The sequence below is a fragment of the Opisthocomus hoazin genome, chromosome 1 (assembly GCF_030867145.1).
Source record: "Opisthocomus hoazin isolate bOpiHoa1 chromosome 1, bOpiHoa1.hap1, whole genome shotgun sequence".
Classification (NCBI taxonomy): Eukaryota; Metazoa; Chordata; class Aves; order Opisthocomiformes; family Opisthocomidae; genus Opisthocomus; species Opisthocomus hoazin.
In genome coordinates this window covers 141,458,178-141,738,130 of record NC_134414.1, presented here as the reverse complement: position 1 = coordinate 141,738,130, position 279,953 = coordinate 141,458,178, and the positions used below count along the sequence as shown (strand labels likewise).

General features: G+C 42.2%; 6 protein-coding genes and 1 long non-coding RNA gene across 9 annotated transcripts; 4 read left to right on the top strand and 3 right to left on the bottom strand.

Annotated features, from left to right (window-relative positions):
* Positions 1-20,931: 20,931 nt before the first annotated feature.
* On the bottom strand, positions 20,932-44,567 carry INTS13 (integrator complex subunit 13). 2 transcript variants are annotated; one of them, XM_075439306.1, is made up of 17 exons: positions 44,107-44,561; positions 42,590-42,821; positions 41,078-41,152; positions 40,079-40,281; positions 39,653-39,733; positions 38,370-38,460; positions 34,369-34,497; positions 32,664-32,748; positions 30,068-30,157; positions 29,006-29,095; positions 27,353-27,531; positions 26,369-26,539; positions 25,820-25,974; positions 24,582-24,812; positions 23,275-23,414; positions 22,485-22,620; positions 20,932-21,658 (listed from the first exon to the last, which is right to left on the bottom strand). In XM_075439306.1, exons 2-17 carry the CDS (start codon positions 42,812-42,814, stop codon positions 21,619-21,621), a joined length of 2,121 nt encoding a protein of 706 aa, XP_075295421.1. In that variant the 5' UTR covers positions 42,815-42,821; positions 44,107-44,561; the 3' UTR covers positions 20,932-21,618. The 2 variants fall into 2 exon arrangements, with proteins under 2 accessions (XP_075295421.1, XP_075295429.1); XM_075439314.1 differs by lacking the exon at positions 22,485-22,620 and having other exon boundaries at positions 44,107-44,567.
* A 209-nt stretch (positions 44,568-44,776) lies between these two features.
* Positions 44,777-58,317, top strand: FGFR1OP2 (FGFR1 oncogene partner 2). The gene is made up of 6 exons (XM_075439295.1): positions 44,777-44,949; positions 48,715-48,851; positions 49,975-50,092; positions 50,995-51,137; positions 54,728-54,841; positions 55,596-58,317. Exons 1-6 carry the CDS (start codon positions 44,946-44,948, stop codon positions 55,731-55,733), a joined length of 654 nt encoding a protein of 217 aa, XP_075295410.1. The 5' UTR covers positions 44,777-44,945; the 3' UTR covers positions 55,734-58,317.
* A 7,569-nt stretch (positions 58,318-65,886) lies between these two features.
* On the bottom strand, positions 65,887-84,361 carry TM7SF3 (transmembrane 7 superfamily member 3). The gene is made up of 12 exons (XM_075439283.1): positions 84,228-84,361; positions 77,978-78,132; positions 76,128-76,278; positions 75,576-75,696; positions 74,621-74,792; positions 73,350-73,527; positions 71,949-72,035; positions 71,429-71,509; positions 70,524-70,676; positions 69,112-69,209; positions 68,570-68,732; positions 65,887-68,101 (listed from the first exon to the last, which is right to left on the bottom strand). The coding sequence occupies exons 1-12, from the start codon at positions 84,295-84,297 to the stop codon at positions 67,839-67,841; spliced, it is 1,692 nt and encodes a 563-aa protein (XP_075295398.1). The 5' UTR covers positions 84,298-84,361; the 3' UTR covers positions 65,887-67,838.
* Positions 84,362-86,149: 1,788 nt separating this feature from the next.
* On the top strand, positions 86,150-95,369 carry MED21 (mediator complex subunit 21). The gene is made up of 4 exons (XM_075439261.1): positions 86,150-86,231; positions 86,502-86,616; positions 90,324-90,424; positions 93,118-95,369. The coding sequence occupies exons 1-4, from the start codon at positions 86,190-86,192 to the stop codon at positions 93,292-93,294; spliced, it is 435 nt and encodes a 144-aa protein (XP_075295376.1). The 5' UTR covers positions 86,150-86,189; the 3' UTR covers positions 93,295-95,369.
* Positions 95,370-103,353: 7,984 nt separating this feature from the next.
* Positions 103,354-155,273, bottom strand: LOC142363601 (uncharacterized). Its single transcript, XR_012765854.1, has 3 exons — positions 154,893-155,273; positions 122,994-123,044; positions 103,354-105,697 (listed from the first exon to the last, which is right to left on the bottom strand). It is a non-coding gene; the product is annotated as an uncharacterized LOC142363601 (long non-coding RNA).
* A 159-nt stretch (positions 155,274-155,432) lies between these two features.
* STK38L (serine/threonine kinase 38 like) lies at positions 155,433-207,628 on the top strand. The gene is made up of 14 exons (XM_075439249.1): positions 155,433-155,541; positions 185,605-185,749; positions 187,580-187,631; positions 188,862-188,984; positions 189,579-189,662; positions 192,265-192,388; positions 193,020-193,174; positions 193,771-193,873; positions 194,673-194,734; positions 196,655-196,772; positions 197,178-197,301; positions 200,108-200,203; positions 201,852-201,943; positions 203,488-207,628. The coding sequence occupies exons 2-14, from the start codon at positions 185,616-185,618 to the stop codon at positions 203,613-203,615; spliced, it is 1,395 nt and encodes a 464-aa protein (XP_075295364.1). The 5' UTR covers positions 155,433-155,541; positions 185,605-185,615; the 3' UTR covers positions 203,616-207,628.
* A 10,287-nt stretch (positions 207,629-217,915) lies between these two features.
* On the top strand, positions 217,916-256,879 carry BMAL2 (basic helix-loop-helix ARNT like 2). Of its 2 annotated transcripts, XM_075439226.1 has the most exons (17): positions 217,916-218,085; positions 228,847-228,994; positions 230,194-230,229; positions 232,716-232,754; positions 235,402-235,559; positions 237,604-237,683; positions 238,437-238,529; positions 240,363-240,480; positions 241,303-241,446; positions 243,078-243,318; positions 244,265-244,371; positions 244,945-245,095; positions 245,966-246,021; positions 246,820-246,928; positions 252,257-252,344; positions 254,087-254,195; positions 255,455-256,879. In XM_075439226.1, the coding sequence occupies exons 1-17, from the start codon at positions 218,025-218,027 to the stop codon at positions 255,589-255,591; spliced, it is 1,875 nt and encodes a 624-aa protein (XP_075295341.1). In that variant the 5' UTR covers positions 217,916-218,024; the 3' UTR covers positions 255,592-256,879. The 2 variants fall into 2 exon arrangements, with proteins under 2 accessions (XP_075295341.1, XP_075295352.1); XM_075439237.1 differs by lacking the exon at positions 232,716-232,754.
* Positions 256,880-279,953: the final 23,074 nt, after the last annotated feature.

Sequence of the window (279,953 nt, the reverse complement as noted above, 5' to 3'; positions counted from 1 at the left end):
CCATCTGCAGGGGAAGCTTAAAAAAAGATTTCTCCTTTTTAAAAAAACACCAAAAAAACCAAAACAAGAAAAACACCAAACAAACCAACAGACCAACACTATTGCCCTTCTTTTTAGGTGCTTTCAGTGGATGAACTAAAGATCAGTGATACCAAGTATGAAGTTAATTTTTTTTAACACAAGGTGATCATCATTGTTTTGACATGTCCAGGCATATTTAAGAATTAAGTAAGTAGATAGAAACAAAATAAACAAAGAAAGCATCTGTGAGTTCCAGCAATGGAAGAACCATACCTGTACTCCTCTCTCCGTACAGTTAGCCCTGAAAAAAGTCCACATTTGCCCAGTGGCCTGGTGCTCGATTGCAGATAAACAGAGGCACAGCCACAAAGTCCACCAGCGTGGTGAAGTCCACAGGACAGACCAGGGGTCGGGAAGGGAAATGGAGACACCGGGAGGTAAATGGCAGGAGCTACAAAGGAATCTGGGGAATCAGGGGGGTCTGGAGGCCATATCTTGCTTGTGGGCATGGGGGTCTGGGCCAAGGCTGGACAGCCCATGGGCGTGCAAAGAGTCCGTTACGCAAACTTCTTGGATGCCAGAGGTTGCTAGGCAGGGTCTGGGTGGCTGCCCAACAACAAGCACCCAAAAAAATAGAAAGCCATCATTGAAATGCTTTGCTGGTTCCTGCCAGGGGCAACTCAGGCAAAGGCCGGCGACAGAGGCAGGGCTGAACCCCGGCTCTCCTGGCTCCCAGTCCAGCACCCAGCCAGGAGGGCCGGGTGGTACTCTTGCCCTGCTTTACAAAAGGAAACCGTGAAATCTGTTGCCGTGGCAACTTTTAGAGTGGTGACTGTTGCAGGAACAAACATTACATATGCAATTAAAAAAAAAAAAGCATTTGCAAAAATAAGAGCCTGAAGTAGGGCTCCTAGAGCCATAGCTAGCTCTTTAAATAGTTTTGTTTCCACAGGCTCCGAAGGACTGCAAGAAAATAACATTTCCTAAAACCCTAGCTAGTTTGTCTGAGCCTCATCAGAGCATCAAAACCTACTGTTGAGATCTGGCTTTGAAAATACAGCCCCCCAAAGGCTATACTGTCTTTTTACAAGAGCAGCTACTAAACGCAACTGAAAGCTTTTTGCAGTATTTCATGCATAATTTCATTTCAGGCAAGAGGCATTTATGCAAACAAAACTGTTCTGGTTTTCTCCCACCCCCCACCCCCCCAGGTTCAACACAATTTGTAGTCTAGAGCTGAAGCTTTTTGTGCTGTGTCTATGTTTGCACAAGGTAGACATGGGTCACTGTATGCTTGTTGGCCTCATTTTACATCCCAAGCAAATATATTAAAATATTGAAAAATATTTTAAAAACTCTAACAACTAATGGGCACAAATCTGTGCTTCTGTTCAGAGGAGCTCCCTTACCAAAGAACTAAGAATGTGTCAGAGGCGCCACGGAAGTCCGCGGTGCATTGATAGAGCTGTCAGGAAGGTGCGTGCACAGCCCTGTCCCCCAGCGTACTTGACCCCAGCTCCCTCACTATCCTTAACATTAACTTAACTCAAAATCTCAAGAGCTGCCTTGTGCCCCCCGGCCCATTACACTGAGAAGCCTCAATGAAGACCCTTGAACACTTCTACATGAGTCACACATCTACTTACCAGGGTCTTGGAGCAAGTCTCAACCCACTCTAAAATCCCCACCCACAAATCGCTTTTCTTAAGTTTCTGGCATATTAAATGTTTAGGGATTACATTCAATCCCCTGTCAAAAGTCTTGGCTTCATCACTGAGAAATCACAGGATTCCTCAGAGACATGAAAGCAGACTCCTGGCCGGCTGGCTTTGTGGAGGCCCCAGTAACTCCACAATCATTTGCTTTACACACAAAGCATCTTTTCCTGAGCTGTGGTTGTCTGGGCAAAACTTGACTTCACCTCCAACAGGGGGAAGACTGGCATGAACTGAAAAAAAAAGTGAGGCAGAAACTGAATTCCACAGGTAACTATGGGCCAACCCCACTGAAAGGAAGCTGCCAACACCATCATCAAATCAAGAATGAACGAACACAACTACTATTTCTACTGTAACTAGCACAGCATCTCCTTTATTTTAAAGAGACAGGTATTTAAGTGATTTTGCACTTTTCCCCTCCTTTTATTGTTCCTTTGCAACAGAGGCAGCCAAAAGTGTTTTGCTGAGGACACGGATTTTATTCTGCTCAAGTTTTCTTAGAAATACCAGTAACAGCTTACCCAGATGGTCCTGAGGGACACAGAAACCAAGTAGCCTTTCCTAAAAAAGGCGGCTTCCAGGAACGAACCTTCCAGCTTGGCGTCGTGCAGAAACAAAGCTTGTGCAATCGCAGCCTGCCTGTCCCCTTGGAGCACCCGATCCTCTCCTCAGCCAGAAATGCCTCACCCCGTTTTGTTAGCTAGTGTAGAGCATTTGGAAGCAGAAGGACCTTAAGCACGCCTTGAAAATTATGTCTAGTTTTTTCTGAAAACTAGAAGTTGGGTAAAGGACAGAAATCTGCAAGTGTGCCCCCACTGAGGGAGGGTAAAGCCAAGAACAGCCCCGCTCAGCTCCTCGCTGCCCTTCCCCATGGACAATGTGGCAGAGGACGAAGCTGAGATCATTAAGAGAGACAAAAGGGAACTGCAGAAAAACCTGAAGGAAACCAGACTCCATTAGCTCCACTGCTCAGACAGCAATTTGTTTAGTTAATTGCCAAAGTAAAACAAACATAGAAAGAAAAACATCTGGGAGGAAAAATTGGTGAGAGGGATCTGGCCGTAAATTTGCTTCCTATCCCCCATCAGTCAATGGCCTCTCAGCTTCTGCAACACAAGAAAGGCACAGGGGTTTCAGCTGTTATTTGTTTGGTTTGTAAGGAGAGCACTTTAGGATTCACTTTAAACAACAAACAGGGGCGAAGGAAGGCAAACAGACCAGTTGCCCCATTTTCAACACCTTGGAAACCGCCTAGGGGGGACAAGGTTCACGGCAGATCCCAAACCCAGCCAGCCTCTGGCGCGCTGGCCAGCACTGCCTTCTCCTCAGCCTCAGGGCTGAGTTCACTCTCCTTGTGAGAAAGTTCCACATCTGACCATGGCGAAATGCGATTTTTCCTTCTTTCCAGCAAAGCAGATAGGAACCGTCTAATACAAAGACAGAGCGATGGCAACAGCCTCTGCGTTAGACAGCGCTGGGTTTAACAGAGCGCTTTGAGGCAAACTCGGGGCTGGTGCCAGGGGAAGGGAGCTCTGTCCCAGACTGTCACAGCAGCGAAGGGCAAGGCTAAATCAAGCCCACTGAGCGAGACAAAAAACATTATGAGGTTATTATGGCAACATGTTTGAAAATGCGCTGCGGGAAGCCAGCAACGCCAGCTGAATGCAAACGCTGAGCCCAGGAGCAGCAGCAGACACCATAAACACGGTTCTGTCAGCACGTCCATTATAAACCCTGTGCTCCTTGTTTGGTACAGAACCCACCCCCTTGTGAAAAAAGTGAACTATCACACAAGGCTGGAACTTGGCACACTGGCCACCATCCTGCCCTGGTGTTTGTACAAACCTGGGCTCTGCTCAGGCTCTTCCATTTGACCAGAAAAAAAGGGGCAGAGGGGAGGAAAAAAAAAAAAAAAAAGGTCTACATTGCCCAAACATTTCAGTCAGTAGCACCATTTGCCATGAAGGACAGCTTAGAGTAACATCAGCTCACAGGATTTCTAAAACCCTTCTTGAAGAAATGGCCCATGTTTTTATTAGTGGCTGGAGAGAGAGGCAGGCAGATTTAAAGATGTGCAGGTCTCAATGAATGTAATTAAAGGTGTAACACCAAAAGTTCTGCTTTACGGGCAGCCCTAGCAGTCTCCTGTCTCCCTTCCCACAGAGCACAGCATTAAAAACAAAACCTTGCTATAAAAGAGCATCTTTTTTTCAGCTCATTCTAGTGACTTTTTCCTTATTAAATAGTTTATAATTCTGAAACAGCCAAAATTTAATATAATTTCAAGTTTTATCAAAAAATAATTTTTCAGCAAAAAACAGAAACTTCTAATCTTTTTTCATTTTCAAAGAAGTTCAGATGGAAAATAAACTTTAGAAAGTGAAATCATTGAAGTTAAATTCTTTCTTAAACACTCCCTTGGGAAAAAAAATCTAACATGAAATAGTGAGGGCTTGTCTAAGCAGGAAATTTTTATCTGCTAGATATGTAGCTGTAACTATGTGAGTGCCTGACACCTTTAGCTACAGTCTCTTCCAGCTCAGTTTAAACAGTTTGCAGTGTCAGAAGCTAAGCTTTAAAGAGCAAAGAAAACCATAATTTGAGAAGAAAAAAAAAATGCTTGTAGAAGAACAAGAGCATTCACATGCATAGTTAAAGCCAAGTCTAACCCTGGTGTAAATTCATACCTTGGCTTTCATGTTTAAACTTTCCCACGTAGGCAGTTTCTCAGGAAATGTGAGGGCTTGGGAGGGAAGTGACATGGGAAGTGAAAATACTTTCCCAGTGCAAAGCAGAATGAGAGCTAGAAGCAAGTAAAGACAAGGTTTAAGAAGAAATTTTCCTGCAGATGTTGTTCCTTTGTCCTTTCCACTCTTTCCCCATTCATTTTAAAATAAGAGAAAAAGAAAGAAAACCTAAGGCAGCAACTCAAAGATAAACACCAGCATGTTTAAAATTCATAAATTATGGATTTTTTTGTTTTGCTTTGAAGTAAGCAGTCATGAAAAGCAACTTGATTCTTTTTCTGACACTTACCACAGATACCAAACCCTTGGCTTCCTCCATCGCTTGCATTAAGCCACGCCAGACGGCTGCCGTTTGACCCCACCGAACAGGCACAGGGGGAAGCAACACCTCAGTGCTGACACTAGGCTTCCTGCACATCGAAAATCAAGCTTGCATCCTCCTTTAACACAGTCCTACTGCTGGATAAAGGGATGAGCTGTTGAAAACAACCGTATTTAATACGAGTGAGTGAAAATTCTCGGAAATTAGTGCATCTTGTGCCCTGGGCCTTTTTATCCCTGTAAAGAAAGGGTGTGTTACCACGATCTCGCTAGTTCTGGCTAGCCTGTCACACATCGGTTTAGGCACACAAGAACACACAGGCTCCTTTCTTCCACCATATGCATTTATGCCTTTCCCAGCACCCAGCTACCAGGCTTCTGTCTTCCAGAGACAGGCAATATGTTTGTTGCAGCAGCCCAAACAAAAACATCTCCCATATTTTGCATTAGACTCAATGCACCGGCAGCCAATTTGCAGGCATATCTCTGTATGTTACTAAGCAACTCCAACACAAGGGTCTTCTCCTGGAATCTAACAGAAGTCAAAGGAAAAAGGTGGAAAACTCCTATACTGAACAATTCAGCAGCAAACGTGCTACCACCAGACATCCTGCTACATCAGCACAAACCATTCTGAAACTGCCTGCTGAGGTATCAAGGTGTGGACCACAGGGCTGTCAGCACTGCCAGCTTCAGACATTCAACAAAATAATGAAGCAGACCTCCTAAGAGAGCCCAAAATATTATTTTTAAGTCACCCTCCACTTGCTGAGTTTTCTGGGGACAGTAGGAAAATACCTAGATTTCCTTCGTGGCAGAGAAGGCACCTGGACTATCAACATGTCTTAAAAGGAAGTTAAAAGTGCCAAGCAATTACTTGACTCCAGGTTCTGGGGCTTTAACAGATACAAAAAAACACCTCATCAACATTAGCTTTGTTGTAGAAGCCGTAAAACTCAACCATTCGAGGCTATGTTGGATGTTGCAGGAGACCTTAAACCCCTCCAGGCAGGCTTGCTCAACATGACAGACGTGTTGGACATTTGCTCCCCCTTTCCTCTATGCAGGAGTGGGAAGAGAGTGCCCTAGGCAGGGACAGCACAGGGAAACAAGACAGCCATCATTTCCTTTTTACAAGTTTGTGTTTCCCCTCCCTTGTTTGATCATTGAGTCTGTCTTTGAAAGAAAAAAAGAAAAAACACAAGATAGCGAGTATCCCTTCAGTTGTGTTCTTTGGTGTCGCAGATAAAGATTTAGGGGTGGGGTTTTTTCCAGTTTCAGAATCACATCTGTGTAAATGCAGTGCAGACATGTAGAAAAAGGATTGTGTCTATAGCTAGAAGAGAAACAAAATTAGCAAGCCATTTTTCTCTTTACATGTACTTACGGGTGCCCTAAAAAAGATCCTGTTTGATTTAGGTGAGCTTTGGATTATACTTACCCATCTTTATGTACCTGGTTCAGCTGAGCCTGGTCATGAAATCACATGAGAATGAAGTTCTTCCATAAAACTTTTGATATTTCTTGATTCTGGTTGGGAAAGAAATACTTCAAGCCAGGACTCCTTGTTTCTGGATGAGCTACACTTGTTCACATGTTTGCCTGTGTTTAGCCAGAGAGTGGCACTTGAGATGGTTTCTTTTTTTATCAAAAGGCACTTAGCAGACTGCCACATGCCTCTGTTGCGATTTAGCTAGACAAATTAATTACAGGCTCAGTAATTGTACTACAGTGAGAACTACAGGAAGTCTTCAGAGAAGTTTTAAAAATCTATTTATTTTAAGCTTCCCTAGCACATTCATGCAAACTTTTAGTAAGTCTATAGCCAGAGGATCAAGATAGCATACAATGTGAAAATACTCTGCCTCGCCTGACACTGCAGAGCACACATATGACACTTGCTGCTGTCAAAGCCAGCAGGTCAAGAGTTACTCAGGAGGGATCCAAATCAGTGAAACCCTCACCGGCATTTCCCTGCCTGAAACGCACAGGTGAGTCTGTGGGCTTCGGATCCCTGAATTGGGGCAGATACTGCACTTCTGGAGGTGGTTTTGACTACTTTCAGCTCATAGCAACAAGGGATGTCAGAGTGTTCCCATCATCTTAGAGCACACTGATGATTCACACATGGTTACATGGCAATATTTACTCAGCTCTTGGGAGGCAAATTCATTAGGAGAGATTAGTCAGCTGTCAAGCACCCATTCCATTGCATAAGAGCTATAGTCTCTAAATAAAAGTCCTCATTTCCAACTTGAACTTCCTCCCCACCACTTACTTGGTTTTTTTCATAGTTTCGTAATCAGTGAATGAGGACACACCATTATGTTTGCAGAGGTGGCAGAAGACAGGAACATGGGAGACACTGGCAATGACCAACGGAGATTTGAGCGTACCAACTTGTTTCTTGGCATAACTGAGCATAATCAGAGAAACACAGCTGCTGATTTATTCAGAGCCAATCACATCTGAAATGGAGACAGACTTAGCTGGATACAGATTCATCTCTGCCCAAAAGCAGTCAACCACCTCAAGCACGTTCACTGAGCCCTGCACACCTAACTGGTTTTTCAGAGTACACTTCCAGTAGGACTAGTGGCTCTAGTAAACCACTGCTTCAGGAGACGTCACAATTTTTGCCTTTACATACACTGATTTCCATTAACTGTTTCTCGCTCTGTCCAAAGTGTACTCCACTCATCGCTCAAATGGATGGGATCTGGGCAACAGAGCATGACAAACATTGGCAGCCACTACAAAGCATGCTGCAAACATCCCCAAACAAAAGGAAGAAAATACTTGTTAAAAACCAGCAGAGCAAGGCCTCATTCCTAGATACACGGCTGTTGAGCTTGTAGAGCCAGTGCAAAGAGAGCTGTGGTTTTCAAGACATCCTGCTGAGAGAGCTGTAACAAGAAAGCAGTACTCACTGCACTGCTGCTGCAGTCATCTGCGTCCAAAAGATTGTTCATGCTTTTCCAGCTGTATCAATTTGTTCAGTAAACGTTGCTGCTGCCTATGGTTTTCTTCTTGCGTGCTTTTAAATAAAGCTATCCTAAGCAGGACAGACCAAGTATACTGTATGCCCTTCTCATCTAAAAGTTGGAAGCCACTCACAGGTTTACGAGAGCCCCACACCTGCAGGAACTATTTTACTACTTATTATTGCTTTTATCTTCTCTTGAAAAAGCTTCAAATGTGGCAAGTCAAAAGTCCATCCCTTGATGCTACAAAGCAAAGGATACTGACTCTCAGCCTGTCTTTGCCCTCACACTTTGTTTGCCATATGCCATGCTCACCTTTCCCTTTGCTACCACGATACAACAAAATCCTGGCAGGTCAGGTTACCATGCTGTTTACCTGGCTCTCCTCTGAGCCATATGTTAAAGGCCCCCCTGATGAGGCCCTAGTGTAGCATTTCATCTCCTAGAGACCAAGTGGGCTTTCGTCACAACAGAAGCAGAGATGGGAGCAACAGCAAGTCTGAAGGAAACTGGGTTAAAAAGCATTATGAACTGGCTTTGTGATACACGGCGTTTCCTCATGAGAAACCTTCAGACGAATGGAGCAGCTACGGTAAGTACCAAGGCTTTTCAGAAGCCTACAACCCTCCCCAGATGACAGTGTGGACCACACAGATCAGCAGGCCTGTAACAAACGCAATGGGAAGCCTCACCACGTTTGACAGCTTTCTGCTTCCCCGCGAGATGAAGCAGACTGATCTGAAGTGCACACGGGTTTAGTTTCTCCCCTTTCCCCCACAGCTCCGAAGCGCAATGAAGTAGCAGCACCCAGCTGCCCCATACGCCGGCTGGGTGAGAATGGATGCCTGCAGGGACCCAGCGGGCACCTGTGGCAGGTCTCCTGCCTCGGGGTCCCCTTCGCTCCCGGGGATGCAAATCTTCGCCACGCTCCCTCTTCTCTTTGCACTGGTATCTGTGTGTGTAAACACACCGGCTGTGGTTGCCAAGGAATCAGACAGACATGAAGAAACAGAGAGCCAGCAAGGAATCCCAGATGCAACTGTCCTTATGGGAAAAATATTCTATTATCCTGTGCCAGTATTTGCCTTCCAAGGAAGGATAACTCAGTACAAGGTAATGCTGTTAAACAGACTTCTTTGGTACAATCCTGCAGCAAATGGGCATTCATTTTGTTTAGAATGAACTCGTTAAAAATCTCCTTCTAGAGAAGCACCTCAGATATATTAGAAATAAGTAGAACTCACAGCAAAAATCTCACCATCATTCACTGCCAACATAGCAGTTAGGTACTAAGCAAATAAACAAAACCCCTGCATGACACATATTTTATCTACCTGCAGTCTGAAGAATGCAGGGTCTTAAAAATCGACAGTGAGTGTTGCCACTACAGTAAAAAATACACAAAACAGACACTACATGAAAATCGAGGCACTGTGGTTTCTAGATTTTTAAATGGATCATTTGTGGCTGTTCCTGGACTTCTGTCCAGTTAGAACTTGCAATATGTAAAACTAGACTAGTAACATCATTTCCTATTTCTAATTCTGCTTACCTGTCGTCCTCTTACGGAACAGGTCACTTTAGCCAGTGGCACAGATTTGCCAAAATGGTTGGACTTCAACCCCAATACAAACACGCTGCAAGGACTGCCGATGGCAGGGGAGAGCGGAGCGTACCTGCTGAACATAGCTGCCTCCGGAAGGACACATGCCCAGAAAACACAGAGAGCTGCTGGAAATTTCACCATCCACGTTCGGGACGGCATCTTATTCCTGGACACAGAGGGGAGCTTGAGCCACATGCCAAACAGCTACCAGTGAGTACTGCTAGCTTCCAACTGCTTTTGCCCTAATCAGCTGGGGGAGGGGGAGACAAAAACATCTTAAGAGATAGGTGCTCCCTAACTGATGCAGGGTGGTTTTTTCCTACTATGGAAATACAACATCAGGGAAACAAGACAAACAAAACATCCCCCAAACCCCGCCAAAAATATTCAGTGAGCGCACGTTGAGTCTAAAAGCAGGAGACTTCCTTGTCCCAGAGCAGTAGCGCACAGCAAGCATAGGTACAAAGACAGCAAGCCCAGCGGCACTGGGGCACTGATTCTCCAGGTGGCCACTGTACAGCTGGCATCCAGCCTCCCTTACCCAGCTAGGAACTGGAGTTCTGTCAGCAGGGAGAAAGGTGGGCTCCCAGCGAGGCTCTGAATTACCTCCACAAGAGGCTATCTATTTCCACCAATGGCACTTTCTTAATGTAAATACCTACATTTGATGTCTAATGGCCTGGGAATATCCCTTAAGTGAATTACTTCCAAGTCCACATAATAAGGGTAGTGTTAATTAAATTCAGACCATGCTGTGTGTTCTACACAAGCAATGAGATCAAACTTGGTGCTCACTGAAGGTAATGGAATGGCAAACATCCATATATCCAATAGCAGGAAGTTTTGAACTAAGAGGTAAAATTTTGAGTGATGCATCTGCATAACACGATAGACTAAATCCAAACAGGTATCTTCAGAAAAATAAAGCAGCAGATAAACAACTCTTAACCAATGCAATTTTGGACTTCCAATATCAGGTGTGGGAAGGAAGTTCCCATCACTTCTGCCGAAATCATTCTCTCTACTGGAGCAGAAACCCTCGAAGTACAGGAACGCCTCTACATCGTGTGCACAATGGCCGAGTATCTCCACCTGGATTCCTCCCTGCTAACCCTCTTGCAATACACAGATTCAGCACACAGAGGCTCGCAGAGACAGACTGTACTGGCTGAAGACACCAGGCACATCAACTTTGCGGTGAACTATTATGTAGGACTCTCCTGGCCGGTGAAGTGTGGAGGATTTGCCGTGCTCCACGAATTCATCTGAGTCTTGCAACATAACGTTGACTCACATCACCTCTCACAGCTGCTAGGGTATGAAATTGCAGGCTGGAGAATACTTAGGAGAGGTGATTATGAAAGGAAGTCTCCAAGACGACGACAACGTAGGCAATTCATGATCACACCAACACCTACATTACAACCAATTAGAATTACCCAGAGACCAGCTGCAGGAGATGCTTCCAGGCCTTTGTCCTCTACTGTGCCAAGCCGCTTACTCACACAACTTGCCGTATCACCTACTCGGAGTTTATCATCTTTCTGTGAAGAAAGTGTAATGATGGCAAGTTACAAGATGCTGAATAATATTCATCTTGTAAGTCAAGAAAGTTTGCTCACCTTAGAAATGGACTCAGCACTGGACATCCCAACGAGCCCACCAGTATCTGTTCTGTTTGCAAACTCTAATTTTCCAGGTCTTTCGCCTTCACTGATTACTCAAACAATGCTTCTCTTCACTGAGCTGGCAGAGCTGCCTACTAGAGCTTCCGGCACGTCCTTACTGCCAGAGCAGCCGGAGCCTCACGTGCCCGACACAGACTCATATTTCCTTCCCAGTAAATCAGAAGTATCCACATACCATTTCCTACAGGACATCACTTCAGACACAGACCAGCTTTCCAGGTCCACGTACACTCAGGTGATACACACTCTTCACGAAAGGCCTCACAGCTCAGCAGAGGCATTTCCTTCTAGGACAGAATTTAATGTATTTTTGCCAGAAGCAATGTCATTATCAGAAGTGCCAGATTACGATGACAAGGCAAACAGCCACTTTTCAGAACTTGAAATGTTTTCTAGAGCATCCATCTCTCCAGAAACACTCCCTTTATTATTCCCAAAAGCTTCAGTAAGAGCAACAACTTTCTCTGACTTCACATTTCCCTTCGGTGACACATTTCCACCTGTGCTAGCAAGCAGCAGTCTGAGCCAAGTGTTCACTAATGAGTATGAACAGTTATCCAAATCTTTTATGACTACTCCACCATCCATTGGGTTTCCATTTGCTGGAGCAAAAAGCAGAGTTTCTTCTGTAACCCAGAGAGAAGCACAGATCCTCTATTCCAAATCGAATTTCAGTCCTGAAGCCTCAGCCTGCTTTTCTAACACATTATACAGCACTTTCCCTAGTAAAGCCGAAGCGTCTCATGAATGGAGCCCGGTCATCCTGTCCCGTCCTGCTGACATTCGAGTTCTTACTCTGCCAGTAGACTTTTCTAGCTTCGACATGTCTGAGCTATCCAGACCAACCAATACACTTCGCTCTTCTTATGATGGCAGCACGCTCAGAACAGAGATGCAGTCTGCAAGTATTTTATCTGGTGGCACAAAGGAATTGCCTTCAGACAGAGATCTGGGAACAAGCAGGATTTTACCAAACATCACTGAGCCACACAAGATGTCAGACATCAAGTCAGATGCTGCAGAAGTACCTCTGGTGACTTCATTGAACACCGCTTCTCATCTGCCCAGAAGTGTACCAGGTATGTTTATACCTGACTTTCCACTCATCTTCTTCCCCGCCCTGAGAGTCCTGACAGAATAGTTCGATACAGTTTCTTCTGCAAAAGCACGACTTCACTGTGCGAGGGATGCGTCAGCAGCAGTGCTCCTCATAAGGGAAAGTAATTTTTTCACTCAACATGGTACAGGTAACAGCTCAGCTTAATGATCAGACCCAACTTTGGCAGTCATATCTAAGGCAAGATGTGGACCCACTGAAAAAGCTCTGAAGGAACATAAGGATGGTCAGAGGTCTAGAAAACACGACAAACTGAAATAATTAGTCCAGAAGATTGAGGAAAGATGCAGGTTTATGTAACAGTTTGCTGAAAAGATGAAAGAAGAGTTCTCGGTATCCCCTGGGAACCAAAGCAGTACTAATGACCTTCAATTGCAGTTAAGATGCTTGAAGTTAGACATTAGATAAACTTTCTCACAGTAAGGATAATAAAACATTAGAAGAGATGTTTGGGGAACATTGTGAAGGGTTTTTAAGAACAGAAAATAAATATTTGTCAGAAGTTACACAGAAGTAGTTGAGTATCTTACACAGTAAAGAATTGGACCAGACACCCTTTATAGTCCACCTTCTCCTCCAACGACATGAATCTGTGACTCTGGCTGAAGCATATACTAGACTACAGAGACGGTATGTTTGTAGGACCAGTTGTGTACACACGGTAGATCTTAAATGCTTATCAAGCACAGCATTCGGAGCCAAACTATTCCTTTATTCTAGAGTGACCTGAATGCCCCTATTTTTAATGCATTGGCCTTGTTAATGCCCTGCAGAACCATCATCTTTGTAAAACTTCACTGGGCCTATGTTAAGTCTATATCCACCGTGCAAGACCCGTAGTCTGAAATATTTAGGTTTGCAATCAGGTGTCCAAGCAAGCATCTGTCACAGCCCACAGACAGACAACACAGCCCTAATACAATACTGTTATTAACACTCTTGCAAGCACAGGCCATCTAGAGATGCTAAAAAATACCTTCCTCCTCCAGTGAGAGAAGCGACTTGGGTAAAGCATTCCCTGGGAGGCTGAACCCTAGCTTCCTTATTTAGCCTGGAGAAGGCTGAGAGGGGACCTTATAAATGCTTACAAATACCTGAAGGGTGGGTGTCAGGAGGATGGGGCCAGACTCTTTTCAGTGGTGCCCAGCGACAGGACAAGGGGCAATGGGCACAAACTGAGGCACAGGAAGTTCCGTCTGAACATGAGGAAGAACTTCTTCCCTCTGAGGGTGACGGAGCACTGGAACAGGCTGCCCAGGGAGGTTGTGGAGTCTCCTTCTCTGGAAATATTCAAGACCCGCATGGACAAGGTCCTGTGCAGCCTGCTGTAGGTGACCCTGCTTCGGCAGGGGGGTTGGACTAGATGACCCACAGAGGTCCCTTCCAACCCCCACCATTCTGTGATTCCCATCCTGGCAGATGCTGACAAAGAGTTTTCCCTTGCATGCCATAAAAGCTTTGAAACTACATTCTCAGCCCTATAGCAAATTATTAAAACAAGATCCCTTTGACATAAATCTAAATGATCTTTCACCTTAAGCTGTAACAATATTCTCATTTTCACAGAGGTGGTTCAGACACTGCTGCCATCACACCAGGACCCAAGCACCTTGCCGTTTCCCACATCTGAAAGACGACAGTCCATGGAAGGTGCATGGATTCTTCCTCCATTTTCTGTTTCACAAGAGCTTCAGAATATAACCCTGGGTAAACAGGATTTTACTTCTATGTTCTTACTTCTGAACGTAGCTGACATGAACCTTTTTATCCACCTTGCAAAGTATCGCTGGTTTCCTATTAGAACCCAAGCAGTCCTCAAACCATTATGACCTAAAGATTTGTGCCCTTCTGAATGAATCCCTCCCTATTATTTACATTAGGTAGCATATAAGGAAAGGATAAGAATAGGGCATGATTTTACTCAGTCTTGCAAATTGGTCCCTATCCTAACATACAGAAAACACAAATGAGATCCAGAAATGGCAGGAAGAAAGAAACATTTTTGTCACAGGTTGCAGGAACATCCCGTGTCCTAATTTTCTCCCTTACTCCTTGAGCCTGCCAGCAAACTTCGTCTAACAGCCACAGAGAGATTTCCTTTCAAATTTGTCACCACATTTTATCATCCTACAGCTTACTTGGTGTCCACTCACATATTGATAGGAGCTCTTCAAACTGGGCAGATGCGCAGCGCTTAAAAGTAATCCTGTCCCAGGCAGGGTGTCTGCCACCTCCAGAAGTGGGGTGATGCTGAGACACCCAGCGCTTGTCTGATTAATCTGAAATTATTCTTGATGCTAAACACTGCTCAGTGGTATGAAGAAAAACCTAAAATATTCTCATAAAATCCCCAAACCAAAAATTCTGTGATTAGTGTTGGACACAGAAGATGAAACAGTAGCATACTTTAATAATTACCTTGTACACAAGCTCCGCTTCAGAATCTGATGACAGAGAACTTGGATGTCAGGGCTGGGACCAATTCTTTCCAGAGTTAAGAGCTGTTTCTTCAGGAATCATGTCTGTTTCCCAAGAGGATACTTTATGTGAAAACCTAATCACAAGCTTCCACACTGGGGATCTCAGCTTCTGCAAGCACTCTCCCAGGGGCTCCTCCAGACTTGATGCTGGGAACGAAGGCAAATCAAGGTATGACAGCCCTGCTAATGAGATATCTGTGCTAGAGTCTTTGATAGGTGAAGTATCACAGTAGCAGGCAGTCTCCTGCCAGGCAGCTTCAAACTGTAATCCAGACTCTGACTTTAGCAGAACAACCAATGATAACAAGGAAGGTCCTTGAAGTTTACATAAGCTTTCCATAATGCAAAAAAAAAAAATTCAAACAAGAACTTTGCAATAATAGAAAGGAACGCTGCCCTTGCTCTGATATTTAAAGCATTAGAAATGAGACATACTTAACTGCCACCATGAAGTGCACCACCTGAAATGTACACAGTGATATTTCTGTGTAAAAGTTACTAAAATAAGAAATTATTGTTTAGGAAGGCACTATACAAGACCTGACTAATGTGTTAAGACTAGAAAAGAACAGTGTTGTGCGTATTTACAACTCTTTAAATAAACATACATCTAAAGATGCTTAAGCATATGAAGTTGTTAAGATGTGATCAAGGACAACACTTTATAGTACTGCCATAAACTTCAGTTCCAGCAGAACTGAGGCAAGTCCAGAAATTCCTTTACCAATTCTCAGCATCTGCCACTGTCATCCGCAGGTCAGAGGCTGTGTGAGGTGACGGGCATACTGTCCATCGAAAAAACAAATGTCATCCACACAGTTGAATGCAGGCTAAGAAAGGATAACAGCTGAAGTAGCTTGCTTCTGATTTACAAGACATTAGCAGTTAGTTACCACACAATGTAAAGCAGATTTTTTTTAAAAGATAATTTATCTTTTAGGGTTTTTTTTGTTTTAGCTTTGAATTCACCTTTTTAAGACTAAAATCTAAACTTGAACCTTTTTGATTGCTTTTGAGATTATCCTCCTATTATAGGTCAAATTGGGCTTGTTAGCATTGTTTGGAAAAAATACAGATTAAACAAAACAGAGTGCTCTACTGGATTTTACAGTTATCACTCACGTATTTTTCAGTCTACATCTCCCAAGGACTAGTATGTGATCCCCATTTAAAGATGCTACAGAAACTCTGGACTACTGATACATTTCCATTCTAATGTAGTCAGAGAAAGTATTAAAAAAGAAAAAAATATTCAAAGTGCCTTCCAAAATTATGCTGTAGCTAAGTGGTTGTGCTCAGTTACTCACTTCATAGGAAAGAATGCTTTGCAATGTCTATCACAAAGGGAAATAATGTAAGAAAAATAGTGGGGAGTTCGGTTGACCCTAAATAAAATCCGTAAGTACATTTCTCAAAAAGGAGTCCAGAGGGCAAGGTAACGCTTCTCTGCTGAAAAGCAGTAGATGATACAACACAGGGCAATAGTCACAAAACTGCATCTCAGCAGGATCAGACAATAGGAAAACTTTTCCACTGGGGAGTAATGCAGCAAGGAACAAGTCACCCAGAGAGACCAGGGACCCTTCATCCTCAGAAGTTTAAGGCTCAGCTACATAAAGCCATGCTTGATCTCATTTTGTCTTGGCTACAGCTCTGCTTTGAGCAGAAGTTTGGCTAAATGACCTCCAGATGTCCATTCTACCCAACACGCTCTGTAACCCTAGGAGGCTGATGAGATTTCTTTGCTATCATTATCATCAAATAGCTATTTTTTTCCTCATAATTCTTTCCTTTTTTCCCCTCTTCTCTAAAGGGCAAGCAAACACTTCCCCAAAGGTTGTTCATTCCATTAAACTAACAGCAACTATCGGATGCCTCTTCTTTTTTCCTATACCTGCCAACACATTTTACGATGAGGAAGACGGCAACTCAACTCAGTTATCTCTTCAGATCATTCCAGCTGATGGCTCTCCATTGGGATCAGAAAGCTGGCTGCAATTTAACACCTCTCAGCAAACCATGCACGGCTATCCCCTTGACATTGATTTCCAATATTCACCGCAGGAGTTTGTGCTGTCTGCCACAGATTCAGGAGGACTGACTGCCTGGGAATCCTTCACCATCGAGCTTCTGAAGCCCGCAAATGTACCATGCCACCTTTACACTGTCAGAAGGAAAAACAGCTACTACTCTTTCCTGAGAGAGAGGAAAAGGATTAGTTTGTTTCTGGAGAAGCTCGCCCTCTATTTGAACTCCAGCAGTCCCAAAGACATCATGGTGACCACTCTCAAACCTGGGTCCACAGTAATCTCATGGTATAACCGCTCACTGTGTACAAGTGCCAACAGATCTTCCAGCTGGTGTGCAAAATATGAAATCCAGGAAGCGCTGGAGAAATTAAGAGTGTCAGATGGGTATGTTAGCCCACTCTTTGTCAAAGCAATGTCGCCAGAATACAAAACCGATGTCATTTTCAACATTTTGTACAGTGAAGTCTGCTTTCCCCCTACAAAGCCATGGAATGGGTCTTTCAATAGTACTGCGCCTACACTTCAAGACAAGAATGACTCCATGATTAGGAAGACCCCATCTGCCTTAGTAAGCAGTCTTTGCGTCACTGTTGGCGTGGTTCTGACAATACTGGTTTACTGGTTTTGCAAGTATCACAGGAAGATTCCTGGATCACAGTCTGTGATGCTTCAGAGAAACTCCCAGTTAAGCCACACTGATGTGGAACTGGATGTCCTGAAACCTCGCAAAGCACCTGTACACGAATGCAGGGCGTCACCTTCACCTCGGTTACGGATACCGCCTTCGGTATCGCTTACCTCCCAAGAGCAGTACTCTAGGTCAATAGGACTGCCTCATGTCATACCATCTTTCCAGCCACCAAAATACCAGCTCCCTCCCCGTTATCAAGAGGGTATGACTACGCAGAATGACCAGGGCAATATCCACAGACTTAAGATCTCTTAAATGAGAATAAGCAAATCTACAAACAGACAATTTGTATTAGAACATACAACCCTTATTACTCAGAAAAGAGTCAAAAGCAGTTAGTGATTTCACCATTTTTCAATTTTAAATAGAACATACTTAAGCTATGTCTGACAAAGAGACAGTGGCAAAATCAGAGCCCTGAAACTAAGCACTAGAACAAAATGCCAAGTAAAGCAGGTAAAGGAATCTATAGATGAGGTGGGTAGAGTGATACGCTCATACAAGTCAGAACAAGAAAATGTATACCAAGCTGATGCTGGTGGGAATGAGCTCACTGTCACAGCCAGTACTGAGTAAAACTAACTCCATTATGACTTCCCGATTCATAAATACACATCTTACATAAAAGAGACAGAACTGTCAGGACCATCACAAAACACGATGTTTCCATTGAAATTCAAAGGTGCTACAACCTTTGAGTCTCTGTCACCTTGGATTTTTAGATTATTATTTTCAAAAAATGCATCCAGTAATTGTCCCTATCTCATGGGTGACAGTGTGTCTGTCCCCAATGTTTCAAAGCTTATTTTAGTGTTTCTCTTAAATACATTATGTGTAGCATTCATAAAGGCAGCAGTAGCTACTTAACATGAAACTCTTCCTGTTAGGTAATTGTGTAATGTACTTATTAAAATACATTTTAAAGTTACAGGCTTGCTTTCTTACACTAAAACTAGCTCTTTTGTCTGCTTCCACCCATGACAGTCCAAGGACCACAGGGAAGAGAAAGGATAGAAGAATTTCTAAAACCTTTCAAAATATTTTGAAATCCGTTCAGTTTAATAGATTAACATATGCAAAAATTAATCCATAACTTCAAATTTTAATCTGTAAACTGTTTTAAAACTGAGAAAATCTTCCTTGAAAATGCAGTGCTAAATAGGACTGAGCTACCACCAGTATCACCGCACAGAAAGGAGACACACACAGAATGCCCTTTCCAGAACTGCCACAGGACTTTACTGGAGAAGGTGGATCGCCGAAGAGCCTCAGACCATGGACATTAGTGAAACTGTATCTTCAGAGCTGTAAACTGTCTAGGAACAAGAACTCGCAGGGTAACTATCCTGTCTGTCATGGTGTGCTCTTGCTGACAGGGTATGTAGTGGCCACCCATTGTCTGAACTCCGACCGAGCAGAAGGTATAGCAGCCACCCTGCACACAGGGCAGCCCAAGCACCGCAAACACTGCTCTAGCACAGCGAGTTTGCCAAAGGATATAGCTTTTGCAGGCTAAAGAACATGGCACAAATGCGTACTCTTACCGGGCAGAACTAGATCCGGTTTGGGAGCAGGCTGCTGACCAGTCCAAAGGGAATCCAGCCCAAGGATAGATCTGGGAGTGGTCCACAACCAGGAGATGACAACAGCTCTCCAGTGGTCCACTTTTATGATGTAGTGCAGATTAATGTTTGCAAACAACTGGATGCCAGCATGATGCACCAATGCAGGTCCCTGCAGCCTCCGCTAGCTCGTCTTCTCTCCAAACTTCAGATTCACACCACCCAATCATAACAACCGCACAGCTCAACCAGTAGTCATGGCATAGACAGAGAATTTGAACAGCTCACTAGCCACAAGTGTACCAAGAGCTACAGAGTGAAAGTATTTGAACAGATTACATCATACTTGTGTACATCGTACACGTACAATCCACCTCTAGTTACAACATACATATGGGAGCAGATGAACAACACGTACTAGTTAGCTGTGCATATGAAAATGTTGCTAACATTTTATGTTCTTTTTTGGGACAACAGTTGCTCTGTGAATATGACAGTAGTGACGCGACTTACATCTTCTTGCATGAAGAAGCAGCACTTGTCCAGGTTTACAGCGTTGAATAACTTTTTGGATAAACGCAGATTCTTCTAGATGACTACTTCAATGCTTTCCACAGGCCACCCAGCTAGAAACCAGCTCTAAAGTTTGAAGTCAACAAAGCAGCAGTAATTCGCTGTAGTCAATAGTTTAAGATTGGTAAAACATAAATCTAAACGATTGCTGCAGGAAACGTCAGCCCTCACAGGATCTCACACCTCAGAGAACAGGCCCACAGTCATCCACCTTGGAGAACTGGCCCCCATTCATTTAATTACTGAAGTCTTACCTGGCAGATGCTCCAAAAGCAGATGATGTAGTTAGTCAACAAGCTAAACAAATACATATTTTAATAGCAGGTGCAGAATTTTTCTTTTCCTCTAACAAGGTACTTCATTCCTGGGCACATTTAAATTCTGCAGCTGCGTTTTAGTGGCACATCATGAGATGCAATACACACAGTTCCCCAAGGCACCGGACAAGCCTTTCACTTATACCTTTCTAGACTAGCACCAAACTGCAGAAAGTTGATACTTACATGCTCACTAGGTTCCAGACTTCAAAGTTTCCTTAGTAAGCAAGAGAACTATCCAGACTGATACCCAGAAACTTACGAGAAACAATAATTCCATGGTAGTTTTCTCCATCAGAGCATTTCAGATAGGATGTCCTGCATCACTACATCTCTTAATATCCTATTTTCAATTAAGTAGTGAAAATAAGTTCTCAGACTTTAGGATCTCTAAAAATTACACATTGCTGCTGCAAAAGCTACGTTAAGTTTTAGAATATGGTAAAAAATATTATTGTGTAAGTACTCTTCAGTCACTCCATAAAAATGGTTCTAAAAATCATTTAACAGAAAACACATCTGCATCACAGTGGCTAAATAATCACCTTGAAACTATACATGGTACTTAAACATAGCTGAAGAAAGGACTCGGCTACCCATGTACGCAAAGAATACTTGCATGGTATCTGTGTTCAGATCTGGTCAGCACAAAATATGGTATTTAAAGTTTCTGGCGAAGAAATACGAATAGATTAATTTAGTTTTAGAAAAGCTCAGAGGTGTCTAAAATCAACTTAAACTGTAACATATCAAACCTGTGAGACCTGCAGTTGCTTACAGAAGATGGAATAAGGCCATGGATACAGATCAGAGAAGACTGATCTACTTGGAGAGTTTAGCCATTCATCTTTCATTAGCCCACCCAAGAATCTTACAAGGGATCAGACCGAAGACGGAGAAAGAGTTTTTCTGTTTGAGAATTCTACTCTCCATGAAGAGATAAAAAAGCTCTATTCAAAGAAACTGAAGACAAATCACCTACTTTACCATTTCACAGCTATTAATATTCAGAATAAGTCTCCCCGTGATTTTCAAAAAGCTTACACTTAAAACCACAGGTGCCTTAGAGGGCCTACTTCATCAAAAAAATAATTTAATGATTAGCAAAAATTTTATTTACTTTCGCTTACAAAGACTTAACTCCAGCACAACAACCTGAAAGGCTTTGCTTTCTAAAGATCATTTCTACTCAAGTTTAAAAGTCCTTAAACGAACAATTTTTATCTGTAAAACCACTCACTCTCCCACCCCTTCATTGAAAACCAAGACTGGCATTTTCTCAGCTCAGTGACTAGGTACTCAGTGTGCCATTATTTCCATAATTCCAGACTCCTGAGGAAGTTTCATATAAATAAAAGTATTCATGAACCAAATTTAACAATATTATTAGTCAATTATCACTTACTTGAATTGTTTTTTTAAACAGTCATCATTCATTTTGAAATGTCAAACAATACTTATGGGAACCGACTTTAAACTCTAACATTTTTGATTACTCGATTTAGTCCATGGCAGCAGAGGTTTTCTTCCTCCTAAAAACATGACTGTGAAATACTTCATGACAGCTCCTATTTGCACACTGTTCATTTAATGCAATATGCAGATTTCGTATTTCATAGCAAAAATAAAACTAGAAAAATGTAAAAACCAATCAAAACAGAGCTCTACAATTGTACTGAAGTGGTACCAATATCATTTCCAGCATTAAATAAATTTACAATTGGGATTCAGCCAAGTTTTGTCCAAAGACACAAAATTAATCATCACTGCCGGCCTGCTTTTCCATTTTCCGTTGTTTCCATTCTGCAATGTAAGACAACAATTGGTAAGGCTTGTTATTGGAAATACAATCAGATTAAGAAAAAAAATAAGAACGAAATATTTTTTAATAAATATTTTTTACTTCACTACCCATCCTGTCTCTCCGTGTCCCCAACATACACAAGCTTATCTCCTCTTAATACTTCTTTAAGCAGCAATCAGTACATAAAGGAACAGTTTCTGCAAAGAAACTTTCCAGTAACCACCACAAAAAGCTATCCATTATCAACCTCAAAAGACAAAAGCCCATATTCATGTGACTACAGATCATCTCTCTAAAATTTGACCTTTAGTAGTTTGTTTCAAGGTCTTTATTTTCACCCTTCTTACACTGATCATTGACTACCACTCATCTATTAAGCGGAGCTGTTTTTTTGGTATTTTTTAGTAGAACACAGACTATTATCAACTACATTACAGCACAGCGTAAGATTCAACCACTCTTATCAATAATATTTTTGTATTAGTCATTCATTTGGAAGCTGAAGCAAGCAGCAGACTGGCACAAGAAATTTTAACTTAGTTACTGTTTAAGCTCCTGAAGCTGATGAGTTTCGCTGCAAGAGCAATCACTCAGGCACAGGGAAAACCATTTATCAGCATTCAGCCTTGCTCAGCACAGATGCAAACATCTGAAAAGTGAACACTACTGTGGCTCTTCAACAACACTGAGAGATGCAGGCAGGCATTTATACATTTTAATCCTCAGAGTAAGGAATCTTTTTAATGCTGTTAACTGAAGTATTCCTCCACACTGCATATTGACTACTGCTAAGTTATTTGTAGCAATGCATTTATTGATACAAACCCATTTTCTTCTTTCAGATGCTGATATAGCTCAGCTTTATTATTGACAGAGTTCAAACGACCAATAAATTCCTGGTGTTTCCTAGAGTTGGCAGTATTAATCCTGTTGCTCCATAAAGACAGCAAGGACATTGGCCCTAAAATTGTAAGTAAAAAGACTAAGTGATACAATTTCTGAATTATTAAACATTACATCACTATAAAGGCTTGGAAGAAATTACAGGCCATGTTAGTACAACATATTAAAATCACTAATATTAAACAACCTTGTAACAGAAGCTAAATACAAAATATGAAGCAACTACTCAGCTGTTATCACATTACATATGACAGACTTTGCTTCAAATGCATAATGGGAACATCAGCTCAGCCATTGCAACAGATAACAGCTCACAACACAGAAGAAGTCAGACAGAACTGCCCATTCCAACAACTATACTGCGCAGGCATGTTTATTAGTCAGCAGGAGACAGTAATTTCTGATATCTGCCCTTACATTTCTGACATACAGTAGCTCAAATAGCACCAGTAGAAGTTGGTCCAACCCCTGCCAACCCAAGTGCCTAACAGTAGACCCAACATAGCACCTTTGTATCTCTCTTTTCACACACATTTGTTGAGGTTAACATATTTATCAATAATTTCTCAACACTAAGTGTTTAACTAAAAATTATCCTCACTGCCTTAGCATTAAGTCCAAGAAGAGTCATCTCATTACTTTAGAAAATACAGACTAGTACAACAACTTTTATCTTTGAAAGAAATTATCTGTTGCAATTCTTCTTGTTTACCTTTTGCCTTTTCAACTGTGGGCATTTCGTCCATTGTAAGAAGAGGCTTTTTGTTGGGTGGCTCAGGAGAATCAGGGGAATCTTTGATAACTTCAGCTTCTGCTAGTTCTTCTTTTTCACGATCCAAAAGACCTTTTAACCTGTTTGAAAGGGAAGGAAAACAGTGAAGCAAAAAAACGCTAGAGCAGCACAAATGATTCTCAATATCATTCTGTACTCCTCAAAGACACATGCAACCCATATCGTATGAAATTTCTTTCGACTCCTTGGAATGGGTAAAAACAATAGGGAAGACAAGGCTTTATCCAGAGGATTATTTGGCTAAAGGCAAGAATCCTGAAATATCATTTCACTGAAGTTAGTTAGCAGTATATATATTGTAGTTGACGACAGTTTATCATTCTGAATTTTGAAGGAAAGACCAAGTAACAACAAATATATAAAAATACCACACAATTTCCTATTATCTTTTCTACCTGAATTCAGACCTATTCTGTAAGAATTCCTCTTATCTCAGTCCCCATTTTTGTTTCACATGTGAAAGTAAAAGCAATTGCAGGAATGGATTTGATGATACCCAGAAAGGCATGAAAGGTCATCAGCATGGTGACAATAGTGTAGGTGCAGAGGTCCTATTATCCCAAACCATCATAGAACGCACAAAACTTATGCCAATTAAGCTTATTACCACAAAGTGGTTTTGATCTCTTTAGAACAGTAGTTTGAAAGATGGAAAACTTTCCTCTAGAAGAGACTGGCAGATGCTTACCACTTAGACAAGTTACAGTAAGAACATGAATTACAGCAATAGGTATACAGACAATCAATCCTGACATTCAGCTAAAGAGGAGAGCCAAATCAATCTGGATTGTTTATCTACCTGAACACTTAACTGTCTACAGGTCAAGAGAAAATAACTGCCTGTCCCTAGTTTTTAAGTCATGCTTTAAATTTCTATAAAGCAGTTTAATGTCTAATAAGTGGTGTGGTTAAGATAAAATCCAGCAGTGACTCCCCATGCTGCCAAGCCCTGCTAAGTGGTCAACAACTTGTCCAATAACCATACTGCTTGTAAAATACGTTCATTTGAAAAGTCTGATGAAGTAGGCACCATAATAAGATGCCCATTTCCCAAGGCTGGCAATGGTGACTGATCCGAAAAACCTCACTGGTAGTAAGGCAAGGTTACAAGCACGAACACATCAAATTGAAACCTGCAACTGTTTCACCACAATTCCTCTCCCCTACGAAGTGGGGCAGGACAAAAATTATTATGCTACAATTTTATTTCATTGTAGAAAATTTACCTTTCTGATTCTTGCCATTGTTTATCTGATTCATAGTCTTTGCCCAACTTCTCTGACTTGTCTTCTTTGTCTTCTCTTTTTCTACCTCGTTTCTTGCGCTCCTCTTCTTCTGGGGGTTTGCTTCTGCAAGCCATCAAACATTCTAAGACTCGCTGGTGTTTATCAGAGTTGTTTATGTGTGCTCGTACAAGGGTCTCCAATTCATTCCACATAATCCGGTACTGTTCATCTCTAAGCAAGGCCAGAAAAAAGATATTGCATATAGGATTACCTAGATCATTAAACCTTTGAATAAATTAAGGTTAAAAAACAGACCTTAAGAAACAAAAAAAAACAACCATGCCCAAAATCCCCAAAACAAGTAACTCCATACAGATTCTCTGTCCCCTTGTACTGGAGGTCTATCCACGTGGGATCACTCCCTCCTTGAAACCTGAAACCACACTGCATGTAACATTTACCCCATTAACATCCAGAGTTAAGTTGAACTTGAAATAGACTGTGTCCCCCAAAATAAAATTCTTAACTTCCACAAGATCTCACTGCCAAAAGGCACTTTTGAATCCTCTTAGGTGTTTGCTAACTACATAATGTCAGGATACACAGAGGGTCCCTCGTACTGACATGTAAGTTAATTACTATTTAATTCTCTGGATAAAAAAAAAAAAGAAAGAATCATACCATGCTACTGTAAATAACATCCAGTCATGTGGGCAAATCTTCTGTAGCTGAATTTCTTTTCAACCAATTCTTAGAAATACAACACATATCACAATGATTTAGATATCAGGATATTCTACTTTTGTTTTAAAGGAGTAGCCCATATTTTAAAAAAATGTTTCAAAGTATTTGACCATTCTAATCGAACCCAATTTTAAAGCATTGTTGATTTATAATATGCTTAAGTTTTCCTTTTTATTAATTTGAAATTATTCTACTTTGACCTAGCTTGCAATCTCTTACCTTTCTTAATTACTTTCTTTGTTTTCATATTTTTTTAAACATACAATCCTTAGGTAATAAAATTATGTGGTTTTTTCCTAACATACAGCAGTATCAGTACTGTGATAGCCCCTAAATGTTGCAGCAAAGTATCCACAGCACATGTTTTGCTTATGTACAGCATTTAGTTTACTATATATTACCTTCAGCCATATTTTTAAAGTTATGTATGAAAACAATGTCACAGGGTATTTCTGAAAAAAGTCCAGCATAACAAAGAGAGATATGCATGTAACCTTTTTGGACCCTTTCCTCTGGTACCAACTGTTGAAATTGGTAGTGGATCGTTCTTCCTCTCCATGTCTACCAAATTGTATATTGTTTTTTGACAATTCAGAACATCCTCATCAGTCATTGCTTCTTTTACAATCACACTGGCTAATGGCACTACCTGCAAGACAAAACAAAAGTCAACAACAAGGAAAATCTCTGTGTGTTGCAGGAGAGAAACAGGAAGAAATCAAAGGCAATGGAACCACGGAACAACACACAACAAGAACACCCCCTCTTATCCTCCATTTAGTAACAACTTTGAGGAGGCATAAAAGCAGATGCACATTTCCTTTATCTAGCAGCGCTGTAGCTGTCAGGTTCAAATATTCCACCCTATTTAGATGGCATTCCAATGATCTATTTACATTAAATTCAGAGTACTTAAGTGAAAACAAAACTGAAAATAAACTGATTTTGTGCCAAATGACTTATAGAGTTAACATTTCATCAAGTGGCAAGGTGAAACTTAATCCAGAACAAGAATAAAAGGATACAAGCCCCAGGTTACTTACAGCTTGCATGTTGAAGATGGTAGTCTGAGAAATAATCATAGGCCAGTAACGAGTATGTTTCTCTAACTGATCTTTTGCACGTTCCAATGGAATTTCAAGACTTCCATCAATCTTATATCTGGGCTCTAGAAAAGGAGTTAATCGGTTTTCCCTCATAAATTCACCAAAATCCTAATGATAACCAAACAAGATACAATTAGGCATTTCTCTAACAAAGCAACTTTCACTGAGTGGATGAAACAGCACAGTCTTGCTTATTACTGACTGCGTACCATCCCCACTGCTAAATTTGACCCTAACTACCAGAACCCTCTAGCTTTCAGATGTACATTATTCGGGGTGAACACAAAAATAGTTGCATAAAAATATGGGTTAAAAACTTATGCAAGGTTTTTGATGAGGAAGCCTTCTGGATCTGCAAGGTATTTCATGCATGGTAAGAGTTTTATTTTGTTTTTCTGGAAGCCACTTCTGCTTGTTCACAACAGATACAAAGGATGTGTTAAAAAAAAAGCAAAAAACCAAAATGAATGCAAATTGATTGTCTGCTTCACATCTGTGGTTCAAAGCTGACAACTTCATCTCTTCTATTTATTGTACAAACCACTCACGTGCAATCTATCCTTCTGACTACAAAGCAGTATATAGTCCCACATGTATCCAGCCCACAGGAAAAACTTGTCAAGAAAAATGTTATTCTAGAATCAGAAACAAGCCTTGAATACTCATAGTGCATAATGAGGCAAGTACTTCCTTGACACACTAAGGATTTCTATGAAGCAGGCATAACGATAAGCAGACGTGCTACTTTGTCCTAAATACATATCAGTAGTACAAAGAAAAACAGTTTGGCCATGCAATTCACTCCAGCTCTCCAGCAAACGTACCAACATTTCCTTTACGCATCTATTGCACTACATCTCTTGTCATCTGAGATAAGCAACAACTTCAGAAAAAAGAAAATAAAAATGAAAAGAATCTTACTGTAATCCGGTAGTCAGTGACTCTTCCACCACACCCTTCACTAATTGATGGGGGATCTTCTAGAATTGATCGCGAGCTGCTTAACACATGCAGAAAAATTTCTCCTCCGTGGCTGCTGAGCATGTGACTAATTACTTTAGAGCCAGACTTGCGTGGCTGTTCCAACAAAACAGAACGACCTGTTGGAAACATCAGTTTCATCCGTTACTGCGTGCTGCAATTTTAAATTAAAAAGCTACATATACACAGTACAGGTTTGTATCTAGCCAGTAAGACTCTGAATCCATTAAAGTTGAGTTTTCACCTAGCTGAACAAGAAACAGCTATCTCCTTTGAGTATTTACTCCATGTCTTTACACAGAACATAGTGTCATATGCTCTTAAATTCTACCCAGAAAGATCAAAAAACCCTCTTCTCCTGGACCAACCAATCACTTTCTCTGTAGGACATTATTCTTTGGAAAAATACATATTTGTAAGACATTCAAATGGTATACAGTATAAGTGCAGTTTGCTATTTTTCGTTATTACAGATACGTTGCATACTAAACTTACTTGGTCCTACTATGGAAACTCTCTCATTAAAAGCAACTTCTGAAAAACAAGATAACCTAATTGAATATAAAGGTATCAAATGCACTATTTTTTAATGCTTAAAATGGATACTGTTTTTCAGACAGAGAAATAAAACTGCCTTTGTCTTATTTCCAGTAGAATACACTAACTATAAAAGGGTGCATTCTCCAAATAAGTTGTTTGTTATGATGAAGTACAAGCAGAAGATCTGAAGAGAGTGGTTATCTGGCATATACTATTAATTTTGTTTCTAATAATTTTTATTAATCAAAGGACTTTTTCAGCACAAAACCTTAGAAAAAAATACATAAAAATATAATGTTTCAAAAAAACAGTGCATATTTATTTAGACATTCAAACAACTTGACCGAAGAAAACATTCCATTAAAAGGATTCTTGTAATGCTATTTTGTTCGCAAACTTGAAAACCCACATGTAATTCACATTGACAACATATCACTTGTTTGGAAGAAACACCTTTCCAAAATGTATCTAAATGGCAACCTCTTATAATAACATTATTCATGAAAATGGGCAAGATCTTGCAGATAAGCAAAAGATAAGTACATTTAACCTAGTTATTTGACTGATCCCAGTACACATCGGTATGTCTGCTTCTGTTGACCAACACACTTAGTTGCTCACAACCCTCTTAAAAGAGCTTTTTGAGGCTACCCAGCATCTGCTAATAATCAGGCACAGACATAAGCTGCTAATATTTTGCAACAGTCAGAGTAAGCATTGTGATCAAGTGCACTATCACCTACTGAAAGCAGGGTTTCCTACTAAATAGGATAAAGTGAAAAGTATTCTACATTTGGATCCAGAAGAGAACTACCAAAATTCAATACTTGCTTGTTCTTTACATCTTTCTTCCCATCTTCAATTTTCAAAACACATTTTGTTTGCCTTTGAGTACATTTAACAACTTCCTTCTCTTATTTATGAAATCTTAAAATAAACTGGACATTTTTACAGCAGAGACATTTACTGCCATACAAGCCAAACTGTGTAAGTACTGTACTCACAGTATTAACAATTAAAACATTAAATTATTAGCCAAGAACACAAATTTACCATTTAGGAGAAAGTTAGTAAGGCATGAAGAAGGTCTGCTATTTACATCTACTGGTGAAATTCTGTACGCTCCCGTGCAATAGTGTAATTCTGAAAAATAAATGAGTAAATAAGTTGAGAGTGTAGTTCCATGCACACACAAAACACCCTACAAATTAAAACAAAGGAAGGGGAGGAGTTTCTTCCACAAATCGGCATAACTAAAAAGTCTAGCTGTCTCTCGATCTAAAAGTCTGCTCCTTGCACCATCTCCCCACAATCATTCCCGTACCCTCAACTCCAAGAACCTAATACATTCCCAAGCCCTATTTCCAGCAGGACCTCCAGTTCTTTTATCTCCTGAATTATTTCACTGTATCACCAACCTGCTCTTATTTCTCTTAAATATATTTTTGACCTGCTGTTTCAAATAGTCAACATATCTAGCTGATAGTCTACAGCGTGCATGAGCTGAATGGCCAAGTGGTTCCTATGTTACCCCAAATCCTCCGTCTCACTCTCCCTTACTCAGATTTGGAAGTTTAAGAGGGTCTAGTCTACTGATAGTATCATTGCATACATTTAATTTCCTTTACAAAGCTTTTTACTTAGCACTCAAAAGATTACACTAAAGATAGTACTTTGACTGCTCCCTCTCCAAAACAAGAATTTAAGACTAAAAAGATTCAATGCCTCAAAGCCGCTGTGTTAAAAACATAGCTGTGGAACTGACATGGTATACTTCGCCCTGCGAGAAGGGCAAATTACTGAACATTGCAGTCAAGGAACAACCTCATGATACTTAGGAGGAAACTGAAAAAAGCCACCAAGAAAAACATTACTATCCCTCTCACTATCCCTCTCACCTCTTACACAAACCACTGATCAACCAAGACGAGAAGAGCATTGTATGACCATTAGAAAAGCAGAGTGCAGTCAGCGGCAAGGTTTATAGAGCAAAACGTGAAACCAGCATTAACAAAAAGCAAATTACCTCTTTGTTCAGATTCTTATCAGTGTACTGAGAGAACAGTGTTCAACACAAGTCAGAATATCAGTTTTGTAAGACACCACATTACCTACCCACACTATTTGTTCGAGGAGTACACCATTTTAATGTTACAGTTTCTTTAAACGTGCCTTCTCTGCTGTTGCCACCTACATGATTATCACCTGCAATACAAAGTCAGAAAAAGCATGTGATCAACCATATTTTCTTCTTCATTACAGCAAAACACTCTAAACTTTTAAGGTACAAAATATTTATAACAGCATATACAAGATGTAATCTAATTTTTAAAAGTTGGATATCCAACTTGAGCAAATAAAATACTAGCAGTGGCAGTTGAAAAAATAACCTTTTAAAATCAGCAGCCGTTGCATATATTTTAAAAACCAATTTGGCAAACAGAATACTGTAGCTCCAGAGTATGTTCCACAGGTTTGATTCAACATTTAGAAAATTATAGATATGATTTATCTATAACAGGCAATTTTTGCTTCCAAAATGCCTAGGACTTTAATACGATATCTTTTTTCAATATTCCACACAAAAATCAGAAATCTTAACAAATGTTAGAGCTGATCATTTATTGTATAGAATGTATCCCAAAGTCAAAACTGAAACTGATCTAAAGGCACATTTGACAAGTTGGGCTTTTTGGGGAAAGAAGTATTTGGTCTCATCACCCAGTATCTTTGCCATGTCAGATTCAATCCGAACATCTCTCAACATGTTTTGCTGGCAGTATATGTTTTATCGTCAAAATACTTTCATTCAACACCTCACTGATCACTGATCTGGCAAAAACCACATGAAGGCCTTAAAACAGACATTATCAATACTCCTTGGTACACTAAACAACATTTCCGCTAGTGAGTTTTGTGATTCTTCACCATCTTTGACTCACATTTTCTCAGGAAGGAATTAACTGAGTTTTGTATGAAGTTTCAGAATTACAGTAGCACAGCAACTGAAAATGCTCGAATCCACAGTAATTGGGAGGAACGTGACACGTACATCAACACACAACATTGTATGCAATATGGTAGGGTTTAGTCTAATCTTTCATGTAATAAATTTTATTTTATATCAAAGAGATTTACTCAAGAGATTTGTTTGATTTGCTTATTAATCATGCAGGTAACTTGCAGAAGTTGTTTTTTTCAGTTAGATTAAATAACTGGAATCACTTTAGAAAGTATCTCTCAGATTATCTAAAGGCCAAACTGATTTCATCTAAAAATTGTCTAGCAGCATTTCACAGAAATAAGATCAATGTAACTGTATTCCTACTTTCCTAGTGCCAGAGCCATTACAGCTGAAAGATCTATGTAAGAACAAATAAAAGAAACAAAAATTTACAGAATCTAAGAACAGAATTTATTCTCAAAGTTCTGATGGAAAAAATTTGAAAAGGAATTGCAGTGGGAGTTTGCTTTTTCCTTTTACTAGCAGACTTATTCCTTGAGCCAATAGATATTCCAAAACTATTTCTGAGCCCTTACAAAAGTTTTTTGCTTTCAATATGGTAACACAAGTTCAGGTGAGTCTGATTTCATTACTGTAACATCCTATTCTTTTTCCCCCATCTTTAATCATAAGCTCCACTAAAATACAGAGCACAGTACTTGTATATGATCATCAGGAGTTACCTCTTTTTCCTCAAAGTAATGGTAATCCCCTTAAGAGTAAAAAGCCCACAAACTCCCTAGAATGGCTACTTACAAACCATACAATTTCAAACTTCAGAAAAAAAATTTCCATTTTTCATTAAATACCTCTGACATAAATCCTTTGTTAAATTCTTCACTTAAATGTTAAACAATGATCAACTTTCCAATATGCTTTAAAACTATGTAATATAATTTAGGATAGTAAAACAACTATCTACAGGTTATACCTAAACACACATATTCTACACACAGTAAATCAGACTAAGCTTTTAACGCTGCTGAATCCTATAACAGAAATCACAGTCAATGCAGCAAGAGAAGACAAAGCACATACAAGCCTTTAAAACTTCAAATGAGGCTTCAGCACTGAAAAGGCACACAGTCCAAGTATTCCATAACACACTGGCACAGACCGGGGTTTTTTTCACTGCTTGGCTTTGGTTTTAATTCTACTAATACAGAATTTTTAGCCTCACTTACTAACAAAATACTACATCAACCACTGTTGTCTGAACAAAATAGTTTTGCATAACACTTACTTCTATGTATTTCTAACCTCAGCTGAGTTATTAAAAATTCACCTCAGAGCAATACTAGGTAATAAATCCAAACTCACAAAAAGGATACTAGGTATTTCAAATACAACAAGAAAACTCAAAAGCCAAATAACTATTGTCTTTCCCAAAGCAATTACTGTCATAAACAGGTCTATAGGATATAAGTGATGTCAACTATTATTACTTAACAAACAGATTAAAAGTTCAGTTGTGCAAGGAATAATTTTCCTCAAATACCCACAACAGGTAATTCCTTTAGTAAAATCACTGTAACAAGTAAAACTCCAATGCCAACATTACCAATCAAGTGCTTGGGTTGTACGGAATAACTGAAAATTCACTAATCATGCCTGAAATTTACATCAAGTTGAAGCCTGCAGTCCTTCTTTGTGAATACTTCCAGCAGGCTGACCAAAAACCACTGTTAGAGGACTATTTCTACTTACCACTCTTTAAAAAGTCAACGTGTGCCTCTTTGTGGTGGAGAAGCTCCACATCATAGTTGGCTGATGTGTTAGCATGTTGTTCTTCCTTTAAAAGGCAAAGGTAGAAAGAAATATAATTATTTTAGCTAGAGGTCAATGTTTTCATAAATGAACGATTCTACATTTACCTTGCACTCCAGAAGAAAACAAAAAGTCTCCAAAGTGCATCAGACAACAGCGGGATTGCAATGTTGAGGAAACTGTTTGCTGTCTGACCTGTTTAAAGATGCAGCCATCTGCTTTTCCTCTTTTTCCCTTTTTTGAAACCCTGCGGTTTCCTCTTTATACAAATGTCATGACAGGGTGCATAGTATGAAATGTAGGTAAACAATACGCTTAATTAATACTGCTTAAATCAGAGAAGGAAGCGTACGACATACTGAACGCCACCGGCAGTTACAACTTACTGAGCAGCAACAAATGGTCACTGCAGAACAGATTGGCAATTGCTTTTCATAGCTAAAAATCTCAAGAATTCAAACCAGGAAACACACCTAGAACTTCATCATTTTTTTGCACTTAGGATACAGAAAAAGCATACTTGCAGCTGCAAGCTTATAATTAAAAAATGGATGTTTGTAAAGAGGACATTGCATCTTTAAACAGCTGCAGAGGACTAGCAAAAAAACAGAACAGTAACCTTGGTAATTTATTCCAAGCTAAAAAAAAAAAAAACCAAACCACACACCACAGAGAACCCAACGTAGTCTATTACTATAAGGACAAAGGCAGAAGGGAGAGGCATACCAGCAGCACACAAGTCAAAGTTACAGACAAGGTATTTGCAAACTTCAGTCACATTTACACCATGACCCATGTCAAAGTTTCAATAAAGGTGTGAAAATAATTTTTAATTTCATGTTTTAACTTATGAAATCCATACAATATTGCTAGTTCTTAAAGATGCAAGTAACAATGGACAGTATTAGACCTGATGAATTGTTTATATCAGGAAATTTAACCTGCCCCTGCCCTTTTTGTTTGTTTTAATACTGACACTTCCATTTCAATTGTCTCTTGCTGCCTGATCAGCAGATTACCGTAAACTTGGAAATACTTGAAATTCTTAGTTGCACTGATTTCCCTCCCCAAAAATACTAAAAAATAGGGACATAAACACCTTTGAACAGATTATGTTTAATTTAATATCTTTCTTAACTAGATATATCCCCTGTTCCCTTGTTTCTAGTCTATGGATCTTCAAACTGGAAAACCTTTAGTCAAAAACCAGCTATTAGTTACAAACACCTTTATGCTGTGTGGGCATGATAATGAAACAGAGGAAAAAGACTCACTATGCCACTATACTGCACAATGGTCAAGAATATCTAAACACAACTAGAAAAACACAAATCTGATGTAAATAAGATTGTATTTATATAAAATAATACAAACAGAACTGAAATAACACTTGTATTGCTACATCAAAAACTGAGATTCAGCAATACAACATTTTGTTCTGTGATCCTTCTTTACTTTTTTCCACCTTTATTTTTACTAACCTGGTCACAGACATTGAATGTTGGCTAATAAAAAAAAAACAAAACAAAATATGATATGGAGAGAAACACAATGTAAAAATTCAATTAAAATAAACATTAAAAGTTTTCAAACAAATTCAGAAGCGATGCAAGCTAGTAACACAAAGCTATAGACACAATATTACCTTCATAGGAATGTTAGTTATTGTGGTTGAAGCCAGATCAAAGTGCTGTTGTACCAAAACATTCAGCTTTGTAGCCAGATGCCGTCCCGCACGGACACTGTGCACTTCACTGGTTAAGACAGGTGAAAGCTAAAATAAAATGACAGAGTATTCATTGACTAGGCTCCAGTATCATGTAAAAATATTATTAATTTGAACTCTAAAATAAGCACATTCATACTGCTAAATTTGACTGAGGGGAAGAACTACCACCCCCAAAAAAACCACCATGGAAACTAAGAAGGAAGAAGCAAAAATTATTTCCTGTTCAGAATCTTGCCCATTACGTCAGTTGTTCCGTGCAGTTGCTACAAATTCTCAAAAAATTAGAAGTGTGCTAAAACAACTTGAGCCATTAAATGTTAATAGGAAGAATTAGTATCACAGAATCACAGAATCGTAGGGGTTGGAAGGGACCTCTGTGGGTCACCCAGTCCAACCCCCCTGCCAAAGCAGGGTCACCTACAGTAGGCTATAGAGGACCTTGTCCAGGCGGGTCTTGAATATCTCCAGAGAAGGAGACTCCACAACCTCCCTGGGCAGCCTGTTCCAGTGCTCCGTCACCCTCAGAGGGAAGAAGTTCTTCCTCATGTTCAGCTGGAACTTCCTCTGCTTCAGTTTGTGCCCATTGCCCCTTGTCCTGTCTCTGGGCACCACTGAAAAGAGCTTGGCCCCATCCTTCTGACACCCACCCTTTAGATATTTGTAAGTATATATTAGGTCCCCTCGCAGCCTTCTCTTCTTCAGGCTGAACAAGCCCAGCTCCCTCAGCCTCTCCTCGTAGGAGAGATGCTCCAGTCCCCTCATCACCCTCGTAGCCCTCTGCTGGACTCTCTCCAGTAGTTTCTCATCTTTCTCAAACTGGGGAGCCCAGAACTGGACACAGTACTCCAGATGGGGCCTCACCAGGGCAGTGTAGAGGGGAAGGAGAACCTCCCTCCACCTGCTGGCCACACTCCTCCTAATGCACCCCAGGATTCCATTGGCCTTCTTGGCAGCCAGGGCATACTGTTGGCTCATGGTCAACCTGTCATCCACCAGCACACCCAGGTCCCTCTCCACAGAGCTGCTCTCCAGCACGTCCACCCCAAGCCTGTACTGATGCATGGGGTTGTTTCTCCCCAGGTGCAGGACCCTGCATTTGCCTTTGTTGAACCTCATCAGGTTCCTCTCTGCCCAACTTTCCAGCCTATCCAGGTCACGCTGAATGGCAGCACAGCCTTCCGGTCTGTCTACCGCACCTCCCAGTTTGGTGACATCAGCAAACTTGCTGAGGGTACATTCTAACTCTTCATCCAGGTCGTTGATGAAGAAGTTAAACAAGACTGGGCCCAGTACTGACCCCGGGGGGGACACCACTAGTTACCAGCCTCCAACTAGACTCAGAGCCGCTGATGACAACCCTCTGAGTTCTGCCATTCAGCCAGTTCTCAATCCACTTCACCAACCACTCATCCAGCCCACACTTCCTGAGCTTCCCTAGGAGGATATTATGGGAGATTGTGTCAAAAGCCTTGCTGAAGTCAAGGTAGACAACATCCACAGCTCTCCCTTCATCTACCCAGCCAGTCATGTCATCGTAGAAAGCTATCAGATTGGTCAGGCGTGATTTCCCCTTGGTGAATCCATGCTGACTACTGCTGATAACCTTTTCCTCCACTTGCTTGTTGATGGCCTCCAGGATAAGCTGCTCCGTCACCTTTCCTGGGATGGAGGTGAGGCTGACCGGCCTGTAGTTCCCTGGGTCCTCCTTCTTGCCCTTTTTGAAGACTGGAGTGACATTGGCCTTTCTCCAGTCCTCGGGCACCTCTCCTGTCCTCCAGGACCTCTCAAAGATGATGGAGAGTGGCTCAGCAATGACATCCGCCAGCTCCCTCGGCACTCGTGGGTGCATTCCATCGGGGCCCATGGATTTGTGGGCATCCAGATCGCTTAAGCGATCCCTCACACAGTCCTCCTCGACCAAGGGAAAGTCATCCTCTCTGTAGGCTGCTTCTCTTGCCTCCAGGGCCTGGGATTCCTGAGGGCCTGCCTTGGCACTGAAGACTGAAGCAAAGAAGGCATTCAGTAGCTCTGCCTTCTCTGCATCCTCCGTCACCAGGACACCCTCCTCTTTCAGCAGCGGTCCCACATTGTCCCTAGCCTTCCTTCTGCTGCTGATGTAATTGAAGAAGCCCTTCTTGTTGTTTTTGACATCCCTTGCCAGCTTCAATTCCAGGTGGGCCTTGGCCTTCCTCGTCGCATCCCTGCATGCTCTGACCACGTTCCTGTACTCTTCCCAAGTGGCCTGCCCCTCTTTCCACATTCCATGGACCTTTGTCTTCTGCCTGATCTCCGCTAGAAGCTCCTTGTTTAACCATGCAGGTCTCCTGCCTCCTTTGCTCGATTTCTTTCTCAGGGGGATGCACCACTCCTGAGCATGGACGAAGTGACATTTAAACAGCGACCAGCACTCTTGGACCCCCCTGCCTTCGAGAGCCCTGGCCCACGGGATTCCTCCCAGTAGCTCCTTGAAGAGGCCAAAGTCAGCCCTCCTGAGGTCCAAGGTTTTGATCCTGTTTATCGCCCTGCTTCCTCCACGCAGGAGGCTCCACATGGGGAAAAAAAGTCCTCTTAATAGTAGCTCTGGGCCTAGTCTTTAGCTGTTCTGTCTGCTGAGTAACAGGAACAAAGTCATTTTTATATAGCTACCTGTGCGTCCTACATACACAAGCAAAACAAACACAAGCCATAAGTTGCATTTGATTTTTTGCTTGCCAACAAGTTAAGTTTTAGGCTTTTGAAAAAGAAAAAAAAAAAAATCACAGTGATAAAGACGACTGTCTTAGAGGAAAGTAGCAGTAAATTTATTCTCTTCTGTTCACTTTTTTTTTTTCTTCAACAACCACAAAAGTTTCGTAGAAAAGAATCTCGGGAAGGTAGCTATTATAGTCATTATTATTTATAAAATAATATGCAGGACTAGATGCTTTTCATGTTAAGAATGAGACTTTTTTCTTATGTCTTCTCTTTCTTACAGACAGCAGATTAAAATACCGAGCACTGCAGACTGATGAAGAACAGAATGTATTACAAAATATTTTGCACGTACTTGGTTTCCAGCCACCACCACACAGCATGGAAGTCCACAGAGCTCATGTGCTTTTGTTACCAAACAAGTGAGATGTTAATTTACAGAGTAATTTCTTAAATGCAACCTTTCACCTTTTTGAAAAATAATCTTTAAAGTTATCTGTAGAATACATAAAGTATTTTATGAAGTTCAAGCATATTCTGCATTCCTACACTCTATAACCCTTTCATTTGGAAGCAGATATGCTTTGCAATGATCTTCATTAAAAAGGCATTCTGTTTGCTAACACTGAAACAACAGAACTTATGCAAAAGCTCATTTTGGTTTCATGAGAAAACCATTCAACCAAAAGGCTAAAAATGCTGATGTGTTAGTCTGGATAACATGGAACACACAGTGCTGAACAACAACCACATCTCTCAGTAACAGATACTTGGGAAAACAGGGCTTGCGCTACCTAGTGGCATCTGCTTAAACAGCAGGGAAGTTACCCAGCTAACCTCTTCAACACACCAAGGAGTCAATGGTTTTCCATTAGGTTCCTCAGTGTGCATTTCCTTCTCAAAAAAAACATCAAACCCAACATCGTGTCATTCTACATTATTAATGGGCTTACTTAAAAAGAGTCATGAATTACTGAAAAAAATATAAGTAATAAAATGAAAAAAGAGGTACCACAGATGCACAAAGACTACAAAAGAAAACATACTCTTCAGATAGCAATATGCAGGCTGTCAACTTGTCAGAGAGCTATCACCTGTACTTTTTCCAACACCCCAGAGACCAGAGGCGCAAAACATAATTGCTGAACACTTAATTTGCACTGCCTATTTTGAGTCTGACATAGTTCCTAATCCTTGGACAAGTTTTCTCATTTCAAGCTCCTTACCTCTTTCTTAGGACGATCTGAAACAAGGCTGTCTTCACCAACTGGGTAAGTGTGGATTAAGACCAACTCACATTTCTGAATCTGCATTAGACTTAAAAATAAACATTCTATTTAGCCTACAGCATGGCAGACTGTCTCCTAGAAATTAGACCAATTCTCCCAAGACTCATCTGATTTCCAGAACACAGAATCATAAAGATGTAATACATCCTACTGTTGCTGAAAGCATTCTGTAGAAACTAGGTTACATTCATGATTTTCAAAAGCGCATCCTTCAAAATAAATTTTTATCATAATAAAAAACTGTGTAACATTTCTAGCTCTTCAGATGCTATAGCATTGTGTTTCTGTTTGGACATAGCAACAGAACAGATCCTTAACTGGTGTAATCTGTTCAGCTTCATTCAACTGAAAATTGACACTCCGTTTGTGTCTCCAAGTGTGTGTGCAGGTATTAGTAAGGAGACTCCAGTGAATATCAAAACAACTACCCAGATAAGAAGCTCATGTCCTAAAGTGGCTGGAAATTGAGAGATCAAGACACTGTTCCACATCTCCACCTACAGGAATGAGACCACTTTTCTGTCTTTACAGTGGACCGAGAACCCAATTCCCTGGGGCAGTATCCTTTGTACACACATGAAACTGCAATTGCAGCAGGTAGCTACGGGAGACTCCTGCTTCTGCTGTTCACGTGCCTAAGGAGCAACCAAGAATAGGATCTCAACCTACTAGGCACTTTACAAAGCAATACACAGTCCTTGGGCCAAACAGTTCACTGCTTAACATAGGGTTGAAAAATGACTTCTCAGAAGAGACGCAACCTGTATTTCAAGAGATTCCTTTATCTGAAGGGAAGCGTCAGGCAACACAATAATTTTGAAATCAAAAACCAGTTTCAAAGAAGTTACCTATTTTACTCAAAGAAAGATCAGTGTAAAACTAATGCAGCGTTACCAAGAAAAAAATGCAGACGCATTACTGACTACAAATATAGAGTATACAAGAAGGCACAGCTACGTGTCTCATTTGGAGCAAGATGTAGCAGATAACAACCTAAAGAAACACTGTCCTATGAGGATGAAGGGTGATACTGAAAAACTAATCATTATACACAAGCTCTAAGTCAACAACATCATGATTTTGTATTTTCTATTTCACACAGGCATTGAAACAGTCCATCAGAGTAAGTTTTAAGTGACCAAAATACACCCATATTTCACAGAGGTTTTAACAGGCACGTGCAGAAAAAGAGAAACTATACCTGTAGAGAATATACTCACTGGTCTGAATTAGCTGCAAGCTTGTTGTGCTCATGAATGGTTTCCTGAACGTAATCCTCAAGCATCCGAACATGACTGTCACTAGAAAGAAAATTTATATATTCATGTATTACATTATCTATTATATATATTTATAGATTAATATATCTTTATATATTAATATAATTTTTTTCCTGCAGAATAACCCATACTCCTGTTTAAAGCAGCATGTCACTAAATGCTCTCCTATTTCAAGTGGGAAGTTTTTGGTTGGTTATTGTAGCAGACCTCCCATAAATGAAACCTTTAATATGGCATGAAATCATCTACACAGGACGCAAACCAGTTTTAACTCTACTTAGGGCATTAATTCACAACAATGAAACACTTCCAAAAATGTATGAAATTACTCTTTTTTAAATGGTTCAAGGACATTATCGCACATACCTTTTTGCATTAGTAATACAGATTATTCTTCCTCTGTTTCCAACACGTTCTGCATTCTCCATGAGCGTGGTTCGAGCCTCATGCTGGTATTCTGTTATTTTGCAGAGTGCTTCAACTGCTGCAACCAGACCATGAAGTATGCTGCAACACTCTGGATCTGCCCGAGGATTAGGTGGCCCAACAGCTGCTAACGCTGCCATCAACTAGTTAAAAAGAAAGAAAATATTATTGAAAATTACTTTCCAGTCATTTGTTAAAATGATCAGTTAAGAAAAGAAGTCATCATTATAACTCACTTTACATGCAAATTAATATTGCTGGGAGAAAACCAAACAGAGCAATTAAAGACCATTATCTGTCCCCAGCCTTCTGGAAAACATTTGGCCCTAAATTATCCTTTACAATTCATTTATTAACTGTTACTAAGCCTTGAGAATATAATAATCTCATTTATTACAAAAAAATACCTGTCTCTAATAGCAAGTTATATCCAACCCCTGAAAAATTCTAACATTATTAGTTGCCACCTGCTTTTATTTTCTGAGAATTTGGAAATGCAGTTCCTCCCCGAAGTAATTTTTTCGGAGGATGAAGCCATTCAGTATGAAACAAAACGAGAGCAAAGAAAATATTTACAACTTTTTTTCCTACACAGTTTATTTGCCTACCATGCAAATGCACAAAAATCCCCATATTTAAAAATCAAGAAGCATCACAAAATTGCAGAAGAAATACATAGGTAATTTCTTCGTAACATTTATTTTAATATGTAATCCTATACTGAAAGCTACTGGATTATTTTTTAATTACGTAAAGTTGCCTATAGAATAGTCCAGCCTCACAGGCAGCTATTTAAAATTCTGTTACATAATAATTTCAGACCAGATCCACCAACATTTTAATTAACCAAAGTTATTTCATATTGAACATAGCAAGAAGTTGCTACTATTCTGCAATTAAACTAGACTTACAATATAAAAGAGAAGTTACAAAGCATACCTCCTGCAAGTTCTGATCTTCTTGAGTCCAAGAATTCAAGACATGAGCCCCAGAATCACTCACAATGAAATTCACCTAAAAGGATCAAAAAAAGCACACGGACAATAACAGCCAGTCATACAGGTAACAGCCATTATGGCTACTTTCCCAAATCCAAACACACAAATTACTTTTAGTTTGGATTGTCAGTGCATAGATCTCCAGAGTATTAGAAGTAAGAGATATAAGACAACAAAAAAACAAAAAGCATCCACTCCTGTTATATTCATTTAACCCTTCAGTAACATTATGACTAACAACTTCCTACTCATATTTTTAAGTTACTATGTCAATTTCTACACCAAATTAGCATTGCAGGATATTATGAAATATTTTAATAATCAGGTAATAATTTTCAGTAGAATAGCTACAAAATAAATTCTAATACTGCCATATTGCAAATCATTTCCAAAGACTGTCATGGTAGATCACAGGGATAAACATCTAGCAAGATTTAATAAACATCACATAGCAAAATATGCTCTAAAGATGACCAAAAAAAAAAAAAAAAAAAAAATCAAAAGGAAGCACAATTTCCATCTCCATTTCAGTTTCTCATACCACACAAGCTCCATTTCAGCCAACTGACTCAAATCCATTAAGCATACACTTGATATAATCCCATAATGGGATGTGACCATATCTTAAGTGATCTAGAGTTTTAATTAAATGTTCATTGTCTGAGCACCAAGACATGCAATCCACCAAGGCACCGCAGCTGACATGCATCCAACCACTGAACTACCAGCAATATTTGCTAGTGCCGGGCCTCTGCCTCAGCTGCTGACACAGCCAGTACTCCTTTATCTTTACATTGTACCAACATCACTGTCACAAGGTGGTTTAACTTCCATAGTTTTTTAAGGGTAACTAACCATTAGGACACTGCACAATTGTTTACTCAATAATGAGAAAAAAATTTCAAAAAACAGGGATTAGTTACCTTAATTTATGATACAATGTTACAGAGCCCACCAGGTACTTAGTTCTCTAAACAAGATGTGTGCTGTGGTGTTCTCCCACTTATTCCAAACTTGCAGCTTCAGAGAGATCCTACCTCTTCCTAAAGCTCAGAATACCTTCAAAGTTGGTACCAAAAACCTTAAGAAATGCTACCAAGCACGTTTAGAAACAAAATTTTATTTGAAGCAATACCTAACTCAAGCTTGTGTAAACTTCTAGCTCAGAACACAGTAATAAATCCGTAAGTTACCTTAAAGCACCCTTCCAAGTTTTGCACTGAGTTACAAAATGACATTAAGACAATGAAAGGTCCCAAAAATATGTAATGGGATTCACATACTACCCAAACCAAGTTAAATAACTATAAAGTGTATTGACAGCCCAAATAAAATTTTATATAATAAATTATATTTAATCTTCTAATTTAATTATACCAAAAGTTTTCATTAAAATGGGAAAATATTCCTTGTACTATCAAGTATCACACATGCTATGGCTAGAAGAACTTACCAGTTTCTTGAAAGGGAAAATATCATACATTATTCTACAGTACTCCATAGACGATTCCACTGAACACGTCCATAGTGATTTTGATATGGGTGCTAGAGGTATAATTCCTTGGGTCCGATTCTTTACTAACATATCAAATTCAACATGTTGTCTGCAGGATTCTGCCATATACGGGCAGTGATCCACCACAAAAACAGTTTTATGAGACTCAGAGAAAATTTTCATTTTCTTCCTACAAGAAACAGATCAAAATCAGAAAGAAATTGTACAAGGCAAAAAAAAAAAAATCACATCACAAGATTGCTCTGCAATTTATACAGCATAAAATTATTTTACTAGGATATGCAAGTTTCAAAGAGGTTACCTCTTATAGTATTTAGATACCATACTGCATACATTAGCTCCTATAAAACTGTTAAGCTTTTAAAAAAACCGACAAGAATTCCCATTTTAAGTATCTATTTACATGGAGACAAATACCCTCTAGAACTCTTACCAGTCCATATATTTAGTATACTAGATATCTAATTCGAAGAAATTATTTTTTCTCAGGAGGAAAAAACACATAATACGAAGATGGACTGTTGAAAAGGCAACAATGATGCATGGTATTACCCTCCCCACATTTCTAATTAAAAGACTTTTCAGGAAAAAAGTACAGAAGCTGCTTCCTATTTAAAGCATCTTTCCTGAAATAAACAACATGCAAAAAAAAAAGTTATTATCAGGCCACACAGACTTTGAAGCAGTACAAACATCAGGCTTTTAAACAGATTTTCAGCCTTCAATTTGGCAGATACATCTCTCTATTTTCGTATCAATATTTACATCCATACTTTGATCTCTGACTGAGAGATGTACCAAATCCAAAATTAAAACACAGATGTTTCTTATCCAGCAAGACTCACAGGAGCTCTCCTGGTATTCTTCCCAACTACCAAGCCTGAGAACCCTGCAATGGGGATTTTCGCGTTCCGCATTGACAAACTGGGCTTCCCTCTCCTACAACATCACCGAAAAATAATATTTGTGAAGCAACTGTAACGTCAGATCCCATGTTAGGGTGGCCACCATGACTTCGGGACCCAAACGACACGTGGAAATTAATCTTAGGCTAGCAGTACTTGGATTAAACGCTCCCCTCTTATCAAACTCGCTCAACTTCTGGATGTTTCCGTAACGTTTCCAGTATAAAAACCTACCTCGTCCATGCAAATGCTGCTGAATTGGTGAGTACACAAAACCAAAAGATATCTATACGAGGTCGTTTAAAAATACTAAAGCGTCCGAGGGACGAGGATTCACACGACCCGGCCTGCGGGCAGCACCTCGCTCCGCGGGGCAGGTTCCGCCCCCGGAGGCCCGCTACGCACTCGGCTCGGCAGAGGCCAGGGCGGGCCGCAGGCGGGCCCAGCCCCAGGGCTCGCACCCAATCTTCGGCCTGGCAGAGCGCCCGAGGGGCCGGGGCAGCCGGTCCCCGCCCGCCCAGAGACCAAAGGGAAGGGAAGCGCCCTTACCTAGGCCGGCTCCTCCTCTGGTGCAGAAGCCCCGGTCCCGCTCCCCGCCGGGCCCGGCCGCGGCCGCGCTCCGAGGAGGAGGAGGAGGGGCGAGGCCCGCGGGGAGCCCTAGACGGGGCCGGGCGCGGGCGCCTCCGTCCGGGAGACCTCCATGCCCCTCCGCCCGCTTCCTCCGCCGCCGGCTCCGCGGGGAGCGCTGGGCCCGGCTCCTGCCTCCGCGCCCGGCGCCCGCGGGGGTGGGAGAAGCGGCCGAAGCCCCCCCCGCTCCGCCCACCCCTGAGGCCGCGAGACCCCCGCGCGGCCACTTACGCCGCTGGCGCAAGGGCTCCCCCAGCGCTGGCGGGGGAGCGCCTCTCCCCTCCTTCCCCCCCCCTCACACCGCGGCGGCGGCCACCCGGGCCCCGGCGGGCGGCCGGGCTCCCTCACGCACCCCCCATGCCCGCCCCGGCCCCGCTGCTCGACCCTCCGCCTGGGCGCGGACTGCCCCGCCCTGTCACACCGCTCCCCGCACGAGGCCCCCGAAGGGCCCGCAGCCGCTGCTCTCGCGAGACTCCACAGAGCTCTCTCGGGCGGCGGGGCGTGGCTCATGCAGCGGGACAGCCAATAGCGAGGCGAGGAGCAGCGAAGGGGGCTGGGAGAGCCGGCTCTCGCGAGAGCGGCGGGCGCTCGCCCGGTGCCGCGGGCAGGTAGCGCGGTCGAGCTCGCCTCACCCCGCCCCACCCCGCCCACCGGCGGGGACGCGCCTCCCCGTGCGGCCCGCCGCCATTTGACAGCGGGCCGGGCCGGGCCGGGCCGGGCCGGTCGGGGTTTCACCCCCGGCGCTGTCGGAGCCTCCGGTCATGAGTGAGTGGACCTAGGCGGGGAGCGGGGGGGAGGGGGTGCTGTGGCCGTTGGGAGCCCGACGGACCGGTGTGGGGGCGCGGGGGAGGCGGAGGAGAAGTCGTGTGTGTGTTCCGTCCCCCCCGCTCCGCGTGTAGCTGGGCTGCGGCGGCGGCGGGTCTTGGTGCGTTCTGGAGCCCGCGGAGGCGGAGGGCGCCCAGCCCAATCCCGCCGTTCCGCGCCGCAAAACCGGTAACGGGGGTGGGGGGAGGGGGAACCGAAGCGTGGAGTTGCGGGAAGAAGCGGTTTTCGTTAAGGACATAAAAGAAGAGACAGAAAACTAGAGGAAGGCTGTAGCTGCGCAAAAATCTTTATTCTTTGGTGTTGTTTTGTTTTGTTTTTTTCTGAGGGCGGCCCAATTTGATAATGGAAGCAATTAGCAAATGGCAGGAAGTGACGGGAAATGAAGGTGCAGGAGCAGCATCGCTGGGCCGTCTGCGCTGTTGCCCTCGCTGCCTGCTGACGCTGTTGGCGGGGTCGCAGAGTGAGGGAGCTGGGCTTGTTCAGCCTGAAGAAGAGAAGGCTGAGACGGGGCCTTATCAATGCCTATAAACATCTGAAGGGTGGGTGTCAGGAGGACGGGGCCAGACTCTTTTCAGTGGTGCCCAGCGACAGGACAAGGGGCAACGGGCACAAACTGAAGCACAGCAAGTTCTGTCTGAACATGAGGAAGAACTTCTTCACTCTGAGAGTGACGGAGCCCTGGAACAGGCTGCCCAGGGAGGTTGTGGGGTCTCCTTCTCTGGAGATATTCAAGACCCGCCTGGACAAGGTCCTGTGCAGCCTGCTGTAGGTGACCCTGCTTCGGCAGGGGGGTTGGACTGGGTGACCCACACAGGTCCCTTCCAACCCTGAACATTCTGTGATTCTGTGAATGCATTGGCAGCCCTTCCAGGGTAGGGTTCAGCAATCATGGAGTTTAGCTACGGTAGTCCTCATGCTTGCGAAAAAACCAATATACAATAAGGATTGGTTTGAGTCAAATATATTTGATGAATTGGTTGGGGTTTTTTCCCTAAACGTCCAGGCTAACTCACAGATTTAGATCTATTCTAGGATAAGACAAAAGTCTTGTTTTCTGTAGGCAGCCAGATGAGCAACTATAGGGAATATAGATATAAGGAATTTTAAATTTCAGGGATTAGGGCCAGTGTCTTGCACAAAGGAATCCTGGTCAAGATTTGGAGCCACTATAAATATATATTACCATGATACAAATAACGATTCTCCTTTTTGAGGTACAAATCCTGCCAGAAAACAGGAGATGGCCTCTGGCCCGCCAAAGCTGCTGTGCAGTGAGGGTGGGCAGTCGCTGCTGGGTTTGCGTGGCCGCATTCCACGCAAGGCGCACACGTGTATTCCCCAGCTCGTTTGCAGTGAAAAGAACACCGATGGCTTTGCTACAGACAAGTTTCTTTTTATCTTTTGTGGCTGGGTTGGGTCAAAATGAGAAAGCGCATGAAAGGGTGAATACGGACTGCATTTAAAAAATTATATCGATGCGTACAAATTATCAGAGATGTTAACTTCTAAATGTATTCCAAGCTCATGGAAAGGCCTGAGAGTCTTTGTTTATACTGGCTAGAGAATTCACAATCTATGACTTTAGTTAAAGACTGGTCTTCAAATTCTCCTTGAATACGGATCTGATTAAATCAATTTCTGTTACAGTTTAGCCAGCCAGTGTGGAAGGTCATCTTTTGTCTGTGATATTTTTGTAGTCCAGTAAGAATGGGAGACCAGAATTCGAAGGAGAAATGAGAAGCAAGAAAAGCAGATCCTTAAAAACAATGCAGTATGATTCTTTGTACATAGTATTAAGAGGAGCTCAGACTGCTAAACCGGAGTGAATAAATTAACCACCTGTGATAACACACCAGTCTGCTGAAGAACTTGACTTCATAACTCAAATACGTACATGGAGCATATGGAAGTTAAAATGAAAACTCTAGCTCATAAACAACAGGGGATTAACGTTATGAATAGCTACAGGAAATTCGAATGTGCCAAAATGCTGACTCTTTCTTGCAACACGCAAACCACAGAAAACACAGGTTAAAACAGTTGTGCTCTGTGCTGTGCAAAACTCACTTTCTGAAGCTCCTTTACCAGTAAACAAGGCTTAACTTTTCTGTGATGGCAGAGCCCCTAAAAGACCCTTCGACACAGAAAAACTGAGTGCTTTTATATTACATGTCCTACTCAGACCAGAGGGAGCAGCTAATGAAATTACCAGATTGAAAAAAGGTTAGACCTTGCAGCATGCTCTGGGGTGTCTGAGAGCTCTGCAGAGAGAACATTCTAAACTGCTGCTGTCTGCTTAGTTTTCCCCCGCTTTAATGCCTGCGGGTAGGATATTCCTGCTGTGTTTGTAAACCTTTTGAGGGGAATGGTGGACCTTCTGGTGGCTGAAATATCCTTATTTCTGCTACTTTCCCGGGGCAGTGGGAAAAGGTGAGTTGGGGAAAATGTGAGGATTTCTTTAAGCTCAGCTTAAAGATCCTAGGCTATGATTTGTCAGGGTGCCCAAGAAAGTCAGAAAATCAACTTGGAGCAAATTTTTTTTCCTGTAGCTCAGGAGAGGCTCACTGACCTTTTATCCTTACAGAAATTTCTCCTTTAGCAAACGGGCTGACTAAGAAATGGATTTAGTTGATCTTTCAATACCTTGTAAAGTTTCCTGAAACAAATATCAAGTCTTTTTTAAAGAAGACCTATAACTTTAAGTAAACCTCAATAGTTGCTGTCTGATTGCTGAAGAACTGTTCAAGAAGTAGATTTCCTTTTTAGCAGAAAAAGTGCAAGGTTTCTTAAAAAGAAAATAAAACTTTAAGCTGAAAATCGTGATCTTGAAACTTAATCTATCCAGCATGAGTGTGAAAAAATTCGATGTAAAGGCCAGTGTTTTGGAAATGCTAGTAAGTATAAGCATTTGGAAAGCTTAGCAATTCCAGCAATACGTAATTTCTGCTAACAGCTACTGCAATTAGAAGGCTGGTATTTCAGCTATGCAGTCAGTTCTTTTTCTTAGCTAAGTTGCTGTCTTTCTCCATACTGTGAAAAATTTTACAGTTCCATTCCATGCACTGATGTTTGTGTTCATTTATAGACATGAGGAAAAAACCAAGCCTTTAGTTTTCTGAATTTTCCTCAAGTAATTTCCTCTACTCTGTCAGTTTGCGCTGTTCCATCTGCTGATTTAATTCATCAAAGTCTTCCAGCCCGCTGTAGTCCTTTGGCATTCTGATTTGCGCTGGATTTGTACTTCTCGAAAATCTTGAAGTATATGTCACTGGTAGGAGGGCATCTTAAAAAAAAAAAAGGTAGTATTGAAAACTGAAATGGTTAATAGAATATTTTTTTTTCTCTACTACTTGCAGAAGGACATGCACTGCTCAATTTCCATATGTTCAATAGTCCTCCTTGTGCACTTTGTGTTGTGAGGAGAGTATCAATATACTAAGTTTACTTTCATTTGCTTGCTCTGCTATACAGTCTCAACAGCAATTAAGATGGAGGAAAAGGCAGGGCAGGCTTTAGGGTATTTTTAAGATGTATAAATTTTTCCTACTCCTAGAAGATGACAAAATGTGTGGATGTTTCTGAGGGGAAGATTCTATTCAGCTGCTTTAGACTAAAAAAAATAAATTTTATATATATATCACAGATAGCTATTCTCTGTGTACTAAACGGGTGGTGGTGTGAAAATAATACATTTCTAATCTCTAGAAATGAGTTGCACAATTGAAAAAGCCTTAGCAGATGCGAAAGCGCTGGTGGAACGGCTCAGGGAACATGACAACGCAGCAGAAGCTCTTATTGAACAGACTACAGCTCTTAACAAGCGGGTTGAAGCAATGAAACAGGTTTGTTAAAAGAACGACTTGGAAACACATAATTTAAAATATTTTTTGTGTGCTATTATACAATGTAGGGTCAGTATGTTATTTGGTTAATCCTTTAATACCATACTAAATATTTTCATTATAGGCATGACTATGATCTAAAAATAGGTTGTTTATATATTTAGTTTGATCCTGTGAAGAAGTTTTCTCTGTTACGGTGGCTTAAATATTGAAAACGAGCATTTATTTGAAGAACCCTGGTAGAAATGAGGTTGGCATCTGACAAACCATTGTGTGGTGTCTTGTGTTTTGCTCTTCTGTGAAATACTGTTTGTTTTATTAATTTCAAGATGCACATTTAATCATACAGAGGCCCTGTTATGCTTTCTTCTGTTCAGAATACATTATCTTTTCACAGTCTCCTTTTGTTTCAAAGTAGCCTCTTAAGCTTATTCGTGATCATTTCCATTCTGATGTTAAACTGTCCAAGATAATGTTGTTAAATTGGGTGTGACTTTCACTAGAGAGCTTCTGGAAGAATAAAAAGGTGTCTGCTGACTTTCCATATGTGAGTTCATCCTGTCATTTTAATAGAACACAGGAGGTGTTAACGGGCCTGTAAAATAATAAAGCCCTACATGGGCTTCATCCCTGTAGTTGTGCAGGGGCTCCATGACTTCAAATCAAGAGTATTACATTTACTCCTTTGTTGAGAGTCAGGATCCATTCATTCAGGTCGATGTGACTTGTATCCACACAGCCTTGTGGTGTAAGGTATTGGGAAGCCCCAGTAAATATCTACAGGTTAATACCTCATGGTTTTTCTTCACCATACATATATCAGTTTTAAATTACTTGGTGGTGAATTTGACCTGCCTTAATTGAAGGTTAAATAATAACCACTACACACATCTGAGGTGTGAAACTTGTTTTAAAACAAAGGTGTTACTTTTGTGTCTCTAAAGGGCGGTATGTGGGCGACACCTTCAGAAGTGTGTTTGTTTGTTTGTTATTATTTAAAAACAAGCATTATCTTGCTGGTTACGGACTTTTACGGACAGTAGAACTGGTCCTTTGTGACTTGCTGAGTAGTGCTTGCCTTCGGTTACTCAAATGTGTTGTGGTTGTGTTTTTTAATAACTAGTACCAAGAAGAAATTCAAGACCTCAATGAAGTAGCAAGACATCGCCCTCGATCTACGTTAGTGATGGGTATCCAACAAGAAAACAGGCAGATTAGGGAACTGCAACAGGAAAATAAAGGTAAAATGTGAATATTCTATCCTTTTCAAGTTCTAGCCGGCACCACTGGAATCAGAGAGACTTTTACGGTTTATTTATTCTCAAAAAATTGTTGTTGAAGAATTTTTTTTCTTCTAATCTAAATGTCAGTTTAACTGATCATAATGCAATCTAGTAAGAGTCCTAATGCCCAAACATTGACAAAAAGAGGTGTGGAAAATTAATTTTTCAGTCCTTATATAATATTCAGCAGAAGTGAGGCGATAAATAGAACTTAATTCTGCAGTATAGGTATCTGTTTGGAAATGTGTTTTCCCACTGCTAAAAATAACTAATTTAGGAGCAGTAAGGACAGGCTGTAGTGTAAGTGTAGTAGTATAATTCATTCTGGACTACTGTACACTAGGAATATACTGTTCCTCCTGGAATACTTGAGGTATTCTAACAGTTACATTCAGCAAAGGATTCAGTGATCTCTATTTGTATGAATCTCATCTTATCTCAGGAGTTATTTGTCTTTTGACTTGGTATATTTAGAACACAAGCATTTTTAACTCCTGTTTTACCAAGCTGCAGATTAAAATAGATCTGTGAACTTCTTTCTAGCTTTTGTACAGTGTTGCTTATAGTGGCTAGCATAAAGCTCCCCAGCTACACTCAAGATGGCTTATGCCAGCTAAAGGGACTGAATATGAAGTCACGTTAACAAAAGACCTTCTGTTTCTGACTGAAGAAGAATTTTCCCAGCGCAGTCACCACTGAAGACGTTTGCAGAGCCTATGTAGATTTTATGGTGCGAGCTGCAAACAGAGGGGAAACTCAATTAAAGGCTTATTTTGGTTTTCTCAAGCTGAAGTACTTCTGCATTTTGTTTCAGTTCTTCTCTGCTAAACTTTTAACTGAATTTAAAATTATGTTGACAGAACTGCGCACATCTCTTGAAGAACATCAGTCTGCTTTGGAACTCATAATGAGCAAGTACAGAGAACAGATGTTTAGGTTGCTAATGGCGAGCAAAAAGGATGATCCAAGTATAATAATGAAGTTGAAAGAGCAACATTCCAAGGTAATAACTTCATTGGGTTTTTACCTTTTGTTTTTTTAGTTAACACTTTAGTTTATAGTGGATCAGTGCAAAGCTTAGTTCGTCTCAGTTTTTATATCATTGTACTAACAAGTCCTAATTTTTATAATCTAGTCCATGAAACTCGAGCAGGAAACTTCATCAGTCGAGCTTCTCATTTATTTAAGCTTTTAACAAGTAGCATTTCATTACTGTATCTACTTAATTTACTTTTGCTTTGGTCTTTAAGGCAACTGCCATATTATGCTTCCAGATGCCCGCAGGTCTCGGTAATATGCAGACTGGTTTAACTTACAGTTGTGACTCCAATAAATAATTAATAAACCTGTGCTTACTGGGGATAGTAGAAGGAGTAAGCTTTTTTAAATTCAATACTCATTTTTTTTTTCCTCTATCATAATTTTTTTGAAAATATTTTTAAAGCCCTTTTGCATGTTGAGTCACTGAACCTACACTTCTCTGCTTTGCTGCTTCAACCCTTGGTGCTTGTTTCAGTACTGATCAGGATTGCTGACTAGAATGCAGCTCAGCGCGAGAGGCTTGAATGCCAGTGAAAGTTGCTGGTATTAGGTGTGCTTCATCGTACAGCTTTTGAAAACTAGAAAAGCAAAGTGCCATTAAGCAACATTTTTGTAAACTGTCGTGAGGTACGTATGAACATTCAGCAGCTTCATATGAGATTAATATCTGTTTTTATAGCATTAATATATAGTTTAGGCTTTTTTATGTATTTTCAGGAAAATTCATTATTCTAGGTCACTAACAGGTCTAAGCAGGAGCTTTCTAACAAAGTGGTGTATTACGTTTTAAATGAAACGTAATCATCAGAGCGCAGAGTAGCTGCGTAGACAAACATTAGTTTTAAGTGTTAAATAATCTTTGGCCTCAACAAGCTAAAGCTGCAAAGCAGAGTTAGGGTCTGCATACTGGGAAAACAAAGTTTAAGAATTTGATGCTTTCATCCCTCCTTATAAAATCACATGTATGTAATTAGTGCCATTGAAATCAATGGGACTACTTAGATTGTTATGAAAAAATTTACTGTATTAGAACTATAACATAAACTCGTAAAAAATGACAGGTAAATATCTTTTAAAAAAGAAGTTACCTTAGCATATAGTGTAATGTATGTTGGAGCCTCAGGAGTACTAAGATGAGGGTAAAATTATATCCATCCTGAAATGGACTTTGAAATTTCATTTAGGAACACTTCTATGGATTAAAAGCTTAGCGTAAAAAAAAAAAAAAGTTACCAAACAATATTTTCAACATTTTGGTTAAATCTGATCCCACAAGAATACCTGATGAAAAGGTTTTATCACCCTTAAACTGACACTTAGGATTTCTGGAATTTCATTATTTATTCCTCTGGTCAGCCTTCACATTCAGTAAGATTGAACAATCTTGAAGCAGTTTTTAAATACTTCTCTCTTGTTAATTAAACAATCTGTCATACCTAAGGAACTAATCTCACTGTTACCAGGAACTGCTGTTCCCTCAAGTGCCAGCTATTAACTTCAGTGCCTATTATTAAATTAAATTAAAGATCATTACAAAATCATTGATTTCTGCAGATCAACAAGCACTCCTTTAAATAGAAAAAAAATTTCTTTTAGCAGTGTTGTATGCAAGAGAAAAGTGTGTTTTTGTAGTGGTGACCCTGATCTAAGTGCGCTGTTTGATTTTGCTCGGCTGAAACAAGGCCTAAAAATGTGTGTCGCTTTTTTCCTTCTTCCTCTCCAGACATAAACAACAATGTATGGCAAACAAAAAGGAGACAGATACAAAGGCATTCATGCATGTTTGAGGTTGTCTTTGTAAAGAAACACTTTCATTGCATTCTTTGGTATTACAGCAGCTAAGTTTTACACAGGGTAGAGCCTTACAGTTTTGTGTTAGCGTCTGATCTAACATTAGTGACCTTGGAACAGGCCCTGAATCATATTGATCAAGAGGCCAGGTAAGCAGGAAAAATAGGAAGTAGGGAGGACAGCAGTATCTCTGAAACCCACTAACTCCTTCCCAGTCCTTCTCAATGGTACATCCTTCCAACTTTTATCACTGATCACAGCTGCCTTTCAAGATAAATTTAGGTTTTTTTGCTGAAAATGTGTTTCATGTTATCACCTTCACTGGAAACCGAGAAGAAAATAAAGATTTACAGCAAGTTCTACCCCTGTCCCACCACTGTGAGTTGGCATTTAATGAGTAAACAGCTAAACTATATCTTTGGTAATTGGAATGGCAGAGAGGAAAGGATGGAAAGGGCTGATGTTCATTTTAGTAAAGTGTATTTGTTTTGGTCAGAGAAAGTTTATGATTCCAAGTGAGGCAGTTTTCAGGTAGTGTAATCCTGTCTGGTAGTTTAAAGGCAAGCTGATGTCTGCTAGATGTACGGACCTCCAGTCAAACTCATGATTTAAAAATGGGATTTAACTTCAGTCTGTACTGTTCTTCATTTCAGTCCTACTGTTCTGCTTCATGGGTAGGCTAGCATGGTAGCAGAGGTGGAATAAAAGACACATTGAGGAAAGGACAATGAAAAATAAAAGCATCTGGAAATACTGAACAGCAACAAATGCCAAAGGCGTAGGCTTTTTAATCTAGATCTGCAGGGGAAAAGAAGTAGTGACCCTTTAAGCGTTTCCTGCTGGTAGGTTGGCCAGTGAGAAGATAAACCATCACCTGAACCAGCAAGGTCCAGGTAAGAGGTCGCTTATCTGCAAACAGTGAAGATTATAAAAAAATCTAGCTTCCTTGCAAAGGTTGTTACGCCTGTGGGAATGGCTCCTACCATCCCACTCCTAGCAGTGGAACAAGAGCAAACCAAGCTACTCCTCTTTTTTTCCTTCTTCTTGAATCTTTCAGTGTGATGTGGTAGTTATCTATTTATAATAGGAAAGTACCCTACTAGCATTAATGAACAGACAAAGAGATCAGTCAGGACACAGAAGCTTTTCTTACAATTCAGCAAGAACAAGCACCTCTGAATTCCAGATCGCAGATAAGCTGGAATTTGAAGTGGATTCATGCGGAAGTACCTAAAAAAGAGCAAAGGATGACAGCTTCACCTGGTCTTTTTAAGAGATAAATGCCTACCCACGGGCTGGTACTGGCTGAACCAAACCTGGGATCAGGTTTCAAACAAATAGAAAGAATGTCACATACCCTGCTGCTCTTAGATGAGTTTGGTCTTTCTGCATATCCAAAATGATACACAACAGTTCCTGTAACACAGGATGCTCTTGTCAGAGCAAGCACGTGGCTAACTTGTAGCCATTTGGAAGATGCAGAAGCTACGGAAGACAGTCGTTTAAGCATTGCCTTTAATATAAAATTCTAATAAAAGGGATCAGGGATCACTGTGGGAAACCAGGTTTATTTAAACGAACAGGACAATAGTGGCTGCTCATGCTGTAAAGCTATAGAGAGCTTGTTTTCTGAAATACAAGTCTGTGTTCACCTTTTTATTAAGTGGCACAGCAGTAAAAAATGCACATTTAGTGCTTCGCTTATTTTTAATAATGCAGAAAATACATTACTAAAGCTGTCATTCAATTCGCATGTCTTAGGAGCTGCAAGTGCATGTGGACCAAATTACAGAAATGGCAGCAGTCATGAGAAAAGCCATTGAAATTGATGAGAAGCATGGCTGCAAAGAGCGGGAACGGATCATTCAGCTTGAGGTAAGTATGAAATCGGAACAGCAGTGGCACAAACAGCGAGGGAGTAAATGTTATCATAATTATTTCCATGGAGTTACTGTATCTCTTATGGGTTACTGTATCAGTCACACTGCTATTTTGTTACACTTTCCTTCTTGGAGGACTGCAAGCACTGTTTTCCCCACTGTGGCTTACTCTCAGGTCTTGCATAGGTGATACTACATCACCAGAAATCAGTGATTCATATTTATATACTGGCTTAAGCTTTCTCTTTTTTGAAGTCTCTGTGGCTGTAGCAAAAAGCTAGGAAATGATACAAAATTCATCCTAACAAGACACTAGGATGCAAATAATAATACCCACACCTTTGGCTTTTAAATATTACTTTTTTTTAAATAATGATTTTTGTGCCTTTGGGGATTTCTCCGTTGCTTAGTATTGGAGGATCAACACTATCGCTCTTTGATTAAGTGCTGGCAAAGCAGTTCGTTATGGGACAGGGTGTGTGGAAAGAATGGGAGATTTTTGAACTTAATTACCCTTTTCTTAACCATCTTTGTGGTTTGGGGTTTTTTTTTAAGCTTAATGCCCATTCAAGAGAGCAAGAGGGTCAGAAACCTAGTATTTTTAGTTTTAGAAGATAACATAGCACTGATTGCACATCAGTATTTTAATCCTTATACATATGTTTGCAGTAGAGAGGAGATTATTCATGTAGTTATCTTGACTTCTTTCTAGAGTTCTATTAAATGCCTTTTTCTTTCTCTGGTTATAGCAAGAAAACAAAGGCTTGAGAGAAATTCTCCAGATAACTAGAGAATCATTTCTGAACCTCAGGAAAGAGGATGCATCGGAGAGCACGTCTCTGTCAGGATTAGTAACAAGCAGTGATCTGAGCCTGAGGAAAAGCTGAAGACAGTGGAAGTCAACAAGCTTCAGTTGCACACTTTACAAACAGAGCATCAGGGGTCACTTGTCAAGCACTTGTTACTGAATAGGGCACCAGCACGCTAAAGCATCTGAAACTCCAGTTTAGCAGCTTTTATACTGCATAAAATAAATTAAAATTGGTATTCGACAAAAACCTTAGTGACAGATTAATTGCCATAGATCTAACTTCAGTAGGAAATGGATTAATGTACTTACTGAATTAGGAATTATTTTTATATGAAGTGATTTTACAGATAAAAGGCAAGATTTCACATAATTTATATAAATTATTGCTCATACAAAGTTTCAGTGCACCTATTACATAATAAAGGTAAGATTTAAAGTCTGATCTCTGGCTGAAAAGTAGTAACTTATAAATATGCTTTGTGCATGATCCACATTACATTTTTTCCTTTTAGTGAGTTTTTAATAAACTGTCATTTTGCAAACCTGATTAATGGAAAGGGTATGTAGGCAGCATAAAACTTAAGGATTTCTGTTATTTAGCCACAGAGTATCCTGTTCGAATATAAGGCCAATTGTTTAAACATAAGCAATGCTTCTGCAATTGTTCAATTTTTTTTTTTAATTGAACAAGATTCTTGAAAAACTGTATACTTAATGGTATTTTCAAGACATGAAAAGAGCTGCTCCCACTTTATTGTTTTCTGGAACTCAGTTAGCATAGTATAATTCTGCCTTAGCAGTAAAACTTTCATGAGAGAAAGCCAAGCTCAGTTCTCGATACATAAGCAGCCACAGTTGTCCCATCTGTTTCTTCTCTGGTTGCCTGCCCAAACTCCCTCCCCGGGAAATGGCAGTTTGAAAGCACCCGAACAGCAGCAGCAGAAAGGTGGTTGTGGGAAGGAGGGAGAAGCTCTGTGGCAAAGCTGTCAGTCTGCACATCTTTTTTTCTTTCTTAAGCACTAGTCAAGAAGGTTTTTAGGTAAGTTTCAGGTAAGTGTTACATTTGCACTAGGAAAAGTTTCAGTATGCTATACTGACAGATAGACTGCTCGCTTTTAATCCTGAAATACTTGCAGAAGTGAAAAGGAATTGGCTTTTCTAGATCAAAGCGCAGCTGATATCGTAGGCAGCTATGACAGAACTACTACCTGAGACAGGCTTGTAGTAAAAAGGTGCAGAAATAAAGAAAAGCCAAATATGAATTACTGCTGCTTGGTCAAGGCAGCAAGAACACTCCTCGTGTGGGTGTGTATCACCGCTTTTTGTTCAGCATGTTAATGTACTCTCTACTTGGAATGCGTACTCAAAGAAGCAGTGAAAGCTTTCAACTGCAGAAAACTGTAGATCTTCAAATGCCACTCACAGCTGAATATTTTGGCTGTTTAATAACTCACCTGGTAAAATGAGTTGAACTCTATTCTGAAATCAACTCTTAATTAAATTTGATTTTCAGTTACAACAATGCAAAAAGAATTAAGCACTTTGAAGTGTGTCAGTTCTAAATACAACTTCCTTGGACTCCGTACAGCTTCCCTGCACTCAGGGTAAATGCACCACAGGTTCTAAGGGTGAACTTTCAGTTCCCAGTGGTGTAGTTTATAGGGAACTAAACATTTTTGTTCTGTTGCTGTCAGTTGCTGCTCTCCTTCCTGGAGTGCTCTTAAGAGGAGAGAGTGACATGGTGGGAACGAGGAGTGTTTAGGAGAGACAATAAGAGCTAGTTTTCAATTAACTGATACGTATAGCAGGAAATGCAATTGAAGAGCTCAGAAAGGACAGATCAATCAAGCTCTCCAAATTTTCACAGCAGTTTTTATAAATTGAGAAACTGCTACTTCTCTTTCCAGAACATCTTAGCTTGTTTCTAGGTGTAAGAATGTATTGAAGACATTCATGTGCATAGAAAAAAGTTTTAACCCATTTCCAAATTTACTAAACATCTGGTGGGAATTTTTTGGGGAACATTTTAGCTCAAACACAAATTCTACTTGTCTGCTATTATTACCTGTAAAACTTTGGGAATGCTTCTATAACTTAGTTTTTGCATTTCTACTGTGGCTTGCAAGCTGGTGATTTGGCAGAAGCAACATCTTTTTTTAGTGGCGTGAGTTTTGTTGTTGCAAACTTAATCAACTGAACCCAAAAATTTCTTTTAAGTTATTATTTTTTGAAGTGTCTTTTCAGCCATTGACTGGCATCAGAGGCATTATATCCATTTAATGCTGAATGCGGTTTCATGGCCGACTTTCTGGTTTGTCTTTCAAATACAATCTCCAGAGTCGCATAGCAGGAAGGGTTGTTAGCCTGTGGCAGTTCTTTAAGGTTGCTCTATTATGAAATAATGCTTGATTAGTGTTTATTTTTGTAAATTAAAAAAACGTGACTTAATTTATCTACTCCTCATCTTCACACTTGATATGTCTCCCCTGTCATTCCCCTGACCTGATACCTTTAGGATTTTAAAGAACCTTCACAGTGTGTGGAGTGACTATTTTTCATTGCATACCTGTTATTTTTGTAATGCAGATGGCTTGAAAAGAATTTATGGCTAGAATTGTGTACTGTACAGTATTTTATCAATAAAGTTGACTGAAAACATGGATGCCTTCATGATTACAGCAAGGTACCAAACCCAAAATGAGCCTTGTTAGTAACACATAGCAAAATGATGTCTTTACTTCCTATTTACTCAGCTCATTTTTGTGCTTTAAGGCAGGCAGACCCATTTCTAGTGCTTTTATTCAGGTTACTATACACCAAAAGAAAAAAAATCTCCTGTAAAGTCTTTGTTTTCTCTTGGAAAACAAACAGTAACTTCTACACAGGCAGTTATTCCTCTTTCAAATGAGCAACTGGAACTGTTTACTAATACAGAGGAGCAGCAAGAATAAACAAAAAGCAGCCCCCTGGGCTCTGAGTTTTAGATCAAACATATTTTGATACAGAGAGGATGTGACAGTTGTGGGTTTTTCTTGAAGATTAAAAAAAGTCACTTTGACTTGACTCAAGCTCTGGGTTCCTGCTCTGTGATGTGTAAATGAGAATGTCAGTGGATTACATTCGTCAGCTGGCAATGTAATGTTTTCTCCACTTCCTCATGATTTCTCCGAAGAGAAACTTGTTTTCAATATCAAATTCTGAGTTTAAAGACCGGTAATAAATGTCAAGCTAAATCATAATAGATGTAGCAGCTACTCAACTGAGGTAAAACTGAAGGGCAGCTGGAGACTAAATGTGGCTGGTTTGTACAACTAAAAGCTTTAAAGAGCTTTAGCTTTAACAAAGGCAGTGGATTAGAAGATTATGGTACAACACAGAACTCATGGCACTGTTTTCAGGCAGAATCACATTTACTAGGATCCCTTTGTAGATACCCAAAAGAAGATTTACACCGGCTCATGATGACAGGTGGTTAAGTTGGCTAACAAAACACTAGTGCTAGTGACAGTAGGACAGGTTGTATACTATGACAGCGGGAAGAGGAGACAGGAGAGCAAAACAAATCCTAGGCTGAAAGTGAAGGCACATGGTAGAGCAGTAAGTTTTAAGGTCAGACAACTTCTTTACCAGCCTTTCCAACATCATACTGTTGGTGACCTTTCAGTTCTGGAAGCAGAATCAAGCTACACGCTGCCACCAGAGACAAAAAAATGGACAAAAAGCAACGAGATGTGGTGGGAACACCATTCAGCAGTGGGTGTCCAGAAGCAGTCTTGTTCAACTTCTTCATCAATGACCTGGATGAAGGGACAGAGTGTACCCTCAGCAAGTTTGCTGATGACACAAAACTGGGAGGAGTGGTGGATACACCAGAAGGCTGTGCTGCCATTCAGCGTGACCTGGACAGGCTGGAGAGTTGGGTGCAGAGGAACCTGATGAAGTTCAAGAAGGGCAAGTGCAGGGTCCTGCACCTGGAAAGGAAAAACCCCGTGCACCAGTACAGGCTTGGGTTGGACCTGCTGGAGAGCAGCTCTGCGGAGAGGGACCTGGGTGTGCTGGTGGATGACAGGTTGACCATGAGCCAGCAGTGTGCCCTGGCTGCCAAGAAGGCCAATGGGATCCTGGGGTGCATCAAGAGGACTGTGGGCAGCAGGTGGAGGGAGGTTCTCCTTCACCTCTGCTCTGCCCTGGTGAGGCCCCATCTGGAGTACTGTGTCCAGTTCTGGGCTCCCCAGTTCAAGAAAGATGAGGAGCTACTGGAGAGAGTCCAGTGGAGGGCTACGAGGATGGTGAGGGGACTGGAGCATCTCTCCTATGAGGAAAGGCTGAGGGAGCTGGGCTTGTTTAACCTGAAGAAGAGAAGGCTGAGAGGGGATCTTATAAATGCTTATAAATATCTGAAGGGTGGGTGTCAGGAGGATGGGGCCAGACTCTTTTCAGTGGTGCCCAGAGACAGGACAAGGGGCAATGGGCACAAAGTGAAGCAGAGGAAGTTCCAGCTAAACATGAGGAAGAACTTCTTCCCTCTGAGGGTGACGGAGCACTGGAACAGGCTGCCCAGGGAGGTTGTGGAGTCTCCTTCTCTGGAGATATTCAAGACCTGCCTGGACAAGGTCCTGTGCAGCCTTCTCTAGGTGACCCTGCTTTGCCAGGGTGGTTGGACTGGATGACCCACAGAGGTCCCTTCCAACCCCGAACATTCTGTGATTCTGTGACTGTCACAGCAGGCGTTGTCTCACAGGGAGTCATTTAACTTGGTGCACAAACAAAGCCATCTCATTATTGTCCTAGGAACACCTGTATACTCTCCCACACACACCCCTAAGCCAGTGCCAATGAACAAATGCCTGTTATTGTTTAAAAAGCAGAAAAATAAGTTCTGTATAATGTCAGCAGAGGACCTCCTGCAAAACTTCACCTTCCAGAGCACCGAGGTGTGCTGGGAGAACCGCGTGCAGCACACAGCAGTTTGACACCATGTGCGCATACCTGGTGGAGCCGTGGGTCACGCTTTTGCCCATCCCACTTTTGTTTGCGATGCAGCTGAATTTCACACTGCTGACAGTGGACTGAGCAGACTAATTCAAACAAAATTGTTTAGCTTCCACATATTAAAGCGTGCTGCAAAATAAAACAGATTCTGTTTCAGTGAGTGTATGAGAAAAGGTATGGCTGATCTTGCTGCCTGCAGCCACCTCCCTTCCCCAGATGCGTTCCGATGCCACAGCGTGCCTGCTGGGAGCCAGTGCGGCCACAGCTCTGTATCAAACAACGGCATTCTTTCCCAAGTTCAGTAAAGACAGCTCACCTGACATCTAGAAGAAAACCTTCAGCGATTGCTCAACATGGGGGGGAACATTTCATCATTCCAGTCTTGGAAAAAGCCCACGCTGGCACCACTCCTGAGACACGAGCTAGAGAACTGCAGCACAAGAGAAGGAAGCAAGCAGAACTCCAGCCACAGTCCCTTTCCGTTGCCCCAAGGTGAGGCTTCACCTTTTTTAAAGAATGGCAGAATGAATAATTTCCCTACAATGTTCTCGCCACCAAAGATACCTTAAGAAATACATCTGAGAATGGCTATTTCAGCAGCGAAAAGTGTTAGATGATTTTTGAAAATTCAGTTGTTGGAGGCTCAAAAAACACAACACTCTAATGGATGCAGGGCAATCGGTGTCTTCGGTTTTCCAATACTACGTGCAGGAACACAGTAAACAATTTTTTAAATGAATCATCATATGCAACTCATTAAATTACAGGCTAGGCAAACAGCAGCTTGCCTCCCACAATATACTCTATCCATGCTTTTTTGCTTCATGAGCATGGCTTTTTCTTTCCCACAGTGTTCAGGATAAAAAAAAATTGAATCCAGCTCATTTTGAGCACATTAGATCATTTGTTGTTACACCAGAAGGCACTAAGGATAATATGGCAAAATTGCAACAGGTGCTTTTTCTGACAAGGCAGACTTGTGGAATCCCAGTTCTGAAGCAGGTCAGTAAATTGTACACAAGCATTTTTTTCCTGCCACTCCCTCTCACCCCCAAAATGAGTTAATTTATTGCTCTGTTTTGAATCTGTCTTACCCCAGCCTGCATGGAAGTATAGAGCCTTGCACACTCAAACAGGAGACAGCTGTCTGCCTATAGCTACGTGTTAGCAGATGAGGTCTGATACCAATTAAAAAAATATATTACAAACAACAAGCACCTGCTTGAACAAACTAAAAGTGTTATTGGAGCTATTGTTTCTAAAGAAAACCAAAACATCACAGCCTACTAATCAAAGAAGTGGGAGGGGATAACGTAACTAGGTTAATATGGACAAAATTCAAATAAATAGGCAGGGATAAAAACCCAAAAATGTGTAGATGTGGCACTTCAGGATGTGGTTTATCAGGCATGGTGGTGTTGGGTTGATGGTTGGACTTGATGATCTTAGAGGTCTTTTCCAACCTTAATGATTCCATGACTCTATTCTATCTATCAGTGCATCTCAGCCACTGAGTTAGAACACATTGACCTAATGCTTACAACACTTGTCTGTAGGATATTTACTTATCAAAAGCTCAACATCTCCTATTCTGACTAGTCAACAGATAAACTTACCAGAAACCAAAGTTATAATGAAGACCAGCACAAGTACCACTGCAAAGATCACATACAAGCCTACAACATGCTGCTGCCAGTTTTAGGAAGAGACAAAAAAATCAAAGGCTTACTGAAAAATGAACATTTTGAAGTGGGGCACATATTTCTCAGGAGGGGTTTCCTGTTCTTTGGAAGAGCTTTCGGGTAAGGAAGGCAAGGGCAGAATGAAAGCTGAAGAGCCTCACTGAGGTGAGAAATGTCAGTAAAAACTTACAAGGAAGGCTTCAGGAAGGCCATTTTTGCCCGTGTTCCAGGTTGGAATAAGACAGGTGCAGAGGGAACCAAAGAAACCCTTTGAGCCTCAGTTATTTCTTTTGCTGTTGCAAAGAAAAGCAAAGGCTGTGCAAGCGTAACTCCATGCTAGTCAGGGAAACGGGAAGGAAGATGCCGTGGACGACCAGTAACTACAAGATCTGCAGTGCTGAAGGATGATCCTGTGGCATCTTAACCCAGCCTGCTGGCTAGACACTACAAGTCAAAACACGTACCTCACTCTTCAGGGTTAGGAGCAGGAATGTGCTAACCTAATCTCCTAAAAATTAAAGGAAGTTAAAAAAAATACATTAGGGCTGTCCTGGTTTTGACTGCTACAGAGTCAGTTTTCCTCCCAGTAGCTGCTGTGTTTTGGATATAATACAAGAAGAATGTTGATAACTGACATTTTCAGTTATTGCTGTGAAATCAAGGACTTTTCCCAGTCTCCCACATTCAGCTGATGAGCAGGTGTGCAGCAGCTGGGAGGGAGCACAGCCAGGCAGATAGCCAAGATGGCCAGTGGAAATATTCCATACCATGGACATCATGCTCAGTTTAGGAACAGGGGCTGGCCAGGGGGCAGGAAGCTATGAGCTCTGCTCCTTTTCCAGGAGTTCAGGGGGTTTTTTTGCATAACTTTTGTGAAATTCTCAAATTCACATTTGGCATCCTACGATTGCTGCTCAGGGACTGACTGCAGATCAGTGATCTGGCACTGAGAAAATTGAGTTATATATAGTTTGTTTTGCGTATTCATTGCTATTAGCATTATTAGTAGTACTTCCTTTGTTGCCTTATTAAACTGTCTGTATCTCAACACATGAGTTTCCCCTTTTGTCCTTTTCTTCTCCCCAACCTGCTGGGGGGAAGGGGAGGGCTGAGCAAACAGCTGTGGGGTCCTAGCTGCCAGGACAAACCACGACAAGGGCCTACTTAAGGAGATCTGATAGAGAAAGAGGATGTTTTCTTTGTGAGCAGAGCTCACCAGGAGCTCCAGAGCTGACAAACTCATCCACGAGCAGCAGTGAGGAATAGACAGAGCAAAGACCAGAGCGTAGACAGTGTCCCATTCTTCTCTCTGCAACACGCAGCACTCGGACAGGCAAACTGTAAAGCACTTTCTCTGCTATGCAAACCCAACACCACCAGGTCATTGTGGTTGCTGAGCTTCATGCGAGGAGTATCAGCAGTTTCACCACTACAATCTACCTGTCAGCCAAGTTCAGTCCTTAGCCTCCAATTAAAAATGGGAACACCCTCCTAAAGAGTTACTGATGTCCATGCCACATAACAAGATTTTGGTCCTCAAGCAGTTTTAAACTAAGTATTGCTTTACCCTCCGTTTCATTATCCAGTTGCTTGAGAGAGTTTCATCCAGTTCCTAGCAATGCCTAAGTGCCTCAGACACAGGGCAACAGCACAGCTTGAAATCAAGGCACCAAACAAGCCAGGGCACCTTAAAGTCTCTCAAACACCAGAAGTGTGTCAGACAGCTGGTGTGTTTCACAGGACAGAGTTTTTGTTTCAGACTGGCACTCGACGTTTGCCTTCTGCTCAGGTTTCCCAAAGCTAGGCTTGCAGCCACAAATGGCAGTGGCCTTGAGCAAAGACAACACTTTCTCAGCAGCCTCTGTCATGGGTTTTATGTAATATCCAGCAGCTGAGCCCCATAAATGGTTCCGAGTGCTTTATAACCTGATGTATGCAACATATTTCTACCAACCAGTTGAGAAGATCCAAGAACAATGCCTAACACCTTTTCTTTCTACCAAGCACTAGCACCGTGGACTATTAGATTGGAAGATTTACACCACACCATTCCTCCCAGTAAGGAAGGCCACTTGCGTAGGACACGTAACTGCAGAGATAACAAAGGAGCATTTATTTTGTGGGCCCCGCCTACAATTTCCCATAACCCGCTCCCAAATCAAAATGCAAAGCTTATGAGAGTGGAGATTTTGTCTTCCTCCCCTCCAAAGCACAGCTACAGAAAGCACAGTTTGTTTCTATTCTCAGTCCTGCTTTCCGGATGTCTGGGGAAGCAGGTAGGCAAGCTGCCTTATGCCCATAGCACTCCATGAAGTGGTGGAGTCAGGCTGGGGTTGTGTTTTTAAGGCGAGGAAGGAGCCACAAAAACAAAGGAAGATCTGGTTCTTTGAAAAGAAAGAGTTCACTTCTGCCACAGCCTGTTTAACTGCTAGGAGGAGTTAGCATGGGTGGGAAAGTGAGGGAGGAAGAAAGTTTCTCCTGGGGGCCTGAGGCAGGACTGGAGCACATGCAGACCTGAGACAGCTCTACAAGCAATGAAGACAAACAGCCCGATGCCATCATTGCAGCACTGTTACAGTGCAGCAGAGGCTGCTCTGAGAAATCTCAACAAAAGCAGCATACTGAAGCCTTCAAAGCAGAAGAACTCTAAACAGCAGCAGGAAGCAGATAATCATCATAGTCCAGAAAGGTTAAATTTACAGGAAGCTTCAAAATACTTGATTTTACAGGGGAACCACTACCTAGAAGAACATAGCGGAGATTTAGATTCCCCAGGAGCATCACATAGCATTGTTTTAAGCTAACAAAACTGCAAGGTACTGCAGCTAACACAGCAAGGCAGTAAATGCTTCCAATGAGAGATTCTGCAGACAGAATAGAGGTGTGGCAGGGTAGGATCCAGCTATCCTTTTGCAACTGTCTCAGGCAGTACACAAAAAACCTTGAAAATTATCTCTTCAACACCCCAGTGGATTAGGTAGTGTATTCTGATTGTCACCACTGTTACACACTATGACTTAGTGAATATGGAAGAAATTCCCATACCATGTCTTAGCAATATTTAAAAAAAAAAAAAAAAAAGCAAAGTCTAGAAAAGTCTCCAAGTCAGGATCTCAAAAAAAAAAAAAAAAAAAAAAAAAGAGTTTAAAGCCCATTTCTGCCACACAGACTTCCTACATGACCTTGCAGACTAGTTTCCACTTAACAGGACAACCACCATCTGTTTGTTCTCTAGAACCTTGTCCAAAGCAGCTAGAAAAAGCCTCTGTGGACCACGCACTTTCTCACTGGTTTCATACAGAACCACACTCTAAGCCTCTGGGTGACACTGCAGCTACAGCAAGTCCTTGCAACAGGTCACTAAGTTCACACACCCCCCCCAACCTCACCCCTTGATGGTGTAAAAAATTTTTCACAACAACTATCCCTACAATACCACAGGCAGAAGCTAAGTTGCAAAAGCATTGTTGAGTTCAAACAGACCCCTTTAGTTCCAATATTCTTTCAAATGACATCTTTATTATAAAAGATATAGAAAATTAAAGTTATTCCTTCCACAATGTTAATCGCAGTAGTTATAAAAACCAAGGTAAACATATTTAAGAGCATTTCTATGCCAAATAAGTGTCTGCTACTTGCCATGGAATACAGCAAAGGCATGCTCAGTATCAGTGCAGTAAGGGCAGTCAGCGAGCATCAGCCTGCCAGAGGCCAGAGAAAGAGCTCCTCATTTACCCCCATGTACCACACAACAGCACAGTGAAGCAAGACCCAAATCACGGGATTTCAGCCTTGCTCTGCTGTTTGAGGCAGATGTTCCAGCTCCAAGCAATCATGGGATTTGTCTCTCAACATCAGATCAGCTCAGTCACCTCAGATACTGTGTCGTCAAGCTTTCACTCCTTAACGAGAAATGGCCAGTAAGTATAGTAATTTTAAACTTTAATTCCTTTCTACTGCCAGGGTGTTTTAACTTTCATTTAACTTCTAAGATAAAGTTCTTTTGCTGGTTTCCTTATAAAGAATTGATTCTTACATACTACCAAGAATTTAAAGCAGTGACTGAGAATGAAGTTTCACTGCTCAGATATTCACTCCTGGCGGTTCATTCAGGTAGCAGAACAGCCATTCACCTTCAGACAGGAAGGACTACGCACTTTGCTGCCCACACTAAAGGTACAAAGATCGTGAGAATAAGAAGAGTCACCATAACCTGTATCAAGGTACCAGACACAAGACTTCAACCATTATTTAATGCATGACAGATCACCACGTAAACATTGACTGCGAAGACCAGGACAAGACAGGTAAAACCAAGGACAGCCTCATGACCGCTTGTGCATTTATGTGAGGCAAACACACAATGCTCTAGGTTGCATTTTGAAAATAGTTGTTTGTTTTGTTTTTAAGGAACTGAGTAAAGCCACCACATGAGACTGCAGTTCACTGAACACAAGAGTAGTCCCTTATCTGTTTTACTGCATTCTGCTTTGGGCAGTTGCAATCCAGACTGGCAAGGAAGACATTCAGTCAGCAAGGATCCTGGCCAATACCTTAGCAGCTGGATGCTGTTTTCACCCATTAAAGGCAAAATTAAAAGATACATTGACTAAAAGTAAAAATAGTTAGTGTTTCAACAAATTTCAGGAAAAAAACCCCTGCTGTTGGCTACAAAGAGCTCATTTAGTTTTTTCTTTTATGACAGCACCATCAAAAGAGAGATAACACCAGAGCAGAAACAAGACACAGGCTCTTCAGAAAGCAAACAAGGAGGCAAACCTCTTGTATTCTCTTAGCAGCCACCTCTGCACAGAGACCAGATGACCAGCTTGCTACAGAACCATCTGAAAGCGAGGGAGAAAGTCTTCTTGCCTCAGATCAGGTGCACTTCCAACTCCAGTGCACACACAACAGTTAATTCAGTGCAGTTTAAATTCAAGTCACTTAGTTTAGCTTGCAAGGTTCAGTAATACTTCTTGGAAACCACTGTCTGCAGCCACACATTTTGTACCTTATTAGATGGTGAAAATTCAGTTCCTGCTAGAACTTCTTCTGTGTATGGTCCTTCTCTCTCTTCCCTTGCAATCTGACAGACTGCTCACCTTCAGGAGCAAGTCAAACAATATTTCAGCAGTGGTTTCCACACTGCAAGGGAAGAACCAGCATTGCACAGGTTGCTTTCTGAGGGCTGTTTTATACTTCACATACCCAAACATCAAACGAGATCACCACAAGATAAATACCTGTACTTGACCATTAGTACAAGGTTCTGCAGCTAGACATACGCATGTTACAGAAGGCTGAGTGGGCCATTGAGGAAAAAGTCACAAAACAGCATGTAGTGTACCAGACAGATAATTTTTCTTCTATGTTGGGCAAATACAATCCTCTTATTAAGCAGGACAAGTTGGTAGTGGTAAATCCTGCACCACTGGCTGGTTTGCTGGCGATCACTTGTCTCACCATTCCCAGTTCTTTCTCTCTGTTCCCACCAGTTATTTGGTGGCTTACAAAAGCAACGGAGTTCTTTCCCCAGCCGGCTGCTCTTTCTGAAAAAACTCTTTGATATGCATGAGCTTGTTATGGATCCTCTCTCTTAGGGGAGGGATATGGTGGCTAGGGTCTAAGACATTGGTGCTTCTGCGCTCCCTTTCCCGCTTCCAGATGAGATAGGGGTGTGGTGGGAAGGGCACTTCGCTTCTCTCTCGGCGAAGCTGCACAGTTACTCCGCTGAGGGCCAGCATTGTCCACACTGACAGGATAATGAAGTCTGAAAAAGAGAAAATAGATTCCTATCTCAAAGCAGGGCGTTCTTTCCTTTTTCAAGCACAAACACTGAAAAAGTTCAGCAACAGAAAGTAATGAAGTATTTGTCTCTGCATCCTCACATGCCTAGAGTATACCTAGGCAAAGTCAAGAACATAAATGAGTGTTTCATCACCATATTAGGCCTTTTGGTGGCCCACTGCAAACTCATCAGCAAGGTGGCAGTCCAAGCCTGAGACGCGCCTTTCACAAGGGCCTTTGTCACATAACTCCTGCTGGAAGATTGGTGCCTTTAAGTCTATTCAGCATTTCTTTTGGAGCACTAGAACTTATCATCTAGGTGTTTAATCTCACATTGTACTCACTGTGTTCTCCTTTCATCCCTTTCTACAATCAATACTCACTGTTTACAATGGAATCAAAGAGGTAGTAGTTTTTCTTTAAAAAAAGAAGACTTAAGAGCAGTACTCACCATTTGTTTGAAAAGGCACATTGGTGTAAGCTCTGCTGAAGTAATCATTGAGGACCCTTCTGAGAAGGTCTAAGGTGATGTAAGCAAGACTTGTGTAGACATAACAAGCAATAGCTAGGATCACTGCGTAAGAGCCTACTATTCCAGAAGCCAGTATGTTCAGCTAAAAAGGGAAAAAACCCACAGCTTTAGGAGACTGAAAAACACTTTATTCACACCTCCTTAAGACAGTATTTTGTATCAGTTCATCTACAAGAAACTGGCTGCACACATCTGTTATCCAGACATCCTGTTAAGACAGCAGAAGTCAACTATATGCAAGTGTCAGTGGATGCTACGTGCAAACTTGCAGAACTATTCCTTAGCTTATGGACCATTTAGCACAAGCAGGGCTGAACAGGAACTCCCTAGACTTGGTCCTATGTTGAGCTTCATGAAGCTGTGTTAAGTCTTGTATACATATCCCACAGGACTACATTTTGCATTCAGACATCTGAATCCCCTTCCTCCCTCCTCCTGAGGTTACATTGCAGACTACTTACAATTCTTGGACAGCCAACAAAAAGCACTGGAATCATCAATGCTACAGAACAAAAGGTCACCCAGAACACAACATCGTCACGGAAGACCCTGTAGTCTCCTGCGAAGACACCATATTCCACATGTTATTTACTAGTTAGAAAAACATTTCCTTTTTTGTAAGTGGTTGAGGCTGATCTTTTCCCCCCCAAAGATTCTGTACATTCAGAAATCTAGAGTACACTGTTAAAAAGTTTAGCTTTTGAGCTCAAATGCTGATTGTTTAGGATGCATTGTAACACAGTTACTCAAAACAAGAACAGAAAAAGATTGTCCCAGTTGAGTGTAGGTCCTGTACTCAAACTTGGGACAGCAGATCTTGTCCATGTAAAAAAGATTGTTGATGAAGTTACTTATCAGATAAGTACCAGAGTACTTCTGCCCAATAAGAAGCCATTTTAATGCCTATATAGGTTTATAATCTATAAATCTGTGTCTATGTAAGTTTGACACTAGAGTATGGTGCAAGTACAGCCACCACAACAACACAAGGCAACAAACTCTTCTAATTTTAGGAAGAGTCATTAAGTAACTCAGACACTACTTTGCTTCCCCTGCTTTTGAAGGCCTGCCAATTAAACAGAGGGGAAAAGCTGGTCCCAACCTGAGTCACTGTTTTACTTCAGTGAAGAGCAACCAGGGACTGCATGGATTATCACAGAATTGTGGCTTGAGTCAAAACACAGATGACTAGAGAATGAAATGCTGCCCCACCAAGGGATCTTAAGTAGAAGAGTTCTGAGGTTTAAAATTACAATAGAGAAAGCAATGTGGCTGATGCTCTGATATCCCTGAGGGATCCCAGCTTAGCTGCCTTGCTTGCTTTTAAGGGGTTTGTCAATTGCTTCTCACATAGCAAAGCCATTCTAAAGATCCTGATGAAGTCAATCCAGCTGCAAATACAAGTTTGACTCTTACAGTGCAGTGCTCCCAGAGCCTTGCACTCAGTATGGCAAAAGGTAACAGCAAGAGCTCCTCTTAATCCATGATGCCTTTATGCCTGAAGCCTCCAAGTTAGACTGCATATTTTCTACTGTAACTTGCTCTGGATAGAGAACAAGACACATAGCAAGCGCTTGCCTAAAGCAGAGCTGGTCTCACAGACGCTTGAGGTGGCAAGCAGCTTAGGTGAGAAGAGGCTCAGCAAGTTCTCTGAAGAATAAGCAGCTTCCTCCTCCCACCAGTGCAGATTCCCTAAATAGTTTTAATTACAGTACACCTGAAAGACTTCAGATACATCTCTATTCCTCCCAACACTGGATAGGAAAAGTTAAACACCATGCCAACAAACACATGCCTTGCAGTGTCCCTGTAATGCAGCAGGAATGCTTCACTCAGTAGCCAGCACCTTGCAGCAGAGTATTTCAATGCATACCTAGCGGAGTAAAGAAGACCGTCGATGAAAACAGAAATCCCAGCACAAGTCCAATAATAAACATACAGAGTAGGACAGAGCCAAATCTCCACCAGCTTGCAACTAGAAAAAGCCCTCCAGTAATTCCAGATACTGCTGTCAAAATCAGACGCACTGAAAAAGAAAAGGGGAAATTCCGCACTAAGAATTGTGGCAACACTCTGAAAGCTTCAGCTACTGCAATAACATATTCAGCAGCTTTACTTAGACGTGCTCGATTTTGTTACCTAACAAAAGCTTTCTGAAAAAAGCCAAACAAGAGTATCAGTATTTGCTTCACCTATTTTGCTTAGACTCCAGTCTGCAGCTGAGGGTGTGCTACTAGAGAGAGCAGCATAGGACGAGAATGAAAGTCATGCTACTCTGTACCTTGGGTTCCCAGGGCAGTTATGGTTGCAACAGCTAATGCACATGTATTAAAAAAGTAACTATGAGGTAGGATGAAGGGAGAACAAACTAATTCTTGCCAGTCTAACAAGCAGGATACGAACCTTCCACTCCATTGTTTTGCAGATGAAATCTGCATTTGATCTGAAACTGAGATCCATCCATTATGAAAGTGGGAAGAAAGTATGTTGCAAATTCCAAGAGTTTCTAAAAACTTGTATCCTCCTTGGATAGATAACTCATATTTGTCTTTCATAGTTGCAGCTATAAATTCTGCATTACTATTTGATGTTGGAAGTAACAGCTGCTCTGTTGTGTATTCAGCTGTTTACTGTAATCAGTGCTCAGTTCAATTACCCAGGTATCATTGTCCTAGCCTGCCTAAGGTTGGCCAACAAGCACAACTGAGATTTTACTTACAGGATTTATACCAATAAGACCTTGGGAAAAGCGTGGGGTATCCTGACACATCTACTCACCATCATAACCAAGGCCAGTTACCCTCGTAATGAATACAAAGAAGAAGAATCCTGCGAATATGAAGCCCATGAAGAATAAGTCTAGGTAAGAGGGGAAAAAAGACTTAGTACGCTGTCATATCACTTCATACCAAGCCCAATTTAGTACATCTTCAGGCGTCTTCATGTTAGAACAGGGAAGGAACATCTCAGCTCACTAGCTGAGAAGCACAAAAAGAAAACCAGACAACACGTTGTTCTGGAAATAGGTGTCCTCAAGCACTTCAAATAGTAAAAACAAAAAGTACATATTTACATCTACATCCCCCCGCATGCATCCTGGTTCTAGGTTTCTCTTGAATACCAGAGACTCCTTGCTTTGTGCTTAAAGCCCTAGTCTTGTTAAAGAAAACCAGCGGACCCAATTCGCATGTAATCAGTCAAGTGATTCCTAGTAATAACACCACCATTCTAAGTCACAGCAAGTTACATCTATGAAATTCTAACCAGACACACAAAAATAGGAAAAAAATTTCAGTACCTGTTTTCCAGAATCGGTGCCCAAAAAAGCAAGTGAAAAGACCAAGAACAGCAAGAGCAGTGAAGAATATTTTGGTAGAGAGTTTGCCTACACGGAGAAAGAAAGAGTTACTACAGCATTCTACCAGTCCCAACAATGAGACTGTGGTAAGGTCAGGTTGCTGCCACTGAGTATACTGACAGCCCAATAGCTGCCACTCCTTCAGACACACCATGTGTGCAGATCTGCAACGCCTGAACTAACAGTTATTTTGATATGATCTCCAACAGAATATTAAAGTAGTTCCAGTCTGACTATGAAATCAAGAGCTTCCTCCTTATTCAACAAGCCCAAGTTTCCATAAAACTAGTTAAGTAGCTGTAACTTGCCGTTCACAATACTGATACAGCTTTATCTGAAAATTATCTGCTCAGCTTTAAAAAAAGTGACATCCACTCATCTGTAAAAATCAGTGCTACAGGATCAGTGACCCAGGCAGCAGCTATAGTCTTTATCACTACAGCCTTCACCATAGTCTCCTTTAATATACTTTCCATGAAACAGAAAGAACCATCAGCAGCCCAGTATGGCTCATCTCTATCTCCTAGGCAAAATATTTACCAGAATTTTAGGCTACCTGAAACAAGTAAACCACACTTCTCTAATTCAGAGAACAGGGAAAAAGGGGTTTAGCCTCAATTTTTCATCTCATCTTGTCGTAAGACAACACTGAGTTACAGAAGTTGCTTGTGTTACAGTATATGATAAGAAAATAATCCAGAGAACAAATCTTACTTTATGAACCACATTCTATCCATTATTCTGTCCCTTCCACAGACATAGCGGGAATGGTAGCTTTGCTTTTCTTCCACTCAAATTCTATCACTAGATAACTTTGTATGAAGTAGCAGACTTCATAGTGATTTTGTTATTGCTGGCATGATCTTCATGCTTATTTTAGATGACTGTCTCCTTTAAAAATATCTGTAGGTTACCGCCTCCTGTCAGCACCAGTACAGTTAAAAAAAAACAAAAAACAGGCTGTACTCTAATCTAGTTCATGTTTTGTTAGCCAAGTTTCACACAGCATTTGTAGTCCTACAAGTGATTTAAGATTATATATCCAATTCAAACAGAAAAAGCTAGAGTGGCAGAGTTGAAAGTTATTTATTTGCAAGCCACATCTTAAACCTCCATTAAGTTAAATCTACAATTGATAATAGTTATCCTTAGCTTATTCTATCATTCTAGAATTTCTTCTCAACCAGGAAGCAGACTTCCTGAAGTAACAACATATATCCAGTGTAGAACGAATAGCTCCTTTACTCATGTAAAAAAAAAAAAATATCAGACTCCAACTCAGCACATTGGAGTCCAACAAGCTTGAAATGAATTGGCAAGGACATACAAGTCCCAACTTACTGAGAGAAAAGCAGTTATCCACTAGGTCAGCAAAGCTGCAAGCGTATGTATGCACAGGTATGTATGCAGCAGATGTATTCCAGAGAGGATCCCATACTATGACATTGTAGATCACACCTTGTCCAGGAAGTGAGGAAAAGTAGACATTGGTCTTGTCATCAGTTGTCAGTGTAAGCATCTGGAACAGTAAAAAATACTTATAATTGCAAGGAACTGCTTGTCACTGTTACTGATGGCATGTTGATGTGTCCACACAGCTGAGGTAGTATTCAGCAGCTCAAGGAAGATGATCAGTAAGAACTCCAGGCAAAAGCTCTCCTATTCTGAACCCTCTTGGTATTGCCAATTGAAGCATTAAAGCCTTATAGGACAGACTCCACTTCCTCCGACATTACTACATTTTCTGATAGGTGAAAAAATTCTGCCACTCATATGTTTTGCTCCTCCCCATATGAGGACACAGTTCAAGCTCCCTGCCAGTCTACTAGCCCAGGTCTGGCCTCTGAAGCAGGCAAGGCTTCCGTTCTACTCCCTAGCAAGACCAGATAGGTTATGGCCACTAAGATTCTCCCCTCCGTCCCTTCCAGTCTCTTTGCTGGGGGTGGAGCAGTAGGTAAACACGTAGCAAGCACTTGCTCTCACATATGAGATCTCTTTAAGCCACTCTAACTGATGCTTATTTCTAGTCCAATTTCACTATATTATCTCCTCTTCTCTCTTCCTTGCATTCCCTGCTAAATGCTCGGCATCTGAATATGCCAGACCCCAGCATCTAGCAGGCATTGCAGGAGACTATCCACCACTGTCAGAAGCGGCTCTGTTTCTGGATTTAGAGGCACTGATTGGCAGTACTGCTATAGGCAAGCTGGCCTCAACATCACTGAGGGATTACTGTGGTTAAAGCGGTATTCAGCAAGGAGGAAGACACAGCAATAACAGCTTACTTAGCTGAGAAAAGGGTGCAAGACACAGAAACATCTCACAAACCAGTCACTAACATCTACCTAATATCAGAATGCACTGCAAGAAGCCTAAATTCTGCCACATTTCAGGCTACACTAACTAATGGCCTCTATCCTGAGAGAGCGGTTGCCATTCTGCATGCGTCACTCGCTGTACACTTCCTAGCCAGAAATCCCAGATACAAGCAAGCTACTGATGCTTCAGGCTGCTTGCTTACAGCAGCACTTAAGGAAGATAAGCACAGGGGAGGAGAAAACTGAAGATAGTGCCACCACCACATGCTTGGTACAGCAGTGCTTCAGACTTACTTTAATGCCATTAGCTTTGATACTTTGCACCTCAGACATCTTTCGTATGTGGCTCAGGAGTACCATCTCAGAAAGTTCATTCTCCGGTAAGAAGTACTGGTAGACATCATAGCGCAGTCGCCATCTGGAGTTCTGACCAGTCCCTGAATCACAGGATGGTGGGTTTGCTCCTCTACAATAAAAAAAAAAAAAAAAAAAAAAAAGAGAGATCAGCTACATACCCAGCACAAGCCCCCAGATCTTAACATGAGTTTTCAGAAGTTACCTGTCCCAGCTGGCAGTATTTGGCTTCTACTCTTTAGAAGTTTACACCAGAAACTAATTATGAACTAGAATGCAAATGTTTGCAAGCAGACTACAGCAGTATTATGCAGTACTGTCCCGAAGCAGGTAGTATCTGTGCTGGTACCTGCCTTTACATCTACAGTAGCTTCCTATGAGTTGCCATAAGTAACCAGCACAAGAATTCCAAGAGGTCACAACAGCCAAAGACCACAGCATGGCTGTTCATTTTTCTATGCATGTTATATATACAGCTCTGAACATGTCCTATCACCTGTGACGGGCGTACACCTAATCTGAAGCCTCAATGTTAAACAAAACTATATCACTATCATGCTTCAGTACCAGTAAAGGAATGAAATTGGCTATAATAAACAATTGCTCCTCAAACAGATTAAGTCATTACATGGAATGGAAAGATCCAGTATTTGCTGACTCTTGCAGATCTCGAGTTACATAACCTCTCACACAAGATGCAACTCTCAAATTCTATTTCTCTCACGTTTTGCCTCTCACCCTCCTCCTTCTCCTCATTCACTTCTCAGTCTGTTGCAGCAAACAAGATTTCCGCCAGCAGCTGGATGGTCAGCCTTTTCAGCAGAAACTTGTTTTGCGATCTTGGCCAAATACAGGACAAAAGTCCTTGCTCCATGCACTGAAGTCTTTCACCCACCTGGTATATCCCAAGTTTGCAGGCGCAAACTTGATGTGTGTATCAACCAATGTATAGTCTATGTAAATATTTGGATCCACTTCCAAATCAAATTCTAGGTTGCAGCCTCCAGGAATAGGATCTAGAACACAGAAAAGATAACTGTAGCAGTTTTTACTTCCCCCTTACACAGCATAAATAAAGTTTTGAGACCTCAGCAATGCATGTACTTGCAGGCATAGTCCGCTTGCTGAGCACAGAAACCTGTCAGGTTCTAGTCCTGCAGACAACACAAGCGGTTTCACTGCAGTCTAAGATGGGTCCCAATACCTATATACCCCAGTTTTCTACTCTAAGGCTGGAGTTGTGACAAGACCACACAGTACACCCTATATATGACTTGCAATTCAGCAGTGATACTAGCCTTTTTCAGCCCGTTTCAAAAGAATTTCTGGCACCTCATCATATGTTTGGACCATGTAAGAATATCGCCTCTGAAAGATCAACACTTCATTACATAGTTAGCTTCTAACAAGCAGAGCTGGTATCCCTTAACAAGTCCTAAGAACATACCTTTCTCCATGTAGGGAATAGAGATAGCTGTGCTGAGCACCTGGCTAGCATCCAGTGACCGAAGGTACCATGTACATACGCTCTGTTGGGGCCGAAGGATGGAAACCAGTCCTTTGTCTGCTCCAGTGCCTGAGCTGTTCACAGATGGATTCTGGACAGAAGCAAAGTTTTATAAATAAGCAGTTCTTCTTGAGAAGGTTTCTACCACAGCTTGATGTATTGCATAGGAGTCACATTCCTGCCACAAACCTGCAAGGCACACACTTCAGTGTCAGTTGCCACAGATGAGGTATTCAGCCCTTAGCTAGCTGGTAAAAAAGGAAGACGGGAAAAAAGGAGAGGCCTCCAAGCCTGAAGTGTGTGGTGTCAAAGACACAACTGGTAAGTTTGAGACTACTAAAGAGTTAATCACAAACAAGTTGCAGAAGAATCTAGCTAGTAGAAGTCGACTGCTGCACAGCAATGGATTGACTAGTAAAGGTGTGAAAGAATTGGAATATCCCTCAAAAAGAGTTGGGAGATGGTTCCCAGAATGCTCTTTAGTGCCAAAGTGCAGAAGCACCTCACTGTCTCCACCAGAATAGAGGTGACTGTATGACAGCTGGCTTAACACTAGCCATGCCAGACAAAAGTGGTTGGGGCCAGCTCAGCTACTGAGCCAATCCCTACCAGCACCATCCCATTCAGAACCAGGGGTCTTGAGGAAAGATCAGGCAGCAATGGCAGAGTCACACTTATAGGGCTGGAACAACCAACTGACCTGCAGTCAAACCTATTTTTCAGCATAGAAAATGTGTTTTTGTCTAAGAAAGCCACAGTTACCTGAGGCAACACTGTAAGCAAGCACTTTGGACCTGTCAGTCTTTAAGGTCTGGCTCAGCTTCATATTTTAGAGACAGGTGAGCCCTAAAACCAGTACAGCCACATTGCTGTCCTTGGCCTGTTAAGGTCCATGAATGCAAAGAGGGTCTGCACTGACAGCAAAAGATTCTACCAGTGGTAATCAAAGACTGAGTAGGTGTAACAGTAACGCCTTAGCCCTGTAACCCTGGCTGTTTCACCAGTACACAGGTGACTGAGCTGGGAAACTTGTGTTACGGGTTATTCATCTCCTAAGCTTCCCAGGATACTTCTTGGCACTCTGTATATTCTCAGTTGGAAAATACTAATGGGGAAAGGGAAAACGAATGGCAACAGCCAAATTTCCATCTACTACTTCCGCTTAGTCAACGTTCTGCTCAAATACCACTTAGAGCCTCAGAGCACCATGAAATGCAGTGGTTTAGATTGCAGCCCAGTAGTCATGGGACAAATTGAGGCTAGTGTATAGGCAGAGGAAAGCTTATATTGGCTAGAAGTAGCAGCCTGCAGTAGAGAGCTGTGGAGGAATTTCTCTGTGTGCCATCAATTAGAAGTAGGACAAACAGTTGGTGTAACAAGACATCATATCTATCACAGCTAGATCAAGCCACAAACAGAAGACAACTAAGTGACCATGTTTAGTGTATAAAGTATCCAGCAAATACTTATCATGACTTTGTTTTTAATTTGACAAGCTGATAGATAGTAGCCAGCAGTCATGTGTCAAAAGCATGACTTCCCCCAAGAACAAGGAGCCTTGAAATTTTTTCAAGCCAGCTCTGAAATTCCTTTAGCATTCAGGCCTCCAAAATAGCAGCTATGACATAAGCTAGAGAAAGACAGTATTATTTTAGCTTCAGAAATCCTAATAGACATGCAGGTAATATACTCATATTACTTATATCGCTTCAGTTCTGTATTCCTACATGTACCAGGGCTAACTCCTTTGTTAAAAGCACTTCAGAACAGAAGTAACACTCTTACCATACCTTATCAAAGGATATCACCACATCACTTTGCTGAGCATGTACTTGAAAAATAACAACAGTCACATTGCTTGCAATGTTCCTGATTACAGCTTCCGCTGGATTGGTCTTGTTAAGTAGCACATTTCTGAATTTTCCCAAGGAGAGCTCAAGAAGACCTGCATTATAAAGAGAGAGACACTTTTTTTCGGTAAATGCTTCCTTCTGGACCAAGGAGAGCCTGGAAGCTTTCGATAGCTCAATATTAGTCAGCTGGGAAGAGAGCAAGATGTTGTTTTATGCTACTCTCGCCCTGTAAGCTGTATTAAAGTTTCAGAGACTGCTATACACAGAACTATACCCACAAGAACAGATACAGCTAGAGAAACTGCCCTACAGCCTGGCTCTCCCCTAAGCACCCAGGGCCGGACTTCCCACCAGGAGCTCAGTATTTGATACAGCTGAGCTCATCAGCAACAGACACTAGCTGCAGCTGACCACCTAGTGCAATCCACAGCAAGTAACATTCAGTAGAGTACGTAAGAGAGGATCCTGAGGACTACTTGCTCTTTGGCAAACACAGACGAGTATGCTTGAATTAGCCAGGCAATTTGCACAATACCTGTTAGACTTCCTGGGTGAATTCCCAGACCATGGGAGTTGGAGTCAACTTCCATAACCCAGAGTCAAATATGTAGTTTACACATGTATACTTACCTACTTTCAGTTATTTCACATGTGTCTTTTGCTCCCACATTATCCTTAATTATTGGGACTGTTGGACCCTGATTTCGGTATTTAAAAATCTGACTAATTTTTTTCCAAGACACAACCAAGATAATTTCTTCTTATGATGAGCATAATCCCATGATCCACTGTCATTTTAATTTAAAGAGAACCACATGACTTAGGATGCAAGATTCTTTGAGAATCAGCTTAGGCTTGTCATTCAAGTCTTGCAAGAAAGCCTGCTTTCTCCCTGCACTGGGCCCCTGAGGGACAGGGGATGTCAAGGGAGGAAAGAGAAGCAGCTTTGCATAAGCCACAGGATTCTCTTTTGTTGTTGAACTGGAGGCAGACTAGAAGCTTGCTGAGCATGCACACCACCTTTCAGGTTTTTCCCTGAATTCCCCTGCATGCACACACAGTAGCCCAGCAGACCTAAAACTTATCAAGCCTAGACACATGCGCAGTATTTCCTCAACAAAACCGCCTCTTCTAGTGTAAAGCGTTGATAGCATCAAGTACTCCAACAGAAGCACAGAGTAACCAACAGCACCAGCCCACATACACTGTTGCTGATGACTCAGGTGGTCTCCCATCCAGAAAAGGAAAGGATACAGTCTCCTCATCTGCAACTCTGTATCCAGTACTCTGTACTCCTTTCCTGTTATTTTTCGCCCTCCCTGAGAAGAATTGGCATCTTTGTCAACTGTCTTTACCTCTCGATGATATGTGCAGAGGTGAGCTCCTACCCTCACATGTCTTCCACTCATCTCAGCACAGGAAGAAAGGCAGGAAAAGTCTAACTCCTCTCATCTTGCTAACTTCAACTCTTACATGCTCACCCACAAAATTTGATACTGTATCACCAATAAAACACCAGCTGAACTGTGGGGATCATAAGCCATCTAGAAGGGAAAAAAAAAAAAAAATAGATTCTCTATTTTTCTGCCCCATGATCTGCAGTTTGTGTTAAGGTAGAAAAAGTTTCTTCTCCAAGTTTTCAAACAGTAATTGATGCAAAATTAGAGCTACCAAGGAAAAAAAAAAAAAAAAAAAAAAAAGAAAAAAGCAGCTTTGAGTATTCTTCAGTTTTTGATAGAGTCCCCGGAGCGGCATTCAGCTACAAGACCTCTTTCCTCCTTAGCTCTCCAATTCCACCAGCAATGCAACTAGCAATATGAATGCTAAAGAAAAGCATTCAAAAGGCACAGACTGTACATTAATACACTCAGAAATTTGGAGTGAAAGCTTTGAATGCAGGAAAAATGTTTTTCTTTTATCTTTGAGAACTTCAGCATGGTTTCCTGAACTGCAGGATGTTCACACTTAGATGTTCTTTTAAGGAAAATGCTGAAGCCATATACATCCTCTCTACGCTCTACAGCAAGGGGAAAAGACTGCATTGCTCAGTCTTGTTTCACACCTCCACTCTGTACTGATACCCAGAGGCCTACAAACAGATTTGTCAGCAAGACATGCAGCCACTACTGCAACATGATCATGAGACTCTAAATGTCAGAGGCACTCTCTCAGTTTAATTAGTGTGGTAATTAAAGCATAATGTTCTACATTGCTTTACTGTTCGCATAATTGCTCCTAAAACAGTGCATGTGACACAGATTTTAAACCAAAGTCTGGGCAGAATAGCCTAGATTCAGGGTGAAGAACAAGAATGGCTACATCCATCAAGCTTGTTCACAGGCTCCTTGAACCACACTTCTAGCCAAGCTCAAAAGATGACTAAAAGGAGAGTTTACAAGCACTGCAGGGCAGCAGAAGCTTCTAAGAAGTTTGCTGGAAGAGTAATTGCTACATAGCTACAGACTACAGCATCTTTCCAGCCTTTTCTTCTGTCATTCGAGAAAGTCACTGGTGGTGCTCTGAGGCAGAAAGGGAGCATGGAGACAAATTAACCAACTCACATTTCATCACACCTACTGCTATCGTAAGTTTTCAGACAGGCATTAGACTACCTGAGCCATACAGAGATCAGTGTTGTCAAAGATGCTTTGAAGGACAGATACAGAGATCCCTGTAAACATGTAGTACTGGCCACAGCATGCAAGCTTCATCTCACTGAAAACAGCACTCCAAACAGGACTGCGGGTTCAGCAGCACATGCAGCAAAGGAACCACCACCACAAAAGTGAGGCAGTTGATCCAGCAAGTCAGCAGCAGAGATGGGAACAAAATCCAGACATCCCAGCTATTTTTATTGTTTCACTTGCTTCAGACAGTGGAGGTCTGGAAACACTTCGTAAGATGCCAACCTACCCTTCTCTTCCTCACCTTGTGGAGAGAAGTGTGATGGTCGCTGCATGTCACTGTAGTTTTGGGTTAGATACAAGGGAGGAACCCTCACTATCACAGAGATTATCAACTGAAAACATACTTACAGGAAGTCAGCATTATTGAAACTGAGCAAAAGCAGAGCAAAGATGGAGTATTGAGCATGTATTACTCGGTATACTAGTACTACCAATACCAGAACAGGAGCACAGATATTCCAGCATACAAAAGAGAACTTTTGGTGAGCAGAGGTGGACAACACTCTGTCACTCCACATTGTATCTTTTTCGCCACGTGAAGGGCAAAAGCAATAAAGACAGGAAAGGAATCGAACTTCTCAGAGCTCTTCTAAGATCAAAACTCCTGGTTCTTAACTCTAAGAAACAAGGCAGCCAGCTCTACAGATGTTCAACACTTACTATCCCTTCTCCATGACATGGAGCTTTGCCAACAAGCCACAGCCAGCTCGAACAATTTCCATTGTGCTGATTCAGTGCCAAGCCCTCAGTTCATTTGATGCTTTAAGTAAACCACATTTCCAGCTCCAACAGTCAAGCGTCATGCCCCATCACCAACAAACAGCTAACCATATGAGGTTCTTGATAACACCTAGCAGTCCACCTTCCACTAAGAAACATAAATGAAGAAATGCAATTGCTGCCCATGCAGGAACAGCCTTTATCTACAGAGCTGTGCTCAAACGTTTGCTTCGGACAAAGAGGTTCTCTACAGCCAGAGAAAATGCATTTCTGCTCTGTGCCAACCAACTGACAGGGGATATGCAGAACAATCTTACATAAGCTTCAAGAGTTAAGAAGAACCTTCCAGTGCAGGGAGTACGTCAACAAGTAGTCACATGAAGACATTTAATGGAAATGAAATGCAAGCTCAGACTGAAAGCTACTTCGAGTAGGGAAAACATGAGTAAACAGTTATTTAGCAGAATAAAGCCAGCGGCCATGTCATATCAGACCTGTAAGGCCATGCACACACGGATGCAGAGAAGAGTCCTGCTGCAAGGTCTCTGCCTTCCCGCTCCAGTTAAGTCCCAAATAAAGACACCATCCCATCCCATCCCCAAAAGAAGCAAGAAGGTTTATGAATGCTTCTGAACTTGCATGCTTAATTGCATGCATACTGAAACTCATGCTTAGAACACAATTTGATGCTTAGAGCAGATAGCACCACAGAACATGGCTTGTCACCAACTGCACTGCTCCCATCCCAGAAGACTATTCTGTTCATCAAGTTACAGATGTCATGAGGTCTTCCACAGTCTGAAAAGTGAAGGAAGTACTACCCGTCTCATCTTTTATTTTCCAATATTCTTGTGCTAGCTGTTTAGTCTATGCAGCAAACGAAGTTCATCCAGATAAGCTCCCTTTATGAAAAGGGCACTGTAAACTTCAGTTTTTCCAACACTAAACAGCCTGTTTTGGATGCAGCAAACAAGGCCAGTTGCACTCCTGCATCAGGAAGGTGGAAGCTCTCTGGGAAGTAACAAACATGATATGTAAAACACTTCTGCATACTTACCAAGTTTGAGGAGCTGCAGCCCATCAGAATCCCAGAGAGGTAATATAGGCTGTCATGGACAGATTTTACCTATTTCAAATGAAGTGGGATCTTCTACTATTGGGAGATAGCAGACCCCATCCCTGCAATGCTGGGTGTCCAAAACCGAATAACCACAAGACAATTTCAAATAAGTGAACCATACATCCTTGTTTAAAGGGCCTAACAATCAGCTAGACATTAGCAAACAAATTACACAGCTTATTAGCTTTTCATAAGGAAAATACTTTCCCTCTCCACCCTCAATTCTGTAAGGAAACATAGCAACAGGCTCCTTCAAGGAAAAGCATTTAGCTTAGTCCAATATTCATTCTGCCTTTTTACATACTGCAGAAAAATTACTCAACACATGACCCATTTTCAGTCAAGTCCATGAGACATAGTGCTTGTCGGCATCTTTTAATATAAACATTAAGATCGAAGGACACTGAGGCTTCTTTCTCAGACCTGCTTGCCACCATCAGCTGCCAAGCCTAAGCTTCTAGCACCCGCAAGAAGCAGTGAACACTAGGTTCTCCACCAAGACCTTGAGCATGAGACTGGAGGGAGGGGGAGAGGCAAGGAGGAGCAGTCTTCCGTTCTTGAGACTGATTACAAATGCTGTCCTGCAGCCTTGCAAAGCATCCCAGGAGTAGATTCCTGCTTTTGGACAACTAGGCTTCATTAGAGGCAAGTTTAAAAATGAAGTAAAACTAAGAAGAGGAGGCTTACATGAGCCCAAACATAAGGGTCTGCTTGCTTATCTCTGAAAAGAAACTGCTTATTTTTTCCTTTATTTGAAGGGAGAAGAGTTTAACCAGAAAAAAACCAAGTAAGCAGCTGTTAAATCTTCATAAGCTGTACTAATTACAGTACACTTACCACCGGACACCTATTTTAGTCACATGCAGGAACACAGGGGAGCCACAAAAAAGCCCAGGCCAAATAAAGTCAGACTACGTCGGCACAGCCAACAAGTCATTTTAGGAATCAAGCTCTGAATTCTAGAGGGTTTCGCTCTTTTGCTTAATTTTATAGGGACAGTGGTTTTCAACACACAATTCGCAGGGTGTTGGAAACCCACGACCACCCGTATGTGGTCCAAAGAAAAAAAATCCCACTGTTAATCTCATTCCCTTTCTGGTATAAACCCACGGGTAGTGAACGCAACCTTGGTTCCTGAGAAAGAATACTGATGACAAATGACTTTGGGACAACACCACAACTCCACACCAGACTCACCAGCCTGTACCGTATCCCTGCAACGGCACGGTTAAAACTAGTCCAGTGTACCCGTCTAAGAGATGATGGCGTTCATAGCAATTCAGTTGCTGGGAAAAGTGCGGAGAAAAAAGCAGGGGGGGAGAGAGCAGGGAGAATCCCTGCCCACATCAAGGGTTAAGATAACCACGAATATATAAAACTCTTCTTCAGCTCCGCAATCAGCTGCGTCCTCGCTTTGATCTCCGTTCTTGCTCACCCCCCCCCCCTCAGGACAGCCCCACCGCTGCCGCCTGGGACCCCCCTCAGAAAGGCTCTGCAGACCCCCCCCTCCTCCTCGCAACAAGCCCCTTCCCCTCCACCCTGCTCGACACCAAGCCGGCTAAAAACACCCTCTCCCCACTACGAGCCGGCCCTCCCAAACACTAATGGCGGCCACGGCCCACAGTTCCGCCACCCCCCCGGCTCTCCGCGCCGCACTCACCTGAGGCACCGCCATGGCGCAGGACCCCCAGGAGCCCCGAGAGCACCAGGGCGCAGGCAGAGAGCCGCATGGCGCTGCGGAGTGAAGGGGGGATGAAGCCGGGAGCGGGCCAGGCCGGTTGAGGAGGGGCTTGGGCCGGGCGGGTCCTGCGAGGCGGCGCAGCGACCGCCTTCGCGGTCGCTGCGCCGCCTCGCAGGACCCGCCCGGCGGGGGCCGTTCCCCGCCGCCCCTCGCTTACCTGTGCCAGGAGCCTGAGGTAACGGCTCCAACCGCCTCCGTCAACGGCTTTTATCCTCCCAAGCCGCGTCCGCCGGCTGTGGGGCCGGTTACCGGGGGCGGGTGAGGGGGCTTGGGGAGGTTTCTAGGTCAGACGGGGAAAATTAAATTCCGGTTTTTTTAATTTTTTTTTTTTTTTTTTAACTCAGCTGCAGTTTGTTTGTGCCTGGGGTGCATTAAGAGGAGTGTGGCCAGCAGGTCGAGGGAGGTTCTCCTTCCCCTCTACACTGCCCTAGTGAGGCCCCATCTGGAGTACTGTGTCCAGTTCTGGGCTCCCCAGTTCAAGAGAGATGAGGAGCTACTGGAGAGAGTCCAGTGGAGGGCTACGAGGATGGTGAGGGGACTGGAGCATCTCTCCTGTGAGGACAGGCTGAGAGAGCTGGGCTTGTTCAGCCTGGAGAAGAGAAGGCTGAGAGGGGACCTTTCAAATGCTTACAAATATCTGAAGGGTGGGTGTCAGGAGGATGGGGCCAGACTCTTTTCAGTGGTGCCCAGAGACAAGACAAGGGGCAATGGGCACAAACTGAAGCAGAGGAAGTTCCGTCTGAACATGAGGAAGAACTTCTTCACTCTGAGGGTGACGGAGCCCTGGAACAGGCTGCCCAGGGAGGTTGTGGAGTCTCCTTCTCTGGAGATATTCAAGACCTGCCTGGACAAGGTCCTGTGCAGCCTTCTCTAGGTGACCCTGCTTTGGCAGGGGGGTTGGACTGGATGACCCACAGAGGTCACTTCCAACCCCGAACATTCTGTGATTCTGTGGTAAGAGACTGCTCGCCGTGGCTCTCAGTCGCGGGCCTGCGGTACCTGGTGCCACCAGCCTCCCTGACTCCAGGCCCAGTCCAGCGCCCAGCCAGCCCGTGGAGGTCCACGGCAGAGCCTGCCAACTGCCACGATGGTTGCAAACCCCTTAAAAGCACGTGGTGGGTTCCCGTTCACAGTGCAGCGGTTTCATGACTTGGCTTTCTAACAGAGGAGCACAAAGAAACCCCGCATCCCAGTTTACATGCGTGTGCACGTGTGTGTGAAACCCTAAAAAATCCTAACTCCAACCGCCAGCCACGAAACCCCCGGGGAACGCTGACACCGCACCCCCAGCTTTCAGGGGTAAGAAGGAAGGAGTCCAGTTGCAGAGGGCTCTCGCTGGCTGGTCAGGAAAGGCACGATGCCCTGGCCCTCCACCGCCCCGATGCCTGGCTCAGGGCTGGAGCGCAGCGCCCGGGGCAGCGGTGCGGCCTTCAGCCAGCGTCAGAGCAGCGATGGTGGTGGTACCGGCCTTCTCGTGCTGCTGCCACCGGAATCGGGGCTTTTTCTCCCCGCTACAGGCCTCAGCGCGGACTGGTGTTTCTGAGGGAAATAAACGGGCTTGAAACGCCCATTGCTCCGGATGAACGGCACCCGGTGCGGCACTCTTCTCGCGGGCCAAGCCCGCCTCTGCCCCCGCACCGCGTTATTCGAGGCCAGGGCCTGCCTGGCCCCGGCCGAGCAGCCCAGCGGCTGCCCCAGCACAGGCGGGAACGCACGGAGTGCCGGAACGTGGCTTCCCGGGGCTCCGAAACGGCGCGGGGCTGCCGGGCCCCGCCGCCCGACTCGAGCTGGGAGCGGGCCTCCTCCCGGCCTGCAGGGGGCGCGCCAGGCCCGGAAGGCGACCCGCGCCACGCCTCGTCGTTCCCGGTGGGCGGTGGCGCCATGGCGGACCGGCTGACGCAGCTGCAGGACGCGGTGAACTCGGTGAGGCGGGCGCCGCCCTTTTCCCTGCCCCGAGGCCCCGTCGTTCTCCTCACCGGCGGGGGGGTTAGGGGAAGGAGGCTGGCGGTGGGCCACGGCCCCCGCCGCTGTGTGCGTGAGGGGGTGCGATCTCTCCGCCTGCGGCCTCGGGTGCTGGCACCCCCCCCGGGGGGGATATCGGCGCGGGATGTACTGCCCCCTAGCGCCGGGGCGCGCGAGGGCCTCTGCGCGGGGTCCGGCGGGAGGTATTAACGGTGCGCTCGGTGCCGGCAGCTGGCCGACCAGTTCTGTAACGCCATCGGAGTGCTGCAGCAGTGCGGGCCCCCGGCCTCCTTCAGCAACATCCAGACGGCGATCAACAAGGACCAGCCTGCGAACCCCACGGAAGGCAAGTCTTCCTGCCCGCGCCTCCTCACGAACCGCGAGCGCGTGCTGCCCTCGCGCGCTCGAGACCCCAAATCTGCGCTCCTGCTTCGTGCTCGGCAGACAGTGCCACCAGTGACTGGGGGAGCGACTGAAATTAAGCCTTAAATTGATGTCAGCTGCACTTGCTCCATGAGATTGTGATAGCAGAAATGTAATTTTAAGCGTTAAGCAAGCATTGTGATATATTTCTTGTGCCCGTGTCTTTGCAGGGATACCGTAGCTTTATGGACATAAACCACTTCAACCAGACTGTTGCAAAAGGTTGTTAGCGAGCTGTCCATTACTTCCAAGAAGCCTTTTTAGAAAGAATTAGTGTTAGTTTTATGAAATCATGTCTGAGTTTAAAATTCTTCAGGTCATAAACTTTTAATTATTTGCATTTTTCCATGTATCATCTGCTTATGTAATTAATTAAGGAATAACGTTGTGTTGAATCTCCCCATAGGCATTTGTGGGTTTGTTGTTGGCTGTTTTGGTTTTGTCTGGAGTTTTTTTTAACAGACGAGAAACTGATCTAAGACAGTGAAATTGGCGAGCAAACTAAAAGGTGTCTGTCTTGAGAATTTCAAGTTAGTATTTAAATAACCAAGTTATTCCAATCCTGAATCTGTTTTCTTTTTTTCCTCTTTTTTTTATTCCCCAAGAAAATTTTACATATATCTTGTATCGGATTAGGTTTGTCTGTTAGGATATTGGGGAAGACTGGTTTGGAGCGCAGCAGTGCACTTTCTAGGCCAGTTGAAGACTGGTTCTTTATTGGTCTATGGTGGTTTGCTCTCTGATTCTGGAGTTAGTTGGAGGAGCCAGCTGAAAGTGTCGTTTGCTTCCTCACCTTACTTGCTGCTGTGCCAGGAGCTCTAGAGGCTTTGTTAAGGTCTTAACATGGTAGGTCGTGACTGACTTCTCTGTTGTCTTTTTCCTAAAATTCTGAATATAGTGACTTCAGTAAAAGCATACAGCCACGTTAGCGATGCTGATGAGGCAAAACAAAAAGTTGTGTGTCTTTAGATATTTAAACTGTTAGTAAGAAAGCCTTAAAACTCTTTACAGGTAAACCCTGTGGTGACCCGGAGTAAGCTTTAAATGGATACGTTGGGTTTTTTTAAATTAAAGTCAAGTGTATCTTTGAGAACGACAACCTCTTCTACAGATTTTTGCCATTAGAAAATATTTTCTCTCTTGCTTCCGCAAATCTTTCATGAACCAATCAACATAAATATGTAAGATCTTAAATTTTAAATTGAAAAGCACTGTTCCAATTTTTTAGCCGTAGTAAAGAGCATAATTCAAATTGAATGGATGCGATTTCATATCGAAAGGGTTTGCTTCTGACTTATGGTGCCTCTTATTAAAAGTCCATTCAGTTCTTTCAATGATAGAGCAGCTAATTAAGGTCTGTTACAAACTTCCAATCCTTTTCCATTTCTCAGGGGCATTTTCACTTTTTCCGTGGCTGAATAGGAATTATTTTTTTCTTAATTAAAAAACAACAAATTCCTTCGTCAAAGGAAAAAAAACATCAAATCGTTCTCCCAGGAGACATCCTAGCTATGGTTTCCACTCGCGGGAAAGCCATCCCCAGAAGGAGCATAGGGACCCAGACGGAGGTCCCACACAAACACACGGCTGTCCAGGTCTCCGGCTGCAGGGAGTGCCTGAGCCTGGCGCTCGTACCGGAGGACAGCAGAGACAACAATGGTGTTTGGTGCGACCAGGTGAATGACCTGCTCAGCCTGGTGGCAGAGCTGAAGGAGGAAGTGGAGAGGTTAAGGAGCATCAGGCAGTGTGAGGGAGAGCAACTGGTGGAGCCGCACCCTGCCCTCCCTGAGGCCGAGGCAGCAGGAGGTGGCTCCATGAGAAGCAGAGGACTCCCTGCCCTCTTGCCACCAAGCAGAAAGAGGGGGCCGGAGAGACAGAGGGGAATGGAAATGCATCCCTGCTTGGGGCAGCAAGCGAATCCCCTCCTGGCCTCCCTCGCCTCCCCAGTTGCCCTTAAGCAATAGATACAGGGCTCTGGAACATGAGGGCCCGGAAAATGAGGATGCGGGTGCAGGACCATCCAGGGGGTTGCCTAGGATGAGTCGGTCAGCCCCACGGCTGTAAACCCCTTAAAAATGCATTCCGGTCCACAGCGCAGCGGTTTTGTGACTCAGCTTTTTAACAGAGGAGCACAAAGAAACCCCGCATCCCAGTTTACAGGCGTGTGCATGTGTGTGTAAAACCCTAAAAAATCCTAACCCCGACTGCCAGCCAGTGGTGGTGAATGGAGTGAAATCCAGCTGGCGGCTGGTCACAAGTGCTGTTCCACAGGGCTCAGTTTTGGGTCCGGTCTGGTTTAACATCTTAATCAATGATCTGGATGAGGGGATTGAGTGCTCCCTCAGTAAGTCTGCAGATGACACCAAGTTGGCTGGGAGCGTCAATCTGGAGGATAGGAGGGCTCTGCAGAGGGATCTGGACAGACTGGATTGATGGGCCAAGGCCAACTGTACGAGGTTCAACAAGGCCAAATGCCGGGTCCTGCACTTTGGTCACAACAACCCCATGCAACGCTACAGACTTGGGAAGGAGTGGCTGGAAAGCTTCCTGGCGGAAAAGGATCTTGTGTTGGTCAGCAGCTGGCTGAACATGAGCCAGCAGTGTGCCCAGGTGGCCAAGAAGGCCAACGGCATCCTGGCTTGTGTCAGGAACAGTGTGGCCAGCAGGAGTAGGGAGGTGATCATGCCCCTGTACTCAGCACTGGTGAGGCTGCACCTCGAGTGCTGTGTTCATTGTTGGGCCCCTCACTACAAGAAGGACATTGAGGTGCTGAAGTGTGTCCAGAGAAAGGCAATGAGGCTGATGAGGGGTCTGGAGAACAAGTGTTACAAGGAGCAGCTGAGGGAGCTGGGGCTGTTTAGTCTGGGGAAGAGGAGGCTGAGGGGAGACCTTATTGCTGTCTACAACTACCTGAAAGGAGGTTGTGGTGAGTGAGACAGGTGTTGGTCTCTTCTCCCAGGTAACTAGTGATAGGACAAGAGGCAATGGCCTCAAACTGCATCAGGGGAGGTTTAGATTGGATATCAGGAAAAATTTCTTTACTGAAGGAGTGGTTAGGCATTGGAACAGGCTGCCCAGGGAGGTGGTGGAGTCCCCATCCCTGGAGGTGTTTAAAAAAATGTGTAGATGTAGCACTTCAGGACATGGTTTAGTAGGCATGGTGGTGTTGGGTGGATGGTTGGATTTGATGATCTTAGAGGTCTTTTCCAACCTGTGATTCTATGATTTTATGTCATTTCTAGTGTTGGGGTTTTTTTGTCTAGTGGCAGATTGCAAGACAAGGATTGAGAAGCTAAATGAGTTTCTACTTCTCAATATTTAACGTAGTGACAAATTACTAATACCAGTATTAACTGGCTAACCATGATGGAGTTCTAGCTATTTTCTCATTTGTACAAAGCCCAGCCCTTTGTATAACCAGTTACCTTGTTTAATCTAGGATTGGAATCAGGCTACCTTCATCTTATAATACGGTTGAGTTCCCATCAGTTGTGATATTGCTGTTTTCTTCATGTAGGAGAATTTTTAACACCTACATACTTAAAGTCTGTAGAATTTTCTGTGCTGCGTATGCAGAATTGTGCTTATTTCTAATAATGTACTGAGTAGGTTGACTTTTCTTTTTTAAAGAGTACGCCCAGCTGTTCGCAGCATTGATTGCACGAACTGCAAAAGATATTGATGTTCTAATAGATTCCCTGCCTAGTGAAGAATCGACAGCAGCTCTGCAGGTAAGAGTGTTCTTAATTAAAATATGCAAATATAACTGAAGGCAAATTTCCTCCTTTTCTAAAACACACTTTTTACTCCCTAGGCCATATAATCTTGAAAAATTATTTTAATATAAGCCTGAATTTTTCATAAGTGTAGCCTGTGAGTACTTTATAGGCTTAGTGAAAATACTGAATTTGCATTTAGTTACAAATAAGATTATACACAGTGAGAATATTTTAAACTTATTTTTCTGTTGGAATTATTAAAAAAAAGTGCTTTTATCATAACACCACAATACTCGAAACTGTTATACTCTTTCTTCTCCAGCTGTTGAAATATTAATGTAACAGATGCAGTGGTACTGATGCATTGTGGGGGGTTCTGTTGTGGTTTTTTTTCCTTGGATAATCTTTGACATTCTCTCGCTCATTAGGAGCACGTTTCATTTTGTAGCTGCAGAGCCAACACTTTACTGAAGCCTTTTGTTCTTCCATAACGCTTCTGGTTGTTAAAGGGTTTGCAGGGTATCCTTTAAGTTCTCCAGCTCTGTCACCAAACCGTTCTTTCACTTTTCAGTAGTAGAGTGTCCTCCTCTGGACCAGCCAAACTTGGTGCTTTTGTTTCTTGCTCCTTCTCCCTGTAGACCAGAGGTACTCTAGGAAGAGCTTGGGAACAGAAAGCAGCTGCCGACCAGGCAGCGCTTAGCAGGTGCAGCCAGTACCGTGATGTCCGTTCCCAGCCTTACAGGAGCTGAACTGCTGCAAACAGCTTGTGGATCCCTTCACAGTACTCGGCTGTTTCTCACTTCCAAAAAATGCCTTGGGCCCACAATTCAAAGAACACTGCTGTGGTGTGGCTATTTTGTTTGTTTTGGTTTGATTTTTTGTTGTGTTTTTCCCTGTTGTTTCTACAGATCTTGCCTATTAAACAGCATGCGTTTTTTTTGACTCCGACTTCTAGATTTACATCAAGTATTTTCTTTTTAGAGTGCAAGAAGGATGCAGCGTGCTGTTTCTCTGGGAACCCTGGAACTGCTTTAAAATCACCTGGACGTTTTACACCTGCGTTGATAATCTGACTATTCAAAGGCATTTTACAGAAGACTTAATACTAGAGCTTCCTGCTGGGCCAAATACAAATAAATTGACAGTGACATCACATTTGGTTTTAAACAGAGGAGGTTAAATTTGGAAACGTTGGTAGTCACAGTAATTGCTGAACATACTAATTGAGCCCATTAACACCAGCATGATTTCATGTAACTGTGTATTTAATAGCTGAAGACAGCTTTCCTGCTGCATACAAATTCCAGCGTTCTTCAGTGACTGAGCAGGGTCTGTTCATGGTGACAGCTGGTGTAGGGAGAGCAGGGTGCTCCTGGAAGAGGAGTCGGTTACCCAGTAGGGGCACGCTTTCCTTTGAGGGGATACTCCAACAGCTTCTTGCTCTGTTAGTGCAGAATCTCTTTTCACAAGATTTTCTGATCTTTTCTGCTTGCTGTGGTTTTGAAACAAGTTAGCTTGGATTCCATCACTTACTGATCCTAGTTTAGATTTTTATTTTCTGTTGTTTAATTTGAGGCAGTATTAAAGAGAAATATTCTGACATTCTTTAAAAAGGCTATTTTGAAAGTGCTTGAAATACTCTAAAATATGCAGTAGAGGTTTTGTTGAGAAGTGGTAGATAGATATTTGGCTAATAGATATGTATTTAGGCTGATCTTTTTCCTTTTTTTTTTTAATACGAAGATTGTCTTTGTATGTGTTGCAAATCTGAGGTTTGTTTTAAACGATAAGGGGCTGCTACACTAATGCCCAACACAATTTACCCCTCCCTTTTGTGTTCCCTTGTGGTGAAGCTGGCAGTAACATATTCCATTCAAATCTGCAGCTTACTTGCAGTCAACTATTTAACTGAGACTGAAGTAATTTAGCTGGATTCTAAACTTCAAACTTTTACCTTTTGCTGTCTTTCTTCTATGACTCTTCCTGCAAGAGCTATCAAGTCCTTCCTGCAAATATTAACCTTCGCTAAAGACATCAGTGTTGCAGAACAGAAGATGATTATGTGGACAGAATTTGCCAGTTACTTGAAGTGTGACTTCTTAAGGACCTATACAATTACTTAAAAAAAGTAGCCATTTGAAACTCTTTTGTTTTTTTTTCTTTCTGTTGTTTCACAAGTTTACAAGTTTAGTAGTTTTAAATGTGTTACATATGTTATCTGAATTTTGAAGCTCAAATGTTTCACTTCACTAAATTTAGTCTAACTGAAAAGCAGTTTGGTTCTGTAACAAAATATTGGGGGGAAAAATGGTTAAATAATGAGTTTCATCTGAAATATGCCATTTAGCCGGAAGGGTAAGATGTAAGCTATGCTTACATCTTGCTGAGCACCTTTCAGTAAGGCAGTGGGGAGGGGGATGAATACTCATTTGTCATCAAGTAAAGCTGTACTGAGCTGAGAGCTGCAATATAAGAGAAGCTAACATCTGTATTTGGTGGGTTTTTTTGTGTTTCTACTCCATGTGGATATGCACTGTGTTTTAGACTGCAAACTATAAGAAGTTGCTAGTATGTAATTCAGGGGTTAAAGAGATAATCTTTCTCTTTTCTAGGGAGCACTAACTGTTCCACTGCCATCCTGTAGCAGCAAAGTCAATTTTGTATTGTATTTGTAGATCCTTACTTTTCTCCCTTTCATTTTAAAGGCTGCTAGTCTATATCGATTAGAGGAAGAAAACCATGAAGCAGCTGCCCGTCTGGAAGAGGTGGTTTATCGTGGGGATATGCTGCTGGAAAAGATACAGAGCGCCCTGGCAGATATCGCCCAGTCGCAGCTGAAGACGAGGAGTGGAGCGCCCAGCCAGCCCCTTCCCGACTCGTAGCGCCAGGCGGCAGCGCGCCACTGCGGAACCCAACTGCGGCGCTGGAAACGCAGCGCTCTGTCCGCCCAGAGCGGTGGCACCCAGCCGGGCTCCTGTGGGACTCTGATTGTCGGTAGCAACGTCTTCTATCAAAGCTCAGACTGCAGGTTTTGTGTGAGAAGCACTTCAGTTGTGGAAGTGGTAGTTCTGTTACAGAATTATGTGTATTTCCTTGGCTTAAAGATATTAACTTCTGAGCTTTTCTGTTCATAAATACATCTGACTTCAATCTGATTTGTTAGCTTCATTACACAGGCCTTAGTCCCTAAAGGGATTTCAGAAGGAAAATTTAATATTAAGAGTATTTTTGTAATTTGCTCACTCCTACTTTCAAACTTTTATGTTCTTTGCTGTATTTTTTGTAAGGCTCAGACACAGACAGACTTGAATTTGCCAGAGTTCCATGGAGACAGTGCTAGACAATGATGTAAATACAGTGGTGGCCATCTGTTTTAATTAACAGAAGTGGTAATTAAACATTTGTATTACCACTCGGCTGGTTTACCACCCTTTGCAGGGCAAGTAAAGGGATAAGTAAACTCGTAATGTTTGCAGAGTAAGTGTTCTTGCCATTGGCATCTCATTTAAAAAATAAATACGTGCAGGTTTCTGATATGAGCATTTATTATTGTTTGTAATTCACAGATGGATCTTTGACTACATTATTGCCACTGACATGCTCTTACTTGTTTGTGCCATTTCTCTGCTTCTACTGATACTCTGCATTCTCGTGGCAACTGGTGAATGCCTCTAAAGCAGACAGTAATGAGGAAGCATTGGATGACTGGGAAGAAATTAGCCATGAGGAAACTGAAAATAACTTAATACATAATGTTACTTTTCAGTGTAAGCAGTGGCTGCCACCTGAATGCTGTGATCACAAGCAAGAGGCCTGTTGTCCCCAACATGCTCTGTAGAGAGCTTTTTGTTTTTATCTTCACACACTGAATAAATTTTTACCCCTCATATTATGATTCTAGAAACACCAGCATTGCTTTTTGTATTTGAAAGAAGCCACACCAGGTAACGTAGGGTTCACTGCGTGAGCTTGGAGCTGAACTGTTGGTCATTTTCTGTATTTTTGAGTTAGCGGCCTCGCATTGTTGTGGCTGCTGTTTATTGCCACATATCTGCTCGTTTCCTGATCAAAACTACCTACTTCTACATGTTGGACCCGCTCTTATGAACTTGAAAGTTACACGTGTCGCTATTGCATGGAGACAGATGAGAAGAATTCAAATATGTCTTTAGCATGCTGATCCCTGAGGAATTGGATGCGTCCACTCACTAGACTGCACCAGTGAAGGGAAGAATAGAACATGGCACAGGATACATCTTGTATACATCCTGTTTTGAGGATTAAAAACACCTAAGCTGTTCCTACCTGTAACAAATACGAAAACAAATATTTAATCAGACTGGTACTTAATGAAATATTTAATATTTTGTCAAATTTGCATATCGGTAGTCATAAAAGTAGTCTGCTGTTGTGAGGCTCTTACACTATCCGGATTCCACAGAAGGAAAAACAGTTGGGGAGGTGAACGGGCTACAGCACAGCTTCAGTTCTGTAACGGGATCTTTATTAAAAATAGCTGGGCTGTGACGATTCACTAAGTCAGGTAAATATGCTAGTGTCCTGGGGAGGCTTGAGGGGCCACAGTTTCATTTGAAGCCAGTGCTGGGACCTGTTTTTGTTGTTTGGTTAGTTGCTTTTTCCCTAGAAAAACTGCATCCAGTGCATCTCAAGTTGGGTGGGGTGGATTTTTGTTGTTGTTTGTTTGCTTTTTAAAGTAGTGGACTTAGAAAACTTAGAGTGAAATGTTTGGGCTTTGCTTGTGGATTTTTTTTTTTGTGCGCTTTGGGATGCCTTAATTTGAAACTTGTACATTGCTGGAAAAGGGGTTAGATCTTCATAGCAGATTCCCTGGTATAGTTTAACATATGCATCACCTCAGACTTGTTAACTCTGAAATTTTTTTGCTGTGGAGATGGTGTACATCTTCAATGACAATACAGTTCCTTTTAATTCACTATCTTTTTCGTACTCAAACTGCTGTATTTCTTCAGCCTGGTATTGCCTAACTGTAGAAGCTTTATCTTTTAGTTGCTGTTTATTTGAATATACTAGCACACTTTATGTTTAAGTGTGCATCGGTATCAAACAGTTAATCACACTTGGAAGTAAACCTTAACCAGAGGTATAAGCTCCCTAGTAAGTATGTGTAGTTTTTCAGTACTTTACCTGTGTCTAGTTTAGTGAATGTTGCCAATTTAATAGAGAGGCAGTTGTGATACAGCTAAAAACAAGTAACACAGTAAAGCAAGAGAGCCAAAATTGCTTTTTACCTTTAGAAATAATGTGAAGTTTTGGTGAGTGAGTAGCACTGCCAGATACATGAACCCACTAGGTCATGTGTGTTGCATTGCTGGACTAGCTATTGTAAATCTTTACCGGCTGTTTTACAGTCCACAGCTCAGTCGGTAAGGTTGTGTATCTTTTGTTGGGCTCTGACATGAAGAAAGTGTGAAGAAACACTAATTTGCTACAGCAGTCTAATGGACAAAGCATTAGACTGGGGCTTGAAGATGTTGATCCCTTTCCCCTCTGTCATAGATGTGCTGATTTGTGCAGCCCCTGCTCTTAGGTTTTAAACATTTCTGTTTAAAAAGCAATGTGTAATGGTAGTGATCCCCTCAGGGGGGTACTCATGGAGGAATTGTAAGGCATGCAGCATTACTGTCTCTGTGCCATTTAGCACCCCAAATTTCAGTACAAAAAAAAGGGGGGGGGGCAAATGCCTTTGGAGAAAAGGTATTGTATCCTTGCTGAGAAATCGTGACTGTCCCCAAACCTACTACTGAAAGGGGAGGGGGATGGACCCTACATAATAGCTGCTAACAAACATCAGGTTATGTGCCAGGGAGCTGTAAAAGGAAACTTTGGTTGTGATTCGAGAATAAATGGTGGTAAAGCATCATGGGAAGAAAACAAAAGTATTGAGCAAGATATAAAATGATTCTGCATATTGTGTTGGACAAGGAGTACTGCCCAGTGAACAAATTGTGCTTTCAAGAAAGATAGCACAGAGCTTAATGGAAAATTCCATTGAAAAACAATCTCAACCACTTCAAATGAGCAGGAGCATTTTGTGCTGAGAATCCATACAGCCCACTGGCAAAGATATTGGAATCAATTTAGTAAATGTAAGCGGCTGATCAAAGCCTAGTATTCTTTACTATAAACAGCCATGCTCGGAGGAAAGGAACACCTCGCAGCAGCTGTTCTCATTTTCAGATTCAAGAATACAGAGGAATTAATATGCTTGTTTTTAAAGATACTGGAAAAAGTGCATTAACAATATTTTAGCTTCGTGTCTTTATGAAGTTTCTCCCAGCTTACAGCTGCAGATGATCTCTGGAGAACTGGGAGCTTCGGCTATGTTTGGCATGGGGGGGTGTCCTGGCCATCCCTACAGGATTGATGTCAAGAGATTTTGGGAATGTGCAACAACACAGTCCAGAGGCTGCCTGGCTGGGGAGCAGCTCTGCTCAAACAGACCTAGGGGTCTTGGCAGTCGGCAAGCTGAATGTCAGCCAACAGCTGGCAATAAAAAAGGCCAACAGCACCCCAGGCTGTATTAGTGGGAGTGCAGCCAGTAGATCGAGGAAAGTGATTACTTCCCCCTGCTCAGCACTTGTTAGACTGCATCTAGAACACTCTGTACGGTTTTGGGCCCCCAACATCAGAAAGATGCTGATAAACTACAAGTTCAGCAGAAGGCCACCACAGAGGCATGGGCTGAGCACCTCCCCCAGGAGGAGAGGCCAAGGGAGCTTGGCTGGGAGAAGAGGTGGCTTTGGGGGCACCTAACAGTAGCCTGTCCATAGCTATGGGGAGGTTATGGAGAAGACAGGGCCAGGCTCTTCACAGTGGTGCATGGCAGAAGAATGTCGGACAGTGGACGTAAATTAAAACAACAGAGATTCAGAGTGGTCACAAGGGAAATCTTTTTCACTGTTAGGGACATTCAAGTTTTGGAACGTGGTCCCCAGAGAAGCTGGAAATGCTGGGAGGTTTTTGAAGACCTGACTGGATGAAGCTCTGAGCAACCTCTTCTGACCTCACAGCTGACCTACCTTTGAGCAAGAGGTTGGACTAGACACTTCCTGAGGTCCCTTCCGACCTGGGTGATCCTACGGATAGCAGACACGTTCACAGTTTCGGAAAGAACCAGGAAAGTATCAAGGAATGTTGTTGTCCCCTTTCCAGAAAGGCAGATCTGGAAGACAGAAAGCTTGAGGTGTCTGGTATCAGCTTCATTCTTATTGATGAGATTTTGTGATGTAGGTCTCTGCACGGAGAGGCCATTGAGTTGACCTTACGTGTGGTGTGAAATTCAATGCTGTAGTGACCCAGGTTTCCAACAGGTGCCCTTGGAGAGCATGATATGCAAAATCCACATCCTACACTTCGGGGAAAATTGATCTGTCAGATGATGCTGACTCACTATTAGACAAAGGCAGGCTCCTCTAAAGAAAGAAGCTGTATTTGTGTTTTATATAGCTTCTTATGGAGCCTTGCATAAGAAATAATGAAAGCCCTATTTTCAGACACCAAACCTGAGACTACAGCAAAAGTTTTGTTCTAGCTTTTTCTTTCAAATCTATGGAAGAAAGTTTGAATTACTTGTATTGATTTAAGAACAAATTGCTGATGGACTGATGGGACCCATAGACCTATGTTCTAGCAACAAAGGGCATAGAAAACAAAGTCTGCAAACAAGGCGGTTTTGATGCTCCAGAGGTGTCAGCCACTCGTGTTTCATGTGCTTGCAATGAGCAGCATCCACAGTGGAAATTATCTCCTGGAAGTTTTTGTCTGTTTTAATGTAGTGAGTGTAATGTGCTTTGTAGGAGCGTAGCTTCACAATTATTGCACGCTGTTTGTGTACACTTACAAGCAGGCTTTATGTTTATTTTTGTTTCTTGGAAAGCTTTGTAGGAAACCTTGCTTGTTGATGGTAGCTAAAGAAGCAGAACAGGAATTTTATATTCTCGCTGCTGCTGTACCCAACCAGCAGAGCCAAGCAGCTGAACACGTTCAACGCCTGCTCTGAGCACAATAGGGCTATCATTTTATGACTGTTTGGGCTGTCGCCCTGTTTCTCCTGAATTTCTGTTTATAGCTAACATTCAGGTAGTATAGCACAATAGTAGAAACAGACCTTCCCCTGACTATTTTAACTTGATGTTTACTTACTATAAATATTACCAGGGTCCTGGCTTTGGCTTCTTTAGCCTTATACGCTTCATTGAAGCCTTAAATGAATTAATTTTTGTGAAGTGGAAATTTGTAGCTGAGTAGGGACTGTGCAATTTTGTTGCAAAACATCCTTTCGCCACTTTGCCCACTTAAAAAGTGAAGATTGAGATAGAAGCCCTCTTTCAGGAAACATCGTGCTTCATTCTGTGGCTGTGTGGGAAAGCAATTGACTACATGTTAACTTTCCACAAGTGCTAGAGAAAAATCATAATTGTTTTCCCAAGTCATGAACCAAGGGAGAGAAGCCGTAGTCATAAAAAGGTTGACACCCTTGAAGCTCAGAGCTCAGAAGAAGAGGGCTCTTGCACCAAGGCCCTACTAAGATTGCGGAGGTGGGGCTGCAGATGTCTCTCTGGTGCCTTCTCCTGGTGTCTGCAGAATGATGAATGGGAAGAAGTAACAGTCTGCTTGCTTGGTGCCTGGGGAACTGCCTGCAGCTGGGAAAAATGGGAATGCAAGTTTTATTGCAGTGCTGAAGAAGAGGGATGTTAAAGGAAAAATGTCAGGACGGTCAGGATGCAATGGTATGCAACCTAATACAGTGCACCTTTCTGAAAGAAAAGGAAAAACACAGTTCCCTCTTTCTGCTTCCTTTCCAGAGGTATCAGAAAAAGAGTGGGTTCTGTTTACAGTCAGCCTGCCATTTTATTTTGAATGCTCACATCAACAAACATTCAACATAAGGAAGTATTAATTTTGCAAACTGGGCAGTTTTCAGATTCTGCGGTTAAACTTCTCCGCGTGTGATGGTGAGCGCTCTGTGTGTTTAATGAACCTGGGATTGAAAGGAGAGCTTTGGCAATGGACGCTTTCACTTGATGGTGTTTTAAAAATTGCAATAAGCTGCTGTCAGAAAGCTTTCTCTTGTGTGGCAATGCAGTGAGGGTGCAGTAATTTATCCAGCTTCTGCTGTAGAAAAGCCAGCAGAATCTCCTAGCTGAGCTGTTGTCAGATGGCATTTGGTGGAGAAGGAAGCAGACCCTTTATTTCAGTGGGACTATGTCTGTGTGTGCAAAGCTAAGGGAGCATCCTAACTGTCCTGGGCTTTGTAAAGTGGGGCCTGTGCCTCTCTGTACATTTACTGTCTGATTTACAAAGAAAGAGGCACAGTGTAAAGTGATGGAAGGGAAGCACTGCAGCGAAGAATTAAAAACAGACGACTTGGAAGTGCAGTGAGCGAGTGTACAATGTCCACCTGGCATCGGACCTCCTGGTGAGGTACCTCCTCCTCTCCCGTGGGGCTTCCGCTGCGTGGCTCTCCCTACAGCACCGCAGTCGGCCGGGGCTGCAGCATGGACGTGCCTTTAGCCTCATGAATGTAGAAGCTGAGTCACACCTGAATTGTGTGTCTCCTAAAGGACACACAATGTGGTCTTTCTTCCGCAAAAGCCATTGAGTTTGAATGTAAAATTATGCAACTGGTTAAAATTACATGGTTTTAATTTGTACTGCGGGAGCCAGCTATGAAAAGGTGCCTACAGCTGATCTGGGCAACATGTTCCAGCTTGTTTTAGGCGTCCCAGAGCCCAGGCCACACTGCTTTAGTAGCCACTGTTAGCAAAGGAGAGCTGAAGTTCCTTGGTGCTACAGAGGTCCTGAGGCTTTCAGTGCATCAGGCAGATGCACAAGGAGTGCAGAGCGGGACCTGCCCTTGCTCATGCTGACCAGCACCCAGGGGAACCCTTCCTGTGACTCCAACAAGCTGTGGAGGAGGCCCCTGGCATGCTTAGAGGGAGCGAAACCCTCCAGTGAGGCAGCATGAGCAGCTCTGACTTGTTTTGGTGTGCTCAAGCGTGCAAAGTGTGATTTTTACTCAGTGGGTTAGTATTTCTCAGCTGAGAACAATCGTGTTTGACTGCTTCCCTGTCTTGCTTCCTCTGCAGGTATTTTGCAGCAGCTGCAGGTGAATGAGCATACAGCCACATTCACCTGTGTGCTTCCTTCCACCTAGCCCTTAACTGACCCATCACAAGCAATTAATCCCTGACAGCCTCACTCACAGGAGAAGGACTTTAGGTGGTGGGGCATGCTAAAAGGCACTGTTTAGACCTTAGGTGTAGTGGAGGGGTGAGGGATCAATTTTCTTTTCTCAAAAGTTGTATCATGAGCTTGTATTTATGATTGAAGAAAATTGCTAGGCATCTGTAGATGACAGTATTCCTTAACTGGGTTACTTGTTATTTATGACTAGGTCATGTTTAATTGTCTTTCAGGTGATGGTGGCTGCCGACCTCATCTGAAGTCCTGACTTTCGAAGTCCTGGCTTTGAAATAAACCATAAATTGGTAGCTTAAAATGTAAGAAAGGCATTCATTCCAGGGATACTGTATCATGAATAATCCTGTGGAGCAGCATCAGAAATGAATCTGATCATTTAGGGTAATTATTTACCACGGTAAGAAAGATTATGCTTATACTCTGCACAGTTCTTTATGCTCGATTGCTACCAGAATAAAGCTGCAATAACTTAACTTCTCAAATAATGAAGTTAAAGTGTAAACAGGTTGTAGTCTACTTTGTAGAAGAAACTTGTGGTTGTTTTCTGTCCATAACATCTGACACTGAGGTGTGGCAACTGAACTTCAGCAGTTAAATGTACGTTTTCCAGACTTAGCTGTACTCAGCAGCAAATCATATTATGATTTCTGGCTTTTCAAAGAGCAATGTTTTTTTCAACCCAGCCGGAAACACAGCTAGAGCTGGGTGGGGTACATGAGAGCTACAGCTTGCCCTGGTGCTGCACCGGTATGTCTGAACCACAGGTTCAGGGTCAGACGGACCCCGAAATTTAATTTTGGGAAGACATCATCCCCAGTCTTTGTGACAGGGATTGTTAAGATTATTTCTTAGCTCTTTATGGCATGGAACTGGATTATTTCTTTGTATTATCCAGGCACTTAATCTAACAAGTTTCTTACTACTGTAGGGAACAGGTACCTGAACAGTGCCCCTGATCACCTATGCTTGCTTCCTGTGGTACTCCAGTATTTGTGGCTCTTGGTCTTTGGTGCTGCAGCCTTGTGGTGTGAGATGCTGCTCTGTGGTTTCAGTATTTGGGGTCGTGCGACTGGATGCTTCTGAACTAAATACCATGCCGTGGTGTGCAATTGCTCTTGGTCGCCCTGGCAGCCCCTTTCATTTTCATCTGATGTTTAGTTCTTGTTATGGTACTTCTGATCCAACCTACGTACAAAACCTGACCTCTCTGGTGTTAACAATCTGTCGCAGAGATTTATTACGGTACCCCACTGAGGTCAAGGGAACGTCCTTTCCCAGAAACGGGAGTGTGGGACTGCACCGGAGTGCTTGCAAGGAGACACTGCACTGCAGAACTTTTAATTCTCTCTTTTAATTGTGAGTCATAATCCTGATGTACTCAGGAACTCCTATACCAGACACAATAGAGCCAGCTGTTGCGCTTGCCAGAGATGCATTGTTCTGGTATTTTAACCCTCCATAAACCTACGCTGAGGGGAGAAGTATGTCAAAATTGGTTCTAAGGAGGCACCATTCCTGGTTGTGACCACCCTGGACCGTCCCGTAGAGATGGATTCCTTTCTTTCAAAATCTTCAGATCAGTCCTTTGAGAGCACATCTTCAGATCAGTCTTTTAGTCTAGAAGAACAGCATTTTGAAATAACAGATTCTATAGTAGAAAGTGTTTGTAGTAATTTTTGCTTACAGTTTTCAGAGGATACCCTATGCACCACTCTGTAAAACATCCTTGAGGTCCCATGCCAGGCTTTTTTCTCAAAGATGTTCCACCTCGCCTGGAATCACTCACAGCGTCATTAATCCAGAAAGACAGATTGAGAACGCTTAGATGTGGCTCATACTCAGGTGTGAGTCAATATATCCAAGGGGAGGAGGAAAGACACCAGTCCTTGCACAAGTGAATACACGGAGTAACGAGCACTCCAAAAGGAAAAGGGATGCAAAGATTCACCACTTCAAACAGCCTGTAACCCTAAAGTTAGGGCTCTGTGCTGGAAGGTGAGTGGCCTAAGTTCAAATCCCCTCAGTCAAAGTGGATCTCCTTACATTGAATATAATGCACACTAAACCTGAGGGCTAGATGGGGACTTAGGATGTACAGGGAGAGGACTGCTGTGTGGGGTGGAAAGGAGAGCAAAAGAGTATTGCAGCAAGAGAACGGGGATGTCGTAGTCCCTTGGTGATAATCAAACTCTTGAATAACACATTTAGTCGAATTGTGCGTCCCAACAAGTGAAATATCTGCATAGCATCTTGTGACAGGAGACACATTCATTCTGAACTGGAATAAAGAGACAGAGAAATATTTTCTGTGGCTCAGATGAAACAGTCAAGTATGGCTGTGACTACCTCTGCTATTTGCCTTGCCGTACCTTCACCTGCTTTTTCTCTGAAATGAGGTTTTCATACAAGAGACTGTCCTGTCAACTTGATCTGATTGTTCTCAGGTAAATCAAAATAAATGTAATTAAATATTAAGGAACTGGGCAGGCAATGATGGAATAAATACCACGGGTCCCATACAGATCTTGGGGTGAGATTAGATTGACTGTGTTTAACAGATGCATACCGTTTACCTGATTAAAAAAGGGATACTTCAGAATTACCTTCTTGTGGTAATTTGTAAGTTGATTTAGTTTTTGAAGACGGGTCTTAAAACAAACTGCTCTTGTTATCCACAAAGCAGGAAGAGTCCACGCATTCTTCTGGCACCGATACCCCGCTGGAGGGACAGGTGTTACTCTCTGTCAATTCAAACTCAGTGTTTTGCCTCAGAGCAGTAGGAAGGGATTTCCTTTGTGTCCTTCGTTACAGTGGCTTTAAGTAGATCTACCCAATGAACCATGTTACCACTTCATTTCATGCCGGCCACAAGATGAGATGACGTCAGCTTTGGACAAAACTGGCCTTTGTTACCGGGGAGGTTAGCAAATGTGTGTGTCACGGTGAAGGATGGCGCAGGTCAGTCAAGCGAAAAACCAATTGAGTTCCCCAGTGCAGACAAGGTCTGAGTCTCCACCACACGCCAGCTGTCCCTGCAGAATGACGGGGTGAAAGGAGCAGGGAAGGCTGAGGGCCTGCCATCATTCAACGGGAGTTTAATGAGGCAGGTGTGTCCCTTTGCCACCGGGGATAGGGGCACAAGGATGACCAAAGCTCCAGGGTGCTTTGGACATTAGACTGAAGTATGAAACTTCTTTTTTTAGAGTTTCCTGTCTGATGCTGATTTTCTCTCGTTCTCAGTCAGTGAGGTGCCACCAGCTCGCAGACGGCACAATAATATTCCAAAAGCAATGAAACAGTTTAATCAGGTTTTTAAAACTTGCATGCCTTAATATTGCAAATGATTGAGATATACCTTGTGATAAACATGTAACCTTGTAATAAACCTTGTGAAATGGGAATAAGCTGGAGGGGGGGAAAAAGCCTAATTGATTGAAAGGTTGAGAAAGCCAGAATATGTCACCGACATGCTTTAATTACTCTTAGTATTAGTGTCTCTTGTCACTGCTACAGTTAGAAAACTAGCTCTGTAACTGTCTCTGTTTGGAGGAAGAAAAAGCAGTTGAGGCTGACTCACAGATGTCTGGAAAGGCCAGAATACTTGTCTTGTTGCATGTTTCATCACAGTATTTTCAAGAAGTTGTTGTAGAATGATGTCACCCAAGGAAAATGCCATCCCACAAGAACTGCCCACAAGTTCACCTTTATTAAGAAGGTTGAATAGTTCAGTCTGTGTTAATGGTTAAGCTGACCAGACATTTTTCACTAATCATAACATTTTCATTAATGTCTTTTTGGAGAGGCAATGGGACAGGGGTTCTGCAGACTTACATCATTCCCAAGTCTGCTGTGGTTACTGATCATGTAGGTTTGTAGATAGCTACTTTGACATATCAATGTTAAAAATAGCTTCAGGTGCTGAGCAGGGAGATAAATAATCACATTTGAGAGACCTCAGGGAGTTCTCAGATTCACTCCACAGGCACAGACATTCAGATAGATACAGTTCTTCTTGTCTCTCTTAAGGGTAGGCTGGCTTGACCTACTCAGGTAACAGACCTTAACCAGGAAGCCACTAGAAACAGCTAGCTAGATTTGGTAGCTCATTAAAAAAAACAAACAAAGGACAATTAATAGAAAACAAAAGGTGAGGTGATCATATCAAACTTCTCTCCACTTTAGGCTAATCGTATGCTGCCTAAGAACCAAGATGGATGTCTATACGGTGCAGAATCTGGTACCATCTACTTCTGGTCAGTGAATTACATGCTTGTCCCACGCCTCCTGGGGCCGTACCCTGATGGGTTAAGGCTATTTACAGACTCATGAGAAATACAGACTCAAATATTTCTAAATGGTCTCCAGTCACTCTGAAAAAGAAAATTATTATTCTAAACTGTGGTATGTAATTAGAGCAAAATTATTCAGTGTGTCAGAAGATGGGAGATAGAAAGAGGGAGAAGAGGAACTTGCTGACAGATGACAAACATAATAAAATACTGCAGACATCACACAATTGCTTGTTAACCTACTCTTTCTACACCTTGTCTCCTTGACCCATCACCCCTTCTGCCTTTGAACCGAGCTGAAGCTAAGGCAGCTGGATTCACCACCTCGATCCCTTGGCAGAGACCCATGAACGCTCCCCCTCAACTGGGCCTGTCCTACATCCACTCTGCAAAGCTTTTCTTTACATCCCTTTTTTGCCTGTCTTCAATATGTTTCCACCAGTCTGTGGGTGTCTGCTGGTCTCCAGCAGCACCCTCAGCCCGGTCACCTCTCTGTGCTCCCTCAAATGCTCTCTTGCCTCAAGGACCTGGCACAGTTGTCCTCCCATCAGCCTCGCAGCTGGCTCTGCTGCTCAAAATCCCTTCATGCTGCTACGTAAGCAGTGCTTTCTCCAGAAAAAAACTGAGCTGATGTCTGAAGAAAGAGAATCTGTAATCACAGGCTTCCAGAGGAGATCAGAAACATGTTAGCCACGGGATATATCATGCTTGCTGTCGAGGTTTGGGGAAGGGGCTTCTTTGCCAAAGGGATCTGAAGAAAGAAAAGAGACAGAAAATAATTTTGACCTTCATCCTTCTCCTCACACCTTTCCTCATTTTTTTCCTGCCTTAAAAATACTTATTTTTGCTTGTGAAGGTCCAAGTTGCTGCAAGCTTGTAGTTCCCTCCCAGCCAGGACAGATGCTGTGTGCACAGTGGGTTATGGGGTGACTGTGATTTCAAATTGTTCTAAAATATGCTTGCGAAACTCTGCCCCCCACCATGATTTTAGGCACAATATTTTCCAGGTGCCATTGCTGGTCTTACGCCGTGGTTTAGCCCCAGCCAGCAGCAAAGGACCACGCAGCCGCTCTGTCACCATCCTCCCGCTGGGGTGGAGAGGAGAATGGGAAGAAAAAGGCAAGACTCGTGGGTCGGGATAAGGGCAGTTTAACAGAACAGCAAAGGAAGCAAACAGTAACAACAACGATACTGATAAGAAGAATACACAAAACAAGGGAATACACAGGGCAACTCTCTCTCTGCCCAGCAGCGATTCACCTCCCCCCAGCCAGCTCCCCACCCAGAACTCCACATGACACACATGGTATCGAACACCCAGTTTGTTTGGCCAGTTTGGATGAGCCCTCCAGCTGTTCCCCCTCCTGGCTTCTTGGCATCCCAGCCAAACCCAGACAACTTCAATGGCAGGCAAGCAGTTTGCTGAACTTTTTAAAGTACCTCTGGCTTTTTCACAATGTAAAAATAGGCCTGCCTTGACCTATTTTGAACTCACTTCTTCAGAACACAATCTCGGTTGATGTTGGAGGTTTCCAAAACCTTTCCGGGAAGCGTTTTAAGTACAGTGCATTAGACTTAGCTTTCTTTATGGCCCTGATTCAGCACTTATGTATGGGCACAACCTGATGTGATAGTGCAATACCATTTGCTCCACGTTTTGCATGTTCTGGACTGCCTCTGCTGGGAAGCAATGGATCAGCCTTCTCATCATGCTCCCTCTCTGCCCCCAGGCTTACTGGAGAAATTAATGACCCAAGCAAGGAACTAAATCAATTGAATCAAAGATATAGACTTCTTTAGAGAATGCCAGTGTCAGCTGGAGCCGATGGAGCCAGCTCCATTTATTGGCCCATGCACACTATGCAGTAAAACACGCAGCAGTGACACCAGCTTGAACCAAAATGCCAGACCATAGTATCCTCAGTCGCCAGGGAAGACTGGGTCCAAGCCTGCCTTTAATGAACCCAGCTTTCCCTCAGCATTGACTGAACCCCTTCGTCGCTCTGCTGGAGGAACTCCTCTGCTGAAGGGGCAGAAAGAGCCATGGTAACAGCACTGTAGCAACAGAGGTGGTTCCTGGCCCCCTGAAGGAAGCTGCTATGTTGTTGTCACCACTGGCCTAAGGCCATTTCCATAATCCAGCGTTTCTGTACCTGAACTGGGAATGGGAAAGCCTGAATGCAACTGGTCAAGAGCTCTCTAGATTCCAGAGTGACACATTTCTGCACACAGTAAAGGCTCTTCTTGTCAAGTATTACACACAGTGCTGGATTTGATCCATAAAGCAACAGGCAAGTCAGGGTTGAAACCTGAAGTAATGCATGAAGTAATGAGTTAACTCCTAAGCATGTTTTTCAGCTTTATCCCTAAATATCCAAACCCCCTCCCTCCTATAGCTCTGTGCATATAACTATGTACGCAGACACTCCCCTCCCATACAACATTTGTCTATAAACACAAATTTGAAGTTGTATTTAACATATTCATACTATTCTCTGTGCTACTAAAAGATAAAATATTGAAAGATACCCAAGGAAATTATAATGGTCAGAGATTGTATTACTGTCCTACCTCTTGTGTTCTCACAATTATGACAAATTTCTCTGGAATGTGCCAGCGAAGGACAGAATAAGTGAGGAACACTTATCACTGAGGCTTCACCAATTGTCATTTCATCTCCCTCCCTCCCCCATCTCTTTTCTTGGATCCTCCTCTTCTTGTGTTTTTTTCCCCCCTTCCCACTTGTCTCCTCACAGGATATGAGTAACTGCCACTGAAGTCAAACCGAGTTACTCACTTCCTCCGTCAGCGAACTCAGATCCCTAAAGTATACATTCTGCAGAATCACACAAACATTTGCATGCCTGGTCTGAAGTGGGAATGAGCTCCGAGAGAACAGCCTTGTAAGGTCTCTAGCACTTCATGGGTTGAAACGGGTGGGAAAAAACACCAAAATGCTGTTTCATGGAGTATTTTTGTGTCTGGAGAATGAACAGTCATACAGAAGCGAACCTTTAAAAGCTGATGTTATGATACAAATTCTGTGGCTTGGTGGAAAAAAAGAGTACAATCTTATATTTACTTAGAGGTTTCTTATCAGTTCTTGTTCCACCTACGTTGCTTTGCCCAGGAAATTGCTCTGACATAAAGAATTACACTGGAGTTTAGTGGGCACAAAGTTTTGTATTTACAAAAAAAGTATTACCAGAGTTAGAAATATGGCCAAATCAGATTGTCCTATCCGAATAGTCCCAGTCATCCATGGTCTTTAGAGCTTGTTAGGAATGTCCCAGAGTACTCATCTGGACTTGAATCTCTGTTGTGTCTGTACAGGGATGAGCCTAAAGCCCAGCTAGAGTGAACTTTGCACTCCAAGCAGACTGAGTGCATCTTTATATATTTACTCACAATTTCCTCTTGACTTACGAACCTCTCTGAACCATGGCCTTATGACCCCTTCTGAACATACTGTAGAGCTGATACGAAGTAACAGCTAGTGCTTACTGTTAGTCCTGCTGCGTCTCCAGGGAGCAGCCTGGAAATCTGGCTGATGATCACGGTAGGAGCTGTTTGAAGATAACACTGCCTCACGCCTGCATGTGCTTGTGGCAGGACTTCAAATAACTCTTTTAACTCGAGGCCTTGGATGAAGACTGGAGTTGAGAAAGACAACCTCTCAAGATAGTTTCCTTACATGGAAAACTCCCATTTGGCTGACCCTGCAGGCAATAAAACACTTAAGCCTGTAGTAGCACTTGTGGTTATGTTTTCAATGCTAAACTAGGTCCCACGAAAAAACACAGGCACTGTTACAGAAACCATCCACCCTTGGTGTCACTGGATCATATGCCAAACTGCAAGGACAAACCAGACACCTTTCCATCCTACAGAAAAATGGGGTTTTCTGCTGGGCTGCTTCTCCACTCCTGAAACTACGCTTACTGCCTTCAGCCTTGCAAGTTTTACTTTAAGATACCTTTCTCCCTGTCCATCTTTTTAAGATTTCCTTTTCTTTCCCTGCTTCTGCATTGTTTGCTATTCAGACTATTTTGAGTCTCTGAATGTGAGAGACTGTTGAGAGACCTCTGCACAAAAAGCTGAATTTCAACACCCCTGTGAGCAGAGTCAAAGCAAGTGATGACTTCAGGTATGAGGACTCGGACACAAAGAAGGATGCTGCCTCTGTCCCGCCACAGGGCCATGAGAAAATCTGTGGGCTCGGGGTAGAGGAGGGGTGGAGACAAAATAAACGTCTAAATTGCCATTCTGATAAGACCTGTCTCTGCACTTGTTGCAGCCAGAGGTAAGCCCCAGTAACTGCAATGTACAGGATAAGAGCATAGAAAGGAAACAAGTTTTCACTGTCAGAGTGACTGAAAAGCGCAGTGTATGGAAGAAACACATACAACACAAAAGACTTCTCTTTTATTCCTGGCTTCGCAAAAAAGGGGAGATCATGATACAACTGTCAGAAACTCCAGGTGTTTGTAAGAGTTTTGGTGCTCCGAGAGGTTGTTCCCCTGGAGAAAATCCTCAGTATTCCTGCAAATCCAGCTGGAGTGAATTAAGCCTGCTAGAAAGAAAGCGCAGAAAAGCCGTGCCCACCGGTTGGCTCCAGGGTCCAGCAGAGACGCCAAGCAGTTGTCTGGGGGCTTCACTGATGTCTCATAGCAATGTCTGAAAATGCTGCTGTTGTCAGCCTTGGTTTCTGCCAAAGGAGGAAAGTCTCCTTACAGAGCCTCCTATACGGAGTCTCCTTTTTCTGTCATCTATTCACTTGCTCACTTGTGCAGCTTAGACTGCTTCACCCTTCAAAATAGCATCTGCTTTTGGGGAATGCTGTCAGGCTCCCAAAATCTCTGCCGTAAGTACTGCCAGAACTGGCTCCGACCTTTGCCTCGTCCTGCCCAAAGGAAGAACTGCCAGATCAGAGCTGAGAGGGACTTGCAGTGCAACACAGAAGAAGGTTTTCACATCTCTTCCCTTTCATTCAGGGTTAAATCCCAGCCTTGAGGAAGTCAGAGGCTAAAGTACCTTCAACCCTCCCCAAGCACATCTTGCCAGGACCTTTCGCCATGTACCTACACTGATGACCACTGTTTGCCTCAAAGAAAAGGCTTCTTAACAAATCTTTTTATCTTACTTAGAGGTTGATCATACTAGTTCTTTTCCTGGTACAAAATCATATTAAAAAGAAAAATCTTGGAAAAGTCATTGCAGCCTTTTTTTTTTGTTTGTTTGTTTGTGGGAGGAAGGAGAGCCACCCTGTTGGCAAACCTTGATTTTTGTTTCCCTCCTAAAAATATTTTTCTTTGCCTTAGTTTTTGTTATGTTTCAAACCTTTTCAATAAAAACCTCTTTAGTGTTATCCATAGTCAAAGCACTAAAGACTTTTTTTTTCTCCATAACACTGTTCATTGATTTGTATCTTGAAATGGTCTGAAGCACACCAGAGAAGGAGGCTGGGAGGGACAAAGGAAGGGGCAGAAAAGAGAATTAAAAAGACCAGAAAGAGATTGGGCACTTTGAGGATCCAAAAATTCCTGAATTCTAATAATTCCATCTCTGCCACAGGTTATCTAGCTAGGCGATATGAGAAGCGAAAAGACTGCCTATTTCAGGCTATATACTGAGGTTTACGTTGGGAAAAAAGCAATAACTGAGAACAAACAGACAGCAAATACTTGAGGAAACATCTGGGAATAAAGATGTCTGTGCTGAAGATGTGATTCGCTAGCTCCTTCAGGGAGAAGCTAGGAAAAGGGTATTTCTGATACTTCCCAGAAATGTCTCAGTAAAGCCAGATATTTGACATTTTATTCTTATAATTTCTGAACACGAAAGCCTGTGGGAAAAACGGATATTTACCTTTGCTAGATTTTCTCTGTCAGAAAGAAGAGTGCCTGTATGTGTGTGTGTGTGCGTGTGTGTATATATATAGCCACAAGTCCAATTTGCTTTTAACCTTGAAGGTCACCATTAAGCAAAGATCATGGCCACAATATTAAGTTATATTTAGGGACAGAAACACAACAAAGGAACAGGATAGCCTGTATTTTGTCAATGTCTGTGACATCTTTATTACCTATTTGTTATTGCTGTCTTATGAGAAAGTGTACATTATTATTCTCTACACCATCTTCATTCCACATGCTTCAAAACCAGTTAAATGTAAAATTTCAGATTAGCTGTGGAAAAGTCTGCACATGTCTGAAGCAATTTTCCTTCCAGCCCACCATTTGTCACTGTCTGGGAGATAAAGTGGGGTTGAGATGCTACTTGACCTCATCCTTTTGCTTCTTGGAATCCTTGACTAAGACCAGCCATGTGGGTTTTTAAACACTTTCACGGCTTATAAGTTATAAATTAATTTTCATTCTTTGTTTTCAAAGTCGGTATCAAGCTGTCACAAGAGTTATCGATAATTTCTGAACAAGCATCCATAAACAGCTCATTCCCACCCAACCCCTCCCCATGCCATGAGCCTTCCCGTGCTGGTTCAGCTGGTGCTCTGCATATTCCAGCCTTGAAAAGAAGTAGGTAACAATATGGCTGCTACTGAAGAGGCATGTTTACTGCTGCCCAATGAAAGACGCCCCTGAAGTCAAGAGAACATCACCAGAAAGGCAATGAAACTTTGTACTGATCTTGCAGGACTGCAGGAGAGTGCTCACCAGAAACAAGCACCCTGGATGGCCGTGCTTGCTCCCTTCGCCACTTATTGCATGCTGAGGCTGCCTGGATCTTGTCTCGTCATCTACGTAGCTTCTTTCTTCAAGTGAGGAAGAAGATAGTGCATAAGAGTTAGTTGAACGGCAGCAATTGCCTCAGCCAGATGTTGCCAAAACAAATGCTGGCTTGCTGCAGTTCTGGTTTTCTCTTTTGACTTGCTCTTTGTTTGCTAAATTTGTTTATCCATAGTTGGAGCCAAGAAACCCTGGACATCTCTTCACATCACAGCCGTGCCGCAGGGCATCCTTACTAGTTTCACATGGAAACTTGTGAGGTTTTGACAAATACTCAGAAGTGATACGAAGCCCCCAGAGTCAAGGGAAATATTCAGCTTGACTTGAATGGTTTTTCACTCCATTTGCAACTAGGAAATTGAGAGTCAGATTTCAGATTTACTGAGCTAAAGAATCCCTGTGCATCCACCCCTTTGGAGAGGGCACTTAACTGCTCCTCCTGCGGCGGCAGCTCCACAGGGACGAGGTAAGAATACTGATGTTGACGTTCCCTCACACAGATTTGAAAACACTAGAAAATTAGACTATTTTGCTGCCGAAGCGGCTACTTAGGCAAGCGGTATCTGCACTTTCAGTTTACATTTTTATGTGCCATTTTACCACCTGACTAGCTGCCCTCAAAACTAGCCTGTCCAAGTAAACACCGCACTGGTTTTCACAGTTGTATTTTTCTCTCTTTCCTGCATTTACACCAAAATACACCCAAAGTCAGCGCTACACAGGTCTTCTGGATTAGTCAGGAATTTGGGGTAAGGTCACTTCACTGCGTCAGAGCAGACATGCTTGATACAGGTGTCCTGGCACATTTCCAGACAAAGTTGTCATACACTTGATGGGCACTCAAGAGCTTGGCTTTGGGCGTTTGATATTGATCCTTCAGGGTCTAAAAGTTTAGGAAGACAATTGAGATCAGATGTGATGGTTTTCTGCTATTTTAATATGATCTGCAGGTAAGACTGCATCTGAAGACTTCCTTCTCTCATTCGGTAAAGGAGGCAGAAATGGGTTTGGGTGTGTCGTTAGTTGGCCACATGTTTGTAAAACAGATAAATGTGTAGTCACTCTTTCTGATAGGAAATGCACCCTTCCCATCACTCCATAACCTGCTCCCGGGCTTCAGGGAAACTGTAAAAATATGACAAAGGTCATTTATTTAATTTTGCCTTCTCTGGCTGATACCAGGCTGAACTGACTTTTCTACACCTCTGTTACTCCTGCTGCCCTCTGAACTGCAGTTGTACCTGTAAGAAGAGCTTGTGCCTGATTATGCGGAAAATATCAGCCACTTAAACAATTTGTCCTCTCAAGAAAGATTTCTAGTCCAAAATGTTTCAGTGTCATTACAGGTCCTATTTCTCTCCTGTTTCCTTGTTTGCAGTGCACAAACGGTGACCTCATGCGTGCCGGGACAAACAGATTTCTTAGTCATCTTGCCTAAGATTTCTGAGGCACTGGCTCAATACCATTTACTAAATGTAGGCTAGCTAGATCCCCTTATCAGAATAAAATCCTCAGCTCTGGTCTTTCAACTGACTTTTCCTTTTTAACAAGTAACATAGAAAATGCGGCTTGCAGGCATGTCCAAAGGGAGAAAATAGAAAGGATCATAAACTCTGGCAGACTGTCGTGGTTTAACCTGGCAGCTGGCAACTAGGACCCAACAGTGGGATGGGGAGGAGAATGGACAGAAGTTAAAACTCGTGGGTTGAGATAAAGACAGCTTAATAAGACAACAAAGGAAGGAATAATGATAATAATGAAGCATATGCAAAATGAGCAATACACAATACAATTTTTCTCACCACCCGATGACCAATTGTGGTCTGTCCCCAAGCAGTGCGGAACCCACGGAACTCCCAGAATTTGTGGATCTTGGGGATCCCTGCCCTCCAGCCACCTCCCATTTATATACTGAGCGTGACATCCATGGCATGGAGTATTTCTGCTGGCCAGCTTGGGCTAGCTGCCTGGCTGTGCTCCCTTCCAGCTCTTGTACACCTGCTCAGTAGCCAAACATGGGAAACTGAAAACAAAGGTCCTTGATTTCTAAGGGATAGTCTTCCTTCTAGGGGATATTAAATCTCAACTCAGGTTGCTTCAAAGGTGTAGTTAGGAATATAACCTGACCCTTCGAATTGTTTTACAGTTATATCTGTGACTATCATCCACCCCCCTAGACTTTTAAATGTTTACTTCTCCACTGAAATATCGGATTAATATTATGTTATTTATCTCTTCTTCTATAGCAACAGGTAAACTTTCGAAATGTCAGTGACATACACACATATGGAGTAATTACTATTTATCCTTAAATCCTGCTGTCAGAAAATAATGCATATTTTACTAAAACGTCATTTTTCTGAAAATACCTTAAGAGGTCTTCATCATTTCTGTGCCAGAAATAAACAGACAAAAGGCCCCTTTGAGTGGTGTGTTACTCATTTTAAAGAGCCGGTAGAAAACTGACATACTTCCTTATTTATCTTTGGGAAGAAACAATTTCCTCAGGTACTGCAGCAGAAAATACAGTGCCACATTATGCAAGGGAGTTTCCATTTAAAATAATTGAGTACTTCAAATTCACTCTCTTGCTCATTCAATAAAACACTCAGTAATTCTAAAGCTGGAAAAGGCCATTAGTATAATCTTCTCTGATCCTCTCCAATAACACAGGCAACTAAACTTCATCCAGTTTCCCTCACTAATGCATTTTTTGGTTAAAGCGTATTTTCAGAAAAGGATCTAGTCTTGATTTAAAAACTTCTAGAAGAGAATTTGCTGTGTCCCATGTTAGTCTGTTCCAATGCATAGCTGTGCTCAAAGACATATATTTTAATTTACGTATCAGCCATTTGGTTTGGTTTATGCCTTGCCCCACTAAAGGGAAGGATGAGCTCATCTTTCAGTTATATATAGTTGAGTCTAATAAGATTTTATTATAAAAGTAGGAAGACTCAAAGTTTCAAAACTACAGAAGCAGCTTAGGAGAAAAGCAAAGAAGGAAAAAAACAGCCTCTGGTAAAGCTATTTGTCAGAAGCATCTAGAGTAAACGCACTTCAGTTGTAGATCAGACCATGCCATTAGGAGGGCAGAGTTCTGCGGTCTTCACTAAGACAAAGCATCCATCAGTTTTTGATGGGAATTTCAGATTTGTAGTGACTGATCAAGGATTATGACACAGCTTTCCATATTTAAATATGTTTAAAATGTTCCTGCAAGTGCCATATACTTTTAATTTCCCTTCTAATAGTATTTTTTCTTATTCCATTATTCTAACTGCATAAGCTACTGCAGTTAAAGACATTTAGTAATCTGCCTTTCTTGACAGAAACTTCACAGTATCAAAGAAAAGGTTTTATTACAGGTTCAGCATAGCTCTTGAAGTGTTTTTCTGCTAAAGACATGACTTCTTGTGGAAATGTTTTCCTGAATCAAAGACTTAATCCCTTATATGTTGAAGCCTGACTGATAGGCAAATGTAGTGTTGTGATCCCAGGCTCTCAGATAAGATCGTGCATGAAGTAACACTGCAAATACCTCCCATACTGTGGCTCTTCATGTAGGGCAAGACCAGGGTGGATCTGGGTGCCTACATTTTTATTTCCAAAGGGCAGAATTTCCCTGACGTTCCTCTCCCACCCAGCCAGAGCTCTGCTCTCCTCCTCCGCAGCACCTTCAGCTCTTCCACTGGGGTGGGAAACCCACAGTGTGAGTGAGCAGGAGGCAGCAGGACACGGCTCCAGGCTTGCTGGGTTGGAGCTGTTTAGGTGACTGAGGCCGCTGTTCCACCTTGCTGGGTCAGGAGGGTTTGGGACAGCCTTGTGGAGGGGCACGACAAGGGTAAACGTGTTTATACCCATGTCACAGAATTACAGAATCACAGAATGTTCGGGGTTGGAAGCGACCTCTGTGGGCCATCCAGTCCAACCCCCTTGCCGAAGTAGGGTCACCTACAGCAGGCTGCACAGGACCTTGTCCAGGCGGGTCTTGAATATCTCCAGAGAAGGAGACTCCACAACCTCCCTGGGCAGCCTGTTCCAGTGCTCCGTCACCCTCAGAGGGAAGAAGTTCTTCCTCATGTTCAGACGGAACTTCCTCTGCTTCAGTTTGTGCCCATTGCCCCTTGTCCTGTCGCTGGGCACCACTGAAAAGAGTCTGGCCCCATCCTCCCCACACTGCAAGGCTTCTCTGGGTGACCTGTCACCACTCCTGCCTTCAGCCTGTCCTAGAACCTCTCCTGCCATGTCCCGTCTCTGCCCCACGCAGCCCCGTTCGGCAGGACTTGGCTGGGTCCGCAGTCCTCGTGCTGAAGGTGGAAAGCACAAGGCACAGAGAAAAACCTGGCAGGACTGGAAGCAAAACCATTTGCCCTCTCTCAGAGGGCTGCTCTTAGGTCAGTGGGAGCACGGCATATCATTTCAGTGTCTTCAGGGGTGAAATACTAATCTAGTACACGTAGAGAAACAGCAGCTGCTCGATGCCTTTTTCAAAATGTGTGGTTGTAAGGCAAATTAATGGAAGAATTTCTAGCTCTAAGATGCCTTCTTTATCTTAAAAAAGGTGGATATTCTGTCTAAAATGTTTGTTTATGTTTTTCATCTTTTTGTCATCTAATTTCACAGTTAACAGCACCCATAATACGTATCCCAGAGTGACCACGTCTCTTTCAACATCAGTGCAACTGCATAGCAGTAAGGGGTGTTTTCTCGAGAAATTCTCTGATGATGAAAGGGAAGGTGAGGCTTGCTGTTTCTGCCTGCCAAGAGATCCAGTAATAAAGCATGAAATCAGTTTTCCCCTGGAAAAATTATCTTTGCCGGTATTCTGGTAAAATGAAAAGTCACTAACAGGTTTGCCTCTCAGAAACTAAACAGTGATACAGCTAACTAGAAAAGGAGGCAATATCTTTGACTTTTGAGCAGCACAGCATGTATCTACTGTGCTTGGATTTCTATGTAGAAACACATGAAAAAGTGTCATTATTGGGTTCACAGTCACTGAATGATCTTCAATCTAACAGTTAAATATTTCAACATTTTCCAGTATTGGAAACTGCAAAGGCAGTTTCTTTTCACCACTGAACAGAGGAGTAGACATTTTTTCTACAGCCTCAATTAAACAGATGCTGATGGAGGATGAGAAGACTTTTGATGTTAAGGCATGTTCTGGCAGCAGTCCTAGTCCTCACCAGTTGATTTTAGCAAATGGGAAATAAATCTGCAGAATGAGAATTTCCAGAAATGTATTTAACTGTGTCACTGGAATGAGCTTCCAATAGGCTTTTTACCATATTGGCAGACCAAAGGCAACCCTTTTGTGACTCATGTTCTGTTTCTGAAAGCACAGCATATCTTAGCCCATGCAAGAGCTTCACAAGAGATGTCCTCCAAAATTCAAGACACTTATCAAAGCATAAACAAGAGCAGGACACAAACATTACAAGTTACATGGTGGCCTGGCCCTTGTAAGCAAATTCGGGCCTTAATAGGAGTCTGGAAGGGTATAAGCTGCAAAAACAACATAAAAATAATGATGTTTATAAATCATTCTGACAGTGGCATGTTGCAACATAGCTGGTATGTTTTTTTCTTCAGAAAGGGCTTGCACTCATTATCCAAGTCAGTGATTTTTGCAGATATATTCATTTGGCTCCATTTCCCCATACTTTACCTACATGCCAAAATAAATGCTTGCCAAAGATAAATTCATAGATCTGGCATGCTAGGAGGAGTCTCAGGAGATCATCTCATCCACTTCTGCGCTGAAGCAGGCTATAAGTATCTGGACACCATCACTGATACTTTTATCTGCTTCACTTTAAGAAATCGATACCCTTGGGTACTATGTCCTAACATTTTGCCACACTGTCAGATAGAAAGACCTACCTAATATCCTGCCTAAATCTTTTAGGTGAAGGTGAAACTGATTCTTTCTTGCCCTTCACTTAACGGACATGCGAAGTAATTTGCAGTTGTTGCCCCATCTGCGTCAATCCCTTCCAAACTGCTGGGCCGTTTTTCAGTCTTCTCTTTTCAATCCAGTGCCTTCACCTTCTGTTTTATGAGTCACATTTTCTACTCCTTTTATCATGCTTGTTGCTTTTCAGTGCTCTTCCCTCAGCTGTGTCTACTTACTGCTTCCAGCTGAGACAAAGGACTCCAGCTGGGACTTCACCACTAATTCACGAAGTGGAACAATCGCTACTGCTGCCTACATAAAGACAGATTTATTGTCAGACCAAAGCTCATCTCTTCCTTGGCAGTATTATTGACATATACCTAGTTTGAGCGCTGTAGTGTGGATCATAGTACCCCAGAATTGCAAGAGGATAGAGAGAGACTATATCTAGTGAATGATACCTAGAAATCTTCAAAAAATGTTTGTCTTGCTTGTTCTTTAAAAATATCCAGCAGGGGAGACTTCACGATCGTCGTAGACAATCTGTTCCAGTGCTTCACTGTCTTCACATTTAGATGTTAGGAGACAAAAATGCTATCTTAAATCATACTGTAGGGTCCAGTCAGAAAAATCTTCCTCTTCTGTTGTGATGCAGCCTAGCCAATAACTTCCAATTTTGTGCTTGCCTGCTCAATTTCGCCTTCCTAAGGAGGAAGACTTTTGTATTTGTCTTTGCTGAATTTCGGCTGTTTTGATTTCAGATTGTCTCTAATTTTTCAAGCATGTGTTGAATTCTGATGCTCATGTCTGAAGTACTTGCAACCTTGACCTATGCCACTCCCATTCACTACTGTTATGACTGTAGTCTCTCATTGGTCTTCCAAATCGTCAAGAGAAAGGGTGAACAGGGCCAGGTCCAGAACAGAGCACCACTAAACTTCAACTGAAATTTGACAGCAAAGAGCTGATGAGTTCCATTTGAGAGGAACTTTCCAACAATTGCACATCTTTCTCCTTATGATCACATCGACAGGGTATTCCATTAGTTTCCTTGTGGTAATGTCATGGAGAAGTGGCAGTAATGTCACTGGGATTGAGATTATATCATCACATTAGTTGTTACCCCCTTTTTTCCCCTCTAGGCCACTTAATCTGCCAAAGGCAGAAGATAAACAGGCTTGACATGACCTATTCTCAACAATCCTTGTTTCCTATCTATTTGATCAGCTTATAACCATTTAGGTACTAACAAACTAATTTTTTTAACGGCCTATTCCAGAACCTTCTCAGGGATCAAAGTTACACTGTCAGGTCCAAAAGTTTGTAGAGTATCATCTCCCTTGGCATAAAAATACAGACAGAGCATGTGTTCATGGAGTTTCCAAAAACCTAGGATCAGAATACAGGTCTCCTTTCACACCTGAAACATTGCTACTGTTTGCTCAGAACTTCAGTTTCCACCATCAAATTGGTAACCTCATCAGAGGCTCAAGCTTGACAAGAGTGACATTTTCAGAGTTTTCCATTGCTAAGCGCCACGGACCATTTGCCAACTGTTATTCTCAAGGGTTTGTGACCGAACATAATAGATGCTAAAAGGGATCTTACACCAAATGACTAGACACTGCCCCAAATCAGACAGCCATGCCAGAATCTCCCTAAGCAAAATCACAAAAATATTTTTAAGAGGACAAAAAGTTATGTCTTTTCTTTTATTGCTCTGATCTTGGAATTGCTGATTTTTTTTGATTGAATCTTTCAACAATAAAACTGCAACTATGAGGGGGGTGGGAGGAAGCAGTGTGCTGGGTGGGATACCACATGCTGAATGGAAGCTTAAGATGCTACAGACGTTGCGACTATAACTCTTCCTGGTTATTCTACATGGAAAAAGAACTTTTTGTCCCCACTGTATCTTCCATATGAGTGCATTAGAAATGCTGAGCTATGTTCACATCATTTTCCAGGAAGCAGAAAGTATTATTACCCCTTTTTCACAGTCAGGAAAACATAAAGAGGCCTTGTTCAAGGTCAAAGTGAGTCAGCAGAGAGCACAGGATGAAACTAAGCTAGTCTCATGTTTTAATAACTAAGAAAATGCTCTCTTTTTTTTCTCCCTTTCAGACAGTGTTTCACCTGAGTAATCTTATCTGCAAGCCAGCAGAGCTCCTCAGAATTATATAGTTGAAATACTGGTGAGGGTCAAAGGGAAATGAGCTTTCTCACTGGACAACCACCTTGGTTAATTTTCTATTGATTTACAACACCCTACAGAAATGTTAGGGGGTATGGTGTGACTAATGGAAGGTTACTGAAGTTAGCTCTCATACAGAACATACTTTCTTCCAAAAATAGCTTTTTAAAATACAGATATCCCCTATAGAACCATTTATGAGGTGAAGAGTCCCCTATCTCCCCTTGCTTTTTTATTTTATTTAAAATATAATAAAAGGGAGAAAAATCAGCACTGTAGTGTGGCTAAGCTGCTTGTGATGTTGGTTCACAGAAAGTCTCAGCACGTGTCCACCACTCTGGAATCTGAGCAGGGACTCAGGTCTCCCTCAGACAAGTATCCATTGCTCCAGACAGTCATTAGGCCCTTGAACTGATGGGTGTCCTCACCTCAAATCACTACAGCTGGATGCTCCAGAGGAAAGCAGGCAAAAAGCCTATGACACACTGGACTGTGGGGACTGAAGGAGAATTTATAGACATGCTCTGAAATGTGTCTGAACAGCAAAGAAGTGACTGCATTTCTCTGCCTACAAACCAGTCATAGTCACATCAGTGAATGGACAGATTTTCTTACCTCATTCAAAAGAAAGAGGGATGTTTTTAAGGCAAGGACCTGTGTAGATGCATTCCGGTTTTTGGAATTTCTAAGACAGCCAAAGGCTATTGTGTAGATAAATATTCATTGGAAAAAATACACTGAAAGTACCATTAACCTTCTAAGCTATTGAGGATGCACAAGATAGAAACGACCCTGTGTCCATATAGAAAACAGAATAAAATAAGGTGCTTATGTGGCTGCATCTGAAACACATTGTAGTTGCCACTTTCATTCACAGGTTTGCATGTACAGCAACAAGCAGATGCTTGAAAAGTCAGGTGTATGGAAGAAACCTTATCTAGAATGCTTTGGCTGACAGATGAGAAACTCAAGGGAGATCTCCTGCAGCAGCATTAGGGAAGAAAACAGCTCACAAAGGCTCTTCACAAGGCCGGGGAACATAAAAGCAACAGCAAATTATCTGTGAAGCAGCAAAGCTTTTCCTCTTTTTTTCACTTCCATGTAATTATATGTTGTAATATTCCTTCTGTCTAAAGGTCATGGTGTGTTTATGCTCGTAAAACCAGGAAATGGCTTCTCTTTGAACCGGATGCAAACTTCTGCCAGTTATTCTATCTACAGGCTTGAAATATTAAAATGTGACAGCCCAAAAAGCTTGGAAACTTCAGACCTCTTCTCCACAAAAAGGAAATGGGAGAAGTGATCCACATCCTCAAAAACTCTTCTTCATCTGCTCACTGCCCGCCCCCCCCCGCCCACTCCGGGTTAGTTTACTTGCATCTTTGGGCACTAGTTTCCACAAGTCCAGGTACTATATGGTGAGATGTTGCACTCAGCGAAGTGGCAAAGCATGGCAATCATTCATCACATTCAGTGTTGTTTCTTTTGATGAAACACAGCAATTCATAAACTCTTTGGGGTAGAAATGGAGTTAGTTCTTGACTGATCCTTTGCAAATACTGTAATAAACAAAGGTCAGAGATAACAGTGAGACCCAAGGACACAGGGTGGGATGGAAAATGTATTCCAGGGTTGATAATCTATCCTGTTGAGATGGAGTGAGGGATGGAGAGAAAGCACTAGGCTAGACGTTGGTTTAATGCCTGGAAGATGCTGGCTAAGTTCCCATTTCTTGCACATGCTTGCTATGTGCCCTTACAAAGGTCACTTTGGACTAACTCCACAAACAGATACGTGCATCAAATGCCATTGCTGATCTAGGACTTAAGTCCTTCTGTACCTCAGTTACTTATCTGTAATTCCAGACAACAGTACTTCCCTATTTTAGTGTGGTGTTAGGAAGATAAATACATTAAAGATATTTAAATGCTGCAGTGAAAAGGGTCATGCAAGTAGCAAAGACAGAAAGAAATGAGCCTATATTTCTAATGCCTTGCAGGACTCGTGACTAGAGGCATGGGGAGAGCACAGGGACTGGAATTAAGGAAGAAAGAAATGAGACAGAAGACAGCTGCCAGTCCCCCCAGTATTCCTGGAGGGCAATAAGGGTGCTTAGTTTGAAAGATGACAGCAAAGTCAGTGTCTTCGAGAAAGTAGAAGACGGATGGGTTTATTCTGTGAGCAAGACAAAATCCTCCAAAATGCCTTGGCAGAAATCAAATGCTTTTCCCTATGGAACTGTGGCCGCTCCCTTGGCTATGGGCAATTGTGCTTTGACAGCTTTGTCTGTGAAAGGGGAGGGGTCCTTGCGGGTTTTATTTAATACCTCCATCTGCAGGTTAGCACCCTGTGATCACAGTTTTAACCTGCTACTATGCTTCTGGCATTATACCTCAAGAGGAGGGGTATAACGTGAGTAGGGGTTAGAAAAAGGCAGGGTTTGTTCCCACTAGACAAATTACTTTACTTTTCTCTGCCTTTCTTTCCTTGTTCCCAGCAGTGTCCTGGAAGACTGCAGTCTCCAAGGAGGAGAGATATCATAGCTTGACATCACTGGGTGCCTTGTTTCTAATTCCCTGGAGAACTGAAAGTGGCTGTTGCTGTCTGATGGCTGAAAAAAGGGCTTTGCTAAAATGTTAAGGCCCTTAGGTCTCCAGGACCACAGTAACTCTGCCAGAACTTCCATATGGTCTAAAAGGAAATGTTTTTTATGAAGGCTTTGCACTGGCCTTTCGAACAGTGTGTTTTACATCCATTCTTTCCATCATTTTCCTCCTGAGGAGAGCTGGGGGAGACCAGGCAGAACGCCCCACCTGCACTGGTCAACAGCATCACCCTTCTGAAAAGCTGGGCTGCACACAGTATGCCCGCACACCAACAGACCCTGGCACTCACGAAGAGACCCAGCCCAAAAAGGGTTACTCAGACATACCGCCACCCACTTCCCTCCTGAAAGGGAACTAGAACTTTGTACGTTGGCACTAGTTTTATTTGGGATTCTAATTACTGTATGGATATTGATTATCACTTAAAATGTGCAGCTCAAATGGACGATTGCCTCTGAATTGCTGTTACTGTAGTCACTTACAAGAAGTTCCACTTCCTTGTGAGATATAGTGTGAACCCACAGGGTTCATGGACAATGGGCACAAGGTCTTCCTTCTGGAAGGAGCCTACAGTATCCACTGGATAGAGCTTGAGTTTGTACCTTACATTCCTTAGAAGCAAAAGGATTCTCTTCTTCTACACAGCCCATCACCTAAAAAAGAAAGGACAGAAATAAATGGTTAAACAGCTGATATCATCATTATAAAAAAAAAAAAAAAAAAAAAAAAACGAAGAAAATGGTCATATTCGGTCGGCTTAAATACCACCAAGTGTCCTCATCTCGTGTTTCCTGCTGTCTGACTCAAGACACTCTCACTTTGCACTTCCCTCAGGCTTTCTGAATTGCTCTCCAGAGGCACTAAACCCACTACACGCACAGACATTTAGGTGGAATTTAGACTGGCTGGAATGGCCCAAAGCAATTTGAAAACACAAGTTAGAAGACAGAGCCACAGAAAAAGAAATGTTGTCCTTGTTTATTGATATTCTCTGTTCGTTGAAGACCTGGTATGGACTAACTAAAGGTCTCAGATTTCATGGGACACTATTTTCCTATAATTTTCATACGGAGTTTTTCTTGCTCTGCTATTTTTCATTTTGGGATCAGATCTTGGCAAAACCAGAAACAACTCTTATACAATACATGATATATTTTCACTTCATTCATAAATGAAACTCATCAACAGTTTTTTCATCCACAGAGTTCTCAATAGGTACTCCCAGAAAGGATCCTCACTCCCTTTCCATGCAACAAAGCAGGCTTCATAAATGCACCAGTATTTCAAAATATGTCCTATGGTGGGAGAGAAAGCATTCCTCTTCTTTCCTTTCCCAGCCATCATTCTTTTCCAATTCAGCTTTTATCTTGGGGAACAAAGCCTTCTGTATCTCACTCTTTTGAGCGAAAAAAGGAATGAATGTTCTACGGGCCTAAAACAAAATACATTGAAGGTTACATAAAGTCTCTCAAAACAATTCAACTAGCTTTGCATCACGCTTACCAAAGATAAGCATACGCAGTCTGTGTAACGAAAACAAATGAGCATCAGAATTTTAAGTCTCCGTCAACCCATCCAGTGAAACTCAATGAGGCAGCTGCTGTCAACTTCTTGACTAAGCTGAGCTAATAATGCTATCAAACAGGTGAGGAAATCAAGCCGCAGGTATGTTCTTTTTCTGAGTGGCATCAAAAATTGGCAGGGAAGAGCATCCTGGCACAAGTGCGTGAGCTGGAATACAATTAAGCTGGCTCCATAGCAGATCTACACTTTATCAGCAAGCTGCAGGTTTGACAGAGGCTCTTGCTTGACAGTGCGTCATAGTGGTGCCATCATCAGCGCCCTTGTGTCCAAGTGAATTATTAAAGCAGTATAGCCACATGAGTACATAGCAAAGAAGAGTAATTCTTTAGAAGATGGCTTTGTACAGAAAATGGTCCAGCTGTAGATTCTGTTGTGCTGGTCTGCTCCCAGGCAGGGCATGTGGTCTTCTACCTTGTAGTGACTGCACACAAAAGAGACGGCAAAATGACCAGGGTCTTGCTCTGTGATACCGTACCAGGGGGAAGAAGCTCCATCCTAAAAGAGCCCTGAGGCAGAGGAATGGCCAGGGTCCCAGTGGTTACCTGAGGAAAACATGGTGCAGGATGGGGTCTGCTGGGTTTAGGAATGACTTGCAAGAAAAAAAGCTCTGTTCTTCACAAAGTGGCTGTATGAAGCAGCAGCCAGCTCTCTTCATTTCCAAGTGTCTATCTGCTAGAACAAGTACCCAAGAAGAATGTCCTGCAGCTCTGTGTTGCTGCAGTACTCCTTCCTTGGATGAAGCTAGAAGCTGAAGGGTCCTGACTCACTTAAGTAAGAGCCCTCATGATGGGAACTGGTCATGAAAGATCCCATGGTAACTTCAGCTGGAAGAGGAACCTTGAATTACAGCTGATGATGGCATTGCCTATGCAGATTCCCTTCTCACCACTCTGCCCAGTTTCAAAAGCATTCAGCAGTCCTCATTTTCTGCATTTACAGTCTGCAGGCTGCTGATTTTTTGCTATTTCCCACACTAAAGAGAAGTGCTTTTCACCAGCTGCCAATTTCTGCTGTGGAGAGGTGTCACATAGATGCATTAATTGATTGGGAAGAGATTTAAGACTGTCAAGCAAAGTCCCTAACAGAAGTTCAGATAACTCCTCTGATTGCTAGTCCCAAAGTTTTAACTCCAGGCAGCATATTACCACATGTATTTCTTTTGTTTCTATGCTGGCTGTAGCAAGGACTAATGCCAAACAATCTTTACATACAGAAATCCTACACGACTTAGGTCAGGCTAAAACAGCACAGAAGAGGGCATTGGGGCACACTTCACTAGTGTGTTTTCTGCCCCTTTTCACCCAGTCCCTACACCTGAGTCTGCTGGTAAAAGTGCTTGGACTTGGAGAGCTCTACTCTCCCCAGACTTCCCACAGCGGGCCCTAAGGTCCTTGACCAGCAGAGTGAAACATGGCCTTGGCAGAAGCCAATTTTCATTGGTAAGTCTAGGATTTTAATCCCAGCTACTATAACGCACCATATGTTTTCATTTGATCTATAACCCTAATAAAAGCCGCTTCCTATGAAGCGAAGCTGTGCAGAAGTGGCTGCTATTTTACTGGGAAGCAAAAAAAACAACCCTCATATATTACAAGAGACTCTGAGCCATCAGATGTGGTCTCCAGCATTTATCATCTGATTTGATGTGTTAATGGCTAGTTATTCTCATTAGCTGTTCTCTGAATTGATACAAGCTGGTTTTCTGCACTTTGGCTGTGCAGCCTACTGTGTAAAGGTAATTAGCATGGGGCCTGTGGATTAGCTGGAGAATCAGATGTCAGGTGTGTTTCCATTCTACAGCAGTGGCCTGAAGGAAACGATGCTTCTGCAGCGCAGTTAGCTATGCAATGGCAGGAGCCCCTGGCTGAGACGAAGGCACCGATGTACTAACAGCAAGGCAGCTGCTGCACTTCTGAACTTGCACCAGGGGAAGACAAGACAAACAAGGAGGAGGTGAAGCAGAGCCGTAGAGATTAAGATATTTGTTAAACAAGAATATGCCAGGTGTGAGACAGAGCTCTGTAAACATGCTGCTTTGCAGAAGAGTACTGGCTTTTAAGCAGTTTTACCTGGCTGCTACACTTGCTGTGACAGATCCCTCCCTTGTGTAAATAAAAACTGTCCACTGTGTTAAAGAAATCTGTGCAAGGATGATCGGTCACTCTACAGCAGAAGCAATAAAAGATCAAATGAGAGAAAACTGTGGAAAGCTACATAAGCAATTACAGCGGAGCAGCTCTTGTCTCATGAGGCCTGACATTTAAGCACACAGACACTCTCTTGATGTGTGTGACGTAATGCCGTCCTCAAGGGCAAAATCACTTTAAGTGATGTGACTGCAAGAAATACAGTACTTTGCCTTATTCTTAAACCATCTGAGAACAGAAAGTCTTTTGTTTTGTTCCTTTGTAGTCTAGAGTGGGTGCAGGGTAGAAGCTGGAAACCAAGAGCTTGAGCCACACCTATGTCTGATGCTGAAAAGGGGTTGCCTTTACAACTGGAACAAAGAGCTAACAGACTTCAGCTCTCAGGCATAAAATTGGTGTCCAGGCTGAATGAAACCTTTCTGTTGCCACAAAGTATTACAAAAGGTAGGGCCAGATCCTAGAAGGAACCTGGAAAGAGATTTTGCTGCCCAACATGATAGGATTGCTTAGGTGCTGCCGATGGATGAAGCAAGGCTGGTAATAGCAGCCTGCCTGCATAGCGTGCCCAACACCCAAGTAAAGAAAGGCAAAAAATAGCACATATCAAAAGCAAGATGTGAATTTTCAGGTTAGAGGAGGAAAAGCATGAGGAAAAGCACGTGGAAAAGTGTAAACAATGTGTTGGAAAAGCCAAACCTCAAGGCTCAGCCTGGGATCTTAAGAAAGAGTCTTCGAGTATGAGGACTGAAAAAAAGCACACAGGGTCAGAGGGATTCAGGCCTGTCCAGATCACTTTGAAAAGCCTAATTCATCCCAGCCTAGGTTTGTATCTGAACTGAACTTGCAAAACTGAAACACGCTAAGGAAGCCATAGGAGCTCACAGTGTTTCAACGTGAGGGACACAGGCAAGAGAAGGATCTCGCCGTTGATGCACACTGCTGCAGCCGCAACACCATCCGCCGGTTCACCGCAGAAGCTGGTCAGCTGAACACAAAGGTGCAGACACAGCGTGGCAAGAAGGAAGAAAGCCACTCACCCAGCACCCCCAGCATCCATATGGCCCTGCGCCTGGTGTGGCTGTGGTAACGTCGTTCCAAGACCACTGCTACTGCACTCAGCTTTACGGTAGTGCCTTCTGACCGTATGGTAACATGTTGCTATTACCAACTTACAAGTGCAGCCCCCTTAACTACTAAAAGTGTATCTATAATCATGTTCTGGCTGTAAAGCACATCATTAGAGGAGCCATGATATGGATGTGATCCCTCTGCTTTGAACCTGCATGAGGCTAAATCAAGACTAAATGACTTCTACCCATGGATTATGGCACCAGTTAATGTCTACTGCAACTCCACCTAAACAAACCATCACTACGCAGACCTGCCATATTGACTGCCTGTCAGTCAACAGATGCTTCTGTTCTCCTGATATACCCAGTAACCCAGCAAAAACATCACTGAGTCCTTTTAGAGGAACCACCTAAAGACACAATGTACTGTACTCAGAGAAGAAGATTACTTAGTCTATAAAAGTAATAATAATCTTTTAGGATAGCAGGCCAGGAACTGATCAGCAGGAGCATCTGCTAGTGTGCCCTCAACAGGGAATATTCATTATCATGCCCAGGCTAAAGGATGCTAAAGAGCTGCCCTGTAATGATGGTTTTGAAGGTGTGTGCAATATATCAGCTGCTACTAGCAAACTTGGTTTGGCCATACATGGGAGATAATACGGGCCCATCCTGACAACAGCCGATTATGCATTCACTTTGAACAGATCACTCTAAAAAAGCACGGCACGAGCAGAAGCCAGGAGAAAGAAGCTGGGGGGATGAATCTGGCTCTTGTCCTGCAGCTGCCCTACAAGGGCATTCTCATTAGCTGCAGGAAAGACAGACAGAAACCAAGCAACAGTACATTGGATACACTGATAGTGATGAGGAGGGGTAAATCCTAATCCACCTGGGACAGAAACAGTATCAGGCATTAAAGCAGAGGGCAACTGTCATGATTAGGGGAAAATGCCAAACAAGATGGCTGCACACAGATCGTAATGCAATCCCACCGCTCCAGGGTAATCACTCACCCTCCGGGCTGATGCTGCAGAAGCACGCAGTGGTGGCCTGCAGAGCTGTCTTACATTCACATTCTCATGAACTCAGGCAAACAGCCCCAGCATTTGAGGAATAATCACGACGGGCACAATGGAGGAAAAGCAATCTTATCTGCTCATTCCCACGAAACCACCCGCAGGCAGACGCAGAGCTCAGCGGTGGGTCCTCAGGGACTATTTCACATTGGTAACTGGAAGATGTCAGCCACAAGCAGCTGCGACAGCATTTTAGGCAAGCCAAGTGGTAAATTGATGGCACGTTGTGACACAGACTCAGCCAGCCTCGAAGCAGGCTGGTTAGGGGCAAGAGAAGAGCGAGCCACACGCTGCCGTCAGCTGCGCCATCGTGTGTGACAGCTGGAGGCCTGGGGCTTTGCCAAGCTGTCACCCATATGGCAAATGAGGTGGAGAACCATTAATCTACATCCCCACAATGAACCTCTTCAGTTAATGCAAGCGTGGGGACATGTTAACACGCTGCAGGTTTTGCTGCACTTCTCTGCACGAAAGGCAAATCCCGCGCACGCACCCACACCCGCCCCACGTGCACTTGCCACTCAGGTAAGTGGGGAAATAGTTCATGGTGCCCTCGACCCAGCCGCCCGGTGAGTCACCCAGCGGGACGCGTTTGGGACGGCCAGGTCCTGCCAGCCACGCTCGCCTCAGCCGCCCTGCCGGAGCTGGGCACAGCCCGCGGCTCTTGCCTCCCAGACAAAGTGACTTTGCTGAAGTCTTAGGAGGGTTATCAGGGATAAAATCTGGGCTAAAGTTCAAGGGATTTGGTTCTCTGGTTCAAGGAGGATTTGCGTTTGGCACCGAAGCCATTGAAAGGGGAGCCCTCTCTACCCCCGGTGGTAGGAAGTTGATGCAATTGCTCTCTTTGATTTTTGCTTTCGAGAGTTAAACACAAACAGTACACAGTCGTCTTCCCCCAGGGCTGAGCTACAGAAACGGGCTAGGATGCAGCACTTCAAATTCCAGACAGACACTGTAATAAAATGTGGAAATTGGATGCAAATTATTTACTACATTTATGATATCACATTATTTACTGGTACTGCAGTTTGATAATCACCGCAATAATTTTCAGATTACCTTTGCTCAGCATTCACTCTCTTTTATGAGTGCTGAAATGCTTCCTGTTCTCAGGCAGAGAGGATTTCTAAGACTTGTCTTATGCTCGTAAATTGAAACAGTTTGCAAATGACTACACAGGCCCAATGAACTTAAGGCTGATTTTCAAGGGCACAACTGGCAGGGAAGCATTACTGCGTTACAGACACCAGGACATTCCACTAACGATTTGTCGCAGACCATACAGGAAGCCTCATGTAAAATACTGCGTTAAATTCATGGCTCCTAATTCCCAGCTAGTGAGGAAAAATAAACAAAAAGCCACGAAACCAACTTTATTCTCCTAGCATTTATTTGCTCCTCATATGCGGAGATTGGCTTTAACTCTCTGTGTGAAGAGCATACAAGTCCCACAACCCAGTATAGCTGAGACGATAATCTGCACCCGATAAGCTGTACCCTGGGACATCTGCTCAGTATTGACTTGCTTAGGTTGGCTAGGACACATGGTAAACCAGACATCAGATACATGCCGGGAGTAGGTGGAAGATCAGAAATATGATCCTGGGAGTGAGTATCTTGGCATACTATGTATCCAGATAGGCAGTACTATAAAGTTGACTATGAATAGGAAACTTTCCTTTCCCATTAAATCAATTATCCATTAACAAAGTCACCAGAACAGCAAGATACGATAGGTCCGAGTGTTTCAGAACAGCCACAGCTAGGCAAGGCATCTTGAGTCCCACAGCCTCTAAGAGATGCTCAGGGAGAACTATCTCACAGAAGCTATCCTCCGTAAAAATGGTCTGACTCAATATGAGGAGACACTAGAACATAATTATTGCTTGATGGTCATCTTTCAGTTGTGCTTATCTGATGTCTGCACCCTAGGATAAATGCAGACATGGATTACTTAACTGATGACGAACACAGCGTGTATTTTTATCCCAGAGCCATCTATAAACAAAAGCACATTGATATGCTTATTATGTATAATGGAATGGACATAAAAAAGCAAACCCAAAACAATGAATCACTTCCTTGAAAGGCTTTTGCTTAATCACGTGCACTGCCATGCTGAGTGGTGCTGTTGTGAGTATGCTGACACATCTTCAGCTTTGCTTTCTCACTGATTAAAAGAGGAATGTTTGTGAAATACTCATTCACATTAGCAATTTAATGTGTTGTCTCATTCTTGTGTTTTTGCTAATTAAGGATGTTGTGCATCATAGGGCAAGAGAGCAGGTAGCAATCAGATATTAACTGTGCTCCACGCTGTGCAATATATCCAGCACAGATGAGCAGACCAGAGAAAGCCCGGAGCAAAGTATGAACCTGCTCACATGCCTTCTGAGGTGCTCTTTGAACTTACAAAAGTGATTGGGCCTTTTACACACGTTTAGATTGCAACCTTGGTTGTTGCTACACTTGGATTAAATTTATCTCACCTAAGTTTGCTGTGCTAAAACACAGGTGGCTGAGCTTCTTCTGTAGGCTGCCTTTCAGGCTGATGGTGGAGAGCGAGGCATCTCCTGACCACAAGCCTCCTTTAAGAGTGGTCAAAGCCAGGAGAGCAAATCCGTCCTGTGCCGCTGTAGTCATGCAGGCTGGCAAGAACTGCACATGCATCAGAAGGAGGGAATAACAGTGCATCTTTGGAGAGACTCTTCACTGGTGCTGGAAAATACTTAGCATTTACAGACCTATTTGAAGTATAAGGGCCAGATCCTAAGCTCATATCTACTCGCATCCACTTGCAAGGGCCACAGAAGCTTGAAGTTCTCTTAAGGATTAAGCAGTCAGCAGAGGACGTGTGTCATCATATAAGACAAGCTAGCATAGTCTTATTGTAGCACCTCTACTCCAGTATTACCATCCTTATTCTCACTGCAAAGTCAAATTACTCCCTATCATCCCTACCCCGTGAAACCTATTGGTCTGCAGCATCCACTAGCTGCTTCGCATCCAGCACCTCATCAGGCATTTGTTGGGTGATCACGTCGCTTAAAAACTCTGTCCTTCCTCCCTGTGCTGTGAAAGCAATGATGCTTTCAATAACACAAACCAGCCGGGAGTAACAAAGTCTGAAATTACTTACACATTTCAAATTCACTGTCTGCTGTTTCTGGAGCCTGTGCATTTCACAGGAGGTTTATTACGCAGCCAGACTACCCTTTGCAGTATTACAATGCAGGCTTTTGCTCACAGGGCAGAGTAGATGTTTGTATTTCACAATCTGCATTTATTTGACAAACTCACAGTGAGGGATTCTGTTCTACTATTACCACAGATTGTCTTATTTACAGACAGGGTAAAGCTAATAATTAGTCTAGCGAGACAATTAGGCAAACACCAATAATTATCAAGTGTGTAAACAAAATAGGTCTACATCAGCATTCACAAAGCCAAACAGCTGACCTTTCCACCGTAGCAAGCCTTCGTCTTTTCTTGTCTGCTTTTCTTGTACTTGCTGCTCCAGTCACGAGGTTCGAAGAATCCACAAGGTGCCCTCTTGCTGTCATCCCAACACTGCAAAAGTTGGTCCCATTTCAGCATAGAGAGATCCTGCCTGGTGGCCCAACATACTCTGCTGGAAGGTGTCCATGTCAATGAATTTCTGACGAAGCCCAAGTTGCTTGCCAGGCTGATTTACACTGGAAGCCAGCCTGCTTCCTGTCAGTGTGTCTGGCTGGCATGTACACAGCTGCCATGGCAGGCAGCTTGGACACCAGCTTTCCCAAGCTCCCAGCTCCTCAATAGCCTGCCTTTGGTAATAGAGACATCTGTACCCAAGACCATCTGACTCCTTGGTGAAGAAGAGGTTGTTCCACTTCCCACTGAAGGTGTGTCAGCATCTGCTCTCTTTGGATCTCAGTAGTATTCTGACCACTTGCCATTTCTTATATTTCAGATGACATTTTTCACCTCCTTATCACCTGAAGGGTCTGCATTTGTGTATTAGGTGTTTTGTACTGTCCAGGATGGTGTTGGTTTCGTTGCTGCCAGCAGAATTCAAGACATTTTCAAGAAACAGCACAGTATTGTCCTCAGCTGCCCCCTTTTTGTTATAAGGTCCTCCCTTCCTCTTGAGGCTGAGCATTTCTTATCTGCGTTCAGCTCTTCTCATCGTCCGCACATAGCAGAAATGAACCATACAAAACAAACTGACCGATGGACTGGGGCAGACCGCTGTGCTGGTGCGACAGATAGCAGCAAAGCGTGCTGTACCAGCAGCAGGCTAGGAAGGTTAGGAGGGGAGCGTGAGGAAAACCCAAACATGTAGGACAGCTGGAGAGATTTTGGTATGTTTTAATCGCACTGTGCATACACTGAGCTTCCATCTTAGGCTGGGTTGCTTCTTCTGGTCCCTGCACACAGAGACTATCAAGAGCTCAAGTTCTCACAACTGGATCCAACTCTCAGAAGTCCATCACTCATCAGTGCTTCTTGTAATTCTTATGGCCAGATTTTCAGCTGATTTGGCTGGTAATTTGAGGAATGCCTGACCCTGTGTGCAGTACTCATTCACCCCAAAAATCCTGCCAAGAAGAATACAGTGCGTGGAAGACTTATGCTGGTAATCCATAGCACTCCAGAAACCGGAATAAAGCAGAGACTAACCTCTGCTGGGAATTCCTACCCTTGCAGAAAGTGTATTGGTTTGCAAGGGCCACTGCAGCATAGTGAACATGCATCCTCCCATTAAACATTGCATCACAAACCGTGAGACAGTGATCCGCCAGAAGCTATAAATTTTTCATAACAATTATAAGTGTCCATAAGATCCATCTAGTCTTTTGGTTTTCCCTGATACAGAATTTTTTGCTAAGAATCAGTTTTCAGATAGTGGAAGCACTGTTTTGGGTGGCTGATCAGCCCATTCAGATTTTGTTACCTACTCAGACCTTCTTCACGCTTCCTGAAGGATGTCCTCGGTCCACTTGAATTTTGTGTTTGATGGAAATGCTCTTCAGCCTCCAAGGCTAAAAAGTGCAGGTTTCAAACACACCTGGTTTTCTTCTGGGTGTATCTCACTGTGAAGACCCAGGGAAAGCTCACATGCAACAGGTTTGCATTGGTCTAGGTGGCATTTGCTGATCTGCTAGAATTAGAACTGGAGCTAGTGCCCATCTGTGAAACCCCTCCCATGAAATACCTTTTGAACTATAAATGAACCTTCAACAGAGTTACCCAACAAGAGCAAAGCTTCCTAAGGGAGCTTTTCCCCCTACTTACAGGGGCCAAGGCTACTTGCTTCCGCACTGGTAAATTCCTGGGACACCTGTATTTACCTGTTACAGAAAAGAAACATAGGAGTGGTCAATCTGCACTTTGGCCCCAAGGCATCTGCAAGACAAAACTGGCTATGGCTTGTTCAGTTCTGATTCTGGAAAAACAATTACATTGAACCCTGAACCACCCACAAGATGATGAAAGATGTGCTTTGCCTGCCTTTGATAAATATTTGTTCACCAAAAACCTGTCACAGGTAGGAACACAAGCTCTAGGTTGCAGCCCTCCATGGACCTGCCTTTCGCTGTGCTGCTCTGCCTTTATCTGACAGTTACTCACTCCACTACTTTTTCAGGAAGGGTACAAAGAGCAGTGACCCCAGCAAGAGAAATCAAGACAGCCTCAGACTAAAGCCCACACAAGCCTGGCATTAGGAGACTTATTTTAACAGCCCCACTGCAAACTAGTAAACTTGCGTTTTCAAAGTATCTTGCACAACTGTCTTAACGTATAGCTGAAATACGATGCAGTTGCTTTCTGTTTCTGGTCTTTTTCCTTTTACTTTACATGGCAGTGGCTCACTTGGATTAGGCACCAGACTCAAAGAGTGAATTCATGTAGAAAGAGAAGCACGTAGATAATCACCTACTTGATCTCTCTACCAACTCTGAGGATTAACCTTGGCCATACTCCTCAGCTTTTCCTTCTGGCTGGTTTAGGGAGTTTCTTGCTCAATTTGTTGCTTTCTCTGAATCTCATTTTCCAGCGTCTGTACTCTACAAGGACGCCTTTACAGGGCACCTCAGTATGTAACTTGGAGCCAGTTACACTGGACAGCATGATATCAAAGGGTTACACACTGCAGTGCATAAACCCACTTATGGGTTGCTGTCCCACAGAGTTTGTAAGGCAGACAGAAAAATTTGATCAGTCGCACGTTCATGGCTTTACTCTTTCTAACAGTTGAAATAGTAATAGAAAGTCAAACTGAGGGTCTGTGAGTATGAACATGAGGTGCAAATTCCTTCTTCAGCTTAAATACTGCAGTCACCACAAGATTTCTGTTGTTACAAATCATTAGCCATGCTCTGATATAGCAGAAAATACAGGGAACTAATTAGTAGCTTATTATGGTGACCTCTGCACTGATATTGACACTTCATGATCCAATTCCTGCGATTCAGTTAAGGCCATCTTCTTGCTGTAAAATTCCCCTGTGTTGTATTTGAAGCATTTCACACTGATACATTAAGAGCTTTCACAGGTGATATGTGGCAGCTGAGGTGAGATTAATAAATACAAGGCCACTCTACTCATTCCAGCTTTGAGCTCCTACCTAAAGACAACCTGTAAAGGTGAAAGATGTTGGGTGTTTTCTTTTTAGTTTCTCTTCTGATGTAATAGGAGATGCGAAATAGCCTTTACTTTACTTAAGAAATATCAAGTCTTGCTTTCATTTCCTTTCTGGAGATTTCTTTTTGGAGCAAATTCTGCTTCTTTTTTAAGGGGCTTTTAAGTCTTCTTGGGATGAAGCTAAGGGAAATTTGACTGTGGTTGCTAAACACTCAAAGAATAAACAACATGAGAAATGTAAACTATAGTGGAGGGACAGTGTAGAATTAAGAGTTCTAGGAAAAAAATTAAGTAAAACTAAATGTAGGATGAAAGCAGGACACCTTTTAAGAAGTATAATGAAAAGCAGAGATATCACTTAAGGAAAAAAAACCCCACTATCCAGTATTCTTTCAAATTAGACACAGCAATAACTTTGTAGAGCAAAATCCCCAATCAGTAGGGAAATACCCAAAAGGATTACAAAAATGTCAAGAGATAGTATAAAAGCGAGAAATTAAAAGTACGTATGAGACCATAGACAAATTGCTACTGCCTCAGACAGTCCTGTTGTTTTGCTGAATTACACAGTAACTGCCTTAAACACAGTATATTTACACAAGTTGGAGAATGGGAAATCATTTAAAATCTCTCCCAGTAAAGACAGGCCACATTATAATATGCAACTCCTCAATTATGAAAAGAGCTCAACTCAGTTAAGCAACAGTATTTAGCATTTATACAGTTCTTTCACTTGCAAATGCTTCACAAGTATTATCCAAATTAGAGCATAAAAGATCTTCCCAATCCATTTGCTTTTTGGCACATGCTGGAGTTTACTGGCCACACAACGAGCTCTGCCCGTGCGCCTCACCCGCTGCAGTGCAAAGTCAGAGTGGTGAGCCCAGCCACTTCCACTGACGCGTAGGAGGAACACTCACCTGTACCCTCATCAGCTATTTGGTGGCTGTTGTAGGGGTAGTAACCTCTTTCAGAGGGATGGCAACACCCACGTATGATGAAACGAAGCAGTATTTTCAAGTGCTCTTTTTTGTAATGCTCCTGACCTCCTCTCTGAGAGACAAGCAAGTATTGTTACTCCTAATGGCAATAGCACTCCTGTCTCAGAACTGCTTTTGGAGTAACGCTGTGGCCAGAAAAATTTCCAGCCTGTTCCCTCTCCTATTAAAGCTATTGACAAGGTGAAATGCTGATTTATTGGTGCTGAGTTTCTGCAGCATGGAATTCTGGCAGCAATAAATCTCTGTCCAGACAGACGATGTAATAATTGGAGCTTTCTACAAACGACTTCATGTTTCTTGGTTATTCCTAGAACAGTTCATATTTCCTAACTGAATGAGTAAATGCATGGACTATTTTTCCTTACCATGAATCAGTTTCAGAAAAAGGTTGCATTATTTTTTTAATTGTCTTGTCCTGTCTGGGATGGTAAATATGTCCCTTTACTTGGTCCAGTTGGTCACCAAAAAATATGTGCAATTTCTCAAATTTTTCATCTGCAAATTTTTAGGTACCTTGGTGACTCATACAGTATAACCAAATGGAGAAAGACAAATCAAAGGGCCAGATCTGAACCCACACACTCCATCCTTCTGAAGGAGTTTGAGACAAACTTCATTCCACCAGCACTGGGATTTTGCTTGAGAGACTTTTGTGGCAAAGTCTGATTCTTTCAAACGCACGTGAACACACACAAACACACACACACACTCATTCTATAATTTCCATCCACGTCTGTGCACCTCTATGATAGATTCTTCTAATTCATGACAATTGTCCAAGGGATACCTGCTTTATATTTGGCTGATGTAAAGCTTTAATTTGAATGCGGTAATCCTGAAAAGTAGTATTTTAGTTTAACAAAAGTCAGGTGTAAGTATCTTTCCTAAGGCTACTCAGTGAATCAGGAATAGATTCCTCCAGCCTTTATTTCTAGTTTTCTGCACTAACTACTTTGCAGTTCTATGTTGCCAAGAACTAATGACTGCCTTGCCCTTCCTAGGTTTCTTATTTCTTTTTAATAGTGTACTAATAAACACTTGCAATAGCTTCCTCTTCTTCAGGTTTCATCACTCTCATCTCAAAGAGAGAAAAACTTAAACAGAAACAACGGAGCTGAACTCCTTGAACTTTAGGGATAGTGATATCTGGATGCTGTCTCTGTGTTCTGCGACTTACACCTCTTTGTAGCTTTGAGAAGTAAACTAAAAGTAGATTGCCTCTGTATCACATTGTCAAGACAGCAGCCAAGCTAGCCAAGTTATTCTCTCATGTATTTACATGTATTTACAATGTATTTACATTATTCCTGTAAATGCCTTCTTGCAAGAAACAAAGCAAAACTATGCACATCATCTGGGAAAACTACCCGTTCTGCAGGGCAATGCATTTACCATTACAAAGAAACTGGTGTGGGCAGAATACACATTACACTTCATCACTCTCCCCTCCTCTCCTGCCTGTTTCTAGCTGGCCCAGCTGGGTAAATTGCTTGAACGCACTGCTGATAGGAAAGCATCAGCAAAATACTCTGTGATGAGTTGCTAGATGAAGTTCATAGTTAAACAAAACTACGCCTAGTTCCCTGCACAAATCAAATTTGCTGAAATCTTGCATTTCTTGCTGGCTGGTTTCTATAAAATTATAGGAAATGACAGTGATGGGATTAGCTAAAAAGCAATGTCAACCCTTTGCATGCCCTGAAATATCTGCAGGACACTTCTCTTCCGGGGACCAGGTCACCTTTCATTTGACTGAACAATGGCAGTTTGTAAATTTTGGCAAAAAAATACCTCAGCAAGATCAAATATTTAAGTATCTATGTCCATTTAAAGACCACTGAAAATATTATACAGTCCTTGGAGGACACTTGATGCAAATTAAATCAGAAGGATCCATACACAATTTTTCATGCCAACTTCCTTCCTCCTTTGGATAAACAGGAGAGGGCTTCTGGGAACTTCAACAGAGAGAACTGGACATTTTTTTCTATGATTAATTCAGTAAAGGGTCATGGATACAGCAAAGAGTGAGTGAGCATCAATGACTGTATTTAGATTAACTGCCAGAGCATTACACCTTACACCACCCAAACTGGAAATCCAGTACCACGCTCTGTCTTTCTCCGTCCCGGAACCATCCCAGCCCTTCACTCTGCTGCACAGTCCCCATCAGCTCTGCAGGTAACCGCCAGTGTCAACCATGGTACCAACCACAGCTATGGGTCAACACCTGCAAGGAGTCAGGCAGGTGCTGCCTCGGCAAACCCAGAGATACACAGGCGACAACAGGAGAGCCCATACGCTCAAAGGAAAGCAGCTTACTCTGCCACTGCTCCTCAACAAGGAGATTGCCCTTTAGCGTATCTTCTGAAGACATGTGCTAATTTCCTTAGTACTGGTCACCTTTCTTCCCAAAGCCAGGTAAATTTTAAAAAGCTCTTTTGTGAGGGTGTTTATAGGACTGGCATTGAGTATGACATATATCACCTGCTGTTAGTCCCCTCCACCTAATATCTGTCCTGAATTTTGAGCTTCTCTGGGCAGGAAAAATTTATCTCCAATATCTGGAAAAAGGCTCTGTTCATAGGCAGGGTTATAAACAAAAACAACTAATTCAAGCCAGTGCCTATAGTGTGTTCTCTTTAAATGTAATGAAAATGTGGTCAGTAGTATTTATTACTGAGTTGCCTTCCTCTCTCTGTCAGTTATTGCTGCAGGAGGCCCACTGCTCCATGCCCTGCTTCCTCTCACATCCTTCCATAAATAAGCTGTATCGAGGCCAAAAGTTCTCCTACTCCTTCCCAGCTTGCAGTTAGGAAAGTGTGATGGAGATCCATTCCTAAGAGAGAGAGGGTGCTTCTGTAGCAGACTTTTCCTTTCAGACCATAGCAAAGATGCACTGAATGTCCAGGTCCCAGTACAGGTCCTGAACAGCTAGAATGAGAGAGAGATCCTGCACGCTCTTCCTTCTTGGCTAACAAGCACACGGGACCTGTTGCTTTCATGGTGTGAACCGTGTGTTTGTGTGCATGGTGGCACCTGGCAGTAAGCACTGACTTGCCCTCTCCATCAGCAGTGGGGTTCTGCAGTAAGGTGTTCACCCCATAAGCACTCACAGCCTGAAAGCAAGTGGACTGGGGAAGACATTCCAAAATCGAGCTAATTAGGGAACACGGAGTGAAAAATTTCTCCGCCAAATTGGTCTCCTTAACATCTTACACAGACATGTTTTTTCAGATGATTCATCCAACTGATAATGTTTTGCCATACATTTAGGGCACAATGCCAGAAAGAAATTCTCTTAACTTTGACTAAATCTTGCGTTATTGACCAGCACCGGCTTGCATAACCAGCTTTGCTTTAAGCTTTCATTACACAACTTTTTTGAAAGTAAAAATCACCAATAACTTATTGCACTTCTAGTTCCCTTTAATTTCAATTGTCTTAGCTCAACAAGACCTGCAATTTGGCTTGCTCTTTCTTTCACCCTCTTATGGTCGTTCCACTATTTTCCTTACAACACAGTCCTTCTCTGTATTTTTAATTAAAATATCATCATTAAAACACACACAGGTGAGGAGGCACGAAACACGTACAAAGAGTCCCTTGCCCTCTAAAGAATAACTTTGAAGAATATATATTGTGGTGATAAAATACATTAACGAGAGAGAAGAGTCAACGTGTAAGTGATGCAGCTGCTGCCCTCAGCTCCCTCACTAAAGATGTAACCTCGTGTATGCACAGAAGTCATGGAAGATTGACCCCACACGTGATGTCAGAAGGGGACAACTCGATGGCAGGACCAGGGAGGCAGAGGTGACAACAGATTAGAAAAGCAGTATCCCTTGACTTTAACAGTGTAGGACCGAACTTCAGCTGTAACCCATAACTAGGTAAGTGTTGCCATGTTCTTTCATTATCAATGATCTGGATGGTGCCTGCTTCTCTTAACACATTGCCTGAAAAGATCTTATCTTGGCAATAATGAGGAGCATTTCTGAATAATTTTTAACGGAGCTTAAGAAACTGGGTTAAGAGTTTTAGTGCCAGTTTTAAACATACAACATCTTGAACTTTTGTCAATCACTTTCACATTCAGGAGCTGCCTCTCTAATGACACCTTTTCTGGCAGGTCTCAAAACTAGTTCAGAGGTGTCACTTTAAGAAGGGTGTGACGAAAATTTCACATACAAAGGGGTGTAGTCTTGTGTGACTTGTATGTAATTGAGATGTGTTTGTTGCTTTTATTTTTGATTGCCTCACTGACATTACTGCACACCTAAGAATATTATTACAGGCAAGAGCACCAGAAATTTGTCACCTGCTTCATGCCACTGCACCCATGCAGCTACTCAGTCCCTGGGAACCTAGCCCGGTTATAGCTGATGTATTTTATGATAATACTGCAGATCTTAGGTTATTTGCCCCATCTTATCAGTGCTTGTATCTATCTGCTTCATGAGGTAAGTCCATACCTGGAGTGGATGTAGCAACTACCCAGCTGCTGTAATAAGAGGTGACCTTCCACCAGGAACGGGTACATTTGGCTACTTGCTCTGGCTTAAATAAGGCAGTGCATGGTGCTTTAGACACAAGGGTAGGAAATTACGGCCAATTCAAAACAAAATCAGGAAGTTTTACCATTAGAAAAGTCAAAATTGCTGGACCAAATACAGTAACACTTGAAGCATGAAGTAGCTTTACCAATAGGTTACTTATGAATTGTTTCTCAGTGAATGTTCTCATTTTGAGGGAGTTTTTAAGTGGCTTTTTGCAATTCTATTCAATTCAAAATAGTTCTTGGACGGGGTAATAGCGCACTGAAATGAATCCTTTTAACATCTATTTTGATAAAATAGACGGGGCCTTCCAGAGAGGGGGGAACAATCAAAGCACTCTGATTAACACTCTGATTAGCATCTCTTGTGATGAAATTTATATTACTGTACACCTGAAGTTAGTGTGGAGAGTCACAGCTTTGGATTTTGGCCTAAGCACTCCAAACCATTGCCTGCCTCAGTGAACAGAAGCCTTCAGTGAAGTCCAATTTCATCAAATGTTTTATCTAAATACCTGCTTACTCTAAAGTATGTTCTGTGCCCATTTTGGCAGCAACTGATGTCTAACAAAAATCACACTAAAAAAGCAAAATCAGATGAGACCAGATGATAGCAAAACCAGCCTCATGGACAGCTTAAGAATCACATTGACAGTAGCTCAATACCTGCATGCAGTTGTCAGAAAACCTCTAATGGTCAATAAAAGGCAACAGAAGGCCTGACTAAACTAATGCACCATTCAGTGTGCCTTCAAGAGCTCTAACTTGGACTCCAGTATATCTCCTGAGGCATAAAAAGATCTCTCAGACAGATGCCTTAATGGGAATACATTGCACTAGTCCTAGAAGCCCTCCAGAAAGCTTCCAGGTGATCACAGAAGCCAAGAGCAGTGTGACTGAGCTGAATTTTAGAATATTCATAGGAATACAATGGAAATGGGAGTTTTCAGGTATGTTCAGGGCTATTAGAGATTGCTGCCAACGTCTTTGACAAGAAGAAAGCACCTCTTGCTGGTCATTACAGAGCAGCATCTTGGGAACAACCCTCCCAAGGGTTATCCCCAAGTAGAAGCAACTCACAGTACCAGCTATGAAGTTTAAACTGTTACCAGTGAATGAATAGCTTCGGAACATAAAATACAAATGCTTTCAAAATGAGAAAAAGGGATTTGAACATAAAGAAAAATAAATGTCACTCGATCTCCTCAGTCTACTCTCCTATCTTTGGCTGATGTTGTTTGGCCTCACTAGGTGTGCTACTCATGTGCAGGCAGCCACACAATTACCAAATACTACTTGCATAGAGAGCCATTCCTCAGAGCCAGTTACAAAAAGGATCATATAGGGGTTTTGGCATCCTGTAAAGCAGATGCTCATTAAAGTAGAATAATTATTTCAAAAGATGAATTAAAAATACAACAAAACTACTTGGAAAGGAATTACAAAGATGACACAGCCACAGTGTCCTCAGCAGCGGCGGATGGTATAAGAAGACATGGAGGCCACAAACTCTTGTTGGAAGGATACGCATTTGGTGCGAGGGTGGCAAAACACTGGAGTAGATACCCTTGGAAGTTTACAAGATCTTGCTAGACCAGATGACCTATTGTAGTGTTGGTGGTAGCCCCAGTTCAAGTAGGCATTTGGACATAATGATCTACAGAGGTCCCTGCCAGCCAACGTTGCTGTGCTACATGTTTACAGGCACAAACAGAATGTGCGTCTAGAAGTATCCATGCACCAACACAGGCTGGGGTCCAGCCAGCTGGAAATAGTTTAAAACCATTACCCCTTGTCCTGTCACTGCTGTCTCTACTAAAAAGATTGTCCCTACCTTTCCTATAGGCTCCCTTTAAGTACTGAAAGGCTGCAATCAGGTCTCCCCGCAGCCTTCTCTTCTCCAGGCTGAACAAGCCCAACTCTCTCAGCACGTCCTCATAGGAGAGGTGCTCCAGCCCTCGGATCATTTTTGTAGCCCTCCTTTGGACCCGCTCCAACAGTTCCATGTCCTTCTTGTGCTGAGGGCTCCAGAGCTGAACGCAGTACTCCAGGTGAGGTCTCACCAGAGCAGAGTCGAGGGGCAGAATCCCCTCTCTCGACCTGCTGGCCGCGCTTCTCTTGATGTAGCCCAGGACATGGTTGGCCCTCTGGGCTGCCAGCGCACATTGCCGGCTCATGTCCAGCCTTTCGTCTGTCAGTACCCCCAAGTCCCTCTCAGCAGAGCTGCTCTCGATCCTTTCATCCCCCAGCCTGTATTGGTACCGGGGATTACCCCGACCCAGGTGTAGGACCTTGCACTTGGCCTTGTTGAACCTCATGAAGTTCACACAGGCCCACCTCTTCAGCTTGTCCAGGTCCCTCTGGATGGCATCCCATCCTTCTGGTGTCTCAACCGTACCACTCAGCTTGGTGTCATCTGCAAACTTGCTGAGGGTACACTCGATGTCGCTGTCCATGTCATTGATAAATATATTGAACAGCACCGGGCCCAGCATGAGCCCCTGAGGGATTCCACTCGTCACTGGTCTCCATCCAGACATTGAGCCATTGACCACTACCCTTTGGCTGCGATCATCATGTAGCTGCTATATAGAGCCACAGAGCATGGAAACAAGAACTGTCCTACTCATGTCCGAACGAAAAATGATGCCTTCTTTCAGCTCTGCTTTTATGCTGGCAATTTTGTCATGGGGATTGCCTGTAGCCCACCATGCCCTGTCTTGCCAAGGCTCTTTTTCCCCCCTGTCTCAGCTTGGCAGGAGAGAAAGAAGAGCTTGGCAGGGCCCTGAGGGCAGCAAAAGGCTTTGATTGTCCTGTCCAGCCTCATCTGGCGCCTCTACCTGCAGCCTCTCCCAGGGGCCATGGGACTGTTTAAGCTCAGGCCTGGGCTTCAGACCCTGCCAGAGGTACACTGTAGGCATGCCTGTCTTTAGTTCCAACTGTGTTGGCCATGGGCCCCCTTGATCTGGACCAGGCCTGACTGCAGACGTGCAACATTGCTATGGACTTTCTTGGTCATCACCAGCTGAGTCTGACCCTCATTATTGACACTGAACCTAATCTAGACTTGCTAACTCATGTTCCCTTGGACCTGTCTCATCACCACGGACTCACCTGATGATCTGGACTCTTGGCTGACCGCAGCTGCCATCCCCATGACTGCCCTGCTCACCTCACTTGGAGACAGTGGGACAGGCCCTGGCTGGTGAGTCCCCAGTCCTGCTGGCCATAGTATCATACTTGGCTCCCCATTCCTTGGGGAGCAGCCAGGCCCTGTTGAGCCGTGACTGATCAGTAAGGAGAACTGGTGGCAGATGCATTGTTGGGGAAACCTCACCTGGGCATCTCATTAGGCAAACATGAAACTGCACAAAACTTGCTAGCTCTAAAAGTGGGGGAAAATGAAGCCTGTAAGAACTTCTGACATGGCTATACTTTTTGAAGAGAGCTGAACAAAACTTTAGCAAGCCAACTGGAATATGTGCCAGGTAGAAATGTCCTAGACCCATTCAGAGTTGGCCCCAAGTGACTAGTTCCCCTCTCCATTACCTGCTTATGGAGTTACATCTTACAAGCAGCTGCTTTGCCACCACTGCTCACATCAAGAAAATAGGATGTTATGTCCACAATATGCCTGTAAATGTGTGAAAAAGGCTCAAAACTGGGACCTTCTCAGATCTAGAGAACAACAGACTAACAGAAGAGACATAGAGCAATCCCTTTCAAAGACATGTCTCCTTTGAAAGTCTTTCAAGAGTTCCTCTTTCTTCTGGAAATACCTTTTGAGACTTTTGCCTTCATGTTCTGTCTCTACGAGCTGATAACACTTTGGCCTGTAGAGGTGAAAGCTCTGCATTGTGACTTCCAAGGATGACTCGGTCCGTAAGCTGTAAAAGCCTTGTATAGCATGGGTGTGTGCATGCTGACACTGGAGACATGGATCTGGCTCTTGGTTCACTGTGTATATCTGACCTAATATTAAACCTGGCACTGCCTTGGCACTGCCAGCACCCTGCTGGCAGCAGCCTGGAGCTCACAGCAGGCTGCCAAACCATCCCAACAAGGAGAGCACCGGCAGTGGTGATTATCTGAACTGATCTCCGGGCTACTCTGTCTAGGCTGCTTCCTATTGTCAGTGTCCTGTTGCAGTTAACCTGTGAGAGTCGGCTGGTATTTCAGCAGAGGATGTGTAGGGCCAGGGCTAGTGCAGTAGGTAGTAGGGTCCTTTCTGTCCAGTAGCAGAGGAGCAGCAAGCCCAGCTTTGCAAGGTGCTCTTGCTCTGTATCCGTACCTTCTCTTGCTCACCTCATTCCTGGCAGAGGTGGGAAGCACCCAGCCAACTCCAGCCCCTCCTCTATGAATCAGAAAAAACCCTCAATTTTGCTTCTGCAGCTGAGATGCCTGGAGAGAACTCTCTTGTCACTAGTTTCCAGGCTGGATTGTTTAAAATTTGCTCCAGATTGTCTATATTAAAGTCCAGTCACAGAGCGGTACACATGACAGCAGTATAGACCTACTCTGTAATGCAAGCGAAACGATACACGATGGTCAAACTGACAAATGAGATTTCCCTGTGTCCCCTAAATAGTGGAAACAGCAAACGTGTAAACACGACATGGCATAATGAAACAGTGAGTAGCCAGTCAAAAATATTTCCACTTAAAGATATAAAATATATGTTGTTTAAATCTTAGCAATTTTGTGTATTTTTCACTAGCAGTTAAGCTTGGAAAGCTTCAGTGGAAGCTGGAAGACTTCAGTGAGTGTTGGGAGTTTGGGTCTCTTTTCAATTTTTCATGAGTAAACATCATATGTTCAGCTCTAAGATAGATCAGGAGCTGGGACAGAGACAGGTCATGATACAGAAACATCTCCATCTCCGTTCTTTCTGCTATCCAACTTGGCTGTTGTTAGGATTTGACCAAGGCCTGGAGTGACAGAAGATTGAGTAGGTCAGGTTCAGAGAAAGAAACCTTGAAAAAACAGACAGAAAATCGGCACCTTTCAGTACATGTCTTCATTCGTCTTCAGTTCTCTGTAGCAGGCAATAAGAGTGACAAGTGGGAAAGGGAAGAAGGCCACTAACAAGAACTTACATGAGTTTGTATGTCCTCATCTTGGAAATAAAACTCCAATGAACTGTCTAGTCCCCACAACTGAAGAAATCAGATTTTTGACTATTGCTGTTTCAAGTTAAATGCTCTCACCTTATTTATTAGCTGATATAAATTGCTGAAATACGCAGAAGGTCATCCCTGAGCAAGGTAACATGAAAAACTACAAGGAGCTAGAGAGACCAAAGGGGGAGTAATATATATGCAGCTGGCAATCCCTGACTGTGGCTTCACTAACAAGATAATAACATGAAAAATGGCAGAAATGAGAAACATACATAAGTAACAAAAGAGGGGTTCTGACAAAATGGAATTGCTGACTGAAGTAGAAATTATTAAAGCAGCGACACAATAAGCACCAAAAAGAGCAACAGGAGGGACGATGGAACAACAGTTAACCAGGCTGGGCTGTTTATTTGGGAGGGGATGAATATAAGACTTCACCATCACCATCACCTGGCCTTGTCCAGGACTGTCGATGGATGCTGCACACCCTGTCCACACAGGACTGTGCCCTGGCCAGTGAGGGCATTACCTGTGCTGTGGTCACCCTTGGCCCCAGCTTGTCCTCCCTCACAGGGGAGCTGCTCTTGCTGCTCCTTGGCTCTACCCAACACCAACAAAGGAAGACCTAGAAGGTACCACCTAGTATCACCATCACTTCACATCTTTGTCTCCTAGCATAAATGAAATTACTCTCTAAATTACCTTCTGGATCTTATTTATGGCAACAAACATTTCTGAAAAGTGAGTTTGTATCTTCTTCTCTCCTTTCAACATATTTGACCAGTTGTTCACATGTGAAATATTTTCTTCCAATAAGAAATTTATCCAGTTTCTCTGAAGAATTTGGATGCTGTTTGCTTTTGTAACATCTTTCCTTTTCATATTCACTGCCATGATGTTTTCTTAGCATACAATACTTCGGGTGCAGAACTGATTTTACAATTGTTCCTCAGCCTCTACATGCAAAAGGGCAGGAGTCTCATTAAAAAGAAGGGATTCCTAGTTACTTCAGCTGATGAAAAATTGCCGGCTAGTGAAACAACCCTAACGTATGCAGTCTCTTGGGAAACAGCCTTGAAACTATTGTTTTTACTAAGAAATGCTACTGTCCCAGGGAGACAGGAGACTAGTTAAAATCATAAGAAATCTATGAGAGTTTTCATCCATGCTTACTCTTTTTTATATGCACTCTGTATCACCACGCTGCTTGCTTTAGCAGACCCTCACAAAGCTAGGCTAGATATTTGACTTCTTGTTGTCCTTCCAAAGCTACTCTCTTTTGTCAGTAATCCTTCTGAGTATACTGTTTTTTTCAAGAGTTTTGAGTGAAATCAGGTGGTCAAGCTGTGGCCATGCATGGCTAATTATAGTGGAAAGAGCAAAATGAGTATATTGATTGACATTCTGCTCCCTTTTCAGAGACTAGGACATGACTTTGGCAGCTGCAGATTCACTGACACCCTGCTGGCAGCTTATTGCCTGTGTTTTCTGCATTGCAATCATTTTTGAAAAATGTGGCTGATCCTTGACTGTTGACTGGGAGAGTGAGAACAGAGAAGAGATTTGGTGTTTGATGCCATTTTGAAAAGCTTTTCTTCACTGGGCCCCTTGTGGCCCTTCTCCATAGTGGACTTGAGCATTGCAGGCTTAATTACTCGCTCTGTTTCCACTCCTTTACAGCAGCCTCTGCGCAGGGCTCTGCGCTTCTGAGGACTCCAGGAGAATTTCATCAGACATAATGTCAGAGAGATCCAGCATTATACAACTGGTTCTGCTAAATGTGCCTGGGCTGACTGCTCTGCCCCTCCATGACACTGTACTTATTCAAAAACAACGCAGAGAAGGCTCTGGAATAAGTTCATGGAAACCAGGAGATCTTCTGTTCACTTATATGAAGACCTTAATCATATATTTTTTCTTTAGGGTTCTGCCTCGTCTTTTTCAAACCCAACTGTTTTCTTCATGCTGTGGCAATTAACTGGATTATTTTAATTTAAAGATCGAAGCCCACAAAGATAACTGGAATGGAACGGAATTGTTTTCCTTTCTCTGCTCTCCCTCATTAGTAGTCCAAACAAATGTGAGGCTGCATTAAGTTTGTAACTATTTTGCTAGCCTGGAATCACTTCCTTCTCTTCTGCAGATGGAGACTGTGCTTAGATCATTATATTCCAGTGTGTGGTTGTGGTACATTAAAAGTGAAAAGGCTAGTTATATAATTTATGTTTTCAATCACCCTGATAGACATAAGTAAGTCTCACCAAAAAAAAGCAGCAAAAAAGGAAAGACATTACGGCACATTTACTTTTTTTTTACTACAAAAGTAGCATGAAAGACCACCTAATCAAATCTCTGTGCTGACAGGTTAAATTGGGAAGATCATAGTATCACTGCAAGCTCTTCCTGCAACACAGGTGAGACTTCAAAATGCCATCGCATTTATTATGTTGTCTTCACAGGGTAACTGTCTCAATTTCTTACGGGCTTATCCTACAAATGCAATGGTTGACCAATTCCTCTCCTTAGTAAACTTTGAAAATTGCTACTGAAATGCTAAAACTGTTGCTGAAATGCTCACAGTAGTTAGCACTTCATTTGGAAAGCTTCACTTTTGAGATGAATGAGAGAAGCACACATTCATCTCTGTGTTCGCACTGCACACTGGCTGAACACTGAGGCAGATACCGTACTGTGTAGGGCAACAGCAGGTAGCGTTACTTCATTTTTATTGAAATGAAAACTGAAGAATGCAAATGATCTTGCTGACATAGGCCAGCACACTTGATGTCTTCACGTGCCAGATTTAATTACACTGACTGTGCATGTATGTGCTTGTGTGTAGGACAGACAAATGGGCAGAGTCAAAGACTCCACAAAATTTATGTCAGTCAACAACTGATTCTTGATAGTTTATGAAGACTTCACTAGCAGCACAACTCATATTTTACTACAAAAAGGGTACATTTTCTGGATATTTATAGGGACTGTATGAGAGACGTGAGGAAACTGATTCTTATACGCCCATTTCAAACAAGAATTACACCTTGATTTTGAAATGTTTTGTCTAGAATGTTTTGTCCTACTTCACATTAGATGATACATGTAGCTAAGCAAATCTGCTAAGCAGCCAGCTCATTTAAGAACCGACCTTTGCCAAGTTGAGAACTATTCTTTTTACATTCCTGTAGATTTTTACTGCATTTAATTGATGCGTGAGAAATACTCAGACCTCGAGAGCTGACAGCTCTGCTCCTGCAGAGTTTTCTCTCTCTTTGCTCTGCATAGCAGAGCCAAAGTTTACCGTTTACTGCCAAAGTTGGAGAAGTGCCCTTTTTTAAACTTTGGCAGTAACCAGTGCCTTCCTCGCTAGCAGCCTGTAGCTTTGAGCGAGGAGCAGAGTTGTAGGAGAAGCACAATTATGGTAGAAACAGCAAGGGTTCAAGCACTTGGCTTCAGCGCTGGCTAAGAGGCAATACCTCTCAAGAGAGAACCAAATCAGTGTTAAAAATTCAGAGGACACTCCTCATGCTATTAAATTGCAAGCAATATGGAAAATACCCCCTTATACTGTTCCGTAAGGAAAAGTCGGTAATGAAAGGCATCACAAGGACATGCTTCACATGCTGGAAACAAAGGAGAAGCTGTGCCAATCTGTTAGTGGCTTGGGGAAATCCAGTAGGAACGTGCAAGGACAGTCAGCTGCCGCTTAGGGGACTCAGGGAACCTGGGAGGACTCTAGGGAACGGAGCTGGAAGACAGTGAGGGAAAGGACTGGAAATGTAAATTAAGAATGCAGCAGAGCATGGGTTATGTCTTTGCACATTTACGATGAGTTTTCAGGCTTTAAATTATTCTATTGAAATGGAGGGTAGTGGGGGAACAAGGCAGAGGAAATTAGATAACCAAAGCACTTGACTAAACCCCAGGATTTCATCACCATCACCTCCTTCTTCTTTTCCGGACTCATGATTTTGAAAGCTTCGTGAAAGTTTGGGAGGGGAAAGCTGATTTAAGATTTTTGAGAATTTCAGAGTTTGCAGCTTAGCTTTGGGTAAGAAATACCCAAAGCTCTGGTGATCCCTTTACACTGTCCTTACTTCTCCCATCATCAGTGGGTCTGCTCTTGACACTCCTTGATCCTTGGAACTGAGGTGTTCTCAGGCTGTCACCCTCACTCTAGCCTCTTCCCTCACCAAATCCTTCTCCCTTCAGTGCATCTCCTCTGAGGTATCTACACCTGAACCATGCATCTTAGCAATAGAGTGCCTGAACATGAATGCAAGCTTATTTTCTAAGCTTATACCAATGACTTTTGGACAAAGCTTTCATAGTCCTAGAAATGTTTCTTCACAACCCCAGTGACATTTTATCTCATTTCTTTGTAACTCATCCTCTTACCTTCCATACCGACCCTATACTTTAGAGCTACAGGATCTGAAACTAACTGCAGGTTTTGACTCTCCTGCAACTGATCATACATACATTAAGACATCAAGAGGGAGAGAGGCCAGAAGTGCGTGGTCTTCAGGCAGGAAGCCTGTCACCTTGCGCAGACAAACTTCAGTGCCATTCTGTGTGACCAGACACACAACCGTATCCTGTGACCTGAAGTGTGGTGTTTCAAGTTACAGTGGAAGAAATATGACAGGTCCAGTTCCAGTCAGATTAGTCTCCATGCCTCCTGTGCCTGTTTTGTTGTCCTTGCTTCTCCTATAAGAGCTACACTATGCTGTGATGCCAGCCATCCCTTCCCAGAAAGAATGTCTTCTCCTTAGGCTGTTCCAGCATCTGTTCTTAAGCTGTTCAAGGGGATAGCTGTGAGCATACAGACTTGAGTATCTGGCCCTAAAATAGATGCATTAGGGTTGAAAAACAGAGAACAGAATGTAACAGCAAGTTGCATCATTTCATTTCATTTACATCTTGTTCCAGTTTCTTTTTTTATTAATCTATTTTAAGAGGTTTATGTCACACACAAAAGCTGAACTAGATAGCTATACAACAAAGACAAGCAGAAAGCAGATGTTAAGTAAGAAGACAGACTGTGTGGCAAGCTTGCAATATACAGATGATCTCCCATGTATCAGGATAATGTGAAAATAACAATGGATCTAGCAAAGAATCTGCAGAGAATTTTTGCTAAGAGGTAAGAAGTGTATGGTCACTCCTGAAACAGTGTAAGAACAGATCAAATATACTAAGAATAAAATGTCTGAAGAATAGGAGCATTTCTGTTACATATATTATTTTGTATCCCTGGCATTGACTGAAGAGATTGTCAGCTTCATTTTTCTCTGGAATTTTAAAGAAAGGACAATGCTGACTATACTAACTGACGAAGAATATCGAGCTTCCTTAATAACTAAAAATAGTTGTTATTATTAGTGTTTTTGCTAACTTTTTTGTCCCAGAATTTTCGTGTTTCTTTGTTTATGGAAAAAGATCATGTACTAAATATGTCTCTTGCAAGTCCACCAAGGGAGAATCCAGGAATAATATTTTAACAGATGACGTTGTTTAAGTGAACTCAGCTATAAATATTTTAATTGCTTACAAAAAGAATCAAATTTGTCACATCCTTAACTCCTGCATGACGAATTTGGTGTCTCTGTGCCAGGAAGAACTATGCTATGGGTTCCAAATTGCCTGCAAAAGTCACAGCCAAGACAGAAGTTCAAGCTAAAAAATAGTAATACTTACATAGGAAAGAAGTGATTTAAATGGTATTGAAAATTGGCAAAATACTGATTTTGGAAGGATAGTTGTGAATCGCTAAAACATTCGGGATACAAGTTAACAGTCTGTAAGGTGACTACAGTAATTTACTTCATTTTGTACAGCTGAATGAGTTGCTTTGTTCCTTAGACTACGCATATGGAAACACAAATGGTTTCCCAGTGACATAGGTGCTATTAACACGAAGAAAATTTTCTGGGCTTTCAGGAAAGTATAAACCAGAACTTTCTAACAAAGGGTGTGCAGATAGCAACAGTCTGTATTTGCCTGTATGGAACAGAGCTGGATTGTTGCAAATGACTTCAAAAGGCACCTCATTTAAAAACTTCAGTAGTATCACCTACTTGCTGACATTGCTTAATTATTTTTACTGTTTTTAAGAGGTATAGCAAATGGTGTATTCTGCCTCCAAATTAAGAGGTTGGGAGGAAGTATATGCCCCTGGACAAATTCATTGTTCATCCACACCTTGAATAGTGAAATTCTGGTCTTTTTACTTCCAAAAATGTAATAGAAATGGTAAAGGTTCAGAGATCGATAACACGGATGATGATAAGTATGTAATGGCTTCCAGGCTAGGACTCTTTAGTCTGGAATACAGACAACTGAGAAGTTACAAGAGATTGAAAAAAGAGCAGCAGTGCCAGGATGGACATGGATCAATAGTTCTGCCTATGTTGATACCAAAATCAGGATCCACACCGAGATGCTCTCAGGAACCAGTGTCAAGACAAGCAAAAGGAGGTGATTTTCACACAACAGACTGTGGAACTCCCATGTGCTAGGAATGCAAGATGTTTACAAGGTTCTAAGAGGAGACTACCCAAGCTCTTGGAAAAGCAAACCCTTGGAGTTACTATTTAGACAGACCATGTCAGGCTCAGGATAGGTGGAGGGTGGGAGGGTTTTAAACGAATCCATCGTGAATTTGTTCTGTTCTTCCTTTTCCCTAGGTGTCTGCCCATAATCACCGGGAAGACAGAAATGTGACCTAGACAGAGCCTCAGTCTGAACCAGTGCAGACATTCCTATGTTGTTGCATCTTTTTAAGTATTGATGACAGTTTCCTAAATATTGAGCCTGACCTAGGAAACAACCCCAGTGAGCAATGCTACTTCTGTGAATAGTCTCACAGAAGTAAATCAATTCAATTTCAGTGTTACCTAAGTCTTGAAGAGTTTGCAGGCCCAAGATCATCTTAATTAATTCAACTGTGAAACATTGCATTTAAAGTACAACCATACATCCCTCCTTCTAAGTTTGCATTCTGCTTACTAAGAATTTACATTTTCTTCTGTGCCGCAGCATTTTCTAAGTATTTGATTCACTGCTGTGCCCCACAGGAACCAAGCAACTACAGATCTACAGTACATTCAGCAGGTGTGAAATCTTGTCAGAACTGTATAATAGCATGCTAAGTGTCATAAAAGGATTTGTGTTTTTTCCTGGCCTGCTATGTATTAAATGACAAAACCATACATTTTTGCTATTTAGGCAGATCAGGGAGTTACAAGTAAAATTTGCATTAAAAAATAGTATCAACAGCAGCTAAAAACATCATAATAAGACACTGGAAAATCTGTTTGAATGTTTCTGTATGACTTCTTGCACTATGCTTATCTAGCTCTGCATTATTTCTTGACCAGTCTTAAAACTTTTGGTATTTTCTGGCTTATTTTGAAGAAATACAACTGGTTTATATTGTATAGAAAAATAGTGAGAAAGCAAGAAAGGAAAGTCAGAACTGATTCCTAAATGTTACATTGATTAAGTAGTTAATTGCAAAATACTTGCAATGCCTCCTGTAAATTAAACTTTTATAGGTTATTTCTGATGCTGAGAAGGACTTTTCATGGTTAAAAAACCCCAGAATCTTTCCAAGAGACATCTCCAGCATGACTCTGATATAGCAATTTATATTTGTTACACCAATTGACTGCAGAAGAAAGAAATGGATGTCAAAACCTCACATAACTGTCCTTTCACAGACAAGATACCCCTCTTTTCAATTACAGTAATAAGGACAGTATTGTTTTGGTTCGCTACAGACCTTTCCCTAAGTTTTTTGAAGGCTTCAGAGGTTCAGTGGAATTTGACAAGTGGGCATTTAGGCTTTTGTGTTTGCCTTTAACTGCTGCGCACCAGGGTGTATCCTGACGCTGCAGCTGGAACCGTCTGAGCAGAGGGCACAGAACCTTTTGCTGCTTGTTGCAATTTGGAGGACTGGAACATCATACAGTGTGTGGAAGTATGCACATTTAGAGCAAAGATCTTCTTTCAAAATGTTTTTCTAAGTCTGGCAATCAAAAGAGATGCTGCCCCTCTACATAAAGTGAATAGGTTCTTATACCTCTAAATTAAGGGCTAACTCTGCAAATGTAGACAAATAGAAGTTATGGGGCCAACACTGCTGTTTATAACTGTTAAGTTGCATTGCAGTGCTAGTTGAAAGCTTATGTATTTCTGTCAACTCTCCACACTTTGTTTTCCTGCACAGACAGCACTTGCAGGTTTGGTTCTGCCATGGTTCATTTCAGGATGAACATTTGGTTGTAACTTCCTTTAAGCATGCAGACCTTCAAAGACTATGGCCGTACTTAACTGTATTCACACTACGTATCCCATTAAACTCAACTGCAACATTGGTGATCCCACTGCAAGATCAAGAAAACCTTTTATGTGTCTAGCAGTAATGTAACCTGCTATGTGTATAGCTATGTAAAAGATACGTAAAGTTAGAAAGTTAAAATAAACCATGCCTGTTTTGCAAAGGAAAGTCCACTAATATCAATACTTTCACAGCCACATAAAAATAGAAACATGAAATACTTAGTTTTTTCATAGGTCTCTTAAGTAACAGTCAGTGCCATTATTACAATGTTGTTTCTCTTTTTAATTGCACTCCTATTTAGGAAAACTCATAATTCTGATTTACAAGGAAAGATGGAATTACAAGGAAAACGTACACTGTAAACAGACATGCATCGTTCCTCTAAAATAAAAGACCAGTTAATTACATGCCAGTAATTTTTGTTTTCCTTTTCTCTCTTGAAAATAAGCAAATAAAAGTTTGCCCCACTTCCCTCCCCACATACACACACATACGCAGGACCAACAAAACTCAGTAATTTTCCACTGGCACAAAAGTCTTTCAGTGCCTGCCATCTGCTGTGCTGGCAGGACCTGCAAGAGGAGTAGCAGCAGCAAGTCAGGAACTGTAACGTCATGTTGTGAATATTCACTCAATTTTCCTTGTCACAGCTGGCTCTCAGCGTCTCTGAGACCGACCTTGCCTCCCCCAACTTCTCTTTGCCAGCTTTAGGATGGGGGAGCAGGCAGGAGCAAGATACTGACAGCGAAACTCCCAAACACCACACATCCTCAGTTAAAATCAGTACCCATTCCTGTCGGGGCGTTTGTGTGTCTGTCACTTCCTGTTGCCATTGTTATTGATAAAGATTTTTAAAGACTTTCCCTCTGGGAAGAGTGCTCTAGCACTCACTTTCTCACCCCGTTCAGCGCTGCCGCGGCATTCGGCGACCAGGTATAGTGCCAAAATCAAAGCAGGGCCTTACCCACCCTCTGCCTGCCTCAGCGTCCACGCTCTCATGCCTCGCTGGCGGGATGGGAGGGTATGAAAGCGAAAAGGCCTACAAATGCGCTATTTCCAGTTGATTCTGCCGCCTTCTCCCTAAGCACCTGCGCGCGCTCGAGGCAACTTTAGCGGCGGCCTCCTGACGGCGAGAGCTCTTCGCGGCTACCGGGCCTCCCCTCGGCCCCCGGCGCCAGAGCCTCCCGCGAGGGGAGGTCCGGGCCGGCTGCTCGGGCTGAAGAGACGGGCAATCCCTCGGGTCCGCGGGGAGCCGGGGCGGGCGGCCCCGGGCAGGGCCGGAGGCGAGGGAAGCCGCTGGCTCCCGGCCGCCGCTCCCGAGGGCCCCTCGGCTGCTCCGGGTGAGGGGAACGGGCAAACCGGCGGGCGCGCAGCCCCCGGCGGCACCTGCCGGCGGGGCGGGGCGAGCCGCTGGCGGCCGGCGGGAGCAGCCAATCGCGGCGCGGATCGGCGGCGCTGGGCTCTCGCGAGAGGCGCCGGGTAAACATCCCTCCGCCGGGGCCCTCCCGCCGCCTCCTCCTCGCCCGCCTGCCATTAGCGCGTAGGGGAGGGGACGCGGTCGCAGAGGCGCCGGCTGTAGGCGGCGAGCGAGGAGCCGGCGCGACGAGGGGCGGTGAGGTGAGTGCCACGCCGCGGGAGCCAGCGCGGCCCTCCGCCCAGGGAGCGGGGGAGCAGCCTTCCCCTGGGCGCGGTGCGGGGGAGAAGGGACCCTGACGTTGGAGACCGGGGATGTCCCTCAGCCTTCCCTCTCCCCCCCCCCCCCCCCACCCCGTGAGGCAGCAGGAGCAGCCATGGCAGCGGAGCCTGAGGGAGGGCAGCCCTCGCCCCGGCGGCGGCTCAGCCCGGGGAGGAGGCGGGAGGGTCGGGGGTGGCTCCCGGCTCGGGCAGTGTGCCCGCCTGGCGCCGGAGCGCTGCCCCTCGGGGGGATTCTCCCCGGGGGGCGGCGGTTGAGCGCGGCGGGAGGGCCGGGGGTGCCCGCCCTGAGGTGAGGGGGCTGTGCTCGGCGCGGGGGGGGGGGGGGGGCGGCCGTGCGTGGGGACCGAGCTGTGCGTGGCGCGGGCTTGGAGCCGCGGCAGAGAACGCGGCTTTCGGGCTGTAGGGTGCCCCTCCCCGCTTTGAAAATAAATAAACCGGTGAGCGAAGGGACGAAACTTTCAACGAAAGAGCCGACCAACGAAACCGGACCCCGCACGTTCCCGCTCTCGGGTGAGCAAACCCCAAACCTGCTTGTGTGGTGTTTCCCCGCGTTCTGAGTTGGGCCAGTAATTTGACAGTCCCGCTCGTGCGCTGGGTCGTTGGGCAAATCGCAGCGATGAAGATAAAAGTTAAATGCTGAGAGCTGTGAGGTGCCTCCCGGTCTTGTCTCTTCGTAACTCACTGGAAGCGCCTTGGGTCGGGCTAACGGAGCTCACGTGTGTGCTGGCAGGCTGCCTCCGCTGCTGCTGCTGCTGCTGCGTCCCTGGTTTCCCATCGCAGAATGCAGAACAGGAATAAGTGAGCCTTGATTGTAGCCTCTGAATAAATAGCAAAGCTGAAGTATGACTTTGGAGATAAAAAAAAAAAAGAGCAAGTTTATTGTAGGATACTTGGTGGGATATAGTTGTGTTGTTTTTGTTTTTACTTATTGCTGAAGAGCGGTGAAATTTATTTCGGAGACTGCAGATGTTGGGTTTTGTCGCGTGTGCTGATTCAGTGCTTTGCTTACAGGTTTTTGGAGTCACTTGAAGCAGAAGGATCTTGTTTGTGAGCGTATATAATGCTAACGAATCTCACTAAATTGTTGTGCATGTTCCGTAAAAGATGTCTGAATATACACAGAAATCTTGAAAACTGTTTCCGTTCCTTATTCTTTAGGAACCTAGGGAAGAAAGTATCAGTCTTAATTTTACTCTGAGCAGTTAACTGAAATACTAGCCCACAGGCTACTAACCTGAGAGGTGCTGAGCAGTGGCCACACTGGTAGCATGTGAGAAATCTGTTACTGTATCTGATAGAACTGATGCAGCTTGATCTTCTGTGCTACCTGTAGACATGTTTTCCTGCTTTGCTTAAAAGGTGTCTTGGATTAGGAAAAGTCAAATTTGTGTAGTTCTATGAAACTGGAACTTGGCTGTTTTTCACCTTGTATATGGCATAGTCTATGTTCAATTTAAATATTATTGCTTCACAGAGCTTAACAAATTCTAAAATTAGACATTTTATGTCTGAAACATTTCTGGGGAAAAGAAACCACCAAACCTCTAGCTAAACAGCATTCAGAAGCAAATATTTACAGTAGACAGGTGTCATGCTTTTTTTCCCTGCCTTTTTTCTGCAGAAAGTTAGTCTTAAAAAAAAAAAAAAAAAAACCAAAACCAACGACCAACCCCCCCCTCCCCAAACCAATCACAAACCCCCACACCCTAGCATTGACTTGTGTTGGATCAGGCCCCTGTGCTCTCAGTGGGCAATGAGAGAATGTTCCCAGGAGAACGTAAGTTTTGGATTTCTGCCAAATGATCCATTGTGGACCTGCTTGTGCAAGCCTTCTGGTGCTGACCTCTGAGGGTCTGATCCTGTGCTTAGGGGAGCCCCTGGTGAGCCTCTCGTGGTGTGGAATGATACAGGGTGGCACACTGAATGGAGGTCATTATAGGCATAGCTTCTCACGATCGTGGGTGAGGTTTGCCTAGCTGTTGTTTCTCAGGACTTCTGTGTAGCCTTCTTTTGGTCCATCTATCTGTATGCCCTTGAAGCTTGAATGGTGGGTAGAAGTTTTTAATCATTTATCTTACCGGCAGTAGTTTGGGATCTCTCTTGAATCCTTTAGGGACCACAGGAGCTTAGGCACAGTTTGAGAGGCATTGGTTTTGTCCACTGTGTCTGTCTAGGCAATGGGTTTGTCTTGTTTTTAAAGCTTAGCTTCTTCCTGTAAAGTCAGTTTTTACTCAGTCCATGTTTATTCTAATAAAAATGTTCTTCTTTCCACCAAGTTTATGCTGAGGGTTAGTTAAAATGTAAAGCCCATTGATAAACTTTGATACTTATATTCTAGGAGATGCAGGGTAGATGTAAATTACAATGAAAAGAATTACTTCTCTGAATACAGTATTCATCAGCACAAAGACCACTAAGCTGATATTATATGGTAAATGGTTTGCTTTTAGTCCCCCAGAAAGAGGCTTTATGTGTCTTAGGGTAATGACAGTTGACGTAAATCAAACATGCTATTGTCCACAAAATCATTTAATCTTCCCTTGTTCGCAGCTCATTTCAACATATAGCTGCACTTAGAGCAGACCTGTCATCAATAGTAATTGCATTGCTGTAACATGAAGATGTAGGTTTGATAAATAACTGACTGAAGTCTAATTCTTCAGGATGGGTTGATGCAGGATTTTTCAAAGTCTGGTGACTAAATAACATCTTTTGTTGTGTGAAAAGAAGTAACGGTGAGGGTTCATGGTGTGAATTCATATGGTGAACTGTATTTAAGGTGGAGGATCTTTTCTTGAAGGATCAGAAGGTAGTTGTTGCCAAACATGGAAGAACAGACTTCTTCATTTGATTGGTATGAAAAATCCTGCAGCTCTGTAGTCTAAAACTACAGAATAACTTTTGGCAGTCCCACTGCTCCTGCATCTGCATGAGGAGACAATAGAACATTTTTCTTTGACAACAATACAAACAAAACAGAGACTGAGAGGGTGAACGAATTTATCGGAAATAACTTATTTTCCTGGTTGTAAATAATTTGATCAGCACGGGAAGTATTAAAATGGGCAGTTGTCATAGTTAATACTGTCTTTTTCTTGTGAAATCAGGCAGTTTTGTGAGGCTTGCATTAGTATCTCACTGAATACTTTGTAGACATTAAAAAAGCAAAGCAAAACAATGGATGGGGAAAAAAACCTAATCTTCATGCTTCAACTGTCTGTTTTTCTGATTTCTCAGTAATTTTGGCATCAGATTTTGCATTCTGGTTTGAAATGTAGATTTGGAACTTAGTTTGTGATGTATGTCTTTAATATTTATATGTACAAACTTGCAATTTGTTAGCTGACATATGGTTTTATGAGAGTTGCAACTGAATAGAATATGAAGAAAGCAGATACCTGGAATTGTAATGTAATAAACTTGCTTTGGAAGACTACTTAGAGGAGATTTTGATTGTCAAAGGAACAGTTGGCTTGTATGTTTTTAATCAACCACTGCTCCCTTTTACTAGTAAAGTGGTAGTCTGGGTTTATGGGAGAAAACAAGAGTAAGAATCTCCCCAAGCAGTAAAAGGAGAGCCAAGTATTCACCTTTTAGTAACAAGGAACAGACAATACTAAGTAGCAGTTTGATGTGAACAGGTTGTGCAAACAGATGGAGTTTGTCGGAGGTGGCAGATGAACGGGAGGGAGGAAGTAAGGGGTAACTCGGATCTGTATGGGGAGAGGAACTGTGGGCAGAGGAAGAATGTTTGTTGTATTGCAACTTATATTAGCTATGACTCTTATGTTCCAGAGCTTGAGCCTGTGACTGCTGACATGCTGTAGAGGAGCTGCAGACTTAGCAAAGATATTGGCGTGTGGAATTCATTAAATTTCCTTCCACAGAAGCAGAAACAAAAAACCTTCTTGTTGTCTTTGAACAGATAAAAGGTTGTGAGACCTTTTTCTGCTATGTGTAATAAAGGTAGCAGTTTACAGTTCTCTGGGAGTACCATGTGTAATGTTGCATTAAGCAAGGCACTGCTAGTCCATTTTATAAAATGTACCAAGAAATTTTAGCAATTAAATCTCCTTGTAGTAAAATAAAACCAAGCAAACCACCTCCCAGACAAACAATTGGAAAACTTTAGTCAAGTGGGTACCTTACCAGAAAGAAGTACTTGGTTTAGGGCCCTCTTTATGAGCCACTATAGTAGAATAATGCTTATGAGAAATACAGTTGTGCTTCAGCTGGGTGCAATTAAAATGAAGATATTAGGTCACACTGAGCCATTGAAGTTACAAATACATGGGGAGTTGTGTGTACTTAGGGGGCTCTCATGGTTGTACGAGGTGAGGCTCCATCTCCCGGTCCCTGATGCAACAGAGAGTGAGAGCGCTTGTCTAGGACACTTGTGCTCTACCGTGAACTTCTGTCAGCATCACTGAGAAGTCCCACAGAGGACAGAGATACCCTATTCCTTCCAGGCTGCTGCCGGCTTGGAGACCCTTGAGTCTGCTCTGTGGGAAAAGGGTTTTCTGGGGACAGCGTTCGTTTCCAGGGTAGGTTTGCTTCTGCCGTGTGTGCAAACCTTGAATTTGCCGGTACTACTGACAGTCTGCGCCCAGTCGCTTGTGGGGGATACCTCGATAAAGTGGACGTTTCTCACAGAGCACTGTTTTCTACTTAATTTTTTCCAGAATGAGTAGAGCTGAATCTAATATTGGGAGAGGCCCGACTCAACTGCCATGTAACACCAGAACAGCTATAGCTTCTCTTGGTGGAAAACGTCAGTGTTAATATGAGTACAAGAATGGAAAAAGAACCTGCTTATAGCTGAGGTGATAATTAAATTAAAAGATACTGCATTGTCTGCAGGAGAGCTGTTCTGTGCAAGCCGGCCAATCTGCGGATTTCCTACCTGCAGAACCCCCTTACCATTGTGCCATCTTAGGTTTCCACGTGCCACGACTGAGCAGAGGGGAGACGGGTGGGACACAGGGGTGGCCTTGTATCTCCCCTTTATTTCCCAGTGCAGAACTACCTTTTTGGCTGATTAGCCAAATGTGGAGAAGGCAGGTGCAGCTCAAACACTTCAGTGTTCCCCTTCTTCCCATAAAAACTGTGAAAAACCTTTCGTTTCAGGAAAAGTTCTCCTTTGCCAAATTAGCCAGGTAGAAACAGCAGACCTTATTCCAATAGCAGCAGGCTCCTTTTGTCTAGCTTTATACACCAGACAAGTGTTAATTTCTTAAAATTTGTTTTAATTATTTTTTTTTACAATGAAGAGTTGCATAATGTGTTCCCAGCCCTTCCCGCTCACTGGTGCCTTATAAGGGAGGTAACCAGAATGCCAGCCAAATATCAGCCTGATGATGAAAGAATTGTTCCACTTAAAATGTCACTAATTTTTAGCATGCTGAGTCCTGTATGAAGGGGAAAGCTTATGTTAGTAGCTCCACAGACAAAAGCGTTGTACTGAATTGTTTAAACGCAGTTGTTGTTTCTTGAAGATAACTGGATTCCTGTGTTTTGTGCTATTTAGTGTTTGGCAGAGCAGGAAAGGAGAACAAATTCAATTGTGAGGTGAGGATTTAATGGAAGTACCTATTTTTTACAGACTGGATATGGAGAATGAAGTCTGTTTGACAACAATTAAAAGTATAATTTAACAAGCATTGACATCAGGAACTCTAAGGGAGTTTTGTGTTCAGCATATGAGCTGCTCGGTGGGACACTAGGCAATCATACAGCAATGAAAGACATGGCTGTGACAAACATCTAACAGCCAACTATTAAAGCACATTCCTGCTTAGTGGAGTAATGGCTTTTGGGTTGACAGATACTTGTGTAGCAAATACACTTGGTGAGACTTACTTACCAAGTAAGGTCGTCTTATGGTGTAGATCATAATAGTGGCATGTCTTGGAAAGCAGTTAAATGCATCGCAGTGCATTCTGACTGTCAAGATAAGGTGAAAGAATGGAATTTTATCAGTTCTGGTGGCATCGTTGACACTGGGTTTTGGTGGTTTTGCTTGCGATTGGTTAGTCCACTAAAGTGATAAAGAACTCTGAGCAACTGAGCTGATATTCTTCATGGCTGGCTTGCCATATTTCACTGCTCTAAATCAAAAGTTTTGTTGTGCCTAAAGAAAATTTCTGTTACTAAATAAGCTGCCTGCTTAAGCTTTAATTTATTTCCTTCACTTCATGAAGTTAGTTACAGCAAGAATCTTGGTTGCTGCAAATGCTGTGGGAAAGGAAATATTCACATTCAAGTTTATGGGGGGGGGTGGCAGGGGGGAACAAAAACTACCCTCATTATATTGTAAATACAATCTCGTGTAAAGTCCTATTGTGTAGTCCTTCCCCACTCTTAACAGGAGTAGGTAGCAACTTACAAAGTAATGACTAAGGGCAGAGAAGCAAGGTTTATTAAAACAGGAGTTCTCCATGAATACAAGTCTCAAATCTCTTGTAAGCAAAGTATATAGGTGACCATTTTACTTTGAAGTGTGTTAGATAGGTTCTCTTATATACTTAGTTGTTGTATGGAGACTCTACTGTGTCCTGTTTATCTTCTCGGGGAGTTTTGTTTAGCAGAGAAGGAGAGTTCATGTAAAATGTGTATAGTGCAAGCAGCTTAGCCCGTTTGTACTGTGGGTATGGTGACCTCACTGCTCAGTTGCATAAGTAGCCATTAGAAACTTTTTTGTGTTTTTTTTTTCCTTTATAAAAAAAGAATTATGTTAAAAACAACTGGAATAATCTCCTGAAAATTGTTTATGCTTTAAATCATTCTATATGGAAGTCAAGCAAAATGACAGATGAATAAAAATCTATAGAGCAGAGACTGTTTTGAAGTATTTGAAAAGCTTAAAGTGCAGAATACGGACATTACATCAAACATCTAGTGGTGAGAGGGTGGGGGGATCCTCACAGGGGGAAATAAAAACATGCCTATGTGATATGGAACATGAACAAAATTACCCTTTAGTATCTGCATAGAGCTACATGTGGAACTGAAGTCGAGTAAAGCTCCCCCTGATATTCTCCAGCTGAATCTCGATGTTGCAGCTGTCTCTGAGGTTGAGTAGAAGCCATGGAGTGGTTAGACAGCAACAGAAGCTGTGGCTGTGGTTCTGGAGTTCAGTGAGCCACAGGCTACTGTCAAGCCACAAGCTCCCAGACCACCATGCACCTCTGGTTAAAAAACGCTCCTGTCCCATTGACTAGCTGCATGCTGCTGACTGTGTGTGTGGACCACAGGTTGGAACTCACGAAGTTATGACGAGCTGTGGTACTAGGAATAATCATCTTCAGAAATAGTTTCAGGTAAGAAAACAAAGTGCAAGTAATTTATTATACGATTTTGAGAAGGACTGCTTTTAGGTGAAGGGAGATAAAGATCTGGAAAAGCAAAACCGGGTATTTTCATTAGGAAGTTGAAGGGAGTAGAGAAGGGGATTCCTTCTTCTGCTTGTTGAATCTTTTTCCTCTCCTTTCTTTTCCCTCCCTGTCTTGTTTTTTAAATGAGCCAGTGATAAAGGGAAAAGGACAAAGTGGAATGCTTTAGATTTTTAAGCTTTGCTGGCAAACCTTCAAAGAAATTGGAGAATTTTTTAGCTGTTCTCTTATGTCGCAGGACGCACCACTTCTGGACCAGCTCTATTGCTCAGTAATTAGCAGTGTTTACAGGCAGCGCTCATCCATCCCTTCACCAGGAAGGAACACACTGAAGCCACTGGGAGTCCCAGGTGCCCTTTTGCTCACAGATGTGTAAGCCAGTTGTGTAATGGCAAATGAAAAAAGAACAAATCCCTTTCAGTTTTCAGGAAAAATAGATGAACGTTGTGTTACCCAAACCAGAGCTGAGAGAATTTCACATGTCTGGACATGCCCTGACCTACACCACTGATTTCAGCTGCTGCTCACAGCTTGTGCTGCAGCCTGGCTGCCGACAGAAGAATTTTGCTGAACACCTTTGCTGGAAACTAGCGAAGAGGTTCCTTGGAGCCTGCCAGAAATGCTGCTGCCTTCACCTTTGCTCATCAGTAAGATGCAAAACTCCAGCCTTGGTGAGGGTGCACTGAAGAAACATGCTTGCACATTAGCTGTTTAAATAAGCAAAATAACATTCTGCTTTGTAAAATAATCTTTACAATCAAAAGCAACATTTTGAAAAAAATTAAATACACATTTTTTTCCATGTGTACTTGAGATCACTGCATTTGAAGGAATTGAAAGAATAGTGGAAAGTCAAAATGAAAAAGGAAGTAATTATGAGGTAATTGGGGGGGAAATTGTTTTACTCTAATAAAGTAGTTTTAGCTAGTTTTCCCTCTGCCCTTTTTATTAAACAAGCAGTAATATTTAGAAGGCCAATTTTGATTTTGTTTACAGTCCAATCTCAATTTCAGATATTGACCCCCAGGCATGGAATGAGCCTGTGTTGTTGAGGGAGCGAAGACTGCAAGAGAATTATGATGACAATTTTGGTTATATTATTTCTCTTTTTCAAAAAAAAAAAAAAAAGGCAACCTTGAAACCTGTTAGTGTTCTTTGTGTTTTTTTCCATATAGAAGCACTTTTGAAGATAGTCTTGACAGTATCTTTCTTATTTCTATTAGACGGTAATTTTCTCAATCTGTGAAACAGTGTGATGTATTGTCTCGGTTCTTTTGCCTAAGTGCTCTGAAGTCATATCATCTTTAAAGAGCGCTGCCACACAGACTGAGAGGATAAAAGCTTCTGTATTCGTACTTAGGACATTAGAGAGCCATAGTGAATCTGCGTCTGCCTGTGTGTAGCTGAAGAATGCAGTTGCATGATGAGAGTTTCTTCTGTCATTGTGGAATCTAAGTGCTTTCCCTCCTTGCCTGCCAAGGCAAGGCTGGATTTCACTGCAAAGATGTTGGTAAAGTAAGGTCCACCCACCTCCCTTCTCTTTGAATTGTAAAGCAAATCATCTCCAGATACTGCAAACTAATAAACCACAGTAAGGATAGTGCAGATTAAGCTCCATATTTGTCTTGGATGGCAGGCCAGACTTCTGTCTGGAACGTCTGAATTGGTGCTTTGGGTGCAGCTTCCTTCCTTTCAGGGTGGTGATCATCTTGTCAGCAAAGCGATTGATTTACAAGATGAAGTCACAGAAGTAGGCTCCCATCATATGTGTACGTCTAGGGAGGGAGATGGGGGCTTTTTTGCTTGTGGTATAACAAGCACTGCACCTGCTTAGCCTTTTGCCTCATGTTTCCTCTGCCTTGAGTAGATCAGGAATGTAGTGTGTAGGACTTTTAATGGAAATAAAATTTGGCTAACCCTACTTTTTACAAGGAAGCTGCACTGAATGCATTCTGATGGCTTTCCAGATTAATGGGATCTAAATTAATATTTGCCAATGATTAACGTATGAATAAAATAAACACTTCAGAATTCCTTTGTAATTCTTGGCTTCCTTTGGTACCTCAGTCAATGCTGCTTCTAAGCAAGAAGCCTCTTGTTGATACAAAACTAGATCTACTACCCGTATTGAATTTGGTAGTATAATTCTCATCGGTTTTGAGGGACAGGGGACTGACAAAGGGTAATCCAGCCTCTGTTGTGGATGCCTAGGACTTTTTTTGAAGTGACAGGCAGAGAGAGGATATGTGCATGTACCAAGATCTTTTTATAAGTACTTTTTCAACATTGAAAGATCCAGTGCTGTTTGAGGTACTGACCACGTCTGACCCTGCGTACTTCACAGGCATCATTCAGTCAGTGTAACAGCTGTTTACTAAGCAGCAAAATTCAGAAGGCTGTCATTGTCTTTGAGTGAAACATACTCTTTTCTCTCAACTTGGCCTCTCTACATTCACTGAGCAGCACCAGTCCCCTAATCATAAATGTGTTAATATTCAATTACTTTGTGCCATCCAAATGCAACAAAGTTCAAATTAATTCGTATAATTGACTGATTTTCCAAAACTATTGCTCTTAATTGTGTATGTGACACGTACGGCTTTGCTTCCTGGCAATGTTAATTCACTGGAATTTATATAGTGCTTTGTGGGGTTGTGGTGATTTATTGTGAGAAATGAAGATTGATGTTCATAATCAAAGATTTTGGTCCCGTATTATCTGTGTCCTCTTAAAATTATTCTGTTTTCTTAAAGCAGAGTTTAAAATATTGTAACTTTTTCTTAGTTTTTCAGAGTTTGTATTACTTGCTTCATGCCCCTTTACTGGCAAGACAAGGCAAATATTCCTAGTGATAGGAGGCCTTGAAATCGAGCCGTTTATTCAAAGTGAGCCTATGTTTGTATGCTAAATTTTCTTAAAGACAAATACTTCAGAGCTTTTAAACTTTCGTTGACTCCGGAAAGCAGAAATGTAGTTAGCATGTGGGATGGGAATATAATAAGTCAATTAATAATCCTGTTGGCTACTCTCCTTTTGCATGGCTCTGGCATGTTGAAAGACAGCAGGCCTTGGTTTTTCCTACTGGGAAAGTGTGGGGTTACATATATTACTTAAAGATCATATTTTGTAAAAACACACTGGGATACTTTCATCAAGGATGCTAGGTAAAAGCAATTTGTGTTTTGAAGGAACGTGCGATTTTGAGGGAGGTTAATTCTTTTTCCCCACCTTATTCAGTCCTTGGCCTTTAGAACGATATCAACAAAGGAAGTGACTCTTACAGATGCTTTTGTGATGTGGTTCCTAATTTATGGAGAGCTAGACTGAGATCCATCGACTCATTTCGCGTAAGCCACCAAAGAGCTATTTCCAGTTGTTGGCTGGACCGGGTCTTTGAGCTGAAAGATGCCCTCTCCCACTGCCAGACATGCTTCACAAGAAACATAATAAACTTGCATTACAAATATTTCGACATTATAACTCAGCCTTTGAAGTTTTGGCACTTATTTGGCAAAGGATGTCTCCAAAGAGGTATTTTTAGCAAACACTGTATAAAGGGCTTCAGATCTGCATCTTTTTTCTTTATGTGGAGAATATTTTTACTGTCTGTGAGGTGCCCAGAGTTAAAGGGTGGAAAAATGACAAGATGCTTAAACCAAAGTTGAATTCAAGTTGTCTTAAGTTTGGTGGGTGCTGGGTCTACCCAGGTTACGGAATGATCCTCCTCTGCTGGAGAGTCCAGCACTCTGTGGTGAGGATGAGGAAGGGATGCTTCTTACTTTGTTTGCTTCATTTGGTGCTGGGAATGTATTGTAACTGTAAGTTGCATCCATTTGCTGTAGGACTACTACTTGATGAGGCTGCGTTTCGAAAATTGCTTGAGTAACCTGTTCTATGCATGGCCAACAGTAACAGGCTTTTGGGATGATCAGGAGATGCAAACTGCTAAATCCAAAGATTAATTCCAGGTACCCTCATCACAATGAAAGCTGGCATTATGTCAGCTGCCAGGCAGGATTCATCTACCTACCCTTGGGTGCTTAAAAGTTGCACGTCCAAGCCTGTTAGTCATCTCTACTGTCCTCTGTAGTCAGCAGAGATGAAAAAGCACTAGGAGGAGATGTTTGCATCTACGTTCTGCGAGGGTGACTGTTTTAGAACTCTGCCAGTATAGCTGATAGAACAGAGGTGAACATCTTTTTCAGGAGAAAAAGATGGGTATGAGCAAGGCCCTGGTGCACTTCCAGTCGTGTAGCCTGGAATGCATGCGTACACTCTGATACAGTTGTTGTGACTTCTGACTAGTTTCCTACAGCAGCTGAAATTTCAACAATAATAAATTCTGCTGGCTTCACATTAGTAAAATATCTCTGCAGGTGCATGCAAAAACTTGTGAATTCACAGACTCCTTTCGTTTTGCCAACAGCATAGTCAGAATCCATTTGTTTTTCTCCAGAACAGCATGAAGAATGTGCTTCCTCTATCACAGCTGTGAAAGCCCCAGCGCCCCATATAAACAGCAGTGTAAGTAGGCAGAGATCCTCTGCTGTTGCACCTCTGCAAAACCCCGAGCTCAGGTCAGCTGAGTTTTTTTCTGTTTCCTGCTGTAATTCTAGTTTTTCCCATAGTTCATTGTGCCATTTATTGTTAAAAATAGGACTCCATAAAACATTTTTATGTTCCATAAGTGCACACGTTTTGTTTTTCAAACATGTAGCTGTATGAAGGCTTGCCAGAGAAACAGCTTGCCTTTCCCCAATGCTGACCTGATCTGACTGTAATACTAAACTCAAGGTAAGAGCCAGGACTAATGCAGCAGTTCCATGTCTCAGCTCTTCCTTCAGATTTCTGGCACCTTTTCCAAATTGCACTTTGTGCTGCAGATGCTGGTATGGCGCTGCATAGTTGGCTTTTTAAAAATTATTTTCTATTCTGGTGGCTCTGATTAATTTTGTTGTACCTTACTTTCCCCGTTTCTAAAATCAGATTGAAATTGTCCTCATATTTTGAGAACTGTATGTGGAGAGTGTTATGTGAGACTGTATGTTATCTTGGATCTATTTCTGCTACTAAATGGGTGGGGTTGGAAGGGTCTGTTCCCCAGGCTGCTGTAGATAGCTGTTACAAGGCATGGTTCTCTGGTCCAGTTCTTCCCTTGCTCATACACCTTCAAAATCCTCCCAGGATTGAGCCTGGGTTCATTTACCTTCCTTTGTAGTCAATGGTAGTACAGTTGCTCTCTTGTTTTATCAAGATGATGTGTTTTACATTTCAGTTTTGCAAAGTAACTGGAGATCTGGGTGGAAAATACTTTAAAGGGGCAAAACAGATTTGCTTCAAAGCTGGGAGGAGGATACCTCATATAGGGAAGCAGAATAAAGCTTGCAGCTCCAGTTCGTTGGAAGATGAAGATGCTTCTGGCATTATTAATGTGAGGAATAACCCAACGGAGAGAAAAGCAGCTTGAGGCTTGGTAACAATCCCAAGAGTCTTTTGCAGCTTTGGGCACACTGGGAAGGGGGAGGGCACACCTTCCCTCCCAGAGGCTGCCTGCAGAGCCGCTTCCCAGTGCTTTCAGGATTTGCTGAAATTTCCATAATTTATTTTATTACTAATTTATTTTGCAAGATTTTACTTAAGGGTATGAAAAAAAAGGAAAAATACTATGCTCCAGATGTTGCTTCCATCCCTGTGTTGTCTTAGACCTGGGGAGAGTAATGAATTTTTTATTATGCATTTAGGCTAGGGAGGTAGGGCTTAATATCAGTTGGGGCATGATCTGTGGAGTAATAACTGCTAGTTTTTGCACAGAACCTTTCTGACTGCCAGGGGTACTTCTTGGTTTTTGTTTTGTAAATGTGTGCAAGTTGAAACGTATTTTAAGACTCGGTTGAAGCAATAATTAATCATCTGAAGAATCACAGATGTAAATATTTTTGATTCTGTACTAATATTATATTATTAGACTGCTTTCTCTTTATTTTTTTAGTGCTCTTTATATTTTCAGAAGTGAAGAGAATATAGCAGAGCAGCTGCTTCCTAGTGATTTGTGAAATTGAGAAGTATTACCCTGTGTTATATCAATGTGACAAAATACATTCCTGATATGATGTGTGGCTTTGCTAGGAAGCGGTTAAAACTTTCAAAATGTTGTCTATTTATCAGTACTTTAAAAGACAGCTGATTAATGTTATTTGCATACAAGCAACAGAATGTGTAAACATTGACTGGAGAGTCATTCAAATGAATGCTTTCTGCTGGATTCACAATAGCAACATTTCGCCAAGGCTGAGTGTAGCTCAACGTGGAAATATTGTCGGCAAACTTGACCACTTGCAGTATATTAATATGTAATTGTCCTTACTATTGTCTTTTCGGATATATTTTTCTTCCTTCAGCCCTGTCCTTGGAGTAGTGATAAATGTCTCAGTTGCTTATCCTGCCACATACCCTTCCAAATCCACAATATATAGATTAATGCTTCTTCTGCAGTCGATTGTGGTAGTTAACATTTGTCCAGTGTGATTGAATGGGCAGCTCAGAGAAGTGCAATGACAAAGAAGGGGCCACACATCTCAGAAGTTTTGGCGCTAGGTTAAATAATGTAATTTCAGAATGAGTTAATAATTTTGTAGTACTTCTTTAGCATCTTTCGTCTTAAGAGCAGAGATTCTTTGTGCATATGAACTCATTAAGACTCCTAATGTGACCTGCTAGGCACAGGAATGATATGTTTGTTTTCATGTAGGGTAACTGAGGCACACCCTAAGTATATTTTTCTTTCTTTTTTTTTTCTGTAGGGTTTGTTTTTGCACATGGGAAGTGAAATAGAATCCAGATCATCTGTTACTTAATGTTTCCTGTGTTGTAGCCACAAGAGCATCCTTCTTCTGTACATACATCATCTGCAATTAGAAAAAGAAAACTCAAAATATTCATAACTTCAACTCTTGCATAATTGACAAATATCAGGAATTTATTGTGTGTTTTGGAGAAAGATTTGTCTGCCTCAAGTCACCATTAGAGGTTGTGTTAGGGATGCCTTTGCTAGTAACTCTTCTGGTAGAGTCACAGAATCACAGAATAGTAGGGGTTGGAAGGGACCACTGTGGGTCACCCAGTCCAACCCCCCTGCCGAAGCAGGGTCACCTACAGCAGGCTGCACAGGAGCTTGTCCAGGCGGGTCTTGAATATCTCCAGAGAAGGAGACTCCACAACCTCCCTGGGCAGCCTGTTCCAGCGCTCCGTCACCCTCAGAGTGAAGAAGTTCTTCCTCATGTTCAGATGGAACTTCCTGTGCCTCAGTTTGTGCCCATTGCCCCTTGTCCTGTCACTGGGCACCACTGAAAAGAGCTTGGCCCCATCCTCCTGACACCCACCCTTCAGATATTTGTAAGCGTTTATTAGGTCCCCTCGCAGCCTTCTCTTCTTCAGGCTGAACAAGCCCAGCTCCCTCAGCCTCTCCTCGTAGGGGAGATGTTCCAGTATTGGAGTCATTGAGTTGGATGAGAGAAGAGGCATTAAGGAATGAGTGAGAAATTAGAATGGACTTTAAGGTGGATGTTCCTGGTATGTTACCGTAGATCAGGTACCAGACTTTGCTCTAAGTCTTTGCTCTTGGTGTTCTTTGAGGGAGCATAAAGCTATACAAATTGGAGCACAAATTATGTCTGTGTCTGCTGCATAGCGTGGACTTCTGCTTCATGTCAGCATTACTGTGTGAGTTTGCTTGTCCATGTTGGGCTTTGTTCAATGTGCAGGAATCGAGCAACACTCCAGGAGGGGCACTTGGTATGACTTGCAAAGCAAGCAGAAGCAGGACATAGTACAAACCCTTCCTGGTCTTTTTGCAAATATAGCTGGGGTTATTTGTGAAGAATGCAGCACCTGATAAGCTAGCTAGAGGACAGATGTTCAGCTGTTCATCATCCTCAGTCTCACCATAAGTACTTTCATCAAAATCAACTGAATTGTGTTCTGTATTGTTGCGGCCTGAAGTAAAGGGAATGTAAGAAGTAGTTATAGCCTGTCTTTTGAAAGCTTTGCAAAGTTGTCCTCTCCACCAGCTCGTTTCCAAATGGAACTAGCAAAAGTTGGTGCAGGAAGAATGTGACTCATTGGTGAGAGTTAAGGTTTGTTTAACAGTTGTTACCATCAGACTCTGGATTCTGTGTTGTGCCCAGTCTGATATAACTGGCCACTGTGAAAGGGGACAGCCCTGTCCTCCCATAGCCAAAAGTATATCCAAACCCTGCTTGGATGTAGTCCAAATTTGTGTGCCTGCAAAAGGGACAGTGCTGTTCTCCCCCTTTCCTCTGTGCCTGTCTATGTTTCATTACTCCTCTTTCACTGCATTTAGCAGTTGCGTAGCTGGAGGGTGGGACAAACCAACTTTCTGATTTTATGCCTGTGGGGGTGGTTGGTAGCTCAGTTTTGTCAGGCTGCTGAGTTCACGTGACTGGCCGGTGGCTGCATGATTGGGAAAACTGTAGGAGTGCATGGTCAGGACTGGAGGGATCAGCGAAGTGAGAGGCAGGAATCTGTCTCTCTGAGAAACAATTCATAGACCTGCACTGACACTCCTTGAAACAGAACTTGGCAGCAATGTCTATCCTTTCTGTATAAGGCCCTTGTGCATGGGGCCCATCCCCATAAGGAAACATTAATGTTAAATAACATTTCAGAAGTGGAAATGATCTCATTCTTCCTACGGCTTATTTGGGTTTTTGTCTGGTTACTATTTATGGGAAATAGCTGGTTGTATCCAACTTGTCAAGCATTTCAGATCACTGCCTGAAAGACTTCTGTATTTGCCACTCCACCAGTCTCCATCTTTACACATTGTTTGCACTAAACTGGTATTTCTGTTCGAATTTCCTGCAGGTGACTCCACTTGTCCTCATCTCCACTTGACAGATAAGAAGTGGAGGCACAATGACACTTGGTCACCTCACAGGGCAATACAGACTTCCACCTTGGAAAGGAACAGTGAGAGCCATTCTGCAGGAACATAAGTGTTGCTTTTCCGTCGATTTTCCTGTAAAGCCCAAACCTTTGCACAAGGTGATCCGTGTTCCATGTAGAGTCCTTCTTACTGATGAGTCTTGCTCCTTTTCTCTGTCAAGAGCATGTGCTTAGCCCTTGGGGCATGCTGCAAGACTGTTCTATTCTGAAGGCTTTCCTGGTAGGAAAGGTTTGCTCCTAGGGAAGTTGTCGTCTTGTTCTCTTATTCTTGCCATAATCGCTTTCATCTTCGAAGTGTATGAAACTGGGCTCTTTAATTTATTTATCTTTAATCTGGAAATTTGCCTATTCTTGCGTGTTTAACTGTAGCAGCTACATACAGCCTTACAGACACTTGAGCAGATGTCTTCTGATCCTTTTCCCTCTCACTTTCTCATGCAGCTGGATATAGCCAGAGCTGTTATTCACACCCTGCTTTTGCCTCTCTTGTCCTGCAACTAGGAAACCAGATAATAGAATCAAAGCTCTGAGATAAATTTAAAGGAAAACACCACCCATTCTGAGTGAGTTTCCCAGGCTGAGAGTGACCTTCCACAGGGAACTAACGCCCATCACAAACCTCATCATCTTTCACCTAGGTGTAAGTCTTTTGTTGCCTTTTCCTTTTTGCCATTCTCTTAGTTTTCTAGAAGGGTGCATATGCGATTGTGTAGGAGGATCACATGTATATACACGTAGCTATAACAAAGTGCTCCTCTGGTCACTCTTCAGCCCTAGGAAGAGATGAGCAGCTGGGATGTTAAGCAATAGGCTGCAGAAAGACTCTTGGATTTCAGGAAGGCAAGGCTCTGGGAGTCTGCCACTGAAAGAGCTGTTTTTCTCTGTAACTAAACATCAAAATCTCAGAAGGATAAGCCCCAGCTACCCACTAGCAGTGTATTTTTGTTCCCAAAGTGATACGCAGATTGATGCAGTGATGTATATGTTCTCAGTGATAGAAGTGTTGAAATGCAAAACCACAGCTGCATTGACTGTTTACCCCTGAAGCAGTCTGATAAAAAGGCAGGATAGTAATGCTCTCTATTCAGTTGTCCTTGTTACCCCTGTAGCGATTAGATGTTGCTGTTATGGTTCCTTCAGGAAATAATATTGTTTTCTCCACCCTTGGTACTGATGGCCAGAGCTCCTGATGGTTTGGTAAGAGTATGGCACAGCTCCATCCCCACTGCTCCAAATCTGTTTCCCAGCTTCAGGCACTAGGAAGGTGGCAACGTGTATTCCTCTCTTGCGTCAAGAGACCACACACATCTTTTGATCTTGCTGTATCCTGGGCCTTGTCGAGGTAGTCTGCTTGATGTGTCAACAGCTGTCTCCTCCAAAAATCATAGTGAAGGAAATGGACTGTTGTAGTGGGATTTGAATGGGCAAACATCTGTTCTCCAGTATTGCATATACTAACAAGATGCGCTGCCTGCGTTTGCAGCTTTTGAAGGCCAGAGGGATCTGTTGTGCTCATTAACCCTGACTAGAGGCATTGCACAGGCCATAGCTGGTCATTGATGTTCCGCATCTCGTTTAGCTCCTTTGCTGGCACAGACTTATCATGTGTGATTACTATACCTAATTTGATTGATGTGATCTAAAAAGAGCCTAGCAAGAGTCAGGGATTCAAACATACATCAGTAAAAAGAAAAAAAAAAATCTTAGTGCCCTCTTCTCTTACAAATATCTGCTTATAAATATCTGAAGGGTGGGTGTCAGGAGGGTGGGGCCAAGCTCTTTTCAGTGGTGCCCAGTGACAGGACAAGGGGCAATGGGCACAAACTGAAGCACAGGAAGTTCCGTCTGAACGTGAGGAAGAACTTCTTCCCTCTGAGGGTGACGGAGCCCTGGAACAGGCTGCCCAGGGAGGTTGTGGAGTCTCCTTCTCTGGAGATATTCCAGACCCGCCTGGACAAGGTCCTGTGCAGCCTGCTGTAGGTGACCCTGCTTCGGCAGGAGGGTTGGACTGGGTGACCCACAGAGGTCCCTTCCAACCCCTACCATTCTGTGATTCTCCAGCATTCTCCAATACAAAAGTCCCTTCTGGTTCCCAAAAGTGAAGCCGCTCTCTGCTCCTGCTTGCCTAGGCTCCTTAGAAAATAGAAAGGCTTTACAGCATGCCTAAAAATTGAAATTAGAGTTTCTTGGATCAAAGCTGAAAATGTATTACAATTTCAAGGAAACTCAATGCAGGTGCTGTCTTAGAAGCTCCGCCTCTTATTCTTCACTTCTGTCCTAAGTTGTGTCTCTTGGCCATGAGCGAGCCAGATGTAGAGAAATTCACTGTGACTGATTTTTGTTTTTAGACAGTTGTACGTGTTTTGGAGTGGGACAATATCTTTCACTACACCTGAGTATAATTTTATCCAGAAAACCAGTAACTGAGGAGGAAGCAGATTTTTGGTCATTGACCTTGCTCTGTTGGTAATTATTTCACAATCCAAAACATTGCAGCAAAATATTTAGCATGGGCTTTTTTTATGCCAGTTAATTTAGCAGATCTTAAAACAATGTTTTCTTGAATAGGCCTGGATGCGAGTACCTGCTAAAAGCTGAGAAAATGCTTAAGTGCACAGGAATGCAATTACTTCAGCAGATAGACGAGCTTCCTGTTTTTAGACACTTCTATGAGGACAAAGATTTGCAACGCTATGAAACCTAGGGAGAGCCAGGAGAAAGGAGAGTTACAAGTAAGCTAAAGCAAGCTGTGAAATGCCATTTCACTGCACAGCGTTGTTGGCTTTTCAGCAAGTTACTGATTTCTCTTGTTGGCAGTAAATTAAAATGCATCAATTTGGATGCTGTGGTAAACCCTGGAAGGGAGGGGTGGCTGCGCAGGACTGCAAGTCTAGTCTCCTCATCGTATCTTGTGCTTTGTTTAGTCGCCCAGGGTGTTGTCCTGAGCTGACTTCCCATTTGGAGCACTCCTTGGAAGGCAGAGCAGCGTGGATACAGCAGCACCTCTCTTCCCTTCCTGTTCCTAGCTCTAGCCCTCCATCTTTGCTGATGGAGCAGAAGTACAACCTCGCTGTTCGCTCCTCTCTTTCTACATGAGGTTAATGGGGTGGTAGGGGGAGTCCTGCCTTACAGCCACGCACAGATGCAGAGTAAAGGAATGTGAGTGGGTACTGCTAAAACCCAAATGATGATGTTGTCTTAACTCATTATCTTTACAGAGGGCTTTTTATTTGAAAGGACTGAACTCATGAAGATTTTTGGTATGTCATTGCAAGTCATTCAACACTGAGTGAGTGTTCTAAGTACAGGATGTCTCAAAATGTACTCTTAACTTTGGAACGGAGCTATTGATAGTAGAGCGTAAGGAATGTAATTGTATTGCCAAAGGTTGAGGCAAGTGGAGCAGAGATGGAAGGGACCTTATTAATGGGTTTGTGTTTCTAAACTTTAGGTGACCAGTCTCCCATTGTTAGTGATAGCAAAGGTTATGATGTGTGGATCAAAAGTTTCTTTGCTACTTGAAGTGAACAAAAGATTAAAAGGAAGAAAACAAAGTGTGTATATTTTATATAGGTGTGGATATACATAGTTTATGTATGTAGACCTGTGTACATGTATATTTTTGTATATACATACATGGCTTCACCCAACCCATATTTTTTCCCGTCAGGGAAGTGAATTTGTGCTTGTCAGCCATGCTTGCTGCTCACTGAAAGTAGCAGAAAACTGAATCGCGGCCGCTGTTCATGGGAGACTTCTGCTGCTCAGCTTCGTTGAATAACAGGAAATCCTGGAGTGCAGCACAACTCCAATCTTCAGTTTTTATTCCATATTAGGAAATATTTCCTTATCATTACTGAGGGTGTGTTGGAATGATTTGTGAGATTAGTTTCTGTGAGACAAATTAAAAGACGAGGCCTTGTTGCTTGCTTCTGGCTTTCGGACAAACTCCATCAGAAGGAATGAATGGGCTCAGCCTGGGGAAAGGTGGCCCTTTTCAGTCAACGCAGGCGAAACCAGCCTCACCAAAACTATTTTAAAAGAAGTCATTTCAGCGTGGTGCAGTTCCCCAATCTAGGTTACGCAGCTTCTCCTGCTGGCACAAAGCATCGAGTGACAGCGGGAGAGAAACAAACAGATGGTTTGATGGAAAGTGGGACGGCTTCTTTGGGAAACGGCACTGGCTAATGCCAACTTACAGTGTGCATACAACCGTGGCCTTTGCTGGGGGGGGGTTGTTGGTGTTTTTCAGAGGGGTTTTTTTGCCTGGTCTTCTCAGAGCCCGTCCTTGACATTTCAATACCCCTTCTTGACATTTTCGGCTATTTATAGGTTTAGGAGTCTACTATTCTGCCCTGTGGGTAATGTCCTTCATTTTGAAAGCAACTTTTACTTGTGTGCATGGGGTGAAAAGCCCTTCTGGAGCTTTAGGGGGCATGTTGGAGCCAGCCGTTGACACCCCGAGGTGCTCTGTCCCCCGCCTTTCCCTGGTGTTGTCGGTCCCAGCAGCGGCCGAGGCTGCAGGACCCATGTGGCGTCTCCGTCCCCGAGGCCAGTGTGCCTGTGGATGTCTCCTCAAGGTTTTCTCACGGTCGTGGGGGTCGGGCGCTAGGAGTGCCCACTCTTTTTGGTTTATGAGCTGGAGCCGGGTGAGTCATGGGGCACGCTCTGCTTTTAGCTGTGGCTATAACGGGCAACTCACCCAGACGCTCCATGGGGAAAGCAAGAATGACTTAAAATGGCTAAAATGTTCGAACATGTTTTGCTTTTAAATAGCAAAGCCTGTTCTGACAGGGCTAATTTTACTTGGTTTCTTAGTGCTACTTTAAATAGGACAAATGTAATTCATTCTGCAACTTTGAAGTAGCAAAACTTACTAGAACAGAAGTTACGTTGGGGAATGAATAACAAGCTAAATGAAATGTAGTGTATAAATAAGGCAAATGAAATGATAAAGTGTCAGTGACATCTTGTTGCAGTCTTGTTATTTCATTTTCCCTGCTCAGATGGGGACTGTTGCAAAAACAAGAGGGTGTCGGAGTGATCTGGTCTTGGCAATAATGTTGAAGAAGAATATGCGTGTGAAGTATCTGATGTGTTTTATTTGGCAGGGAATGTTGCTTCCTTCAGGTAGCGTATTAAATAAAATAGGGGCTTGTGAATGGTGATACTACTGAAAGCATGAATTATGTAGGAACGTAATATTTATTTTTCTTTCTGAAACATACCCCAGAGCAGTTTTTGGCAAATGTGCTGATCTGATAACTGAACTTCAGTAACAGCAGTAGCACAACTAGCATCATCCAGATGCCAGAATAGCAATATTAGGTCAAAATCTGTTGAGGTTTTTATATTGACAAAAGTAAACTTTGGACAAGGCTCCATTCTGAACATGGAAAGCTATGTTATTACTAAACACAAGTATTAAGATCAGGCTCTAAGAGTTGAAAAATACTGACCCCTAATTGATGTAGATTGGAGTGATGGGGTTTTCTTGTTTGCTTGTTGCTCGGAGACTTCAGGATCCTGTAGTGTTTTGTTTATTTCTGGAGGCTTCTCAAAAGCTTTGGAAGTGGATTTAAAGTGTGTTGTAGAAAAAGGTGGCAGGGAACCTCTCTAGGAGGAGGTTCAATATAAACAATTGGGTCGTGAAAATATGCATAATGCAGTTGCCAAATTTCTGCTAGCAGAAACTACAATGAGGAAAGTCAGTTTCCTTCCAGACTGATACCACAGTATGACAACTTTCTCCTTCTGTTTCATCATGGGAGCTATCAGCTGTTGTACAGCATTTTTATCTTTGCTTTCTGTTTGTGTGTCCGCTCACACCATGTACAGTTGCGTGTTTCAGAAGCTGCTCGGGGTGCCTGGGCGGCTGCTGCTCCAGCTGCTGCTCCTCCCCTCTCTCTTGCTGGTATGTCATGCCACCTCATCCTGCTGAGCCTCTGGTTGCTTATTTCATGTATCTGTCCCTGCCCACTGCCTTTTGGTGTGAATCATGCTGTTATTTGTGTATGGTGGGTTGGTTTTTTCATATATATATCTATATATATCTATATATATTTCTACATCTCCTGTCTCTCTTTAAGAGAATCCAAACAATTTGGAGACAGCAGGGCTGGCGCTCATACTTGAAGCCTTGCTGTATCCATGCGGCTTTCCTAGATAGCACTTCATTTGTGAAATACAATCCTTGTCACTGGCGATTTTTAGTGCCCGAATTTGTGAGCTGGTTTGCTGTGTTGTCTGTAAAGAATCAAGTAGTACTGCTAAGTCCGCTCTAGCTTCTCGCCCAGAAGAGCTCCGGCACTGCGCACGGTGGTGATAGCTGACGTTTCTGAAGGTACTTGCTTTATTGAGCTATATATGTTTAATTTGGAACAGGTCTGATGCTGAAAGCCTGGCTTTCCTTTCTCGTTTACCTTCTTCTTGAAAATGCCATTTTTATGCGTCTTTTCAGGAGCAAGTCAAATGACAAAATGTGTCATGCTGTGAAAATGGGGATTCTGAAAGGCAGAAATACGTTTCAGTATCTGCCTTAACCGGAGGTTTTCACTGAAGAGCCCAATTCCCTTGGAATGTGAACGGAAACTTTATAAACTTTGCAGTTTTACCCTTTCTACTGCAACAGTGAACTGTCTTCGTAATTGCTGGGCTTTAGGGGCAGCCTTGGGTGTATAAATGAGTCACTGCCGGCCTTTTTGTGAAATGATGTAGCTGTTTTGGGAGGAAGCATTTGTGCTCCCTGTCCTGCTGAACATGTATGTAGCTTTACATTTTAAATCTGAATTGGAGACCCAGCAGGCTGATGCAAGTAGCATCGGTCTGTCACGTGGAAAAAAAAAAAACATGCTTTTCTCTCAGAGAATTGTGTATGGTGTTTGCTCCCTAATTTAAATATGCACTGAGTAATGAGTCCAGAGTAAATTTGTTCTAGGGCTGCTGTAGAATTATACAACGTGCATGGTTTGAAAAAAGAAGAGTTATATTTCCATTGTATGACTTAGGTCCAGATTAATTTGATAGTGTAGATCCAGCCTTATTTGATAGTAAGGACAAGCTATATGATATAACACAGTTGTGCAGGAGACTTGCCTGTAAAGAGGCTGGCACCTTCAGACCCGGTCTTACAAAAATGACACTCAGTTGTGATACCTACCACTGTCTAACGGGTGCAGACTTGCTCTTGCACTGGCAGTCTGCATAAGAGAAAGCAAGAACTGATCAAATAGTTGACTGTAGTATCCTGAGAAATGTGAAAAACCCTCTAATAAGGAAGATAGCTAGAAAGATTGGTTTCAGTTTTCACTGCTCGTAGCATACTCTCACGTATTTATATTCTCACTGAAGTGAGAAATCATTAAAAAAGTAAATTTGAAATGTTAGAAGGATACCTTAGAAGGATCTGAAATTATGAACTTACCTGCTTTGGGGGCAGTGTTGGGTTTTTTTGGTGTGTTTTGTTATTTGTTTGTTTCTTTGTTTCTTTTTACTATCGAAGTATTTGAATCTTCACCATCACAACAGTTCAAATGTTGGGTGATGTGAAGTGCTATGCCTATGCTCTCTACTGCACATCTGTGTCCTGTTGCTCCATTTTACAGGCTGGAAAGTATGCCATGGGGTAATAAAGCAAGTTTCTTCACATCTTGTAGCACATCTGTGTTGGGATCCAGTTTCATCTGTTGTTATCCTTTTCTCTTTAAGAGAAAAAGAAAAACTCTTTTCTCTAGAGGTATCTGGATATGTAGAAATAGGCTCTAAAATTACTGATGGTGTCAAACCTCCATCCTTCCTTCCTACCGAGTGGCAGCTCTGTGCTCTCCTTCACCTTCACGCATCCTGGATGCCCCGAGCTGGGGCTGTGAAGGCTGTAGACGATGTGCGAGGGGCTTGGATTTTGTTTTCTCATCTCTTCCAGATTAGAAAGTGATCCCACATTTGTGTTCTCATCCCTTCCAGATTAGAAAATGATCCCACAAAGTGCTAAGTGTTTCTTTTGGGGGAGGAAATTTCTCTAGGTGCCTTGATTTCTTCCATCTCTCCTCATCTTGAGTTGTAGCCGGTGGGGTTGGACGCTTCAGTGATTTTGCTCTCGTTAATTGAAGTCTTAGTCCAGTAGTCTAATATGAAAACATTAATGATGGACTATGGGAGCTGCCAAGAAGCGCTCCAGAGAGGACATGAGTTTTGAGTTACCAGTTGTGTAGCAGAAGCTGGGTGTAGGATTTTCAGTGGTGGAAATGCTTTCAGGAGAATCAATTGAGGGTTTGACTTAGAGCTGTCATGATAGATGGGAGCACAGACTGAAGTTGTAATAAAAACTGCTTGACCTTTGTCTGCTTACCATCAGGAAGTAATTCCATCTGGGAGTAAGAAGACCAAACATATGCTTAGACCAGGCAGCATTTTTATACCAGAAAGGAGATGGTTGGTCAGGAGAGACTTGCTCAGAGGAGACTCTTGAAGACTCCAGCTTGTTAGCACTGGGCCTGCTGTCCCCTTTCTGCTCCTGCCCCCTGCTCTCCCTCATCCCTCAGGAACGTCCTTCAACTTCTCACCGGGAAAGGTGATGGAGCAGCTTATCCTGGAGGCCATCATCAAGCAAGTGGAAGAAAAGAAGGTTATCAGGAGTAGTTAGCATGGATTCACCAAGGGGAAATCATGCCTGACCAATCTAATAGCTTTCTACGATGACATGACTGGCTGGGTAGACGAAGGGAGAGCCGTGGATGTTGTCTACCTTGACTTCATGAAGCAAGGCTTTCGACACAGTCTCCCATGATATCCTCCTAGGGAAGCTGAGGAAGTGTGGGCTGGATGAGTGGTCGGTGAAGTGGATAGAGAACTGGCTGAATGGCAGAACTCAGAGGGTTGTCATCAGCGGTGCTGAGTCTAGTTGGAGGCTGGTAACAAGTGGTGTCCCCCAGGGGTCAGTACTGGGCCCAGCCTTGTTTAACTTCTTCATCAATGACCTGGATGAAGAGTTAGAATGTACCCTCAGCAAGTTTGCTGATGACACCAAACTGGGAGGTGTGGTAGACACACCGGAAGGCTGTGCTGCCATTCAGCGTGACCTGGACAGGCTGGAAAGCTGGGCAGAGAGGAACCTGATGAGGTTCAACAAAGCCAAATGCAGGGTCCTGCACCTGGGGAGGAACAACCTCATGCATCAGTACAGGCTTGGGGTGGACCTGCTGGAGAGCAGCTCTGCGGAGAGGGACCTGGGCGTCCTGGTGGACGACAGGTTAACCATGAGCCAGCAGTGTGCCCTGGCTGCCAAGAAAGCCAATGGGATCCTGGGGTGCATCAAGAAGAGTGTGCCCAGCAGGACGAGGGAGGTTCTTCTTCCCCTCTACACTGCCCTGGTGAGGCCTCATGTAGAGTACTGTGTCCAGTTCTGGGCTCCCCAGTTCAAGAAAGATGAAGAGCTACTGGAGAGAGTCCAGCGGAGGGCTACGAGGATGATGAGGGGACTGGAACATCTCCCCTACGAGGAGAGGTTGAGGGAACTGGGCTTGTTCAGCCTGAAGAAGAGAAGGCTGAGAGGGGACCTTATAAATGCTTACAGATATCTAAAGGGTGGGTGTCAGGAGGATGGGGCCAAGCTCTTTTCAGTGGTGCCCAGTGACAGGACAAGGGGCAATGGGCACAAACTGAGGCACAGGAAGTTCCGTCTGAACATGAGGAAGAACTTCTTCCCTCTGAGGGTGACGGAGCCCTGGAACAGGCTGCCCAGGGAGGTTGTGGAGTCTCCTTCTCTGGAGATATTCAAGACCCGCCTGGACAAGGTCCTGTGCAGCCTGCTGTAGGTGACCCTGCTTCAGCAGGAGGGTTGGACTGGATGACCCACAGAGGTCCCTTCCAACCCCTACTATTCTGTGATTCTGTGATTCTCCCCACCGTGCTGCTGTCCTGCCTGACTCATGGGGCAAGACGTTCCCTGGTCACCCTACATCTGCAGCTCCTCATCCCTCTCCTCTGTGCCCAGCCCATAGGTGCTTGCTGCTGAGCAGGGCAGGCAGCAGGAGAAGGCTCTTGCGGTGAGTTCAGCCATCTGCCCAGGAGGCACGGGCTCACTTCCTGGGCCAGGCAGCACATACGGCGTCTCTACTTCTGGCAGCTCCGAGACATCATCCTGCGGGCTCCTCGGTGGCTGCTGTTATTAGATTGGTTTGAGCCGATGGTTTATCACTTTTTGCGAAGTAACAGGCCCTGTGGAAAGGAAGGTCTTTGTTCCTCCTCAGCCAGAGGAGTTCTGGCCAAATGAGGCTGGCTGGTTAATAGGACCTTATTCGTTGTCCAGGGAGCCGAATGCAAGGCCAGTGATGCAGCAGGAGTAGAATGGTTCTGCTATGTAAATGACATGGATTTGGGTGAATTAGTAGGTTTTTGAGGGTGTTTCCAAGAACAGTGGGTGGCACCTTTTCAAAACATTCCCGTTAATGTGGTGAGGTCAGTTGAAGTAGTGTGCTGTCAATAAAAGGCCCCATTTTGAAGCTTCTTCCTTCCCTCCCCTCCGGCATCATTTGTTTATAAAGGTCATACTTAAGAATTTTACTTGGTTACTCCCAAATGAATGTTTTGTTTGGGATGTGGATTTGTGCTTTGTTTGTGGGCTTGTTACTGGCAGCAGAGAAGTGAGAGGGAAAAGGGTGAAGAGGTTTTCTTGGCTGTGAGTTGACGTAGGATTTTGCGGGGTACCTTGTGTCTCCTGCCAGGTCTGTGCTCTTTTCCAATTATTTTGGGGACCTGGAGAGCTCAGGGCATTTCTTGGTTTTACAAAGGTGTTTTTATTTTTTTTTTTTCCACAGTGACAGAGCTAACTGGGGTTACCAGTTGCAAACTGAGCAAATGCAAAGTAAGCTCCGTCTGAAGGAAATGTCGTGCTGAGGTACGGCATGGTCCACAGGCAGGGCTGGTGGGCTGCTGGAAGCAAATGCTTCTGGTGATGTATCCCTCCTGCTTTGGTGGGCTCGCCCCGTGGTGTGATGGTGAAGTCAATACAAGTTTCTTCTCTGTTAAATAGCTTTCTCTGAGCTCGCTAGCTTACGGGTTGGGTTCTTGTCTGTATTTTCCCACTGTAGAACCACAGTGAGGATCAGCCCCGCTATTTATAGCATGGGGTGCTAGTGCCAGGATTGTTATCTCCTTTTTACAGGCTTAATAAAATCAAGTGACTTAGGTTTGCTATTTGGTAATGTCTGCATTTGTGGGTATAGGAGCATGGGGAAAACAAATTAACAGGAAACAAAATTGCAGTGTTATTTTGTCCTACCAGGAATACAAGATAGGCGAAGGATAAATATGCTGTTACTTGCCAGTGCTAAAGTACACTCATTATACCTTAAGTAAAGGTTAATCCATTTGAAGCCTGGGCTAATGCTGCACTTTCCTGACACTCCAGAATGATCAGAAGGCGGGGTTTTACACTATGAGATCGTTTCTTGAAATAACTTAATCGCAGATGCCAGCGTGTGGTCAGCAGTTGCTCTGTTTGATTTGGGTGTGTCAATATGCTGTCTTTTTTGCTCTCGGATACCTGTTTTGTATTTATCTTTTCCTGCCTATCAAGGGAGAAAGAGTGTGTAATACTGTACAACAGACTCAATAGGGAGAGCACAGCTAAGTTCTCCCAACTTTTGGAGAAGTGTCCTGTACGGGTACATCTTTGTGTGTAGAACACCTTAATTTTAGTAAAGACTATATTAAAAGTTGACAGCTCTCATCTTTCTATAGTAGAAAAGTGAAGGGGATAAAAGATTGATTGAAAAATAGAAATATTGACATCATCTTAAAGCAGCTGTAAGTGCTATTAAAACCTCTTTTTATATGTATAGAGAGATACTTTTTTATTCTCAGAACTCTGGCATCTTGCACACTCCAAAATACACAGCTAAAATAATATCTACAGAATGCTATACAGCGCCTTTATTTGTGACACAGCAGCTGCGTGTCTGGCAACAAATATCTTATTGTTGCACCAAATCCAATTAAAACTCCACAAGATGAAATGCTGTCTTCAGAGGGCAGCAGGCAAATCCCAAACAAAAAACCCTGAGCAAAACTAAACTATCTTCCTGTCCAGTGTGGGTGTGCAAATTCTCTTCTGTATGAAACTTTTAATCGGTTCACCTTAAAAGGTATTAAGGATCTGCTTGAAGATCATAAACCTAATTTGGGATTTGTCTTCCTTGAAATCCCCTGGTGAAATAGGATTACGTAAATAATCAAAAGGAAGTGTATGTAATTCTGTGTACCAAAACACCACAGACCCACAACAACCTGAACAAACGAGCGTGGGGCTGAGATGCTGCTCTTCGTGGCTCCCCTGCATTGCAGAACAGCAGTTTTCCTCAAGCACCTCAGCCTGCTCGCAGGTTGGGCATGAGTCCTAGGACAAACTGTGGGGTGTTTTTTCATCTCCCCTGGCCTCCCTAGACCAGCTGCAAGTGACTCGGGACTGCCCCAAGACATCTTTTCGCAGCATTAAAAGCATTGTTCTAGTACATCCAGGTTCTATGGGTTCAAGATGAAAGCTGTCAGAGAGCAGCCTTTTCTCTTTCTCCCCAGTTTTTAAGTGCTCAGTGAGCACGTGACCTGACCTGTAAGTACTTTATCTACTTGGCTGACATATTTACAGCTGCATTTGGAGTCTGTTGCTCTAAGATTTCTCCCCTGACTTTGAGAATCCAAACATGTGGCGTTCTGTAGGAGCATCCACTCCAGAAAGCAGTAGTTTAATCGGTGGCATGGCACAGAGGTGGTAGGAAAGGAAGCGGGCAGAAAGACTGGTTGTCTAATGGCCTTCTGACGGGGAAGGGTTTTCTATTCTTGGTGGTTGATAGTTGCTTAAAAAAAAAAAAAAAAAAAAAAAAACAACAACCAAAAAACCAACAACAAAAAACCGCACACAAAAAACCTCCCAAAAAACCAAAACGGCAACAGAAGTTATCCATTTCAAATACAGCAATTCCATTATTTCATTTTCATGTGATGATTTCTAGAAATCCCCCCAAATGTCCACATGTAATTTTGTTGAGCAGCTTGAAAATTCCAAGGTATTTAATGGCTATCTTCTGTCCCTGAAACAGCTTCTCTTCTGGATGAGATTAGGGGTTTTGTCCATTTACTTTTTCATTTTTATCCTGTCCTTTTGGTAGTACTTAGCATTTCTGGAGTCTGAAATTGTCAGAGTTGTGCCATGTCCAGCTGTGGGAGCTGCCAGGTCCTCCTCTTGCTTCCCCTTTTTCCTTCCCATGCTCCGCTGCCTCTTCTCTCCCCCAGGCTGGGCTCGAGCCCGCTGGAGGTACGTTCTCCTCACTTGTGGACAAGCGCTGCTGGGTGAGCTGCCCGTAGCCTGCATAATTCTTTGCTGTGATTCACCCTTTGTTTTGCCAACATGTTGTTATTTTTTTAGAGAGTGGGTAGTAAGTCCTCCTGCTATCTTGGGATAATTTTACAATTCTTTTTTTTAATGGAGTTTCTTATATCTAAGGAACAGTGCCTTCCCTGTAAATTCTGTAGTGTCTAAGAATTTGGAGATGGAGAGCGGGAAAGAGGGGAAAAAATATATATGTATTTGAATTCTTTCTTCAAGTGAGTAATGATTTGACATGCTCTGTTTCAGTACATGTTACCATGGCGATGACTGCAGGGACTACAACATCCTTTCCCATGAGTAACCACACCCGGGAGAGAGTGACGGTGGCCAAACTTACGCTGGAGAACTTCTACAGCAACCTAATTATACAGCACGAAGAGAGAGAAACCAGGTACTGGCTCTGCTTCCTCTCACTCGTCTTCAGCTTTTCTTGGTTGGCTTTTGGCGGGTTCAAGGGCACTTTGATCCCTGTGCACAGAACAGCTCTCAGAAGTTTTTCTGTACTTGGTAGTGAGGAGCTAATCCCTGAAGGGCACAGGCTACCTTTCAGCTGCTGGTTGTGCTGGTAGATCTGTGAGCCACTGCACCAAGCAGTCACTGAGTGATCAAGCACCTCTGCTTTTGACGTTCTCATACAATTTAGGTCCTCACCAAATTACTGCTTTCTCGTGGAAACTGCACTGTGCAGTCTTACTTTGCAGCACGTGTGAGGTTTCTACTTCTGTGTGTGGGATTGGTGACCTCCGATTCCTCCACGCGTGCCACAGGGAATAAACTCTACAGGGGTAGATGCTGCAGAGCTGCTGACGGTTGGTGACTCGGTTTCATGTAAGGCAGTGGCTCATGGTGTCTATTCATGCTCTGACCTGTGGAGCTCGTGGCAAGACTTGTAAACCCTGCAGAAGGGAGTGTGTAAGAGAGAACAAGGCTGATAGGAGAGGTATTTGAGAGGGTGGTGGGGTAGGGAAAGGAGGCAGAGAGCTGGAGGTGGTCTGAGGTGGAAGTAAGGAGCAGGAAAGAGTGCAAGGCTGGTGATGGAGGGTTTGACAGGCTCTTGGGTGGGCAGGAAGAATTTTGGGGATAATGTAATACCCACCTTTAAATTCCTCTTGGGTGGTGTTGACTGGTATTCCTTGTGTGAGAGTATGCGTTGGTCATCTTCACTTTAAATTCTCTCATCAGTGCCCGATGTTGCTTCTGCTGTGGTGAAGTGCTACTTGAATTAAGTGTCAAAACACCAAGCATTTGATTATAATGAATGTTGTGTTTCAGATTGTCATCAGCATGTGAAATTGTTGTTCCCCTGGTAATATGTTTTTAATTGAGGGGTTTTCAGCTGAGCAGCAGGGTTTCTCTCTTCATCATATTTAGTCATTATCCCATGTAATTGAGCTGCTTCTTGTTACGAGAATAGGCTGTCTACCAAGGGCCTTTAATTTAGGAGATCCTGCTGTACTTCCCAAAGTGCAGAAAGACACCAGCGGCCTGGCACCCAGCCTTCGAGCTCCTGGCCTCTGTTAACGGGTAACTGGCTTTCTGAAAGCTGCACCCAGACAGTCGTAAAGAAGCATTTCATGGGTGGAGGAAGAGGGGTCCTGCTGCCGTCGGTGGGGTGCTCCCGGGCTTAACTCCCTGCTCAGACCCTCCCAGCCTGGCGCGGCACGAGCCGGAGCAGCCCCAGGACCGGTGGGCCCTGGCCTGGGCAGGGCACTGGGAGGAGATGGTGGCAAATCCTGGGGCGTGATGTTAGTTGGCATCAGGGTAAGGGGATCAGGACCAGGTGAATGACGAGGGAGAGGCCAGCAAGGCTGGGACTGGGGGTGAAAGCTGGAGCTGGCTGAGCTGTTGGAGGTAGAGCTGAGATAGAAACGGTGAAAACAACATGTTTGTTCTGATTTGTAATCCTAATTGATAAAAACAGCCTTACTTCAACAAGATTGTATGAAGAAATGGAAGTCATTAGAGTGATTATGTGTTTGGACCTTTAATGCCTAATTCTGCAAATACATAAATATGTGCTTAAATTTGCTTATACATTTTCAGTGGCTTTGGTCACAAATGAGTGAATGGATGGAGCGGGCTATAAGTCTTCACGTTTCCATTTGAGGCAAGCTCTTTAGTATCTGGAATACATGAAGTAAAGCCGTTGTCTTGCTGCAGTGTTACATTTGTTTTTAATAAATAATAAAAAACCCCAGTCTCCTATTTCTCCCCTTTGCAGGCAGAAGAAGCTAGAAGTGGCTATGGAAGAGGAAGGCCTTGCAGATGAGGAGGTAATACTACCTGAGTAACCTTTGAAGAGACTGCTTTGCTTCAGATTGGCATTTGTGGACCTTACAGAAACATTAGCTAGCATGACATGGAAGTTTTGTTTTGCAAATGAATGCTGCCCCTGTAAAAAACAGGGACTAACACTTTATAAGGGAAGCTGTGAGTATGCTTGAACGCTATTTGCAATAGCTAAGGCTTTTCATGCCACCCTCAGTCCTTATGAGACTTATGGCCACAGCAAGTATATGGCATGCTTTTCAGAGATTAAAATTGCTTGCCATTGTATTTGGCAAGAGAAAAAGGTGAGATGCGCTTGGAAGAAACGGAACCATTTTTTCTTGATTTAAACGATAAACTGGGCACACCCTTGCTTCGTTCGGATATGGATGAGGAGGGATCTCTGTCCGGTTGGCATCTCCCAGAACTTTGGTCAATAAGTTGATTTTCTGAGGCTGATCACGCCGTGGCTGCCTGTGCCACCTTCAGGATAGGCGAGGAAATAGGTAGGAGCAGTGCCTCGGTCATTTCTGAGAGTGGCTGCGGTAACTTCTGGGAAGACAGGAAAGTGAGTGTGGGTGTGTAATGCCATCTTGTGGTTTTACATGACGCTGTCATCCCAGTACAAAATCTGGCAGGTGCCTCTCAGCATCTTTGGGAGCATAGGACAGCATTTGTCTTCTCTCAGAGTGAATCCCATTGACATTTTTATAGAAGAAAATATATTACTGGATTTGGACAGATTTTTCTTTCAAATACGAGTGTTTGTCTGCCCTAAACCAAACAGATTTTACTGTAGATAGCATGAGTTTGATCTCTGCTGCCTGTTAGGCTCCTTGTTGGCTGTCTCACTCTTCTCAGTGGGGTGCAAGTTTCAGCTTTTATTGATCCTTCAGACTGCCCAAAAACAAGAGTCCTTGCCTTAGCTAGTGACTTTGGCCTTTGGACTGGTGTACTTTGTTTGAACCAGTATGATTTTTTTTTTTTAATTACTGTTTCTTTAAGTAATAAAAAAATAAAACAGCCACCTAAAAAAGTGAAACTGGGCCTAAGGACTCCTCTATACAAAAGACCCTGCTTGTGGATCATACTTTGTAAAATTCAGAAAAATTTCTCCTTTTACATTTTCTCAATAATCCTAATGGGAGAGGGAATACTCCATGGGAAGGGAGATTGTATAGCTTGACTTTCTACTGTCAAATGACTTATAAATTTCTGTGTATGTGTCTCCTTAGAAAAAACTACGCAGATCACAGCACGCTCGCAAAGAAACAGAGTTTCTGCGACTGAAGAGGACTAGACTTGGCTTGGATGACTTTGAATCTTTGAAAGTTATAGGAAGAGGAGCATTTGGAGAGGTTTGTGGCTTTCTTGCTCAAATAGGATATTAAAATTGCATTGAACATTAAAATGAAACATTTTAATTGCAGAATAAAAAGTTCCAGTTGGGAAGTTTTATTGCAGAAGAGTAACTATTTGAGTAATTGTTCAAGTGTGGTAAGTCCAGTAATGAATTACGTGCATCGATTTCTCAAGGCCCCTGGAAAGGCCCTTAGTTCCCAACAGTTTCTTACTGGCCCAAATGGATGTTGGCCATGTGGCCCCCTGAAATGGTGGACTTGCACGGCTCCTCTCCGTAAACATCCTCCCTGCCCCGTGTCACATCATGGTTTTATCTGCTCCTGAATTTTAGCGGACACAATCTCACAGCTACCTGGAATTTACTGTGCCTGCTAACTCTTCCTAAAATAGTAACTACTTCAGACTATCTGTTCATCACTAGTGTTAGTGTTGTACATGGTGTAGAAATATTTCCTTTTTTCCATGTGTTTTTAAATGTTTAACAAAGGAACTTTTCCATGCCCAGCAATTTTGAGCCTTCCAATAGATTCCATGCTGGCATCTAGTTTCTAAGGTAGAGAAGATTCATTGGGTTATATTTCTCATTATAGGTGCGCCTTGTTCAGAAGAAGGATACAGGTCATATTTATGCAATGAAGATACTAAGAAAAGCAGATATGCTGGAGAAAGAGCAGGTTTGTGTTGCGTAAGTCCCTTAGATTTCAAACTTAGGCTGTCCAGAAAATTGCCAGTTTTGTGGCAGATACTGTTTGGTCATATTTTCCCCTCTGTAGCCCTGGTAATGGTATAGCAGTGCAAAGTATCGCTCGAGTTGCTACCACAGTACAAAAGAATAAGTAGAAGTTAGGAAATAAAGTCATGTAACAGCGTTTTTAAAAATGTTTTATTGACAACCAATTTGGAATAGTGACAAAGACTTATTTTTTCTCCCTTCCTTTATTATCACAGACCTTATAGTACTTAATCTGTAAAACTGCATTTCAAGGAAAATTCTTGAAAAGTAATGCTGTGCCAAAGTAAAATCTGAGAGTACTTGGTCTTGTCTTTTGATGGGTAGATACCAACAGATGTCCCATTGTTCACCAGCTATGTTTTCCTTTGTTTTGCTTTTTAGTCCCGTCTTGTCTTGTTTTGCTTTGCTTTGTTTTTGTTAGTTTGGTTTGGTTTTTGCTTTTACTTTCCAGTTAACAATTCACTGCAAATTCCTGGTAGGACACAGCAAGTACTTTAGCACCTGAAAGCAAAGAAATCAAGTGTGGATGTCTCAAGCAAAAGGGCAGATCAGAGAGGACTTTTCCTTACCTGTCCAAACCTTACCCATCATTTGGTCTTGTATTACATCTCCCTGCAGTGGTACTTCAGGTTTTTTCCTGGCGCAGACGTTTTGTCTCCTCATGCCCACACCCTGACTATAGGGAACCAGAGGAGCAGTGTGTTCTGTGCAGCAGCCTGGATGTGTCTGGCCCTCTGGTCAAAGCCCTGCCCCCACCCATGTGGTGAGGAAGCTGAGCTCACACTCTCCGTTTAGTTTGGGACTGTAATTTTTCCTGGAGAGTATTTTATCTGCTGTAATTTTCATTGTGTGGTTTGTTCAATGGAAAGCAACACAGGACACAAATACAAGAAAGTTAAGGTTTTTTTCAAGCCTGATAGCACTAGGAAATACCCTGGATTATTTTAAGAGAGGTTTTAATATTATATTGTATACCTACATTGAGGAGTGGAGGGTGGAAAGAAATATTTTCTGATAGGAATAGATAGAGCTAGATAAATCAAAGTTGGAGTGCCTACTACAGAGAGAGAACCCATTGCCCCGTGAAAACAATGCATGCGCGTAGAGATGCTCCTGGCCAGTAGAACTGGGGAAGAAATGCAGAAGATGCTGCTGCACACTGGAAATAGCCCTCCAAGCTGGAACAGTGGTACCTATTTTCTCTCCAGAAGTTGCTTTCTGGTGTATGAATAATGAAAATCTTACAGCTGTGAAAAAATAGTTTTCCATGCGTATGTGTTTCGTTTTCCTTCAAGATGAGGGTACATTCTAGTGAAACACACCCCCCTCCTCCGGTCTGAGTTTCCTTCAGTGAATTCATGGGGTAGTAGCTCTCTGTACATTTTCCAAAACCCCAACTGGGACTGGAATACCCTGAGCAAGGTCAGATGTTTGCAGACTCACTTGCCCAGGACCAACATCATCAGCAGCAATGGTCATATCAGTTCTGGGCCAGCTTCATGCACACCACTTGGAGGAATGGTCCACCTTCTCTTCCCTTTCCCCCTCCCTTAAATAGCCCAAGACCCTTACCATCTTTGCACTGCTTTAATACTGGCCACTGAGCTTGTTGCTACCTGCCGTCATCTGTCAGGGCTGAAATTCATCCCAGCCCTTTTCCCACTTGGCCAAGGCACTTTCCATGCTTTTCGAGTAAGGCTTGTCATGTACACACGCAGGAGCAGTCTCCGGGTACCATCTGGAGGGGGTTCACACCCCATCAGCGATGTGTACAGAGCGTGTTTGGGACCTAGACAGTAATTCACTGTAAGTCAGGCATTTCTCTCTCCACAGCAATGAAGGAATTGGGTTTTGCAAGGAGTAATTAGTTTAGATGCTCTGTCACTCTTGCTGGAGAAGTTTCCTCAGGCTTATCTTGCCAAGTTTAAACTGAGATACCTGCATAGAAGTAGCTATTAGCTCTTGGTTTCTTTGTATATGCATGGGAAAAATCTGCTAACTTCTGGCAGCAATCATAATGCGTCTACCCTTTTACCTGTTGGTTCTTGCATTCTTTAAGACCAGCTCTGGCCTTTTGCAGTAATTTTGTATGTTAAATTTTTGTCTAAGCTCACAGTCAGGACAATACTGTATAAACCTCTGGGATGGTCAGTTGTGTTGTTGTTGTGGTTTTTTTTTTTTTCTTTTAAATGTTCCTATTTCATTTTAGGATACGATAGGAAAAGAGAATTAAAGAGAGTTGCACTTTTTCACCAGCTTTGTCAGTTTTTTTCCAACAAACAAAACCAGCTTAACAAGCCATGCTTTGTGTTTCTAGAGATTGCATCCGCAAATTTGTGTGAATGGTTACTTTCAACATTGAGTTGCCTTCTGTGGGTTTCTGGTGGGTATTTATGAAAAACATGAGTATGAAAAGAGCATGAAAAACAGTTTCTTTGCTAAAGATTATTGAAATCCGTTGTAGGACTAGGAATATAATATGGTGTTCCTTGTTGAAATACTTAAATTGTCCTTTAATAATGGTAATTTAAAAAAAATTTTAGGTGGCCCACATCCGAGCAGAAAGAGATATTTTGGTTGAAGCGGATGGAGCTTGGGTAGTGAAAATGTTTTACAGCTTTCAGGATAAGAGAAATCTTTACCTGATCATGGAGTTCTTACCTGGAGGTAAGCTGTATGTTGTGGTATTAGGTGATACAAGTACTTCTTCCTTAGATTTTGTTGTCAGCTTCAGAAAATGTTAGAAACAAGCACGCTGTGTAATGTGTGATAATAAAAATTTTAACACTGTTTTAAATGAAGACTCAGTAATGTAACCATTCCTGATTTTTAGGGGAAGAAGAAAGGTTATGAAGGGGTGTTAAAATAGACTTGTATTAAATAATTATTCTAATCCAATGTTCTGCTTTTTACTGCTGAAGCTATTAACAGTAAAAAAAAAACCAAAAAAAAACACCCCAAAAAACCACACACACAAAACAAAAATAAACAAAACAAAACCGACCAAAACCAGCTCTTCTAAACAGTTTATTCATGCAATACATGATTATGTGTTAAAATTCACTGTATCTTCCTGGGCTATCCAATTAGAATTCCTATGTAGGATTTTCAAGAGTTTTACATCCAGTTTACTAAAAAAATATGTTAGGTTTGTAGGTCCTTGCAGTAATAGTTTTATAATTAGTAGCTATATGCCAGTTACAAAGTTAAATTTGGTTTCTACTGGGGTTTCACATAAAATTAGTCTTGTGATTAAAATGTTCTGATTTCTAAGCTGTGTTTTCTTCTCTTTGATAAGGTGACATGATGACCTTGCTAATGAAGAAAGACACCTTATCAGAAGAGGAGACACAGTTTTACATTTCTGAAACCGTGTTGGCCATAGATGCTATTCACCAGCTGGGATTTATCCACAGAGATATTAAACCAGATAACCTTCTGCTGGATGCGAAGGCATGTAATGTGCACGTAAACTGCCTGTGCTTTAAACATATCAGTCTGCAGACAATGCCATTTATAGTGGTGCTAATCAGTGGGAAACCAGTAGTGTCATACCAGTGATTTAAACTAGCTGGAGTAAAGGCAGAAAATGGTTGCTATCTTGTCCTTGTAGAACACCCAATATACTTAAACAAAGCAAAACCACCCTTGTTTGTTGTTGGAAAGGCTTTTAACCCTTTAAAGGCTTTCAAGGCAAGCCTTTTAAGACCATCATAGGGTGTCCAGATGCCAGGTTACCATCAAAACAAAACAACGGAGTTTTGTCCTGAAGGCTTTCCCACTTTCAGTGGTATCCAGTTCAAAACAAAACCAGACAAACTAGCTGCCCTCGGCTGTTGTAGATGTAACTGTTCCCAGGGGGCAATAACCTGTTTGAGAGAAAACACGCTCTTGCAGTACTCCCAAGACTCAGTGATTATTTGCCTACTTGTCCAGCATTAGGTAGCCCTGTTGAGAGGCACAAGCAGTTAATAAAACTTTCTTTTTTAAGCATTACCTGTCTAAATTATGTTTTCATCTTCTCTGATTTTTTTTTTTTTTTTTTTTAGGGTCATGTAAAACTGTCTGATTTTGGGCTATGCACAGGTTTAAAGAAAGCTCACAGAACCGAGTTCTACAGGAACCTTACACACAACCCACCAAGTGACTTCTGTGAGTATAGCATGGCCTGGTTAAAAGTGTAAATAGTTTTGAGCTGCAGCTGTGGCTCGTCATAGTTTTTTTCTGCTTAGATAAGCAAGATTGGTTAGGCTGATTTTATTAAATTGGAAAACTGGAAAAAATGCATGTTCCCTGGGACATGGAAGCATTTCACAGGAAATAAATTACGATTTCTGCAGTGTTAATGGATTTCTGCACATTTGTACACAGATACCAATACACACAATGTAATGTATCTGTATTTTAATGTATTTTTCGTAACTATGTTAATGAAGTTACAAAATGCTCTTTCAGAAGGGACATGGGTTACATGTGCTGACTTACTGAAGTCAGTGACAATCTCATGAAGCTTTTCATAAGGCTCTCTAGCTGTTCATCAGCGAGCCTTGGTGGCATATCCACATTAGTGTTTTGTTCTACAAATGTAAAATTTCCCTGCAGTTCTTCTTGGATTGTTGACTTGTTGCTTAAAAAACCATTGCCCGCATCTGAACATACGTTGCCAGCTGCAACAATAAGTGCTGCTGATCTCAGATGACTCTGTAAAACTTTAGCAAGTTCTAATTTAGAATTGCTGATCATGTGTCCTACATACATGAGTTTCAGCTGCAAATTCGACAGTAGTTATTCATTATGATTTTCCCATTTCCAGTTAAAATCAAGTATTTGTTTCTAGACTAAAGCATTCTAAAGATACAAAATAGTTATTCTTTGAAAACAGAATGTTATCAATCTTTTCTTTTAATTCTCACAAATGCATTTATTATCTAAGAACTATTTTGTAAATTAGCATTTCAGAATATGAACTCAAAGAGAAAAGCAGAAACGTGGAAGAAGAACAGGCGACAGCTGGTGAGTTAATAAAATTAAGTATAATTTTTTTTTTATTTTAAACTATTTACAGAAAAGGTTAAATAAAAGCACGGCATTAATGCTGCTGGTTTTTAAAAACTGAAAGGCCCTCATCCATTACAGATGTCACTCTCTTCAAGCTCCAAAAATTGCAAATAACTCAAAAGAAGGTGGTCTAGTGATCCCAGTCATGGAATAGCTTAGAGATCAGGGTTGCTTTGTCTGTCTGTTTTCAGAGCTGTGACTAGCAAGACCCTGCTCTTCTCTCTGCCTTTGTTTCCGCTTATGAGTATCTGAACTAACGAACCTCAGGTGTCAGCAACCGCTTAGCAAAGCTGTAGCTTGAGTTTGTCTCCAAGACTGACTCTGGTATTGACACTGTGTGTGAACTCCTGGGTTGATTTCCTGCATTCAATGTCGGAAGAATATGCGTAGCTGCCTGGTTCTTTTTTAGATAATTGTGGGGAAAAGTTGTTTGTTCTTCTGCTGAACGGGAATATGATGGAAAGGCAATGGAGGATATTGGCACTGGAGTGCTGCAGCCTGGGTTTATAATGAAGAGTGTCAAGTGACAAAGGGAGCTCTGGCATTAACTGAATCCAAGGACAGCATCTGTCAGCCACGGGATATCAGAATTTCACCCCTGCTCATGATTTCACCAAATAGCAGTTGCAAAAACCTCAGTTTTCAAATTCTGGAACTTTTTATTTTGACCACTCTGTTTAAAAAGTGATATGCTGCAGTACTTCCCAAAAGCTTTTGGGTGGTTTTGTCTTTCCTCCTGAGACATAATGAGATTACATGGCAATCGTGATGCCTCAGAGGGGCTGTATTTCATGCCCTTACTCCCGCTTGGAGTTAGATACCTGAAAGAAATAGATCTCCAGTTCAGTAAAGACTGATGTGGCAGAACTGTGTGGTGAAGCTAGAGGAATTATGAGAAGTCCAACAGAGAGAATCAAAGGCCAAAATGACAACTTGTACCAACACTATTTGAAAAGGAGCCATATTCGTGGTTTTCCATTGGTTCAAAACTAAGTGTCTCTTTGTTCAATAAAGTATTTTGTTTCTGTTCAGACAAATGAAAGTAAAAGATATTTCTGGCAAAACTGGTTTTTGGTGAACTTTTTTTGTTCTGTGGGGTTTCTTGTTGGGTTTTGCTTTCTTTCTTCTCCCCTGCCCCGTATAAAATTTTCCATCAGTAAAGAGAAATTCCCAAATAGCTCAAGATTTAGTCATTAGCCAGAATCACAGAATCATTTGAGTTGGAAGGGACCTTTAAAGGCCATCTAGTCCAAACCCCCTGCAGTGAGCAGGGACATCAACTACATCAGGTTGCTCAGAGCCCCGTCCAACCTGGCCTTGAATGTTTCCAGGGATGGGGCATCTATCACCTCTCCGGGCAGCCTGTGCCAGTGATTAACCACCCTAGAATCATTTAGGCTGCATATTTGAAAGGTTAAAAGTATGGAGCCTGGGTCCAGTAAGAGCTCAAATTAATTTTGCAGTAAAGAGAAGGCAAGACATGGAGCAGCTAGTGTATCGCAAGTGTCACACATGGCAATCTATCACTGGTCATCCTATTTTTTAAAACAAAAAAAACCCCAACAACAGAACTTCTTGGATATTTTAGTAATGTGGCTACCTGAAACTTTAACTAAGATGACCTCATATTGCAGTGGGAATATTCGATGATTTCACCACATTGAGGAGGCTGATTTCCATTTACTTCTAAGGTTCTCTGTGCTTACTCACATAAAAAGAATAATGTTTTTAGGATTTTAGATACTGTGAAGTCTCAAGTTAAGCATTCTTGACCATCCAAATAACAAGAACCTATATGTGAATCCTCAGGAAAAGGTTTTGCAAAGTGTAAAAATGTAGTATTTTTCTTTTAAAGAGTTTCTTCTTTTTTTCCAGGCATATTCTACTGTTGGAACCCCAGACTACATTGCACCAGAAGTATTTATGCAGACCGGGTACAACAAGCTGTGTGACTGGTGGTCTTTGGGAGTGATTATGTATGAAATGCTAATAGGTATGTTAAGACACCAACTTAAGAATCATTCAAAGGGCTTAAAGGTAACAGGGTCAATTGGTTCACTGAGTCTGATCCTCTGCATAGTGCAGGTACCAGAATTTCGTTCGGTTCTACCTGAAGGAAGCCCCAAATTCAACTTCCAGAAAGCTTTGAAGTTCTCCCATGCCAGAGATGATGCCTCCGTTAGCTGTTTCAGTGAATAGCTGTTCACTGTTAAATGTTTTTGAGTTTCAGTGTCGTTACTTGGAAGTGACAAAATAACCTTTAATGTTGCATTACAAAAGAGAAAACTTTTGGCTAGTACTACTTGTTAGATTTGGGAGCCGTAGTGACAAAAGCAGAGGCCCAGGTCACTTCCCTCTTCTGGGAAGAGCTTGTTAATTTTTCTGTTTGTTTGTGCAGGGTATCCACCCTTCTGCTCAGAAACGCCACAAGAGACTTATAGGAAAGTTATGAACTGGAAAGAAACATTGGTATTTCCTCCAGAGGTACCCATTTCAGAGAAAGCAAAGGATTTAATTCTAAGGTCAGTAGCAAAAGCCCACTTCTGGCCACTCACCCAGACACAGTCATCTTTCATTAGGTTAACTTTCCATTCTGCAAGCTTTAGATTGGAGGGAAAGATGATTTCCTTGGTTTTGCCATCCTTGATGGATTTTTTTTTTTTTTTTTAGTCTTTTTCGCTTTGCCATTTGTTTGACATGAAGGAATAAACTGTAATGATCTTGATTTGTACCATGGTATCAGGAGAAACAGAGAAGACTGGAAAAAAAAGAAGAAAGAAAAATTGATTAACACTCAGTTTTTCTCTTCTCGGAGGGAACCAGAAAATAACTGCTTGACAGCATTTAATACACTGACCAGAAAACTTTGGATGTTTTGGATTTACTTACTTTTTCCAGAATGATAATTTCTAATCCACTCAGTTTGCATTGAAGTTTTTGCAAGGGATTTTGATGTCAAGGTCAGGCAGAAACACTCTCTTGCCCTGGGAGATTTGGGGGAGGTGTAGGGTGTGGAATGTGGGTTTTGACTGTGATCATTTCCCCCCCCCAGATAATATTGCAAGCTTACACAAAAGGGAACACACTTCATAGGCAGAGCCGAGAACTAGAATTTATTATTAGTCCAAGCAGTGCTCCAGTAGCATACAACAAACATAGCAAATAAAACAATCAGTTATTCTTAATCAAGTTACGGTGATACTAACACTTCAAATTATTTAATTGCTGTTAATCCTCATTAATAAGTTTGCGCGTAACAGTTTTTTTTATGTTTTCAGTATCTATTTCTGTAGCATTCTGCTTAACCTCTCCTGTGTGTTGTCAGCATCCTGAGCTCTTTGCTGGAAAGAGTACAGTGTTGCTGCTGAGGATTTCTTCCTCCTCAGTCTTGGCTGTGTTTGGGCATTTTTAGATATTACAGGCAGTTTATTTGTTAATATGTCTTGCTCATGAATTTACTTATATGACGGCTACTTGAATTTATTAGTTTTTCTCCATGTATGGAAGGATTTAAATTGGGGTAAAACATCTTTAGTTATAGACAATTTACTAAAATGAGGTCAAATCAGCAGGTTAGGCAACAAACAGTTGGACATTGGGTACTTTGTCCATTACAGCTTGGACAAGTTAGACAACACACATTTCAGCTTAAAGGAAGGTGCAGGCAAAGCTAAAGTTTCTACAGGCAAGACCAAATTAACATAAGCTCAAGTTCAGACAAAGCCTAGCAAATCCCAAGACCTGGTCTGGCTACCTGTTGTTACAAAGTTTGAGGCCTCTTATGAGTATTTGGCATCAACCAGCTGGCTGGGCTGCAGTAGAAATATAAGCAGGCTTTTTTTTTTTTTCCCCAAGTGACACTCAACTACAAGTAAAAGAACATTACAGTCTATAATTGGAGACAGTTTGTAATCTAACTTGCGAAGTTACTAAATTACCTGCTGAAAATTTCACTAACTAGTGAGAAGGTGACCTGTTTGTATTGCACTGCACTCGTGAAAAGTGCCGTGCGAATCTGGATGATGTGGTTGTGTGGGGAGATTATGAGTTCAAGATAGCTAAATCAACAGCCAGAGGCTTTGCTTATCCAGGCAAATAGGATTTCATTTAACAAAGGCCAGCTGACTTTTAGAGCAACAGGAGGCCAACATCCCCATGCTACCCAGTACTCCCCGTTTCCAAGAGGATGTCAGGTGATGCCACACTTGGCAGGACCAAGCTTTTTGTTTGACATGGGCATTTTTTCTTATTGTAAACCTCCCTCTTTGTGTCACTGTTGACACCTTCTGCCATCCTCAGAGAGACTGCAAGGACAGTGTGAAAATATAAAGCAGTTATATCTTTGCTAACACATACAAAAGACAGCCAGGATTTAATGAACTCCTAGGCTAAGCATTGGTATGCTCACCATCTCCATGACGAGATACTTCAGAGTCTTTTCCAGCCAGCTAGGCATCGTCCCAGGCAGGCATCAGTCCAGAGAAGGGTCAGCCTCTGCGGCTCCCTGAAACAAATCCCTGATGTTGCTGAGTTGCTGTCAGGAGCTTCCACCTCCCTAATTTTTTTCTTTAGGATTTTACACTTTTCTGTGTTGCTGTTTTCCCTCCTGCCTGCTTGAGCAGGTAACAGTCCCATTCTCAACAATCTTGTCTCTGTCTCCAGTTTCATCTTTTTCTTCTTACTTGACTCTATGGACTTTCTCACAGCTGCTTCTCATAGATTGAGAATTTCTTCTGGAGTCTGAGCTGAGGTTATGCAGCTGGACCGTATCAGAAACAGGCCTTGGGTCTTTGTACCACCAGCACCTGGACCTCTAAGGAGAGGGAAGAGGAGGTGACAGGGAGAACAGGGACATGGCATGTTTTGAATGTGTCTGGCTCATTGTGGGTCTAAAATGTGACATCAGAGAGTAGTCCTATTTCACTAAGTGTATGTGTTCCTCTTAGTTTGACTTAAAACATGGATTTTAAATAGTTGAGAACATGCAGAGGAGTTTTCAGTGGTAGGGACTTAAGCCTCCATTTGAAACTAATCTTACAGGGCTAGAGCTTGCAGCAACTTTTAACAAACCTTGAAGATGGGAATGCAACAGTTTAGTAAAGGTGTTATTGTCGTCATAGCTTTTTGTTTTGGGACTCTAGCAATATTCTGCTTCTACTATTTCCCTTCCCTCTTAGCTGCAGCAGTCAGTTTTTATGTTACTCCAAGCGATGGAACAATTTGAAAGAACTTCCTCAAATTCCTGATACAGGATACCATGGCAGTTTTATTTGCTGTTGCTTCTGTCCTTGTTTATTGTAACATTTGCCGCTTTTTCTACTTTTTCAGGTTTTGTATTGACTCAGAAAATAGAATTGGTAGTAATGGAGTAGAGGAAATAAAAAGTCATCCGTTTTTTGAAGGAGTGGACTGGGGACACATCAGGTATATATATATACACACCCATACACATTTTATAGAGAGAGCATAAAAGCCACAAAAGCAAAAATTTCATGGACTGTGATGTCGAGGATAATTGTTTCCAATTTATTTCAAAAGGCAGCTGCTGGCAGTAGATGGGTGACAGTGAATGTTTTCAGGCCTTGCTGGCATTCGTAGATCTGATCAGAGTTTAACAGTCTTGAGATGTCTTAGATTGTCCCAGAGTGCCCAGGATGGAAAGAAATTGTGGTGAGGTGCCTGTGTTATTCCTGATGTATGCTCGGATGTCAGCAGAGAGCTCCTCTTCCAGTAGAAATGGGCTCTGCAGGTATTGCTATAATTGACTTTTTTTTGTAATAGGAGCACAAGAAAAGCAAACTCTATTACAAAAATGCAGGGGAAATAGATGAACGAAGAGGAGAGGCAGCAAGTAGGAGGAAAACGCAGGGCATGTCTTTACTGCATGCTGCAGATACTACATGAGTGAGCCAGTACGTCTACATCTACAGAGTGCTGGGCAGAGGCACTGACTCACCTCAGAGTCTCAGCCTCAGTGGCCAAATTCTGCTGGGCTCAGGTAGGGTAGAAGGCCCCGCCAAGGCAGCCGTACCAGTTCTAGCCCAAGCTTGTGCCTGCAGGTGCTGAGCTACATCTGCACGTACCCCAGGTGGTAACACCTTTAAAGCAGGCTTTGGTGGCCCCACAAATACTTTCAGTTGACATGGTGGCTGCTGTTCAGCTCTCTGTAAGGTTTGAGGTGGTCTACTCTTTCAGTAATACTGCAGTTTTCTACGTGAAAATCCATACTGTGGGCATGTGATTGTCCAGTTCTTGTACTTCTCATTTCCTCTGGTGCAGAAAGCCTCATTTAACTTATCTTTTCAGTGTGAGAGACACTAGTAAGCAGCAAGAGCAGTGACGTATCTGTTCATGCCACATTTGGCAACCTGGCAAAATGGTTTCCCCATTCCACCCAGAAGTGGATTTCATTGTAGTAATTACAACTGTACTAAGCTTACAGGTGTAAATTAATGACTTTCCCACGGTGCCATGTTCCAGGTTGAATGCTTTCAAGGGACAGAACACTTCTGCAACTTTGAAAGCCACCTTAAAACTTCTTAAAGCGCTGCCTGATTGTTGAGCTAATAAAGCAGTAACGTGTCAGAGCCAGCTCATTTTGGATGAGAGATCCTGGCGACTGAGTGTCAGAAATAGGAGCTGGAGTCGAAAGGTATTTGGATGAGGTCCAGGCTGATGAGTGCTGGAGTTGTAAAGCAACACATCTGATGGCTCCAAATGCAAGTAAAATCTGGCTTGGCTGGGTTTATGAAACGAAGGTAACCACAGTGGTTCTTGGTGACAACCAAGATCGTCGCGATAGCTATATGGCAGATAAGTGTGGAATGCTGTTTCAGTTAATGGGAAAATGATGTTTTCCCCAAGTTTGACAAGAAGATACTAATGCTAGATAGGAAGCCAATAAATCTCCCCATGACATCAGCAAACAGGCAAGTCCAATACGTCTCTGATGGACTCAGTGGAAGCTTTGTGCTTTAAATTAATGAAATGTTGTAACTGTGAAAAGCTAAGTTAAACAAAACTGGAACTTAATTTAAGTATTCACTATTCTGGCATTTATTTCTATTTGCAGGGAAAGACCAGCTGCAATCCCTATAGAAATCAAAAGTATTGATGATACTTCCAACTTCGATGAATTTCCTGAATCTGATATTTTACAGCCAGGTGAGACTGCTATTGTAAATTCCAGATATCTATCTGTGACATGCCAGAATACTCCCCAGATGCTTTTGTTGTTGTTGTTTATATTAAGTTTTCTGATACCCTGATCAAGGTAATATACAGACTTGATCTAGAGACTTTCTTTCAAATATAAATGTAAACCTATGATCTCTCATAGCGTCTACTTCCTTAGAACTTTGGAGGTTAAAAAAAAGCGCCTACTGATTTTAATAGTTAAATCTGTTAATAAAAAGGGTTTGCATATATAGTGACCACAGAAAACAGTAAAGTTTTCTACCATACAGTCTGTCTAACCAAATTCTGGTAAAACATTATGCAGTGATTTGCTTTTGATCTTTAATGACTTTGAGTTTCATGCCAAATACAAATGTTCATATATTTATGGGCAAAAATTTTCAGACAGATGATTATTTAACCTAGTGATTTATGAGCCTGAGTGGCTGTGCAAATAATTTAAGGTTTTTTTAGTTATTAATTTCTCTTGGCAAGTGGTAGGAAATTTTTATACATAAAAGGCTTGATTCTGACATGCCAAATTCTCTTAGCTCCCACTGTTTTCAATTAATTATTAATGGCTTAAAGATAGGCAGACATATCACAATGATTAATTGATGACAGAGGAGTGTAGATGTGCTAACAACCATAAGAATTATCAAAAAGCTGGGTTTTTTTTCTGAAATGGCTTTTATTTAATGGCAAGGAAGCTTGTTCTTTTAATGCAGAAGCAATCAGTCTCTGGTGCCTAAGTTAAGCTGTCCATATTTGGATAATGCCAGGTACCTTTGTATTGGTTTTGGCATTTCAGACATTTACTGTACATCTAGATACATAAATACAAACTTTGATATTGGTGTGTTTAGCTTCTTGAGTTGAAAATCTTGTTATAGAACTCTAAAAGCAGTAACCAGAGAGCTACATACAGAAGCCCACTGCAGTGATTGTCCGTGTGCAGCACACCGGCCGTGTGGGCAGTTCATAAAACAAAAGGAGGCTGTACAAGCCTCGCTGAAGCTACAAACACGGAGGAAGTCCTAGAAGAGTAATATGTGTGTGATATGTGTAGTTCTCTTGGAAGAACTTGGATATATCTGTTTCTTCTGTTTCTGGTGAGGATAACATATCCTCACCAGAAACAGAATGTGTCCATCTATTTGTTATGCATGGAGCATCCTAAATGTTGTGGTTCTCATAATTATATCTCCCGTGGGTGTTTTAGAGGTTCATGTCAAGGTATGGGAGCCTGTTATGGTGTGCAGGCATACTAAAACAAACAAACAAAAAAAACCTCAAACAAAAAACCCCACTTTTTCCGCTTCAGAGGTATATGCTGAAATCACAACTCTTCTCAGACTGTTGAGAAAAGGCCACTCACCTGATTAGAAATAGAATTTCTTCAAGGAATTTCTGCTGACTAGGGAAATTGGAGTTCAGGACTGCTTATGTCAGTGCTCTATGAAAAGTCCTCTCGGAAGCAACACTGTTTTTAATTGTTTTGTTTTGGTTTTACTTTTGTTTCTGAATTCTAGTGCCAAACACAACAGAACCTGACTACAAATCCAAAGACTGGGTTTTCCTCAATTATACCTACAAGAGGTTTGAAGGGCTCACGCAGCGTGGCTCGATCCCTTCCTACATGAAAGCCAGGAAGTTATGAAACAAAACTGAAACCCACAAAAGAAAGAAAAACAACAAACCTCAGGTAGCTGCATCATCACACCCGCTTGGCATTAGTTATCAATACATTGACTCTGGTGCACATCAATTTCACAAGGAAATTCTACAGGATTAGGATTTCTGAGACTATTACAGGAATTAGTTGGCAGTGCCAGCTGGCTTTTTTTTAAATATTTGAACATTTTTGTTAACTTTATTATACAAAGGTACTGGAATAAAAAGAACGTACATCCCTTTGTAACTGCACTGCCTATGTGTGTATAACGGTTAATTATGCCTCTCTGTACCACGGCTTTGTCTGTACTGTAAACCATCTAATCCACCCAGGACTAAAACATATCATTTTCTGCAGCATTGTTATTATACAGTTTACCTGGTGGGTTTTAGATATGCAGTATAAAAAACCATTGTCCACATTTGCAAAATTCTCTGAGCAGTTGCTTGAGGGCATTCCAGTTGTGGTCTGCAGATACCCCATGGATGTAGCAACATTGAGTTTTTTTAAATAGCAGTGTCCTGCGGGCCTACTTGTACCCTGCCTACCCTCGCTTCTCCTCACTGGAGGGCTTGATCAGCCAATCGTTCCTTCTTCTCTTTCTTTCTTTTTCCTCTGTGCGTGGTGGTGAGATGGACCCTGTGATCTGTTTGACGGTATTTCTGCTTTAAAGGATAGTTGATGATGATGCCTGTTGGCAACTGCAGAAGAAAAAAGGAGTCTGAATAAAAATTACAAAGATTTTTAGCAGTAAGGAAACTTTCTGATACTAAGTTCTGAAGAGATGGCAGAGTTTCCAGGACTACATTCCTGTCTCTACTGTAAGGCAGATCATCTTTTTGCTACTCGTAATTCAAAGAGCCTTTTCTGTCTATGTAAAATATATTTTAGAGAAGTGGTCAAATTGCTGCTTTTTCTTTTTTCTCTCTCTAAGAAGTTCCAGGCAGAAGGGATCCTGCTGTAGCCTTTTCTTTCCAGAATACCCCGTAGCAGCTTCTGCCAAGCCAGAAGAAATGGAGCGCCCTGCTAGACTCACACCCTCCTGTGGGCTCCATCTTCTTCTGGTATTTCCATCTAATGTGGACCATGGGATTGCAAAGGATCAGCTGACTCTGGAGCCCAGTTTCCAGGAACCACAACCATCCATGACTGAATCGGGCAGAGCATCTAAACGCTGTTCTTGCCAGTCTGCGTGATGGTGACAAACTGACAGTAGAAATGGGTCTCCTTCCCGGAGGTCTAGGAAACTGAAGCAGAAACCCCTCTGTATGCTGGGTATGGTTCTGCTTCTCAGCCTGGCAGCAGTTCAGGATTGCTGGTTATCTGACTATATCTCTGCCCACGCTAGCTTATTATCTGTAGTATTTTGAATCTGTCATGATACAGTAGAGATCTTTGTCATTTTCTGGTTACAAAAGAGATTTACAGCAATGAACAATCCCCCAGTAAGTGAACAAGCAGAGTCACTGTTGCTGTCTTCCTCCTCTGAATGCAAGTGAGAGGCATTGCAAAGCCTCCGCAATGCCTGTTGGAGTGAAGCACAGGATGTTTTGGCATACAGTAGGAAAGACTCCATTAGACTTATTTATTTATTTATTTTTCCCAGCAAAATGGAAGAGACTATTTATGAAGCCATTACAGAAATATTTATTGCTGTTAGACACCACAGTATCAGCTGTTCTGAACGATTTGTGTGCTTTAAAAACACACTGGGGTGTTCATCTGCTGCATAAAAGACCATTTACCAGCAAGATTTCTGTGCATCAGTGGTTTACTGATGTGCATGTAGTCTTCCCCAGTCCAACGGCTGCTAGGTTCCTCAAGGGCTTCAGTGATGTCTTTCCTCCAATATTTTGTCTCCCTTCAAGCATCTAATATCTGTTATTTATACTGCATTTCTACAACAAATTTTAGTCTGTAGCTCACCAAGGAGTAGCAGCCAGTGCCTCAGGGCCCATGCAATTTATACAGTGTTAGCTTAGACGTGTTCTGATACGAACTTTTGCCTAAATGCTGGACTTAAGTGGGAACAGCTCAATGATCTCCCAGTTTTTCTTCCCAGACCTGATTAACACCCATTTACTGCCACTGGGGCAAGATCCCACAGAAATTCTCCAGTGGTGTGCTTAGCCTTGTCAGTGTAGTGAAGATCAACCTCTATACATCAAAAGACTGCCCAAAACCAATAACTTGGTTTAAATCCACCTTTACACTTTCCGACTTCGTTCTGCCAGTGCCCTAGCAGCTTCTGAGCTTCAGGAAAGGAAATGCCTTTTCTAAGGCCTTCAATCCATTCTACCAAGACCAGAGGAGCTTGGGGCAGAAATGCATGCTTGGCCTCAAAGGACATTGCTATTCAAAAGAGAATTTTTATTAGTTTTAATTTCCAGTCTCGTTCATGGGGCAGTATGTGCACCAGAAGTGGAATTCCTGCGAACAATGCATTTCAAAAGACCACAGTTAACCTATTTGCGTAATATAAAAAAAAAAGGTCTTTGCTTGAACTTGCTAAGACAAGATAAGTTTCATGGAAACTGCAAATGCTCGGTAACACTGGCGATTCTTTTTTTTCTGTGGAGTTTGAGGGAGGGGAGATAAATACACAATTTAAAGCTATCTATTAAACAACTATGTCTGTACATACTCACTGGTCTACAAACTTGGGAAAAAGCTCAAACCTTATATTTGTAACACTAAAGATAATACTCATTTAAAATTGCGGATGATTAATCATATCAGTGCTCACATAGGAGTTACATCCATAGGGAAGCAGCCTGCAGCCTATTTAGCATAAACTCCTGTATTGTGATAGTTGATATTTTTTTTTTAAACATAGCATTATTTTAATCAGTAAGTCAAGTTAAACAAAATATTAACTACTGCTTTTAGGATGACAATTTTTTTTTAAAGGTGAAACTGTGACACTGTAACGGATTAAAGAGAACAGAAGGTTAATCTACACTGGCTTTCGAAAAATGAAAGTGCGACATATCTTTTGTTATTTTGTCTTATTCCTTTGGATGGTTGTGTTTTTTCCTTTGGTGATGTTTGTCACTGTGCCATATATTTTTCTTATTCTTGGAGTACCAAAGATCCTGAAATGGCTTGATGATTGCAACCATGTGAGAATTTATTTTCTGGAAGTATGTTTTGTTAACTTCTGTTAAAATGTGGAATTGTGTATGCAAATTGTTATCAGAGGTTTGCTGGGAAGCTAATGTATTCCAGCAGGGAAAACTTGAGTGTGTTGATGGAAGTGGTGAGCCTGAATCCAAATTCTGGATCCGAATACCCTGAAACGGGGGAGGAAGCTTGGATTGGGAAACGCAGCTGAGCTTTTGCACCTTGTTCCATCTGCAGTCAGCGTGAGTGAAGTGGCCTTAGGCACAGAACATCAGCAGAGGTTGTTTCATGTGCAAAAGGAATTTTAAAAATTGCCAGCATTCGGAAATCAAATATTGTTGATACTGCACTTGCACTGTTAAATTTGCCTTGCTGGAGAGTTGTATAAGTGTTATTTTTATAGGTCAATTGTTAAACACCTGAGCCGTTGGATACAGTATGGAATAACAGCATCTGACGTGGGTGAATTCACCGAAGTGCAAAGGGGCTTGCTGAAAGCTCTCCACACTACCAGGATAAATGGGCATGAGCAGTACAAAGGGTGTTGCGTTGGCTCCTGCTAAAGAGGCGATTTTCCTCCTCTGCAACAGCAAGTCGGGAATACTGCAGTTTAGCCCAGTTATACTCTAATGCTTAGGAAGTGCTCTCACTTTTTCACTAATGTGAGCAATTACAAGCATTGTAACATACTGTACCTTGTCCTTTTAATGTTGATATATTACAGCAGCTCGTCCTTGGAGTCGAAATGGCAACTGCTATATTTTTCCTAGACTGTTTCATTAGTCGTGGTTGGGAAAGTTACATAGAAGCGTTATAAAAATTTATATGAAGCTTTTTACAGCATTTGAAAATAAAAGGAGCACTCTTTTTGTAAAGTTGCTGGTTTTATTTTTTCACAGCAGTGTACCAGATTTGTTTAACTTCCAGAATGGGAGCAATCTAAGGACATGAGACACTACTTTGTGTATCCTTTTCTTGAATTCCACTGACAGTGAAAATCCCAGTGTCACTACTCTCAGCCAGAAAGCAGAGGTCGCAGAAATTGCTTAACTTGTACAAACTACAGTCACGTGAAGCTACTTCTAAAATGGTTATTGCTCTTCACAAGAGATTTATCTTCTTCCCTGTAGACCATAATTTATTCAGCAAAGGCTTCCACCGGCAGTTGTGTCTTTGATTCAGTATGGAAACAATTTTGTCCTACTGTTCCTGGTTCCTTGCTGGATTTAGAGCAGCGGCAGCAGATGCAGTTGTGAAACAGTCACATAAAAAAATTATTACAGAGTTGAGCAGCTGAAAGCAAAGAGGAGCTAGCAGCTTCTGACTGGCCGCCTCTGGAGCCCTCTCGTGAGTAACAGCCCTCCCTCAAGAACTGCTGCTCTCAGTAAAGGATACAATTTTAACAGAATTTTACAAATTCCATTTAATGGTATTATACTTTTCTTCCAGTAACGATGTGTTGTATCTTGGAGCTGCATATCATGAGGAAATGCAGGCTTAGCTCTTCATCTCCTTGCATTATCAAATGCAGCATTCCTCAAAAATACAGCACTTCATTGGAAAATACAAAGGCTATGCCTTCAACGTGCAGAAATGGTTTTTTTAAATCAACCACTTTTTTATAAACAATGAACTATATAATATTTAACATACTGCAAGTATTTGTTGTGGATTTTTTCATTTCTTTATTCTTGTACAAAGTGTGCTTCGTACATAAACAAAACAATTATGTTTTGGACAATAAAAGGTCTTGTCTGACAATCTTCCTATGGAAAGAGAAGGAAAGAGTACTCAAAACTGTCTGTCTTGCTGTTGGGAGCGATGATGAGCGGCTCCCACTTCTGGACTAGACAAGGATGTATTTGCAGTGTAATTCTCTAAGGCATTTTTATTTATCATGGATGTAAATTTTAAATATCAGAGGTTGCAAAATGCCTGTTGCATAGCTGAATTTCAAAGATGAAAGCAGGTTTTGGATGTGTGTTCCAGCAGACTGTAACGTATCAGCCGTGCTGGGTTCAGCAACGCCATGCTCTGCCGTACAGAATGCCATTCTGCCTAGAAGAAGCCACCGTCTGAAAGAGAGCAGGTACACTAACTATTGGGCAGTTGAAAGGCAAGTTAATGTGTATATAATGCAATGAACTCGCTCTCTGTCACTCATAATGGCACCAGGATTTGTACACTTCATCGCACAGGAACGCTTCTACAGTTGGTGTGAGGGGAAGTAAATCTTTACAGACGCAGGGAGAGTTCTCCTCACTGCCTCCCACCACCTCTCTCCAGCTTCTTCCATAGTGTGGCGGTTACTGTTCTCTGGGGAAATGGGGCACGTAGGCTCGAACGGTCTCATGCTGAGGAGGGAAATTAACCCAGGTTTCTCATTTCCCAATCGAGTCAGAGCTCTGCTAGGAACAGTTTGTTTCTGATTTGAACTGACCCTTGATGCCACATCTTGTTTCCGTACCAGCTGCTTTAATCTGTTTCTAGGAAGCCACCATCTGCTGCTGCTTCTCTCTCCTCCAGCAATACGTGCTCTCTATACGTGCTGTCCCCGGGCAGTTTACCTTCACTGGTAGCAGCTCTTTCCCCTCCCAGTGTCTCTGCCCATCCTCCCCCCTCCAAAGACAAAATCTTTGCCCTTGCCTCTACATTTCCTGCCCACGAAGCCAAATGATGTTGAGAGGGCAGCTCGTCAGCAGAGTAAATGCTGTGACCTTGAAGCTGTTGTGTAAAAGCGTAACCACAGCCCCTGCCCACATTCTGAAAAAGAGATGGCACCTACTGATAGCAAGTGTTACACACACACCAAGTCTGTGTAACACCTCGTTTCCTTCCAGGGAGGTAGGCAGAATCCTCCCCTCGGTGTGGATGTACGCGCTGGAATAGGAAGGCAACAGAGCCCCGATGGGAAGCAGATGCCAAGATGTTTCCCTGGGCCACATCCGTGCATACGCGGCCATCTGCAAAACTTTGAGACTCGAAATGGCATCACTGATTTGAACATACATCTCTAGTGTTAGGACTTGCTCAAAACCCACAACAGTTCTGCTAGTCTTGGGTGCTTCATTTCCCTACAAAGTCTACTTCTGACTTCAGTGTATCTTTTTAATATAGGTCAGATAAGTGACTTTTTCATTGTGACAGAGTGAATCACTGGTAAGCTAGACACACATCTCAAGACTTTCAATCCAGCAGGCTGCCTGTGAGGTCTCGTCTAGCTCCCACTGACGTCAGCAAAAGATCCCTATCTAAAGCCCAAAGCAACAAGGGAACAAGTATGGTCTCAAAAGCAAGCTGTTTGCTGATGCCATGCTTTTATGTTCTTTACAAACGAGACAAAAAGATTCTACTATCTATACAATTCAATTGGTTGGAAAGCAGTACGTGAAGAGGATGCCTTTTGGCTTCACGTACAATCGTGAGAAACTCACATGGTACTTCTGCTATTAAAGAAGAAAATACCTATTTTTTAATAAACAAAATTAATGCCTCAAGGGAACTTTGAAAAATGTACCGTTTATTTAAATGTCTTTTTCTGAACTGGCACAGTACATAATTGGGCCCCAGTATGGATTTTGTGCATTCTAGGAAGCAGACAGATTGGCACGACTCCTTGATTTGTGAAGCTGACCGGCAGTGAACAATGCACATGGTGCACTCAGCCAGCACAGTTTTGCTGAGTGACACTCAGACATGCTTATTGGCCCACTCTGTGCAACAGTCACTGGGTTTCTTTTTTCAGTTAATTCTGCCTCGACTTCATGGCACAGACTGAAGGGGGTTTACATTTCTGTTTCTTTGCGTTGTTCCTCTATACCAGCTGTTTAATAGGAGGCTGTTAACACTTGAACAGGCCAGAAGTCCGTACTGCAGGTGACAAGTCTACTTTAACCAAGGAGAAGACTTTCAGACAGCGATGTACTGCATTGTTGGGACCTTGGCAGGTGAGATGGGTGAGATGACTGCAGCTTGGAGGTTCACCGGTGGGTTGTGTGCAGACCCAGGAAAATTTGGCCTTGGAGATATGCTGCCCTCACAGCTGGTTTTGTTCTCTTTCAGCCACTGCAGAAAAGGCACTGAGTGGGATCTTGCCTATCCTAAAGAGGTAGAACTCAGCCTGGGGGCTGCCACTTGTGCACCATGGACGTGTTTCAATCACTTTTCCTTTCAACAGGCCCCCTAAACAGCTTTATTCATTCTTGTGTAGAGATTTGTAACAGCAGTACTGTTTTTCAGAGACATTAGGCATTAGGCTCTTTTTAGGCATTCAGAAAACAGAAGTTTCTGCCAGGAATGAAAATGCTATTTAAAAGCCAAAGATTAGGTTTTTTTCAAACCATATGTGGCACCCTCAGATCGAGAGACTTTTAGGTAGAAGATTTACAAGCAGGTGAGTTACTTTGTGGGCACAAACGTCACCAGCCAGGACTCCAAAATAAAGTATGCACTTCGGAAAATGCTAATCTTCTTGACTTGTTCCAATTTTCTTAGAAAACCACAAAGTAAATTGATCATCCTACTGGCTCCAATACTGAGATGAGAGGGACAGCAAGCAGGATTTGGAAGCTCTTTTCAAGTTAAACTTGCTTCGTGCAAGGAATTTGTCCACGTTTCATAGATCTGTAAGGCCAGACTATATCACTATCACAATCCAGTCTGATGCACTGCATAACATAATCCGTACAACTTCACTCACTCTGTTGTGCCAGCATAGCACAGCCCGTTGCTGGCAAAGCCCAAATTCTTTTATGCTGGTTTTTTGTTTCCTCAAAGGGCTTCTGTACCAATTATTGAGTGGAAGCTTATTTTTGTTATTGGCTGATTACAGTATGATTATGCTATCTATACAATTTTTGAAGCAAAAGGGTTTTCCTGATTTGGGGAAGAACTTTTTCTTTAAAATGATAGCAGCTTTGATTAATGCATAGACAGAATTTATAGCAAAGTCAACAAATTGCTTGTGGTACCCTTAAATGTAATCCAATGACCTTCAAGCACAAACCACAGACTAAACCAGTTTTTCTTTTAAATTGTATTCATGCTTCTAACTAGCCTGTTCACATGTACTCTATAAAAACACACTTGATTCAGCACACAGGTATTGTTCCTTACATTACTTTGAGCCATGTATGGGCTGAGAGGAAACTGTAAACACTTGTGTTCTGGAAGAGAAGTCTGTAAAAAACTGTATTTGTATTTACAGGTATGCTGATTAACTTCAGTTTACTGATATTAAGTTTCAGCAGAAGAAGGTTAGCTAGCTCACCCTAAGCATGTTTTTCTGTGAAGCAATAAAAGTCTAATAACAGAGGGTGACTCTCAGTTTCCCTCAGAGGAGGAGAGTGCTTTTGCCCAGTTACTCTCAGCTTCTGAAATAGGTCTCGTCAGTGTGGCGTGCATGCAGCTAGCTTGGCCCCAGCAAACACACAAAGAAATTCACATCCTCTTTCATATGGTATCTCAGAGAAGTGCTGACTGGACGCTTTTCATGTCCTGTGTAACAGCTAAGACATGCTATGCTTTGGATGTCGTTAATCATTTACGGCAAAGAAAACGGAGTAATAATACAGACACCCTTCTTTAACTGCTCAGTCTCAGGCTATTATTTAACTGCTCTAAGGTTTGATTGTTATTTTTACCCCTTTAGCAACTTGTTGTATAAGTTGTTTGGAAAAAAGAGGCTATCCGTTGCTTACATAAAGCTTTCTGTTCTCTATTTTATAGCTAAAAGCTACTCAAGAGAAAGTGCTCACCTAAAACTGGGGCAAAAATATCAAGCGTGGCCTACTCAAAATCAGTGCCTTATGTAAACTGGGATCCTGCTCTGCCAAGACTCAAGGCTAACTGTATGCTATAAACACCAGTTCCTGTCATATATGAAAGGTACAAAATGTTCAATGAAGAGAACAATCTCCTTTGAACCTTTGAATAAGACACAACTATAATAAATGATGTTTATAAGATCTGTGTTAATGAATTGGCAGCACATTATGTTTATAAGCACTTTCTAAGTGCCAGGAGAGGTGACATTGACCAGGGATGAGAAATACACAGAAGAAAACATGACAGGCAGAAATATTGCTAGGAGATCAATCTCATTTTCTGACCCAGACATATTATAAAGTGCCAAAAATTTCTGCATTGAATTACAAGTAATTCTCTTGTTGCACTAAAAAATATTAAATAAAATGTGAATAAGGTACATTAGCTCTGTTTCCAGTGAGTCAGTTTTAAAAAAAAAAACAACAAAAAACACCATTGCATTTTGAATCTCCTCATTGAATGTTCCCATATGGAGAGAGTTTGTATTTAATAGCTTTTAAGCTATTAAGTTTGTTAAAACAGTTTTCTGGAGCTATTTAAATCTTTAACTCATTGAGCTTTGTAACAAGGGCCACCTTCAACTTTTGGTGGTTACTGAGTCTCTGAAACATTTTCACTCAGTGTGGCTGACTCACTCTTCTGAAATCTCCTTAACATTTGGGTGTTCACTGATGAAGCTCCTAGCTTCAGAACTGGGGCAAAAGAGTACTTTAGCAGGGCCAGACATGACATTTAAGCTTCCTGTGAACAAATTCTTGGAAATTTTTTTTTCAGTATCAGTTGTAGTATATGAATAAAACAAATGTGCATTAAAAACCCAGATTTTCTCAAAGATGGCAACACTGTCTAACTCCTGGGTTTTAGCTCTTCCTATTGCTTTTTGTTTCATTTAGGGAAGAAGTGGTTTGTAATTGCTTTTGTCCAGTACAAATTCTGTAAGACCAACTTAACTCGGCATGGTGGAATATATATATACTGCAATATATATATAACACTGCAACAGTAACTGTGGGGTTACATATAACTTAAAATTCTGAGATGAAAAGTTGGATTCGCAAAGGAAAAATAGTACTTTATGACCAAGCGTGCACTGAGACTGCCGTAGTAGCACAATTGCATTTGTCAGCAACACCCCCAGCTGGAACTCATGACTCCCCAGCCAGGTAAGCATCTTCTGTTAGAGTCATTCACCCACTTGGCCCTTCCACACGCCTAGTCTAACCCTTCGGCTTACCTATGGGCAAGGTGCTGAGCTGCCCACTCCCATACAGACAGGGTGCTTCCAAGTTGAACATGAAACGTGTTGGGAGCTTCAAAGTATGAAAGATGGAACAAATGGAGTTCACGACTGCATCTGAGTAATCAAGCTCACAATTACAGTTTGGAGTTTAGGCAAGTAAATTCTGCCTAAATCTCAGAAAGCTATGAATGAAGCACATCCTTCTTTTCTGGTTTTTTTTTTTTTCCTAGCTCTATCACTGACTAGGCAAGTTACTAATCTTCCACATTACATTAAATTCATAGATGTTCCAATGGATTTGGCCTGTGTAATTTTGTGAGGATTTACTTTCTTAAGTTCTTAGAATCACAGAATCACTTAGGTTAGAAAAGACTCTTAAGATCAGATTAAAGACTCTTAAGATCAGGATTACTAGTCCAACTGTAAACCTAGCACTACCAAGTCCCCCACTCAGCCATGTCCCTCAGTGCCACATCTACGCATCTCACCTCCAGGGATGGTGACTCACCCGCTCCCTGGACAGCCTGTTCCAGCATTTGATAACCTTTTTGGTGAAGACATTTTTCCTGATACACACTCTAAACCTCCCCTGGCGCAACTTGCGGTTGTTTCCTCTCTTCCTATCACTTGTTACTCAGGAAAAGAGACCGACACCCACCTCATTACAACCTCCTTTCAGGTAGTGGTAGAGGGTGTTTTGGCAGACATAGATGATTATCATAATTAAAATAAAGACAATGCTGAACTGCTGTTGTAGATGGGATGATGGAAGCAGAGAAGCAAAGATTTTATGAGACTTCCGTTTCCAGGGAAGCAAATGCTTTCCCAAGATAAAATACTAACTTTCCTGCTGTGGAATTATCAGTAAAATTAAGGTTTTACCTCTGAAAATTAAGGTTTATATGAAAAATGTAGCAGTGTTCACCCATTGAGGAAAAGCATAAAATCAGAAGGAGCTCTGAGGATGGGACACAGCTGCAGCAGGCATGCAAGAATCCACTAACACAGCAACTCCCTGCAACATTCCATAGAGGATGAAGTGGGGTGAAGATTCTGTGGCCATGTTCCGTGATGATAAAGCAGGAAGAAATGGTCCTCTAGAACTGATAAGCAGCTCATCTGGCCCCCTGAGCCAACAGGTTTTCGAAACCTTGCCAAAGTGCTATCCTCTCATGAACTTTGCTCGTTTTAATATCATTTTAATACCAAAACACACCTCCATCCCAAAGGCTACCCACCTCCGAGGTGCGACCACCCCTCTTTGAGTCTGCGCTCTCGATTTTTCGTAAACTATACCTTTAAACGTGAAGCAAGAGAATTTTACACCAATCATGATAAAAGGTTTGTATGACTACAGTCACTCAAACTCCACCTTAAATGTAGAAAGAATATAAAAATAGCCAGGGAAATAGGGGATTTTCGGAGAAGAAGATAACACCATGGATTTTCAGAGAAGAAGAAGATAACACCGTGAGCAAGTCAAGAGAAACTCCACCTCAGACTGCCTCTGACAACCAGCATTGGCCGATGGGCTGAGCCTTGCTTCTCCCCTCCTTGGGATGCCTTGGCTGAGACTTAAACTCAGTGCTTTTCTTGGGAATAGTTACTCCCTAATGTTTATAGCCAGGCTGTATTATTTATAACCTTTTCACGCGTTTTATATTTGCACGTGCTTTCTTGCAGACAGTCACTATCACCGGCAATTCAAAAAACCTATATACCTGTTGCACAAATAAAACTGCACTGTTTCAGTAGCCAGTTGTCACAGTTTCTCATTGGACGTGACCAAACGCAGCCATGCCAGTTCATGAGCACGACTGGACTGAAGGTGCAGACTGCTATTAGTGTATCCAGAATCGTGGTAGTTTAATAGACATATTAAACGCGACTGGAATGGTAGTGGCAAATTGGATATCACTCAGAATTTAAACCTAGCCGCACCTAGCCTCTCACTTCGGTGAAGAGAGTTAGAACACAAGGGGGTTTATTTTCTGCCAAATTAACGCGACACCTACACAGAGAAAACAGGCATAGAAACAGCTGGTTTACACATACGAGGTTTTTGTCCAGGTATATCAAGCTATAGCAGTCTTTAGTAGGACTTAAAAATCTCCTTGATGTTGAAGGGGGAGAAAAAAAAAGCTTTCATTTTTAAGAGAGTCAACTGCAAACAGCCTCTTGTAATTTTATAAATAACCATAATCACCTGTAGTCTTACCACCAGTGGTGAGATGCTGTAAACATTACCACAAGAGTCCTTCTGCACTGTTTCTACAGCTCCAGACTCATTGTTCGGTTGCATGTGACTATTCTCTTGAAGAAAACAGCCTTTCAGAAAACTATCTTTCAAGCAATTTATTTCTGCACAAGCAATTTTATAACCCATAGGTTTAGCTTAACCCTTTCCACACTTGCAAATTCCTTCGACCTGGACAGGTAACTGGCATGCACATACATATACTTCCCCTCACCATAATGTAGTCAATGATGAAAATACTTATGTGAAGGATGTTCTTGCTATTATTAAAACCACGTGAAGCTTCTTTGTGTATTTAGCCACACTTCCTTTTTCACTTTTAGCAAAAGATGGTTTTCTTTTTATCCTAAGAGTAATTTTATCACACCTCCAGATCCGAAAAAACAATCACTTGTCTGCAGCTCAAAGACATAAATTTTAACAGCTTAGATATTAACGACTAGAACTAATGACGAAACAATGTAATACACTTTGCAAAATATTGCACCTAATTAGAATCATAGAATGGTAGGGTTTGGAAGGGACCTTAAAGATCATCTAGTTCCAGCCCCCCCTGCCATGAGCAGGGACACCTTCCACCAGACCACGTTGCTCAGAGCTCCATCCAACCTGGCCTTGAACACTGCCAGGGAGGGGGCAGCCACAGCTTCTCTGGGCGGCCTGTCCCAGTGTTTCACCACCCTCATGGTGAAGAATTTCTTCCTAATATCTAATCAAAATCTGCCCTCTTTTAGTTTACAGCCGTTCCCCCTTGTCCTATCACTACACACCCTTGTGAAAAGTCCCTCTCCATCCTTCCTGTAGGCCCCTTCAGGTACTGGAAGGCTGCTGTAAGGTCACCCCGGAGCCTTCTCTTCTCCAGGCTGAACAGCCCCAACTCTCTTAGCCTGTCCTCGTAGGAGAGGTGCTCCAGCCCTCTGATCATCTTCGTGGCCCTCCTCTGGACCTGCTCCAACACATCCATGTCCTTCTTATGCTGGGGGCTCCAGAGCAGGACTCCAGGTGGGGTCTCACCAGAGCAGAGCAGAGGAGTAGAATCCCCTCCGTCGACCTGCTGGCCACGCTTCTCTTGATGCAGCCCAGGATACAGTTGGCAACCCTTCTGTTAGTTCCCGAAGGATGCCCCGTTAGCAGTAACAGATGCTCCGAAAGCCCACTGAATGGTACGCTTGTGGAAGAAGCTTCCTTCACACGGGTCACCGATCATCTAGATCATCTCGGGTAGAGTCACTTCGAAAGCACACGCCTGGTATTAGCAAAACACATGGCTACCGCCTCAGCATCTCGGGTACTGCAGGTCTGCCAACCCAGTTTAAAACACCGGTAAAAAGTTAACCCTACTCTTATGCTACTTTTTACTGGGACGTGTGACTGCTCCCTGCCCTGCTCTGACCACACGCTGGGCCAGACAACCCAAAGAGCCACTCTCCCAACCGAAATAATTCAGAGACCTCGATTCCTCCCCAGACGCGGTGTTCTCTGCACAGCACCCCGACAGTAAGGCAGACAAAGCGGTTTGGGGATTTCCCCCTCACACTGCAAGGCTGAGAAATGGCCCGCGCCTACCCTGGCTCTCCAACGCGCCAGAAGCGAGCGGGGCCACTTCCACCATATATTTATTCAACACATCTGGCGGGGCCGGGCCTGGCCTGGCCAGACGGGTCTTGGCGCTCCGGACGGAGGCCGGCAGCCCTCGCCCGCCATTGACGCCCAGCCCTCCGGCTGAGGGTGAGGGAAGGCGCCAAGTCCACCGGCGGCCGCTCCCCGAAATCTCGCGAGAAGCGTCTGGCCGTTCGGGGGCTGGTGGCGGGGCGGTGCTAGCGAGGGGGGGCGGCAGTGAGCCCTCCCCCGGGGCCGGCGGGACGGGGCCGTCTTCCCTCACCTCAGCTCACCTCCTGCATGCCGCCGGTGCCGGGGGCGCTCTGGAGCGGGGCCCGGGCCGCCCGCCATGGCCGAGGCAGGAGCGGGAAGCGCCGAGGGGGCCGAGGAGGAGCGGCGGGCTGCTGAAGGTGGGGGAGGGTGTGTGTGTGAGGAGGCCGTTGAGGGGGGGGGTATGAGGGACGATCGTGGGTACGGGGAGGGGGAGAGTGTCCGTCGCCCGCCCGCCCGCCCGCCTCCCGGGTGCGGGACGAGACGACGCGGCGAGGCTGGCGCGGCGAGCTGGGGTGCTCGTCTCCCGGTGGTGCGCGGCCGCCCGCAGGGCCCAGCCGTGCTGGGGGGGTGCGGCGGTCCGGCCGCCGTCCCCGCACCGCTCTCTGGCCGCGGGGGTTTCCGTGCCCCGCGCTGTCGCTGGCCCCGAGCCCCACCCGGGCGCTGCCGGTGCGTTTCTCCCGCTGAGGCCCGTGGGGGGGATGCTCCACAGCGGCGTTATCCTCTGCGCTGACAGGACCCAGGGAGGCTGTGGAGTTTCCTTCTCTGGAGATACTCAGGACCCACCTGGACGTGGTCCTGTGCAGCCTGCTGTAGGTGACCCTGCTTCGGCAGGGGGGTTGGACTATGTGACCCACAGAGGTCCCTTCCAACACCGAACATTCTGTGATGCTGTGAATCAACCCCGAGTGTGATGTTCCCGCTGTGCTGGCTGCTGAGTACGGTTACAGCTGTGCCATCCTGCTGGCGTGATGCGGCCAGACGTGTTTTGGTTGCTTTAACCAACAATGTAGTACGCTGCTTCTGATACACACTTAGCCAGTTTATGTGTTTCTAACAAGCTAGTACGTTTTTTTTGCAGTTAAACGTATTTTAGTGTTTTAGGTATAGTGATTTTGGCTGTGTGTGTGCATGCCCACGCTTGTGTGGTGACCAAGGTTTGTTGTTCCTTCCTTGTTCTTAACCGTAAGTTTCTGGTACTAAAACAGGGCTGGTTGTGAACCCCCGGCGGTTCATGCTCCTCCTGCTTTGAAACAAGTATGTTGCTTCCCCTCCCTGGGGAGAAACAGTGTTTTGCACAGGGTTTTGAGAAACAGATGTGAGCAAACCTTTCTGAATTCATCATTGCAGTTTGGTTTAGTTATCATCAGTTCTTCTACGTTTAGTAGGTTTTGTCGTTTTCTAAACATGTGTTGTTTCGTGAGTGTTTGCAGGTAGATGGGGATCCTGGTTGTCCAGAATAATTGGCATTTCTCTGTCTCTGCTGCTTGGTTGTTTAAATACTGGTATAATTTTGTAGCAAGTAATCTAGTGTTTGAAAACAAAGTGGGTTTTTTTGTGGTTTTTTTGTAGAGTTTTTGCAGTCTGATAAATCGTGCTTAAAACAAGGATTTATTGTTTCCACATGTCATGGTTTAACTTCAGCCAGCAGCTAAAGCACCACACAGCACCTCACTCACCCCCCCTCCAGTGGGGTGGGGGAAAGAATCAGAAGGGTAAAAGTGAGAAAGCTCTTGGGTTGAGACAAAGACAGTTTAATAGGTAAAGCAAAAGCCATGCGTGCAAGCAAAGCAAAACGGGCAATTGATCACTACTTCACCTTGACAGGCAAGTGTTCAGCCATCCCCACGAAAACAGGATTCCGTTGCGCATAATGGTTACTTGGGAAGACAAACATCAATACTCTGAATGTCCCCCCCTTCCTCCTCCTTCCCCCAGCTTTATACACTGAGTATGATATCATATGGCCCAGAATATCCCTTTGGTTGGTTGGATCACCTGTCCCAGCTGTGTCCCCTCCCAGTTTCCCATGTGCCTGGCAGGATGAGAAGCTGAGAAGGCCTTGACTGCCTAGCATCAGCTTGAAACATCAGAGTGTCATCAGCACTGTTTTCATCCCAAATCCAAACCACAGCGCTACATCAGCTACCACAAAGAAAATTAACTCTATCCCACCCAAAACCAGGACAGTATCCACCCCTTATTCCATACCATTTACGTCATGCTTAGGTCCCACGCTATCCAATACATCCTCATTAACCACCACTCTCTTCCGATCCTTTGGTAGAATCATTCCCCTAGTCAGTGGACCACCCCTGTAAAATGTCTGTGAAACATCCACAGTTGTCGACAAAATGCCCGTGACTTTGGGCTCTGTCTGTTATGGCGGTCACTCAGGACAGGAGAGGTGCCATGTTGGGTGGAGTTAGTGGGCACCAAAGCCAGCTCAGATCGAGTCACTGCGGCATTTGCACTGCTTCTTGTAAAGCTTGTCCTCCGTTGGTTCAGGTGGTTCCTACGATAGTAACTCCTGTAACGGGCAACTCAAATCATGGGTCACAACAATTTACGGTATTTGCATTACAGTCTCTACCCCTGGTCCCTTTGGGCCAGGTTGTAGAGTTTAACATTGCAATGAACTCCTCCCATGGCTCATAGCCTGTCTGACAATGAGGGGCTCCTGCTGTAGTAATTCCCATCATGTGCAACTCAAATCCTGGGTTACAACAATTTAAAGCTATTTCCATTACAATTTCCACCCCTAGTCCCTTTGGACCAGACCATAGGATTTAGCATTGTAGTGAACTCCTCTAGTTGCCCCTGCTCCGGCTTGGACTTACCCACAGATTGCAGTCCGTTAGGGGTGTCCCTGCTCCAAGGGGAGCCTGATCCAGGAGTACACCTGCCGTGGCACAAACTGATCCACAGCCACAGGCCCTTTGAGGTGCATCTGTTCCACCATGGCCTTATCCATGGGCCATGATGGTTGCAGAGATGTACCTGCTCCAGCGTGGCCTTACCCACAGCCGCAGTCCATCTGGAAGTAAACCTGCTCCAACATGGACTTACTCATGGCTGCAGTCCCTCCAAGAGTGTACTGGCTCTGTCGTGGGCTTATCCATGGCCACATGCTTTGAGGTGCTTCGGCGTGACCTCATGCACAGCCAGTGATGCTTCAAGATGTACCTGCTGCAGCATGGACTTATCCACAGCCACAGATGCTGCAAGAAGTACCTTCTCCAGCGTGGATTTATCTGTAGGCCCCAATCCCTTCAGAGGAATACCTGCTGCAGCACAGACATAACCACGGCCACAGATGCTTCAAGATGTACCATGCTCTGGCATGGGCTTGTCCATGGCCACAGACACTTTGGAGTGTCCTGCTCCTGTGTGGACTCATCCACAGGTGACAGTCCCTTTGACCTGAGTTCACACTGGGCTTCCAGCCCGTCCAGTACAGCAGCAGCGATGCCCTGGCCATCTGCCAGCCCAGGCACATCACCATTCCTGTTATCAAAATGTTCCCAGGCACAGCAGAGTAAGATGATAAGCAGTACAGCAAGCAAAAAGCAGCCACTAACGAGCACTAGACTCTAATATACAGGGAGGCAAGCAAGCCCCATGGCAAGCATAGGAGCCTGTCAATTAATAGCTGAACAGCAATAACAGCCATAAATTTGATCTAGCTCATTCCAATCAAACCTGTCGTTATCTCAAACCCTTCGAGTGCCACTCTGCGTGCCAAAAAGGGCTGTCATGGTGGGAAGTGAATCGTTGTGGATACTCTGTTGAAAATTCCATTTGGACTCCAAACCGTGGAAGTTCTGCAGCTGACTTGATGGGAATCAGCATTTTACAGTAATATGAAACAAAAACTTGCAAGAAAACTGCTACCTTTCATTCCTTTAGCAGTATATGGTTGGAGAAGTTTTTGGTTTTTTTGTTTTTTTTTAAGTAATGAACTACAATATACAATACTTTAAATTTCTATCAGGTTTGAGCCTGAAAGTGGCCGGGGAAGCAGGGTAGCCTTTCAAGGTCTTGTGTAGTATCTTTTCATTGCTAGTTACAGTCATACTTTTTAATACATTAGTAGATTTGGCCAAATATTTGGTGTTTGAAATCTATTAAGTAAATGTATTACTGAATTGGTAAGTTGTGATTCTTGACTACTCAGAAGAGTGGTGAAAATAGTAAAAATAGATGCAGAAAGTAATCAGCTGCCTATGTTAAGGTGGATTTAAATTTCTGTAATTCAAGATATTATAATTTTTTCCTTCCATCATTTTATGATGTTAAAACAAATCCAGTGTTCCTAAGTTAACCTATAAGAGTTTATTCTTTGTATAGTGTTATTCATAAGGTGGTTTTATTGCTGAAGTCTTGCTCCTGCATTATGCATGCTTACAAGATTTGGTGGAAAAGACCCCCTGTTTTAGACAGTACATTTCTACTGTTTTCACATCTTAACTCCAGTATAGGTTGTTGCCCCAACTTTCAAGGAGAGAAACTGTGGGCAATGATCTGAGTGCCAGACTTACTGTAGTCTGAAAATGCTTTTCATGGCCTATTTTAAAGCTCTAAAATAAATAAATAAAAAGAATATTTAATACAACTCTCACCCCTGTTTAGAAATATGGTTCTTTGTTTTATAGATGTTCAGATCAGCAGGACCTGTAAAGTGATGCGTATCACAGCACCTGTAATTTTCTTCCTCATACATTACTGTATGTATGTAGGATATACATACATATAAGTATATGTATGTAGAGTGAGAGTTTTCTCACTCTCTAATGAAAATTTGCAGTAAGAATTCTTGAAAATAATTTTAGAAAAATAGCTGCATAGTAAAATAAAGCAATTCACATGACCTAGAGTTATTTGAAATTATTTGACTCCGTAGTTATCCTCTGTGTGTGCTGCATGTGTAGATAGATGTATCTGTAATTGCTTAGGTAATCAGAGGCATCTTATATTGTAAAAAAAAACCAAACAATTAGTGTGTCAGTTGTGACAAAACTCAAGAATCCAACTTGACGTTTGGAGTAGTACCTCAGTTTAGAAAATTTAGGTCGCTTGCGTGCCTGGATTTGTGTGTGTGTGTGTGTGCATATCTCTGATACTTTGTATGACTGCAGTCCTACAGACTTTAGGCTGAGACCCTGAAATCAGGTGAGTACTCAGACGCTGTGTGCACATTAACGTTTAGGTTCGGAGCAATAGCGTTGTTTTGAACTGAATCCCAAGTCATCCCCGCTTACTGCTCATTGGTTTGGTTTGCAGAGCAATTTTGCTATAAATGGACTAGACTCAGAACAAACCAATCCAGAATTTTATTGTAGCAAGGTTAGTGATACTTCAGGCACACAGCAAACATACTCCAACTCCAAAGGTAAGGGACTGAACCAGGGGTTTGTTCTCAGACAGCTTTAAGACACATGCGTTGTAAGGACTTTTGGCCCAGTGAACCAGACTAAATGTGGTTTAGTGTAAACTCCCTGAACTACTTACAGATTAGAAACGGGGGCTTCTGCACCAGCTGCTTCTCTCTGCTGGCCTGTTGCTGTTGTGCTCTTGTATTTACTGCAGTAGATGTAGCCTAATAGCTTGCATGAGTAGATCTCAATTTTAATAACTCATCTAGTTAAACTAAAGAACCCTTATGTGCCACTTTAGCTCCAGTCACTTCTAACATAACTTTGACTTCTTTAACCTTGTCAGAGCTTGAATTTCTAGCTAAAACTTTTCGTGCTTGCCAGGGACATACATTTGGAAAATACACATTTTAATAGTCTGATTATTCAGAAATTCTAAGAAATTTTTTTCAAACCTTTGGAAAAATGTTTCTGTGGTCTTAGAAACTTCAGTTCAAAGCAGCTTCTTTCTTTTCCTTTCCTTCTGCCAGAAAGTGTTTCAAAATTGGTAGCTGGATTGAAAGCGCCTGCTTATTCTTAGAAAGGTTGTGTCAGTGTTGCCACATTGTTAACTTCAGCAGCTGCAGAACTGCAACATGGAAAGTTATTTTCTAAGTCTGGTCTATATTTATAAAACCTCTGTGTGGCACACTCTTCATAGTCGGTGAATAAATGTACTTATTCATTGACATTTTATTTCAAGCATATTTTACTGTATTATTCTGATAGATGGAATTAGATGGTCTTTTATAAACGTTTTAGTTTCGGCTGCCGCCGGCAACGAAAGCGCCACGCGGCCGCCCCTCCCCCCGCCGGGGTGCGGAGGAGAATGGAAAGAAAGAGGCAGAAACTGGTGGGTCGGGATAAGGGCAGTTTAACAGAACAGCAAACAGAGGGAACAGTAACAATAACGATACAGATAAGGAGAAAACACGACAAAACAGACCGCACAACAGACCCGCTCTCTCGGACCGCACCGCCGCTGTGCGCTCCCGAGCTGCGAATGAGTCCCCGCCGCGCCGCCCCCCCCACCAGAACGCCCCATGACGGCACATGGTACGGAATACCCGGCTCTGTTTGGCCAGGTTGGGGTTGGGTCAGCCCACCCGGCTGTGCCCCTTCCTGGAGTCCGGTGAAAATTAACCCTGTCCTGGCCAAACCCAGGACAATAAACTGGCTAAATAAGGACTGACTGACAGTTTTTGTGTTCATTTATTGACACCTGCATGACTTGTATTTTTGTGCTGGCTTTTGGAGTGCTTATGTGTATCTTGTATGATTTCCTTTAGATGATTCTAAGAAGTCAAAATAATGTTTCAGTACTAAGTAGTACTTTAGGAAAGTGTAGGAGGAGTAAACCTAGCCAGAAAAGCTAACCTTTCATAGGAGAGCGAGTGGGTCGTGAGGTGGTAGTGCACATTTAAGGCAACAATTTTGAAAGTCTGTCTTGGGCTTAAACTTGTTGCATGTGACACAAACAGGTGCTGTCTGTGGCTGTTATATTTTAAGAATTGCATGATAGTTGTATAGCCACCCTTGGGTGGGATTCATCTCACTTCTCGTTAGATGTCTACAGAGTACATGTCCAAGTCTGAGCTAGTTACTTTGGTCTTTGTATAGTTACTGAATAGAGATAGGCACGCGTGGACCGTATTTCATCTAACCAGCTACAGGAATCTATTTTAGATTGCGATGAATCACTCTAGAAATGTTGTATTTCATCTAGCTAACTGTAGAAATCTATTTTCGGTTGAGATGAATCAGCCTAGAAATGTCTTCTTCCCTCCAAGAGGGACTACAATGGCTGGTTCAGATGTGGAGATCTGTATTTGTTCAGATGAACCTCACCTTTTATGGTTTGGCCATAAGCCTTTTCTAATAGATTGTGTTTGTTTGGGAACTGAAAACCTTAAAATTGTTAGTGGAGAAAACATCTCAGGAATGTGGCATATGTTTTGATAATATTATTGTCAGTAATTGGAAAAATGTAGAAAGCCTCCCAAGCCTTGTTTCTTCATGCATTGCCTGTGATTTATACAGAACCTTTGCTGAACATAGGAATACAGTTGATTTCGTATGTATTTACTTCGTATCCCACCCCCAAACATGAGCTAGTTTCATGTAGCTCATTTGCAGTTGTTCAATTCCTTGCCACTCCCCTTGGGGACTGTAATTTTTTTTTTTCTTGTAGAAAAACATGAGATAGGTTATAGTCCAGTAGGGTATAGTCTTGATGTTGATGTGATGGGAACTGTATAGATTGAAAACCATTCCTTAACTACTGTGTTTGCCTGATGATGAAATACACTAGAGGTAGTGTTAAAATAGTAGGTTTTCATTTTTAATACACTTACTGGGAATGAGCTATTTTTCATACGATGTGTTTGTCTTTGGATGGTTTTTGCTTTTTTTGCAGAGAGAATGATTACAGTGAGGTTTTTTCAGTATCACCGTCATCTGTCCTGAAGTGTAATACTCTTTTAAAATATTTTTAATATAGATAAGCATATATGCTTAATACTGAGAGCCAAACAGGTCATAGACAGACATATGTGTTTGAGGAGCGATTCACTTACCATTAAAATTCTGTTATCAGTATGCCAGGGCATTAGCTAAACTTTGACAGGAACAGTAATAATTTTTTTTAAAAGTGTCATTTCTCAGTTGGAATTTTATTTGACTTGCAAACCAGACTAGTGTAAGTAATAGCCTTTGGAGTGGTAAACCAAAATACCTCTTGTTGAAATAAACTGTTTCTAGTAGTTTAAAAATTGACTAATGATTTAGGTTTTCCAGGAAGATAAACTTGTAATAAAGAATGGTCTTTCTGGATATTATTTTTAATGAAGCAAGAGTGCTATGAAATTAGGAAACTAAATTTAGTTTTGCTTCATATGTTCTATGGGGTGTTTGTTTTTGTTGTTAATGGTATGAAAATATTCACAGAAATTGGAAGTATAGGAAATGCAGACAGGTGCACAAGTGAAAGTCAAGAATCCAGCTTTTTCCTATCATAGAAACACATCCCGGTTATTGGGGTGCATTCTAGCTCGTTCTCTTTGTGAACCTAGAGATTTTTACATTCTTTATCTGTTTCTCCCTAAGTGGTATAGCCAGAGAAGAACAGAAATCTTTAATCACAGACTACATGTGGTTAAGACACTCTTCGGGGAGAGAGTAAGCACCTTGGAATCACCTAGTATCATAGTGATAGCTGTTATAAAGCCCGAAGATTATTTTAAAGCACTCGTACTGACTTCTCAAAGCTGACTGAGCTTCATGAACTGCTTCTGTCTGCTTCTTGTTCAGTGAATAGTAGGTGTTAAAAAGATTTACTCTCATCTGTTAAATTCCAAATAATTACTTTTCTACTAAATTTGATAGTTCTGAAGCTTTAAATTTATTTCCCTATTTGTTTTCTTTTGCCGGGTTTTGGGGGTTTTTGTTTTGGGGTTTTTTTTGAGAATCTTAGAGAATACGCGTAAAGAATATATGCTGCGTGCTGTACATGTCAGGCATCAATGCAGATTCTTAACCTTGTATTTTGTCTAAGATCAACCAGCTATCTTTAGTTTATAGTTAGATAAATTATAGTTAGATGGCATTTACCATGGTATTTAGTTTGTCACGATGATAGCATTTAGGATTCAAATTATCACCTAAAAATTGTAGCGTGGAAGTTCTTAATAGGTCATGGTTGCTGATAATCTAGACATTTTTGGTTTTCTTAGTTAAGAAAAAAGTAAAGGGTGTTGTTAGGAAATGTAGAGGAGATAAGTGCAGTATTCAGAATCTAATGCTTGATGGTGAGAAAAAAATAATAGTTGTTTTGAAAATATGAAGGATAAATTGGAAAACCTGTAAGTGATGCATTTTGTTTTGTTTCTTTAAAAGGAAGTGTTTAGAAAGCAGGCTGGCCATCTGTGTGCAAAGGAGTATTTAGGTCAGTGGGTCTGTTCTGTCCTGCTTTGTTACAGGACGAAAGGATCCGTTGTGCTGAAGGCGTTCTTGTCTTCGATACATGTAGGTTTCTGTTTAGTAAGTACTTTTGCATGAATAGTCATGAAATATGATTATCCTTCAATAACTTAATCTAGTAATTATAGTCTTCTATTACCTAACTGAATTATAACTACTCTTTATATATAAAGAGTTCATTTCAAATTGTTGGAGGGTTTTTGTTTGTTTTATAATTGCACCAGTTTATAGTAGAAATATAAAATGAGACTATTATGAAGTGATAACTAATCATAAAAATATTTAAAATGTCTACCATTTGTGCCCTTGTAGTATTTATGATTAAATTTATTTTGATATATTTTTTAAAACCTCTAACTTGAATCATGTTGTGTGTTTGAAGTAGCCGAATTTTCTTTCTGGTGCAGATGCCCAAAGGCTGTTACTTATTTGTCAAGTATTTATTGATTCTTTGAGTTTCCACCTCTTTTTTTTTGAACTTCCTGTGTGACTGAATGAGTTAAAGAGCTTGCTAAAATAAAATGGGCTGACTTTGTGTCGTCTGACTTGGTAGAGAGACAATTAGTGGAAGACCAGGCAAGCTGTTCTTCAAGTATTAGCCTATTTTCATTTAACTCTCCAGTATAATATTACAACAGAAAAATGAGAACCTAGGAGGTGGTTTTTCTGGTGTAAGATGTGCTTACACCTAAGAAGAAAAAAACCCATACACTGTGTATCATTTTTTTTTACACACTTCCACCTATCATTTACAGACAGCGCAGATGCTAAAAAAACCCGCCAAAACCTCACAATGAAGTATCCAGTTTTTTCTTCCTGCTGGATTTTGACAGTACTCATCTTGGTTGTTGCCTACTGCTAAAGGCAGGAGATGCTTACTTCCTTAAATGACCTCTCTCAATCCCTCATCTGTCCCTTTGTGGAGTTAATTCTTTATCGTTTCTAGATGTATCACATAGGATACTTTCCTCGCTATCACAGGAAGCATAAAGGAATGCCTACATTTTCTGAAACAGAGTTAATTCTGATTATGTACCTAAACATCAACTGGGTGATTCTTTGTGACAGCTTTGCATTGAGGTATAAAAGAAGTGCAACAGTGCTTAGATTCCTGGAGACAGTTTTGCTTTCCCAGTAGGTTGCTAGGATTATTTTGGCTTGTGACTTCTCTTCTGTCCCTCCCAGAAACAAAGCAGTTTTCCTTGAGAGGAGAATTGTGAAGGGAACTTTGAGGTAGCACTTGACAAGCGTTCAAGACTCTTCGGATTTACATGAGTGGCTTTATGTGTACATGTAGATTTTATATCAGAAACATAGTTATGACATTTCATCTTTTATATGTCCAGCCTTTTTTAAAAATATGTTTTTTAAGTTGGATTTATTGTTAGTTGCAGTATTTTGATCTGCTAGCTAATGCTACATTTTGTGATTTTTGCAGCAGGATGTTTTAGGTGCTGGGACATTGAAGCGTATTCTGCTAAGATAGCGTGAGGAAGAAAATAGGTGTATTTTATATTGCATTGCTGTGTTGATGAGATCATTACAGGACTGTGTCAGCAGTGTGCTCTTTCCTGTACTTAGGTTGTAGCAGGGCAACCTTGATGTTTTTGGTGTCAGAGGCATAGAAGCTACCCACGGACATTTTTACTTTCTGAATGAAAATCAGAATGGATACATGATGATATAGCTGTTACTGGATACTAAGCTTTTTTTTTTCCTCATTCACAGATAATTTCTCAATAGATGGAAGCCTATGCATTGCTTCTGGAGTCCCCAGCCTCATGAATCCAGTAACTAAGACTGCTGCTGCCACTTCTTGCAATACTTCTGTGGCTGAGATTCCAAGGAAGCGCAAAGGAAGTGATTCTGATAACCAGTAAGTAATGTGTCTCAATGTAAATTTGAGGCATTTATCTGTTATTTATGCAACATGGTAATTAGTCCTCTTTCCTTTATTTATTACCATTATTTATTACAGTTTATTCCAAATGCATTCTTTGACAGTTGTTAAAAATAGAAAAAATAATCCTTAAGTCAAAGAGATATATGTAGGATTCTATAATGCCATTTCCTGGCCTGAAATGTCTGGGTAATGTGTCTCTAACGCTGAAATTTCAATCCCAACTATTTTTTCTTTTTTTTTTTTTCTTTTTTTTTTTTTCCCCTCTTCTTTGCCTGGTAGTAAGGGCAGGTTCTCTTTGCAGCAAATTGTTATTAAGTTGCTTGAAGTCTCACAAGTGCACACTAGACTATCACCTTAAACCATGAAATGGGATTACTAGTTAAGCTCTTTGATCTAGAACTGCAGAATCACAACTGCTTCTTCAGTGACCAGGGCAGCTATTTACTTAAATGTCCAGACAGACCTGTGACTTAAAAATGAGGACTGTCCTACAGTAGTACTCAAGTCTAAGTGAGTCATGCTTGACTACTGAGATGATACTGTTAACTGTTTTCTCCTGTTTTATGACTGCCAAATGGATGTCAGTTAATCAAATAACAATTTACATAGAAAAATGTTTTTGTTTTTTTTAAAAAGTGATCTATTCAGAGCTATATTAATTAGCCAGAAGTAAGGGACACAGATCAGCCTGCAGATCTAGTGCATTAGAAGTATCTCCAAACTAGTGTGGAAAATCCACCTTTAAAAAAGGTGTGACATAGAGAATTTACATATATTTGTGATTATTAAAGCAATTCTCTTTAGTCCTTGCTCCTTCCATATATAGTCCATTGATCTATGGAATGTAGCCACACTGTGGATGTTGATATAATTGTCAACTTGGAGATTCAAGTGTATGTTGTAGGTCACTGAAAACTCTAGAAGTACGTTAGTTTCTGAAAAAAACAGTCTCCATTCTTTTTCAGTAGTACGTGTCCAAGGTGAAATACTAATTGAAAAAGTATTGTTTTATAAGAACTAGTAATTAGCTTCCAAAAACTAGTGTTCTTGCTGAAAATAACTAATCAAGTCGGTTTCCACTAAAATTTTTTTGTGACTATTTTTCATTTGGTGTATCAAGTCACTTTGGGCTTCAAATTACATTTTGGTTATTTTATTACCTGTTTCTGCAGGGATACAGTTGAAGTTGATGGTGATCCTCAGAAAAGGTACATTCTATAAATGTATCCATTTCTGTTTTCAGTGCTATAAATGTGTCACGTTTTCCTGTTTGGCTAGATGAACTGTGTGGTTTGCTTAAAGAAATGCTTTGTCTGAGGGCAGATGTTTGTACAGCACGAGGTGATAAACACGTAGCTAATTAAGAGGATGGACAGTTCCATCCAATATTAAGGTTTTCTGATGTTTCTTTCAAAGAAGACACTCTGGCTTGCTTATGACTTTACCAGACTTGTTAGTATTGAAGTTAAGGTAAGAATGGGAATAAATGAAAAGTAACAGCTAAATAAGAAGACTGGGAGGTGCAGGAAAGGTCTCATACTCTTCCAGGACTGGTGCAGGTAAACATTTTTTGTTTGTTTGTTTTAACCTCGTCAGGTGCTTTTAAAAATAAAACTGCCACAACTATGTTAAAATAATGGTATTACAAGGTGACAAACCAGAGTTAAGATTGGCTGTGCAACAGAAGTAAGCCCGTTGTCTGTATATGTTATGGGATATTTATTAATTACATGAATACTCTGTTGTGATTTCTTTTTCTGCACCTGAATGCCTTACTTAGAAAATACATTTGTTTATACGTAGCTGTGCAGTATTCTTTTTTTATCCTTGTAGTCAGTGTTTGGTGCGTGGCTTATTGGGTGGTATAAAAATCTTTCTTTGGGGATAAATTGTTTATTTCTTTGTGGATTTTCCTGTGGCGCTCATGATGGAAAAGTTTTAATAAAATATTCATCTTCTGTCTTTAAAACCTCTGCTTTCATTTGAGAAGAAATGGGGAAGTATGTTTAATAAATGAATTGAGAAAATAAAGGAAAAGGTGGTATTCTTTATTTTTTCCTGAATCGTATAGATTCTGTTCTTTTTGGTATCAATGAAGTATACCTACATTACAGCTACAAGGTAGAATTTCACCCCCTGTTCACGTAGTCCAGGTAGTTTTAACCTAGCTATTCATATCAGTAACAACACATCTGTTAGGACAGAGGCTGTATAAATCCATTGAAGGCTGGGACTGATTGCTTTTGCAGGGAATTTGTTCTACTTTCTTCCCCAGGAGTTGCTCCTGAGGGAGAAGGAGAGTTAGTTAATAGGCCACATGATGCATTGCATTTGGTTTGGCTCCCCCTTACCTCTCCATTTAGGGTCAGACAAAGTAACTTCTGTTGGAGTTCATAGTATATGTGCATTTATGGTAAAAGTTTCTCTTGAAAAGAAATGAAAATATTATTTATTGCTAACTCATATAAATCTGAAACAGTTTCACTGAAGAGAAGTCCTAAGGTCTTGTGAGCCCAGCCTGCTCCTGTATCTGGGTTTATCAGACCGTCTAGAAGATTCCTGGGTTCCAGTGAAATCCCAGGTGAAAGGGCTGGGTCTCGGAATCGTGTGTTAATTTGGCTCTGGCTGCTGGATCCTTGCCAGGGTCAGTGCTTAGTTACAGGTGGAAGCAGCTTTTGGGGTCTTTCCTAAAGCTGTAATCTCCAACTGTCCTTCTACTTCCTACTTCTGTTTCCTCTTAGGAAACAGCTGCGGACTGAGTGGCCTGTCTGCTTATAATCCTTCTGCTACAACATAGGCCTCTGCTCAAATGGTCATAGGCTAGCAGGTCTCTCCTCTGGAGTGGAGATTAGAGTACTGCATGAGAAGTTTCCACAGCTGAATTTAAAAAAGCTGAAGAACTGCTGTAGAAAGATTAAAAATATTTGTACCATTTTTTCTTTTAAAGAAAATAATAACCAGTATTAGTATGGGAGCTGCCTTTCTGCAAGTACCGAACCGTTCATACTGAATTGTCAAGATACTTGTTAGGCCACGTTCTGAAGTTCTCAATAGATGGTGGTGAAGAATCCAGTGATCTTAGGGAAGAAAAAAGATCATTGCCCTTGTTTGAATCATCCTTTATGTTTTGCTCCTGCCAAGTATTTGTTGTGATACAGGCACTGTAATTGTCTTTCATTTACAATTTTATTACTGAGACTTTCCAGTCATTGCTGTATGGTATGAGAAAATAGTTAAGTTTTACCTTTTTTGACCATCAGCAATTAAAGTGTGTTTTAGGCCCAGTCTAGGCTAGGGTTGCTTTTTTTGTCTTTTGACAATAGGATTTTGTAATTAAAAACACTAATAGATTATCTGTCTTGTAAAATTTTAAATATAAAAAACAAGCGAGCCTGGACTTAGGTTATTTGAATGTTCCATTAATTTTGTTTCCTCTAGGGTAGAAATAGCTCTGTAATTATGAAATATCCCCATAATATGTTCACGTAACTATGGATATTGGAAGTTACGCTTTGGTCTCTTTCAATTATGCATCACTTGCTAGATCATGTTTGTATTAGGAATTTTTGTGGGTTTGCTTTTTTTAGAGCCATAGTAAACTTGTAGTGTTTTGTATATCTTCTTGAATTCTGGGAGGAAAGAAGCGTGTAGTATCAAATATGCAATGTAAAACTCTGTATCTTGTTTTCTGTAGGAGTGAAGATGAAGAACATGTTAAAATAAAAGATTTCAGGTACTAATTTTCAGTAAAAGTACATTCTGCTAGTAAATATTAGGATTCACAATAGTAAAATATGGGTTTGAGGGTATTGTTCATTAAAACTGTCAAATATTTAACAGTAAACTTACCCTGTTTCCCCCTAAATGTATAGTAAGTTTTAGAGCCTCCTTGAGGATTTTATTTTCTACTAATTTTAATGAAAGTTGTGTTGCAGACTGTCTCAGATGCTTTAACAAAAACCTGAGGTTAGAATTTTCAAGGTGAGAATTAAATGCAGTACACTCAAATCATGTATAAAGGGAGGAGGTGATCCTCAGTCTGTATGGATTTGACAGCTGTTTTTTCTAGATTTGTCTACACTTGAAGGTATTTAAAATTTATCCCACATGAAGATGGATTCAGCTAAAGCATGGCAAAGAATTCTTGTTCTGGAACAAGTGTTTTTATAGGCAATTACTCAACGTTTGCCGTTGCGCTTTGAATTCTCATCTTACCTGAATGCAAATGGAAATTCACATGAGGCACTTGTAAGATTTGAAATGCTGTGTGACTGAATGCAGCCATGATTCATCCAGACAAATATTTTAAACTATAGACAAGCCACTTGGTAAAACTAGAGCTGTTTTATAAAGTTGTTTTAAAAATAAGTGTCTTTAATTTGTCATGTGAGCAGAGATGTCAAAGCAGAAATACATAATCCACTCTGCTGTCAAAAGCACTGTTTATACAGTAGACTGACTAATAATTATGAGATGTTCTTGTAATTTAAATTAAAGGGAAGAAATGATTGTTCCAAAATATATTTATTTTTTTATTTAACTCCAAAGTTCATTTTTCTTTACTGAATGTCCCAGATTGCTATACAAGATTGTGTTTTGTACATTGCTTTAATAACTTTCATGTTGTATCGTTAATTTTTTTTTTCTTTAAGTTTTGGTTCATGAGTTGGAGGAAAAAAAAATAATTAGAAGACACTCTAAAGGTTTGCTTAACAGTTATCTCCCTCCAGTGTTTCTTTTCGCAAGTTTATCAGAGAACTTGCTTTTTTCCCTCCCCTTTGTAACTGGGGAATGTAACAACAGGTTTTTTGAATCATCCAGTCATCACCTGAGTTTCTGCATCCACCTGTTTAGGTTTCTGTAACTTCTTCTTGACTCTTAGAGATGTGGAAGATTGTTCTCTTTCCCCAAATGTTTGTGTCTGTCTTCCTGAGGTTCACAGTTCAAGGAGCATACACAATATATTACTTGACTATTCCTACCTGACACAAAGGAAAAGTTGGGTGAGCCTGCAGAGCTGAGAATAACTGACAAAACTGAATTTTGAAAAAGGCTTTAGAGAGAGAAAAGTTAATTGCTTGGATGAATGACCCAGAATTATTTGTGTAGAGGAGGGATTTATTTTGGGGAAAAATAATAAAATAATGGAAGACTAGGTCTTTAAAACTGTAGTTTGTTCTTTCTCAACAGGCCAGATATAGTTAACTTTATTACCTTTCATGCTTTCTGTTACAGTATGCCTAAGAGTAAGTGTTTTGGAGATCAGTTAACCAAAACATGTTGCCCATCAGTTTGGTTAACTACCACTGTGTCTGGTCTCAATCAGAAAGGAAAATAATCTTCATTTTAACTGAGTGGCTAGCTTGTCTTCTGGGTAAGGAGGGAATAGAATGAATTAAACTTTTCTTGATCTCCTAGAGGATGTTCGAGGGGAGGAGATCAGCTAGAAAAGCTAACATACTCCATTAAAAAGAATTAAAGAAAAAGTGACCTGAGATACAAACGTATTTGTGATGTGCACTTTCATGTGCCTTAAAGAGGTTTTCAGATGAAAACTGTCCGAGAAGAGAAGCTCTCTTTCTGTGGTTGAGTTCTTGAGCAGAGGCTTACCAGGAGATGAAACCTGAGACACAAGGTATGCACAGAGGCTGAAATCCTTTCTACCACCTTACCAGGTGAATGAAGGGGAAAGCTTTCTGGAATACCTCTGGTAAAATTAGATGAGGCATAGCCTTTCCTTTTAGTTTCCAGTACATCTCCTATAAGCGCATAGAAATGTGTTGTCTGTTGCTTGTGCTGTGAATAAATGCTTGTGTTTCTGTCTGTCTTCAATCTGAGTAATTTTTAAGGTAACAAGATAACGAGAAGACATTGCTTACCTCAGATTGTTGTGACTTTGCATAAAACAGGGTTCAGAGATACCTTAGCAAGTGCTTAGAGCATTCTTTGTTTAAAAAAAAAAAAGTAGTGGAATGAATACCCCATCTTAGTTACACGGGCCAGGTAGAGATGGGGCCAGGGAGCAGAAATGTCTTCCAGTGATTACTAATGACACCAGAAGTTCTCTGGTGTACAGTAAGGTAACAAGGGTCACAAGAAGAATTTAACTGTTCGAAGTCTTCATAGCCTCTTGTTCCTGCCTCATATAGTCAAACTGTTTCTTGATATATTTTTCCCCTTAATATTTCATGTCATTATTGTGACCATTTCTGCTTTGTTCAAATGATTCCAATTCAACTGACAAATACAAGTAGTGTGTGAAAAGCTGTTTCAGTTCAGTAGTACTTCTTGTGATATGTTCCTTTCCCAAAATTGAGTTGATGAGTATTATGGGGAAAATCATGTGTTCTACATCTTTCTTAAATTATTTTTCTTCTTAGAGAGGCTCACAGTCAAACAGAGAAACGAAGAAGAGACAAAATGAATAATCTGATAGAGGAATTGTCTGCTATGATACCTCAGTGCAATCCCATGGCACGGAAGCTAGACAAGCTTACAGTGTTACGGATGGCTGTACAACACTTAAAGTCTTTAAAAGGTGGGTTTTGGGAAACTAATCCTGAAAGTCCTTGTTCTATCAGGAGTTATACGGTGCATCTTCTCTGACGTTAAATAAATCAAAGGTCATTTATTTCACATTTCCTTGCTAAATTCAGTTCTGAGCGTGTTCTTCATTTAAATTTGCATGTTTGTAGCTTCCAGAGCTGAAGTTCTTCTTTTTGCTTAGTATAGCAGGAAAAAAGCCAGCCTTCAGCGTCTGATGTTTTCTGTCTGCTAAGGGTATGCCTGATTCTTTTTAAAAATTACAGCTATCAAGCAAGTCTGTCTTGCATTATTTTCCAAGCCCCAAATTAAATGTGTCCTGTCGTCTCTGCGCTTTCCATCACACTTTCTGTAGCAGTAACACCTGTGGTGCTGTACTGATGCGAACAGCTATACTGCTAGTAGAGAAGCAAATGGTCTTCATACTCCTGTTTGTTATTCCCGCATTTGTGATTGCATCAACCCTTTGTGTCTGTTTTGGAATTTCACGTTGATCTGTTGACTTTGAAATTTGCAACCTCATGGAAACAGACCATTAAAAAAAATGCTTACCGGAAGAAACTGATGTAAGTAGTTGCAGTGGTGGGAAGCACAGAGAAATCTCTTCAGTGACAGGTTAAGTCTTTTACAGTGTAACTTCATAAAACCAAAACCGCTTGCGTAAAACTAAAGAAAAAATTGCATTTGGACATAATCATCTTTCAGACTTGTTTTTTAGTCTGCAAGAACAGTAGTCAAAAGGGATGTTGCAAGACAAAATGTACTTTAACAGAATCATTGATGACTTTGATTACCTTCAAGTCTTCAACACTATGCAGTATTAGAAAGTATCAAGAAAAGGAGTTATCAGAAGTTTATATCTGCAGTCAGCTATCAAAGTTAATCATGGATCTTGGTGAATGGTTTAGTGTCGGGATCAAAACGGGATATATTTTTTCTTCTTCTTTTGCTATTGCTAGGCTTTGGGATTTTTTTCCCTTTTTTCCTATGGTAAAAATTATATCCAGATACAAGTTGCATATCGCATGGTTTATCAGCAGCACACAAGATTTCAGGTTTTTTGGTAGCACTGTTTCAGAAGAAAAATTTGGTCAACTTTGAGCCAAGATCAAAGACTATCTGCATTGCAAAAAATACGATTATGAATAAACATATCTAATAAGAACCTGCTTAGTCTTAAGTCACAGGAGTGTAGGAAACAAATTATGCTACTAACTTGACAGTGATAGAACATAGAATAATGTAGGTTGTGAAGGATTTCAAGAGGCCCGTTGGCCCAAGCAGGCTGAGAATTTTGTGTAAAGAAGTAATGTACGAACTAGGAGGGCAGTAATTGCACTTGCAGTTTAAACAAGCATCTACAAGAAATCTTGGGCTTGAACTTTTGTATTTTAACAATATGATATGAAAACTGGACTCCATCCAGCACAGTTGTTATGTGTATTTTTAAGACAAATGCTTTAAGAAAATACAAAATACTGTGTGGAATTATAATGAATGCTGAAAGTTCAGCTGCTATTTACCTCAAACAAAATAACTGGAAAAAGTTGTAGAAATGCTTGTAATTGCTAAAAAACATTTTAGAGCACTGCCGCAGGTGCTAGAACAGTAAATGTAGTAAGTCAAGTCTCGCTATGTTTAGTGAGACATTCAATTTAACTACAATAGAGTGTTTTTTGTGTTGTTGGGTATTGAATTATTCAGATTCAGCAACTGTTAAGGATTTTGAAATAGGCCTATGGAATGTTTCTAGACACTTCAGTTCTCATAATACCATTTCTGTAGCAGTATGTTAGAGATATCTGAACAGAAGTTTCCTTAGTTTATGCTAATTAAAGGTCAAGAAAAAACTGGTTGTGTGCCTGTATTCATTACCACTATATCTTTATGAGTTTTTAATATTTTTAGAATTTAAAAATATTTTTTCTTATTCAGCTGCTGTGGTTGCAAAGAAAATTTATAAAATACAAAGCAAATATAACTATGTTAATAAAATATAACTTTTGACATTGTGTCTACAAATAATCTATTTTCTCCAGGTTCCACTAGCTCCTATACAGAAGTCCGGTATAAACCTTCATTTTTAAAGGATGATGAGGTCCGACAGTTAATCCTTAGAGTAAGTGGAAGGAAACTCTCAGTTAAATGATATGCTTATTAAAGCTTGGCATTAACTTAAGTTTTTAGTTGGAGAGTGCTTTTTTCCCCATCTTTTTCTTTAAGCAAGTGCTTTGATATATTTGATAAGCACTGGTTTATAAACTCTGTACAATATACAGATTTTTTCATAAAGGGGTACAGAAGATGATTTGTGAGCATGGCAGACAGCAGCCCTTGAAGGGATAATGAATCTGTATACAATCTGCATATTTAACACAGAGAAATTTTTATGTTAATATTGAAGTCTGCATGGAAGTACAGAGAATACTTTTAAGTATGTGTTAATATACTTGCAGTTGTTTGCTCTCCTTCATTTAAATTTTTAAAGTAGTACTTTGAAAAACATGTAGAAATAATACCCAAAAGAAAATCTTTATTCATGTTTTCACGCTTCGTCATATACTTGCACCCCTTTACCCTTTCTCATTTGCAACTATTTTCTTTTTCCTTTGCTGCAATAACAGACTTTGCCTAGATCTGTAAGATGACTCCCAAGTTAAGCTGTTTTGCAGCTGGCCACCTCTTTTCCCAAAGCTGTGTTTAATAAACTTTAGCTGTCTGTAGTTGAAGGTCTGTTTTGGTCCTTGGAATCTTAATTGCTTTTTGGTGTGATTTATAACTCAATTTAAAAAAATCAGGTTTAAAAGTGTGCTTCCTTGTAGTCCTCAATAATCATTGCATGTTTTTAAAGACAGTATCTTTATATTTTCAGGCTGCAGATGGATTCCTGTTTGTGGTTGGATGCAACAGAGGAAAAATTCTGTTTGTCTCAGAATCAGTTTGCAAAATACTTAATTATGATCAGGTGGTTATGATTGAGTTACTTCATTTGCTTTTACCTTGCGTTTTCTTAGCAATTTTTAAACTTTTACATTTTGTTGTATATTATTGAAAAACAGTCCTTGTATATCGTTTCTTGGAATTTCTTTGGTTTAACCTCCTTCAGAGTAAGGCTGAATATCATGCAACAAAATATTTGCAAGTACAGTTAGTGTTCCTGACCTGAGTAATAGCACCAGATTTCAGTTGATCATCCTTAAGAAAATTGCTAGTCTGAGAGGAAGGGATAATTTGAAGATATTCTAATTTCTGTCTGCAAGAGACTTTCTTTTAAATGGTGAAGTGATTTTAACTTGAAGGAGACTGAGACTGTGAGTTAGCTTAGCCTGTAAAATAAGAGAAGTAGCAAAAATAAAGTACCTTCAATTAGTTGACATTTAACAGCATGGGCAATTATTACTACAGATAATCAAGTCATGATAAATTCTTCATGTGTCTATGACTGCTGTTCCAAAAACAGAGGCTAAAACAATGCTTCCATCTGTCTACTTCTATAACTTTAAAACCATTTGTGCTGTGTTCATTTTCTTCGAAATGGAAGGGTAACCAATCTGGACTCCATTTTGTAGTTGTTTTTTTTTTAAATAAAACTATATCATTTTAAATTGAAGTGAAATGAATCATCTTATGCGAACCAGCATAAAGCAGGTTACCTTTTTTAAAAAAACCTTCTAAACTGAATTTACTCAAGGACTAAAAAGCACCTTTTGGAGTCTCTCACATTAGAATACCTGCTACCAGACAAAGAGGTTCAGAGAACACGACTGACTTCACCCATTAATTTAGTTCTAGATTGTGTATCCCATCCTGCAGTGTAATCTGTTTGTTACACCTATGTATTTTGACAAGGCTGCTATTGGTCTTTCTCAGTGGCACTTGGCATTTTCCCTTTGCGTTAGGGTTAGATGGGGACTGGGCAGATGAAAGAGGCTGTATGTTTATCCTGCTCTCTTAGAAGCTTTTCATTAAACCCATTTCTGACTCTGGCTTACTGGAAAGTGCTCCCCTTTCTGTATGCAGTGATCACATAGAAAGTGGCATGGGCCCAAAATGATTTCCAGTTTGAATCTAGAATACTGCTTGTCAGCACAGCTCTTTCCTACCCATTGATTTGACCCGTTGTGGTGAAGGTAAGGAATGAAAAAAACAAAACTAGCCCACTTCTGTGAGAATTCCTTCCTTTTTCAAAAGAAAGTAGTGCTGCCTACAGTAGTGCAGCAGACCAGTTACTCTGGATCAGAGTCAGCAGGTTGAATGGATCCCAGCTGGAGAGATTCCTGCAAATATCGCCTGCCACAGAGTGCTGAAGTGAGCTGACCCCTGCTCCCAGGCAGCTCCTGGCTCAGTGATGCTCTTTGGTCTGACCAAATCAGAGCTCCGAGTCATTAGCTAGCAGGAATGTTTCTTCCCATTTCCTTACCTTCCCCTCCCCAACGATCTGTGAGTGGAGTTATTTTGTGCATAACCGTCTTTGGCTAGAATTAGGAATCGTATTATGGCCATAGATAAAACATTTGGTTTTACAGAACTGTGTTTTAATATTCAACTAGATCTGCTGTTTTTCAAAGGGGAAGTAACAAATTGATTTTACTACTTTCTTTTTATAAAAATAATATTAAGTAAGGGCAAATTAAATGTGGATCAATATATTGATTTTTAGAGTAACTGTGGTATTTGACTTTTTTTTAATGGTGTAAAATGTTGTCTTTCTCAGATAAGTAATATGTGTGGAGTCCTATTCTAAAACAATGTGGTTCTTTTTTTTTGGGGTTTTGGCCGTGGGTTTTTTTTTTAATAGGCCAGTTTAATTGGACAAAGTTTGTTTGATTACTTGCATCCAAAAGATGTTGCAAAAGTTAAGGAGCAACTTTCTTCTTCGGATGTCTCTCCTAGGGAGAAGCTCGTAGATGGGAAAAGTAAGTCATATTTGAATATGCTCAGATTTTTTTAAGGGCATGTTAATGAATCCAGTTGTTATGCAGGATGCATTCATGTGTTCGTGTGTGCATGGCTGTACAAACTTGAGGTATAATTTCTATGAACCAAACATATTTTAGTGCTTATCTGCTGCTTAGAATGTGGTTACAATTTAAAAGCTAGCCCAGAAAAGAATTTATTTTTAGATAGTAAGAATGAGTGAAATTTGTATTGTTAAACATTTACCAAGATGTGTCTGACATTCTTCCTACCAGGCATACTACCTTTTTTTCTTGTATTTGATAGGTCTTGTCAATACAAAAGACCTGATGTAGTCGAACATGGGATAAAATACTTCAATATCAAGAATCACTGTCTTCTCTGAAAATGCTAAGTGTCAATCCTAATGTAACCAAATCTTATTTTGTTTACAGTTATTTCTAATATGGAAAGCCTTATGTACTATGCAGCTAATCACTGTTTTATAGCTGGCTTTTATAAGCATCTTTGCAGTTCTTCCTTGTACCAAATAGAAGTTGAAAGTTTATAAAGCATATTTATTAAAATACCATTCAAAATATCAAGAAGGGTTTAAAAAAAGTTTGCTAGTTCTTTTTAATTTTGGAATATGTGTGACAGTTGTGTTTCCTTTGCCTTATTTAAGTTATTAGACTTTTTTAATTTTTAATTGTTAGGACAAAATTTAGGCAACTAAGAAGTAAGGAGAATGTACTGGAAGCTAAAATGAAGAAAAGGCCTTGTATTGTGAGGTTTTATTGTTGGATTTTTTTTTTTTAACTCCTTTACTAAATTTTTGTAAGCTGGCTTGCAAGTACACACAGATTTTCAAGCTGGACCAGCTCGACTGAATTCTGGTGCTCGACGTTCCTTCTTCTGTCGGATAAAATGTGGTAGGACCACAGTCAAAGAAGAAAAGGAGTGCTTGCCCAACCCAAAGAAGAAAGGTATTCAAACAGTGTAAATGCAGTGGGGGCTTTCTGTCTTGAAACTTGCTACATTTAAGTTCTGAGTCAGTAGTGTGGACTTTGTAGTTATCACTGAGTTCGCAAAGTAGCTGTAGAGAAATGTAGATATGTACTGGAGACACATTTTGAAAAGCAGTCTAATTGTACTCTTTCTCCTCCCTATTCACCCCTGGAAAAGAGGGAGGGAGGAACCTGAGTTACAGTGGCTGTTTAGGAGCAGCACATGGTCTGTTGTAGTCAAATTTTAGAAGTCTCAGGGAAATTTTTGAAAACACTGGAGCAGATCAGAAGACTGAAACTAAATAACGTATGTCTGGAAGATAACTGTGTGAATAAGGCCTGCAAAATCTACTGTTTTGAAGGGAAAAAAGCAAGTAAACCAAATTTTTTCTGTTTTATTTTTATGTGGTATGTACTTTAAAAGTATACATTTTCCTTTTTTTGCTTTTAATAGTAAAGTTAATTTATCAGTGTAATTCCATTAACTTTTCCAAGAATTTTAATTTACTTAGTTTTAGTTTTAGTTTATACTGACCTGTACAGCAATATACCTGTTGAGTTATTAGTGAATGACTCTTTTTAAAATGCAGTTTCCAGCTTTTGTTTAATACCTTAGTATTGATTTTTGCAAAGGTGTGCTGAAATTGTTTGACCCTGAAAAAATCCTACTTTTGTTTTTCAGTGTAACTTGTTATTGTTGAGACACACCATACAATAGTAAATTTTAAAATAGATCTGTCATTGTAAGTAAATAGAATACGGTTTCTCTTGATATGGCAACTGACTTGGAGAGAGAAGAATTTGTATAAATCTAAGAAACTGTGACAAAGTCACAGTAAGATAACTCAATTTTTTATTTTACAAAGTTGATACATGTTTTCTGTAGTTGATAGGGTTAATGCAGTCAAATCTATGTAAAGCATAGTTTGTTCAGAATACAGATATTGGGAATACTTTGGCAATTTTTTTGAAGATAGTCTAGGGCACATAATGTCATCTCTATGTATGAGGGTGCTTGCATGTTATGTAGGCAACAGAGTCTACCAGACATAGGAATGAATGACAGTGTATGCTATAATTTAAGACTATTAAAATATTTATGTTCCAGAAAATTGAAGAGTTCAGAAGCCTAACATAAATAGAAAATAAGCTGGGTTGTTCTCTTGACTGGTTCTTTTAGCAATTGCAGTAAGCGTATATTAAGATCATTATGTTCACAAAATTAAATTAATTTGGAAGCTACAGAGTGCCTCTCTAGTTCAGTTTAGTTTACAATACACGTGAAACCATATACAGAGAAAGTGATCCGTGAGTTACCAGACTGCTGATTTACTTTTTTTTTTTGTTTCTGTGAGACTGTTTGAACTCTGCCAACACATATAACATCTTCCTAAATCTTACATAGGGTTAGAAGTGCTCTCTCCAGGTAAGCCAAAATTAAGTAGTACAAAATTAATTTTAAAAATACTCTGTAAAATTATCGATAGCCTTGTGCAGTTTTTGTAGGTAAGCATAAAAATATAGTTGCTGGTCTCATGGTGAATGGAATAAAAAAGGTAATTCAGTTTACTTTTTGAACTTTTGCTTCTTATTTTATTTCTTTTTATTAGATCACAGAAAATACTGTACCATTCACTGTACTGGGTATATGAAGAACTGGCCTCCTAATGAGGTGGGAGTAGAAGAGGAAAATGACGTAGAAAAGGACAGTAGTAACTTTAACTGTCTTGTTGCAATTGGGAGGTTACATCCTTATATTGTTCCACGAAAGAGTGGAGAGATAAAAGTCAAAGCAACAGAATTTGTTACACGATTTGCCATGGATGGAAAATTTGTTTATGTAGATCAGTGGTAAGTGTTTTGCTCTTCATTGAAAAGAAAATGAAAATGACACCACTAGTTACATTTTCTAATACTTTCTGTCAGAACTGTAATTTCTCAAGCAGGATAGGATTTCTAGGTGCAGTACACAGGAAGTGGTTCAATCTGAATGTAGGAGTACTTGGGCTTTGGGTTTTTGTCAATAATAAAAAGTAATGTATAAAAGTAAGTGTGTTGTCCTACAGGAAAAGGTGAGCTAGCAAGATTAAAATATGTCATAAAATGCACTTACATACTTACTTATTCATAAAGAAAAACCTCGAGTTAGAGCTTCAGAGCCATGCATATGACTTAAGTAATAAAAACTTAACCAAAAATTATTACTTCTTGAAATCTTACTATTTGGAACAAATACATTATATCTGAATGAAGTACCAAATTATTTCATTAGAAGTGAAAGCTAAGTTCTTGTTTACTGAGCTTTCTAAAACTGACTTTTATTTGTTGTGTAGACTGAGTTACTGCTTGCATTTTGAATTTCATCGTTGTCACTGGAACCTTTTGAGTGCTTTCAGTCATCTTGTCTTTCATCTAAAATTGTCAGTTTTAACCTATTCCTTAAAGTGACAGAGCAAAATTCAGCTACTGAGTTGTTCGAATGACTCATTATGTGTGACCAGTAACCTGACTGGCTAGGGAAGACCTAATGATGATAAGTATTTTGTGTGTACATGTGATTTGCATGTTTAAACACTGTTATTTTGTCTTTTAATTGCCATTCATTGCAAATGGATAATTTTGCAGTGAATAAGGTTTCCTGTTGGTTTAGAGCTATACTAATCCTGTATCTTTTTCCCAAATACGAACACAAGTATCTGTTTCTTGAAATACTAATTTTCTGCTTTATCTGATACTGAAGAAAACAAGCTTTGCAATTGTTTGAATCTGCTGTAGTTCATGTTTTTATTTCTAACAGTGCAACAGCAATTTTAGGGTATCTTCCACAAGAGCTTCTAGGAACTTCTTGTTACGAGTACTGCCATCAAGATGATCACAATCATCTAGCTGAAAAACATAAAGAAGGTACAAAATAATTGGTCCTCCCAGACTACATACAGCTACATCTAACTGCTACGTGAAAACAGCACAAATCGAAAATTTGGAAGCTGAGAATAACATGAAACAATCTTAGCATTGTCCTTTTTTACAACTGCATTAAGCCATGCCAGTATAAAGTTTGTAATAAAAGCCAGAAGAAAAGTCTGTTGTCTTGGATCTTGGTGCAGTGCTTTAATCGCAGGGGAATGATGTTAGTGCGTCTTTCAACCCTCTGCTTCAATTCTTTGTAAGAATGAGCAAGGAGTCATGAAGAGCAAAAGTGCCTAATTGTGTCGTTAAAGACACAGATGATGAAAGTTCACCAAGTCAGGAGTCTGCTTTCTAGCTGTTTGCAGAAACTTAGTACTTGGGCTTTAATTTAAGGTTAATATTGTTGCTGAAAATGTAGTTTGATTTTAGTAGGGATCCTGTCCTGTCAGTTGTTCTGGTATTTAATTGGTATTTCTGGCATTTTCGTTTTATGATACTATAAAACAGATTAATTTTTTTTTAATCTAAATATAAACATGATGATTTCAACTTTTCTTTCTTATCTAGTGTTACAGAATAAAGAAAAAGTATTTACAAACTCCTACAAATTTAGAGCAAAAGATGGGACTTTCATTACCTTGAAGAGTCAGTGGTTTAGTTTCATGAATCCGTGGACCAAAGAACTGGAGTACATTGTATCAAACAACACTGTGGTATTGTAAGTAATTCATGATATGATTCCCCATGTTATTTTTTTGGTCTTAACTACAGTTAGCATTAAGAGAATGCAACCTGTTTAAGAAACAGAACAAGACTAGAAAATATAAACATTGCACAAAAATTTGTGGAGTAGCTCAGAAGAACATTTTTTTGCATTTACCAGTTATTTTCAGTTACTCTGAAAACTGTGGTAGTAGAAAAAATGAGATGAAAGAGTTTCTTATCAAAGGAGGAAAGGAAGGACCTTTTAAGAAAAGTAGGTATGAATAAATGGGAGTGTCGTTACTTCTGCTTTTCCTTCTGAGCTTTACAAGACTGCATGTGTCAGTTGAGCTAATCTGAAGTGCTACCCCACCTACCATGTGTCAGAGAAGCATAGTTGATAGATTGTAGAAATGCAAGGCAGGACAAGAAGATGCTCTCCAAATGAATTGCAGGGGAGGAGCCTGTGAGACAGTAAATGTGTGTGTTTAATCCTTTTTTTTATTTTTAATTCTTCTTTTTCATTCTCTGGAGCTATAATTTGGATTGTTCCAATGACACTGAGGATCTTTGATAATGACTGGGTTTTTGAGAAGGGTGATAAAGGAGTTTTATTTCCATTAAACCAAGTTGTCAAGGGGGGCATTTTACCCATCCTGTAGATGGTTCATGTCTTAAGTCAACATCACCCACCTATTTGGCCCATGTCCTTTTTCCTCAAGAAGACAGAGAAGAGCAGCTAAGACAATCTGTGCTTCCCAGCAGGAACAGGATGTTAGGTTTTACTCTGTAAAGTATTATTGAAATAAAACATAAATATGCTGGGTTTTGCCTTTTAAAAACTGGCTGATTATTTGTTTGGGTTTTTTATTTATTTGAATATCAGAGGTCGTAACGAGTCTGCTGAAGAACACGTCCCCTATGGTTCCCAATCTGCAGAAGGCAAGTGTCGCTTCTTACAGTTATCATAGGTGCATCTTCTGATCAATCATTACAATTTTAGATTTATTCAATTCAGGAAATTTTTTATTTTAGGTTGTAGTGCAAGGAAGGGTTAGTTTTTTTCAAAGCTAATTCTGCTGACAATTTCTGGTTACTCACAGCATCCTGAGTCATATAATTCCTGTAACAGTGATCAGAAGGGCTTATAGCATATCTTTCCCTTCTAGCAGCTTCTGCTATAGCTAGGATTTTGATTAATAGGATATTCTGCTTCTGTCGCAGACTCTCTTAATATTTTGCCTGGTTTTCTGAAGAAATGCAATTGTATTGAGTTTACCCATAGAATATAGGGTGATGCTGATATCTATACGTATTTTGTTAATTTTTCTGCTGTGCATGGATTGTGATTTCTACATGCTGTTTTGTCATCTTGCTATAAGGTTTTTTATTTTTGCTTTTGAAATTGTTCACTTTTAATAATTGATTTCAGTTTGTGAAAAATCCAAGAGATTTTTCTCATGTGTTTTGCGTTGACTGTGAGAGACTGGTGGTGGTAATGATTAAAGCTAATTTTATTACTGGAAATCAGCAATTTTCACAAATAAATTATTCACTTATATTTATATTTCAAATGAGACAACACCCTCCTCCATGAGTTAGTGTTTAAGGAATTTTATTTCTAAAAATAAGAGATACAGGACAAAAACTAATTTAAAATGAATCCTTCGGGTGATTGTTTCTTGCTGTGTAATGAAACTGCTACAAACTTAAGGTTTTCTTTTGTTTTTTTAACTATAGATGCTTTAAAACAGTCTTTAGTAAGTGTACCTGGAATGTCCTCTGGAACAGTTCTTGGTGCTGGAAGTATAGGAACCGAAATTGCAAATGAAATATTAGAATTGCAAAGGTAATGAATGCTTAACATCATACATTACGCTTTTAAGTAAAGATAGAGGAGAGGTATATGTGATTATGTGGGGGTTGTTCAAGTTTCATTGTTATTGTGTTACATGTATAAAATATTTTTAGGTTGAGCAGTGGCATTATGAGATACCAATTATAACCTAATGTTAGTCTCACGCATGGCAGAACACATCACTGGTGTTGACAAATAGTTTTGTTCAGGGCACACAATTTTCTTTGTTAATGAAAATATTATTTAACCCTGACTTCAAAAGTGTTACTGTGATGCAGCTTCTTCACATGATGTTGAAATGGGTAGATAAACCATTCGGGAATGGAAAATCAGTTGTCTGTGAGCAGTGTTTTTATTTTTCTGATAGTGTCGCTCTGCTAGGAAAACTTTCCTTGAAACAGTCCCCAGTGGAGCGCTTTCATAGTCTGTATTGTCCTGAACGTAGACTAAAGTGATAGTACAATTCCTTCCCAGTACCCAGCCATAGATGAAAAACCCCTCACCATGTGGGTGATTCAAGGGTCAAATTGTTAAGTAAAGATTGACCATTTTAAACTAACTAGTTTTAGCAGCTACACAGCATACCCAAGGAATCTGAAAGGAAGAAATGAAATTTTAATGTGAAGATATGCTAATGTATTTTTTGTTTTGTGCACCCACAGTGGTGCCTGACTTGCTTATAGAGGGAGAGGTTATTATAGTACAAACCGACATAGAGTATCAGCATTTGTTGTCCAAGAACATTTTTTATTCCAGGACTTTGGGGTGCACATCCGCAGAAAGTGTGTTTTCAGTCACAACTCTTTGAGGAATTAAGGTTTCATCAGAAGGTCCAACCACTTTTGTTAAGGTCAAATTTAGGATGGTACTATGATCTTGTGAGCACAGGATAAGTTATGTAAGTGTTAGGTTTGGATGATGAAGCCGTCCCTCAGACTGTAGATCTCATACTTCCAGTTCCAGGTAAAGGAACACCAAGGAATTTTTTATGTCTGCAGAGCAGTGTGTTCCAAGGTCCCATATAGTTCTTTCCACTGGCACTTTTGTAACTGGACCTGCAAGACAGTAGTAATGTTGAATCTGCCAGTTTTGGCAACAATGGTAGAGGTATTAGGAATAGTGTCATAGCATAGAATATCCTGAGTTGGAAGGGACCCATGAGGATCGTGAAGTCCAACTCCTGACTCTGCATGGGGTAACCTAAAAGTTAAACCATATATTGAAGAGCATTGTCCAAACACTTCTTGGACATCGACAGACTTGGGGTCATGACCACTTCCCTGGAGAGCTTGTTCCAGTGCTCGATCATCCGCCTAGTGAAGGTCTTTTTGCTAATATCTTTCCCTGATACAGCTTTAAGCCATTCCCCACATCCTGTCACTGGACACCAGAGAGAAGATATCAACATTTCCCTCTCTGCTCTGCTTCATGAGGAAGCTGTAGACAGTAATGAGGTTACCTTTCATTCTCCTCTAAGCTGAACACACCTAGTATCCTGAGCTGTTCCTCGTAAGTCATGCCCTCTAGTCCTTTCACCATCTTTGTTGCCCTCCTTTGGGCTCATGCTAATATATTTATATCCTCCTCATATTCTGAAGCCCAAAACTGCACACAGTACCCGTAGTGAAGCCACGCCAATGCTGAGTCTAGTGGGACAATCACTTCTTTCAACCAGTTATAGCTATACTGTGCTTAATGCACCCCAGGATACTGTTCTCCCCCTTGACCACCAGGGCTGGCTGGCTGGCTGTCAGGCTGGTTAAGTGTGATTTCCCCTTTGTAAATCCATGCTAAAGTCCAGGATTACACATGATCTCTTCGCAATGTGATTGTCTTCTCGGCTGTCTCTTCATCAGAAGGCAGTATTTAATTTTCTGAAACAGTAAAAACCATGGTCAGAGCTTAAGAGTGTGATAAGTGATAGTCGCAGGTGTTTCTCATTCTGTTTCTAGTATTTTGGAATTGCCTTCCAACAGTTAAGTTACAAACCTTTATTAGAATAGTCAAATTGCACAGAGAATCATTTGTTTTCAATGAAAGGAAGAAAAGAATAAACACACTAGTGACAGAATGAGAAGATTGCTACTAAAAAAAGACCCCAAATATCCATCCCACAGCTTGTTGGCAGGTTGCTGGGATTATCCAGCAAGGAGGAGGAAAAGCACTGGCAGCAAAAATAGAATGGATATCCTCAACAGCAAAGATGGGGTGTTACATTCTGATATGCCATTGTTAACGTCCTCTCATCAGTACCACCTGTAGAGGGAAGGGGAGTCACTTTTTGTTATGTCTTTCTGAAGACTGAAGTAAGTTGGTGGAAATTCTCATCTCTGATGGTAAATATCCAGGCATGGTCCAAGAGCTTAATTTGACTCATGTTCTAGGTGCTTCACTCGGCTCAGTGTGGTGTTCTGCGTTGAGATCACCTGACCTTTGCTGACAATAGTCATCCATGTGAGCATACATGTCACCAGTTTAAGGAAACCAGTTTATTAAGTAGATGAATAATAAATTTGCTGGATGATGAAAGAGTGAGTGAGTTCCTAGGAAAGTTTTCTTTTAAGGTAGCTGTTGAAAATCCTGGTGTTTTTATGAAGCACAAGCAGTGCTCTTTCTCTTCATGTTGCTACAGAGGCAACAGTTTCAGGAACAGGATCTACCTAAGCAACAGAGGGAAACTTTGTGAGCTTTGTGTGAAGATCAAACCAACCCATTTCTGCCCTGGTCACAAGAGAGCAAAGTCCATCTGTTTTAATCATAGGAAACAGAAGAGTCCATTACAACAGACAGAATTGTGGAATTTAGAGAAGAGGTTATGGTACTGAAATAATCTCCTCGATTTGAGAAATTTTTTTTGTAAGAGGGGGATTTTTTTTTTTTTTGTCTGTTCAAATGGAATTGAGCTGTACAGTTGAGGCAGGTATGTCTGGGGCCTCTTTAGGGATATTTCAGGGGAATATTTATTATTTCATATCCTTCCTGATCCCAGAAGAAGAGTAGATTTTTCTAGTCCGCTACAGACCTTACAGAAATTGAGCTTATTTATCAAAAAGTTCAACTTCCATAATATTAACACTGGATAATTTTCTTTCTGCCTGTGCCTATGATAAGTTTGAAGCTCGTGATGCATACCTCCCTACCTGTCAGAGATTCATTTTGTGGAGGTCTTGATTCCGTCATATAAGTAAAGCACGGCTTCACTGCTTTGTGGAGCAGCAGTTTAAGGCAGCAGGATGTTCACCTCAGTTTGTTTGATTTACCAAAACATCTTTTCAGGAAGATCACAGTGATAGTTCAGACTTGCTTCTAATTTAAAAAGTGAGGCTGCTAGGAGGGATAAGAACCTGCGAATTCTGGATTCAAGGAACTACTTTCCAGAACAAATATTTGTGGAAGTGCTGGCAGTGATGAGCACATGCCTCAGGTTGTCTAATTCTTCAGATAACTGATTGAACTTAGTGTTTTTCCTGGTTATGTTGACATCTTGAACACTGGTTAGTAAATAAAACAACATTATGGTGCTTTCTTTGGGAACAGTCATCTTATTTCTCAGGTAGCAGACTGAATATCACAAGATTTTGAAAGGAAAGATGTTTTGCTTGCCAGCTTCCTCAGCTACAGTGATCTGAGCCATTTTGGTCTTGTGCAGGTGTGTTTGTTTCAGTCAGTTGTCCATGGACACTGGAAATTGAGAAATAAAGTTGTGATGAAACTAATAGCCCAAGAAGTTACTATGCAGGTGAAAGAAAGGGTTAAGAGCAAAGTCATGCAGAATAAGGTAAGCTGTGTCCAAAGAAAAGACAGTTCTGAAAAGAAGCCAGCTATGGAAAGGAGCAGTTGCGCTGTGTAACTGAGATCTCTGGCGTCTTTCTCATCCTACAGTCCTGTATCGTGGGGGAAAATAAACTGGGTTTTATCTCTATAAAAGGAAGAGATGCTTACGAAAACAATTGGCCATTGAAGGCCTCATCAGGAACAACTGAATGTTTCTGGAGATGTCTAGGTATAGTTGCTTGCACCCTGATGTAGTTCACTTTTCCAGAATCGTTGCTGAGAACAATGCTGTATTTATTTCCAGCCAAAGAGTAGAACTGCATGCTATTTCACCATTTTTCTTTTCTGTGAAGTCAAGTTACTATCTTGCACACACGGAGGCAATCAAAATCAGACCAAAGAGTGATCAACAGAGGCTAACACCAGCTGGTTTTCATCAAATACCTTTGTGACTACAAACATAATCCAATAGGATGAGTGCATTTGCTACCTGAATCTGCTCTCTGTATTTTTTTTTTAATATCGGCAAGACACAGATGGTTCTCAAGCTGTGCATCAGGCATCACCAAATATTTAAAAAATTTCAGGACTAAGCCTACAGTGCTATTTACAAGCATATCCAAATTGAATTAGCAATGCTAATTCAGTTTACATGTTAGTTTTTATGCTAATTTCAGTTACATCAGTGCTATAAATCTGTTCAATCTGGAGTTTCCATCCCAACTTTTAGAGGCGGCAATACTGCTTATCAGATGGTGCACTGGATATTGGAATGTAGGGAACTAACAAATACTCCACACAAATAACTCAGATAGGCTGTTTATTCACCCACTTTCTATGTTTTCTCCAATCCCTTGTCATGTTTCGGATCTGAGGAAGGGACGGAAACAGAAGCATCCAGAGTGCCCCAGTTCTTCTGTAGCCTTGTCCTTTGGGAATCAGGAGGAGCAGGGGGAGGTGGGAGCAAGCTGTCCAAAGGGCCCTGGCACGACACTGTCACTGTTAGCTTCATATCTGGCATGTTTACTGAGGGAGGATGAGCAGTATCTCAAAGAAATCTGGTAACAAACAAGTGGTCTTTATTTTTAGTTGCAATTTTATGAAAATATGGAAAGACAGGTTTAACAAAATAATAGTAGAGGGAGCATTGGAAGGATGTGGGTTTTTTTCTTTCCACCATTTAGCAGAACTTCCTTATGTTGTGTGTATTCTGTATGTATTTGAAATGTACCTATATGTCCCAGCATGCATAATTCTGAAACCTGTTACTCTTTGGTCTGTCAGTGCTGGTGATTCAACAGAAGAATAAAAGTGTACTCAAGTAATTATGACCCATGGTCTTTATTCATCTCTTCTGCTTTTTGTGTTATCGAAACTTGGAGCAGGAGACTTTAGAATCTTTGGGAGAATTTAAGACAACATTCTCAGATTAGCTGGCTCATGCTTTGTCACTGGGGAGGTCTGGTGGGTTCTGCAACACATAGGCTATTTTTCAGTTTATGATCAATATGACTCAGTAAATCAACTAAACGTATACAATTTTAGGTTGCATTCTTCACCATCTGGGGAGTTAAGTCCATCACGTCTTTTGAGAAAGTCACCTTCACCGGCTTTAACTGTAAACTGCAGCGATGTGAGTATGTCATTGCCTATAAAAATCTAAAAGTTACTGTCAGATAGTTTCAAGCCTACGTTTGAACCAAATTACCCTGACTTGTGTTTTTTGCGAGAGAATGAGTAAGGTATTTCCAACTACCTGGAAGCTATGAAAGTCTTTTTGAGAGATGTGACAGCAGAAGAATTTCCAACTTAACTTACAGGAGCATCAGTTCAAGCCTTAAGGGGCTGTTCCCGAGGCTGAGAGGACTGCAGTCTCCACTCAGTTATTAGGATCTCTGCTGAAGCTCTACAAATATGCTGAATATGAGTGTGATTCAAGTGATGAGGACTCTGCTGCATTTGGAGTTGCATTAAAACTTTTGCTGAATAACCATCAGAGACTAAAAATGTTTCCACCTGTTCAGTTTGACAATCTAAATACAATATCAATTCTTGTTTTCTCTCACTTGTACTTTTAATGTTGTTGAAGACTCTCTTAAAAATCTGTGCTGTATGTTCTTAGTTTTGAAATGTTTAAAATTTTTACTTTGAAGATATTTCAGTAATCTTGTAAACATGGACAGAATATACTGTTTTGCTAACCTAGTAGTGCTGGTAACACCGCAAACTATAACTATCAGAGTTATTGACCATAGGTATGGAATAACTAACGTAGTTTTTACCTAGGTATATTGTATGTCATATATTGTGCACTGTATGAACAGACATTTACTTCTCTGTCAGCACTTCTTTGAATGTAAATTTCTTTCCAATTAAAGACAGCTTATCTTCCCATTGCAATTTTCATTTCCCAATGATTCTGGACTAGGGATTGTTTTGGCTTCCTCCTTTTTTGTGGTCAGTTTGTGCCTGCTTCACCACAGATCTTTCTCCCTAATAGTTGGTTAACTTATGTATGCTGAACTCTCTAAATCATGTAGCAACTTATCATAAGGGTAACTGCATTGTATTCATTGAAGGTTTTTCTTTATTCTGTGCTTTATTTTGTTTATTTATTTTGTGCCTTTATCTGATTTGTTCCTAACATGCTTTCGTGTAAAGTATTTCAACTTTATTAATTTCCTAGTAGAATATGCACGAGCTAGGTAACCCGAGAAAATTGTCCTGCTAAGTTACATGTATGTGTTACATTAAACAAATGGAAAAAAAAAACCAACTTTCTTATATGTTTGGGTTAGGATGACTTCATCTCTGTTGTTGCTAGCCTTGTTTTTCCGAAGTGCAGAAAGTAATTTAAAATTACTTAGATTTTTATCATGACAGTAACAAGATGCAAAAGGATAGAAAATATACAAGTTTATAATTCATATAGTTTAATGTGTATAGAACATGGGAGGTATGAGGGTCTTTTTTTATCTTTTAGCTAGAATGTGTCAACATTCACAAACATGATGTCACTGGGAATTTGTAGTTTATGGTACTGGACATGGAAAGTATATACCAGTACAACTTGTTGTGCTGGATTTATTTGCTGAATATTGAGTTAGACCCTCAATAAAGCAGATGCCATCACTGTGAAGTACCTTTGATAGATGTGTAAGTTACACCTTTTATTTACGTCAAGTCCAGTGCTATGTGAACTTCCAAAAAAAAATTATTTTTAAATGTACTAGATCTGCCTGTTGATGCATATTTTTCGTTTGCACTATTTAGTTCTTAATACTTTGACAGCAATTTATAATGTTTCTGTGATGTAGTAATTGTGACTAAATTTAGGATTTAGTTCTGTCCATTTTACTGTTTCTGTTCTTTCAGGTGCCAAACAAAGAGTTGATTGAGTTATGTCCTTCAGAAACAGAAGTTCTAGAGACTTCAGAACAAAACCAGGGTGCTATTCCATTTCCCAGTAATGAACCTCTCATCGGTAAGATTTATTTCTATTGTGGATATTTTGGGGCTTGAAGGGATAAATAGTGTCATTTTTGAGTGCACCACTTTACAATCGTGTATAAATTGTAAAGACATTTGTCTGTCTATGTAAAGAGGAGTGGACTCTTAAAACAGATGGATTAGCACTGGGAGGCAAACAGCCAAATTTGATCAGTGATAGGCTCTCATGACAAAAATAATATCCTGTAACAGAAGTTTACCATTGCGTTCTTGCATGCCACAGTTTTAATTAGGTACTTAGTAGTTCTCTCTCCAGAAAAGAGAGATGGATAAGGAGAAGTATTTCAGTGCAGTGTGAACTATCGCCTTTTTAGCACTTTATCTATTTCTCAGCTGCAAGCTATGAATAGTCAGTACAAACAACTAGTCAAAATGTTTCAGAAAGAAATGTTGTTTTTTTCTTTCCCCTCCCTCAAGCATGCACTAAGGCAGCAGTTTGCCTGGATATAGGTTTCCCTGGCCCTGTAAGAGGAGAATGCCTTTGTATTATTTTCAACGTAAAAGGCAAAGTGCTATAAAAGCAATGGTTATGCTTATCCTGTATTTTGGCTCTTAGAAACTTTTCAGTCTCCTACTTTTATTTCAGTTACTAGAGCTCTATTTATATTATTATTAGTATTTATAACCTATAGCTCTCTTCTGGTATAGCTATGAGCCCTTTATATATAAAAACACCCAAAGGAAAAAAAAGCTAATGCTCAAATAAGGGTAAAGGCGGGGGGGGGAACCCCAAACCAACAACATTTATCCAAGATTGACAAGGAAACGTTTTTCACTGATACTTGAGCTAAAGCATTTTACCTTACTGTTGTTAAAGGCAAAGGTATAGTGTTGATTTCTAGAGCTAACACATGGCAAGGTTTCAGGAGTTCGTCTAGCATCAGATCGTACATCAGATCAGAATTCGGGTACATGATTGTGTTTCCCACTGAAGTGGCGTAAGGTAGAAAGCAGTTTCTCTGCTTCAGTGACATGAACTTCACCGCAGCTGGAGGCAGTCCAATCGATTGGCAAGACTTCAGTCTTCTTACATCGTTATATATGTTCTGATAATTGTCTGAGGACAGCCATTATTTCTATTACTTAATTTTTTTTTTTTTTTTTAAAACATTTGCATGTAAATATTTGCCAGGACTTCAAAGGAAGGTGCTGTTTAAAAACAAATATGTTTTGAAAGTTACCATATGCTTCATGCTTTGCACTGCATACACTGATGTTTTAATAATTTTATAGGTAGTAATTCTCAGCTGGACTTTGATGCAATATGTGAAAATGATGACACTGCTATGACAGCTCTTATGAATTACTTGGAGGCTGATGGAGGACTTGGGGATCCAGCTGAACTCAGTGATATACAATGGGCTCTCTAGTTTTGCTTTTTCGGAATAAGAAGGAATGTAAAATCTACAATGCACAATGACCGTACATCCTCAGTACTGTATTATAATTTTTTAATGTTTCATTTGAATTCATACTTACTGTCTATCTATTTTTAAAGACTGAAGCCTTGTTCAGAGAGAGACAGTTTCTGCTGCACCTGTGGAAAAATGCAATATTTTTTTCATGATGGGGAAACCTTGAAATTTTAATATTGAACCATCTGTAACTGGATTGCTTAAAACACATTACTATATTTTTGCTAAGACGCTTTAACCAAAATGTACTGTACAATGTACAGGAATATTTTTTCTTAGTTTTAATACTTAAACTTTTATTTATTGTTGTTGTTTCAAATGGTAGAATATTGATTACCCATGTCTGTAGAGCCTACTGTACTTACACAGTTTAAGAATATTTGTAACTATTAAATTTCATTGAAATGATGATTTGCACACACTACAGTTGTAAAATAAGGTATTGTAATTATCAAATCATGCAGTTTGTGATTCCTTGCCCTTTTCAGAAGTGCTATTTTTGTAGTCAAAAGTGAAAATAAAGCATACCATTCTGGGAGCAAGGGTTTGAATTGGATTGCCATAGCAATCAGAATGTTTTGAGAAAAATAGTCACTTCCCCAGTAGGCAAACATGATAAGGGTATAAGAGAAGAGCAACAATATGAATTACTATTTTGTATTATTTGTAATGTATTATTAGAGGGACAGTGCATAGAACCTAGGAAGAGTAGTGCTATAACTATGATAAAGCCCTTTGGTCTCATCACAGGTGATTCACTGACTAGAGAAGTTTGGACAGATTGCCTTCGTTCCAGAGTGAGGCTGGCACTGTCTATTAGTGAAAAAACATTAAAATTGTATAGTAGCTTCTATAGCCTCTATGTTGTTTGAGAGATTAGGGTGATTTTCTATTGCCTGAGTTTGTGACTTTTTAAAATATTTGTGTAATATAGTGCTGCCTGCAAGTAAATGCCATATAGGATGATCTTTGGGGGGATGGCTTTTGCAAGAATAGTATCCCAGTTACAGCAAATTACTCCAGAACATGGCACTTAATAGGCTGTATTAGAACAATATAGCATTAACATATAAAGTGGATCTTTTTATCTCTGGTATTTAAAAGTTTAGTGAAATTTTTGCATCGATCGTATATCGTAAGAGCATAGCTTTCCTGTGGATTTTTTTTAATTCAAGTAATGAAAGGAAAGCATTTGAAGATGTTTGATACAGGTGCATATTTTTAATACAGACATTTAAACACAGGTACTGCCTAAGCACTGTGGTGTTTGTTTTGACACTAAAGGTGAGCACTAGGCAGCCTGTTTCACATCTCTTTACGAAGGCTGGAGTGGATGAGCAAACAGATGTGGTAGCCACTAGATGTCACACACCTGCTGCTGGGCGACTGCCCTGTCCTGAACGCACCCTGGATTTCGTCATCCACTGACTTTTGTGCTTTGACAGAGCACCCTTGTTTCTTACAGAGAGGAATTGTTTTGCAAATGATGAATTTTTTTGTTGACGTCTTGTCCGGGTTTTCTAGAATGGCTTGTTGGATTTTTTTTATTATTATTTTTAAGTCTGTAGATTTTTTGCATTGAACTTGCATGTGATTTCCTGCACTCAAATTTTTTTTTTACAGACATGGGGCCAAAATGATCTGTTCATTAGCTTTGTTAGAATAAACTTTTCTGTTTCTTCACAAAAGATTAACTTTAGACTATATCGTGGAGCAAAGAGAGAAAAATAAACAGGCACTTTCTAAGAATTAATAGAATTCTATTTGTATAAATGAAATTTAAGAATTTCAGGTTTTGCCGTTGTCAAATGCATTTTCTCTTTTCTATGCTTTTTGAGCATTAAGGTAAAAATAAATTCTAAACAAAACAAGAAATACTGTAGCTAACAGATAAATGAGTAAATAAATAACTTAAAATTATACAGACTTTCCTCAACATAGTTTCTTCCTTGACTGGATTAGTTTGAAAATGGTGCAGATATTGTTATTGAAGGAGCATATTACTTCTTTCACAAGATTTATATAACCGTGTAGAGTCAAACCGTTATTTTTGGATTCTTCTTGGATTTCCCTTAAAAAAAAAAACAACCACCAAACAAAACAACAAAGGAAGTTTGAGTCTTTTGTAGTCATTGATCAATATCGTGGCTCTCAATTCATTTATTAGATTCTCCCTTTACTATTTGTGAATTTTTCTGGTTTAAAACAGTCTTACAAGAAAGTGTCACTTACAAATATTGATGATGAAATTAATACATATTTTTTAATACAGTTGAGATAGTATGTGCTTATTTGTGTTCATATAACAATAAAATTCTAGTAAGATATGGACTTTTTTTTCTTGGCATGGTGCAGGGTATCAGAGGATGTGGTTAAATCGGGTCAATAAAATGTTATTTTGATGCACTGCTGTTTTTCTGCTGACACTTGTACTTAATACTGAATTTAAATATGAAGTACTCATGCTTTCAGATCCCAGGCTCGTTCCCTAAAAATATAAATGGGGAGGTTGAACTAATCTGAATTTCGGTAGCTCAAGATGATATTCCCTAGCCAGGGTAACTTTGCAATCCAAACTAACGTGCATTTTCTAGGTACTAAAAACGCTGATGTTGCAGCTTAATTGGGCCCTCTCTAGAAAGGAGAGTGCCCATAGGCTGTACCCGAAAGAGCCTGTCTGATCAGAAGAGTGCATGGATAGGATTCTTACAGACTCTTGCCATGGAGAATTATGGTAAGTGATAAAGCAAGCATCAACAGGCTCTTAAAAGCCTTGTTAGTTATGGAGGTTGTGCTTGGAGATGAGTCAACTAATTTGTTACTGCGGGCACGAATGGAGTTAAAGATAAGAAAATCGTGCTGGGAGATGAGTTCTGATACAAGCAGCAGCTAATTTGGGAAACCTGTTCCTGTGCTGACAGGAAAACATGAGAGAATTCTTTTTGGAATTGGGAGCAGGGAATGAGAATGTGATAGAGACAAACACCGTCTGGGCGTCGTTTGAATGACAGGGGGCCTGGTGAGGTGGAGGGCGATAGCTGGCCACAGTTAGGGCAGAGGCAGGCTGCAGGAAGGCAAATGGGGCTTCACAATGCCACCGTGGCTTGCCGTGATGAATGACGAAGGCATTGGTGTGTTAAACCTTAACTTCTGCGTTCCCTCTAACAGTATTCGACGGTGGTTGGGGGGGCGAGGGGGAGGCTTTCTGTGCTCTTTCGGATGTACTTGCTTCTTGCAATTCCCTTGGAGTGTTTAGTTAAGTACAGTGATACTGCATGGGTCTAAAGCAGAGCTTCAGTCCATGTTTCTTTCCTGGGGTGCATTGTAGTTCTGGACTTTTCTGTGGATCTTAGGCTGTTTTTAGAGTATCGGAAAATTTGATTTGCTACAAGTGCAAAAGGCTAAAATTAGTCATTTCAGTGATTGCTCACAGTGGAGTGTTCCTGTTCATGAGCCAAGCTAAAATGAAGAATTTATTCTTCTATAAGTGATGACACTTCTCCCCGAAGCCTGACATCTGTACTCTTTCAGTTACTCTTTTGCTTCCTGTTTGTAGGTTGACATATGTCACGTGAATTCAGAAAATGTCCTGGAACTCCTGGAAGTAATCATCAGCTGGAAAGCTTTGTGGCACTTGGGATTTCTCTGAAGATGATAATTTTATTTCCCATCCCTGATGAGAATTATTTTGTTCCGCACAAATGTGGAGGTCAAGAAAATACTTGGAGTTACAGGTTCTTGCAGGCTGAAAGACGTAAAGCCATGTTTCAGAGCAGCAGAATTAGTGGATCCAGGAAAAAGGCGAGTGAAGTGGTGAATGAGCTGCTGAAACAGTGTCTGCTGCCGTAGTGCAGTCTGTGTGTACCTCATTTCTAGAGGATTGATCTAGATAGCTCCCCTTTCCTGTGAAGGTGGCTGACAGGACTAAATTTTCTGCCTTGCTCCGGGCTTAAATGCTTTCAGAAACTGCATCTTCCTAGTGAGGAAAAGACAGACTTCCTGTAAAATGTGAAAAATTCGCATGCCCCTTGGAAGCAGCCACTTTTACTTGTGCAGATCCTGTCTCTATAGATCCCTTTATTCAAGGTCCTGTGGAACAGCTGCCAAGCTATAGCAGCCTACTACACTTAATTTTTTTTTTCCTTTTTGTAAGGGCCCTGAGAGGTGTGTGTTATGTGTCAGCTTCTGTGGAGTGCTTTTATTAGATGGGAGAGAAAAGGTAATACAGTACCTCAGCATACCTGATTTATTAAAGGATAAGTTCACATCTATGGGCAGTTACTACACATAATTATTTATCCTTCGGTTGTTTTTATGTCAAAACCTCTAGAAATAAGCACACAATCTTTGGAAATCATAAAACGTTTTGTGGGAAAGATCTTCCTTGTTTGCTGCTCTTACAATGCTGGCCCTGTCTGGGTGGTAAAAGTTTTCTTCCCCAGCATTTGCAGATCCCAGGTGTACATGACCTGACATCGGTGATTTGTCCTACAAAACTTAAGGAACTTTGGCACAACTGAGAGAAAGTAACATAATTAATGGGCTCTTCTGCAATAATGCAGTCTGTCAGTGTGTTTCTAGAAAGGACTTTGAAGTGAGCAGCAGAACTTCAAACTATACAATATCTCAGGTAACGTACAATGCTTTTAAATAACAAATTGGACTTCAAAGACTCCTTTCATAAATCTTACAGACAAGTAGGTCTATATCATATAGAAGACTACTACTGGGGCTTTAGTATTTAGAGAAAATAATTTAAGATGAGTTGATAAAAATTCTTTGACAAGAGTGGTTCCATCCTTAGACTTTGTCTTGCCGAAATAGGATGATAAGTGAATTGATTTCTTAATCCCTCATACTTTATACACCTTTGATTTGCCAAGTCTTTAAGAATACTCTTTTTTTCTGGACATATATACTTGCAGTATCAGATAATGCTTTTGTTATCATTGAAGAGATGGCAAAACTCTTAAAAAAAAAAAAAAAAAAAAAAAACCAACAACAAAAAAAAACCAAACCACCAAAACCAAAAAACCCAGGCAAGAACACCAAAACAGAACACCAACACAAAACAAAACAAAAAACCAGGCAGGTGAATGTAGTGTTGTTTCAGCAAGATACCGTCAGCTGCTAAACACTTGTTCTGAAGAGCTCCGACCTGGTTGCACTTCGTTCTGTGTGGAACGTAAGGGCAGCTTCGGCGTTTGACTGCCTGTTCTGCTGTGGGCAGCAATGGACGCTACCTGGCTTCTACCAACAGTTAAGAACAGGGTAAGTACAGCAGCTGCTTCGATTGCTTTCAGCTCGGGGGATTTCCAGAGCTTGATTTGGATTCTCCATGTGGTAAACCCTGAGGGATGTCTATTCCAAGTCTGTCTATTCAAACAAGCCCCGCTGAGCCCTTGGAAACTATTTGTATCCACACACTCCTTGAACAGGGAGTGCCACGGGCCTCCTCCCTGTTGCAGGCAAAGCCACTTCTCTCCGTTTCATCTCCTGCTAGCTTCATGTGCGGATTGCTGCTTCAGCTGTGGATGGCGGCTTCTGGTGCCAGAAGAGACAGCAGATAGTTGTTTCTTATCTTCTGTCTCTGTGTGCTACTCATGGCTTCTTAGGTTTTTATGACAGTCCTCCTTTATGAACCCCAGCTTTGAAACTTTTAAAATCATACAGCCTTCCAGAGCTGTCTTGCTCGTGGTTTATTGCAGTAATTTACAGCATGCCCCTAGATAGTATTTTCAAAAAACCCTGTGTATTTAGTTTCCTGTGGTATGTTTTAACTCTCGGAGGCATTTTGTATCCAAGCTTTGTAAAGAACTTGAAGTTTCCAGTAGAAAAACATACGTTGTGTATCTCAGAAGTCAGAGGTCATTATTCCAGAGCTCTTGCAGTTGCCTTGGTAGGAAGCTATGGGAAGCGCTCCCGTGTTGCAGGAGTTCAGAGACAAATAGAAAGATCAAATGGAGTGAAACTCCGGATATGGTTGCAGCAAAAATACACATTTTTCACACACACACACAAAAGGACAGTCAGGACAACTGGTTGTGTAAATCTAAAATGCTACAAGCAAGATGCTTGTACGAGTGGGGCTGTGGCGCGCTGCTCCGTCAGTTCTTTTGTGATAATGCAAAGGGGGCTGGATCGTTGTTTGTTCTTCTCTATCCCCACTTTTGCCGTGTTTAAACCAAGTATTTTCTGATTCTGGTGAGCTTTATTGTCACAGGTACTTTAATGGTGTTTCAGATTTGGTGATAAGCATAAGGGTTAGTAACTTTAAAAATGAAGAGGGTTACTGATGGCGGTCTGAGAGGAAAATATTCTCAAATGGATGGTTTTCCTGCTTAGGTGAGTCAGTCGCTGGATAATCAAACCCATTTCAAAATTGTTGATTTTAGATTTCTATGGATTATCTAAACAGAATTTGAAATTTCACCTTATCAGTCTGGAAGGAGTTGGGCACAGCGCCGAATGGAACTTGCACTGCTGGAACAGCTTGTTTGTGTTCGTAAACACAATCTGTTTTAGAAGGACTGACTGCAAAGTTGCCGTTTCTAACTCCTCATCTTGCTGCTTTCAACCTGGTTTTGGTACCTTGCTTTAATCAAGCTAAGGCATTAAGACAGCGTAATAGGGACCCAGGCTTTCAAAACCTGGATATGAGACATTCGCAGTCTTGATGACTGTCCCACTCAAATAGAGAGTCATAGTTGTTCAGGTACTTTTGGAACAAGAAATTTGCAGGATGTAACTTAAGAGTCCAGTGATTTACATTTTTGTGGCAGGAAGCTTTACATAGGACAGGACTTCTAACTTGTTCCTGTAGTCCTAATTCAGTCCGTTGTAGGTCAAGAAACAGCTCTGGTTACTGGTGTGGGAATTAGGCACCTGTTGGGTGGGGTGACCAGATTGTCTTTTCCTCCTAAGGGATCAGGCTTTCGTAGGTATTGTCATTTGGTCACTGATGTGCAAAGAAATTCATGGGCGCTTCTATTTGTAATTCAGTGAAGTGCCCGGCGTAATCTTGTGTATGCCAGTGGATGATCAAGCCCTCCCTTGCCATTAAATAACTTGGGAAACATCTTGCAACCCTTCAAATAGCTGTAACAGAGAACGAGCTTTGAGCTCTTCACAATTTTGTTTCTTCTGGAAGTTGAGTTTCACTGAGAATGCAGACCAGAGCTCATAGGATTTTTAATAAGTCCCAAGTGGACTTTAGCATTAGAATTGATTTATACTAGAAAAAACTGAGTGCAGACTTGACTCCACAACAATCAGTAAGGTTCTTTGCCTCTGGCTTCAGCGTGGCCAAGATCAATATTAAGAATAATTGCAAGGTGACTGTTAAAACTGAAGTTCAAAGTGGAAAAAGGGGCTGGATATCAATCCTCTCTACAGCCAGGCTGTATTTTTTTCTGTTCTTTCTCTGCAGTGAACATTGGATAGATGTATGGGCATTTATATGTATAAATCAAATATATATTTAATTCACATAGGCTGCAATGAGATTATCATAGGAGAAATTGCTTTGTTGCCTGTAGATATAATAATGCATCTTTTAATAAGACCAAACTTTCTAAATGTTGTAGCTTTTCAGGAACTGATGAATTTAAGTCACATACAGCTGCTGACAGCTAAGAAGCAAAAAAAAAAAATGCAGCAATGCTCACGTGCTGCACTCAAGGTTAGTGCCACAGTTAATGACACGGAGAACAAGTCATATTCAAAAACAGCATTTGGGCAACGTGTTTGTGTCAGAACAATTAAATTAGTTCACATTTCACATAATTGATTTCATAAATAAAAATGACAGCAAAAAGGTTCTTCAGTATTTCTGCTGAGGATGCAGCGTGTTTCTGCCATCTCGGGGAATTATGGCTTTGAAAAGTTTTTAGATTATGTTCCAGCATCTTGGCGGAAATACAAGTTGTATTCTAGCTAAGATATGCAGATATCCACTTTACATTTTAAAATTAATATAAAAGCCTTAGAAAAAGGAATAAATTGTTGTAGAGTCTTGCTGATGTTTATTATCATTAGTGCCTTTCATGATGGCTCAATTTAATTATTGGTTAAAAAACTGCAGTCCTTGGTAGCTGTTCAGGAGGGGTTCTACATAATATGATGTTCATTTTATGAGCTTTAATTTTGAAATAGTGGCCTAAAATTGATTATACATGTTTGGTTTTCAGCTGGAAATAGTATAACTCAGAATGGGTTATAAACAAGTGCTTTAAAAATATCTGCCATGTATGAAAAAATGCTGTTTGTTTTTTTTTTTAAAATGATGTAGCATCTTCCTGCAGAAGGATCCCTGCTTTACTAACACTATTAATGACGTGATAACACTGTGGAGTACCATCTTGCGAAAGCCCAGGGCTAATTCTGAAAGGGCCATTTTGTATACTGCACAGTACAGCACCATTGGCACACCGATGAATCCTAGAAATAATCTAGTTACGCTCGCCAAGCCTGTAGGACTGACATAATTGGCTTGTCTTCCACCATCCAGCTCCAGATCCAGCTGGAGCGTCTCCACAAAGCACTACTTGGTATGGTGCAAACATAGCCTAAAAACTTAATCTCACAGACATTTTAATGTAAGTAGCTTTGTTCACTTGACTAGCTCTCCTGAAAATTAGCCACGTGTTTAAATCAGTATTTGTACTTGGAATGTACAAGCTAAAATTAAACCTCACAGATTAAATTTCTTCTTGGTTGGTGGGTGGGTGAAAGCTTGTGGCAGCACACTAATTCTGCACTGGAAATAAAAAAAAAAAGAGAGAATAAGAAAAACAGGTGGAGCCACAGAGAAAAAAAAATCAATTTTTAGCTAAGGTTGACAGCATCAAACTTATGTTGAGATATTTGTAAAACTGTAGTTAAATAGAAGTGATCTGCACCCCGGTTTTAAACCTAATCAGATTTTTAGAGCAACAATTTCAGTCAAAATATTTCTCAAAGAAATGTACAGTATCATTAACATTAGCAAAGGTATTAATAGCATTTTCTTGAGAATATATTTCAATAAACACTAGTTAAAGATGTCCCTGTTCATTGCAGGGGTGTTGGACCTAGATGACCTTCAAAGGTCCCTTCCAACCCAAAGCATTCTATGATTACCTAGTCTTCATAATGGGAAACCTGTAGTGAGACTAACTTAACCTACAAAATCTCATTATCTGGGTTTTTATTTGGAGTTATTCATCAGTACTGTCACAGAAATACATCACTTAAATGAGTTTAATGCTGAGAAGAGGACTTAGACCATCAGCTCTGAAACCTGCTGGGATAGCACAAGGTGTTACTGTTGTTCAGAGCTCACCAACATCCATTGCTGTGGGATTTTCACCTGTAGTTTTGGAAAGGGGGTCTTTTTGCTTAATCTTTTACTAATGCTAAAATAATGTGGATTAATAATGTTACCAATGAAATTTCTCCGCACCAAGCACTGTCACAAAGTAGAATAAAAATGCTTAGCATAGGTATTTCTAGGTATAGGTTTGTATACATTTAGACACTGTGCAACTTCAAACATTACTGCTTGGACCTAGGTGTTTGTCTTTTTACAGAAGTAAAAACATGGATATAGGCATCAAATGCCTTTTTCCCAAGGCTGTGCTAAAAGATCCTAGTCCATAGATTGTTTGATGCTGTGCTACTTCTCCGCACACCTCAACTTGGATGGAGAGGTGTTTCCTCAGCCTGAGAGGAAGCATCAAATTCACCTTTGGTTTCCTTGGTTGCTTTGCCAAGTTTGCAAACCCAGGTTGTAACATGGCACCAGTTGTGATCATATTTGTTTTGTGGTATGTAAATGCTTATGCCTCAGATACTGAGGTGGCCCTACTCACACGCTTTGATCCTCATTAATGTAGTAGGTTTGCAGTTTGTAGTCAAAATACACTGTGCAGATGAGAGATGTTTGTAATTCTCAGTTCTGAGAGCCTCCAGGTAAAGGGTGATCCCCACAACGGAGGCCTATGACAGCAGGCTGGAAACAGAAAATGCTGAGCTAAGACAAAGCAAACTAGGAAAACTGCTGGATCCGTGATTCCTCAGATCTTTATTTCAAAACCAGTCAGGATCTAGAGCCAGTGTAAAAAAGCTACTCACTATTTTCATTGGCATGATAAGGTTGAGACCATCAGCTGTGTGAAACTATATCGCTCGTAAAATCCCATGCTTTTGGGTAAAGAGCAGGAGTGAACCATCCTGACTGCAGTAGCTTTGCTCCTTGGCAGGGGCTGGGCAGATGGATGGGCTCCAGGGCTTTGAGATCAGTGCCTACAACTTCGTTTGCCCTCGTGACATCTGCTGAGAGTTTTTGCTCAGCCTCACAAGGAGCTAGGGCAGGCTCTTTTGACGCACTAAAGATGGCGTTCAAAGACGTGTATTGATGCAGAAATTTTTCTAAACCCATGAAAGAGAAGGGAAATAGGAGGGAGCTTCCATGGCTATTTTTATTCTACCTTACATCACATAGACAAGGGTACAGAGTTTAACAATCATGCATTTTAAGTAACTTGCCTGGTGTCTGGGATATCTGTGCCTAGTTTTGCTGCTTTGCTACAGGCAACCTGTGTGACCTTTGGACTTCACTTAATACCGTTGTCTCTGTTTCCCACCTGTGCAAACAAGGCTCAAAGTACTCCACACTTCAAAGGCCTTTTTCGAGAATAATTGCTTTACTGTTACGGTGAGAACAATCCTGAAGTGCACTATCACGCATGAGAGATACTCTGCTAGTTTTCCTGGGAAAGCAGCACATGTGGAGAGTTAATAATTGGCAAATGTAATTACTGTCAAGCTAAGGCTGCATTTCTGACCAGTGTATAGAGTAGACAGCTAATGCCATACCAGTGTAAAGAAATCAGTGTTGTAGCTTGTACTGTAGCTCGGGGATGGAATGGAAAGTTCTTGCCAATGTGTTAATGAAGTAGTATACCACTGGGCTAGAATCAAGAAGAGGATTATCGGAGAACGCTGGAGTGGCCAGACTTGAAGACCTGGAGAAGTCTGTTGTCTCCTGCTGTTGGTTCCTCTTGCCTGATGAGGAATGCTGCAGCTTTAAAGTAATGATTTTGTTGGTAGCTCTTCTTGAAAAGCTGAATAAGCATGATGAACCAAACTTGAGCTGCATACGAGAAGCTGCACTTGCAAGCAGCGACACCATTTTTCAGCTTGATTAATTAAAGTTTACTTAATAGCTGGGACACAGCTGTTGACTAGAAAACCAGCATATGGAGCTGATCTGGGATTGTCTGAAGAAAATAAGAACTTGTGCGCACATTAGCCCTACGCTTCTGTTATGGCAATTGCTGTTTATATTTAAATCTCACCAGATTGACAGTAAGTCTGAGTTCTTACAGTGACTTGACTTTTTAAAGTTTCAGGGAAAATGGCATGTGAAGATGAGCTTTGTGCTGAAAGTGAAACTGGTGCTGTGCTGCTATCTACAGTATTTCCTGTCTCACAATAGCCCACCCAGCTGTCTTCTCTATAGCTGACTATTCAACACTAAGTAATGATGCACAGATGACGTAATTCTGCGATGCGGCACAGTAGACTTGCTCTCCCCCCACGTTAATAGAGACTACAGAGGCTTTAGTGTCTCACTGAAAAGAATTGTGTGGCCAAAACACGCTGCTTGGGAATTGCAGATTTACCTGGGGAGCTGCTGGGTTTCTGCTCGTAATTTTTCCCTTGGGTGATTTTAGCACGTTCCCTCTAGCGTGCAGGGTGTGAAGTGGTGTTACTCTGTAAGACCGAGAGATGTTTGAAATCTCAGAGAGAAGGCTATGCGTAGGAGTACCTGAATCTACGCACTTCTCCATCAGACATGGCTGGCCTCTATTTTGCACCTGACCTTGATGATCTGGTTTTTGTTGTCAGATATGACTGCCAAGTCAGCTACCTTGAGATATATATAGGATTAAGAGATTCTATTAAAAAAAAAATTAAAAAAATTGTCAAAGTCAGGACTCACAGTGCCTTGTTTGCTGCCAGTTACTGAGCTGAGCAGCGCTGTCACTGAAAGAGTCACCCAGAATATTCCCATCACAGACACAGCACTCGGGTGAGGCCAGAAAAAGCATTTAGGTTTCTCCGAAATTCTGCAAAATGTTGCTCCTGATTGTTAGAAAGCAGATGGGAACAGAAGATTCCCCATCTTGTGTGTGTAGCAGAGGCTGGGAATGTGCGAGGAACCCCAATGGCTCAAGGGGGGTTCCTCCCCGGGCACTGCGCCTTCTCCCCAGCTTGCACAGTCGCACAGAGTCGCGGCAGTGGCACTGCCTTTCTCAGCATCTGGCCTAATATGTCACCGTCGGGAATCTTTGATTTAACTGACAAATACGGACGGCCACAGAGCCAGGTAAGTCCCCAGTGAGTGTGCTGGTGTCTGTGCAGCAGAACTAGTTATTCCAGACAAAGTTTGTGCTAGCTTTAGGTTAAGAAATGTCCTGAATCTGCCTGCTCTGGTGGGTAACGCCTTGCTTTAAATCTCATTCTGTGCCTTTTCCCCCTCCTGCAAGCCGCAGAGCTCGTTTAAAAAGTTGGAGGGCCTCTTTTCATGAAGTGAGAGCGTGCAAGTAGATAGGCAGATCTGCTACAGGGCACCAACAAATAAGTGGTACCAGCCCTCACTGAACATAGTGCCGATGCGAATCTCAGCCGTCAGAGCTGCACGTGCTCATCCTGCGCCATTGGGGTGCACACCTCACGAAGATGGAGGCACAGCTTTGCGGTGTCCCGCTATTGTGTTATGGGTTCTTGTCTCCAGAAGCTGGTTGTGTAATTTCAAACAGAAGGCAAGTATCTACAAGTTACAGCAGGGGATGGAGGAGAAAGACAAGGGTGATATGACTGGAGACAGCTGTTGTGTCTCTTGGCATCTCTTCTTGTGGAAGTTCGTTTCTGGTTTGTGTTCAAAGTGACACTGTCCTTGCCTCCTCAGTCCTCCTCATTACCCCAGCCTGCTGGAAGAGCTGCTGCCACCAGGCCCAGGCACGGTGAGTGCCAGTGGGACACATCAGCAAACTTTTCCCACGGTGTTGGAGTTACTAGAAGCGGTGCACGTCCACCTGAGATGCACATGAGCACAACATCTGCCATTTTGGAAGTCTGCTGCTCTTGTCCTCCCAATTCATTTCCTCACAGGGTACCTCCTCTCATTCTCATCCTCCCCATAGCAATAGGCTGTGGAGTCTCATTCAGCCATTTTCACCGTAATACTTTATTGATGCTGGAAGTCCAAATCATTATTTACGGAGATTTTTACCCACCTGTGAAACTCCAAAAGCTACTAGCAGGACTGCACAATGCTTGGGCTAGCTGCTTCCCCGCTGAAAGCAAATTCCACGGTAAATCAATATTGACACCCAAGTCAGAGGAGAGTGTGTGAGCTCTAAGCAGAGTGAGATCTCGCTTCCAAAGCCCCTTTTTTGGAAGTGCTATGGCCACATTTGGGTTAGATGAGACAGATATTTTTGAAATTGCCTGAAACTCACTTTGGTTGAAGTCACTGGGGGCCCATGTCAGTCTCCCAGTCCTCCTTTGATGTGCATCTCCCAGTTAAGGCAGGAGCAATCAGCTGCATAATTTTTATGAAAAGCGGGAATGCAGCTTGCCTGAATGTCCTTCTATATGTAAAATAAGGCATGCTGAATTTAAAAATACCACCATCTTCTTATGCAGCTTTGGTAGCCCAAACTGATTACTGTAGCTGATAGGGATCCTGTGGGCTGAATAACAACAGAGGACATGAAAGACTTGTGACTTTTAAGTCTTTTTTCAATCATACTTTATCGTAAGAAATGCAGCACAGTTTCTGTCCTGCGTTACTGAAACGCTTTCTGTGATCTCCTGTGCTTGGGGTGGGGACGGGGGGGGGCTCCATCAAGGTTTCAAAAATTTCACGGTAACTTTCTTGTAAAGAGTTTGTTAACAGGAGTTCATGATGAAATGCCAAATGACTTCCTTGCAGCACGTGGGGTGGGGGGATATGTGGTGCTGGGCTGGAGAACTGCAGAGCGGAGCTGCTGGCTTCTGCTGCTGGTTTCTGTCCTTGGCAAAAGCCTTGCCCAAGCTGATTGCTTTTGCTCAGCCTTACCGGTCAGGCAGCAGCAAGATGGCCCCGGGGAAAAGGTGTTGTGGCCCAGGTGATACAAACCGCTGAGGCAGATGCCTGCAGCAGAGCTCAGGCAGATCGTGGGCCCCAAAACAGCCGCCCACTGAGACCTCGCTCAACCCTGCTCAAGGCTGCTCAGCCAGCGGCCGGTGCCACCTCTGCGCCCGTGAGATGGGGGTAGTGGAGCAGGGTGGCCGTGCGTGACGTGTCCTTGTCCAGCCCTGGTGGCAGCAGGTCGCTGACGGTCTGCTGCAGGGACAGGGGCTGGCCAGCATGGTGGGACCTTGGCCTGGGTGTCTGCAGGGGAGGTGGCAAGGAAGAGCGTGACGGAGCACTGGAACAGGCTGCCCAGGGAGGTTGTGGAGTCTCCTTCTCTGGAGATATTCAAGACCCGCCTGGACAAGGTCCTGTGCAGCCTGCTGTAGGTGACCCTGCTTCGGCAGGAGGGTTGGACTGGGTGACCCACAGAGGTCCCTTCCAACCCCTACTATTCTGTGATTCTGTGATTCTGTGAACCATGATGACTGAGGGGTGTCCCCAAGTCATGCTTCTGCCATGAGCTAGCTCCAGCGGGCTGGCGGGACCCCTGCCCCTGCCATACGTGGCAAAACCTCCTGCCTGGGGTGCACACCGCACCCTGGGCGCACCAGCAGGCCTCATCCACCCCCATGCCTTCCCCCAGGCCCCACAGTCCAGGGCACCATTTTGGCGATGGCCTTGGCCATGTCTCTGCCAGCCCTGTCCCAGCGCACGGGACCCTCCCTCTGGGGCGGGTGTCAGGAGCTTTAAGGTTCTCCTTAAATTCATTTTCTGGCTCGCTTGAGTGGAAAGTTGTGTTTTGCTTTGTTTCTTTGGTGGCGGTTTTTGCGGCGTGGCAGCCTGCGGGGCTGGATGGGCAGGGAGGTGGCATGGCAGGCCCCGGGCGAAGTGCCCACGCTCCTCAGCCACTGCCGCACGCTGCCGACGGAGTTTCATTGATTTACTTCCTGCTGTCGTGGGTCTACCGGGTCTGAGCAACTGTGCCATCGGCCCCCTTCCCCATTTCTCTGAGGGGTCACCTGCTGCCCTGGTAATACATGGCTGTGAATTCAGCGTATCGTTCAGAAACATCTTTTAAAAGTGTATGTATTATGTATTTATTTCATCTATATCGTTCTCCCCTAACAAAGGTGCTACCACTGATGCATGCATGGGTCTTGAGACTGAAAATCAGCGTGGACAGTAGGAGGTGAATGCAGAGAAGCCACCTGAAGCCAGCCTGCCTGCACCAGTGCGCTGAGCGAGCTAAGCCTGGGCCAAAGGAGGCGAAGAAAAAGCTTGTACCCATCTTACGCAGGAATTAGACAACGGAGAATTAGCCCAGTGGGGCGTGTGCCCACGTGCAGGGGTGGAAGCCCTCTGCTTCCAAGCACCCGGGGTGGGTGCCCGCGTGCCCTGCCGCTGGCTCAGTTCGCAGCTTGGTTCTCCGTGTGCACATGCTGTTCAAAAACACTCTCTCCTTCAGCGTTGTTAGCTAACCACACAGACCATTGCAAGCATGCTCTCCACAGAATAAACAATCCCAAGCTCATCACAGTGTATTTTCGTTAAAACGTAACTGATTTAGAAGGATCATTTGCAGCTAGAGAATCAAAGTGCTGCTGCTAATCACACTGTCCCTCAAAATATAAGCACGAAGAAACATGCCACTTTCATTCCTCACTTTCATTCACAGCTGAGCAAGGAACACAAGGTTTTTGGTGTTTAGTTCCCAGTTAGTTTCTCGGCTTTGAACTTCTTGCTATTTTCTGTTTCAGGTTATGCAACTTGTTCAGCTCCTATATTCTTTCTGCACATGTAGAAAAAAATCGCTTTTATCAAAAGCTGGTTCAGTTCAGCCAATTCTTGTTCCAGAAGCTCAGATAGTGATTCCATCACTTTGGTGTTTTTATGTTCTTTAAAACTTCAACAGCAAACGTTTATGGTTTTCACCTAGAATTTTATTTCATTAATTTAAAAAAATTTATATTACACTTATGTTTTAATACCTAGTGCAACAATTTCACACTTTACATTAAATAGGCTTCTGTCTTAAGTAGGCTACTGAATTATTAATGATCCGACTTAAGTGTTTACTTATGTATATGTAAAAGTATATGCATATACTTTAAAAAAACCCAAGATTTTAAAATATCATGCAGTCCAAAGTCCTGATTTCCAAAGATAATGGTTACTTCTGACTTCTGTTTTATCTTAAATGTGAAAACATAATTCCTCAGATGCCTAAGGTGGATTGAAACTTCTTTTGAATGTTCCTCGCACGTGTTCTGCATATGAATTAAAGACCTCATGTCTGAACTTCCTGACATTTTTGTTAGAATTCTAAGGCTGTTTATGTACAAATACAGCAGTGCTGTATGCAGTCATACAAGAAGCCACCTGAGTAGGGGGAACCGGAGAGTAGGTTATTTGGGAATGCTTAAATAGTTCTTTACTGAGCCCAGGATTAGAAGAAACATCTACAGATATTAAGAAGACACAGATGTTAAGAAGAAATGACAATACCTTTGATCACTTAAATTTGAAACTTTCTTTAAGAACCTTTTTAAGATAAAATATTTCTTTTAGGAACCAATGACATTCTTATAGAAGATGGACATAGCTTTTCTCACCGAAAGAGGTCTTCGGCTCTTGGAGGTCTGGATGAAACCTGCAGTGCTTTGATTGCACTCTGTCACCTGAACTGATAGAGAACTGTCTCTTTAAAGACGTCATCAGAAGATTTTGGCACAAAGACAAAACCTCCACAACAGGACTGCTGATGCAGGATCCCAGCCCTCATGCCTGTGCATTAGCAAATTGTGCATTAATGAGTTGATAGGGCTAAGTAAAACTACTTTGCATGGCAGCATTTAGCCAACAAGATGTGACAGCCGCGGGTGTTTTCACGAAGCCAAGCTGCCAGAGGAGGTGTGCCTATCATCTTCAGCAAGATTAGACTCAGAGTACAATTAACTTCTTCTGAGATGCACATCTGCTTATCTACCCTTACGCTGTTCTGTTATGCTTGTCTGCTTTCTATGCCTTGCTTTTGCACATGTGTAGCCTCTCATCACCCACAAGCCCGCTCACTTCTGCAACCTGTGTTGCATCCAGCCTGTCCATCTTGTCCCTGCAAAGGAGCTGCGGTGGCAGCAGGATGCCTGAAGCGAATGCAGAAGGTTCAGCCCAACAAGGCAGAGCCGCCCCACAGCCTGGCAGTCCTTCTGTGCTGTTTGGTTTTGCCACTGTGCATCCGTCCCAGCCTTTACCTCCTCACTTGGTCAGCACTGCTTTGACCAGACTAAATGGTGGATGAACATTCATGCATTCCCATGAAATAGCTCAATATTTATATTCTGATTTTCATATTAATTTGCTTAGCTGCTGTTCTTGGAATATTTCATTTCACGAAAATCCTACATATTCAGCTCTCCCTTTATCCCAAATGCATTGCTCTGTTTCTCTCAAAATGTCAAAATCAACACTTTGTCCAGGATGGAAGTTAGAACACTTACCCAGCTTTAATAGAGACATTGCTGAATAAATGCAAGCTGAAAAATCCTTTTGGCATCTAGATTTAAGTTGTCTGTGTAATAAATTCAGTAAGATAGTCAGACATTTTTCTAATGGGAAGAGGCAACTATTTGTCCTGTTACCCAGCTGATGATTGACATTCAGTTCATGCTGCACACCTTCTGAGAAGAATGCCAAAGCGTGATTTTATTTTTTTCCCCCATTGCTTGTCTCATGAATGGTCCTCAAATGGATTGTTTTAGGTAAATATTTTAAGTTCTTTAGGCTTAGTGAAGTTCTACTTACAAACTGTTCATATCAGCCATACTAACTCAGATATGACTTACTCCCCACTTAAACAAAATCCCTTCGTCTGTTCTTCTGCTTATCCTTAACACAGAAAGACAAGGCTGTGCAGAACAAAGATCTGCAGATCATTTTATTTTTTCTCTATCCTAAAAAACAGGTATCTTCCCTGAGTGAAAGCTTTATTCTCCTTGTTCCTAAGGTCTAAACTCTCTGGAGAGAGAGAAGGAGGGCGACCGAAACCAATAGTAGCTACATGGATGGTCACCGTCTCCTTGTACTCCCCCTGGGCTATATTTTCTATGTTTCTCTCTTCTTTCCTGAAGAATAAAATAACCCCTGTTTCATGGCTGCCTGTCACTTTGCTTGGAGCTTGGCAGGTATGATGCTGACTGATACGGTAAGACAGCTTGGTTGCTATCCTAGTCAGCCCTGAGATTTTATATACCAGCCCTTGTTTCTCTAGAGCAGATGTTAGTAGTGTTGAGTGATGAACTTGCTTGCTGCTTGCCACCTGAAAGCAGCCTTCCCCACCCTGTGCGCGCCCGGGGAGGCTCAGCCTCGGAGCCCGGCCTTGGTTCCCACCTCAGCGAGTCACCAGCACGATGCATTTCCAACAAAGTCAGCCCAGGAACAAACAAGGCGCGTGTATCTCGGGCTCTTGGAAATGGGAAGCAAACGCAGTTCCTGCTCTTGTCTGGGCAGGATACCGTCGCCTTCTCCCGCAGCCCTCATGGCCCTAGTATTTAAGAAATGTTGCTGTTTTCCTCTCCTGAAGGCCGGTTAAAGCTCGAGCCTAGAGGCCAGCTGACTGAGCTGGCTCTGACACTGACTCATTGTGTGATCTGGAGTAAGTCACTACAGCTACGCCTGCAGCATGCCGGGCAGAGATCTCTGCGGCTCTGGAAGCGTGGCTGGCACCGCAGGGTGGCTGCCTTTGCCAGCCGGGTGGCAGAGGTACTGGGTGGTGGGAATGCAGCTGTTTGGCTACTCCATACTGTGCAGATCCACCGCCTTGCTCAGAGGTTTGCTCCGGAGACCCCATGCAGTGTCACCCTGCGAACCGAGACACGTCCTCCATCTCTGCATCCCTTGTTGTCCTTATTGGCACCGTGGGGAGAAGAACTGTGCAGTAGGATGAGGTATTTGTGATTCCCTTAAGAAAGGCACTTCATGGGATTCTCTGAAGAAAGGCACTTCATCGCTGTACTAGTGCTTTACTTGCTGGAGAGCCCTGCTGAAAGGCTTTTGGGTGTGCCCGTGAGCCTGGCTTCAGCAGAGCTGTAAAAGACTGCATTCAGTAGCGCCGGCAGTTCTTCCTTACTGTGCAGTCCAGAAGTTGATGCTGAGAACAAATTGAACCAAGAGCTGTGCTTGGGTGAGTATCTGTGAAACTGAGGGAAAAAAATAGGGAAAAAATTCACACATTTCCTCAGGGACTGGGAATGTGAAAGTTATTATGAAAGGAACTGAAGGGGGATAAGGCCGTGTCTGTACGTAAGCAGTGCCAGGCAAACCGGAGCAGTAAGAGCTCCGAATCAGTGGGACATGAACAGCGTGAGTTATCCCAGCGGTGGGGACACAGAAGCTTGGGCGTGGGGTGTCATCGCCAGCCAGGCACACCTGTGCCTGGGCACACCTGTGCCAGGGCAGTGGGGAGGGCAGACATGCCTAACAGTGTGAGTGGCACAAGGGATGAATTTGGCTGTGTCTAGAAGAAAAATCTCCTTCAGATCAGGCAGATGCTACAAACTGAGTTTCTGGTGGGGTTGTTATGTCCTGCTGCATCCACTGTGCCTGCTTTCCGCTGCTGGCGCGGGTACGTGCCTCGCTGGCGGACCACTGTGCAAGCCGCGTGTGCGTATTTCAGTGGCGATGTGCTTATTTGGTACATTCCACAGCGAGGTCTATCAGTAAATTTAGTGCCACCACCTATACACCCGTTTCTGACTACCCTGCACCGCCAAGCTGCTGAATGTTGTGTCCTGCGTCTGAAACTGAACACTCCCAAGTACCCAGCAGGCTTCTCTTTAGCCCGCGATCAAGCAGCCAGCTTCACGGAGTATACCAGACAGCAGCTCCTGAGTGTAAGTAGGAGAATTCTCTGCTGACACAGAAATCGAGAGAATGCTGTGAAGCTTGCATGTGCATGAACCTAACGAGTATTTTAGCCCAGTTAGGATATGCTTATAGCTGAGTTAGTGAGTGGGAGACCTCCAGGGGAAGAAAAATAGTGTCTTGTAGGCTTGCAGGAATTTTAGAATGTAAAACTTTTGAACTGCAATCTCTCCTTTCCTTGATTGCTAATGAGCACAGTCATATTCAAAACAACAGGAAGACTAAGCCCATCAGCAACACCCAAACTTTCCAACAGCTACGCTGTTGTCACTGAATATGTCTGCATTCCTCATGCCAGGAGGTTTTCTCTTGTTCATGCTTTACACAAAAGGTGCAGCATCTTCTCCTTAGTATTATTACTCTTTGTGATTTCCAGATGTACCCTAACACATCGTTCTGATGTTCTTCTCAGCATTCAGGCTGGAGAAGTCGCTGCAGCTAACCACTTTTTCGCTCTCATGGGTGGGTAAAGTTTTATGGGAAGTTTTCTTGCCCACTTGAGAAGGAATTTGCTTTCCCCTGGTTTTTCAGGGGCTAATTGCATAGGTTGCAGATAAAATACGCAAGACTGGTCATCTCAACAGACTGGTGATGGCCACACCGAGCACCTCCCCAACGACACAAGTGTGGAAATGGCTTCTTCCCTCCAGCACTTTCTGGGAGACTCGGTTTTATGCAGCCTTCGGGACGACTCTTCACAGACGGATTCCACTACCAACCCCTAGATCACCGATTCTCAAACACAAAGGTGATGTGCTTTGCCTCCTCCCCCATATTGCAACTGGAGGCTCTCAGGCTTGCAGGTAAACCCAACTCAGAGGACTGGGGGCACCTGAAACAACCCCATGCACAGGAGCAGATCGGTCATTTCTTCAATGGCCTTCTTCCTTCTAGGGGGTTTAAACTAGAAATTCCGGAAAGAAACCGCTCACGTGATGCCCTTCAGCCTGGAACAGGTCTGCCCGGCCAGCGCAGCAGAGCCAAGGCAGCATCGCTCTGACCAGTTCAGTGCTAAGTGCACTCTGGGGGGCTTTTCTTCCAGGGTTTTCGGGAGCTTGGCTGCAGCAGGACTCGGGTATGGGACAGCCGAGGTCAGAAGTTTGACCATTCCAGGAGGTCCAGTTTGGGGGCATTTTGTACTTCAGCTGCTGTGGATTGAGTCAATCCCTCGGGCACTGAATCTCTTCTCTCCTCCTCTCCTTTTTAGGAAGGGATCGGAGGGGAATTTAAACATGAGGAAGGTTAAATTATTGATTTGACAGCTAGAAACTGTTTGTGCAGTGCTTTGTCCTAGGACTGACCGTAATGTCACACCAAAGCTTGAGGTTTGGGCTAAAACCATTAGTTCTGTTCAGTATTTAAATACTGATGCTTCAGGTAGCTGAAAGCCAGGACAGCGTAACTGCAATAGTTGGTCAGAAAAGCAAACATTTCCGAGGTAGATGAAGCTTCTAACAGTACAATCGTGCTGTTGCTGAGAGAGCGACTTCCAGCTTTCTTGAGTGAAATAAGCTGCCCAGGCAAAGGTGCCGTTTTCTCTGCTCATACCTACATTGGCACAAGGTGCTTTGCTGGCACAGCTCTGCCTTCGAAGGATCTGATCCCAGCTCTGGCTGACGCCACTGTGCCAGGGGACTCGCTAGCAGAGACCTGACCTGAAAACACCCTGGCTCAGCTTTGGGGTTAACTCCCAGCCAGGAGAAAAGAGAGCAACTCACAGAGCCCACTTTCTGAGCTGTCCTCAAACCAAAGACGTGCACAGCCTGGGTGTGCTCACCGCCTCCCCATTGTAACCGTTTTTTGCAATAAAGCGAGATCTGGTCCAAAAAATATTTTTCATCTCTCCTACGAGGAAAGGCTGAGGGAGCTGGGCTTGTTTAGGCTGGAGAAGGCTGAGAGGGGACCTTATAAATGCTTATAAATATCTGAAGGGTGGGTGTCAGGAGGATGGGGCCAAACTCTTTTCAGTGGTGTCCAGTGACAGGACAGGGGCAACGGGCACAAAGTGAAGCACAGGAAGTTCTGTCTGAACATGAGGAAGAACTTCTTCCCTCTGAGGGTGACGGAGCCCTGAAACAGGCTGCCCAGGGAGGTTGTGGAGTCTCCTTCTCTGGAGATATTCAAGACCCGCCTGGACAAGCTCCTGTGCAGCCTGCTGTAGGTGACCCTGCTTCGGCAGGGGGGTTGGACTGGGTGACCCACGGAGGTCCCTTCCAACCCCGACCATTCTGTGATTCTGTGAGTCTGTGAGATCCCTCAGCTCTTTCAGCTACTGTATTTTGGGGAGTGGGTTTGGTCTAAAGGAGGACTTCTGGACCAACGAGATGCTGAAGTTTAAAACAAAATAATTAAAAATTGCCTGCTACACACACAGCTTGTTATTATATTTCAGAGCCCTGCCTGTGAGCAAGCACGGATACTGAGGTTTGGGGCTAAAGGCCATTGCGCTGCTAAAGCCAGATGGCTTCCAGAGGAGAGGAAAATTGAAATCTGGATCACTACAAGTCATTAACACTCAAATTAACAAAGGTGAGTCACTTAAACCGTTTAAAATGAGATAGTAGTGCTTGTGAGAGTGTCGTAAAGGTAACTGCATTGAAAACTGAACTACATTTCTCACTCAGCAATGGAATGGAATAGACACGCTGCGGATTTAACGAGAGTGCTATTAATTGCTGTTTTGCAACGGATGTAGTCTGATCGGAGAGTGACTGCCGGTGGGAGGTACGGCCCCGCTCACGCCTCCACCCCGACACCCCGACACCCGCTTCGTGCCAGTGAGCTCCGGGGCTTGGAGCGTGTCTGCTCGCCCCACTGACCCAGCTGAAACCTAACTGCACTGCAAGACCGTACCCCTCGCCACACCACGCTGCGAACGCGCAGAAGACTCAAAGTACCACCCCGAAGGAGATCATGTAAGGGAGTGTGTGCTGCGCCTCCAAAATGCCTGTGACAGCGCTTGAAATATTAGGCTTGATGCCATTTATTGATCTGTAACCAGGGAGACGGTACATGCTCCTGTTGCAAAGCAAGGGAAAAGCTCGTTCCCTTCACCTCCTCAAGCAGTGAAGAATGTTGGAAAATGCTCTTACTCATTGTAACCTTCCGCAGTCCCCACGGGAGGGATGAGCGAGATGTTTGCCTTCTTAGAGGCTGCTGTGTTTTCAAAGGTGGAGAAAACCAACCTTTCCTTGCACACCAGCCTGGAGCGAAAAGGGCTAGGCTGTTTTGGGAGATGAGAGATAAGCAAGCCAGAAAGCCTTATCAGAGATTTGTCTTAACTTGCAAAGGTATTTTCCTTGACGAAAGAATTCGAACTGTTGTGTGAAATGTTCTGTCGGCTTGGATTTGTTTTCAGAGAGATCTCACTCCTACTTCGTCCTGATAAACAAAGCCATTCTGCATTAGGTCCTTTAATAAGCATCTTTGCTTTCTGAATTAAAAATTAATTAAATTGTAAAAGAAGGAATCAACAGAACAGCCAATTCAGAAACAATTGGACTTCAGCAGGGATCAATATTTGTTCCAGGTGCCATTTACAGGGCAAGCCCAGCTCCGGCCGTGCCGGGAGGGACGGAGCACTGGGTGTGGGAGCCCCACGGTTCGGCCCAGCGCTAGCACTGACCCATCACTGGCAGCAAACCGGGAGCGCGGGCTGAAGTTCCGATGAGGATTTGAGGAAAATGGGCAATAAGACCAATTGTAGAAACTGATGCTGCAGCGTAGAGTGGGTACTTCCCTGTTTTTGTTGAGAATTCGAGATGTTTACTTTTCACATGCTTTTGAATGGAAACATGCACTTTTTTAGGAGCTATGGGCAGAAACAAAGTAGAAACAAATCATTTTTTCCACGCACAAAAACAAGACGTTAGGAGTTTTAACGCAGCCTTTGGAGAGGGGATGGGAGGAAGAGCTCTGAAACCACGAAACAAGTTTCGAGTCAACTCCAAGCCCAGAGTTAGTCGTCCGGCCCCGCTGGCCTCGGGCCCCTGCCCACCATCTTGCTGCTCGGGAGGCAAAGGCACGGCCGGTTTCAGCGGGTAGACGTGGTGTCTCCCGCCGGCCGCCGGACAGGGGCTGCCCCTCGAGGGGCCGCGCCCACCCCCGCTCCCTTCCCTTCTCCGGGGAGGCCGGCCCTGCCCCGCCCTTCAGCCCTCCCCGGGCCCCGGGGGCGGCAGCTCCGGAGGCTCCGGCCGCGGAGGCGGAGGTGGGGGGGCTCCAGGCCGGGCTC

Coding starts and splice junctions, on each gene's coding strand:
- INTS13 (XM_075439306.1), bottom strand. CDS start 42,814: ATGAAAATTTTCTCTGAGTCTCATAAAACTGTTTTTGTGGTGGATCAC. Junction 26,540..27,352: donor TCACTGACTACCGGATTACA/GTAAGATTCTTT, acceptor GGTTATCATTAG/GATTTTGGTGAATTTATGAG. Junction 24,813..25,819: donor AGAGGAAAGGGTCCAAAAAG/GTTACATGCATA, acceptor GGCCTTGCTTAG/AGATGAACAGTACCGGATTA.
- FGFR1OP2 (XM_075439295.1), top strand. Junction 51,138..54,727: donor TGAAAGAGCAACATTCCAAG/GTAATAACTTCA, acceptor CGCATGTCTTAG/GAGCTGCAAGTGCATGTGGA. Junction 54,842..55,595: donor AACGGATCATTCAGCTTGAG/GTAAGTATGAAA, acceptor CTCTGGTTATAG/CAAGAAAACAAAGGCTTGAG.
- TM7SF3 (XM_075439283.1), bottom strand. CDS start 84,297: ATGCGGCTCTCTGCCTGCGCCCTGGTGCTCTCGGGGCTCCTGGGGGTC. Junction 73,528..74,620: donor TCAAAGCTAATGGCATTAAA/GTAAGTCTGAAG, acceptor TTACTGTTCCAG/ATGCTTACACTGACAACTGA. Junction 68,102..68,569: donor TGTGCCTTTTCAAACAAATG/GTGAGTACTGCT, acceptor TCTCTTTTTCAG/ACTTCATTATCCTGTCAGTG.
- MED21 (XM_075439261.1), top strand. CDS start 86,190: ATGGCGGACCGGCTGACGCAGCTGCAGGACGCGGTGAACTCG. Junction 86,232..86,501: donor TGCAGGACGCGGTGAACTCG/GTGAGGCGGGCG, acceptor CGGTGCCGGCAG/CTGGCCGACCAGTTCTGTAA. Junction 90,425..93,117: donor AATCGACAGCAGCTCTGCAG/GTAAGAGTGTTC, acceptor TTCATTTTAAAG/GCTGCTAGTCTATATCGATT.
- STK38L (XM_075439249.1), top strand. CDS start 185,616: ATGGCGATGACTGCAGGGACTACAACATCCTTTCCCATGAGTAACCAC. Junction 189,663..192,264: donor ATATGCTGGAGAAAGAGCAG/GTTTGTGTTGCG, acceptor AAAAAATTTTAG/GTGGCCCACATCCGAGCAGA. Junction 197,302..200,107: donor GCAAAGGATTTAATTCTAAG/GTCAGTAGCAAA, acceptor CTACTTTTTCAG/GTTTTGTATTGACTCAGAAA.
- BMAL2 (XM_075439226.1), top strand. CDS start 218,025: ATGGCCGAGGCAGGAGCGGGAAGCGCCGAGGGGGCCGAGGAGGAGCGG. Junction 245,096..245,965: donor TCAAACAACACTGTGGTATT/GTAAGTAATTCA, acceptor TTTGAATATCAG/AGGTCGTAACGAGTCTGCTG. Junction 246,022..246,819: donor TGGTTCCCAATCTGCAGAAG/GCAAGTGTCGCT, acceptor TTTTAACTATAG/ATGCTTTAAAACAGTCTTTA.